Below are 260,299 nucleotides of genomic sequence, written 5' to 3'. Positions count from 1 at the left end.
TGCTATATGGATAGCATTGTGAATTAGTGCTGCTTAGACCTGATAAAAACGGGAGATCGTTTTTTAATCTAGTACTAATATATATTTTTAGTCCAAATATCATAATACTTATCTTGTGCAAGTAACTAATAAAGTCATTTGGACTATGCAGAATCATTCTGTGGATTCTATAACCAAGGTGAATAACTTACCACTAGAGGGCACCACAATACAAAATGTCCTATTAGATTATACATACTATAGAAGAGCACACCTTTAGCAAATGAATCTTATTTTTTAAATGGCTTGAAATTGTAGATTGTCATCAACTGTACAGGCCATAATACATCAGTGCTTAATATAGCTGATGAAAAGTGTAACAGCAGTTCAGCACCTACAAGTTCAGTACCTAATTTGGCTGTCTAAAAGCACTAGGAACCAGGGCCATTTTAAGGCCTTGGTGGACCCTGGCCAAATATCCAATTGAAGTTCTTACACCGTTCTGCTAATTTTACTCCAGTATGACTAATGTCATGGGGCAGCTTTCAGGGAGCAGGCTGTGGATGCCGACACAACATTAGCGGTGGACTGGTGAGGCAGGACAGTAGGCCCACACAGCCCCATAGGTAATCTCTGGGCAGATGCACCTTCTGCTCATTTATTACTGCAGCCCTACTGGGAATTGTAACTCAGCAACAGGGAGCCCTCAGGAATGGGGGCTAGAGACCAATGCTCCTTATAAGCCCTGTGCTTCAGCAAAACTTTATTGATTTTCTAACTAAAATAACATACATTAAATTACAGTCACCACCTACAGCTAATATGAAACTTTAAAGCGAGTCGCACAAAGCCACTATTTGCATCTTCAGCAATGGAATCCCATGAGAACAGCCCCTGCTGTCTGCCTATAAGGATTGTCTTTCATATCTTTCTGTGTGACCTGCTTGTGGGCTTACCACCTTTTTCACCAAATCCCAATATTGACCCTTCCTAATTGTTACCTGCCCACCTTCCAAACCCTACTGGCTAACCCGCATGGAGGCGCGCACCCACTACTGAGACAATGTAACCCATATCTACCAGCAAAGGAATTCCAACGGCACACAGGACTGTGAGAAATCTTCAAAAATTTATTTCAATGCGGAGTGCGATGCATGCTTGACAAAGGGGTTTTACTCCCCGAAACGTTGCATCGCACTCCGCATTGAAATAAATTTTTGAAGATTTCTCACAGTCCTGTGTGCCGTTGGAATTCCTTTGCTGTACTCTGTTGTGGGGCTGCCGAACCTCTGCCAGTGAGCACCAGGCATATTGCTGTTATCTGTTGGGTGTGCGGGATCCTGCTTTGTTCCTACCCATATCTACCAACCACATCCTAGGGGGTGGGAGGGTGGAAGTTGTTCCAGAATCAAAGTATAACTTACTTACTATTACCTCCAGTTTAACTTCAATTTGGCGCCATATGCAAATTAAGCATCGGTATCGTAACTTCGCTTTGCTTGGCGAATTAACGCTAGCGCAACTTCTCAACCTTACGCTTCCCCTGAGCGCAACTTCGGATTTTAGTGAATTTGCGTAGCGCTGGCGAAATTACGCCTGGCGAAGTGCGGCGAAGCGAACGCTGGCGAATTAGCGCAGGTTAGTGAATTTGGGCCACTGTCTTGCAGAAGAGCTGCAAGTGTTTTACTTGAGTAAAGCATTCACCATGATACCTATTAAGCATCCATTAGAGAAGCCAAAATGTTATTGAAGAAATTATTATATGGGCTTGCTGCCAAACTCATTTCCAATCAATGATATAAGAACTATCTTAACCATGTTGAATAGCCTGAACATTGTTAGAAATCAGACTGTTTTGATGTCTATACTTTATTTTTTATCAGATTCTTTTTATTGAGCAATTTTCACATTAACAATAAGAAAAAAAAAAGATTATAAAAAAGAAGGAGAGCAAAGGCAGGAAAAAGAAGGAAGAAAGAAGGGAAAGGGGAAGAAACAGCTAAGATTAGCCAGACTGAGCACTGCAATCAAGTACATCATAAAAATCTGAGTCTGGGTACAATGCATTTCCGGACACCAATATATTCACACATTAGATAGCCACTCATCCCAAATTTCACCAAATTTGCCTGGACAACCCCGTGCAATATAGGTGAGTTTTTGTCCTGGGAGACTCCCATTTATCAATGCCTTCCAAAATACTTGCGTAGGGGCTTCAACCGCTTTCCAGGTCATTAATATGGCTTTCCTTGCATAGTGCAAGAGCTGTAGCAAGCAAAGCCTTTCATTTGACTTTAACATTAGTCCCTCAGCGTGTCCCAAAAGGCAAAAGGCAGGAGACCGTATGGTCGGCAGTCCTGCAGCAGAACCCACAACCCCTAACACTTCGGACCAAAAGCGCTGTATTTTGGGGCAATCCCAAAAAACATGCATGTAAGTGCCCACATCTTGATTACATTTTACACAAATATCCGGGGCACCCGGGGTAAATCTGTGACAGCCTATGCGGAGTCAGATAGACCCTGTTGAAAAATTTGGTGCAAATATACCTGTCCCGTACTGAAATGGAAGTGTCTGGTATTTGATCCAATATGTCTTTCCAAGCATCCTCCTCTATTTGGGGAAGGTCCAGGGACCATTTCAAGGCAACGACTTTTACGGGATCATAACTGTCCTGAAGTAAAATGGCATAGAACCAACTTAGCGCTTTGGTGAGTTCTGCCCTATGGAGATATTTCTCCAGGGTGGATGCTGCAAGTGTCAAAGTGCCAGTGGGAAATTGGGCCTGGAAGGCATGTCTAAATTGTAAAAATCGGAACAACATATGATTCTGAAGAGCAAAATCATCTTTGAGCTGGGCAAATTGTTTCAGGACATCCCCCTGCACCACGTCCCCCAGTAGTTTCACCCCCGCTCCAGCCCATACCCCAGCATCTGGTAGAGTGCTAAATTGTGGGAGTTTGGGATTACCCCAAATTGGGGTCCATTTGGACCAACTGGCCAAGGCCTTGTATGGAAGTATTACAGTTCTGTGGAATACCTGAGTCACTGTTCTCATGGGATGCGTCAATCTAGAGGCAGAGGGGAGCCCTCTGTGCAACTGGTTGGCCAAAGCCTCAAATGAGGCAACCACCGCTGCCTCAACGACCGTGGCCTGGTTATTAGGGTCCGGGTTAAGCCACCACCAGGCGTACACCAGCTGACTGGCATAGAAATATAGAAGAAAGTTAGGGAGGGCTAGTCCCCCTTTTCTCAGTGGGGCTTGCAACATCTGGGTTTTAATCCTCGGCCTCTCTCCAGCCCAAACAAAGCCCCTCACCAAGGCGTCTAGCTCACGAAACCATGCCTTAGTAGGTAAAATAGGTGAATTATGAAACACATAGAGCAGCTTTGGGAGCAGGACCATTTTGAGAAGGTTAATCCTGCCTGGCAAGGACAGTGGGAGACCGGACCAATGTTGGAATTTGGTTTTCATGCTACGTATGACAGGTGTCAAATTCAAGTCCGAATATCTGGGGGCATCCCTATGTATCACTATTCCCAGGTATTTGAAAGTAGTAACCCACTGTAGCTGAGGGCCATGCTGGGGGTCTCTATGTGCATCAGGATCAATGGGAAAGACCAGGGACTTCCCCTAGTTTACTTTGAGGCCCGACAGATTCCCAAAGGTGGAGACCTCCTCTAAAAGAGCTGAAATGGACTCTCTTGGGTCTGCTAAATAAACCAACATATCATCCGCGTACATCGAGACCTTTTCCTCCAACCTCTGCATCTTAAGGCCCACAATGGTCCCATTGGCTCGCACTCGGATGGCTACTGGTTCAATGGCCAGGGCAAAGAGGTAGGGGGATAGTGGGCACCCCTGCCTGGTTCCCCTCTGTAGCGGGAATTCCCCCGACAACATTTTATTCACCAGAAGCCTGGCTCTAGGAGCAGAGTACATTGCTTTAACCCATCTAATGAAGTTATCGCCCAGCCCAAATCTCTCTAGTGTTGCCCACAGATAAGGCCACTCCACTGTATCGAAGGCCTTTTCCGTGTCAAGGGACACCACAACCCTCTCTCCCCCATTTTGGTGCGCGGCCCCAATGTTCGTAAATAGGCGCCTGACATTAATATCAGTGGCTCTATGGGGCATAAAACCAGTCTGATCTGGATGGATGACGTTGTCTATTACCAGCTTTAATCTGTTCGCCAACACTTTAGCCAGCACTTTAATGTCGGCATTAAGGAGAGAGATGGGCCTATACGACTCGCATCTTTCAGGGGCTTTCCCCTCCTTGGGTATTAAAGTAATGGTGGCCAGACCACAACTGTCAGGCAACTGAGTTCCCTGCAAGACAGAATTAAAGAGGGAGCAAAGCTAAGGCCCTACCGTGCTTATGTGGGCTTTATACCAATCAACTGGAAGACCATCAGGTCCAGGCGCCTTACTGTTGGGAAACGAGTTTATAGCCGCAGAGACTTCCTCGGGGGTAATTTGCACATTAAGCTTCTCAGCTGCTTCAGGGGGGAGCCTAGGTATAGGGACTCCATCCAAATAGCGGGCTATCACATCCGCCGAAGCCGTGAGCTTTGACCTGTATAGGTCAGTGTAAAACTCAACAAATTCTGATACTATGCAGTGTGGTTCCCTGACCTCGTGGCCGTCCCTCGCAAGAATTAAGGGTATGTGAGTTAGTTGGGATGGTTCCCTAGCCAATATTGCCAAAAGCCTGCCACATTTGTCCCCCTTGTCATACCAGGAAGAGACCCTGTGCAACTCCCATTGAGTGTATTTTTCTACATAAGCAAGATTAAGCTCTCTCTGAGCAGCCGCCAAGGTCTCTGCCTGCCGCTCCTGTGGGAGTTCCACATAGTCCAACTCGGCTCTCTCCAGCACATGACGGGAGTTGGCCAGGTTATGATCCAAGGTGATCCTTGCTGCTTTAATTAGAGAGATATAGGCACCCCTAGCGTATGCTTTGCTAGCATCCCAGACTATCGGCTCCTGGGCCGTGCCGGCGTTAGTCTCCCAGTACAGTTTATATTGGGCAGTGAAAGCATCCTTTACCTGGGCATGATGGATCCACTTTGGAGGAAGTCTCCATTGACGGATCCCCGTTTGCATTCCTAATTTCAGATCTAGTTGAAGGGGGGCATGGTCAGAACATATTCGGGTTGTGTATTCTATTGAACCCATGTATGGTAGAGCCAGAGGGGAGGCAAGGGCAAGGTCTATTCTAGAGAGGGCCGAAGTGGCAGAGGAATAGCATGAGTACTGGTGCGTGGAGGGGTGTGACCACCTCCACACGTCAGTCAGATTTGAGGCCTTAAGCCAGTCTCCCAGGGCAGAAGAGTCTCTACCGGCCTGTTTGAGCCTATCTATCCCCGGTTTAGGAGTGGCATTAAAATCGCCCATCCAAATAGTGGGATAGTCTCCAATCCCTGCAATCTTTCCCAGGATTACCTTCAATAATTCAACATCACCAGGGGGCGGGGAATACACATTAACTAGGACGAAAGTGTGAGAAGCTAGTAACACTTTAAGGATTAAGAATCTACCTCCTCTGTCTGATACAATAGTTTCTATTTGGGCTTTAGTGGACTTCCGAAAAAGAATAGCTACCCCTCTGGAATACGTAGAGTATTCTGCATGGAAAGTGGGCCCTAACCAGCGCCTCTTAAGAGCTTTCGTTCTTTGCCCAACAAGATGGGTCTCCTGGAGTAGAAGTATATCCGCTTTGAGCTTCCGAAAATGATCTAATACTAAGGAGCGTTTCACCTTGTCATTAAGTCCCCTGACATTCCAGGAGACTACTCTAATTGTGTCGGTACCCATTGCACCTCCATATTGGGTGGTCTAGTGCCCTCAGTGCATCCCCACCAAGAAAGCAGTACACAGTTTAGGAACATTATACCACAGTTCATGCGTGCCCATGCAGAGGTATAGCACCTGGTAGTAAGGAAAGAGAAAGAGAATAGAAGAGAAAGGAGAAGAAAAGGACAGAGATATATACATTTCCCCAACAGTCCCCCCACCCGGTATCCCCCCACATACATTTGGAGATACATTAATCCCAAAACAGGGTTTTCCTGGAGGTGGAGCCTCAACCCATTAACCAATCTATAGAACTTAAACTATAACTCGGTATCAGTCTGATATGCTGAGTCCAAATGTTTTTAGCATATAGTCTATCTCACAGCTGTTAGGTTTTGTTGTAGCTGCGAGCTCTGTGGACCAGTAGTTTGCCCCAATCAGAGGGGAAAAAAAAAAAAAAAGGGGGGGGGGAGGAAAGGAAAGGCAATCATCATAGGAAAGCCAGCCCGGCTTCGGCTTGCTAAATTCCCCCTCAGGTGCAAGGCACTACCCCGGTTAGGTAACTGACCCATGGACTAGAGTGAGCCATCCCCCCACATGCCCAGTGCAACAAACGCAACAGCATGTTCTGTCCCGGAATGATCCAAACCCACATCAGTGACTCTGACCCATGGCTCACAAACGGGCATGTTACTCACGGTTTAGGGTCACAATGTAGGAAAGTTAATTGGAGCGGTCCGGGGAGGCCCGTCTGCGTGGAGGGCTCCGGTTATTTTGCTGCGGACGCGCGTCCAGCCAGTGGGACACGGTTGTGGGGTGCTCAAATAATTGCACTTTGCCGCCATCCATTATCCGTAGCTTGGCTGGGAACATCATGCTGTATCCAATGCCCAATTCTCTCAGGCGCCTTTTAACCCCGGCAAAGGTGCTACGCTGGCGTTGTAGGGCTGCAGAATAATCAGGATACAACGAGACTCTGGTGTCTTGAAAGATAATGTCGCCCTTCTTCCTTGCAGTCTGCAACGCCACATCTCTGTCCCGGTAGTTCAATAACTTGATAAGGAAGGGCCTAGGTGGAGCTCCAGGAGGAAGAGCTCTGGTGGGGACCCTGTGGGCCCGTTCCACCACAAACTGTGTGGAAAAAATCTCAGCCCCCAGCATATCCTTAAGCCATTGTTCTGCAAAGGTCTCAGGAGCTCGGCCCCCACTGCGCTCTGGTAGGCCCACAACTCTAATATTAGAGCGCCTCTGACGGTTCTCCATATCCTCCATGCGGTCAGTGGCTTGCTTGAGCTGTTTATGGAGTTGCGCTATATCAGCAGGCATCGAGGCAGTAGTGTCCTCCAGTGCACTTACTCTCCCCTCCAGTGCCCCAGTTCTCTCGCGGATTACCTGCACGTCCTGTTTGAGGAGAGATAACTCCACCTTCACCTCCTCTATTTTGGCAGTGAGCGTCGCCGTGATCGTGGTCTGGCAGGTAGTGATGGCCGCGAGTACGTCCTGGATAGTCGGGACCGGCGGCTCTGTAGCTGCAGGAGCCGACTCCATAGCTGGCGAGTTCGGAGACTGCTGCGTCACTCGCGGGGATGGCGGTGAAGACGGGTGCCGCGCGCCATTTTGGGCTGGGCCTCTCGCAAACTGCTCCAGCTTGGCAGCCTTGTCAGACCTCACTTTCGGTGCGTTTCTGCGCATATCGCCTGGCTCAGCTTCGTCCCCGGGTGACAGGCAATCCTTTCCTCCACAGTTCCACTGATATTAGGGCCAGGATGGGCTGTTCAGGGTAGTGTAGCGACGGAGCTCGTGATTCTGCTTCCTACCCGACCGCCATTCGGCTCCGCCTCCCCGTCTATACTTTATTTGAATGGTTTCCAAATCACCATTAGTGATCGGCAAATAAATTCACCTGGCACGAATTTGCAGCGAATTATGTGTTTCGCCGCGGGCAAATAAAGTCACAAATCTCCTGCAAAAATTCGCCAGCGTGAATATTTTTTGGATGCATGTCCGAAAAATCACTCATGTCAACATCGGCGGGAGTCAACACTATTCAGACGCCCATCGACTTTAACGCCAGTATCAGCTTGGACGCAGGCGTCAACTTTCCAACTTTCACAATTTTTCGGGAAAATGTCAGATTTTCACAATTTTTTTGTGAAAATGTCAGAATTTCACAATTTTTTTGTGAAACTTTCCGATTTCACGATTTTTGTGCAGATTTATCACTGGGAGAAATTCGCCCCCATCACTAATAACCATCAGGCACAGGAAGTCTATGTTGCAATGTATTTAATATTAATGAGCCATTCAGAAAAAGTTCAATTGATCCTGATGTGCCTTTTGGCCAGTTACTCTGATTCTAAGTATATATCTAGAATACTTGCCATACAGTCAGAAAGGAATTAGAAATAGTCACACAAGTACCACAACGTAAATGACTCCATGCAATCAAGTCTCCGGCAAATATTAAAGGCAACACCATATATTTAAACCTTAGTGTAAGGTGGAAGACAGCGATGCAAGTGGGAGGTGTGAAAAGTTGGTTGTTCTGTGATGCACAAAGATCGTATCCAAGGGAAAGAAATTAGTTTATTCCCCTATCATTCAGAGTTGTAAATGTTCCACTAAGACACCTCCAAGACTACACAATTTCCTCCGATTCTAAAACACTAGGTCCCCAATAAACATTTCAGACTTCTCATGTGCCATCTTTCTCATACCGATCTTGCTCATCATCTTCAAATGACAAGACCTATATCTCCAAGTAAATAGAAGTAAACCAACCCCACACCACTCCGGTAGTGATTCAATAGTTTTACAAACTTGAGAAGATAAATATACAAGTGAATTGACTTAAATGCTACTTATTGATTCTATTAAGTGCCAATTAGTTCTATTCTTTTTGTTCTGTATCAATAAATTAATTAAAATCCTTAAGGTTAACCAGGAATTAATTTAACTGTGATTATAATTAAATAAACAATAAGGACAATTTGAGTGTTAAATACTGAATAAAGTGTCATGGCGCTTAGATTGTAAGTCCTTGCAGGAAGGGCACAGGCAGGGCAGGGCTCACAGACATTAACATTTGTGTCTTTTTGTCAATTATTATGTGCTCTATATGAATATAATAATAATAATACAACTAGTAAAGTAGGATCAGCTACTGGCAGGCACGTTTCAGGGGCTGCTGCCGCTATTGCGCTCGCTGCACTAGAAGAGCCGAATTTCCATTTTAAAAAATGGAAATTCGTCTTTTAAAGTTACCAGAGGCGGCTTTTTGCCGTCCTTGGTAACTGGCCGCTGCGTGCTACCTTCTCACCTGGCCTCATGGCCGGAGCAGCCCTGGCTACTGGTATGTAGAGGGATATTGTTTTCCTTTCTAAGAATGTAAGCTTGTAGAGGACGAATTGTGTTAGTATTAAAAGACAACAAAAATGGAGTTTTACACTCGATCACAGATCCGTTTGATGGCCCACACTTGCTGTCCAGATTGGGCCTCAAAGAATAGCCGTCGCCGCTGCTTTCGCAACCCAAAAAGGAAACTTCACTGCTACAACCCATATGGGAAAAGAAGACCGACAAACAAAAGCAGAATGTACCTGTTCTGCATGAAGTTCATACTAGGATCCTTAGAGTCACCTGAACATGCCTTCATTAGAAGCGTCTTTCTCTTTGTGAAACTTGGCCAATATATGCCAGTGATTTCTTGTTCTACAATTTATACCTCTGGTTCCAAGGTGTTGAGCCGGTGTGCTTTTGGCTATGTGCTCTAGCTTTTGACACTCTCCTACCCCTCTCTGGCTCATTTTGATATCTAAAATGTTTACTTTTTTATATGTTCTGACCCTCCTGTGTCTGTTTTCCCAGGCTACCAAAACCGGATTCTTTGGTTACTACTTCTTAAGTTATATTGCAGTTTTAATTTATTTTGTATTTTTCCTTTTTTTATTCTTTTTTTTGTTGCATATTTAGATTTTTTTTCTCCTACTCTTCTGTTCGCTCACTGGATGCAAGGACTCAGACAAGCAAAGGTTATATGTCATAGTCATATGATTGATAGTTCAAAGAACTGTTGTCGGATACCATTTATTCAGTTCAGCCTGATAATGTTCTATTTTTATTTTTATTTTAGGCATCTTCAATGCACACTATATCCCAGGTATAAGTTAATTATGCTACAGTGGGTGATATTTTATTGCACCTATCTTTCATTATTATGGATAACAATATATACAACATGGGGACCGAACCTATTGACACTTTTTAATGAAATGCTAATAGGCCAATCTTTGCCCCAAGAAATGTTATTCGCTAATCTTTCTCTTCTTCCTAAGTCTCATAAAGATCTTTTCGACGTCCAGAATTACCGTCCCATTTCAGTTCTTAATGTAGATGTAAATGTAGAAATCCGGATTTTCTCAAAAAGTTTAACAGCTCACCTTAATACTCGGTTGATTCACCCTGACCAAACTGATTTTATACCAGGTAGGCAAACTACAGATGCCTTTCGTAGCCTTATCAATATAATTGAAGATGCTAACATTACGAAAACTCCATTACTAACACTTTTATTGGACATACATAAGGCATTTGATCCTCTTTCCTGGCCTGGACATTTTTAGATGCTCTTCGAGTTCTATATAGAAATCCAACAGCCTAATTAAAAATTTAAGGAAGACAATCTTTATCTATTCCTATTTCATGAGGTACTCGCTAAGGCTGCCCTTTGTCTCCACTTCTCTTTTCCTTAGTTATTGAACCCTTGGCAATGTTATTTTGACAAGATAATAATATCTCAGTCTATGTCAAGTCTAGCCAAGTTTACAAATCGAGTATGTATGCTAACGATATTAGCCTCACTATTACAAAGCCTCTGACTAGTCTCCCTAATCTATTTAATACTTTGGATAAGTTTCATAAGCTTTCTGGCCTTCAAGTAAGTATCTCTAAAACTGAAGCACTCCCTCTTAATATCCCTAAACAACATTTAAAACTCCTGAAACTGAACTTCCCTTTTCACTGGAGAAAACATTCAGTAGAATACCTTGGGGTCAAAATCACTAATTCCTTTCACACCTTATACATACATATATATATATATATATATATATATATATATATATATATATATATATATTTCCCTTCACTTATAAATACTCTACATAGGTTGCTAGAGAATTGGTCCAAATATTCTATCTCATGGCTAGGATGCATTGCCGCAAGTCAGATGATGCTTCTCCCCAAGCTCCTATATGCTTTTCAAGCTTTACCTATATCGGTTAATATCACAGACCTTACCCGATTGCAGAGAAAAGTTTGGAACTTTATTTGGAATAATAAATCACATAGAATAAATAAAAATGTACTGTATAGGTCTTACAACCAGGGAGGGTTAAAAGTTCCTCATTTGATACATTATTACAAAGCAGCACGTCTAGCTCAAGTGACGCAATGGCATTTACCATTGGGTCATTCAAAGTGGGTTGACTTTGAGAATGTTAGTATTCACCCATTAAGAGTTGCCTCTCTATTATGGGCTGACACTGAGAGGATTCAAAAACATAAAATTACAAACCCCATAATCAAATTTCACTTACAGCTATGGATAACTCTGAAGCCAACATTTATCCCTCATAACCGTCATAGTTACATGCAATCATTAGTGAGGAACCCAGACTTTCCTCCTGGAATTTCCCATACATCCTTCCATAGATGGACTGCTAGTGGACTTTGTACATTATACAACATGTTATCTTTACAAGGCCTTAAATCCTTCCCCCAATTGCATGATCCATATGCTCCTCCTGATATAGAACAGTTTTGATACAATCAACTCTCCCACTTTCATGATTCCCAGGCTCCCTTTCGAGCTAAATTAGAAGGTTCAATATATGAATATTGTTGTAGGAATCCATTCGGAACCAAGAGTGTAATTTCAATACTCTATTCCCAGTTTATAGAGGCTCCTTCTCCAGTTTCACATAAGTACATAACAGCCTGGGAAACTGATTTGGGATCCTCTGTCTCGTTGGAGACCTGGTCTAAAATATGGAACTCTATTAGAAAACTTTCCCCTAACGTATGAGTTAAAGAAACTGCTTACAAAGTGTTATTTCGTTGGTATTTTACACCTAAGCTCAAGCACGCTATTACCGTATATACTCGCGTATAAGCCGAGTTTTTCAGCACCCAAAATGTGCTGAAAAACTCAAACTCGGCTTATACGCGGGTCATACCTCCTTCTGCGGCCCCAGCAGGACTGTCTGTGACTGACTGTGTCGCCGCCCGGAGCAGGTCCAGGAGCTCCGGGCGGCGCGTCCTTCCCTGCCGGCGTTCGCTCCCAAAATGGCGGCGCCCATGGCCGCCACGTGGGTAGCGGCGCCGGCCGCTACCCACAGTGGCGGCCATGGGCGCCGCCATTTTGGGAGCGAACGCCGGCAGGGAAGGACGCGCCGCCCGGAGCTCCTGGACCTGCTCCGGGCGGCGACACAGTCAGTCACAGACAGTCCTGCTGGGGCCGGGTCACGTTTTACTGTGACAGAGGGAAGAGCAGCAGACGTGAGGGCCGGGGTGGGGAGAGCGACAGATGGGGAGGGCAGGGGGGGGAAGTGGCAGAGGGAAGCAAACATGAAATAGGGGTAGACAGAGGACCCTTTAACAGGTACCTGCCCAGTGTCCCCCAATTGTTGCGGCCGGGTCACATTCACATTTTGAAATCTGACATGGGGCCCCTAGGCTTATACACGAGTCAATACATTTTTCCAGTTTTCTTAGGTAAATTAGGTACCTCGGCTTATACACGGGTCGGCTTATACACGAGTATATACGGTATATATCCAACCTTTCCTCCTAGATGTTTTAGAGGATGTATGACTGAAGGAGATTATCTTCATGCATGATGACATTGTCCCATTGTGTCAAAGTTATGGACTAAGGTATATCATATGGCTTCCAAGATTATAGGGGTAACCATTGAACCATCTATAGAAACAGCACTTTTATCACTGCCCTATCCTAAGTTAGCTCCACATTTGCGTAAATTGGTTTCTCAGATACTAGCCGCTACACGTTGGGCTACAGCCCTCTACTGGTTGGCTCCTTCCCTTTCTATATCACATGTTGTTAACAGACTTAAATTCATCCAATCTATGCATTATTTATCAGCTCTCATGGAAGATAAACTTGATCTTCATACATCCATATGGTCACATCTTTCTGAACAGATATATGTTTATGTCCTTGATATGACTGTGTTCAGATTTGTGTCCTTGATATGAATATGATCAGGCTTTGTACAGATGCCATTTTTTTTCTTTTTAATATTATTTCTGTAACTTTTTTTTTTTTCCTTTTTTTAAATTTTCTTTATGTACTTTATGCTTTTCCTTTTATCTATGGATGTATACTATAAATGTCACAAATAATGAGTTACAAAAAAAAGACAATAAAACTCATTTAACATATCTGCCCCCATGCTGAAATTCTTTGCACCTGTAGAAACACTGGCAGCAGTCTTTAATCTGAGCTTAAAGGGTAGTTCACCTTTAAGTATGTTATAGAATGGCTGATTCTAAGCAACATTTCCATTCGTCTTCATTCAATTTTCATAGTTTTTTAATTATTTGCCTTCTTAATCGAACTTTCAAATAGGGGTCACTGACCCCATCTAAAAATAAATGTCCTGTAAAGCTATAAATGTATAGTAACTTCTTCTTCTATTTATATTCCAGGCTCATATTCAAATCAGTTCATGGTTGATAGGGTAATTTTGGATTCTGTCATGGGAAAACATGTTTTTTTCAAAACACAGTTAATAGTGCTGCTCAAGCAGAATTCTTCACTGAAATCTGTTTTTCAAAAGAACAACTTATATTTAATTTTGAAATCTGACATGGAGCTAGACATGTTGTCAGTTTCCCAGGTGCCCCCAGACAAGTGACTTGTGCTCTGATAAACGTCAGTCACTCTTTACTGCTGCACTGCAATTTGGAGTGATATTACCCCCTCCCTTTCCCCTCAAGCAGCCCATCAGCAGAACAATGGGAAGGTAACCAGACAACAGCTCCCTGGCACAAAATAACAGATCCCGGTAGATATGAGAATAGTATCCAATAGTAAAAATCCAAATCCCTCTGCAACTCCTCCAGTTACATTGAATAGGAGAAACAATAGCTTATCTGAAAGCAGTTCCATCATGAACTAACTCTTTCTGAAAGTATCAGGCACAATTACCTGATATGACCAATATTACAATTAAATAAAACTACACTAGTCAGGAATAAAATTCATGATGGAATCCCTTTAAAAGGCTCAAATATGCACCAAGGTCTGCCTGTCACCAGTATACCTGTGTTCAGTATTTAGAGCAAGGACAGGCTGAGAGGGTCATTTTATCTGACAATGTTTTCTGTCAGCGGGCAGCGTTGGACTGGGGGGGCACAGGGATCCCAGGGGCTGCTGCTTTATGGCTAAAATTTCTTGTAACACCCGTTAGAGCATGTATAGTATTATTGAGTGTTAGCACCCCATCTTCTAAATGTTACATTAGACATATGTCATATTATTTCCAGGAGTATGTTTACCACAGTGTTCACAGAGAAAGTTGCAGTTGGATAAGCTTTTTTTCATCATTATCTCCTTATAAAAGTCTGATGCAAGACTATAACTGCTGCATACTGATACCTGTACTAGCCTGCGCCTTAATAGTTACTTCCTGCCTAAGTTGAATGAGGGCAATTCTAATAATTACATACAAATATAAATATATGTTTATAGAAAAAATAACATTATAGTAATGCGCCCAGTACAGGCCCAAAGCTCAGCTACTAGTTTGTCTGCTGTATATTGCTCTCACTACATACTGTCATGGCAGATGTTTGTTCGTGTTGGACTGAAGTGCTGTAAACCCACAACAAACCCAACCTCACCTGCTGGTGGAATTAATGAACACAACGGCCAAGGTCCTCCCCAACGGAACTGGGGTCCACCAGTCCAGCCCTGTTACAGTATAAGTCTTTACAGAACACAATGCAGAATTTATAGCTATATGACTGGTTTTAAAAATGCTTTAGATACGTCCAAATGGCTTTATAGCAGATAGTTAAATAAGCATAAAATAAGGTAGAATATGTACATGGCTGTGGCTCATCAATCAATGTAGACTTATACAATAATGTAAAATCAGATACTCAGACTACGACTCAAACAGTATTTGATGTATTATAAAGTAATTTGTTCTTTTAAAGCAAAATTACATGGCACAGAGGAAAGAGCATATTGGACAAAGATTTGCCCTGAGATGTTTTACGCAGCAGAGTGGTGACAGCCCCAGAATATCGTTTAAAGGAATTTTTGGATTATATTGCTCAAGGTGCACTGCAGTAGTTACACCACATCATATATTCTTTTATTATTTTTTTTCTTTATCTCTTTATTTCTTCTGTTGCACTTTTACGCCTGCTCTGCAATGGTATAGAGCTCTATTGGCTTTACCACATGCTTGCAATTCATCTCTACACATAAAGAACGTGTCAGTGGCAGTGGTGAACCAACACAACACCCTCCCTTGGCTCTTCCGGTACATTTTTAAAGTTAACAAGAAAAGGGTGTACTGAATGGGCTCATTGCAAGCTATATATCGTTATACTCTAAATGGTATATTCAGTAGGGAGAGGTACCCATTGTTCCTATACAGAGTTTCCGTTCTCTCTTGGGACATTTTGAAAATTTCACAACTATACCACAATAAAATTGTTCCTTATTTCTAAATATAAAGTGTGACTCCCACAGCCAGAACTGAATCACTTTAGCCTGCAGGATACTGTCTCTGCTTTTCCACTGCAATACATGCAGCTCTTGCGTGTGTTAGTGCCAAACTGTATTCAGTAGGTCCCTATAGAAATCCATTTCTCTATGTACACTCTGCTCACTGCAGAGCTTTATCTTAGATTTACAGCAAACGCAGCTTGTTTCAGCTTTGAGCTATCTTCCTAAATGTGCATGCAGTTGAGGTTTCTGAAATCCAGCTTCAACCTGCTGCTGAATATTTCAGTTTTGATATCTGAGGGATTTTGGTTGTGGACTACTCTTGGGTCTAATCTAGGGTTGTCAGCTTTTTTATTAAAAATACTTAATGCAATGCTGGCTGCTTAACCCATAGCCACAGATTCATAATGTCTGATTGTCAGATATTTATCCCACATGTATTTCCTTTGGTAGATGAGGGCAATATAAGGGCAATTATGGTTTGGGATTTCTTTTCACTGACAATTGTAGTCCAAAAGAAAGACAACGCTCTGGGTGCATAGAGGCCTCTATGAGGCAAGCAGATGGTTTGTGGTGTAAGACAAATTAAAGGAACAGTAACACCAAAAAATGAAAGTGTTTATAATGAATGACAAAATAATTACTGTTGCCCTACACTGGTAAATCTGGTGGGTTTGTTTCAGAAAGACTACTATAGTTTATATAAACAAGCTGCTGAGTAGCCATGGGGGCAGCCATTTAAGCACAGGGGACACAGTAGATAACAGATATGTTTTAAAGAATCCCATTGTGTACTAAAGAGCTTATCTGTTTTCTGCTGTGCCTTTTCTCCTTTTCCAGCTTTGAATGACTGCCTCCATGGCTACACAGCAGCTTGTTTATATAAACTATAGTAGAGTTTCTGAAGCAAACACACCAGTTTTACCAGTGCAAAGCAACACTGCATTATATTTTAATCACTTTAAAACATTTTCAATTTCTGGTGTTACTGTTCCTTTAACCAGAAACCCATAAAAATGTGAAAAACAGTAAAAAGAGCAAGACTTTTCTTCCCATCGGCTACAGCGCACTTCTACTAAATGGCCCCAAAGAGGATCTAGAGTAACGAAAACAATACAAGACGCATTGCAACATGTTGCTTTTTTTGCCTAATGCAGTTTTATTTTCTGTCTTGTGAGTAGATAAAAACTTGTGAGATCCTTATTTTCACAAAACAGGAAAGTCAGTTTTGAGTGAATTATGGAATTTCTGCAAAGATATGTAATTTATAAAGCCTGTATTTGTACAATATTGTAAGAAAACAGTAACTGAAAGAATAATGGAGGTCAGGGAAGGAAAGGGGATTAGAAGACATTGACATATTCTTATATTGTATACAATGCACAGTTTATACCGAACCCTTAAAGAAATAGGTCCCCAAATATAATGTTGGTCTTCCACGGATGTATTTGTTTGGCCAGTTAGTAACTTTTGCTGAACCAGTCATAAATAACTTTAATTTTCTAGCACAGGGGGATAGAGGTATGCCATCTTTTTTCCAGATACCCATTATCCAGAAAGCTCTGAATTACATTATGGTTAGGCCATCTCCTACAGAGAACATTTTAAGCACATAATTCCAGTTTTTATAAACAATTTCCTTTTCCTCTGTAATAATAAAACAAGGTCTAAGCTCCCCTATATCCAGAGTGTTGGTTTTATTTAATGTTTTAATGATTTTAGTAGACTTAAAGGGATACTGTCATGGGTAAAAAAAAAATTCAAAATTCAAAATGAATCAGTTAATAGTGCTGCTCCAGCAATATTCTGCACTGAAATCCATTTCTCAAAAGAGCAAACATATTTTTTTATATTCAATTTTGAAATCTGACATGGGGCTAGAAATATTGTCAATTTCCCAGCTGTCCCAAGTCATGTGACTTGTGCTCTGATAAACTTCAATCACTCTTTACTGCTGTACTGCAAGTTGGAGTGATATCACCCCCTCCCTTTCCCCCTCAGCAGCCAAACAAAAGAACAATGGGAAGGTAACCAGATAACAGCTCCCTAAGACCAGATAACAGCTGCCTGGTAGATATAGTAAAGTCAATAGTAAAAACCCATGTCCCACTGAGACTAATTTAGTTACATTGAGAAGGAAAAATAGCAGCTTGCCAGAAAGCAGGCAGGCACAAGTCACATGACCTGGGGCAGCTGGGAAATTGACAAAATGTCTAGCCCCATGTCAGATTTTAAAATTGAATATAAAAAAATCTGTTTGCTCTTTTGAGAAATGGATTTCAGTGCAGAATTCTGCTGGAGTAGCACTATTAACTGATGTGTTTTGAATTTTTCCGATGACAGGATCCCTTTAAGGCAGTGATCCCCAACCAGTAGCTCGTGAGCAACATGTTGCTGTCCAACCCCTTGGATGTTGCTCTCAGTGGCTCAAAGCAAGTCATTATTTTTGAATTCCTGGCTTGGAAGCAAGTTTTAATTGCATAAAAATTAAGTATAGTGCCAATTACAGCCTCCTGTAGGCTGCCAGTCCACATAGGGGCTACCGAATAGCCAATCAGAGCCATTATTTAGCACCCCAGGAACTTTTTTCATGCTTTTGTTGCTCCCCAACTCTTTTTACATTTGAATATGGCTCACGGGTAAAAAAGGTTGGGGACCCCTGCTTTAAGGTATGGAGATCCAAATTATGGAAAATCTCAGATCCCACACACTCTGGAAAATGAATCCCAGTCCTGCACCATATGCCTCAGAACAGTGTCAACGTTCAGTGGCAAATAGTGATATATTATATTCAGGCCACTGTCAGTTTAAGGAAAATGACAAAAGAAAACCAGTGTATAGGGTATATTGTGATAGCTTACCACTGTGTACTGTGGGCCTGGGTATACACGCCCCAGACCTTCAGCAGAGGGAGCAAACACCACGAAACATCAAAAAAGGCTGGCACAAGCCGAACCACACCAAAAAGCAGGAGCCAGATGATAAAGGTTAAAAAAATTACATTTTATTTTCCATAATTAAAAGCAAAGGCCTGACGCATTTCATGTCTACTAGGGACACTTAGTCATAGGCTAGCGGTTCTTTATAGGCCACCTAAGGGCCATGTTTACTAACATTGGAGATAAATATCTGGAGAGATTTCTGGAGATGTTGCTTTTGTTTTCTAACTTATAGGTGGCTGTTTAAATCAAATTGCTGTTTGGTCGCCATGGGCAACATCTCCAGAAATCGCTCCAGATATTTATCTCCAATGTTTGTAAACATGCCCCGTTTGTAAAATGTTACATACCGTTATTCACTTACTTACCATTTTAACTTGCACAGGGTATTTATAACAGTGTGCTCTTATCAGCTGTGACATTTTTCACTTGTAGTCCAAACAAAGCCCCACCAGGTCTATATTTTCCACTTTAAATGCTTTTCAGTTAAAAACATGCTGCATAATTTTCATAATTCAGGTCAATTAAAGAATATATACTCACTGGGCATTCTAATTTTCTACTTAAGGCTTCCGTGCTAAATCCTTGTTGGTAAAGCAAATATTTTAGGTGGTTAGCTGCTTGTGTTTCAGTTTGATGCTAATTTCCGTTATGCAACTAGCAATTTGATGGCAAAGAGATAATATTTAGGTGATACAATGATAACGGTTTATGTCACAAAAGAAAGTTTAAAGTGAAATTTACACCATATATCTTAAAAAATAATAATGATAATAAATGTGATATTTTGCATTATGTCAAGACAAAGATGGCAGGGCAAGTAACACAGACCTTTTTCATATAAATTTAGTACAGGAGAGTCTAACCTCAGACATCCTGTAATCAGCAAGTGCTGCACATTTTCTGCTTTCTTTTCTTGCTATTCAAAATGCAGCCTTCCAGCTCCAGAAAATTACAATACAGGGGTACAGTTTGATAGCAGTTTGTGGGTAATATTGGCTATTAAAAGTATCACATAGTGATAATGCGAATCTGTCGCATTTTACTTACCCCAAAATTTGTGAAACAAAATGGAGAAAAATTCACAATACACATTGAAGTCATTAGGAGACAATGGGCAGCAAATTTTTGGTGCGGCGACTTTTTCGTGGTGAATTTTCATCACATTTGCAGATTAGCAGAAATGTGTTATTTCACCACAAATCCATGCCTGGAGAAAAAATGTGTTCATCACTAGAATTAAACCTTTACACACACACATATATATAGATATATAACTGTAAATTCTACAATATATTTAAATTCTACAATATTATTTCACTTATTTGTTGTTCAGCAGCTCTCCAGTATGGAATATCGTTACCCGATGGCTAGGGTCTCATTTATACCCAGCAGTGACATGAATGACAGACTGAAAAATGACTAGATGTGGAGCCTGAACAGAAAGCTAAGTTATAGAAAATAATAGGGATGCAGGGTATCAGGGATTTGACCAGGATTCTGCCTTTTTCAGCAGGATTCGGATTTGGATTCGGTCGAATCCTTCTGTGACTTTTTGTCACAAAACAAAGAATTAAAAAATGTTTTTGCCTTCCCATCCCTAATTTGCATATGCAAATTAGGATTCGGTTCAGTATTCGGCCAAATCTTTCAAGAAGGATTCGGGGGTTCGGCCAAATCCAAAATAGTGGATTTGATGCATCCCTAGAAAATAACAATATCAATCAAACTGAAGAACAAACTGAAAGAGACAGAAATGGAAGGTAAATAACTAAAAATCTGCTAAGAAAAGAAAATTCTATAACATTGTATTCTTACACGGGAATTACCCCTTTAAATGTAGAATTAGCTAAAAGGCCCCTTTAATTCTGAGCCACTGTCTGCATGAAGTGCCACACCTTATTTTTTATTAAACTATTTTTACATATTTTAAAACTGTCACTATGCCCTTAAAACAGAGTTGCAAAATTCTATGCACTCTGTTTAAACTCTCACGAAATTCACCAGATTAAGTCATCAGTGGTGCAAATGACTTGTAAAACAGGGAAGAGTTCTGAGTATTTTAAATTTGAATATTCAAAGAAGAGGTATTGCAGTCGTATTACATTTGTGGATTTTATTCCTTAAAGGCTGACATGGATTAATATTTTCCTTATCATCGATTTCTTAGCTGATCATTTCCATGATGTCTAAATTATTATTATTGTTGATTTCTTCATTAAAAATTCCTAAAACTCGATCTGGATCTTGAAAATGAACCAACATATTTAATAAAATGTACAAAGTACACCTAGGTGCAGTAACCCAAAGCAATCAAGAAGCATTATTTTAAAGCGGTGGCTATTGAATGCTTACAGACAATTGGTTGCCATTGGTGACTATACTCGAAAAAATATTCAGGACGTATGAGTTTAGCGGAGCTCACCATCAGTCATGCGGTCTCCCCATGTGGATCGCTGCTGTCGCGGGACCCGGCCACTTCCGTCCGGTATACCTGTATTAAGATGAAACCCGCTATCCGGCGCTGATCCAAGTATCATGCAGAATCGCATTTTGAAAAATGTGGCTTTATTCAAACTAACACGTCTCGTGCCCGTGTGGCACTTCCTCAGACACTATACTACTAGCAAAATTTGAACCTTTTATGGCATAACCCCAAAAGAAAAAAACAGTAATGTAGAATGTTAGCCGCTAAAAACTTGCGAGTTTATGTAGAAATCAGTGTGAGTTGCTCAAGGTAAAAAATACTAAATTCAATTGTATTACATTTTTCTGGAAGTTTGTAAGCTCATTGCAGACCCCTCCAGGTTCAGCAACCAATCAGTGGGTAACATTTAATGGTCACCTGTTTAAAAGCAAACATTGCATTGGTTGCAATGGACCAAATTCAATGCCTTTTATTACATATTCGGGACATTGTATTACTGATTTGCAGTATTAAAGCAAAGTTTGAAGGATGTCTCAATCTCCTGTCTGTCACATGGGGTTTCGACTGAGCAACCCCAACACAGGAACTTAAATACACTGTAGTCACCAGAAAATATCTGACTTATTCCACCCCAAGGAAACACTACTTCCTGCCAATATGTTCCATCATCCCTCAATAGAAGAAAGATTTCAATTATTCGCTTACCCCTTTAACATTTATTTACATCTTAAAAGATCCATTTTCTATTGTTGTGACTTACTAACTATCAAAAAAAGTATATAGTATGACCATGAGCATAAAAGAGTAGTCTGAAAGCATATTAAACAAGATGTTCCTCTTGGCATGCTCTCATTTGGAAAGCATTATAACTATCATTTACTTGTCAAGCCTTAAATCCTCATGGGAAAACAGTAGTATTCTAAGGTATGTAAAACACCAGTGATCTATACTGCACCACATTATAATTCTATATTAATTATAATTCTATATTAATTATAGTTCTCCGGCTGTCTTGTGAGAAATGGCCCTACACAGTGAGTGATACACGGTTATCTCTACCTGTAGGTAGAAGTATTCAAATTCTTTGCCAATACAGCATGCCAAGGGATAACTGCTATTATTAGAATGATCAATGTTTCCATTCAGAAATTGTGTGCCAAAGGTTAGAGACAGCGCTTTCCTCTGAGACCTGACAGAAGAAATAACATGTGGGCGGGAGTGAAACTTGGCAAAAAAGAGCTACTCCCTCTTGTTTTTCCTCCTGGAATTTCTGTGCCTACTTACAAGTGTTCAATAACTATACACAGATATGGAACGTATTACATAAGATCTCACATAGTAAATAAATATACCAAGGGCTAGAGAGAAAAGCTATTTGCTTTGAAGCTTTACATTTTAATGCAATATTCTATGACCTGGTTATCAATAACAAGATTTCAATGCACAATGAAATACCGATTTTATTACAGGCATGGGATTGGTTATCCAGGATGCTCAGGACCAGGGGTTTTCTGGATAACAGAACTTTCTGTAATATGGATCTTCATACCTTAACTTTACTAGAAAATATTAGATAAATCCAATAGGCTGGTATTGCTTCCAAGAAGGATTAATTACATCTTAGTGTGGATCAAGTACAAGGTACTGTTTTATTATTACAGAGAAAAAAATGAATCATTTTTAAAAAAAATATAATTATTTGGATAAAATAAAAACAGCCTTTCCAAAATTCAGAGCTTTCTAGATAATGGGTTTCTAGATAATGATAATGGATCCCATACCTGTACCATATCCAAAGCCACAAGAGTGGCCACTGAACCTTTCAGATATGCCAAACTTTAATGAAAACACCTATTCTTTTTGGAGCTGCAGCTACCCTGTGTAATAATTAGGGATGTAGCGAACTGTTCGCCGGCGAACTAGTTCGCGCGAACTTCGACTGTTCGCGTCCGCCGCAAGTTCGCGAACGTCGCGCGACGTTCGCCAATAGGCGTTCGCGTCAAAATCGGTCGCCCATTCGACCATTCGATCGCTAAAATCGAACGATTTTCGTTCGATTCGAACGAAAACCGTTCGATCGAACGATTAAAATCCTTCGATCGTTCGAATCGAACGATTTTCGGATGATCGAAGTTCGCGAACAGTTCGCGAACAGTTCGCAAATTATGCCGGTGTTCGCGAACGGCGTTCGCGAACACATCGGCGGCGGTTCGCTACATCCCTAGTAATAATGCCGTGTTGCACAATAAATACACAGCAGTCAAGCAGAAATTTGCATCATTCATTGGGAGAATGTCATTGTCAGCACATCATGGAATGAGATTATTGGGATAGAAGAAAAGTGAAGCTGGTGAAGAAACATGTTAAAATGCTTCACCTTTTTCTGTCTCTGAATGATACCAAGTAAAGCTAGTTATAAAGCCATCAATTAGTATTCAAAGATGTATGTGTTATATAGTAAACATGCCTGATGAATAGGAGAGTGCCTAAGGAAAAAGATAAGTAATACAAAGTAACAATAACAATAAAATTGCAGCTTTACAAAGTAATAGTTTTTTTCTGGCTGCAGGTGTCAGTGACCCCTTTTGGAAAGCTGGGAAAAAGCAGAAGAGAAATAACTAAAAAATATGAAATGCTGAGAAAAGAATATGGGGCATTAATAGTAGGGTTGCCACCTGGCTGGTATTTTACCGGCCTGACAGATTAAAAATTATGGTTGATGCCAATGTTATTAATAGGAAAAAAAGATAAATATATAGGAAGGCCGGTATTTTTTTCCAGAAAAGGTGGCAACCCTAATTAATAGTATGTACTGTGTTGTGTTATTTATGCCCAGTATCTCAAAAACAATATATATCAGTTTAAGAAATGAGATGTTCTTTCAGTCAGTCCTGCCCTTAAACTATACACATAACTGTTCCTCTTTGATTTTACAGAGATATAATTATATCAATATCATGTTTCATTTATGAGTGACATAATTTGTGTTGCATCTGTAAATTAAAATGAATGTACCCGTCTAGAATTCAGATGAATAAAAAAGGAAAGGTGTCCAGCTGCCATATTGTGCTGAATTAACAATCACAGGAACCCCTTATATTACTTATAAATCATATTATATTATAATATAACAATCTTGAAACAGCATATTCAATGACTCTGTATGATGTGCTTGTATGGTGTTTCACTATCTCTGATTGCATGTTCCCTGTGTATTCCTGGTTGGTATATATAGAGCATATGCTTGCCATTATTTGTTGTCTATGTTTATGGTGCATGTGTGAGTGTATGTATTATTCCATGTCTAATGTCAGGGTGCTTGTGCTGTTATTATACTCAGGGGGCAAAAGTACAAGAGCGGTACAATGTGCTCATTCCTGAAGATCTTGTGCTCCCCGTGCACACTGCTCTCTGCACTGTTCTCCCCCAATCCACCTCTTTTGAATTAAAGCACAGTCTGCAGGTCCAAAATGGAGTGCAGAGGTCTGGGCTACTTGCACAATGCCCTACGCAATTGACCAATTGCACTTTTGCACTTTGCACACTGAGTGGGGCATTGTGAATGTGTGTTTGCTGCATGTGTGTAATGGTATTATTATGATATTATGATATGCATGCTGTTGTTATTATTTCTGTTATTATTACCTGTGTAAATGGTGCTTGTATGGACAGTTATTATTCTTTGCCTGTGTGTATGATGCATGTGTGTGGTATATTACATATTTGTTTGTATGGATTATGTGAGTGTTGTTCTCAGTGTAGAAGATTTAAGAGAATTGCACAACGCCATATATGTTGCAGGTGGGGAGCTCACCCCTTTTATTTAGGGGCCCATTTACTTAGCTCGAGTGAAGGATTAGAGGGAAAAAAAACTTCAAATTTTGAATGGTTTATGGCTACTTCGACCATCGAATGGGCTACTTCGACCTTCGACTTCAACTTCAAATCGAACGATTCGAACTAAAAATCGTTTGACTATTCGACCATTCGATAGTCGAAATACTGTCTCTTTAAGAGAAAACTTCGACCCCCTAGTTCGCCACCTAAAAGCTCCCGAAGTCAATGTTAGGCTATGGGGAAGGTCCCCATAGGCTTAGCAATCTTTTTTTGGTCGAACAAAAATCGTTCAATCGATGGATTAAAATCCTTCGAATCGAACGATTCGAAAGATTTAATCGTTTGATCATTTGATCGAACGAATAGCTTTAACTTCGACAGTCGAATATCGAGGGTTAATTAACCCTCGATATTCGACCCTAAGTAAATCTGCCCCTTAAAGTGACCACCTGTGCATCAACGTTTCCCTCCCTTCGTCAGGATACAAACATTTGTGCTACAAACATTTTTAAAGCATAGGGATACATAGAGTCCCGCCCAATTACCCATAATCCACCAGGGTGTTCCAAAGTGAGGCTTGACACTCAAAGTCCATGTCCTGGTATTATTGTCCAAAGTCCAGTTTCTCATCAAAAAGCAAGCATAAATGCATATTTGATGGGCCATGTGGGGTCAGTATGTATCTAAATTTTAAATATGAACTTTAATAAATAAATTGTTTTTACTAAATACAAGCCTTGGGACATATATCTTTTGATATAAAAAAAATTCTTAAATGCATATTTGAACCATTCTATCCCAATTTGGTTACTATATATTAACACACTTGGTTACCAAATATTAGGTTTTACTACTACTAAATATTAGGAGTTTTACCATTACCTCTATCATTTATTTTTTCCCACTGGCAAAGATTATCTGTTGAAAAGAAACAAAGTGTCAATCAAAGTGGAAAAGTTATTTACAGAAAACAAGTCAAGCGAAAATTCTCATTTAGACCCTTAGATTGTACAGTCTCAAGTTTCCACATCCAGAACGCTTCCCTTTTGAGAAGGGCCAGCTTCATTTCTTTGCCTTGCAGTACCACAATCTTCTCATGAATTTGCCACCTTATTTGCGACACTGTATGCTTTTGTGTGTAGAAGTGTTTTGCTAATAGCGTTTCTTTTTTGACTTCCTCTTTCTGTTTACTTGCTTTTGAGTCACTTTCTTTTATTTCAGGTTTAAAATTTCTGATCAAGCTTTTGCGCTCATTTAGTCTAATCCTGCATGCTCTTGAGGTCTGGCCCACATAACCAAGCCCACATGGGCATTTTAACAGGTAAATGAGAATTTTAGCTTGACTTGGGTGGGACTCTATGTATCCATATGCTTTAAAAATGTTACAAATGTTTGTATCCTGATGAAGGGAGGGTTAATCCCCCCCCCAAACGTTGATGCACAGGTGGTTACTTTAAATTAAAGGGGTATGCTCCCCACCTGCAACGAGTCCCGACCGTCTAGAGAGATCTACACAGAACCTCTACATAAGTGTTGCTATCAGGCCTGGATTTGTGGAAAGACCACATAGGCAGAATTTTATGGGGACGGCATGCCGCCCAATTGTTACTATTCCACAAATATCCCAACACCAATTTTGAGGTTCAGACAGATATATTTCTTTTTTACTCGCTCGATCCTCTATAATAATAAGCTTTATAGCGGTTACCGTATATACTCGTGTATAAGCCGACCCGTGTATAAGCCGAGGTACCTAATTTACCTAAGAAAACTGGAAAAATTTATTGACTCGTGTATAAGCCTAGGGGCTGATTGAAAATCAATCTGTACCTGCACCCACTGAATAACAATGAAAGGTAGGCCTGCCCACAGTTTAAAAAAAAAAAATTGTAAGCACACCAGTCACAGTAAAATAACTTATAACTCAACCAGGGGCAGAGAGATGGAAAGATGCAGCAACTACATACGAGGCTCCTTCTGCGGCCCCAACAGTGTGCAGGACACATGTAAATGTTTACAGTCCGCAGCAAGAGCTTTGAAATTCCTCTGCTTATTTTGGTCACAAACTCTTCTAGGAGAATATGGCCTGGATGGGGGAAGGGGGTCCAATAATCCCATTATTATAAATAAGCCCCTGTTTAGCAGTTGGTGCTGCCATGCTGGTTCCTGTAGGGAGAAGATAATCCATATAGAATACAGGGCTAGCAGTGGGTGCTGGGAAATAACACAACACTTTATACAAAAGGGCCCTGGTCCCCACACCCCATTTTGTGAGCCTATGAATATCAATGAAGTGAGGAGTTACTAATGACACACCCAGGTGCTGAAAGTAGGGGTTATTTTCTTTCAAATACCGTATATACTCCGTATATACGCCAATCCCTCACCGGATCCCTCACCTCCCTCTCCCATAGCGCATCAGGACTCTGTGACTGACTGTCACGATCGCCGCCCGGAGCAGGTCCAGGAGCTCCGGGCGGCGCGTCCTTCCCTGCCGGCGTCGCTCCCAAAATGGCGGCGCCCATGGCCGCCACGTGGGTAGCGGCGCCGGCGCCTCTACCCACGTGGCGGCCATGGGCGCCGCCATTTTGGAAGGACGCCGGCAGGGAAGGACGCGCCGCCCGGAGCTCCTGGACCTGCTCCGGGCGGCGATCGTGACAGTCAGTCACAGAGTCCTGATGCGCTATGGGAGAGGGAGGTGAGGGATCCGGTGAGGGATTGGCTTATATACGGAGTATATATGGGAGAGGGAGGTGAGGGATCCGGTGAGGGATTGGCGTATGACCCGCGTATAAGCCGAGGTCGAGTTTTTCAGCACATTTTGGGTGCTGAAAAACTCGTCTTATACGCGAGTATATACGGTAATAGGCGCTCACCGTTGGTAGTAATTGGCTCGGGTGCACCTGCCCCGAGCCCTGCTTTTATTACACAATGCTCCACACGTTATTTCCAACGGTTATTCACACACATAGATTAATGCAAGGATCAGCTTACCCTCTCCACGGGTTGACCCAGGTGCTGCCGCTCCGAGTCTGTCGCTAAGGGAGACGTTTTCACAATGCACATCCAAGATGTTGCAGCGCACTCCAAAGTCAAAAAGATCAGGCAGGTTCGTTTTCAGTTAAAAGATCAACCTTTATTAATTACATCAGTTTAAAACTAAATGCTAGCTCATGGTCTGACGCATTTCGTAACTATGTACTTCATCAGAGACCGCCCAACTACACCTGCATTGGCTTGAAAGCACTGGGGATTCACAGGAGATACAATGCTGAAAATTTGCGGAAGTACACAAATGGAATGGATGGGGGCAATAAATGGCATCAGGCTAAGGGGTGCCTGCTATGTAAATCTGGCCCTGGTTGTTATCTTTTCACATCCATGTGTATGATACATGTGTGCACTGTTATTATCCCATGTCTGTGTGTATGGCACATATGTGTAGTTGCTATTTCATGTTTATATGTCTAGCACATAGGTGTTGGTTGTTATTTCATGTCTTTGGGGCCTATTTATCAAAAGTTGGTTTTTGAAACTACGACTAAACTCACAAGCTTTAAAACTACGAATGTCATGAGATTTATTACAAACTCCAAATAAAAAAAATGCCGATCGATGCACAAAAAATAGATTTTTTTTTACAAAAAAAATTCAAAAACCTCTGAAAGTCTAAATTGATTTAAATTGGTCCAATAGGATCAACACAGCTCCTATTGACTTCTATAGGACCTTAGCAACTTTTACCTGGTGCAGTTTTGTATTTATGGTTTTTGTAGTTTTTATACTTCATAAATATTGATTTTAAATATAAGATTTTTTTAAAAGTAGAAAGTGTAAGGTGCATGGATTTTCGGTTATTTCATATCTATGTATATAGTGCCTGTGTTTGTTTTTCTTATTCCATGTCTCTGTGAATAGTGCATGTGTGCTGTTATTGTTTTACATTGGTTTGTATAGTACATGTATATATTTTAATACACTGTGCTTTTTCCCTGGTATAGAAATAAGAGTTTCTATATTGCAACTTTAGAGGATTTTTTTTTAATTCTCTTTTCCAAGATTGCTGATTGTTTCCCTTCCCTGAGTTTCCCTTTCAAAATTACACTATTTCATCTTTCGGATGGAAAATGGGAGGGTACAAAGAAAGTGAGAAGGCAGAGCAGCACAAGGCTTATACTGGGTGTCGGTGCAGCTGAATTTCCTCCTAGCGCTGATGTCACTGGGAATTTCTGCAGAGCAGGCTTATAAACGACACTTGCAGATGGCAACACCATTTCAAAGAAGAAAAAAGTACTGGAGCAGAGCAGTGAAGACGTGAACCAAGTGGAAATATAAAATGAATAGTGTAGAGTCACAGATGGAGAATGGGCTCCTAATTGTCAGGCAGGAAAGAAGCAACAGGAATTCCACCTGGCGCTTTGTCAGTATCTGTGCATTCCTGTTATTACTGGGATCCACCATCCTCTTTGCTCTGCTGCATTTTCAGATCATCCCAAACTTTGCTGAAAAGGTGCGTGTCTCTTAAATCCACTTATAAATCTCTTCAGCCTATTTGCTGGCTGCGTGTGAAGCCTGCTGTTTGCATGTCAGGGTGTAGTTAGATTGTGCACAGTGACCTGAGACTGGTTTAGCAAGTTTAATTTTATATACTGCTTCCTCTTTCTGCAGAGATTAGCATAGTCCTCTGTGGGGAAATAGTTGAGAGCAGAATGATGCTTTGTGCAAATATACTTGGCTTTAAACCAGCATTATGTATTATGTCTTTTAACCATTATTTACATTGTGTATTTGTACCTACATTGTAGGGATTTTGTATAGCATCAGAAGGTACAATTTATTAACATTAATAGAGGTTAGAATTAGGCCTGGATGTTCTGTGTGTATTTGGTTGCAGATGTAAGTAACTAATTGAATCATTTTCATGTTTTTTTTTTCCAGGATGAGAGCAAGATGCCGGAAATATTGGCTATCAAGTCTTGTTTAGGTAAATAAAATCATGCATAAAAATCTCATGGTTTTGGTTTATACATAAGGTATATGATATGTATAAACTAATGTAATATAGAGGGCATAGTTTAAAACAGTTTATTACAATGATAACACCCAGGGCTGCAAAAAAGTGGTGGTTTGCTTTTTAAGTGCAGTAGGGGTCATGCATAACAAGTGTCTAGCCTGAACACTGCAGCTGCTGTTTACTTATTTCTATAGTATTGCACTTTATATTTATGTTTGGTTGGCCTAAAGTACAATGTCTCTGTTAAACCAGCAGTGTGTGTTGAATTAATATAGCTGTGAATGCTTACGATCTTGGCCACTGTATAAACAGTTTGTGTATTATTTCTTACAGAGTCTGTACCAGTAGCCCAAGCAATGAAAGGGGAAAAGCTGGCAGCTCATTTTACAGGTAATTATATTTAATTAAAGCTTTAAAGAAGCTTCCATGTATTGCCTGTGAACTACACTGACACTTTTACAAACCCCTAACTATAATCTCTCCTGTTTCTTTCCTATTCTCAGGTTTTAAAGAAAGTGACAAATTATTTTGGGAGCCATTTGATTCCGATTCATCTGTTGCTGAAAAAATGCTCAAGGATAACTCCATCGTTATTCCAGAGAAAGGTTTCTACTTTGTGTACACCCAGGTGTCCTTCACAGGTCCTGACTGCAAAAGGGAACCTCTCCATCTTACCCATACAGTCAACGTAGTAAGGGAGTCATATCCAACTGAAGAGCCAATCCTCACTTCTATGAAGACGGTCTGTGAGGTGCATTCAGGTGCCACTTGGTTTCAGTCCATCTATGAAGGGGGGATCTTTAATCTGGAAAAGGGCTCTGTTATCTCAACTGAAACCAAACACATTGAGTTTCTTGATGCCGACAAAGAAAGTAAAATCTACCTGGGCATCCTTGCCGTATGAGACAACATCCAGGGTGGTCTTAAATATTTTCATCAAAGCTGCTGGCTAACCTTGGTAACGTCTCAATGTCATGTACACTAGTTTAGCCAAGTAAGAAAAGTTGGACATCTATTGCTTATTTGGCCCAGCTACAAATGTTGCTTTACATTGCTACTGAGACTACAGAACTCATAATCCTGGACAAACTCTGGATCAAAATGCATTAGTCAACGATTTTCCATGAGGGTTTCTAAATTATTGAGATTCTTGGCCATGTGCATTGTAAAACAAAGTCCCTTGCAGATTGCACACAGAATGGACATACTTATTAATCATTGTTACTTTTGCTGCATATACGGATGTGTGCAATCCTGGAGACTGAATGTCATTTTATCAAGTGACTAAAGCAGAACTCATTTGGGGGGAATACTTGTCCCGAAACATTTAACATGTGTCTTATATGTGTATGTATTTATTTATTTATTTAACTATTTATTTTATTATTTATGTATAAATTCTTTATTTAAATCTGTTAAGTATATGTGGAATTATTGCCATGTAAAGCTGTCATGTGTATACATACAGTGTATGCAATTCCTTGTCGTAAATCTCTAACTATCTCCGTTGGAAGGAAATGTAAATCTGTTTCATGCTGCAAACACAGCACACCTTCAGTTCATTAAAAAAAAAAAATAAGCACAGTAAATGAGAAGCTTTATAAATAAGTTTCTCTATAAAGCGATGGTTAGTGCTGATCTGCGTTTTTTAGTTAAACTGTACCTGAGACCTTATAAACAGGCTCATATTCTAACCCACCATTGCTAAGCAGTGATCTCCCCTTTAATTAGTAAGTCTATAATAGACATATTGTTATTACTCAACTTGAACTGTGTGGTCCTTACAATACATGTCAGACTATATCCTTAATGACAGCTGACAGCTCATTTTTGTATTAAAACATATTGTTTTATGTTATTATGTATTAATGCAGGACATTGTTTTATTCTTAATGGTTTATCTGCCTCTGTTGTGGATAATTTTGGTGGGGATGTGAACAGTCTCTACTCTGTATGTGTTTTTTCATACACTTTCAATAAATATTATTGAATAAATATTATAAAAGCACATTTGTGTGTTTTTTAACAATTCATTTTGCTTCACATGCAAGAAAGCACATTTCTATGACACCTGGTAAGTTGGTAAGATCAAATAACAATGTTCCCATGCTCCAGGGTATTATAGTACCCTATGTTAAGTTAAGTTCATGTTGGTTAAAAAAAACTTGAAGGTTTTAGTGCTTTCTCAATGTATGTATGAATGGGATCATTGCTGGCATGTCACTTCCTGCAGCACCAGAAACAGCATTAGAACATGGTACATTAGGTGCAAGTCAGTTGCAGGTGTCAGTGCAACACACAAGGGAATGCTGGAAGAAAGATTTCATCAAGGCAGATGTAAACACAAGAGCCTTCTTGTGTACTGCTGCACTCAATCCTAACATATTGGGACTAGGGGCTAAATCACAAGAAGTCACTATAGACACAAGTTCTTTTGACGATTTCCCACTGGCACTTGTGGAAGTAAATGAGGCCTAATCTTAAAGACGTTATCAGGATCACTTTTTGAATAATGGTACAACATTAGCAATTACAAGTATAGGTCCAGAATGCTCGGGACCTGGGGTTTTTTGGATAATCGATCTTTCCATAATATGGCTCTTTGTACCTTATGATTACTAGAAACGAATAATAATAATTACAGAAAACCAATTGGCTGGTTTTGCTTGCAATAAGAATTAATTAGATCTTAGTTTGGATTACACACAAGGTAATGCTTTATTACAGAGAAAAGGGAAATTGTTTTTTTAAATTTGAATCATTTAAATAAAATGGAATCTATGGTAGATGGCCTTTCTGTAATTTAGACCTTTCTAGATGATGAGTTTCAGGAAAATGTATTCCATACCTATGATGAAGTAGCCAATGATTCCCTGTTTGCCCTGTTTAGCTAAAAAAACAACAAAGGCCATAGATTTTTTTTGGATTTATACGATAGGTACAATTCAGCACAAGCCCTGTCCATTTAACTCATGGTGTAAAGGGGGCATACCGCCCCTATTAGGGCCTCAGTCAGTGAGGAAAAGTCTGGCTATGTTTCACATACACTGTTCACAACAAACATGGGGACCAGCAGTCCTTAAAACACTGTTTCATCACTGTGATTTGTCACACAGTTAATCTCTCCAACAGATGGTGTGGAACACTGGTAATAATCATCAAGATAACACATTCACAGTTCCCCACCCTGAATTTCATTGTGGCCTCTGTTTTATCTCAGGTGTACTCGTTGCTGAGGTCTGTGCCTCTGTCTCCAAGCAATATCCACCTTTCTGCATGAGTGGAATCCAATGAGGCCTGTGTAGATAACTCCCACCTTTTATACCTCTAGGAAGATATCCCTGATCAATGGGGATGCCCCACTTCTAACAGGGCATGCTTACACCTGATTGACACTGTCTGTCTCCCACGCATTGCTATCACAGAGTAGCCTTTTGTCTAAGTTGGCATAAACAACTGATTAAATTCTTTATTCATCATATACATAGTTAGACAAGTACAACATGTAGAGGCCCATTTACTTAATTCAAGTGAAGGAAAAGAGGAAAAATAGTTCTAATTTCGAATGTTTTTTTTGGCTACTTCAACCATCGAATGGGCTACTTCGACCTTCGACCTTCGACTTCGAAACAAACAATTCAAATGATTCAAACTAAAAATCGTTCGACTATTCGACCATTCGATAGTCGAAGTACTGTCTCTTTAAAAAAAACTTTGACCCCCTAGTTCGCCACCTTAAACCTACCGAGGCCAGTTTTAGCCTATGGGGAAGGTCCCCATAGGCTTCCTAACAATTTTCTGATCGAAGGATAATCCTTCGATCGATGGATTAAAATCCTTGAATCATTCGATTTGAAGGATTTAATCGTTCGATCGAACGATTATTCTTTCGATCATTCGATCAAACGAATTGCGCTAAATCCTTCAACTTCGATATTCGAAGTCAATGGATTTCAATTCGGCAGCCGAATATCGAGGGTTAATTAACCCTCGATATTCGACCCTAGGTAAATTTGCCCCATAGTGAAATGTGAAACTGATTGTTCCAAGACTAAAAGATTCAATTGTCTACTACTAACAAAATACTATCCTCTCTGTTTTAAAGGGATACTGTCATGGGAAAACATGTTTTTTTCAAAACGCATCAGTTAATAGTGCTGCTCCATCAGAATTCTGCACTGAAATCCATTTCTCAAAAGAGCAAACAGATTTTGTTATATTCAATTTTGAAATCTGACATGGGGCTAGACATATTGTCAATTTCCCAGCTGCCTCCAGTCATGTGACTTGTGCTCTGATAAACTTTAGTCACTCTTTACTGCTGTACTGCAAGTTGGAGTAATATCACCCCCTCCCTCCCCCCCCCCAGCAGCCTAACAACAGAACAATAGGAAGGTAACGAGGTAGCAGCTCCCTAACACAAGATAACAGCTCCCCGGAAGATCTAAGAATAGCACTTCATAGTAAAAGCCAAGTCCCACTGAGACTGATTCAGTTACATTGAGTAGGAGAAATAACAGCCTGGCAGACTGAGGCAGCTGGGAAACTGACAAAATGTCGGATTTCAAAATTGAATATAAAAAAATCTGTTTGCTCTTTTGAGAAATGGATTTCAATGCAGAATTCTGCTGGAGCAGCACTATTAACGTGTTTTGGAAAAAACATGTTTTTCCATGACAGTATCCCTTTAAGCTTATGGGTTCTGAAACACCCTCCTGACTTCGGTGACTCAAATAATTACAAGGTGCTAATACAATAAAGAAAGGCAAATATGTCCACTTCTCTACAAAATTAGAAAGTATTCAAATATGTTGCCAAAAAATATGGATACCAGTGAAAGCTAGGTAACAATGAAGACCTCATTCCATTACACTGGGTGCCAGACACTTTGGAATACATAGAACAGCAGTAGTCAAAAGGTTGCTTGTGGTAGTTCTTATGCTGACCGGTACATAGCATTAAAAAATCAAAATCCATATTCATTCAGTTTAATGTAATTATGTAAGCTACTGTAACATCATTCTATGCAACAGTGGGCATATATCAGGCTCATTTCTGGAATCTCTAAAAGAAAACCTTCCTTATTAATTAAATTCAGATATTTTCCTAGCATGTTGCGGTCTATGGAATGAATTAATTTTGCTGCAAAATGCCATCTCTGAATATCTTTTTTTACCATGATTTGTGCCCCCTTTCCTTATAGCATAGTTACAGACAAAAGAAAATACTTCTGTTTCAGGAAGCACTTCAAGAACATCTGAGACAGGAAATAGGTTTTTGATTCGTATCTCAGCCTAAATGACCTTCGGTCTAGGCTTTCTTCTGAATCTTGGAGAGCATTTGAATTTCTTTCTCTAATTGTCCCTCAACCTGTCTCCATAAGGTGCAGCACCAGAGTTCCGGACCTACTGGCCCAAAATCTCTTAAAAGCATATTCGATTACTGTTACCTCATAAAACAATCTGTCCAGCCTTCAGTGTGAAACCGAAACAAACTTAATGAAGCACAATCAAGAAGTAAAATGAACTAATATAGAACAAGGAAAAACAAAACTGAGAATGAGAAGTGAATATTAGGTTAAGCAGACATGAGTCACAAGACCTAGCCAACTTAAAATCCCTTGCACTCCCCTGTTCTTAATCCAATAAGAAGTGCAAACAGAAAATAACTATCATATTATAAATGTATTTATTTATTAATGTTGAAAGTGAAGGAGCAAAAATAATTGTAAACCAAATTCAAACCAAAGAAAAAATGATAGCAAAGAATGGAAAGTAGAGACTATGGTTCATGGGAATAAGTCAAGCATTTTGCTACCAGTGCAATTTGTAGCTGAACTGTGGGCAGCAAAATGCTTGAAATTGTCTGTCCATAGACTTTCATGGTTACCGCCTGGCCCCTGTCAGTGAACATCGCTGGTCAGATGATTATCAAAAATATGGCAGTGTGCATTTGCAAATGATAATCACTTGATTGACAAGCTGTAAATTACAGTGGGTGGCCAAATGATTGAATTATTATTTCATTAAGAAGGGACGAATGGTTTCAGCCATTCGAGGTTAAAAAAAAATGAAAAATTCGAGTTTTCCCCCAAAAAGCCTGTCTGGAGTTTAGTAAAAAAAACCCCAGTAGTGTCTTAGCAAAGCTAATTATAACTAGTGTCTATTTTGTAGCTGCTACTAGTTGTTCTGTGTGTCTTCACCCTAATACAGTATAATTCGATACTGCCTCTGACCTTTAACATGATAGATACATTTTAAATATGTATCAGAAATGTAATAATCAAAGACAAAATGTGAAATTATAAAAATCATGGGGTCCCTATAATCTGCTTCCCCCAGTCTGTGAAAAACAAATTCCATTTCTGCCATTGTTCAATAAAATTGCGCAAGTCTAATATTCCACTTATCCAGCAGAAGCCACAATATATATTCCACTACCATTTTCCACTGAAGACGAACATTTTCATGTCTGTTGTTTCCCTGCTGTCATCTCACTTCCTCCTCCATTACCTTATAGTGCTGTGTTGGCAGAATGTACTCTCATTTCCTGTCGCTGGTCAGTGTGATACGTTGAGTCATATTCTGCACCTCTTCATTGGTATATATTTATAGCTTTTAATGGAACAAACACTTTAGTATATGTCACTCAAATGCACAGCATCATTTTGGTGCACTGCTACATACAGAACCTATTAGCAGCTCTTCCCTTTGCATGTGTTAATATCTTAGATTCAGGAGCTGTTTCGATCAAACAGTAAAGATTACATGAAACAAAATGGCACGGCAGTGCCTATCCCTGGCTGCATCATTTACTATCCTATATGCTATCTCTACAGCGCTGCACAAAAATGGAATGCTCAAGAAATGATAGGACAGATGTTTCCAGGGCCTAAACACTTTTTCCTCACTGTGTTCTGATGCAGTGGTTATTCACTTAAAAAAGTAGTCAGATCTTTAAATTTTATTGGTGAGGGGTGCAACAATGGGGTTAAAGACACTGTGGTGTTTGTACAGATGGCCTGTAGATGTCACTGTGCCCAGACTTATACTGTGCATACTTCCTGTCAGATTAAAAGAGAAAGTAATGTTGTGTAATGGCTGCAAGAGAGCCTGCTAATAAAACATAACAGACACAGTGCATACCGAGGAGTCCAGGAGTAAAAAAGAGTCCAGCCTATTACATATGTTTACTGTATACATGAAAAATAGATCATCTTGCTTACTGCTTTTGGGAATGAGACCTAATAATGTTCTACAGCTTGACCCAGTCATTTCTAATTGTGCTACATCTGCCACCTTTAATATTTAGGTTCTGTTCTGCCCAGATTATCATATAGGTGCATGCTTCTCTCGGCTCAAATTTTTACTGCTGCTACACATTCTGTCTTTATAGACTCACACTAAGCTGTTGTGTAATGTCACTTAATCATATCCTTTCTGTGCTTTCTTTTATTATACAGACCTACTGTACTCTAAAGTTTTCCTTCTTATTGTGCTTTGTACAAGTAAATACTGATAGCTATATCGTTTTTCTTAAGGGTTCTATTGTTTCTAGGGTTGCCACCTTTTCTGGAAAAAAATACCGGCCTTCCTATAAATTTATCATTTTTCCCTACTAATAGCATTGGGATCAACCATCATTTTTACCGGCCAGGCCAGTAAAAAAACGGCCAGTTCGCAACCCTAATTGTGTCTGGTATTCATAATCTAGATAGGGTAATTAAGTCCTAACCAGATAACACTTATATTTACAAACCTGCAGACAAAAAAGTAACTAATTAGCAAATCACAAACAATAAAACATATGCAAAATGCATTTACTTAGTACTGTGCAAACCATATTTAAAGTCCATTTAAGGGTGTTTTTAAGATGGGTTTAGCATTTATAGAGGAACAGTCAGAAGGATAAGCATATATCAGATGACAACCCTGTGGTTCTATATATGGCTTCAATCGGGTGAGAAAGAAAGAAGTCACGTCAGGGACCCAGTCTGCTATTAAGTAAGGTTTAGGGGTGTGAGTGAATGTGACCAGGCACACATATAATATCTGAAGGCAGGTATGTGTTAACATTCCATCGAAAGCTAATATAATTCATGGGATTTATCAAATGCTACCTGGAAAATACAAAGAAAAAGCAGAATAAATATTATGATCCTGGGGCGCAGATTATAGGCTGTGAGGTAAGACAGAAAGCCATGCTACTAGCTCTAATAAAACATAGAGATATGATGCTGTAAAGTGCAGTCTTTGAAGAGATTATTGTAAATATCTACAAATGCAAAGCATACATGCCCCTGTTGCCTTCTCTAATTTTGGCCCTGTGGGCACTACATCCAGAACTGCAGAACCACAGGAGCAGTGGGTACAGATGTTGAGACAACGTTTCAGATGCAAGTAAACATATTGGCTAAGGGGACAGGGGGTGCAGGCTAAGGGGGAGGGGGGTTTGTCGTGGGTTGAGCAAGCTCTCTTGCCGTTTACCTTCTGCCCTAGTTCTGGTATGCAGTAGCCATAGGCTACTATTTTTGGGGGGTCATTACATGCCACGCATATTGGTAAACCTGTGCATTTGGGGCATCAAACTGTTTAGAAAAGCCCTGGCGTTCTATTTGATGAAGTTTTATTTTAGTAACAAAGAACACATAAAATGCTACAAAGTGCTTTTTAGTTTGAGGAGGTCAACCTGGAATATGTTGTATTGAATTTTTAGCAGCTGTTGCTTGTGTTTATTCACACAAATGACTGTTTATATGTATTTATTGTCTCAATTTTAAAGGGGATGTTCACCTTTAAATTAACTTTTAGTATGACAGAGACATGGTTTTAATGTTTTATTATTTGCAGTTTTTCAGTTATTTAGTTGCCCCTTTAACTGGTTGAAGGTTTACTTAAAGTTTGTGAGGCAAACAAGGAACATTGCTTTCTTTTTGGATACATTCCTGGTGATCCCATACTGTGCTACATACAGTGACACAGTGGTAGTGCCCCTCCAGCAGTTGTATGAGGTGTGTACTAGTGATGGGCGAATTTGCGCCGTTTCGCGGAACGACGAAAAATTTGCGAAATGGCACCAGTGTCTCATTTTTGGCACCGGTGTCTGTTTTTGAGGACATTTTTTTTTGACAACGGCGAATTTATTCGTCAGCGGGGAATCGCGCAAATTTGCCGTGAATTTGCGCCTGGAGAATAAATTCGCCCATCACTAGTGTGTACAGGTGACCAATGTGGCCACTTTCAGACTGGGTTTGAGGTACCAGGATTTAGGGATGTGAACAGTAGAGATGTTACAAGTGTGAACAGTGCAGGAGTTTACTGTCTGAATTTGAGGTGTAAACAATGCAGGGGCCAGTTAATCTCAATACTGATACCTTTTAAAGTTTACACATGATAAGCAGACACAGCATGCCGACTTTCATGTGGGGGGCACACAAGGGAGGGGTTACAGGACGGATGAGGCCCGCAGGTCACCAGTTGGACAGCACTGGTCTAGAGTACCATTTTCCTGATGGGATTGCGTACACATATAAACAATACTTCAGTATACTGGACCAATGGCCTTCCATCCCTGAGAGACAGATGCCTCCAGCAATTTGGCACTAAGGGTGCCCAGGTATCTCTGCCTTTAGGGTGAAAAAGACATATTTAAATAAAATTGGCCATTGATTTTAGAGTTAAACACACTATTAGTTTTTTGATGGTAGGATGAATTTTATTCAACTTTTAGTATGCTGTACATTGAGTGATATAAAAACAATTTATCCATTTTTAAATTGTAAAAACTTGCAGAAAAGCCAAGAAAACTGCAACTTTTTCTACTAGTCGCAATATAACTATAACTTTTTTGTATTGTCACATAAAAACCAGCGTCAAACAACACCCGAAGACCTCAACAACCATGAAGCAAAGATTGATTTTCCAGTAGTAATATGGAGATCTGCCATTGACTTCTACACAATTTCAACAGGTTTTAGCTGGAGTATTTTCAGATTTGGAATTGTTGCAAAATAAATCCTGGAAAAGTCGCGCTTTTTCCCCGCTACTTTTTCGTGTTCTGCAACTTTTTTGTGTTGCAGTTTAGTAAATTGGTCCTTAACTACCACAAATGAAAAAGCCTAAAACACTTCCATAATTTTCTCAGATACAGGGAACTTTTAAAAGAACTGGGGCAATGGAGGGGTGTGCATAGCCAAAACACTCCCAAAAATCTCCCAAAGATCTTTGTTACAAAAAAAAAAGGAATTTAAATGCTCATATCGAAAGCTACAACATAACAATATGAAATTGAGTAGTTATTGCAAATTTTCCTGCAATGCTGCCATCAACATCATACAAAGAGATATATTATAATATACTTCCACTTTTAGAATTCTTTATACTTATGCCTTTTAATCATTATTATTGTTTTATTGCATCAGCCAGTGCAATACAAGTTGTGAGCAAATAGAATTTGATCGTTACTGAGGCCAGCTGTTTTATCATATAATTATCTTCTCAACCTGCCCAGTGCTTGGGGATTTTTTACTGCCTCTCTCCGCAGCACCTCACGTGTAAGTACATGACATAGCTGCATAGTTTCTGGGACTGAAAAAACAATGCTGCGTGTCTATCAGGTCACGTTGCTTCTTCTTTGTTCTTTTGCACTGTCAACATTTTTTAGTTCAAGCCTGAAGGGCCAACCTTTGGTCAGTGCCCCCCCCATTAGCTGATTAAAACTGTACAGATTCAGGAAACGATTGGTGTATCAGTCATTCAACCAAAGTACAAATACATATTTAGCTCCAAATCTTCCCCTCCATCAGTGGCTAACTGCTGTGGGTGAACCCAGGCCCGCACCCCCTTAGGGTCCTCTGGACGCTCGCGCCAATGCGAAGGTGCACGGAAAACTGTGTCCAGAAGGGGGTGGGGGGATCCCGGGGGTGGGGGGGTCCGGGCTGCACGACCTGCACCTGGGCCTGACCCTCCTTATTTACGTTACTGCTCTCTATGACCTTCAAACACAGGTGTATCTAGGAAAGTACATTGTTCCACCTATTAAATCACCCATGAAGTGGTTTAGTACACAATTCAAACTGCTGATATCTGCTACAGATCACTTCCATTTACAGAAATTCTGAATAAGGATTGTCTTATATGGATGTAATGTTATGAAGGCAATGGATGTGAAAAAGTCAAGATGTTTTGCTCTCTGTTCATTAGAACAAGACAAAAAAGGATCTTTTACTATACAACTGAACTAAAGTAAATTAACAAGTGAAGCTCTGTTACAATATAATATGACTTCTTCAAAATCAGAATCATTAACTCAAAGCATTACTGCTCATTCTTATTTTCCCTTTTTTACAGCTAAGTTTAAAGAGCCCCTGGGACTTCCCCAACCTTATGATGACTGACCTTTAACTTAAACCGCCAAACCAACCACACTGTAAACTAATCAACAATTCACATAAAGCCAAGTGCAGCATTCAAATGCAATTTCAGATGCAAATTATCTTGTTTTTACTTACCGAAGGTTTTTTCTTGTATGTAATTATAACTTTATAAAGTGCTACAAGCCTACAAGGATATGCAGTATTGTACAATCTTACAATGTTCAATGTATATATACAGAATTTCAGTGCCATGATGTATGAGATATAGTAGGAAGTAGAGCTTACCTCTAAATGGGTGGATAACATACAGGCACAAATTGGAGGGCAAAAGTGCACATGGTTTGTGTAATGGCCCTAAAGTGCACAAGTAAAAAGTGAGAGATCATTAAGGTGAAGATTGAGGTAGATTAAAACACTTAAAAAGGACTTTTGGCCGTTCAAAATTTCATCTGTAGGCAAATCATTTTTACTCAGTTGATTCTAATTAAGCTATAACTTTCACAGCCCACTGCCAAAAGGACAAACATGACAAACACGATTGTACCTTTTTACTTAACTTTAATGAGGGTATGAAAAAGGGATTTTGGATTAGCATTTATCTCTTATTATTTCATTATTTCCCCCTATTCCATCTGGCTGGGATACAGTTTTCTGTCCCTGCCTCTCCACCCACTGACACACTGCTGCTGCCCACCCTCCGTTTCTCTCTCTTTTTCCTTTCTGTTAGTTACACAGGCCCATCCCCGCCATTTCACATACACATTTTATTCCCTTCTAATATTTTATTTCACACACATGAGTTCCCCAGGGTTGATATCATGTGATAGAGAGGCAGGGACAGAAAGCTGTATGCCAGCAAGATGCAATAGGAGGAGAGAATGAAGGTGATACATGGTCTATCTATGTTTTTTCAGCTTTTTCTCTAGCCTGTCTAGTTACTAGTCCCTGGCTGCAGATGTAGGAAGATCAAGTTCCACATTAACAATGCAAAAATGTCTTTATGAATGAAATAAAAATAAATGATCAGGATAAAATACCCTAATGGTATCAAATAATAATTAATAATAATAATGCATTCATTTAAAGCATTAATATGTAAATTAATATAGTTCTAGTTCTACTTGCAACATTCTTAGTAGTTCTAAGTCCCTTCCCATTTTTTGTGCTCACAGTCCGGGAGAATTCCGCTGCAGTTTCTGTTCTGTGCTGGGGAATTCCACACGTTAACTTTAACTGTTTAAGTTCAAATGCAGAATTCCTTCAGGCCACAGGTCTAATGCTTTGCTGATCTCTGCTAGGGAAACAGGTACAGAACTTTGGGACAGTTGCGGGAGAAAGAGCAGTGGAGAAAAACTCCCTGACAAGGCACATTCAGCTGGGGGTGGGACAAAACTTCAGTCTTGGTTTTTTTTAAAAAAATTAATTGCATTATTAGTAATCATAAAAAAAAAAAATTAACAATTGTTCATTGAGACCATGTGGATTTTGTTTTTGGATTAAGAAATTGAACACACTGGTGCTACATGTTCTCAATGAACAAATGTCCATAACATGTTTTCTTAATCCAGGCATGTCCAAACTATGCCCCCCGGATAAAAATTGGCACCCAACTGACCAGCCCGAGCAGAGATAAGTAGAGCCGTCTAACTTCTTGTTGCGCGCAGTGACGCAATCGTACGTTAGCATGTGCGTGTGACATCATGATATCACTGTATTAGCCACTAGTTCTCACCAGAGGCTGCCATGGAGCTGTGCGCAAGCTGTTCATCCAGTTTTGCTGCAGGACTTGTCTTCTAACAGGATGACTCCACCCACCATGACAGACTGCTGGCATTTTACTACTTTGGGTGGCTGGTCTCAACATTGGAAGAGCCCAGAATGTACAACATGCCCACTCTATTTATAATTGTGCAAAGCTTGACTGAACATTTTGGCGCCAGATGCATCTCTAGTGATGAAAACGTATCTTTATTTTAAGTTTGTGTTATGTCACCTATTTGCTTTTATTAGTCTTCTATGACTAAATATGTCAAGACCGACTTGGAGTGATTTTATTCTAGAGAAAGTATCAGAATATAATGTCATCTCACCTACTCCCTCTAGAACCCACTGCATTGGCCACTTTGCTGCCATCTCATGATGGATATCCATGGTCAGTTGTTTCATTTCTACGCTAGTGGGTAAAGAACACCTGGAGGGGACCCATCCCACTGGGAACTTGGAAAGCCTTGAATAGTTTTCAATATGGGAGCTTGGGGCAGTCCTAGATATATTAACGTGTGGCCAAATGCTTCCAGGGGTTAGTCCCAAAACAACTCAGTAATGGTTCAAAGAATGTCACGCTGAATGGTCGGCCCACACACATTTTCACCTCACCAAATCTGGCCCTCGTTGCAAAAAGTTTGTACACCCCTGCCTTAATCAGAGATAGATCATCTGCAGTTGGATACATTGTTCATTCTGCATTTCCCTGATGATTACAGATAAGAACATATAATTGATACATAACAGCTTAAATGTGCTAGTATAGTACAATGTAGCAATTCTATGATAACATTGTAATAAAATGTATTTGTACTGTATGTGTTTCACGAGTTGATTTAACATTTTGCTTGAAATATATTGTATTGTTCACGCCTGGATGTATTTTGCCAGGGGAGGTTCTTCTAGTTTTCTACCTTCACTAATTAATCAAACGTGAGCATAAATTGTGTTCTGTTATGTGATTATGGATCTGGCTGATAGGGCTGGGGCATATTTTATATTAGAACTAGCAACCAGGTGGATTGAGGTAAAAAAGTCTATGGGTTCCACTTTATTCAAAACACCCTATACATATTTAGGGATTTTAAGTCCCAGTGGTTAAAGTTAGATTCAGATGTCGTAGAAGTAATTTCAGAAAACCACAGGTATCAGTGTTAAGCATGATTTGTTTGAAGATTAATCAATGGCAAGATTACTACCTTAATAATTAGGAGGTCTTAAACTATATAGATTCAGATTTCAGACAGACACAAAGGGTTTGACTTTTAAGTGTTATTAAAAGAAATTGCACACACTAAGGGGCAGATTTATCAAAAAATTTGAATTTCTAGCTAATTTTTGTGTACTTCGACTAAGGAATAGTCCAAATTCGATTTGAATTTGAAAAAAAATTGAAGTTTGAAATTTATCATGTTCTGTCTCTTCGACTTCGACTAAAACCTGCTGAATTGCTGTTTTAGCCTATGGGGGACCTCCTAGAAAATATTTGGAGTCAATTGGTGGTCTTTGAAAAAAAGTTTTTTGGGGGGAAAAATTAGATTTGTGTGCTACTACTTTGATTCGTACGATTCTAATTCGAATGAATACAGACCTATTCGATCAACAACGGACCTATTCGGCCAAAAAAAACCTTCGATTTAATTTTGGTTGGTCTTTTTGAATTCGAAGTTTTTCAAATTCGAAATTCAACCCTTGATAAATCTGCCCCTTAAAGTTACAGGTTTTTGAACAAAATTGTATTAATATTGAACAAAACATTTTTAGAAAATGTCATTTTGGCATGGTTAAAGCACAATGCATTCCCCAAGTTTATGGGAGAGTTAAGTTAATCTGGAACTCCCCCACCACCCATGTGCTCCTATATTCAGCTCCTAAATTCAGTGAATTACAATTCACCACTGTCACCATGCTCCATTATGGGAAATTCTGCAGAATGTGGTTTCATCAGTTTCTAGTTTTAGTGTTGTGTTGCAAGTACCTTATGTGGCAGAATTCTATTTTCACAGAAGAATACTTATTTTTATTTATATTATACTTCCTGCTGTTATATGAAAGGCATTACATTTACTTTTACAGCTTTCAAAAAGGGGTTACTGAACCCATTTAAAAATAAATGCTCTGTAAGGGTACAAATTTTTTGTAATTGCTACTTTTTATTACTCATCTTTCTATTCATGTTCCAGTCTCTCATTCAAACCACTGTCTGGTTGCTATGGTATTTCGAACCCTAGCAACATATATCTGTTGAGATAACAAACTGGAGAGCTGCTGAAAAAATGCTAAATAATTTAAAAAACACAGAAAATAAAATGTGAACCCATAGGCTAACATTGACTTCGGTAGCTTTTAGGTGGCGAACTAGGGGGTCAAAGTTTTTTTCTTAAAGAGACAGTACTTCGACTATCGAATGGTCGAATAGTCGAACAATTTTTACTTTGAATCGTTCGAATCGAAGTCCAAGATCGAAGTCGAAGGTCGAAGTAGCCAATTCGAAATTCGAAATTTTTTTCCTCTATTCCTTCACTCGAGCTAAGTAAATGGGCCCCTAAAAGTTAATATTAAGGTGAACAACTCCCTTAACAAGGAGATGAATAAATTACTTAAGGAATTACAGCTAACCTGGTTAATGTAGTGGCTCACTCACTATCTGTTGGCATGTGTCATATGAAGGAAATTCCAAAATAAATATGAAGGTGTCTGCTATTATTTAGATTTTACTTGTCTAAAGGTGGTAACAGAAAGCAGTTAGGGACAGCATTTCATTGTCAAAGAAACATATGATAGAATTGTTATCAGGGACTTAACTACAGAGGAAGCATACCCAGGAGGTATAGGGGCCACATGGGGCCCAAATAAAGAGCAATTTGAACATATATTGGTAAAAAAAGGACAATCTCTGGATATGTTGGGGCCCTAAATGAATTTGCTGTGGGGCCCAGTAACATCTAGTTACGCCACTGTTGGTTATAAATAGATTTGTTATCATAGAAGCATAAGCATTACAACATTCTGCTTTAAAGTGAGATCAAGGGTGTACAGCCCCTGTCACGTTTTGTGCTTACTTCCAGCTCACCAACCAGGACAAGAATATGGTTTATTTAAGGGTAGAGAGGACAATTGCTCATCTGACATCTGTGAACAGCTTTCTTTTTCTTTGTAGATCTATAAAGCGAAAACATTTCTTGATGTTTTTTGTGTGTTTTCAATATATACAGTATATATTCGTATATACAGTATACTGTATATTGAAGTGCTGATTAGTAATCAGCAGAGCTCATTTGCCAATGTTATCTTCAAAAGGGTCCATTTCCTAGCTCGTGGGGACAGTCTCCTTTGACATTTATACAGTTAGAATTGGTTTTTAGTGATTGCTTGAATGTCTTTAAACAACCTTTGCTACAATGTAATTTTTCCTACCGCACACCTGTAGTTCACCAGTCCTGTAATGGTGGTGCGTTCTTCAGTTGACCTGGCCGGGTCCCCTAGCAACGCATACGTATAGAAACAGATCCGCACACATTCAAGTTAATGCAGTCGAGGAGTATCCCCTTTTTTTAGTCACCAAACATTCAATGTTTTGGTGGGGGAACAAGGGGAACACCCTCCCTTCATCAGGATCAGGGTGTTCCCCCCCCCAAAACGTTGAATGTTTGGTGGCTAAATAAAAGGGAATACTCTCGACTGCATTAACTTGAGTGTGTGCGGATCCGTTTTTAAACAACCTTTGCTGAAATTGTGACATTTCTAAAATGATTTGCTTTATAATATTTGGCATGGAACACTTCCCAGTGCTTTTCTCTTAGTTAGCCCTGGTTTGCCAAGTAGATATTAGGAGTGCCATTGTATAGCGTAATAGAGAGGGTTCTGAGCCTCTTCAGAGCAAGAGCTTCCCACTTTGTCGCTTCGAAAAAAAAGGGTCTAGGCAAAGCTGTAGTCAGCTGGAAAGTTGCAACACAGGCACTATTTATGAATGAAGGATTCATATGAATCATATATGGCCATTTTTCTTTCTGGCATGCAGAGGGTCACTAGCTCCTTCTGCCAGGTTATAATTATTATCCTTTATTTATACAGATCAGACCCTTTTACTTAGCACATTAGTGATATAAATATTCTAATAATAAATTAAATTGCAGGTTAGCTTTGATTGCTATAATAACCATCTTATCTGCAGATCCCCAACTGTGGTAAAAATCAGCAAATAGGTGTTTTTGGAAAAAAATGAAAAGATTTACATTTTGTGAGACTGCTCAGGGATGGACATAATAATGCAATATGTGAATATCTAGAATTGTGGTATCTCAAACTTTTCAAGCATGGACAACAATTCTGGGATTTATAGATTTCAATACAAAATCCCCAATATACTCCCCTATAGTCCAAGTGAATTACCAAGCAGGAGGAAGTAAGCACAACTTACAAAGTTTCTCAAAATAACTAGATTGAGCAATATATTAGGATCTAATAGTATAACTATAAAAAAAAAACATGACTTTACACTACAAATCACATCATATGTTAATGTGACCTGATTGTGCAACAGTGAACTGTGGGTAATGCCTGGATTTAATAAGTAAGTTTGCTTCACCAAGCCTGATTGTTAGTCATCTGGCAACATTAAAGGGGTGGTTCACCTTTAAAGTAACTTTTATTATGTTATAGAATGGCCAATTCTAAGCAACTTCTCAAGTGGTTTTCATTATTTATTTATTTTTATAGTTTTATAGTTATTTGCCTTTTTCTTCTGACTCTTTGCAGCTTTCAAATGGGCGTCGCTGACTCCCTTCTAAAAAAAAGGCTACAAATCTATTGTTATTGTTACTTTTTATTACTGATCCTTCTATTCAGGCCTCTCCTATTCATATTCTAGTCTCTTACTCAAATCAATGCATGGTTGCTGGGGTAATTTGGACCCTAGTTACCAGATTGGTTAAGATGCAAATTGAAGAGCTGCCGAATAAAAAGCTAAATAACCCAAAACCTTAAATAAAAAAATGAAAACCAATTGCAAATTGTCTCAGAATAACACTCTCTACATCATACTAAAAGTTATCTCAAAGATGAACAACCCCTTTAAAACCATTATTAGCATGTTTATTTGTTTAATGAGTAAATTGTCCCAGGAATTTATTTTATTAGCAAATCATGTAGAACTTTGGATGTGTTCGACCACTGGTTAGAGACTCTTCCCTCTCTACTAAAGGAGGATGGTTTCAGTATGAAAACATGAATGGCAAAAAGTATCAGCCACATGTACTCCGAAAGTAAACTGATAAACCAGTTAGACCACATCTGAAAAGCATATTGGTTGAAACAACATGTACTGCAATAGACAGATGAAAAATATACTAGAAAGCTGTGACTTCTTTTAAGTGAATCTTAAAGGAAAGTTGACACCTACGAATACAAAGTGGCGAGGAAACAGATGGCAGTAATTCTGAGTGTAAAGCCGTTATTGCTCTGCTATATTTCAAAATCAAATGGGAGAACTGACCCAAAATGTAAATTCCCATCTCACACTTAAAGTGCCCCAAGTTTAAACAGTACATGTGGTTCTTAAAAAGGTTGTCCTGCTGATGTCTTATAAGAGAAATAAGATGATTGGGTCGATGTTGGTGAATTCAGACCTGTGTAGTGGCAGTAGAGGAGAACAGCAAGTGTAATTTCCATCCAAGCCTGGGACTTTCCCGTGGTTTATTTGTAATTGCTGTTCAAACTGCTTAAAAGGTTCTGTTATATACTATCCCCAGAAGGGTATGCCCATTAAAGGGGGAGCTATGTGGCCAAATGGGTAAAGTAGAATATGATTTACTACCATTTTCGATTAGTTTTTGGTTTTAATTGGCTTTTTATTTGTTTTTACAGAATTTGTTTTGTAAAATATCTAAAAAAATATCAAAAAACAATGGAAAAAGAGGTATTTTTGTCGCTTTGTTCAGGAATGGGTTTTTGTAATAAAAGGCATTAAGTTTGCCTAAGGGCAGAAATCTCCCCATAGCAACCAATCGGCAGGTAACATTTACTAGACACCTGTGTAAATGCAAGCATCTTATTGGTTGCCATGGGTTACTGCTCCTGAGCAAACTTAGTACCCTATACAGGTATGGGACCTGTTATCCAGAATGCTCTGGACCTGGGGTTTTCCGGATAACAGATCTTTCTGTAATTTGGATCTTCATACTTTAGTTTACTAGAAAATCATCTAAACATTAAAACAACCAAATAGGATTGTTTTGTTTCCAATAAGGATTAATTATATCTTAGTTGGGAACAAGTACAATCTACTGTTTTATTATTACAGAGAAAAAGTAAATCATTTTTAGAAATCTGGATTGTTTGGATAAAATGGAGTCTATGGGAGACAGCCATTTCATAATTCGTAGCTTTCTGGATAATGGGTTTCCGGATAAAAGATCCCATACCTGTATTACATGTGGGGGTTAATTTCTAGCAAAAAGGGCACTGCAAAAATTCATTACCTTCAGTCCAGCACCTTGAAATAAACAGACTTGCTCTGACTGTCCAGGATGCAATGAGAAATGGAGGCTGGGGCTTAGTATTTTACTTTACATTTACTGTGCCATTTACATTACACTTACCGTGGCTTTATTGCTTTTTGTGCTTCTTGGCACATTCACTGCTTTGTTTCTTAGGATAATTGGACAGAAAAAAAGATGATTGGCAAAACAAGCTAGAAACAAAGAAGAATATCAAATAGAAGACAACAACAACAGTGGCGGAACTACCGGGGGAGCAGGGGGTGCGAGTGGGCCAGGGCCCGCACCCCCTCAGGGCCCCCCCGGCAGCCCGCGCGCCATTGAAATCCGGGCCGTACGGAGGGGGGCGGGGGCCGGCTGCACGTCATGCACCAGGGCCTGCCCCCTCTAGTTACAGTACTGAACAACAACATAGAAAATACATCTTGAAAATACTGGTCAGTAACCGACAAAACAATCTTGTAAAAAAACATGGTTTATCGTCATGCTGGTATCCAGGTATCCACCATCCAGATGGTGTCTAACAGCCACATTTTGAACCATATCAAAAATAAATACTTTTATAAACACTGGGCCAATTTGCACCTGGGCAGTAACCCATAGCAATTATTATAGCCAATTCAGGTCACACTCACTTGTTTGCGTATTTGGTTTACGGGTGCACTTCCCCTCGTGTCCTTCCACACGTGTAAATACTTGTCAGGAATTCAAATGGGCAGCACTCCAGATATTATTGTCGTAAGCAGGGCAACAAAGACAGAGCAACGTTTCGAGCCTACATGGCTCTTTGTCAAGCTTGACAGCAAATCTGATTGCCGTGGGTTACTGCCCAGGAGCAAAATTGCCCAGTGTTTATAAATGAGCCCCAGTGATTTTAACCTACAGAAACACATTTAAATAGCACCTTTAGATTTGTTATTAGATAATATTAACCTAATGATGACATCTTTACTTTACTGTATGTATAATTAATTTCAGCGCTTGGGAAATTCCTAAATGTAATTAACTATCAGCATTGGCTGCATCATAAATGGGATAATTATATTTCCAATCATTGTCTACTGTATCCTGGAATTTTTTTTTGGGCAAAGTTCCCAGTGTTCTTCAGTAATCACTATTAAGTGATTTATACTACTGACAACTTAACAGCATGATAAAGCTGGATCTGCTGCTGAGCTGACCCTAGAGTAGTGGTTCCCAAATCGCACAACTGGAATCTCTAGGGCAGCGGTCCCCAACCTTTTTTGGCCCAGGGACCGGTGTAAATGAAATATTGTTTGCAAGGTCCGGGGGGGGGGGTCGGGAAGGGGTAGGGAGGGGTCGGAAAAATGTGATTTATTTACTGATATAGCCATGCTATTTTATGTAATTTATTTAAGTTAAAATGGCTTGACCACATTTTATAAATGCAAGAGAACTTTTAAATAGATTAGTATATTATACAAACTTGACGTGGGATCAGTTCTTTGCTTTTTGTAGTAATTCAACTTGGTGTTTCGATATAGTGTGCTGCTTCACTACATACACAGTACTTAATGTGAAGGTCGACCATAAATGCTATGGCATGTTGTTGCTATAACACACCTAAATGTGCCTACAGAGGTAATATTACGCTGACCACTTCCATTTGTAGTTAACCACTTCTCCCATAACTTAAATTTTCCAGTTTCCTTATTTCCTCCATTTTCAAAATGATGTTGTTAGATACAGACTGCACATCCCACAGAATGTTCTCAACAAGAGCCCTGTAACTCATATCCTGCCTTCTGCTTTTTTTATTTTTGCTAAAGCCACTTAACTCCCTACTGATGCTTTGAAAAAGATCAGTTCTGCCACACATTTTTCAGTATTTTATCACAAAATACCAGGATTCATTAACCACAGCTACTGTTGCTTCTAGATTGATATACTATCTCTTGTAATTGAAAAGCAATTAGATATAACATTAATATACATTACATATACATCAAGTGGGCACCAGCCAAATGTCGAATCCAAAAGAGAGGCTTAAACCCAAATAGACTGAAAAACTCTTGCCAGCACACTTCTTTTCTCTCTCTGTCACGGCCGGCACCCTAAACCAGAACAAGTGCCAAGCACCCTGGACTCGGCTCGGCTTCACCAGTAGTGTGACCACCGTTGGGCTTCGGGAGGAGCCCTCAGCTTACTTGGGTGCCACCTGGACTTCACGAGAGGTGCAAGGCGAGATGTTCTGGCAGGCAAAGGGGCACGGCTGTTAGCAGAGTCTTTTGAGCCGAAGGTCACGGTACAAATGGAGCAGGCAACAGAATCGTCAGACAGGCTGGGTCGAGGCAGGCAGATAACAAGAATTGTCAAACAGGCAAAAAGGGTCAAAACTGGGTGATCAATCGAAGGGTTAAACTGTAGAGTAGTCGTAAGCAGGCAAGGTCAGGATCCAGAATAGTCAAAATAGCCAGGCAGGGGTCAAAACAGGAATCAGACAGGTTCAGAAGGAATCAGACAATAGCTCAAGGCTCAGGAGCACCAGGAATACAATCCTATCACGGGCAAAGTGCTTTTGGACAGAATGGGCTTAAATAGTTTGAATTTTGCGCCTTTGCGCGCTGACCTATGATGTCAGCGCGCCTGCGCCTTTAAATAGACGGAGGCGCGCCGCGTGCGCCCTATAGAGAAGCCGGCGCCAGCGAACACACGCTGGCGCGGCTAGGAAGAAGGGAGGTGCGGCGGCGTCCCCACCGATGGCGCGGTGGACTACCCCGCCGTACAGGTACCCTCACACTATCCTCTCCCATCTTATACTACTTTTATGCTATTTGGCTGTTCTTTTCACCTTTTTTTCTAAAATCTCTTCATATTTTCTCCCTTTTTGTTTCTTATATAACATATTAAGGGGGGAATGTAATAAAAGTCGCAAAGAGAAAAACAATTCACACAAGTAAGAATAAAAATTGTTATTGTAATATTCTTTCTTTAACTGTTATTGCATTGCGAATTTAAATTGCACAATGCACACTTTTAAGAAATGCTTGAAGGTGTCTTAATCTTTCAGAGCCAACCTAAAACAATGTTTTATTACATTCATTGTGCACTAACGCAAACTATAAAACTGTCGGAACAAATTGCTAAACAGTTTTCGGGTCCGCAAAAGCTATATTAAATTTGCAGAAAGAAAAATTTGTTCATGCAAAGGCATGACTTTCCGCATTGCGAATATTTTTTCCGTTAACTTTTATTATTTCCCGGTGAGAGTATTTTCAGGAGTACTTGTTTCCAAGATGGCACCACCCATAGCCGCAGTGTCACACCAGCACACTGTGTAGGGACATGATTCCATGTGCCGTCTTCATATGGTGCTTTGGCTCAAAACTTCAAATCAAACAGATGCTGAAAATGCCCGAATACAGGTCTTATTCTGTGAGTTGCGCTAATATTGCTATTTTGAATTAATTCCTTGTTCCTGGCCCTTTTGCTTTGGTTCTGACTATGCCAAACGCTGCCTGCCCTGATTGTTGCCTTGATTTTAACTCTGAACTTCACACTATGGATACCGCATATTGGACTACTCCACCCTTCCTCTATTGTTGGTCCTGACTTTTACCTCAGAAAGGCTGCTGGCCAGCAGTGGGCCAGGCCGGGCAGTAACGCTAGGCAACCTAGCAGGTCGCAATGTGCGCCTTTTATGCATGCTCGAATGCGTGCATGCACAAATAGATGCCGGCTAGAGCAGAGAGGACTGACTGGGTGTAGGAGGCAGAGAAGGTACGTGTCTAGTGCTCCCCCCCCAGGCTTTGCACCCTAGGCATGTGCCTACTCTGCCTACCCCTAGTTCCAGTCCTGCTGATTTCCCCCTGATTCGTATTTAACAATTCCTGATAGGCAGAGGTGCATGAGTACCACAGAGAGCAAGAGTATTTCCTATAGTGCAACTTATACCCAGAATAATGGTTGCTATGTGCACTTTGTGATATGTGACAAATCTGGCAGGGGGAACAGGCCATTAGTGATGTGCGGGTCAGCCCAAAACTGTGGGACCTGCTGTTTTACAGAGCAGTACATGTTGGTAAAAGGCAGGTGGCAGGTCTAATTGTTATCAATTAGCAACTTCTGGTGATGTTTGAGGTCTGTCCTTACACATATCTCACCCCCTCCAGGTTCAATGCCCCCAATTTTTGCACCCTGTGCACTGTCCAGGAGGCCTACTCTTCCCTCATTAATCCTCTTCTTATTATTGTTTTCTCTTGCTATTTTCTCTGCCCTACTTTTTGGATATATTCTTCTCATGTCTCTTTGTATTCTCCTACTTTATCTACTATAATCATATTATTGATCATAATAGTAATGACAACAGCTGATGAGATGAGGGCAAATTACTTGTTTGCCCTCGGGTCTGGGCCTGAGAACATGTCTGCCCTGGCCACCAGGCCTAAGAACTGGCTTGCCCTGGCCTTTGGTTGCTCTCCAGCTCCTGTTCCTGGTGGCTCCCTAGCTCCTGAGCCTGGTGGCTCATCTGTTCACTTGTCTGTGGTACTTGAATTTGGCTATTGGTTTACAAAACATTATCCCATGATTCTTGTATGGTGGAGTTGATGATTTTGAAGGGAGGAGTGTGTCAAGAACTCCCTGGCTTACAACCTTGGTTTTGGTATTTACTGGCCACTTGTGATGGCCATAGACTCCGGTGTATTGTGCAGAGCAAAAAAATGCCCATTGACCTCAAAACAGAATTTTCACTGTTTCACAAATTTTTAGGCAAAGCAAAACAGGACAGATTCATCCATCACTACTGACCACAGCATCTCTGTGTTGAGCTGCGGGAAGCCTCAAGCTTTTGGTGCTGTAGGTAGAGTCAGCGTCTTTCCCATGTCTATATTGCCTGTCTCACTCTGCCTACGAACCAGCTACAGGCAATATCCCAATTATGGGGCTATTTAAGACTGCCTCTACCAACAATCCCTCTGCTGAGACCAAGCCATCAGAGTGTCCTGTAAATTAGTTCCTGCCCTTGTCTTCTTATTCTGACGTCCTGGTTTTCACCTTGTTATCTGTAGTCTGGTGGTAGAACTTCATACTGAATTCCATTTAAATGGTTTGCACTCATTCCAAGCAGCCTGTGCCCAGACGTATGTCTGCAGATACAATAAAGATATTCAGCTTTGCATTTACTGACTTCACTCCCTGGAACAGCCTAATTTCAAACGTTTGCACATGTATTGTTGGTTTTAACTTCTTGTTTATCACTATGAATAAAGACAAAAGACATTTTGCATTTACTTTTAAAATGGGTTTTCCTGGACTGTATCAGCGGTCAGTTTCATGTCTCTTTAAAAACACGCCATTCAAAATTGTAGGACATTACATTTGCCCAAGCCAGAGTGTTGTTTTTAGTTTCAGTTCAACATTTCATTTCTCTGTGTGTGCCTGTAACTCCTCTATAGACTACTATCCCATGTTTCTCTGGGACTGCCCCAAATCACAAAAACCAAAAGGCTCAGGATTTTCTTGAAAGGGTTTTGCCAGCATATTTTTGGTGGATCAAGGGCATGTCTGGTTGTTACTTTGCTTACTTGGTTATAATGTGGGGGCTGCCTAAATTACCAATTTATATACAAATGTAGCGAGGTGCACACTACACCAAAAAAAATCTAGGATGCTGGTCTGTGTTATCTTATTTACAGGCCCGGATTTGTGGAAAGGCCACTTAGGCCCGGGCCTAGGGCAGCAGGATGTGCTGAAGATACAATAATTTTTTAAATTTCCCATGTGCCAATCCCCAGATGATGAAAATTTGCACGAATAAAGGGGAGGGGACAGGGGCGACGAACGGCAGTGGGCCTGGGGTCGCCCACTATGTAAATCCAGCCCTGCTTATTTATCATACAGTTCACTTCATAAATATAGACATTTTGGAAAAGTCATTTGGTTTCTTTTTTTTAAAATGTATTTAAGCTGTACAAAAAAGTTAAAATTTTTTGTCAGTAACCTTTTTAACTATATATATATAACTGTAGTCTATTATTTACACTTTTATTTACAGTATCCATGTGTAGGTTATCTGATGAAATGCTACAATTCTAACGAGTTTTTTGAATCTGTCCAAAGTCACATAATGTAGCTCTAGTCTATTCTTTAGTTTAGTCTAAATAATAATAATAGATAGTGTACATTAGTGGTGTGTGGGCCAGCCAGAACCTGCATAACTTTTGCAGGTTAAGGCTGAATTTCCCCATGCACCCACCCTGCCTGCAACTTTACTATGCCCTGCTTCCAGGCTTGGCTTTCTATAGTTTTTGGGCCTATAAATATCATTGCTAGCTGGGTTAGGGTCTGGCGCAGGTGTGGGTGCTGAACTGTTGGGTTAGGGTTGGGTGCTGTTCAAATATTGTCAACCCGCACATCACTAATGGACATGTATTCTTGCAAATTAGTTACAAATCCTATACCTATATAATGTCATATTATTATTTTGATTTCAATATTATGCAACATGTTCAGAATTATCTAATAATTTAAGGACTAGAAACACCCAAGAAATAAAAGTGTTTTATGTTCATTCCAGTATGATGTACTCTTACCTTGCACTGGTAAAAATTGCACATTTACTTCATAAACACTACTAAAGATTATATAAATAAGATGTTGTCACCATGGTGGCAGCCATTCCGTTCAACAGGACAATAAGATAAATATTTACATAGAAAATAGCACATACTCTCTGTAGAATACAGTGGCTTAAGTTCTTAAGGGGAAGCAGGGTTCAAATGCCCTTCAAGGCACTTTACAGAATAATACAATAAACACCTTTCTTAAATAAAATAGGATATTTGTTGCAAAGAAATAGTTTAACTGTAGGAGTTTGATCAATAGATACAAACTTTAATTGTAAAAAAATAAATAAATCACTTTTTGACTGTTATCAATATTATCAAATAAGAAGGTATTGTACTCCCAGTAACTCTTCCCCAGCAACATGAAGGAGAAGATCTGACTGTTACTTATTAGATGTGCTTGATTTTCCAGAAGCAATGGATATTATTCTAGTGGACACTGCAGAGGGGCTGCTATAAGATGCCATATTCACTATTTACTTTGCTGCAGGGGCTTGTTTGAGCTTCTGTGTATCTGAAATGCCAGTGCCTATTTTAAGGCACAGCCTGGACCTTGGTCACTAATGATACAATGTTGCTAAAGCTTGTGATATACATGCTAATATAAACAAATCAATTTTGGTACTTTGTGCCAAGATGATTCAAGTCTCTATATACCATGTGTATTGGTAGGTTTGTCACTCGGACAGGTTAAAACTGTCAACAGGTTGCCAGAAAATGCCAGGGAGCCACAGCTTCTCTTCACTTCCTACTGTTCTGATCATTTGGGCTGACAACCGCATGATTGGAACAATAGAAAGGAGTCAATATGGGCTTAGATACAGTATCCTTCTGTTCACCCTGTGAGACAGTCACTTGGCTACTACACAGGATCGGCCTCTGCGTAGCTGCCATCATGCCTGTCATTGCTTCAGTTTTCAACAGACCAAGTTTTCAGTCTGCTGGTTATGTTTTCTGTGTAACAAATATATCTATGGAACTAGTTCAAGAACAAAACTACATAGGCATCAACTTTCTAATATAAAAAGTTATGCTTACCAATTGCAATATTTTTTAAATATAAAGCATGGTCAACACTAGCATGAATTATCAAGGGTCGAATTTCAAAGTAATGGGATTTTTTTTAACTCCCATAACTTCGAATAAAAAATGACCAACCAAAATCTATTAGAAAAATATTATTTTTTTACAGGTGAATAGGCAGTATTCGATCGTTTGAATCGAAGTAAGATCGATTCGAATTTTCAAAGTCCACCAATTGACTATATATGGGTTCTAGGAGGTCCCCCATAGGCTAAAACAGCAATTCGGCAGGTTTTACATCTTCGCATTTTCACTTTTGACAACTTTGGGCGACTATGGAAAATGCATCGCCGCGCGTGCTTTAGCGCAGGCGACTTTTCATTATAGTCTATGGGAAAACACGCTGAGGCAGTTCGGGGAGATTGTCACTCAGAAGACGAGGCGATTATTCGCCAGACGACAAAATCTCCCAGAATCTCCTCGTTTGAACTAACCCTTAATAAATCTGCCCCATAACTGCTGTTTGGTAATTCTTGTTGTGTCTAATAAATAGGGCAACTGTGAGTTTTATCCTTGATCACCATTAAATTGTAATGTATATGGGAACATATTGTAAGTTTATTCAAATGGAGAAGAGCATTTTAGTGTGTTTCGTTTAAGGGGGTTGTTCACCCATAAGTTAACTTTTTTTAAAGTTCAGAAGTCAGACTCACAGTTTAAAGGGCAATTCACCTTCATTTGCAAAACTGTAATAACATATAAAAACCACAGAAATATGTTCTTTCATAACCTGCCAAATTATGTAAAATGAACATGGTAATTAGGGGCGCGCCAAATCATTTTGTCCCTCTTTCTGTTTCCTAAATGTTGGGAGGTATGCTTTTAGTATGATTCAGAGAGTGATATTATCTTAGGCAATTTGCAATTGGTTTTCATTTTTTATTTGTGTTTTTTTAGTTACTTATCTTTATATTCAGTGGCTCTGCAATCTCATTGCTAGGGTCAAAATTACACTAACAACCATGCACTGAAAAAGAGACTGGAATATGAATAGGAGAGGCTTGAATAGAAAGATGAGTAATCAAAAGTAGCAACAACATTAAATCTGTAATGAAGACCAATTGGAAAGTTGCTTAGAATTAGCCGTTCTATAACATACAGTGTTTACACCACATACATGTTAAATTTACTATATGATTTCATTTTTTCAAGCACCAAATTAGAAGAAATAATGAATGTAAATACTGGAACACAGTCCGTGTCGGACTGGGACACCAGGGGCCCACCCAAAAACCTTTGACTAGGGGCCCACCAATTAATCTTAGACCAGGGGCCCACTCTTAGTAGTATTATTATTTCTCTCCTCACTCAACCTCTATTCGCCTAGCCTCTTTTCTTTACATACTATAATCTATTATTCCATTTATTTAGCCTCTTTGTTCTCATAGAAATAGGGAATGGCCATTAAATAGGCCACATATCTAGCAGCATAAGGGCCCACTGACACCTTGGCCCACCGGGACTTTTCCAGGTATCCCAGTGGGCCAGTCCGACACTGAACACAGTAAACCAAGATTTTAAAAAGAACATTTTCTGTCTTGCTAAAATCTTTAATTACACAGTCACTGTAGTAATTTCAGTACACAAATTATGAGTGAAAAAATGTGACAGCACATCAATACCCTCTTCAGGCTCTTTGAATAGAATTGCAGTGTGTTGTAATGAACAGAGTTTAATTTCTATACTTTTGAACATTAATGTTGATCTTCTACCAAAGCAGCCTGGCACTTGTTCTGAATGCTTGTCTGTTCATCTCAGATTGAGGCAAAGGAATTCACGGTTTATTTCAATATAGCTCTCAAAGCCCTGCCAGTTTATTTATATATACTGTTGTATATATCACGCCTACACACATTCTAAGCATTACTGATACAGATTCATGAAACTAACACGGGAAACATTAGACAAGGAACCCAATAATGAGTGTGCTACAAATATGTCATAAAACATCATTCAGTTACATAACTATGCCCTTCCAGAATACCAGAGTATTCACAGGTGGGCACCTGTCAAGGACAATTCCCTTCAGCCCTTTTTTACTTCCACAATAGCTCTAAATGACACTGGTTATATTTAGCACTAGGGATGTCGCGGACTGTTCGCCCGCGAACTAATTCGCGCGAACATCGGCTGTTCGCGTCCGCCGAATGTTTGCGAACGTCGCGCGACGTTCGCCAATTTGGGTTCGCCTTAGCTGGCGCTTATTTTTGACCTCTCACCGCACACCAGCAGATACATGGCAGCCAATCAGAAGCTCTCCCTCCTGGACCACCCCCACACCCCCTGGACCACTCCCCTTCCATATATAAACTGAAGCCCTGCAGCGTTTTTTCATTCTGCCTGTGTGTGCTTGGAAGAGCTAGTGTAGGGAGAGAGCTGTTAGTGATTTGAGGGACAGTTGATAGTAACTTTGCTGGCTAGTAATCTACTTGATACTGCTCTGTATTGTAGGGACAGAACTCTGCAGGGATTTGAGGGACATTTTAGGTTAGGTAGCTTTGCTGGCTAGTAATCTACCTTCTACTGCAGTGCTCTGTATGTAGCTGCTGTGGGCAGCTGTCCTGCTGCTGATCTCTCATCTGCTGACTGCTGCCTGTAACCCAATAGTCCTTGTAAGGACTGCTTTTATTTTCTTTTTTGTTTTTTTACTTTGCTACTGTAAGAGCCCAGTGCTATTAGTCTAGCTGTGTTGGGGAGTGGGACTGGTGTGCTGCTCCTCCTAGTAGTTCACCACCACCAGCACCAACCAGAGTCAAAATTGTTACAAAGTATCTTATTTGCACCTGTTAGTTGTTCTGAGCTCTCTGCCAAAAGCTAATTAAGTTAGAAACTGTTTTTTTTCTGGCTGTTCAGTTCAGAGAAAAGAGGGACTGGTGTGCTGCTCCTCCTAGTAGTTCACCACTACCAGCACCAACCAGAGTCAAAATTGTTACAAAGTATCTTATTTGCACCTGTTAGCTGTTCTGAGCTCTCTGCCAAAAGCTAATTAAGTTAGAAACTGTTTTTTTTCTGGCTGTTCAGTGCAGAGAAAAGAGGGACTTTCCAGTACAAAAGAGGGACAGGGGGTTGAGTGGTCAAAAGAGGGACAGTTGGGAGGTATGCAAGTGCCACCTAGCTGTGTGAGCTTTTTCACATTCTGTCTAAATAACAATAATAATTCCGTGTCCGTAAACATCACCTGAGTGATGTTTTTACAGCAGCAATAATATATTCCGTATCCACTACTGTATACGTTGCCCTTGCAGGCATTGTTTGCCCAGTCTTTAACCAAGTGCCACCTAGCTGTGTGAGCTTTTTCACATTCCGTGTCCAGAAACATCACCTGAGTGACGTAGTGTGATTTCTGCCCTTTACAGCACAAAACGCAGCGCTGTGTCAACAATGTATTTTTCAGATACATTTTTGCCCTTGATCCCCCTCTGGCATGCCACTGTCCAGGTCGTTGCACCCTTTAAACAACTTTAAAATAATTTTTCTGGCCAGAAATGTATTTTCTAGCTTTTAAAATTTGCCTTCCCATTGAAGTCTATGGGGTTCGCGACGTTCGCGAACCGTTCGCATTTTTGACGCAAGTTCGCAAATATGTTCGCGAACATTTTTTCCGCCGTTTGCTACATCCCTATTTAGCACTGTCTGGGGTGTAACTACAGAGGAAGCAGACCCTGTGGCCAAAGGGAGTCCAGGAGGTATAGGGGGCCCATGAGGCCTACTTAGTGAGCAATTTCAATATATATATATATATATATATATATATATATATATATATATATATATATATATATATATATATATATATATAGCTAAAACAGGACAATCTCTGTATATTTTGGGGCCCTCAAATAAATTTGCTGTGAGGCCCTGTAACATCTAGGTATGCCACTGACTGTCATCAATATCATGTTCTCTGGTGAGCCCTAGTAGATGCAGTCCATCACTCATGATGCACTCATAATAATCATACAGTAGTTAAAGACATATTGCCTTTGTTTAAAAAAATGTTCACTGGGATCAATCATGCATATGATGTTTGTATTTTGTTAATTCATCATTCACTATCTATTGAATGGTGATGCATTTAAACTGTAGTGCAGTTCTGCTGCCCCATAGTGACCATTTTAAGTAGTATGTTTTTCTTCAGCTGTCATATGATCAATATGTTGATTCAAGCTGGGTCCTTTGACATTGTGTATAAGTGACATACATTTTTTGTGTCCTTGTAGTGTGCTTTTCCATTTGTGCTGATGTTTTAACTCTCAACATTTCTGTCTCTGCATCTGAAAAGAAAAAGTATGGCTATACGGGAAATAGTAGCCCTGGTTGTCTGATTTATGCTGCTTTCATTTTCATGTTAACAAACCTTTTCTGATGTCTGACTAAAGCAGCTGTCACAATGGAAGACAATGGCTACACTTTGAATTACCTTACTCAATTATTTCAACTTGTTTATTAATGACCTGAAGGTGGGCATTGAAAGTACTGTTTCTATTTTTGCAGATGATGTTAAATTGTGCAGAACTATAGGTTCCATGCAGGATGCTGCCACTTTGCAGAGTGATTTGTCTAAATTGGAAAACTGGGCAGCAAACTGAAAAATGAGGTTCAATGTTGATAAATGCAAGGTTATGCACTTTGGCAAAAATAATATAAATGCAAGTTATACACTAAATGGCAGTGTGTTGGGAGTTTCCTTAAATGAGAAGGATATAGGGGTTTTTGTAGATAACACGTTGTCTAATTCTGGGCAGTGTCATTCTGTGGCTACTAAAGCAAATAAAGTTCTGTCTTGCATAAAAAAGGGCATTAACTCGAGGGATGAAAACATAATTATGCCTCTTTATAGGTCCCTGGTAAGGCCTCATCTGGAGTATGCAGTGCAGTTTTGGACTCCAGTCCTTAAGAGGGATATAAATGAGCTGGAGAGAGTGCAGAGAAGTGCAACTAAATTGGTTAGAGGGATGGAAGACTTAGATTATGAGGGTAGACTGTCAAGGTTGGGGTTGTTTTATCTGGAAAAAAGGCGCTTGCGAGGGGACATGATTCCACTTTACAAGTACATTAGAGGACATTATAGACAAATAGCAGGGGACCTTTTTACCCATAAAGAAGATCACCGTACCAGAGGCCACCCCTTTAGACTAGAAGAAAAGAACTTTTATTTGAAGCAACGTAGAGGGTTCTTCACAGTCAGGACAGTGAGGTTGTGGAATGCACTGCCGGGTGATGTGATGGCTGATTCAGTTAATGCATTTAAGAATGGCTTGGATGATTTTTTGGACAGACATAATATCAAAGGCTATTGTGATACTAAGTTCTATAGTTAGTATAGGTATGGGTATGTAGAATTTAATTAAAAGTAGGGAGGGGTGTGTGTATGGATGCTGGGTTTTCATTTAGAGGGGTTGAACTTGATGGACTTTGGTTTTTTTTAACTATGTAACTATGTAACTATATGAACAACCTTGTGGAAGCAATGCCCAATATCAAAACAATAGCTGCCAACCAATGGAAGATTAGAGCAGTTCCTTCTACCATAAAATCATTTACTAAGTCCTTCAGGTAGGTTAAATGATGTGATATGTTAAAGTGCTTCTGTCTTTATTTTATGGTATATTTTTTATTACTAAGTTACACTGTGTACATTGAAAGTAATTCATTCAACCAGTTAAAATGTTATTATTGAAACAATAAATGTATTTTTTAGCTGTAATATTGGTGTGTAGGCATCCATCTCACATCATTTTGCCTGGTCATTGTTTCTTCTACTACATGTAACTGAAGGAGTCATGGTTAACTGTACTTGGGTTTTTACCAATGAGTATCGCTCTTATATCTACCATTAGATATGAGCAATGCAATGTCAGGGAGTTATCTGGTTACCCTCACATTGTTCTATTTATTGGTTGCTGGGGTATAGTGAGGGGGTGATATCAACTTGCAGTGCAGCAGGAAAGAGTGACTGAAGTTTATCAGAGCACATGGCTGAGGGCACCTGGGAAACATGAAAAATGGATTTCATTGTAGGATTTTGCTGGAGGTTCACTGTTAACTGATGCATCTTGTAAAAAACGTGCTTTCTTATGACAGAATCCCTTCAAACTCACATTCTTTCAGATAACAGGCCAGATCCTAATTTAGTTCTATTTTTTCCCATAGACTTCAAAAGAGTTTTCATTTGATAAACAGTGAGATAAGATTTTCTGATTGAATGAAATCTGGCTGTATGGGACAAACTGGAATTAAATAAGGAGTTGTCTTTCTAATCCAATTGAATCTGGCCCTAAATGGGAAAAACTGGAGCTGAATTGATGAGAAAAGTTTTTTTGTTTTTTTAATTGAATCTTGTAAATAAATTTTCATGTGATAAGCCATGAAATAACATTTTCTCATATCTAAATCGTGGTCCAATGTGTCAATAGCAGCTCAGAGTCTCTCCCAACAGTTTTTGATTGTTATTGATACAGTATATATATATAACAGTAACTTTGATTTTTCTAGTGAATTATTGTTTGAATTTTCCTTCCCTTGTGTCCTTGGGGAATTATAAAAAGCATCAGCTGCACTTATTAATAATATTTTGTAAGAAATATTACAGGAGCCTGATACAATATTTGCAATGCCTTGTGGCCTAAAGGCTTGAAACATCATTGAAACACTGAATTTGTCATGAGATTTAATTTTGGGCTTTATAACATGAAGGTGCAATCTTAGCTGGTTGCCTTGTGTTGTGTGGGATAGTATTAAAAGTTGTCACTGTATGAACCTTGACATATGTTTGTGGGATTTTACCAGAAATGTCAGCTATCCTCATGTCATTGGAGTGATAATTATCCAGACCCCCATGCCCGGATTTGTGGCAAGACCAAGCTTGCTGTGATTATCATCTTGGTTAGCCAATAAAGGTATCACCTTTACACCACTTTTGTTATGTTTCATATCAAAAGCTCTTCCCTATAACTTTCTCAACCGGCTAAAACGGTGCAAAAAACTTTACCTGGCAAGACCACAAAGACCCGGGCCTAGAGTGGCACAATTTTAGGGGCGGCATGCTGCCCCTAAATCCAAGGGTCTCAATACCCATTGCTCCCCACTTTGCAACTCCTCTCTACCCAACCCTTTGCCCCCAGCTCGACACTCACCACTGTTGAGCCTGAGGAGCAATGTAGGAGTTAAAGGAGGCAGCAGAGGTAGATACCTAGGGTCTTAGCATCCACTCACACACACCATTGCAGCCTGCACATAGTTCTCCCCCTGTCTGCAGCCATGCATTTGTATTAAACATTGGACCAGTTTGAATTTAATAAATAATGAGGGAACATAAGAAAAGAAATCCATAACTTAAAATCAGGGAAGGCTATAAATAGTACAAATAATACCCAAATAATATCAAGGAAAACACAGAAAAACAGATACATCTATCAAAGCATGCCACTGCAGGTTCTAATTAACCTCCTGCATTTTGCCTGGCAGTTTCTTCCAGGGTGGTCCAGTCTGAATTTGCTTGTGTCATAGGGAGAAGAGTTGAATGATGTGCATTAGCAAAAAATCTTGTGTTCCACAATTAAATGAATGATTACAATTTTCAAGATTAAAAGCACATTTGAATGCAAACCTCCCACTTCATAAACATTATACATACTCTTCGCGTTGAAAATGTTTTTATTGTTTTCCACGTTAAACAAGCAGGAATTTCAACAACAGATCAAAGCAGAACAATGAGGCACACCAATACAACTTGTAGCAAAAATGCCTAATAGGAAAATGAAGAGTATATACATACTCTTCATACATAAGAGAACAATGCTGAGGTTGACCTATTTCTGACAGCAACGTTGTTTCACTTTGCAACCTCATATCAATCAGAAATGCATTTCAGGGGTAATAAACGTAGTGATGTGTCAGCAAATGTGAGTGAGAAGAACCCACCAGGTTTGCAGGCTTGGTTTGTGGCTGCCTATATTGGCATGTAAATCATGTTTTGCTTAGCTGGCAGAGCTTCGAGGGTACACATAGAAATGCTTGTGCAAAGAAACTTTTTGTTTATTCCTTCTTGGGACCATCTTATCTGATATAACAATGCTGTTAAATACTCTGTCTTGAATTTAGGAAGAAATGGAATATTCCATTACTGAAAAAGATATTCTCATAGAACTTTAATTTGGATCTCAAAACTTTAAGTCTACTAAAAATCAATTAAAAATCAATTAAACTTTAATTAAACCCAATAGGACTCTTTTGCCTGCAATAAGGATTCCATTCCAAGTACATGGTACTGTTATTATAGAGAAAAAGGATATCAATTCTAAATACAGTATGTGTATTAAGTTATTAAAATGAAGTCTATGGCCTTCCTGTAATTTGTAGGTTTCTGGATAATGGGTTTCCAGAAGACAAAGCCTATACCTGTATCAATCATACTCAATCAAATCTGTGGAACAACCTTTACTTCAGTAGTTGGTGGGCTTTAATGTTATGTTCATGTGCCTCCCTTTTGTTCTGTATCTGTCTAGGTGAATCTCTTAAAATGAATCCCACCTCAGATTTCCTGTTCGTCAATAGTTATGTCCTAGTTTATTATGTTCAGAATAAGGTTACCAGACTTGGACTTGTAATTATTGTAAGTGGTTTTTCACTAATTGAAAACTGATTGTGTTTACATTCAATACAATCAGTGCAGCCAATGTAATTGGATGCTAAAAATAAGTTCTACATTTTTCATATGACGTATTGCCATTTATTCAGAATGGCTACACTAACCTGTCTAAACAAAGTACTTCTATTCCTATGACCCTCTAAGAAGTTTATACTTAGATTATGATCTTGTTGAGAACCAATGGCATTTTCTACAGTACAAGTTATGTAAATAAAACTTCAAGTTTGGGAAATAGTAATTCCTGAGACCAAACTGAGCAGAAGCACCTACACACATATCTGTTTTTGTTTTGCCAAGTGTTACACAATGCTAGTTTTGCTTTGGTCTCTAAAATCAGGAACATAAAAATATATTTTATATTTCAGAGTCTTAACTTAATCATGTAGCCCTATATTTAGAAAGTAGTATCTTCAATATCTCTAGGTGTAACATAAGAAGTTTTTGAGAGAACACTTCATTGACAGCTTTGTATTGTCATAGACCTACATGGATACAATTAGTTTCCTTAACTAAAGTTAATATTTACTCATTTAATAATGAGCTGTGCAGTGCAGCCCTAACAATCAGTAAACCTTCTTGTGTGTTTTTGAAAGTGTGAGAGCAAACTCCCATCTTGAGGAATATCACTCAACCATGAGAAGAACATAAAGCATCCTTGCAGATCTTTGTTTGCTGCACTAAGCTACCTTATGTAGTATTTTTCAAGTAGTAACCAATACTTACTGCCTATTAACTAGATCAGGGCTGTCCAACTGGCGGCCCCCGGGCCGCCTCATGTGGCCCTCCACATCAAAGTCTGCCAGCTGTGTCTGTTTACCATATGTAAAATTTAAAAGGTATCACTACAGAGAGTAACTGGCCCCTGCATTGTTTAAACGACAAATTTAGACTAATCCCCTGTATTGTTCACACCTGTGACACCTCTATTGTTCACACCCCTAAAGCCCTGTACTGTTCACACCTGAGACCAAAACTGAAACTGCCCACATTGTTCACCTGTTCACACTTTATACAAAATGCTAATAGGGCACAAGCACTGTGTCACTGTATGTAGTACATATTAGACTGGTCCTTATCCCTGTCTCCTGCTCTGTTCTGCCTTCCATATGCTCCCTGTGTGTGTCATACTTTGGTATTTGTTCTGGGGGTTTGTTAGCATTTGAAAATTATTGTTAGTGCCCCCTAAAGTGTTTAATCATATGCAGGGGAGGGGCATGGGAAGGGCAGGGGAGGAGGAGGCATATGGATTTATGAGTATGTCTTAATATGACTGTCACGGCCGGCACCCAATACCAGAACAGGTGCCAAGTACCCTGGTCTCGGCTCGGCTTCACCAGTAGTGTGACCACCGTTGGGCTTCAGGAGGAGCCCTCAGCTTACTTGGGTGCCACCTGGACTTAACGAGGGGTACAAGGCGAGATGTTCTGGCTAGCAGAGGGGCACGGCAGGTAGCAGAGTCTTTTGGGCCGAAGGTCACGGTACAAATGGAGCAGGCAACAGAATCGTCAGACAGGCTGGGTCGAGGCAGGCAGATAACAAGAATCGTCAAACAGGCAAAAGGGTCAAAACCGGGTGATCAATCGAAGGGTTAAACTGTAGAGTAGTCGTAAGCAGGTCAGGATCCAGAATTCAGAATAGTCAAAATAGCCAGGCAGGGGTCAAAACAGGAATCAGACAGAATCAGAATAAACACAAGGCTCAGAAGCACCAGGAACAAAATCCTATCACGGGCAATTAAAAGCAGCCACCCTGGGCTTTAAATACCATTTGAATTTCGCGCCTTTGTGCGCTCACGTATGACGTCAGCGCGCCTGCGCCTTTAAATTTCCAGGAGGTGCGCCGCGCGCGCCCTAGAGAGAAGCCGATGCCAGCAAAGACACGCTGGCGGCTAGAGAAGAGGACGTGCGGCGGGCGTCCTCGCTGGCGGACGACCCCGCCGCACCCCAGGAACCCCAGGTACCCTGACAATGACTTAGCTTTTTTCACATATGAGTGACATCCTTGCCAGGACAGGCACAAGGTAATTTGGCACCCTAGGCAAGAGCTTCACTCAGCGCCCCCCTGTCCTGCATTACCATTTCCCTCCTTACCATGATGGTTTTTAAATAAAGAGATAACGTACTTCAGCCAACAAAGTGCAGATGCACACCTGGTCCCTCTTTAACGTTCACGGTGCATGGGACATAGGAGGACGGCACCTCCAGCAAGTAATACAAAATAGAGTTACTCCAGCACACGCAATCTGCTCAAGGGTTATTACCCGTGTTTAATGTCAAGCCAAACAGGTTACGGTAACCTGTTTGGCTTGACATTAAACACGGGTAATAACCCTTGAGCAGATTACGTGTGCTGGAGTAACTCTATTTTGTTTTAAATAAAGAGAGCAAGAAAATGTACTGTAACACTTTTTCATTTATATTACTGCCCCCTGTACCTGTACCAGCAAGCTTAGCAGCCATCCATCATACAGCCCTCCTGCAGCCATCATATTGCCCCCAATCTTTACTTGTGTCAGCATCAGCCAAAAATAAATCTGATCACATCATATTGTCCCCAAGTATTTATGTACCTGTGCCAGCGCCCAGCCCAGCAGCAACAGCAAACATATGGGCCCAAATCTGTACCTGGCTGTGCCAGCAGGAAGCTTCACACTTACACAGTAATAGAAAGAATGTGTTCAGTTCAGTGCAACTGTGCAAGGCTGAGAGCAGCGAGAGTCACACCAAGCAGGTCACCAGCTCTCTGCCTCTCTCTGTCACCCAACACATCAGTGACGTCATTGACGTGTGTATGCACGTCGCGGTGCACCGCACAGAAGGAGATATTACTTACCGGCAAGAGGGAGAAGGGGAAGGAGATGGATTCCACCCAACTGGGTGACCATGATTACTGAAACAAATTATTAAAAAAACGCTTGGAAAAAGTGCGCCCCTCAATGATGGCGCCCTAGACAGCCGCCTACTCTGCCTACCCCTAGTTCCGGCCCTGATCCCTGCAGTGAGCACCAACCATTTGGTTTTTTGGTGTGCTATTAATGTGGACATGGTATTGCGGTAACATGTGTGTGGTTTAAAGTGGGTGTGGTCTAAAAACAGGGAGTGGCTAACACTGGCTTCCATTATCGTCCCTTCACCATGTAGATTGGAAAAATTCCGGCCCTCGGTACCATAGAAGTTGGACAGCACTGAACTAGATTATCTGGTTTAATAATATTGTTCCTTTCTTTCGTATAGGCCACCAACAGAAATTAATTGTGGATTGCTAACATCATGTGGATACGGCTTCCAACTGCCAACCAATCTGTAATAGCTACAGTATAGAGTGAATAAACATTAAGACTAACTATCTGTCATTCATTTATTGATGCACACTGGATATCAATACTGGAATTGTGCCAAACTAATTTAGCATAATAGTATTACTACTGATTTTTTTTTTTTTTTTGCTAGTTTTCTGTTTGAAATCTACCCCTTGTGGAGTGACAGGTGGATTGCATTCCTGTCATTACACCTAGCAATTTTACACTGGCAGAGGAAACATGAGGTGTGCCATTGGCTGGCAGAGCAAAAACCGAACACCTTATTGCTTATAGGGTAGACAACTGGAGAAAATATAGGGGAAAGGTATTAATTCTCTTTTTACACATTCAATAACAATTAAGACATCACAAGGTAAATAACCTAAGGAATGTTCTGGCCTATAACAAGCACCTCCACATACAGTAGGTGTACAGCCTTCAATAAATATTACTGCAACCTACACTATTAGGTAAAGATCTAACCAAAGAAGCAGATCATACATAGAATTTTGCACACTTCAAAAATGTGTAGCTGAAACGCACACGATTCATGGTGAGAAACAATCAAATCAGCATTTAGTAAGCCACAAATCTGACCTTTGCAGTATGCTTATGAAGTCACAGTGGTATAGAGGAGTTTGAGAGGTAGACACAGCAGGCTGGCATTTGTTAAATAAATCTTGCAATAATAAAAACGGGAGTCATCCAGGCAAGTGAGGCTACACAATTTTATAACCGCAACAGTTAAAAGAAAAGATGCTTAACACTATTGTGTAACAGAAAAGGAGCTATTTCCAGATGAATGGAAATGTTTAAATAACTCCACAATTAGTTCAGCAGAGTTAAATGATAAATGCCCAAGAACAAACATAGTTCTTCTGCAATTTGCATGACACTGTGCACAAGATTAGGTGAGGATAATAAAAAAGAATTTTGATAACCCTACTTATAGTTAGAAAAATTTTATGAAAATTCTTTTTATGGGTCCATACTTAAAGTTTGTATTTTATACTTTTAGACCTAATATAAATATATATATATATATTTATTGAATGGTATCTCTATATTTTTTTACTTGGATGATCTGAAATGCTCAGACTTGGAACCTTCGCTTCATAAAGTACATGCAGAAAAAGAGATAGATGATAGATAGATAGATGATAAATAGATATTTTTTGTAAATAATTTTAGACATAGAAGAGAGATCATTTTTTCTGTATAGTTGTTTATTTAGGCTGAAATGTTGTGCTCATTCTCATGCTGTTTATTCTGGAGATTTCCTTTATTCTTCGAATTCAGGAACAGACATCTATGCACCTCTAATAGATTGTGTACATTGTTGTTTGTCTGCGTGAGGATGGTGACCTACTTAAACCTGGGGGGGATGTGGTTATGCAGAGAGAATGTTTAGTGTTGTTTATCTATCCGAATTTAGGCTTCCATTTTAGAGGGCCGGAAATTATATATTCACCCCTTCTCACACATCAAATATTTATTCATTTCCCGGTAATATACACTTTTTATCACAGTGGTTGGGGAGTGTGGGCTGGAAAAGGAGAGAATGCTAACTAAATTATTATCCCTGACATTCCATATCTGGTGCAGTGAGTTCCATTCCACAAGGTTTCCTGGTTAAACTGAAAGTTTAACCATGTGTCACCTTTTACGCCCCATCACCCCCCAAAAGCTGCAAAGAAACCTTTCAGTTAAACCAAGTGTCACCTTTGCTCCCCATCAGCCCCCAAAAGCTGCCAGGAAACCTGGCAGGAATCCCTACTCTCCCATCTTGCTCTTGAAAATGCCAAATTGTACAGAATGGTTGGTCTAATCTTGAAACAAATAATGGAACCAGATCCTATAATATACAGCAATAAAATACATTTGATTCAACATAAAGTAAGTGGTTCTTTTGTATAGTCCCTAGCATTTCAGTAGGCTTTAAGATTGTTATAAGTCCTACATACATTTTATTTTTATGTAGTTGATGTAAGTACCTTTAGAGAACAAGATTCCCTTTATGAAAATTAGACCTATAATATATAAATTTGTCCAAGTTTTACCATCTAGTAAAAGGATAGTGTTGGCAAAGTACAAAAGGACCAAAAGGACCAACAGACCTTAGTTTAGAAAGCAAACATTGCTGTAACAAAGCCTTAGCAAATCTAATTACACAGCTTCCTGTATACGACATCATCAAAAGAAAATATTCTTGACATGATGGGGCAAATTTACTTAAGGTCGAATATCGAGGGTTAATTAACGATTAAATCCTTCGAATAGTTTGATTCGAAGGACTTTAATCCATCGATCGAACGATTTTTCTTCAACTAAAAAAAGATAGCAAAGCCTATGGGGACCTTCAACATAGGCTAACATTGACTTCGGTAGGTTTTAGGTGGCGAACTAGGGGGGCGCAGTTTTTTTTAAAGAGACAGTACTTCGACTATCGAATGGTCGAATAGTCAAACGATTTTTAGTTCGAATCGTTCGATTCGAAGTCGAAGTTGAAGGTCGAAGTAGTCCATTCGATGGTCGAAGTAGCCAAAAAAAAATTGAAATTCAAAGTTTTTTTCCTCTATTCCTTCACTCGAGCTAAGTAAATGGGCCCTGATGTGTCCTCCGTAAAACCATGCATCTTACTATCTATAATGTCATATTGCAGGTATCAATCTTAAATGTTTCATTTTAACAAGGTTTCATTTAACTTGCCCACTGTAAACCACATGCACCATGGACCTTACAGTTTATGTGTGTAAATACATTTTTGCAATTTAAGTAATCAATTCTTTTGTTTTCTTCTTAAAGGCTTCTGTACTGTGATTAAAGTTCACCATTGAATTAACTTTTATTATGTTATAGAGTGTCCTTTTATTAGTATCTTTTCAATTGGTCACATAGTAATATAGTAAGTTAGGTTAAAAAAAAACACGTCAATCAAGTTCAATGTTTTAAGTCTATCTAAAACCTGTCTAACTGCTAGTTGATCCAGAGGAATGCAAAAAAAAAAAAACATCTGAAGCCTCTCCAAATTGCCTCAGATGCCAAGATGGCAATCAGACTAGTCCCTGGATCAACTTGTACTACGAGCTATCTTCCATAACCCTGTATTCCTTTACTTGCTAAAAAGACCATCCAATCCCTTTTTAGGATCAGTCCACACCAGGCGATTCAGGGAGATTTAGACGCCTGACGACTAATCGCCTCTTCTTTGTGGTGACTAAACTCCCCGAACCGCTTCCTTTTGTCCTGCGCCGGCTGCAATGAGAAATCGTCTGTGTTATGACACACGCAGCGCTTCGTTTTCCGAAGTCGCCTGAAGTTGCCTCGTGAGGAAACTTCGGAAAACGCTGCGCCGTGTGTGCTTTAGCACAGGTGACTTGTCATTATAACGAATGGGAAGACACGAGGAGGCAGTTCGGGGAGATTGTCGCCCAGAAGAAGAGGCGATTAGTCGACAGGCGACAAACTCTCCCTGAATCTCCTTGTGTGAACTAAGCCTTAAAGCTATCTAATGTATCAGCCTGTATGACTGATTCAGGGAGAGAATTCCACATCTTCACAGCTCTCACTGTAAAAAAAACAAAAAAAACCCTTCCGAATATTTAGATGGAACTTTCTTGGTCGTCATTTTATATTTTCTATAGTTTTAAATAATTTGACTTCCTATTTATAAAGTTCAAAAATTCCACAGGTCTTGAAAAAAGTGTAAAGCAGCATGAATAATAAATAATCACAAGCGGTTAATCTGCGTCTGAGTGCTCTCCTCTCTTTCAACTTTTAGTGGATATCCTGGGATGATTGGTGCATCTCTGTGAGAGGATTGATGCATACAACTGAGAAAGAAGTAAGGCAGAGCGCAAATCTATACAGTTTCTACCTTGAAAAAAGTAATTTAAATCACAGGGGTATATTTATCAATGAGTGAAGTTATAGATCTCCATATAAATAGAAATGAATGGAGAGAGGTGGTATTTCACTCTGCGGACTGTGGAGATCTCTACCTTCACTCTTTGATAAATATACCCCACAATGTTTCACTAATTTCTCAAGGGAAACAAACTAAAGGTGAGTACCACACTGGCGTTTAAATACATTTTTCAAGATCTGTTGAGTGTTATACTTTTTTCTTTATACCTTTCTGTTTTCAGCATCCAGGCAGATCTTTTTCTAGTGTGCTCCTTTCAGTATGCTATACTTTACTCCTATATTTTTTTTTTATACTTTCTTTTTAATTTAACACACCTCCTGTCCAGTTTTTAGAGGGACAGTCCCTCTTTTGACAGCTCAACCCGCAGTCCTTCGTTTGTGCTAGAAAGTCCCGTTATTCTCTGCACTGAATAGCCAGAAAAAGAAACAAAGTTTCTAACTTAATTAAAAGAATACCTGCCTTCCTATATATTTATCTTTTTTCCCTATTAATAACCATCGTTTTTACCGGCCAGGTGGCAACCCTAGCTACGCGTCCTTCTTTTTATTTCCAAAATGTTGGGAAGTATGTATTTAATACTATTAGCTGCTTGCACACGTGCCTTTTGGTCCTTCCTTTCATACGCCAACTCCATCCAGGCCTGGATTTGTGGCAAGGCCACAAAGGCCTGGGCCTAGCGTGGCACAAAATCAGAAACAGCATGCCACCCAGCTGCACTCAATTTGCACTTACCTGGAGCAATAGGAACTATGCGCCCTGTCCCTGTGTCCCAGCTGTAGGTAGAAAGGATGCACATGGGGGGGCGAAAAAGGACACCAGCTTCCGGGCACCCTGACCAGAAATCTGGCCCTGACCCCATCCAGCTCCCAACCTCCATTTTCCACTACTATGCCTCCACAAAATCAAGTTTAAAATCTCCTCAACAATAACTGAATTATCTTTACTGAGGTGAAAAATGATTGGCTTGACGAAGCATAATAATAAGCCATTTATACCTTAATGACTTAAAGAAAAAAATAAAACCTATTCATGAAAAATTATTCCTGCAGCTTTATTAGTAGCGATTATAGTAGCTACTAGAAACAGTTTATGTAATTTTACTCACTTCCTCCATACTCAGTAATCCCAGCATTCACAGTGCACTACAAACTGCCTTTTAGTTTTTAATACTTTCTTAAAATTTACATTCAAATGCAATACTGAGGGGCAGATGTATCAAGGGTCGAATTGAAATTAAAATAGCATTCGATCGAATAAAAATCGTTCGATCGAGCGACTAAATCCTTCTAATCAAATGATTTGAACGATTTTTAGCGATTGATCGAAGGATTTTTATTCAATGCCAAAAACTTTAAAAAATGCACTGGAAGGTCCCCATAGGCCATATAGCAATTCGGTAGCTTTAATTTTGCGAAGTATTGAAATTGAAGGATTTTTAAAGAGACAGTACTTCGACTATCGAATGGTCGAATATTTGAACGATTTTTACTTCGAATTGAAGTCGAAATAAATTCGAAGTCGTAGTATCCTATTAAATGGTCGAAGTATCCAAAAAATAACTTCGAAATGTGAACTTTTTGGACTTTGAAAATTCACTGGAGCTTAGTAAATCTGCCCCTTATAGATGGCCTTATCAAAAACATGCTGAATTCCCAGAAATTATCTAGTGCTGTCTAGTGTACACCTATTGTATTTTTAATCTTAGTTCTCCTAAAATGTGATCATATTTAAAGGAGAAAGAATACCATTTTACACTTGGGGGTGCTAAAAGTTAGGCAGCCCCAAGTGATTCATTTTACTTACCCCCCCCCGGCCGGTGCTCCTATCAGCAGAAAACAGCAGCGGCCCAGGGTTCTTCTAGCGAACACCACAGAGTGATCCTCTTGCTGCTTCTTCAGTTTTCAAATTTCCCTGTGCAGACACTTGCGCAGTAGATTGAAATAGCCAGCTTTTCACTCTACTGCCCATGCACTACTACACAAAGAAGCAGGAAGAGAATTGAATGGAGAGTGATGGAATTTCGAGTACTGTGGCGATCTCTAACTTCACTATTTGATAAATATATCCCCAGGTGTACAGCAAAATAAAGCCTTCTGTAGACTGCCAGTCTTTCTAGGAGATAACAAATAAATTATTTTTACATTTAAATATGGCTCATAAATTTGGGGAGTGGGACCCCTGCCCTAAATCTTGAGCTTTTGTTTTGTTGAGTTTTTTTGCTTTCCTTGCACATAATTATCCAGTCCTGCTATTTTACATTTAGACTAATATAATTAAAACGATTTTAAAGTCATGTTGATGGTATGTGAGAATGGGACTGACTTGAAATGTTTGTCATTATGGTTAGTAGAAACGAACCATCAAAAGGAAAATAATAGGATCAATCTGTAAATGGTAAAGTAGCGAAGTAGGTCATTGCATGAAAAGACCTGAATGGGGTATTTTGACAATGGCCTTGTGGAAATGGTGGTCAACTAGCAAACACAAGGCTAATTCGCAGATAAAAATATGTATAGTTGGGACAATGCACAAAATACAAGGGCATTTAAAGGTAATGACAAATAGCAAAATATAGAAAACTGAAAATAGAGGCTTTAGGGTGTTTTGCAGGCATTGTGGTAAAGAGACAAGCAGCTCAAGAGAAAACCAAGGACAGAGGACAAAGGAAACAAGTCTGAAAGCTAAGTTTAGAAACACAGAGGTGATAAATAGAATGAGTGTTTACAGCAAGCAAAGCTGTGATAGTGTAAAATTAACCATTACCACTCAAGAAATGAATTCAATGCATACTATGTAGTAAAGCAAGACATGGCATGGGCATATGGCTTTGATTTTTACACTTACAGAAGAATGTGGCACACATAGCAAACCAGGTCTATGCCATATCTCTCTTTCTTTCCCTTTCTGTCTTACTGTCTGTCTGGTCCTGTCATGGATTGGCTTAAAACCAAAACTGCATTGAAATTTCAATTCTAAGAAAGAATGCCACTAATGATTTGTGCCATTTTTACACATTGCTCTACTTTAATAGATTAGATCTACGTGGGCATATTTATCAAACTGTGGAGTTTTCCACATTTCACCAAAGGGAAATGTCACAGCTTCTGTTCATTTGTATGGTATTAGTAAAGGGTGAAATCTCACTTTTGTCCATTATTAAAAGTACCCCTACAAAGAAGCACATGATCTTGTGCCCAGGGCCCCAGCAGAACATTTTCACTACCTTCCCTGCCCTGTGGTATCCCTGGGGTCTGCTTCCCCTATTGTTAAGACACTGCCCCTACAATGCCCATACAAATTAATTCCACATAAATCTTTAGTCTGACATCGGAGAAGAAAAGATTTGTGCCATGCAGTGATTAGTACACATTTGTATCAGCAAGATTCATTAAAAATTTTTACCGTGTTCTTTCCCATTTTTATAGGGACTATCTGCAATATTTTCAAAGGTTAAACTTCCCACATGGCTGTCCTTTTTATGGTTGTCCTTTTTATTGGATACCAAAAAGATCACCTAAAAGAGGTTGTGAATGATGGTAGCAAAAGTTGTTATACCCACAGTAAAATGTAGGCCATACAAAAATAAAGAAATACTATAACTCTTGTAAAATCGAATTAAAGTATTTGTAGGACTGGCCAGACCCGGACTGGCAATCTGTAGCTTCGGGTAAATGCAGAGGAGGGGGAAGGGCTGCTGTAGGACGCAGTTACTATTTATTGTGCTTGTGGAGGGCTGTTTGGGTTTTTGTGTACTTGATGTCAGGGACATCTTGAACATCATCATATTTAACCCAGGTCCAGACTGGCTAGACCCAGCATGGTTTTGACATAACTGGCAAGCTTAAAGGAACAGTAACACCAAAAAATGAAGTTTTGTAAAGGAATGACAATATAATGTACTGTTGCCCTGCATTGGTAAAACTGGCATGTTTACTTGAGAAAAACAATTATAGTTTATATAAACAAGCTGCTACATAGCCATGGGGGCAGCCATTCACGTACAGGATACACAATAGATAACAGATAAGTACTGAAGACTCCAATTGCATACTACAGAGCTTATCTGTTAACTGTTGCATATCCTGTGCCTTTTCTCCTTTTTCAGCTTTGAATGGCTGCCCCCATGGCTAAACTGCAGCTTGTTTATATAAACTATAGTTGTGTTTGATTCAGATGTTTCAGAAGCAAACACATCAGTTTTACCTGTGTAGTGCAATAGGACATTATAGTTTCATTACTTTAAAATACTTTCATTTTTTTATTTAGTGTTACTGTTCCTTTAAAGGGCTAGTTCACCGTTAATTTAATATGATGCAGACAGTGATATTCTGAGACAATTTGCAGTTGGTCTTTAGTTTTTTCTTTGTTTCTTTTTAATTATTTCGCTTTTTGTTCAGCAGTCATAAAATGTAGGCGTTTACCCATAGTATTTGTTGGTGGGCAGTGCAGGGAGGCTGGTTAGGGAAGGTCACAGAGAAGGGAGATCTATGTTGAATTCAGGAGCAGAGGTTGGCCAAGTTGACTGTAGACCCTAGTCAACCCAGCCAGTCACTCCCCCCATGGGCAACTATACCAACATGCATGAGCAAGCATATGCAGTGACGTTGCACAGGGGGGAGCAGGAGCATGAGAGCCCAGACTAGAGTTAGGCAGAAGACTCTTCAATAGAGACCCTCTCCTTAGTTGTGCATATCCCTATTTCCGTCCCTGTTCAGGAGAGAGGAAATACCGCCATACCCTGCACCCTTCTGTGACAACGCAGTAGGTAGGGGCAGGTGCGGGTATATAAATAGGAGCACACAGCGGGTTAGGTCAGGTGCGGGCTCTTGAGGGTCAGGTTCAGATTGAGTGGGGGTCGAGTTTTTCTTGACCCACACATCACTAGGTCACTCACCATGGCCATGCCCATTTTGTGCCATTACCCAGCACCTATGACCCTCTCACCCCCCCCCCCCCACAAACACACAGGCTGATAAAAATGCTTTAGAAAGGTGTGGCAGACCTGGCCACAACTAACAAGCTACAAACTGAACAAACCTTTTGCAAACCCAGCTGTGCCTACCTCTGTGACTCTGGGCAGCTTCTGACATTCCATCAATGAGTTCTTGTGAGAAATCTCAAAGTATCTTGAGCCTCAGGTGCTGCAGCTTTGCCATTGAATTACTTGCAAGCATGACCGAACAAATAAATACCATGAACAAATCCATACTGACAAAATTAATTTCATTGTGAACTAGGGTTGCCACCTGGCTGGTATTTTACCGACCTGGCCTGTAAAAATGATGGTTGATCCAAAGTTAGATATATAGGAAGGCCGGTATTTTTTTCCAGAAAAGGTGGCAACCCTATTGTGGCAACCCTATTCCAACAACATTTCCCATGTCGTATTCATTATACCATTGTGAGCACTTGTGATATGTCATCATCCTGAAAAGAAATGCAGGTTGAGAATTCGCTGCTCTGCCTGCATCTGGAAACATTGCCTTCACTCAGGTGTATGGAGATGCACTAGTCTCTCTAGTAGGGATGCACCAAATCCACTATTTTGGATTCAGCCGAACCCCCGAATCTTTCATGAAAGATTCGGCCGAATACCGAACCGAATCCAAATCCTAATTTGCATATGCAAATTAGGGGTGGGATGGGGAAAACATCTTTTACTTCCTTGTTTTGTGACAAAAAGTCACTAAATTTCCCTCCCCACCCCTAATTTGCATATGCAAATTAGGATTCAGATTCGGTTCGGCCGGGCAAAAGGATTCTGGCTGAATCCTGAACCGAATCCTGGATTCAGTGCATCCCTACTCTCTCGTAGGTTTACCAATGGTAACCAACATTACATGGGTATGCAAGATCCTGTGAGCATTACCTGCATTCTTTGAAGTGGTTCTATTTACAGCTATAGAGTTTTTCTACCAATTCAAAGCATGTGAAATTTAGCTATATCCAGACCTGGCCAAGACACATTGGTGCCCAAGGTGCCCACCAGTTCAGCCCCATCCCCTCCAAATTTCACCCAGTGCATGATCCCCCGATCTTTTCTGATGATCAGTCCCTAATGATCTTTTCTCCCCACCCAACTGCGCCCATAGTATATGCCTCCCACCCAGCCCTAACTGTATCCTGTGCATGTTATTGAATGATAGTAGGGGCATTTCTGGGGTAGGTACCATCCTTGAATACTGCATCACTAGCCTTAATTCTGATTTAAAAATTGGAAATTTGGCTCTATAAATTACCAGGAGTGGCTTTTGCCACCCCTGGTACTTGCGGGCTGCTGCTTCCACCTGAGGCGAGTTTCTCAACTCGCCTCATGGCAGCAGCAGCCCTGAATTATCTAAATAATAATCCTTAATTTGTTGCAAAAATATTCCCAAATTTTAAACAGTTCCTTATTTTACACAACAGTGAATGAGTGATAAGCACCAATGCCTTGTGGGGCTGGAATCCAGAGTTTGATTCCTGAACATTATCTGCAGGAAATTTTCATGGTCTTCTTATATTTGCATGGCTTCTTAATGATACTCTGTTTTCCTTCATACGATACAATTATTTGACAACTGTTAAACGTACCCTAGTGTTGTATAAACACGTTGAAACTGAATCAGAGAGTATAATAATTGTAATGTCTGTTATCTGTCATGGCATAAAGAGGCACATGGGGAAATAGGTGTTTATCTACCGGCTGAAATATGGAGAAATTCCTAACACTCCATGCGTGCTTCTTGTCATTCATGCAAATGAAAATCAGCTGTCACCATTCATGTTCAAATGTGCATTTTGTGCCAGGAAAAGCCTGTTACATGTTGTGACAGGCAGCTTCTTTTTATACCAATATATATATATGTATCTATGGAGGTATATGACTTGAATACAGTGCCAAGATCACTATAAATTCAAAATATGTTTTAAAATATAAGTTCAATAAAAGAACATTGGGGGGGGGCATTTATAATAAAAAGGATATCATAATATAAGTAATAGTTCTGCAACATTAGTTTTCTAAATGCCGTGCAGATTTATATCCTATGGCTAATGGCATATCAGGCCTTTTCTCTGTTGGTATAATTCCACCTGCACTGCATGTGCCGACTTGAATGGCAACACCTGTTGCTAAGCATTCAAAGGGATTTTGGCACTTAGAGATGTTTCTCAAGTCAATGCCATGACCTTCTGTCAGTGACAGAAATATGCCAGTGGAAAATTCAATTAGGGGCCTATTTATCATGCTGTGTAAAAAGTGGAGTGAAGCACCGGTGATGTTGCTCACAATAACCAGCATAGACTTTAACAGAAAACTTAAGCAAAGATCTAATTGGTTGTTATGAGCAACATCACCGGTAATGCTTAAAGGAAAACTATACCCCCAAAATGAATACTTAAGCAACAGATAGTTTATATCATATTAAGTGGCATATTAAAGAATCTTATCAAACTGGTATATATATTTAAGTAAATCTTGCCCTTTTACATCTCTTGCCTTGAGCCACCATTCTGTGATGATCTGTGTGCTGCCTCAGAGATCAACTGACCAGAAAAACTGCAGCTCTAACTGTAACAGGAAGAAAGTCTTCAAGCAAAAGACAGAACTCTGTCTGTTAATTGGCTTATGTGACCTAAGAAGTGTAGTTTGTTTGGTTTGTTTGTGGGCAGAGTGAATCGTATGATCCCAGGGAACGGCCCCTATTTTTTAAAATGGCAATTTATCACTGACAGACTTAGATAACGTCCACAGACCAGGCTTCGCTTGGACCTTAGCTATCCCAAATTCCACAACTTCCACGATCTTCCAACAACATACGAACGTGATGAGGTTACTTCCGGTCAGTAGGTACCAAGAAATGTCTTTACAAATATTACATAATGTTTATCTCACACCTACCAGACGATACAAAATGGGATATCTGTCCTCTGACAACTGCCTTAGATGCCAATCCCCCAAGGCAGATCTAATACATAGTCTGTGGTCTTGCCCTTCCCTACAAACCTTCTGGGCGGAGGTTGCTGATTATGGAGCTCGGTTGATTGGTAGCCCCATTCAATTACATTTGGAATGGGCATTATTTAGTGATGTAACTGCCTTGACCCGACTATCAAAGTCCGATAAGCACTTTATGGGGAAACTGGCTGCCGCTGCCCGAAAAACCATTCTACAACAATGGCTCAATACCGATTCGCCCACCTTGATTGTAGTAAAACAGAAACTACACTTTATCTTTCACATGGATTGGCTGGAAACCATGATAAACAAGGAACAAAATACTGATAAATTTTTTACGACATGGTCAAAATATATTGAATCTTTGCCAGCATTACTTAGGTCTCTTACGATACACGCATTCCGTTATACACCATGGTACGATACAGCGATACTCACAGGGAATCCGATGGTTCTGGAATCGTCCCAATATCTCAGAGAACATCGACCAGTTCAACGCCCTTCCGATCACTCGCCCCCAGGGACTCATCTTACTAACAGGTTATTAAGTTCTTACTCCTCCAACCCTATATAGGGTCTCTATCTTGCTCTCTCTAATCTTTTGTCTGAGCTATTAGTTTAGTTTATTTTGTTATCGCTGTTTTGGATATGCTACTTCTACTGCATTTGCATATTGTTACGGTTTTAACGTGAATCTTTTCTTTTCATGCTTTTGGCCTTGTAACTATTATGTGACGATCCTCCAATAAAAACAGGTTTGAAAAAAAAAAATGGCAATTTATACTACATATATTATTATGAAAATGGTTTTGCATATGAGCTGTTTTATGCAATATATTTTTATAGAGATCTACATTGTTTGAGGTGTATACTTTTCCTTTAAGACCCCCTGGTGTTTCGGAGGGATTGTCCTCTACTATTGGCTGTTATTTTTCTACAGTTAAAATTTGATCTGGGGAACCAGAGCTTTTTTTTTTTTTTCAAATGACAATATAGATAATCAGTTGAAGAAGAAGAAGAAGAACTGGGATCACTGCTGTACATAACTCTTCTCCCCAAATTTTCATAATGATACATGTAGTGGGAACCATCATTATAGGACATAAGGGAACATACACCTCCCCATTAGCTATTGCCTAAAATACTATTTTATCCCAGTGGTTAAGAATTCTGCCTAAAGCCCACATATCACTGCAGGATTAAAGATGTTGGCAACTGCTTATCAGTTGGCTGCAAAAGCTGTGAAATCAGCTGCTTTCCTTTGACTTGAAAGAAGAATACCTCACAGAACAATTACTGGAGGTAAAAGCACAGACATTGCCCTATTCCATCTCCTATTGTAGCCTAGCAAAAAGAATACCAGTCCATATGACACAGTTATAAATAAAAGTAAATCATTTCTACTTACACTTGTTAGTGGCCATTTTTACTAAGAGTTGTCTGATAAAATTATTGACAGTATTTTATCAGACACATAACACATATCATACATCTTATTTAATGGTCACAACTGTAATACAGGTATAGGATTGGTTATCTAGAAACCTGACATCCAGAAATGTGTTATCTAGAAAGCTCAGAATTATGGAAAGGCCATTTCCAATAGACTCCATTTTAACCAAATAATTACATTTTTTTTAAATTAATTCCTTTCCTCTGTAATAATAAAACAGTACCTTGTACTTATTTAATTAATGTTTAAATATTTTTTTAGAATGTATGGAGATCCAAACTACAGAAAGAACCCTTATCTGATGAACCCCAGGTTCCTAGCATTCTGTCTGACAGGGGCCATACTTGTACTGATTATAATGCTGCAATAGAGAATCCCGTTTCAAAACTAGTGGTTATTCTGGCTTGTTTACCAACACAGCACATTATTAATTGCAATTTTTGGACACAAATTGTCATGTTTTTGATTCACAATTTTAGTATAACTCTGTCTGCTACACCTTGTGCTGTAAGTGCAGCTACAGGAAAATGCACTACTTGTGCCTTGTCCTTAGACTGGACAATCAAAAAATGTCAATGGTTTTGTGCAGCACTTTATACTGGTACCTTTGAGCCAGAGCCTATAGGGGTGGTGCACAGATGCCTATATAGGAAAAATATATATTTTCTTGCCAAGGGGAATGGGGTTCTGCTTTCATGATAGCTGGGTGAAAGTGCAATGCAGTTTCTATTATGTGCATGTGCAATTGAGATGAGGGGTTTAACATCTTATGTGTACAAACACAGAACTACCCAGATAATCATGGTTTTTGGCATGCCTTTGCCAGTAAGCATAGATAATATCCCTGCGCCCTTTGTATTATCTATTCTTATGACAAAAGCATGCCAAGAGATTTTATTCATTTAAAAAGTAACACAGGGCACTTTTACTATGAGAAATAATAATTTTATTATAACAAAGAATCAATAAAATATGTTATAAAAACCATACTGATGGTATGTTACATAAATAAAAGCAAAAAGTTTTATTGTACATTACATATATATCTTGCTTCAGGAGACCATAACAAGTCCAAAGAAAGTCATGCCATCCCTGTCATCTACAAGCTCTGGGTGGCTAACTATTACAGAGAGGTGGTGTCCACTCTTCAGCCGTGCTAGTCCTCCCTGTCCCAATGTTGCATACCACATTGAAGACCCTGATGGAGGACCCACAACACTTTCTATGCCTGAAAGTAGGACATTGTTTTTGGAATCAGAATCATGCTGGAGAACTTGATTAAAAAGCACAACATTTGCCTCTCGGCCACGGAATCCAACTTGGCAGTAGACATAATATAGACCATCTTGATGGACTATCAAGTTGGTGTCTGCATATTTCATGGAGGGACGGATGAAGGACAATTCGTGTGTTGACTTCCAGCTCAGAGTCTTGTTTGTTCCATGTTTGATACCTAGAAATGTATAGAGCTAATTACTTGTACATTTTCCACGCTTGAGGTAGTAATGTCAGGGCTGCAAGGCCATAAGGATCAGGTAGTAGGGAAGGAAACTGCCACTGGGGGATGTTATCAGAAGGGTTAAACAGAGTAGTCATAGTTCAGGAATAGGGCAGGCAGCTATCAGGATAGTCAGGAAAGAGGCATGGAGTCAATAACCAGAACAAACATTAAAGGAACAGTAACACCAAAACATAAACGTTTTTAAAAGTAATTAAAATATAATATACTATTGCTATGCATTGGTAAAAGTTATGTGTTTGCTTTAGAAAGACTACCGTATATACTCGAGTATAAGCCAACCCGAGTATAAGCCGAGGTACCTAATTTTACCTACGAAAACTGTGAAAACGTATTGACTTGAGTATAAGCCTAGACACAACTACAGCCCTGTCTCCCAGCAGCGCACATTCCGCCAAAGTGACTCCCCAGCGATCAACCTGACTTCTTTGCAAAGTTGATGGTGACAGAGAATTGCCAAACGGATTACTTTGTGCATTGTCCCACTGTCCCACTACCATGTGCAGAGGGCACTGTGTGATATTGCCATCACTGTTAATCTTTCGTATAACCAACAGAGGGCGCTGTGTGTTATTGCCATCACTGTTAATCCTTCATATAACCAACAGAGGGCGCTGTGTGATATTGCAATCTCTCCCCAAGCGAACTGTTGGTATAGGAATGATTAAAAGTGACTGCAATCTCAGCTACTGCCCGTTGACTCGAGTATAAGCCGAGGTAGACTTTTTCAGCACATTTTGGATGCTGAAAAACTCGGCTTAAACTCGAGTATATACGGTACTACATTTTATGTAGGCTATTATATGGCCATGGGGGCAGCTATTCAAGCTAAAAAAGGAGAAAAGGCACAGGCTACTTAGCAGATAACAGATACACATTTTAATAGAATACAATGGCATTCTATTGAGTGTATGTTGTATCTGATATGTAACCTGAGCTTTGAATCGCTGCCCCCACAGCTACACAGCAGCTTGTTTATATAAATTATAGTAGTGTTTCTAAAGCAAACCCACCAGTTGTACCAGTGCAGAGAAACAGTACATTATATTTGAAGTCCTTTAAAACACTTTCATTTTTTGGTGTTACTGTTCTTTTAAGAAAAATCAGGAATTCTCAGAATGAAAGAATGCAATCAGGTCCAGAACCCAGGTTGGTATGGGGTTTATATTATGAATTTTGGGCAAAATCATCAATCAAATGCATCAATTTCAGCATGACTTTATAAGGCGAACTTATATAAACTTATAAAAAAACAGAAGCCATGTGGGTAAAGTCTGGGCACCCCTGGTAACCCAGCACAGCAGCCCATAGAACTGCTATCACACATTGGAGTTAAATTGTCTTTTTCAGGACAAAGCATGTCTGTCAGAACAATGGATGACAGTTTGTGGTTGCTGCAAGCATTTTGGTGTTAACATATTGATAGCATTAAAACACAGAAAACTGGTTTAAATACCGATACAATATTTTTTAAAATTAAATTTAAGAAATACTTATTTGTCTCCCCCAGTTCCCCCACAAACACTACGCTGCTGAACAGGACTGTATTAATGGCAAGAACGCAGTCCTCTCTGCTCCATTTTGGAGAACAGAGAACTATGGCACTTTTTCAGAGTGCAGAAAACTGGGGAAAGGGAGCATGCACTCTCATTGGAGTGGGAAGGAGATAAGCTGTCTGCCACTAAGAGAGGAAAGGGAAAGTACATGTTTTTACTAGTAGGGAAAGAAAATGCTCTTTGTCCCTCATCCATCAACTTACCAACCAGATGAGCTGCTGATTTATTGGCATTCCGTCTTTGCCAGTTATTAGCTTGATTACCTGAGGTGTAAACAAAAGTCATTGAGGTCACTTTTCTGAAGCCAAAAACAAAAGGTGTTTTTTTTTTATACAAGATATAGTTCTACATACTATTATTAACTACAATTAACTGCAAATAATTATTTCCACCAGTAAGGAATAAACTAATTATTTTATATTTAGAGAGAGTCTCGGGGGGTAGCCTATAAACATTAAAGTGCAGATGAACAGAAGGTGTATGGAGTTGAAGCAGTGTCAATCAATAAAACAAAGAATTGAGTACAGTACTAGGCTTTAAAAAAAGGCCAGGAAGATGAGATCTAATTCTGTATTCTAATTAGGAGAAGAATATTTAGACCAGCCAGAGATCACTCTAACTAGCATAGCCCATGGCTTCCTTACATGTTAGGGCAGAGCTAAGTTATTAAAGGGAGGGTCTATTCTATGCATTAATAGAAATTGCTGGGCTGCTGCCAAAGCTAATCTGTAAGGGAATGTGGTTTAGCTTACTTTTGAACAATCACAAAACAAACACAAGAACCATATTGTATAGTCAAGTAAATCCTAAATGTATGAACAAAAATATACATTTAACACTTTGCTTGCCACATACTGTTGATTCTGTCACACTGCGCCAGAACAATGGTCCTTTTGTTATTACGCCTTTGATTCTATGTTTTCCAGCAAGTAGTTTGTTTTAAAAGCACTATTGTCATTATTATTAACAAAATGGGCTAACTCAAAAGTATTCCAATTAAGTGTCTAGCACTGAGTGGTAATAGTTTATAGATTACTCTGGATTCTTAATAAGTAAATCAATACATGAAGGTGGTATGCTGTTGCTGTTAACTACTCCATTTACTTAAAGATAAGATACTACAATTACTACATATACAATTACTACAATTGATACAATTACTACAATACAAGAAATTAGCAAATACAGCAATTTACAAAGGTTTTTCATGCAGACATACAGTAATTATGTGTACAATACATACCACCCAGCAAGAGAAAAGAAAGACTAACAAATCTGATAATAATCTCACTTTAGACGAAGTGGCCAGGGCCGGATTTACATAGCAGGCGCCCCTAGGCCCGCTGCCCATCATAGACCCTGTGCCCTCCCCTTTATTCAGGCAAATTTTCCTCATCGGGACCGGTGCAATGGGGATTTGCGCACGGGAAATTAAAAAAACTATTGTATCTCCCGTGCATCCCCAGTGTTTCTGAACCAATGTGGGTGTTGTTGGGCTTCATGCCGCCCCCTAAAATCCTGCCGCCTTGGTGGCCTTTCCACAAATCCAGGCCTGGAAGTGACAGTGTCAGCAGGCACAAGGCAGTTTGAAGTTGCCACTTGGCCAAGCAGCATTTTTTTCTGGCATAAAAACTCATTTTTCCTACCAAAACAAACAACATATCGAAATTCTAATACAACATTCTTTCCAGCACAAAAACCTATGGGTTTTTTTTTTGGCAAAAACAAAACACATGGCAAAATTCCAGAGTAGATTCTATCTACCAGTGCATAACTATAGAGGAAACAGACCCTGCGACTGCAGAGGGGCCATTTGAACAGGGGGGGCTTCTTCCTGGTGAATCCCTCCCTCCCCAGCCGCTAGCCTACATGTGAGCAGGGTCTTCAGGAAGGGAGGATGCAGGAAAGGGAGCGGGACTGGGATGGTGGGAGGCAGAAAGTAGGTGGATGGAAAGTAGGCGGACGGGCCCTCGAACACTTTAGTCACAGTTGTGAGCAGTCGCGGGGCTAAAATGCTAATCTTGCCAAAATACTCTACCAGGCAAAAAAAAATGTGCACATCCCCAGTTACAATCTGACACTGACCCAGTAATCATATTACAATATAATGTGAGTACTATATTTTCTTCTTTTTACTGTAAAACCTGTTCAGAGTATTAGTAATTAGTACAGAAATCTGCATGCAAGCACCAAACCATTAACCGTGGATCTACAGTCATAAGAGCAGTACCTTTCTGTCGTTGGCCACCTGCGCCCTGCAATAACAAATAGCAGAGATGAGAAATGTATAGCAAAGATAAAATACAGTAAAAGAAAGTCCCACCATTACTGCTTTTTTCAGTCGTATCGGAACTGGTTTTACTATGCAAATTTCAGCGTGTGGTGTACAACAGGGGGTATTTATTTTAGTCTTTTTACCCTCTGTCGTTGTGACTGTATTCATTACTGAATCATCACCTACCCCCCCCCCTTTTTTTTTCTTTTTACTTTCTCTCCCTAACGTAATGTGGTTTCTTAAGCTCTTCCTTTCTACCATGCAAATATATATGCTCTATTCTCACCTTTTGGGCAAAATGAACAGTGAATTTCAACTTTAGTGCCCAGGTTCAAATGAATGGGTTTAATTGCACGCAAAAAAAGAGTATTGACTCATAACTAAAAACATAAAGGCTCATTTCTGAATGGAACCACAAGCACTTAAGTGGATGTAATTCATTCATCAGTCAGGGTCCTTGTGTCTAAACACACTCTTTGCACTTTTATATACTAATACGGGATCCATTATCCAGAAACCTGTAATCTGGAAAGCTCTGAATTACGGAAAGGCTGTCTCCATATTAAACAAATAATATTTTTTTTTTTAAATGATGTCCTTTTTCTCTATAATAATATAAATAAAATGTATATAAAAATATACATTTATTCTCTAAATAATAAAATAGTACCCTGTACTTAATTCTAACTAATATATAAATAAATCCTTATTTTTACATGACTTTCTATTAGGTATGAAGATCCAAATTATGGAAAACTCCCTTGTCCAGAAAACCACAGGTCCCAAGCACTCTGGATAATAGATCCCATACATGTTGTGCGTCTTCTGCTGAATAGTAAGAGGCAGATTTATCAAGGATCAAATTGAAAATTTGAATTAGAATTTCCAGTTCATAATAGTGTAATTCGACTAGGGAATAGTCCAATTTCAAATCGAGTTTAAAAAAAATTACCATGTACTGTCCCTTTAAGAATTTCAAGTTGACTATTCACCATCTAAAACCTGCCGAATTGGGGACCTCCTACAATCTAAACTCGAAAGTCCACCCATGATAAATCTGCCCCTAAGTGTGTTTATTGGTGATGTGAACTTTGTAGGGGCAGCCTCCCTAAACATGGTGGTAATTCAAGGGTTCCTTCAGAAGGTTGTGTTACTAGACGCAGAAGACTTTGCTATCACATGCACACAAAATTATTGATGCATCATATGAAACTGCAGTGGGCGCAATGTCCAACCATCTGGGAAAATGCTGCGTTATAGATAAAAAATGTGGTAATTTAGGCAAAAATATGGCAATTTTGCGGTTTTGGGCCCCAGTCCTTAACATAGCTGTCAACTCCCCCTATTTTGCCCGAATCACTTTTTTGTCATGGGCTTGCTTGGAAATGAGAAGGGCATATGATGCCCTTGTTCCCCTCTGGCCACAGCCTGCTCTGCTTTAAGAAAGATAACAATGAGCTGAACAAAGTGCCGAAACATCTAAAGTGGTAATAGGAATGGAACAAACTTGTTACCAATTACAGAACCCAAAACCAATGCACTAAAATTACTTCTGAGTTTGGGTTGGAAAGATCTGTTGGTGACAGTTAAAGTTGACTGTAATTTAATAGAGGCCCTGGCATTTCAGGTACACAGAGGCCCAATCAGCCCACATAGAGGCCCAAACAGCCCCCACCAGCCCACTAAATACTGACTTGGCACCTTACAGCAGCCCCTCTGGCATTTGCCAGAACCCACAGATTGCCAGTCAGGGCCCGAGTGCAACTGTTTAAAAGCATACGATACAAGAAAAAACAATGATGAGCAGGAAACCACTGCACGGAAGCCCTTAAAGATGTACATAAAACAGAAAGGGGAGGTGAATCGTTCAAGTGCATTTAAAAAATGGACTGCAATGCAGAGTAAGAATATTAAAGCTTTAATCAAATGCTGCTCTAAAAAGCTTACAAAGTGCCATTGTTCTACTATACTAAAGTCACTAAATCTTTTATGGCCTGCTATGTCTTCCTAATTGTATCTGCTTTTCAAGCTCTCCCCTTTATCTCTAACCATGGCTGCATCTCTCTAATGTACTCCTTATCTCCCTTATCCTAAATTCCACATCCATCCTGAGTCATCCTTTATATCACAGCCTCATTCCCTAATCATAAGACATTATTAGCATAGCACACTGTTATTTTTGCCAAAGTACGGGCAGTAGTGTGAAGCAGAATTAGGCTATTTTGGTAATGTATACACATTTACTGTATTTTAACCCAAAATGTCAAAACGTTAATAAATACGATTTGAGGAATAATTATTGGCAGCAAGTTGAATATACAGTCTACTTTCATACTATCCCTTAAATCACCCCTGTTGCTAATCTTCCGAACTACAAATACTATATTTGGTTATCACCTGCTATGTGCTTCTAATCCTCATCCCCTTTGCCGCTAACCCTGGCTGGGTCTCCATAATGTTCTTCTCATCTGTCTTATTCTAAAATTCCAAATCCATTTCTAGCCATCCTTCACATTTTAGTCTCTAATTAGCAATTTGTTACTTTAGCCAAAGTAATAGTGCATTGGAGAAAGATATGCATTGCTAAAGCAAGGTACAGTAAACCAGAATGAGTGTACAGTGTGCTATACAGTTAATTCTAGCAAATAAGTTGAAATTTCTGCAATTGTTTTTAACAAGTCCTTTTAGTATAAAATACAATATCAATTTGAGTATCAAGGTTAAAAAAAGGGCAGAAGCAAAATGTCTGTTACCAGTATAAAATTTCGAAAATACCATTAAGGGTATTTTTGTGATACAAACAGTATATATGTACACAATAATTGTTGTGCCTAGATCTTAAATGTATGTTTAGAATAATATAAGGTTTAGTAAAACAGTCACCAGGGTTTTATGCAAATAAATTAACTTCTTCTATCTTAAATGTAACCCTTTTTTTCAGCTGTTCTCACCCACCTTTCCTCTGGACCCAGCAATTGGTTGCAATAAAGTCAAAATGCCAATGAGTATGGCAACAACGGATACCAGACTGGCTCTCATGCTTTGCCTCTTGTATCGCATATAAAGACAGAGAGCCAGCAACACAATTATATACAGAAATCAGTAGGGGGAAACCCCTCCCTCTGCATCCTGTGTTGGGGAATCACCTTTAAAATGAGAATGAGTAAAAGAAAGTAGGTCTGGCATTGGAAAGTCCTTCTAAAGAGAAAGGGGGCACCCCACCAAATGGGAATTCCCAAAAACAGTGGTATGAAGTGAAAACATGGAAACCGTGATCCTACTGCCTTTACCTGATAAGTTTCCACCCTCGGTCTCTGTGATATCCAAAAAGAGACACTATGGGGCAGGGATCCCCAACCATTAGAACCCGTGAGCAACCTTCAGAAGTAAAAGGAGTTTGGGAGCAACACTAGCATGAAAAATGTTCTTGGGGTGCCAAATAAGGGCTGTGATTGGCCATATAATAGGCCCTATGTGGATTGTCAACCTACATTGAGGCTCTGTTTGGCAGTGCAACTGGTTTTTATGCAGCCAAAACTTGCCTCCAAGCCTGGAATTCAAAAATAAGCACCTGCTTTGAGACCACTGGGAGCAACATCCAAGGAGTTGGAGAGCAACATGTTGCTCGCGAGCTACTGGTTGGGAATCACTGCTATGGGGTATATTTATCAAAGAGTGAAGTTAATAGTGAAGTTCCACCACTAGAGTGAAATTCTGCCACTCTCCATTCATTTCTATGGGATTTTTATAGGCGTATTTATCAAAGGGTGAACTTTCACTTTCACTCATTGATTAAATACGCCTTTCAAAATCCCATAGAAATGAATTGAGGGCTGTGGAATTTCACTCTAGTGGCGGAACTTCACTCTTTGATAAATTTACCCCTATGACCCTTACAGAGACAAGTAATTCACCCTTGCTTCCACAGGCAAATGTCACTGGCTGTAACCCAGTTTCTTGGTATTGAAACATTGGCTTTTATTTTAAGACCAAAAGGTAAACAGGTACTATTGATGTTGTGGCAGAACAACTTTTTCATGCTTTGTGCAAGGATCCCATTTATAATTGCAAAGCATATAGAGAATTCTCGACAACCATTGAGTAAGTGGACGGACAGAAAGAATTCCATTCAAAAAAACTTTGTTGTGCCTATTGGTTTGAAAGGATCTCAGCAGCTTTGGACACCAAAATATTTCACTGATAAAAAAAAAAGCACTGAGGTTTTTTTTTTATTTTCATTACACTTAAACATAGTAATCTAATGCATCTTTCAGTACAACCAGTTCAGTGTGAGAATTTCACTGTAAAAACCCTTTCGAATAATGTGCTGAAACCTCCATTCTTCTAATATGAATGGATGCCCTTATGTTTGCTGGAAAAGTCTACTGGTGAATAAAGCATCAGAGAGTTTATGGTACTGCTCACATGTATATTTATACATAGTTATCATATTCCCCCTTAAGCGCCTCTTCTCCAGAGTAAACATTCTCAATTTTACCATAACTGAGACTTTCCATACCCTTTACCAGTTTAGTTGCCCTTCATTAAACTGCCTCTAATTCAATAATATACTGTTTGAGCACTGGAGACCAAAATTGAACTGCATATTCTAGATGCTTTGCAAAGTGGAACAATAACCCTCTCCTCCCGTGAATCTATGCCCCTTTTAAAGGACCAGTAACTTTTTTTTTTTTTTTTAAATTCATTATTATACAAAAAAAAAAAAACACAAAGACAAATGAAACTTTCAAATTGCAAAGTATTTATTAAGAAATGACTTACTGAAACTCCACTTGCGCTCCTCTTTAGAAAAGGCGATACGTCGATTCATCGTGCGGTGCTCGATTTCTCCTTCCTGCCTTCCTTATAGGAGATAGCCAGGGAGAAGAAATTGAGCGTCACATGATGGATCATCACCCTGTTGCCTTTTCTGAAGACAGGCGCAAACTGAGTTTCGGTAAATTATTTCTTAATAAAGACTTAGCGATTTCAACGTTTCATTTGTCAAAATCCTGCTTGAAGAATGCCTCATCCTTGATGGAATGAATTGAGCTGAATAATTTTGTGTCATCATCAAACATTACGTATGATGCCCTCTTCCAAGTCATTTATGAGCAATTTGAAACTGGAAAAAATACAGAACCATGTAACAAGAATCCTACTCCGAATAGAGAAGGTACCATTGACAACCATCCTGTACACAATCTTTTAGCCCGTTTCCTATCCATGTACATACAGCACTACCAACAGACCTCAGTTTACAAAGCAGCTGTTTATACAACACATCAAAAGTTTTGAAAAAATCCAAATACATCTGCTGCAACTACTGCCCAACGTCTTACTTAAGTTATAATAAAAAAGCGATTACATCTGTTTGTCACAATCTGTCCTTCATAATGATTTCTAGTTATTCTGCCATTCTCAAGAACATAATCTTGAATGTGAACGAACCTACAAATGAGTTGCTCACAACAGATGGGCCTATAACTGCCGTGCTAAGATCATCATATTTTTTTTTTAAATATTGAAATTACATCAGCTTTTCTTCAGTTCATAAGTACGATACAAGATGTATCGTATCAGACATAAGGCAGTGTTTAAACTTTGCGTTAAATGGCACATTACCAGAAGTCAACAATGAAAAGTTTCGCAAACCGTAGTCAAAAATTCACCACATGTCTCTTTTTGTTTTGAGGGACAGATTTGCTCAACACAGTCAACAAGACTTGAAAGTAAGGGAAAAAAATTCATTGGTAGTCCCAAAGCAGAAACAAGGTCCCACAAACAAAACACCCACAGTAATGTAGTTTGCTACAAAAATGATGTGTGGCAAAATAAATTGTTGCGTGACAAAATATTAACGACGAAGTTTCACAAAATTTTCTGCAACCAAAATGGGACAAATTTGTTCATCCCTATCTTCTGCTTATTTATATATCGCCACAAATATATTGGGTTAAACTGCAATATATCAGCCTTAATCCCAGAAATGCTAGTGATCACATTAGAAAATGGTAAATAGTCATTAAAGGAATAGTAACACCAAAAAATTAAAGTGTTTTAAAGTAATGAAAATATCAAGTACTGTTGTCCTGCACTGGTAAAACTGATGTGTTTGCTTCAGAAACACTACTATAGTTCATATAAACAAGCTGCTGTGTAGCAATGGCGGAAATTGAGAAAAACTTCAGGACAGCACCAACGAATTTTTTATATATAATAAAACGCCTTTATTTGTGCTTCACAGGGGCATCACGGCAACGTTTCAGGCCACGTGGCCTTTTAAGGCCATGTGGCCTGAAACGTTGTCGTGATGCCCCTGTGAAGCACAAATAAAGGCGTTTTATTATATATAAAAAATTCGTTGGTGCTGTCCTGAAGTTTTTCTCGTATGTGGTGCCAGTGGAAAGTGGCCACTGGAGGATGTGCACCACCCACAAAGAAAGAGTGAAAATCATTGTGCTGACTGCTTGTCTACTAGCAATGGCGGAAATTGACAGGTTATATGGCACAGGTTAAATAATGGATAACATATAACTCCATTGTGTTCTACAGAGCTTATCTGCTGTGTAACTTGAGCCTTTTCTCTTTTGAATGGCTGCCCCCATTGCCACACAGCAGCTTATTTCTATAAACAATAGTAGTGTTTCTGAAGCATAAAACACCAGTTTTACCAATGCAGGGCAACACTACATTATATTTGTATTACTTTAAAACACTTTCAATTTTGATGTTGCTATTCCTTTAACCCTTGAAATGCCAATGCTTACCTTAGAAAAAGATTAATCAGTGTTAACCCCAGACATGCCAGTAGTTAAAAATAACTGCAGTAAATGGACATAGGCATTAACCCCATCATTTGGTTGATGGGCTTTTGAATTTGGATGAAACATTGCATGGAAGATGTGCTGTTTTAAAACAGATTAAAGCAGGAAGAATGTAAGAAACGTTGTGAACATAAGAGTTGGAGACCAGACATTGGAGGGAAGAATTGCAGGGATTAGGTAAGTAAAACAACCAAGGGTTACACAAGTAAATACAGCAGAGCAGAGGCAGGAAAAAGCTTCTTTTAGTCCGGCCAAAGATGGGGCGGGCTCATGTATTACATTGCGGAGGGATGGGGGAGACGGTCCAATGAGTAGGAAGAGAGCCATGAATGGGGCGGAGTCTTGAGAGCATTGAGCAGAGCAGGAGGAGACGTAATTATTCAGGTAGGTGGAGAGCTCCATTCTGGATGGAGGCGGAGGGATATACAGTAAAGAGGAGTAGAAGGGGCGGCGTTATGAGAGGCAATCAGGTAAGAGAAGTGCAGTGTGAGCGCAAGAGGGCGGTAAATCATGGGTGAGCTCAGGCAATGTATTTGTGATGGCAATCTGACTGGGAGGAGACAGTGGCCAATGATCGGCAATGGATGAATGGAATGAGGCCGTCGATATTAGCAATTAATTAGCGGACATTAATTAAATGATGAACACAATGAGAGGGGCTAAGGAGTTATAAGATTTAGGCAGAAGACTAGGTGGATTTATAACAGACGAGCAGCAGCCGGGGCAGCGCGGGTTGCACATCTCTAGGAGGAGAGTGAGAGGGAGGGAAAAGATAGCGGAGGGAGGAGAGATACACGAGCATCACAGCCCGAGGGGAGGAGACACACAGAGACACTGCAGTGACATAGCACAGGGAGACTCCCAGACACTGCAGTGGAACCAAAGGAGCTGACGCTCTACTCAGCAAGGTGAGTATCTCTGCCTGTCAGTCCCATAGGAATGTAGGTATTTCCCTGTTGATAATGGCTTCTGCTGATCCTCGGGATAGTAGCGCACTGAGGCTTGCAAGGCGTCCTGGGGGCTCATTCCCTTCTCCCCGAATCCTGCAGGTACAGAGGCTTCTCAACCCCAGTGTAGCGATAAGGGGACATTGCTTTCCGTTAGTCACACAGGGCTACACACATGGCTACTTGCAGTTCAAGTGCAGCAGAGAAGCTGTCGCCCGTGGGAATGCAGCACGCTTGTTTATTTAAGTCCTGCGAGAAAGAGCAAGGTCGCTGCGATCTCTCCTCAGCCGCGATACTCACCTCATCCCTGTGTCTGCACTGCCCTGCCCTGCAGAACGACACTCCATCCCTGTATCTCATCCCTTTTCTTCCCTTCCCTCTCAAAACTTCCTTCCAATCCTGACCCTCCAGATGTTGTTGAACTACAACTTCAACATCTTGTGTAAAGCAACTAGTTGTTGTCTGTGATAGAGGTCTGTAGGTTGGGCAGTGGCTCCGTCCTCTGTTATTGAAATCAACCCAGAGTTGAAGTAACCCAGAGGATTAAGATAAACAGATGATATATATTTATTTGGGGAGGGTTGGCAGAGGTTCAAGAGTTGTTAAATATTTTTTGTCCTCTTAATATTTATCTTATCCAGCTGGGGGGTTGTAGGAAGAAGTCACATACATTCTTTAACCTTAGATACATTACTAGATTAGATTAGATTAGATTAGATTCAACTTTATTGTCATTACACAAGTACAAGTACAAGGCAACGAAATGCAGTTTAGGTCTAACCAGTAGTGCAATAAGCAGTAAGTGCAGGATAAGGTATAAATTATAATTGGTATGTACAAGAATGTTTACAAATAATAATATTACACATACTACACACCATAAGTTCCAACAGGTTGAATTATTATGGCTCTGACCTTTCAGTTTATCTGTCATGTGCCCCTCACACCTATGTGGCTCACTTACTAAATAATGTTAAGTTAAAACATTGGCAAAAATGGGGCCATTTTCTATCTGCTAGGCATGCATTTTTCCCAGCATTCCTGTGTTATTGTGTACTATAATTTTTTTGTGCCCACAAATGTTGGTGCATGGGGAGGGCATGGCTGTTCACCTGCATCGATTCACTGGGAGCAGCATGCTAAGCTGCTGTATCTTGTGCATGTGCAAAGTTAAGGGGCAAGTGCTGGGTGAACTGTAAATGAGCATTCTACCTGTGCCAGAAAACCCCTGTTTCACTGCCATGGAGATCAAAAACTGTTTATATATTGCTGCACCCCTTTAGCTGTTTCTGTACTGTCCCACACAAAATACTTTCATTACCCCTACCTTTTAGTTGTCACAAAACCTGAGTCTTGTAGAGCGAACAACTGTTGTGTATTGCTTGTACGCTAGATACTTTTATACCTAGTTGTAAGGGTCACTATGCCGGACTGTCTGTACCAATGTAACTCCCTCACTGCAGCTTCATTAATCACACCTCCGTTCTGCTTTCACCTTTACCCAAGCATCCTTTTCACACAGGCCACAGTGTTACTGCGTTTGTTCTGCATATACAGAGGCGTCACCAAAGCACCACTTGGTCGTCGGTATTACATTAGCATCCCTTTATGCTTCACAGTGAGTCATCAAGCCCCATTAGTTCCTGCAGGTCACATTGCTATACTTGCACAGCAGCTGTGTCACATCTACATTAGGACTTGATGGTCAGGCTGCTGCTTGATGTTTTTTGCAATATTGTAAATATACAGGGCTTGCACACTCAAAAAAAATTTTTGCATAGTCACACAGTGGTATTCATAAAAACGTTTTTTATATGTGATATAAATGCATACAAATAGTACTATATACAAGCAATGTAAATCAAGCATTGAGCATACTGAAATTTTTTTTTGCATTTTCTAATATGTTCAATGCTTGATTTACATTGATGTATAGAGTACTATTTGTATGCATCTATATTACATACAAAAAACATTTTTATGAATACCACTGTTTGACTATGCAAATAATTTTTTAAGTGTGCAAGCCCTGTATATGTACAATAGAGTATTTGTGACCACCTTATGGTAGTGGTTTGGGGCTTTTATTGCACCTCTGTCAAATTTTCCATGTCCTGTTTCTTTTTCATATGCAGGCCTGGATTTGTGGAAAGGCCACCAAGGGCCGGGCCTAGGGTGGCAGGATTTTAGGGGGCATCATGTTGCCCAACCACACCCTCATTGGTTCAGAAACACTGGGAATGTGCAGGCGATATGATAGTTTTTTAAATTTCCCATGCGCCAATCTCCTTTGCTCCAGTCCCGATGATGAAAATTTGCACAAATAAAGGGGAGGGGACAGGGTGACAAACGGCAGTGGGCCTAGGGGTGCCCGCTATGTAAATCCGGCCCTGTTCATATGATTGGAGTGCTCGCCACCCATTTCTGTTTTTTGCATGTATATATACACCTCAAGCCCTTTGTCACAACAGTCACATACATCACACTGCAATGGCAATAATCTATAAATATGTGGCTATACCTATACTTTCTCCATATCCACTCTGGCATATGAATACAGCGCCTTATCTAGGCTTCTATTGCCATTAATTTACATTCATTCTCTGTAACTCCACTGCAGCCTGTGCATTATATTTTTGTACCTATGATGAATTTTGTGAATGTTGTGTCACCTATGCTCCTCTGCAGACTTTCCTTGGTGTTCCTGTTGCCTGGACACCCTGCTAGGCATAACTGTAAAGCACAAACCGTGACTCAATAACATTGTCTGAAATGAAAGTGAGTGAATCAGTTCACTGTACCTTCATAACACCTTATATATCACTCTTATACTGTGATCCCCTATCAGTGGCTCAGAAGCAACGGGTTGCTCGCCAACCCTTTGGATGTTGCTCCCACTGGCCTTAAATCGGCTCTTCTGCGTGGCGACAATCTACACGAACTGCCTTCCGCCTGCCTTCCGTCTGCTTGAATGTAGAATTGCCTGTGCTAATACACTCGTGGCGCTTCAATTTCCAAAGTCGCCCGAAGTTTCCTCACGAGGAAACTTCGGACGACTTCGGTAATCGAAGCCCACAAGTGTATTAGCGCAGGCGATTCTTCATTCAAGCAGACGGAAGGCAGTTCGGGGAGATTGTCGACAGACGACTAAATCTCCCTGAATCAGCTCGTCTGCCGCAACCCTTAGGCTGCCAATCTACATAGGGTCTACCAATAGTCAATCACAGTCCATTATTTGAACCCTCTGGTAGCTTTTTGCATTCTTGTTTTGCTCTCCAATTCTTTTTACATTTGAATGTGGCTCAAAGGAAAACAAATGTTGGGGATCCTGCTCTAAAAGTGTTACAGTTATTTTCACATTACCCTGCAATCCTCTGTATGCCCTGCACTCATCCCTACACTATTTAAATCAATGCATTCTGTTCTCTCTCTATGGTGCCTTGCCCTGAGGCAGCTGTACTGTTCCAGCACTAACTCCAAAAGCACTGTGTAGTCTCCACATCTCCTCCCTGTCCCGCAGCCTCTCTATTTATATGCTCTGTTCTGTGTAAGCCCTTTAATTAGCACTTAGCACGGAACTCCTGTATATTCATGTAAACAGACACTGTGGCTATGTAAAATTACCTATGCTTATATATATTGCTACATAAATATCTCTATGTATTCTATAATTCTTTTAAATACTTATTTTGAATAGTGAAAGGAGTGCAATTTGCATAGTGAATAGCACACTGGGCTCTCTTATAGGCCTTAAAAGACAAATAATCAGCAAATCCTGAGAAACCACTCAACGTTCGGTTATAAGCTGCTTAATGGTATCTGTTATGCGATCTATCATAGGGCTAATTTATGTGCATGGCAAGTAGTTGACTCCTTGTAGCTGTCTAAAATAGTTTTTTATTGTTTCCTGTGGGGCTGTCATTTGCACAGTTTGCAGACTATACCCTCTGTCCCATTGGAATAAGTACATTTTATTTTTAGCCAGCAACATGTTCATGTAGTTTGGCCCTAATAGTATTGGTAGAGACATAAGGTGTGGGAATAGCAAAGTTGTGTTGAGAGACTGGATTTAAAGGGCCAGTAACACAAGAAAAATAAAATAAGAACTGCGGTCTCCATCAGATATCAAATAGTTGGTATAAATAAAACAATATTTAGCAATGGAGCTGCAATTCACTTTCCAATAGGTTCATATTTGAATGAAAGATAACGTAAAGTGGGTTGTGACCGCAAGTATAACATTTTCATAACAAAAGCAAAATTAATCCTCAGCACCTTTTCAATATATATCAATATACATAATTACAAATTATCAACATGTATTTAAAGTTATTTATTTGTAAATGTAATCGTTCTGAAAGAAATGTCTGTCTGTCCTTTGCTACATGTACCATTGAAATACTGTTGCATTATTCATATTTTTTGTTCCTGTCAAAGTTTCAGTTCCCTCAATGCCTTTGTTTAGGATTCTCCCTCTTTGCAGGTCTGCAAGGAATATGCGAGGGAATAGGAGTCTTGGCAGGAGGAGAGCTGACTACTGCTATATTGTTTCTATGTTATATGTAATCAGAACTAGCGGTGCAGAGAATAGTAAAGGACAAACAGATACTGGTTTTTGTAGCAATTACGTGTGAAATTAACTTTTAAATGATTGGAAAATCTGTTATGTATGTTGGGAACTAGCTTAGAATTGCATTTGTATTCATAATGCAGAATTTCATTCTAGAGATAAACAGAGGTCCAATGTCATTTGTTGATCTCTACTATGGGGTAAATAATACTGATGCTGAAAATTATTTTACATGCAAGTGCTGCATACACAAATATCTTCTTTAATATAAATAAAGGATTTTCACTTTCTCGTTCTACTGGCCCTTTAACAGGTTATGATTTTATTGATGGCCACCGGAAAAAGTAGTATTTTAACTCTGTTATTACTTGGAATATGGAAAATGAATTTATAGATTTTGATTCTCCTTTTTAAGGCCAGTGCTATGAGTTCCACCTTTTCAATAAGTCTGGCTGGAGTTTTAGTCCGCTAAACTCTACATTTTCTTATCTCCAATAAGTTTTACTGATTTTATTTCGGTAGCAGTTTCCCTGTCTCACTCACCTTTATCCCAAGTACTTTCAGTGTCATACATATTTTACAGCCTCATAAAAAAACCTTAGTGCTGGTACCATAAATTCTACATATTTTGGTTGGTTCTTGCACTACTCCTAATGTTTATTTAATAGTGAGCACCCTGGCTGACACGCACAGAGTCGTGGTAGGTGAACCTGTGCGCAGAAAAAAAAACGTTATTGCGTGGAAATCCACTGTGCCGTGTTGCATCAGTCAAGGCAGTAGCCATTAAATAACATTTGGAGAGGTGATGGACACGGGTGTTTTGAATGGCAATGTTTTCTGCCAGATGAGAGAGGCTATCATAAAACCTTCTGTGTCAATCCTCCTATTAATACAGGTCAACTGCAACTCGCTACAGTGTGCTGTGCAATGACACATTTGGTTGTCACTTTGCTCAGTAGATATGAGTGTTACTGGCATACACCAGTTTGAAGCATGGAGACTTTTCTTCTTTAAACTAAGTTGTTCAATAGAAAAAAATAATAATGAGTGGACAAAGTAACTTGTTATTCACTGTAGTTAAAAGCTGTGTGGAAAAATTAAATAAATGTACATTATTGTAGCAATAATGTACAATAATGTTTTTTTTCTGTAGGTCCCCTTTATGTAACCTTATAACGTTGTTTACAAGCTTGTTGTATTACTATACTAAGACTGCCTAATTTTAACTCTCTCCCTCTATGTTTTTTCCTTGGAAATTACTGTTTTTAAAACAAACCACCTTCCCAGAAATTCTTTTGCTAATCCTATAAACAGAAATCAATTCTCAGCACTGCGATTGCTCTGACTCTGTAACTGTTTAGTTGTTTGGAAAATTAAAAACGTGGCATATGGTCAGTGCAACACATTATGCCTACATTGTGCACAAGTCTCTCCATAATGATTCAACTACAAAATGTCACTAAAAATGATTTTGTTATCAACTGTGTTGTAAGTGCCAGTAAACCCGCAGGCATGATGGATAAGGGCATTACTGCTGGTGCTTAACATTCGCAAGGTTAAGTTAGTTTTTCTGCTGAAAGAATGCGAATCAGTAAAAGCTGGCTCATACAGCTAGCCTAACTTTGTAACTGTTCAGTTACCTATAGGTCATATACATACCCATATTTAATAAATATGCATACAATAAATACACATAAATAGATAATAAATGTGAACTTGTAAAAATACATACACATAATTAGCACCTGACAGATCCCCTTTGAATGCAACTAAGTTAGATGCCTTAGTTTCAATTTTCTCACTGTTACTTTAAAGGAGAGGGAAATGTTAAAACTAAGTAAGCTTTGTCAGAAAAGTCTATATAAATACAACAGTAAACCCTCAAAGTAACACTGGTTCGCTGTCAAAATAAATACTGCATTTCTTTCCTTCTATTGTGTACACATGGGCTTCTTTATCAGATTTCCTTCTTTCAGCTTAAACCTCCAGGGCAGGGCTTGAGCATGCCCAGATTGTTCCTCTCCCACCTCCCCTCCCTGCTGTAATCTGAGCCCAGAGCTATGAGTGAGCAGGGAGAGACTCAGGCAGGAAGTGATGTCACACCAAACTAATATGGCAGCTGCTATCCTAAACAAACACAGAGAGTTTATAGAGCTGTTTACTCAGGGATGGTAAAGCATTCTACAGAATGCTTGCACCATTGTAGCTAATCTATTGGCAATAAACTGTCGCTGTAGCTTTCCTTCTTCTTTAAGGATGCGTACAGGTACATCTTCTGGCCATAATTATAGTTTGTCTTGATTTCATATTGGGTTTTTTGCTTTGAAGCAACAATGTTTCATCTGTCTGCTACATACAGTGTTGTGGCTTCTTTGCTCATTTAATACAGTGTTCTGCCTTTTGTGTCTGAATAAACACATTTGCATTGGGTAACATTTCAGAATGAGAAGCCCATGTTGTGTATCCTGCTGATTTTTGCCACAAGTTGAGCAAAGATACTAATATAATAATGATAGAATTAAACGCATATTACACTCTGAGAGGGGTAAGTAAGGTTGGTCAAAAGGCAAGGGATTGCTACGTGGTACTGCCATGAATGGTTGCAGCCATAGAAATGCGGTGTAAAATCTTCATGAAGGTTGATTTTAAGCCCTGGCCTAGTATTGCAGTACCAGATAGAGACTGTAATATTTTTGTTATGAAATTGCTGAAGGTTCGACCTATGCCAGCAGCTTCATCTACCTCTGGAATGTTGTATAATGACACCTATAACAGGAATTATCCATTTGTTTGCCCAGGTGCTCATAGCCCAGGTTTAAAGATGCATTTGACCGTAGAGCCAGTTGTTATGCGACTGGGAGTACAGATGGGTGTGGACATCAATACTTCTCTCCCCCTTTTAAAAGGCACATTCTTAGGTGTTCAGGCCACCATGCTTTTTGACACACAGCAAATCTTCCTAAAACCACTCCCTCTTGACATTTGGGGATCCCTTGGAGCTGCTGTATGCAGTAAATAAAATCAGTAGTTCTGCTGTATGAGCAAGGGGCAAAATCCCAGGAAAAGAATATAGCAGTGCAGCCAGTGCTTTCTAGGATAGTAGCACATTTTTCACTGAAGAGGAGTACCAGCCTGACTCTGATAATAGCAATTATAATCTTTTGTACCCTCCTCAGTGATTATACCTTTCTTTAAATGCTAGTAGAGGTTGCCTAGCGACTTGAGGGACTTTCCATTGACTTGATTTGGGGACAGGGAACAGCTTTTTGATCTCCACCACACATGGCAGCAATCAATTTCGGCAATCAAAGTACAGCATAAGATTCATCTACAAATGCAGTTTACAGCATCTGTTTTTTTCTAAATTGCGCCCAAGTTGTGGCATACAGTTTTTACCTCTTGTGCCATGTGGTGTCAATAAGAGCACTGGCATCTAATTCACTTGCCGCTACTGAGACAAGCAATTAAAGGGGATCTCAAAAAAATAAATTATTAAAAATAATTTATTAATTTTTATATTTTTTTGCAGTATCTGAAATATTAGCATGGGAGTGATATTGAATGGAATATTTTATAGGATGGTGGCAGATCGCATCTTGCTTGTCGCATGTAGTTGCATGAGTCAAAAACGAATTGGTCTGATGACAAATCCCCTATGTAGTGTACAGAGATTTGTCGTCTGTGCTACTGTAGGAAGCAAATCTCCCAAAGACCCTTTCCTTTTACTTACATGCTTTATGAAATATGACTCTTTCTGCTTTTTTCAAAATAAAAGCCGGATCGTTGGATTTTAATAGGCTTGTTAGTTTTCTCAGGTAGATTAGATAGATGGTAGAGCAACTGCACAGGGATTCTAAAGATTCAAAGCAGGGGCTATTGAGACTGAGGTATCACAGAATGGCATCATTTTTTTTCTTTAATGCAGTTCTATGGCAATCATTTTTTTTAAATGTGAGGAACAAAGGTTCTGAAACCCATTGCAGTTTCTTTGTGACATCAAATATGTATGGGATGTGCTTAGAATGAAAAGTCAATCATACAATTATAAATTTAATTTTATCTAAAAGGGATCCTGTCATCGGAAAACATGTTTTTTTCAAAACGCATCAGTTAATAGTGCTACTCCAGGAGAATTCTGCACTGAAATCCATTTCTCAAAAGAGCAAACAGATTTTTTTATATTCAATTTTTAAATTCGACATGGGGCTAGACATTTTGTCAATTTCCCAGCTGCCCCTGGTCATGTGACTTGTGCCTGCACTTTAGGAGAGAAATGCTTTCTGGCAGGCTGCTGTTTTTCCTTCTCAATGTAACTGAATGTGTCTCAGTGAGACATGGGTTTTTACTATTGAGTGTTGTTCTTAGATCTACCAGGCAGCTGTTATCTTGTGTTAGGGAGCTGCTATCTGGTTACCTTCCCATTGTTCTTTTGTTTGGCTGCTGGGGGGAAAAAGGGAGGGGGGTGATATCACTCCAACTTGCAGTACAGAGTGATTGAAGTTTATCAGAGCACAAGACCCATGACTTGGGGCAGCTGGGAAATTGACAATATGTCTAGCCCCATGTCAGATTTCAAAATTGAATATAAAAAAATCAGTTTGGTCTTTTGAGAAATGAATTTCAGTGCAGAATTCTGCTGGAGCAGCACTATTAACTGATTCTTTTTGAAAAAAAATTTTTTCCCATGACAGTATACCTTTAAAGGAACAGTAACATAAAAATATTGTTTTAAAGTAATAAAAATATATTACAGTATTGCCCTGCACTGGTAAAACCGTGTGTTTGCTTCAGAAACACTACTATTGTTGATATAAATAAGCTGCTGTGTAGTAATGGGGGCAGTCATTCAAAGGAGAAAAGGCTCAGGTTACACAGCAGATAGCAGATAAGCTCTGTAGAACATAATGGTGTTATCTGTTATCTATTATTTAACCTGTGCCATATAGCCTTTTTCAATTTCCACCATTGCTACACAGCAGCTTGTTTATATGAACTATAGTAATGTTTGGGAAGCAAAAAGTTCAGTTTTACCAGTGCAGGGCAATACTGCATGTTTTTTTCACTTCTTTAAAACACTAATTTTTTGGTGTTACTGTTACTTTAAGGAAAGTGCAGCGTGCATTCCACTAAAACTCCAACGCATAAGAGGAAAATAATTAAAAGGTCTTGTTTTTGTGCGCTATAATTTGACTGTATCTTGTAGCAAAAGGCATGCAAATAAATGCTGTTTCAAGTTTCATTTTTTTTGTTTGCAACTACAGGTTGACATTTAGGTTTGGATAACTGTTGTTTTTAAAGAGGAAGTTGACTTTTCTTATCTTCTAGATTTCATAACCTATGCAGCTTTGCAAAAGGTCTTTGTAGTGTATTATTCTGTATTTTTATACATATACACTATACACACACATATACTCTGTGCCGATACATATATATTTTGTGTTTTTACATTAGTTTTCCTTTCTCTTATACCAATAGAAAGTCAACTAAATATTTTTACGTTACTATTGTTTTTCTTTCCTGTCCAGCAGCCCGTGATACAAGTGCTCCAAAAACTGGAATTTCTCTCAGTCTTTTATTTTTTAGGATTGCAGTAGACTTCAGGCATGGTGCTCCAATTTACACCCCTGGTCGCAAGCATTCTAGATGATATATTCTATATAATTGCACTCATAATTGTTTTCAGGCCATTCTCATCCCTCTTTCAAGTCCTTTCTTATTATCTCTATTATTCAAAACTTACTGGTTGATGGAGCCTTAGACTATTTATTTCTGATTAGAGTTAAGAAATGTAATTGTAAGGTGATACCAGTGGACAGCAGTTAACAAAGCTGTGTATAGTGACACCCTACAGCAGTTTGTAGGTAGGTGAGGACAGATTTTGGAACTGCTGAAATGACAGGTGCTATGTCATCTGTGTGAACCCCACTTCCATGATGCTCTTTCATGTAACAACATATGAATTTTCTGTACACCCAGTTTACACACATCTCTGCTATGAATCCAGTATGACTGCTACTCTACTGGATCCCTATGCATATAGAGTTGTATACAAAAGCAAATAGTTTCTCTATGGCTGCAAGAGCAGGCTAACAGAAAAGTAAACATGATCTGAAAGTGGTATGTTGGTGGGCAGCAAACAAGCATTCAGGGACACAAAGTAATAGGGGAACTCCTATTTCCAGTGCATATAGCAGAGAGATATGTTGTATATAAAACAACCGAGAACAAAGCTCCAATGTGCCATTTAAAGGGGAACTATCGCGAAAATGGAAATTTAATATAACCTTCCTCATACTGAAGTAAGAAACTTTCTAAATACAATAAATTAAAAATTCTGCATTGTTTCTGAAATAATCAAGTTTATAATAACTATTCCTCTCTCAGCATCTGTTTCTCTTCATTCTGTCTTCATGCAGAAGTTGGGTGTCAGCTGAATGATCCAATATATCTTATAGGGAGGCTTCCTTTCCTAGCAGATGTATTAGAGCTCACGCAAATAACTGATTCCAGTACAAACAAAATCTAACAAAATAACCACCTTTAGCACAAAGTTTCGTGTAGATAGACAGGATTTCTGGTGATTTTAATAGAGGGTGCTCTCATACATCTTCCAGGTAAAAGGAGCCCCCTATAAGACATATTGGATCTCTGACACCCAACTGCGGAATGAAGACAGAATGAGGAGAAACAGATGCTGTGAGAGAAATAGTGAAAATAAACTTGATTATTTCAGAAATAGTACAGAATTTTTAATTGATTGTATTTAGAAAGTTTGCCATTTCGGTATGACGGAGTTTATATTGAATTTTCATTTTCGCTATAGTTCTCCTTTAAGTGATTTAGAAATATTTAAGATTTGTGAAAAGCCTATTGGAATGCATGCCCAACACATCTGTAAATGTATGCATTATGTCAACCACATAAATCCATATACATTTTTTTAACAGATGCTTCATGTCTTTAACCCTCTGCGAAAGTCTGGCAGTGAAACTTGTCTTTCTCCCGATAATCCTCAACATTGGAAGCGTGTGGCTATTCGAAGACCTCAGCCATCTACAGATTCTACCACCTCATCCTTTCCTGTCCCAGCCCTCCCAGTCCCAGAGGTGCGGGTGGAGCGTTCTTTTAGTGCCGGTCACTTGGCATGTGACAGTGATGAGGAAGAAGCTAAAGAAGCAGAAACTTTAAGAGTCCCCTTATCCATATGGAGAACACGGAGCGAGTCACACCTGGACTCTGGTGGAGGGCAAGAGGCACTAGGGCAGAATGAAAAGTCTGGCAGTGGATGGAGTCTGCCATCCCCTAAAACACTGAGAAAGAAGAGAAGAGCAGCAAAGGTGAATGCAGCAAAGCATCATCTTCTGTCCTTCTTCACTGGAACCGTTAAGGTACTGTATGTTAAATAAAACTAAACTATTGCTCTTACTGACACTCGGATGCAGAAATCCTGGGTCAGACTCAATGTTTTGCTCCTAAATGTTTCACAATTTTGATATACTTTTTAGGTGCAAACTCACCAACTGGGTTTTAAAGAACAGCCAGAATAGGGGCTAATTGCATCATTCTATAACAATTTCCTGCATGGTTGTAGTTTGAGGAGACCAATTACAAAATAAGCTATATTATTGTCCTTCCCCACAAGGGTAAAATAGCCAGATAGAACTGTTATTGTGTCCGTTATCCCTCCAAAAGACCATACAAAATGAATATTGTGGTGTCCACATTTGTTCCTGGCAAAGACTGAAGGGACTGTAAAAGGAAAACCATACCTCCTGAATGAATGCTCAACCAATTGATAATTTATATCATAATAAGTGAGCTATTGAAGAATCATTCCAAATTGGGGCGCATATATATATATATATATATATATATGTGTGTCTTAAATATATTGATAATGGGTTGAGTGCAGAGGACCTCTTGTATTTGAAACGTTGGATATGCATTTGTGAATAAAACAACACGATTTTCACAAAAAAAAACCTTGGAGTGCATATAAAGTGAATAAAGTACCCCCTCTTGTAAAATATAAGGATATTATAAGTTACTTAGGAGTTTCATGACCATATAAAAACACGAGGCCAAAGGCCATCTGCCATCTATTCTTGGAACTTGGACAAACCCATTCCAAATTGGTGCGCATATATATATATATGTGTGTGTGTGTCTTAAATATATTGATAATGGGTTGAGTGCAGAGGACCTCTTGTATTTGTCTATATATACATATATATACATCCTTGAGAAAGGTCCCAATTGGGACGAAACGTTGGATATGCATTTGTGAATAAAACACAACACGATTTTCACAAAAAAACCTTGGAGTGCGGGTCCATTTATATATATATATATATATATATATATATATATCTATATATATATATATATATATATATATATATATATATATGTGTATATATGTGTGTATATATATATATAGTGAATAAAGTACCCCCTTTTGTAAAATATAAGGATATTATAAGTTACTGAGGCGTTTCATGACCATATAAAAACACGAGGCCAAAGGCCATCTGCCATCTATTCTTGGAACTTGGACAAAAGTTATTACAATCTTTTTAAGAAGACAATCATTACATTAATTTTATATACTGTATGGGATGTCAGCAGTCTTTTCTCGGGAAATGGTTTGGCATTGGCAGCAGACATTAAAGGGCCAATTTATTATGGCATGGAGTGGTAACAATAGTTATAACTGGATGATACAACAGATCCTTTAAAATTTAACTATTTCCTACTGGAACAATTCATTGCACCCCTGAGAAAACTGTCTGAATGTTTAATCTGTGCTTGCAGTTTGCTGGGTGGCTGTGTGCTGTGTGGCAGAGCTCAGTGCTATTCGTGATTTTTTTGACAGAAACTCCAGACAGAAGTGTTTTCTGCAATAAGTACTTCCTTGTACCATACCTATTGGATATTGCCACTGATTTGTGTGGTGTTACTAAAGTCTCTGGGATCAAATGCAGAAAAAACCCCTACATAACTTCTATAAATATGTTTGCATATGCAGTTTATTTGTCTTTCATTTTTGCTATAGAGCCTTTGTGTGTAGAGCAGTCAAAAAAGGTGTGTGTCTGAGGAGAATTTTCTGTGCATTTCCAGTCTAACAACAATTACTGTTTATCATAGGGATTTGCAGCTATCGAGCAAATGGCAACTGAGACAGAAAACTGGTCATTATTCACCCTCTGTTAACTTTAGATACAGTACAAACTTGGGTCCAACAAATAACCAATATACTGTCTATATAGCATACAAACAGAAAACATACTTACAGGTGCGGCACAGCATAATATATAATCGAATATGCCTCAGGAGCTGTGGTCCTCCTGAGGCATGGATAATACTGGAAGGACTGTAGGATAAAGTAAGTGGGCAAAAGACAGGGAACTGGAATGTTAAAGAATCAGAAAGGGAGGAAAGACTTGTGATGTGTGGATGGGGATATTCGGTAATCATGCACTGTCACACAAACTGTAATGTACTGGTGGTGAATCAGTAGAGTGAGGTTGGAAGTAAAAAGGGATAATACAGTTGTTGTTGGTACGGGCAGAGGCAATGGTGTGGCAAGAATAACAAAATGCAGGGATAAAAAGAACTTGATTGGAAGTATTTTTTGTGGAGTAAAAATATGGTTATAAGTGTTGATGGCGGTGTTTGGGAAGGGAACAAGTAAGACAGGAATGAAAGGAGGCTAATACTGTAAGAGAGACTGCGTGAGGAAAATAGAGAGAAGCCAGAGAAGATGAGACAGGGCCTGTGTTTATGTAAAGAGTGGGCTGGCTGCAGTGGGTTTGGCAAAAAGCTGTATAATATCCACTAATGTATGTGCTGGGCCCCGTTTCATTTCTTGTCAAACCAGCTAAAGCAGATCTGTAAATAAAACTGTAGAGAGACTTTTAGTACATGACTGCACAGCTTTGTGTACCTTTGATATTTTTACCTGGGGTTTTTAAGAGTAGAACAGATTTGTGGCCAGAAGTATCAGAGGAATTCTAGCAACAAAATGAGTTAAGAAAAGAGAACACGCAGAAAGAAAGCTTGTGCGGGAGTTAAACAAGGAAGATATGTCTGGGCTCCATAAAGGGTCTGACCCTTTATTTCCTGTTATGCCACAGCTGCATTCCCACAAACTTGAAGGCCGTTAACACTTTTTGTGCTTATTTTAATTTTGTACAGAGTTATAGCATAATTTCTGGAATATTTAGCTATTATGTTTGGGAAAATGAGATTTGGAATCTAAACTTTCAAAGTGCTAATAATATTAAAAGGAAAGGTTTACTCACTTGGGGGTACAAATTATTTAGGCACCCCCCCTCAGCATACCCCCCCAACTGTCCTGTTTTTCACTGGACAGTCCTCAATTTTGATCACTCAGCCCAGTCCTGGTTTCTTACTGAAATGTCCCGAGTTTCTCCTTGATCTCTTGCACTGACACCAGAATAAGATAAAAAAGTTCCTAAAATGTTATGAAATAAGAGGCTTTTTGTCAGAGAGCCCAGAATACTCAGCACCTGCATGCAGATACATTTGTAGCTATTAGATACATTTGTAACTATTTAAGATAAGCAAAGATACAATTGTAACTATTTAAGATAATCAGCTTGGGGAAACTGTGACTTACAGCTTAAAGAACATTTAAACTTTATTAGTAAAACTGTAATAACACATAAAACATGATCCTGAAACCCATGTGTTCAGACTTTCCATAACCTGCCACATTTTGTCAAATGAACTTGGTATTTAGAGGGTGTGGCAACAACATGGGCTTGGTCAAAAGATTTTGCTGTGTTATGTGCGGCAAATGTTGGGAGGTATGCTGTGCAGTAGTAGTGTGTTAGCATTATACTCTTTAACTGACAGGTTGAGAATGATAGTCAGATTTAGGAACTTCAAGTAACACAAAAATACACATATTAGTAAAAAACTATTAATGTGGCCTATAGGTAACCTTTAATGTACACAAAGCTATAGAGAAAGTGACATTCAGAGGCATTAGAATATGGCACATTTTAACATGGGGTTCCCAACCTTTTTGAGCAACATTCAGATGTAAAAAGAGTTGGGGGGCAACACAAGCTTGAAAAATGTTCTTGGGTGGTGCAAAATAAGTGCTGTGATTGGCTGTTTGTGGACTGGCAGCCTACAGGAGACTCTTTTTGGCAATACACCTGTTTTTTTTTATGAAACAAAAAACTTGCCTTCAAGCCAAGAATTGAAAAATAAGCACCTGCTTTGAGGCCACTGAGAGCAACATCCAAGGGGTTGGTGAGACACATGTTGCTCGCGAGCCATTGGTTGGGGATCACTGTTCTAAGACATTATATTCCACACAATATATTGCTGTGCGGAGTCTCTTTCTCTATAATTCTGTGTTGTTGTTTGCAGTTGGCAGCACATCAATTTTGTGATCTCATTTTGAGTAACTATATTGTTAGGGGTGCAGAAGACAAACATTATATAAATTAGACACACCTTTTAATGGACACTAATATGAATTATTGTTTTAGTGTGTTACTTAAATAAACAACCATGCAGCACAGTAAATTGTAAAATCACATCCAGGAAGGGAAATGCTTTTACATTTTTAATTAATTTTAAGTCAGAAAGCTTTCACTATTTTTTTTCTTCAATAACATCTCTCTCCCACAAACTCTGTCTCTATGTGAGGACAGAGAAATGTTTTTGACCCACTCTGTTTCACAGAGCATTCCATACTGTGCTCTTCTCTATTTGTTATTTTTCAAGGCACTTGCAGTTCAAAGTTCATAGGAAGAGTTCATTATGTACATCACTGTACATTACTCGCTAACATTTTTCTAAAGGCAGCTTGCACAAAATTGTAGTGTTTGATGCATGTTATAATTAATATTGGAGCAGTGAGATACATGGAAAGCACACCATGGGGCCTATTTATCATGCTGTGTTAAATATTGGAGAGAAACATCACCGATGATGTTGCCCATAGAAACCAATCAGCTCTTTGCTGTTGTTTCTAACCTGTAAGTGGCTGATGAAATCTATTGCTGATTGGTTGTTATGGAAAACATCACCAGTGATGTTTTTCTCCAAAGCACGATAAATAGTTCCCCATGTGTATTCATTGCATCAATATCTCTGCACAGCCATGCATATTCAATCCTTGCAGGATGTTTACTATGTCATTGACATTGCTTCTTTCTTGTAGCCCCTGCCCTCTAGAGGGGAGACTGACATTGTCTCACTGTGTGAGACAGAAAAGGGACACCGACACAAAAAGAAAGAGTAAGTGTTGCCTAATTTTTCTTTGTTATCTGTCTTTACATCATTTCGTTTCTATCTGCCATTTGTATTTATGGGTCACTTTGTCTCTCTTTTTCAGACAGAAGCACAAGAAAAGTCACCTGTCCCTGTTTCGACTCTGGACTTCTCATTCGTCGAATATAGGGCGGTAATAACCTCCACTTTTCTGTCTCTTTCTGTCAATTTTGACAATATAAAAAACCTCCATGGTGTAAGAAATACAACTGCAAATAGGATCTTCCCAAAGGCCTCTGGGTCTTGAAAATAGTCTTTATTTTTGTCTCTCACAGCCCAAGCATAGATGATGTTCAGAGTTGGGGAAAGTCTCTTGAAATTTTGCTGTCTCATACATGTGAGTATAATAAACTCATCATCCTACTCATCAGCTGCTGATATTAGTTCTCTGTTTCATTGCTTATTATTTTGCCAATCTTATTCATTTTGTTTCCTCTTTCACTCACTGCCATATTTAACCATGCAAAGAACACAAATAGAACATTGGTTACTTGAATGGCTTAAGAGACCCTGTCGCCAACCTGAATAATGCAAATAGAGTATAGGATGAAAAAATACATGATCAAAAGTTACACAGACGACATCTTCAGCTCATAATACCACATATCAAAATGGTCTGTAGATACAGGCTGCTGAAATAATTGGCAGATTCTGGCGTTATCTCATGAACTAACAGTTGGCCACACCAATCATGGTGTGTAAAAAGTGGAGTGAAACATTACCGGTGACGTTGTTCATAGAAACCAATTAGATTTTTGTTTTCTAGCTGTTTCTAACTGTAAGCTTTTTGCTGATTGGTTGCTCTGGGCAATATCACAGATAATACTTCACTCCACTTTATACACAGCATGATAAATAGACCCCTATGATGTCACTGCTACTGATCAGTGGAAAGGCTTAAAGGCAAGGGCCGGGGTCAAGTTGGAAAAGCCAAAGAAATGTCTATAGCCTATATCTCTGGATCTACTAATTACTTTGACATGCTACGATCATTTATTTTTTTTCATCCTGTGTTCAGTTTGTATTTGCCAGGCTAGTTAAGTTATTTTTGTTTTTTTTAACATGTTTAGAGGGGGTTTGTCTGCCAACTTCTTTGAAGTTAGAGAATTAGAATACCAGTGCACACATAAACCATCTTCTGCTAATCTGTACACCAAAACAGACACCCCAAACTGGTGAAAGGAGGAGTTGTTTATATAGAGCTCATTATTTCTAGTTTAAATGGATTCTGTCATAATTTTTATAATGTCGTTTTTATTTCTAAATTACACTGTTTACACTGCAAATAATTCACTCAACAATAGAAAATTGCATCCCTGAACCAGCAAATGTATTGTTTTTAGTTATAATATTGGTGTGTAGGCAGCCATCTAAGGTAAGATTGCCTGGTCATGTGCTTTCAGAAAGAGCCAGCACTTTAGGGCAGGGGCACATGGGCAGATTCGGGGAGATTTAGTCGCCTGGCGACTAATCGCCTCTTCTGCGGGGCGACAATCTCCCCGAACTGCTTTCCGCCTGCTATAATGAGAAAACGCCAGTGCAATGGCAATCGTGGCACTTCGATTTCCAAAGTCGCCTGAAGTTTCCGCGTGAGGCAACTTCGGGCGGCTTCGTAAATCGAAATGCCGTGAATGCCATTGCGCTGACGTTTTCTCATTATAGCAGGGGGAAAGCAGTTTGGGGAGATTGTCGCCCCGCAGAAGAGGCGATTAGTCGCCAGGCGACTAAATCTCCCCGAATCTGCCCGTGTGCCCCTGCCCTTAGGATGGAACTGCTTTCTCGCAGTGGGACCTGGATTTAACTATTGAGTGCTGTTCTGAGATCTACCAGGGAGCTGTTATCTTGTGTTAGGGAGATGCTATCTGGTTACCTTCCCATTGTTCTGTTGTTAGTCTGTGGGGGGGGTAAGTTTCCATCCCTAATTAACGCTCCTATGTTAACTTCGGAAGTAATATTCAGAGTTTTATTGCATATAGTGTGCACTGTTGCTAACAATAAAAGTCTTTCTTCCACTGCAGATCGGGTCGCTGAATACTTTCCATGTTCTCAAAAGCTATATTAATTTCCTGCAAGGGTAAAATTATTTGCACAAAGCAAATTATTATTTCATTTTACCCTATACTAAGTGCTGATTTTTCTGTCTTTAATTGTTTATTTTTATTTAGCCTTTCAAACCCATTTCTTTTTCTTGCTATAGATGGACGGGCCCTTTTTCGTGTCTTCTTGCAATCTGAGTTTAGTGATGAGAACCTAGATTTCTGGCTAGCCTGTGAAGAATATAAAGACACTCATCCCAACTTTATCCTACACAGCCGGGCACGAAAGATTTACCAGCTCTATATTGCACTACAGTCCCCCAAAGAGGTAGGACAAGCATGGTGTTGCAATGGTTAGCACTACTGCTTAGATTTGATTCCAGTCAGTATCTGCAAAGAATTTGTATGTTCTCCCCATGTCTTTGTGGATTTCCTCCATGTACTCCAGTATCCTCAAACATTCAAAAAATATACAGACAGGTTCATTGGTTCCTGATAAGAATCACCCATAGTGTGTGTGTGAATTTAATAGACACCTTATATTAGAGACCTGCACTGGTCCAGGGCAGGCACGAGTCTGCTGTCCCGCCACCACTCTATGCCCCCTAACCTGACCCACTACCCAACCCACACCCGCAATGGGTATCTTAGTTTTTGACCCAGGGTCCTGCACACCGGAAGTGATCAGGGGTGGGAGGAAACACATCTGTACTTTAGCCAGGTACTCAAGCAGGTTACCTGTGGACCTCCCACACAATCAGAGAATCTTAGACTTTCTGCCTGAAATCTGTGGGTACCCAATCCGATGCCAGACTACATTGAAGTGAATGATGGATATTCTGTGTAAAGCTATGTGGAATATGTTAGCACTATATAAATAAATACATTTGACTATACAGTTCCCTATGCCATTTGTCATGACCCAACTTTGCAGAGTCTAACCACACTGATCCTCCATGTAGCCATAATGAGTAACAGTGTGTAGTGACCCTATACAGTGAGACCGTATTACCTTTGCTTGAAACTTGTACTAATTGTATGCCAACCTGTAAGTGCAATGCTTGCAAAGAAGCACCCTCTGCAGTCCTCTACTCACTATACCTGTCCCTGGCTTGACACTATACAAATTTTAATTATTAAAATTCCTTCACTGGTAGGTGAATCTGGATGCCGGTACCAGGGAGTTGACTGAACACAACCTTCTTCTCCCAACGCGAACAACTTTTGATGAGGCTCAGCACAGAATCTATGGCTTAATGGAACGTGACTCCTACCCACGCTTCTTGCGATCTGATCTTTACCAGAGCTTGCTTCATGCCCCCAATGGGGCCTGTTAAAATGGAAGACAAAGAGCATGAACTGGCATAGGAAAGAACACAGCTTGGTCCAAATGTCTACCAGAACAGACTTTTTTTTTTCTTATGTGAGCTGTGCTCATATGAAAAAAAATCAAAACTGAAGCCATTTTGAACAAAAATGGGATGCCCTTGTCTAATGTGTTAGCAGTGTGCAATTCATCATGCAAATGCTTCTATGCAGTAAAAAGGGTTGGGATTTTGAACACCAATCCATTTCCCTTAGGCTCTTGCATTTGTATACAAGTAAATTATACCAGCTTTTTGGCTGAAACTTGCAGATGCTGGGAGTTATTTTGTTATAAAGTAGAATTGGTCATTGTCATTTGTTATTCATTATCTGTGTAAAAGAGTAAGCCACTTTGAACACTCATGGCTTTTTATTTTCCAAAATGTTAACAACCAAACCCCAAGGTGAGATCATATATCTTTTTTACTTGAATAATAACTTATGACTAATTTCAGGTTGGTGAAACACCTTTAATAAAAAAAAAACAACTTCTATCTCCAAGACAAATATGCCCAAACGTCTAAGCTAAGGTTCTTTATCTTAAGCAATATGTAGTGTCTCCTGTCATTAACTAATTTGCTCTGTCTGATAGTCTATGACTCTCCTTTACAAAATGACCAACCAAAGATGCCAAAAGTTTGACATTTTCTTTCTCAACATAGAGGAACTAATCTAGAGAAATCATAAACCTGCCGCCTGGCACAACTGTGTTACAGAACACAAATGTACAAGCATGTACATACTAGATGTATCCTGTTACAGCTATCAGTTACTACTACTACTACTACTACTACTACTACTACTACTACTACTACTACTACAAGTTGTTATTTCTGTTTTTTAAAAAAAAACAAAAAAAGGAATGAAAAAAAAAGTCTTGCAACTGTGCACAGCAAAAGAAACAATAGCAGGAGAAACTATGAATTTAGGACCATTAAACCTAAATTGTTTTGGGTGTAATTTTCTGTACTCTCAGTTCATGTTACTATAGGTTTGATAATAAATTTGCTCGTGCAAATGTAAGCATTAAACATATTTGTAAATATTCCTCTAATCATATATTTCAGCCAATAAGGAACACTTAGGGGGTTATTTACTAAAATCGGGAATTTATCTAATTATTTTAATAAAAAAGCTTGACCAAACTCCCATTCCAGATTTTGCCTTATGCATTAATAAAATAACTCGCATAAATTATATCCGTTAAAAACTCTATAAAATTGAGCTAAAACCTAAGACTGTTTTTATGGACTTTTCTCCCAAATCACTTGATTTTTTCATGTTTTTGCCCCAAAACCCTGAATTTATCTGATTATCAGACTAAACCCAGCGCAAAACACAATATCTTCAAATTGGGATAGGTACATCTCCTATTGACTTATCCATGACCTCAACAGGTTTGCGATAGCGGATTTTCGGATTTGTGCGTTTTGCAGCATCAGGGTATAGTAAATCTCGATAAAATTGAGTTATTTTTCCATGAAAAATTCAAGTTTTTGCCCCAAAAAACACGGCCAGATAAATTTGAGGTTTAGTAAATAACCCCTTAAGATTCTCTTCAGTTATCTGCCATGTTGCTAAAATGTTACTCACACTAGCAATTTTTAGGTGTGTGAGGTTGGCAGTTTGAACACTAGTTTGTTTCACTTGAGCCATCTGCTTCCTTGCTCAACCATGGATAAAGACTTACTCTAACCCACCTTTTCCAGAGACATTTTCATGCCATGGTAAAAATTACATCCTCAGTCTGACATTATTTATTACATATTAACAGTCTGCAAGAACCTTATTATTTATAGGCTCTTGTTTGGTGGAATCAGTTGTCCATTAAGCTTGGTGGGGGCCATTGGGATAATTTATCATGTGGATTCCAGAACAAGGACCAAGTAACAACTCTTATTAGTTATCATTGTTTGGGGCTGCCAGACATTTTGAGCAACCTAACCTCCTCTATCTGTGGTTTTGAACAGAAACTCTGGAATATTGGTTATTTCTTTCCAAAGCACTTTTGAGAGTTTTTGGCTCATTGTGTTTTTCCAACTTATCTCTTCTGTGTATAACACTAAATAACCTTTGAAGCCTTGCACCTTTTTTTTTGTTATGTTTTGCACTGTTAATGCCTATTGCGCCTTTTTTTAATGCCTCCATACTAATGCACTGAAGCCATTTCCCTTACCCCACACCATTACTCACATTGCTGCCTCAGTTAAAAGCGGCCAAAATGTTTTTTAAAACACGGCCAGCGCTGCTGTTATTTATGAATGTTTGTCCTATTCTTTTGTACAACTGAAACACCGATTGGTTCATCCTTGTCTTTAGCCACTTTATATAAAGTTTTTAGCCATTTTTATTTGCCTTCAGAGATATAATAGTCCTAGAATGAACATATTTATTGACCTCTGCCCTGTTAGAGAGAATGTCAAAGCATCATCTTTTTGTTAATACATTTAAAACCTGTAGTGTATCATTCTTCATATATCTGTGGCTATATCTACAAAATCAGGTAAAGCAACTATATTTTTTTAAATGTGTTTTTAGGCATTACCCCATAATTAGTCTTAAGCACTGAATTAAAATATGCAGCATTCACTCAGGATCTGCTGCTGACTTTCTGTGTGCACTTGGGCAAAGTCCCCCTGCTCTGGTTTCTATGCGTTACTGTCAGTGTATTCCCTCTGCATATGGCACAATAATGATGTCTTTCTGGGGTCACTGTTTATAAAAGTAAATATATTACTATGACTATGGTACGTTGTGGATTGCAGTCTGCAGTCACTTTTTGTGATATACAAAATGTATTAATACATGATAATATTTGTGTATTTCTGTATAGGTTGGTGATATCCGGGCTGTCATTTTTTTAATGTATTTGGCTCTGCTACAGTGACACCTTGTGGACAGTGTGTATTAAGGAATCTCTAACATACTGTAACTTGTGCCTGTATGTTAATGTTAAAAGTATTTTAAAAACTTGTATTTATAACTGTACTTTTTGGGGTTTTTTTTACTATTAAAACAAACTTGTAACTTTAACTGTTATAAATGTAAATCTTGCTGTTGCTTTAGCTAAATAAAGTTATGAGACTGTGTGCTCAGACTGGCCTACTAGCATACCAGAGGATCTCCCAGTGGGCCCCAGCCTAGGACAATTCCTATCAACTCCAATTTATTTCCACCACGGGCCTATATAACAATGTATATTATTCACCACTATTTTTGTGAGAGTGGGCCCAGTTTGTCAGGTTCTCTGGTTGTCTTGGAAGACCCAGTTTGACACTGTTTAGCATTTTGTAAGCTCCCCAAATTTCTTGTGTATCCTGTTAAAATAGCACATAGTTTTTTTGTCTGTCAGATTCTTTTTTCAATTTGTATAAATAAATGCTAAAATGTACTCTTTAATATAGCTGCAAAATTGTATTTTAGCATTAACAATCTTTTAGAAAATATGGTTATAATGATGATTGTCCTGTGGTCAATGTGTGTGTCGCACGAGGTTTATAGATAGAGCAGACTTTATTGAAACATCTACCACATACGTCCACATTTTTGTTTTTTATTGTTTTATTCCCTCCGTTGAATGGTGTGCTGGATGCACCAGATGCATCAGTAAGATCTGCTCCTTCATTGTTTGGAGATGCTCTACATTGCTGTTGATGCATGTACAAGCTTTGTAATAGAATGTGATAATGTAACCCTATCTTCTAATGAATATGCAAGTCTACCATTTAAGTGTAATTAAAGGGAAGATGTGTCACATGTTCTTGTTGAGCTGTAGAACCTTTTCAGTTTCTATCTATTGGTGATGCCGAAAACATAGATTGCAAGCTATGAATAGATCTTGAGTTTGTGAACAAGTAGATTGCATAGCTTGCAAACAACTTCACTTGATCACATTCCTGGGTGCATCCTGTTATTCATATTATTATTTTTTTAAATTTGGATTGAATAGTCATTGGTAACGACTTATTAACAGGATATGCACATAATACAACCAGGTTATGGGCTAATATTACCTTAAATATATAGAGAAAGAAAGTAATTTAGTTGTCCAGTCTGGAGGGGTGGGGGTAGGAGAATAAAAGAAACAACGGAGTAATGGTAATAAATTGGAGGACCTGAAAAAGAAGAACATTGTGAAACAGTGTTGTAAGACAACCAACATTGTGGCGTGTAATTAGTTATATAAAGTAAACTTGAATAGGTATATGTACACTGGTCAATATATTAAAAAAAGTTACCCTGCTTATATAAACTTGTGATTAATCCTAGTTTGGTAAGGAGAAGGTGGTACCTGGCGGCCGCCTTTACCTATGAATGAATTTTGTTGTGTGTAACTCAGGTTAAGACAGATAGCAAGGAGGTGGATAGGAAACATATAAGCATACCATGTTACCATGTTTGCCATGTTTTTAGAAACCAGTTATATTTATCTAGCAACTTTTTATTTACCATTCTCCTTTTTAGTTTGTTTTTTAATTGAGAGACTGGGTGTGAAATTATTCCAGTGCTCTGCAATAGTCTTTAGCCCTTAAAGAGATAAACATAATCAAAGTTCAAATGAGGGGTATTTTTTTAATTAACCATTATTTATCTGATTCATTTTTTTAGACTGATATTTGTAACTGAGTGGATTATCATGTTAACCCCAGGCTGAAATCCATTTAGAAGCAATGTCACCATATGTGCAGCACTGTATCAATTCTCCACACAAATGCTGTCTTAATGTAACTGATTTATTTTATATAGATGAGCTGGAACAATATACCAGCACTGTATGTTGCTTTCAGCATTGAAGTGTTTATAAGGAAGTGGCACAAGGACTCCCATATTCGGTCCCAGGAATCATACTCAGGTTTTCTTTTAAATACTGTGAGAAGTGTGCTCATTCAAATATAACAATGTGGATTGTGTAACAGTTTAATTCAGTTACATTTTCAAAGACAGTATAACAGCCTCCTTGCTTTGCTTTTAGCAGTTGAGCGTTATGGTATAGTTTATAGTTAAAGAGATACAGACACCAGAAATGCAATCTTTTCTTACATCTATCATAACATTGTCTATGAATGCTATTTATAATTTATAATGCTTTTACATTGCCTATCTTACCCCCATGTTCCTGAATAAGGGGGCTGCCATATTTGTGCAGCAGTAGTCTGTTAAGCATTAGAATCTATAACTAATAGGCTGAGAAGGGACAGTCAGGTTGGAAAAACATGTTTAGGAACTTCAAGTAACAATTAATTACAAAAGCAAATCTATTGGAAAGAAACAATCAACATGACCCATAGGCAGCTTTTACATGTACATGTACATTAATATTGTGAAGAATAGTTTTTTAGTGTCAGTATCACTTTAAAGCTAGATACATTTATATAAAGATGGATGCATTTGTTTACACTTCAACACGACTATCTGTAGCTGGGTGTATACTATTAGTTTAAGGGCACAAAAGTATTTACTAGAACTAATAGATTATTCTGAAAATAAATATTTCTTCATTATTGTATTTATAGACATTGAAGCTGCTATACTACTTGTTGTGCCAGAGTAAACGCAATAAACAAAAGGCCATAGAGATACTACTGTACATGTAGCTGGCTCGTTGCCTGTTCCACATTGCTTAATTAGTGGTACTGTCATCATCATAAAAATGTTTACTTTTGTGTGAATACAGCATGTTATAGCTGTGTAAAGTACTTTAGTTTTGGTAAAGCTTTTACTTTGGTTAAAGTTCTTTATGTTGTCAAAACTTTTCTGTTTTTTTCTGGCAAATGGGTCCTTCTTTGATATATTGAAGGCGTTGTAAATATACTCTCAGGATCAATGACAGTTGCAGAAGACAAAGTTGGTTCAAATACCTTAAGGCAGTGCTATCCAACTTCTATGGTACTAAGGGCAGAAAATTAAAGCCAGAGTTGACCGCTCCCTGTTTTTTTAACTACACCGACTTTTTTGGCACACCAAAAACCAAATGGTTTGATCCCAGATGCCTGAATCTGCACTGAGGGGTAAGTAAAACGTTAGGGGCATTTGCTCAGGGTAACACTGGGGGGGGGGGGTCTATGTAGGGTAGGGGGGTAGTTTTTTTTTTAACTTTACGGTTGAATTCTCCTTTGAAGCGTACATAAGGTAAGCAGTCATAGCAGGCAGACTTTCATGTGGGGGGCCACACAAGGATGGGACCGGATTATGCCCAAGGGCCGCCAATTGGACAGCACTGCCATAGTGCATTGGCACATGGAGCCATTTTGAGTGTTTTATCACTGGAGCATTTTTTAGCTCTGTGCTTGGGGGACTTAACACTTGAAATCTACACTCATTCATTTTGAATAGTAATTTTCTTAAGGTACTGTAAAAATGGGGTTTTGACTATTATTCATACTATATCAGTATTATTTCCCTTACACCCCCACATGTAATAAAAGGCACTAAGTTTTGTCAGATGCAGTAATCCATAGCTTTAAATAGGTGGTCATTAAATGCTACCCCCTTCCCAGACACTCTCCTACTTGTCACTTTACTAGTGGCTGGGAAGCAGGCGGGGATTCTGTGCATGCCTGGCCCCTCTGGGGCCACTTGTATAAAAGTAAACGGTATCATAATAAAAATTCGGTAAATATATGAATACTGGCTTTCTTTTACAAGCTCCTTTTTGATTTAAAGGACTAGGGCTTCAGCAACTTTTTGTTATATGTATTAAATGTCGGTAAGTTGATTGTTAAGAAAGGTGAATGCACTCTCTAAGTCTAAGGTTGAGAACACCATCATCATCATCATCATCATCATTTATTTATATAGCGCTGTCAAGATACGCAGTGCTTTACTGCAGTTATAGCAAACAGGAAATAAATGGTGGATAACAGACAAGGATTACAGAGTACAATAGGGTTTACAAACTAAAAGGTTAGGGTACAATTGAGACATTAGGATTGTATAAACACTTTGTCATTTTTGATACAGATTAATTAAGGTACATCGAATAGAACACCTAGTAACTGTTTTAGAAGCCATGGATACAATATATTAAAAAGTAAAGAATAGTGTAGTCCTTGAGCATATTTTCCATTTTCTTGTCTGTGTAACTATTCTACTGTTTGCTATGGGGGTTTAAAAGACACAAATCAAACAAATCAAATTTATGGCTTTTACAATTTACTGTGCATGTTTGTTTAAATAGTCTGCAAACCTGGTGCCACATGTACTTCTGAACACATATACAGTACAAGCTAATGCCTAAATGCTAGTGCATAATGAGCATAGAGCCTAGCTCTTTTCTGAGAATTAACTGAATACAAACCTGTAAAGTCATGTGATTTTAAAGGGATACTGTCATCGGAAAACATGTTTTTTTCAAAACGCATCAGTTAATAGTGCTACTCCAGCAGAATTCTGCACTGAAATCCATTTCTCAAAAGAGTAAACAGATTTTTTTATATTCAATTTTGAAATCTGACATGGGGCTAGACATTTTGTCAATTTCCCAGCTGCCCCCAGTCATGTGACTTGTGCCTGCACTTTAGGAGAGAAATGCTTTCTGGCAGACTGCTGTTTTTCCTTCTCAATGTAACTGAATGTATCTCAGTGGGACATGGGTTTTTACTATTAAGTGCTGTTCTTAGATCTACCAGGCAGCTGTTATCTTGTGTTAGGGAGCTGCTATCTGGTTACCTTCCCATTGTTCTTTTGTTTGGCTGCTGGGTGGAAAAAGGGAGGGGGGTGATATCACTCCAACTTGCAGTACAGGAGTAAAGAGTGATTGAAGTTTATCAGAGCACAAGTCACATGTCTTGGGGCAGCTGGGAAATTGACAAAATGTCTAGCCCCGTGTCAGATTTCAAAATGGAATATAAAAAAATCTGTTTGCTCTTTTGAGAAATGGATTTCAGTGCAGAATTCTGCTGGAGCAGCACTATTAACTGATTCATTTAGAATTTTTTTTTTCCCATGACAGTATCCCTTTAAAGATCTGGGTGATTGGATTTTAATATTTTGTTGAAAAAATATGTCATGTTTCTATTTTCCTCAAATTTTAATAGCAAATTAGGGTTTTGATTTGCTTCAGTATTCAGATATATTTTTTTGTGGAGAACTTGGTATTTGGAATCCAAAAATTATGGATTTGGTTAATTTCTAATACATTGTGTAGGGGGCCCTTATTAGAGTGCTGAATTCTTAAGTGTTTTGGCTTGGAAAACTTTCTGGAGGTGAACTCGTGTATTTGCATCTGTGTGCACCCCACATAACAACAGATGTTTGTGTATCACAGGAAATATACACTCAGTTCTGTTCTTAGTAAAAAAAAAAAGGCAAATTTAATGCAGTATTGTTTTGGCTCTTACACCTTTCTTTCTCTATTCAAAAAAAACACAAACACAACTCAATTCCCCTAGAAAAGGGAAAATACATTGATTATTGATTATACTGTATTATACTATATGTGTACCATATCCAGTATAGTTACATAGTTAAATCGGGATGAAAAAAAGACAAAGACCATCAAGTTCAACCCCTCCAAATGAAACCTTGCATCGATATACACACACCTCTATACCCTCACATAAATTATATATACCCATAATTATACTAACTATAGAGTTTAGTATCACAATAGCCTTTGGTATTATGTCTGTGATTAACAAAAAAAAAAAAAAGAAAGTGCCTGTCAATTGTTTTAACTGTTTTTAATATCTGTTGCCTATAATTGTGGCTGACATGATCTTATCCCGGCTAACATCAAGTATTTGTGTATAAAGTAATTTTACTTTTATGCACTCATCTCTCTTTTATAATATGAACTGTATATACTCAGCATTACTTCTGTTTTCTGGCTTGCTGCTGATTACTATACAGAACTGCAAAGAGTCATAGATATTTAGTAGCATTTCACTTTTGCATTTTCTATGTGACACATGGGCATAATTTAATCCAGGCAAAACTTGATCCTCCTGTGCCCTCCTTGCATGAATGCTTCCCCCAGGTTCCCACACACCCCTTCTTTGAGAACTGCATTAGTTGCTACAGTTTCGTACCTCTATCTAAAAAAAATACGAGTGTTAAGTGCCTTCTGATGTGAATGAATCTATGTAGCTCGCCTGGGTCAGGGACTGATATAAATGTGAAACCTAACACACCATTTTTTCCACGGTAATGGCCCATGTGAGATTTAATGAAGTGTTAAAACCTTCATTCAAATGTATGCTCTCTAAATAAAGGATCTTAACCATGGCATGGTTAAAGAATTATTGGAAAATGCTCCAATAATGATGAAAGAGTACAACAGGACAAACTTATCCGCACAGAAATTGAACTGTGTGGGTGTGTGTATTGCATCTGAATGATGTGTCTAGGAAGGAGATAAGCTTAAATCATTTTAAGTCGCCACTTCAACAAGATAAACAAAAGGAGCATTAGTGCAAAACAAAAGCATGAATTATAACTACACAGTCAACTTTACTGTTTTATTTAACTAGAGCACAGATGGAAAAGCCTGGGAGTTCACAAAGAATGTTTATTGAAGCAGTCAAAACAATAGCTAGCTAAAGATGTTTGAACACTGATAAAACCTGAAACAGAGGGTTAAAATGTCATAATGTACAAGGCTTTAAGCGCATGTTATGATTATATAAAACCTGTAATGGAAAATCATATGTAAAAACATAAAGGAAAAATGTCCTTGCAGCACAATTTGTGTAAGAAAAGCAACAAGGACATTTGTTGTTAGAATAGGAGAATGCTGTGGTGAGAGCTAAATAAAATGTTAAAGCAAAACTAAACCCCTTAATGTCGCTGAACTCTATAAAAATATATGTCATAAAATAACCCATATTTATTTATATGTCATAAAACAGCCCATATTTAAACATAAAGATACTGTATTTGCATGAAAGATATATTTCTCTACATTATGTGCCATTGGATAATCCCATACTAAAACACTAAGGGGCAGATTTATAAAAATGTGAGTTTATAATAAATAAAAACTCACCCATGTTATATTCACTCCTGTGGGATTTTTGGAAGTGTATTTATCAAATGGTGAGTTCTAACTTTTACCAATTGATAAGTATGCTTCTAAAACTTCAATAGGAATGATTAAAATGTGGGTGAGTTTTGATAAATCTGCCCCTAGAGGCCTATTTTTCAAAGGTCAGATTGTAGTGGTTTTTGAAACCACAACTAAACTCTCAAACTCTAAAACTACAAATGTCATGACATTTATTAAAAGATCAGAATCAAAAAGAACAAATGGAAAATAATGCGTTAAAATAATTTGAATTTCTGACAATTCCTAGTGACAAGGAAATCCAAAAATCTCTAAAAGTCCGAATTGATTTAAAACAATCCAATAGGATCAGCGTAGCTCCATTTGACTTCTATAGGACCTCGACTACATTTACCTGACAAAGTTTTGCATTAGAGGTTTTTACATTTAATACATCTCAAGTTTTAAAGCTTTTTTAGAAAATGGGAAAACCACAATTTTTTAGGGATTTGTGGAAATAAATTGAAATTGGATTGTTAGGAAATGGGCCACAAATTTTAAGTACTAAAGTCCACCAACCCTGGCTTGTACGAGGTTATGCTAGGTTACATCAGCCAATGAATGAATAAACAGAGCTGTTTCCTTTACTCTCACGTGTTTTTTATGTTAAATGCATTTTCCTTTAGGGTGATTGAGTATAGAGTGATTGAGTATAGAGTAGACCGCAAATTGGCAGCTCAAGGTAAAAGATGTAAAAGGGAATTATTTACTGATACATTTAAGCCTATCTGATAAGGTTCTTTCATAGGTTACTTATTAGGATATACATGTACTGTTGTTTTTTTCAGAATTTATAGTTCTCATGTTTTCAGTTGCTAGGTAGATACATTATTACTGAGAGGTACCAACCAAGCCAGATGGGGTTTATGAGTGCAGTTTATGAGCTGTGAAACTACTATCACTCTCATAATCATGCTTAATTAATAATCAAGTATAAATTACTACTACAAACTATTACTGCATAGAGAACAATTCAGTATACAATTGAGAATTATTTATTTAAATAAGACAGTATAGGACAGTGATCCCCAACCAGTAGCTCGTGAGCAACATGTTGCTCCCCAACCCCTTGGATGTTGCTCCCAGTGGTCTCTAAGCAGGGGGTTATTTTTGAATTCCAGGCTTGGCAAGTTTTGGTTGCTTAAAAACCAGATGTACTGCCAAACAGAGCCCCCTGTAGGCTGCCAGACCACATAGGTGCTATCAAATAGGCAATAAAAGCCATTATTTGGCAACCTATGAACTTGTTTCATGCTTGTGTTGTTCCCCGGCTCTTTTTACATCTGAATGTTGCTCACGGGTGAAAAAGGTTGGGGACCCCTGGTATAGGAAATAGCATCACTATATTTTGGAGCTTTCTTCTTAATACAATTGCAGTTATCAGGTACCATACATATTATTACAGCATAGAGAAAAGCAATTCAGTATGAAATTGAGAATTATTTGTTTAAATAACACACTATAGGAAATGGCATCATTATATTTTGGAGCTTTCTTCTTAAGGCAAACATTTTTTTATGCGAGGCATGGTAACTGACAACTGGAAATTTCTTATGAACTCAGCTTGGTTAACGTTATATGTTGAATTACATTTTGCTGATAAGAAAAATGATTAAATATTTAAAGACCAAAGAAAAATGAAAACACTGTTAGGCACCCTCCACCGAGGCTGTCGTGGTCCAGTGTGCCTCTTCTATAAAGAAAAATCACAGTGGAGGAACTTGGGTGGGGATCACCACACCACTATCTTTCTGCCTGGACTGGAGGGTCTCTGTGCAGTAAAGCAATTCCAGTGTCTCTGTCAAAGTAACAGCTTTTCATTTGTTACTAACATGGTATATAAGGAATTGTGACTGTGTCCTGTATGTTGAGAGTTCTTGCTCTTATGTTACCTATCAAACTGATAAGCTCTGCCTTTGTAAGAGATAAGGCAGAATCAAGAATGCCTACAGTATAACACTTTTATACAACTTGCACTTGATTAAAAACTATATCTGGCTCAGGTAGCATTAATGCTCCACAAAGCAATACAAAAGAGCAGTCACCAAAGCTGGACACAAAAAATATTGTTTAAGACAATATTTTTTTCTCAGTTCAGTATTGTAGTCCAGGATCATGGATACAGACCTGAAGGGCTTGGCCTGTGGAATATGTGCCATGCATCTGAGCAACTTATAAGAACTCCAAAGAAGTAATCATATAACCAAAAATCATATTTGGTGTCTGCTCTCTCTCTTTCTATATTTGTACTGTTTAAAAATGGATGTTTATACAACAGTTAATTTATTGTAACAATAAAAATATAATACCATTTTAGGTTTGATATATAAACCAAATTTTGTGTGACAAAACCAAATATCATTAATGGAGGACCACATTCATGGCGAAATACAGTCCTCAACTTTTGACCATTTCTTGGCTAATGAGCCCCCTATTTGATATGACTGTTAAGCCCAAACAGGCTTAAGAAAAGCCAAACTTCAGGGGATAGAGAGACGGACTTCACCGGACACCATGATAACCACGTGGAAACCAACTTCATAAAATTAAATATGCTTTATTGAAACTCCGTTAAAATCACTTGCGGGCAGGGGATGTGTGCTTGACGCGTTTCGTGACCTCTATGTCACTTCATCAGAAGCATGGGTGCCCTCTACTGGGCTCACATTAAAATAGCAGTTGCCATTAAAATCAATAGAAAAAGCCAAACTGTTTTGTTCAGAACTGAACAGGTGGCAACCATAGACAGCATGCTTTAACTGAGTTAATTATGAGGTGTCAGTCTGCATCCACTCCTAGGCATGAACACAGAAAAGAAGTGGGCACAGTATTTATACTACTAATATTTCAATCTGGCACTGCTATGGAGGTACAAAGTAACTGAAATAACTAAAATTAGAATAAACACTTTAAAAAACAATTGTAAAGCTGTTATAGTTTTCAGTAACTGTTACAAACTTCACTTTTTTAAAGGAGATACAGAGGATAAATGAAACCCCCCTGATTTTGTAGGCAATAATGTATACTCTATAGAGCTGTTTTTAGTTTTGGCTGTAAATTAATATTGTCTTCAAAATTACCCTCTTTATTTGTGCTCCCCATAGATATATGGTCCTTGTTTCAAATGAGGGTCCTAATGGTCCCTGCCAGAAGCACAGAAAGAGGGGGACAGCCAATCACAGCCCTGCAGTCACACAAGCAAAGACAGGCTACAGTTCTCTATCAGGTCAGCCTAGCTGCTGATTGGTTTCTATCCTACGTACTGTTCTGGAAACAGAAAAAGGGACAAAAAGATTTGCTGCGTGGAAAATTTTTGACCGCACCCATTGTGACCACGCACCATTACCATGTCCATTTTACAAAATGTGGTAGGTTAATAAAGTTTGAACATATTTCCATAGTTTTTATGTGTTATTACAGTTTTGGTAATAAAGGTAAACTGCCCTTTTAGCTGTGAGTCTTCATTCTTATCTTATCTAAAACTGTTTAAAAAAGTATCTTAAGTATGTGTTATGGGCTCTCTGCCAAGAGCCAATTAAGTTAGAACCTTTGTATCTTTTTCTGGTTGTTCAGTGCAGCAGATCAATGCGAAACTCGGGGAATATCAGTACAAATCCATTACTGCGGGTTGAGATGTCAAAAGCGGGACTGTCCCGCTCAAAACGGGATATTTGGGAGGTAGCTGAGTGCTGCCAGCTCCCTTGCACAGCCTGGAAAAGGAGACAACAGGAAGTGTTGAACAGATGGCCAGGACTAGTAGGGTTTTTGCAGAAACTTTCAATAAAATCCAGAAATACAACTGTATGTAAAAGAGTTTATTGCAATGGCATATTCTTTTTTCCCCATATAATACGTCTACTTTAATATTACGATCTCTTTTAGAAAGAGAAAGCAAGTACCAATATGAAACTCTACGAAATCTTTATAACAAGAAAACTAGAACCTATCACAAATATGGCTGGGGCTTGTAAAACCTGAAACTCTGCAGGGTTTGCGTTCCAAGCCTCGCTCTATACAGGTCACAACAATGTACATTATAGGCCCATGAATATAGTGCTTCTTCGGCATTGGATAATAATTAGCGTATCGCAACGCCTCACAGCCTACTCCTACCAATCCTCGTCAACTAATCTACAGACCCCGTCTCCCCAATCAGAAACCTTGGAATGATGTGACGTTACGGACTGAGGATTTGCGAGCCTCCTTCCTCCATCTTGTCATTAACCCCCTCCCCCATCGAACTACGAGACAACCGGGGGGGAAAGACAATCTGCTGTCATCCTTCTCCCAGCAACCCTTCCCCCACCCGAAAACCCGCTCATCGGAACCCCCTCACCCGGCGCGTCGAGCCCAGGTGGGTATGGGGTCCGGGATGTTAGTGTGGTTAATACTGTTATCTGGCAAAGCGGGTGCCCTCGGTTTTGTCGTATAAGACGTATAGTCGCCATTTTGTTTTTCGCTCAGTCATCCACATCTTAACACCTCTCCCACCGTGTATTTCGAATTCTACCTTTGCATAACCGTTCTTCTTGTATCCCCTCCCCTTTTATCCTCTCGCCCGTTCTGTTCTTGGTGGGGAGAGTAGTGCTAGTAATTTGGTTCTCTAATATTTCTGCTTTTATAACCCCTCCCCCACATCCTCTCCATCACTAATGCGAGTGGTACCCTGCTCTTGGGCTGCAGCTTAGGGTACCCACTAGTGCACTATATGGGGAGGGGGTGGACCAATGGATGCTTAATATAGCTGTAAGGAGGGCAAATAAAACGTAAACAATGCTGTTATATCTTGTGAACAAGCTATTTATTCCATATGGCAGTTTTAGCTGTCAAACACTGGGACATTATGAGTAAGTTTCTATAAGAATGAATTGTGTTGTGTGTTTGTCACAGTAACTGCAGAAACCGATACTTTGTTGTGGAGTTGCTCAAGTGATCAGGTCACCAGTAACGTTCTTTAAATCTAATGTTGAAAAACCATGCGTTTTCCATTTGTCAGCCATATCTATATAGGCATTATTGCTGCATATACAGGTATTCGTACAAATCTGCTATTGAGGTGGGCGTTTGACATAGGTGCAGTTTATAATGTTTTGAAAGAATATAAATATCTCTGATTATAAAGCATGTGTTTTTTTTTGTTTTTTTTTACTGCAGATACTGTAAAGCAGCCAGTTTTTTTTTATCATTTTCTTAATGTTTGTTCCAAATGGTTAATGTGTTTCATTTGGCATGGTTTTCTATTGCTAGATTGTATATATTGGTAATCCATACCTTACCGAGATTGGCATGTTTACATTGATGTTTTTTAACGTTTCATGCTCTTGGGGAAAATAAAATCTATTCTTGCATGACATATTTATGCCATAACATGTTTATTATTCTCCTCTTCTAGAGTTAAAATGTGCAAAATTCATCAATAGTGAGTGATGTGTCTGGCAGCATCCCCTTTAAACAAATAAGCAATGCATTATGCAAGGCAGCGGTGACATGTATGCAGCCTTACCTGCAGCTCTTATGTTATCTTTTAATGTGTCCCCATTTTAAAAGATGAACTTGTCTGAATAGTCCATTTTTATGTTCATTTCGTCTTACTTAGAAAAAAAATAACCCTAGTTTTATTCGCTTAGAGAAAGCCTTAAATTACGAGGATTTGTTTATAAAGCAGGGAAATGGCTTATAAGACAACTTGATTTTGTAAATATAGGCAGAATGACGAAATATCGTAAATATCACCCTTTTCTTTTATCCAGGGTAGCAGATGCCTTGTTTCACCCACTTATTCTGCAGTCAAATTGTATCCCAGTCTAGTCTGCCATCTAACCTTAGTGCGTGTGTGGAGCATCTGCAGATTTAAAAATAACATGAGCGGTCGTCCTACTTCCTTTGAGAAGCATTTGTTCGTCCCATCAGACAAGAGTGGAACAGTGCTATTTTACAGTATCCAAATGTTTTTTAGTTTTCCCTTACTCTTGTGGATTTTAAAGTGCCTTTTATTACACTTAGTATGTTGATATCTGATACAAGCCAGCGATGTTTTCAACCTTCCCATAGCTGCTTAGGCTCAAACATTTTTGGCCTGAAATACTGCTTTTCTGCTCTAAACTTAAAGGGCAAGGAAAGCCAAATCTACTGGTGTGTGCCTAATATATTGCCACAATAGTGTTATTGCCCCTTTTAGGAAAAAGTGCACTGGTTTGGGTACACTCTGTAACACAGTGCCACACTGACATCTTTCTTACCTTTAGCAGACTTAAATTTGCAACTACAGTAATATTTTCAGATTTTATTCTACTGCTCATGCACAAGTCAGTCTACACTAGGGGCCCCTGGGCAAGGTATGAAACAGCAACACCGCTTCCTGGTCCATTGCAGTTTGTTCCTTAAAGAAACGCTAGCTCAAGCAACAAACATAGCCATTTAATTCACTGGAGGATACCCAAAACTTTGGTGCCCCAAATTAATTTGGCTTTCTTTGTCCTTTAAAGGTGATTCCAGTCCTTTTCCATTACAGACTTGCAGCATAAATCCATGTTGATGGCAAGTCAAACACATTTTTTTGTTTACATTTTTTTGTAACCTTAAAGGGATGTTTCAACTTTAAGTTGAATTTTAGAATCTTATAGAATGCCCCATTTCTACCTACAATTGGTCTTTATTTTTAAAGTTTTTTTTATTTGCTTTTTTTTCTCGTCTTGTTTAATTATTTGCTTTCCTCTTCTGTTACATTTATTTATTATCTTTCTATTCTGTCTCTCTCTTATTCAGGGAGGTGGGGCCACCGGGAAAAAAAAAGACCTCATCCCTACCTGTAGATACTGCCGCACCTCCCACTGCCTTGGAGCGAGCAGATGGCAGGGGCCCTGAGGGGTTGTGGACCCCTGGGGCAGCAGCCCCGGTGGGCCTCGGACACCCAGTCTGATGCTTCATATTCCAGTCACTTTTTCAAACCTCTGGTTGCTAGGATAAATAAAACCCTAGGAACCAGATAACTGCTGAAATTCCAAACTTAAGAGCGGCTGAACAAAAAGCTAAATTAATGAAAAACCACATTTTGAGAATATTTGTCTATATCATACTACAATTTGAATTTTAATGTGCATTACCCTCTTAAGGACTATTGATCTAAATAATGGATCTATTGCAACTTATTTAAAATAAGTCCCATTGCCAGTCCGAGCCATTCAATAATGGCCAGCTTGCAAGTCTGCTGCAAATTTTTAAACACAGCTTCCTGAATCCCCAGAACCCTGATGCTGTATGAAGATGTAATGATATTATGTTGCATACAGTAAATTAGATATTGATTGTTTGCCTGATCGGGCAAGTTTAAAGGAGACATATTATGTAAAAAACAAGAATGTGCGAGTGCATTAACTCTTTTAGATATAGAATTGATGTACTTTAAAAAGTTGTGTTTTTAGTTACTTTATTGACAAAAACTCTACTAGTCCCGCCCATCTGTTCCACTTCCCGTTGTCTCCTTTACCGGGATGTGCAGGGGAGCCAGTGGTACTCTGAACTGTAGGATAGGAACCAATCAGCAGCTAGGCTGACGTCAGTTTGTCTGACTGCAGGTCTGTGATTGGCTGTCCCTCTCCTACTGGGCTTCTGGCAAGGACTTTGGACATGCCCACCCTTCATTTGAAACTCAGAAAGGGAGCATAGCAGATCTATAGGGAGCTCCAATAAAGGGCCTTTTTAAAGATATTGATTTTTGACCAAAAGTAAAACCAGCACCATATAGTATACATTATTGCTTATAGGGGGGTTTCATTTATCCTATATGTCTCCTTTAAACATGTTGGTCAGTATGATGATCAAAATAGAACAATAAGATCATTATCCTATAGTTTTTAGTAAGAATGTCACTGCTGTCATTTCCTTATCTCTGGGCAGAAAAGACAGTATGCACAGTTTTGAATAAAGATATTCCACCACTTAAATCAAACTCTTGTAATCATTTGGTAGGTGGATTATCCATGAGCAGGAGGAGGGCTTTAATCTTTGTAGCCCATGGGGCAAAATTATGAAAAAGGGAACTAGAGCTCTCTACTTTGTTAAGTGGAGTGGTTATATTAGAAAGGTAATGGAATTTTTACCTCTTACAAGTAGCCATTGTGACACGCTATGGATGAGGAGATGCAAGGATGTATCTCATTAAAGGGGTTGTTCACCTTCCAAACACTTTTTCACTTCAGTTGTTTTCAGATTGTTCACCAGAAATAAAGACTTGTTTTCAATAACTTTCCATTTTTCATGTTTTTCAGTTTTTCCAAAATTGAAGTCTAGAGATGAATGTTCCTGTAACTAGTATTTCAGCCTGGCAGCTCAGTAATCCAGATGTGGATTCTGAATTGTTACATTTAATTGTAAGAATTGCTACAATTTGCTACATTTAGTGGATACATTTCTCAGTATCTCTGGAATATTAGCAACTATTGTATCAATTCTAACAGCTGCCTTTAATGAAACGCAAGGATTCTGACAAAGAGAAGAAATGTATCCACTAAATGTATATATTTAGAACGGGTACAGAGTTGGCAACTTCCCCCCCTCCCAGAGCTGCTTCTGAAAGACATAAGAAGGTGAAAAATGAACCTTTAGGTTAAAGACACACATGGCTAATAGTAACAGCTACTTTTTGTGGCTACAAATTGCCAAAAAATACTCGGCCATAGACCATACTGAGAATTGCCTCTGCTAAAATGCATGTTTCTTAGGAAAGCCAATTGTCACTATTGTCTATTTTGTAGCCGTGACAAGTAGCTGCTACTAGTAGCTCTGTGTGTCTGCACCCTTAAACTTCAGTATTTGAAAAATGGTTGCAAATAGAAAAAATTGGAAAAAAATTTTTTTGTTCGTTTCTGAAACCAAGTGAACTGAAAAAAAGTGTTGGAAGCTTAACAACCACTGTATATTTTGTGAATTTTTTTTTTTTTTTTGCATAAAACAGTACTGGCATCATTGAAGGGATACTATCATGGGAAAACATGTTGTTTTCAAAATGCATCACTTAATAGTGCTGCTGACTTCTGCACTGAAATCTGTTTTTCAAAAGAGCAAACAGATTTTTTTTATATGTAATTTTGAAATCTGACATGGGGCTAAATATTTTGTCAGTTTCCCAGGTGCCCTCAGTCATCTGACTTGTGATCTGATAAACTTCAGTCACTCTTTAAGGGTCAGGGCACACAGGGAAATCAGTCGTCCGGCGTCTAATCTCCTGCCCCGAAAAAGAGGAGATTTGTCACCGGGGGACTAATCTCCCTGAATCTGCCTGTATGCCCTGACCCTAATGCTGTACTGCAAGTTTGAGTGATATCGCCCCCCTCCCTTTCTCCTCCCCCACCAGCAGCCTAACAAAAGAACAATGGGAAGGTAACCAGATAACAGCTCCCTAACACAAGAGAACAGCTCTGTGGTAGATACAGTGCCTTGCAAAAGTATTCCCCCTCCTTGGCATTTTTCATGTTTTGTTGCCTCACATCCTGGAATTAAAATGGATTGTTTGAGAGTTTGCACCATTTCATTTACAGAACATGCCTACAACTTTGAAGATGCATATTTGTTTTTATTGGGAAGCAAATAGGACAAAATAACAGAAATCTTCAGCGTGCATAACTGTTCACCCCCCTAAAGTCAGTACTTTGCAGAGCCACCTTTTGTGGCAATTACAGCTGCAAGTCGCTTTGGATAAGTCTGTATGAGCTTGCCACATCTTGCCACTGGGATTTTTGCCCATTCCTCAAGGCAAAACTGCTCCTTCATGTTGGATGGTTTTCGCTTGTGAACAGCAATCTTCAAGTCAAGTCCACAGATTCTCAATTGGATTGAGGTCTGGACCCTGACAAGGCCATTCCAACACATTTAAATGTTTCCCCTTGAACCACTCAAGTGTTGCTTTAGCTGTATGCTTTGGGTCATTGTCCAGCTGGAAGGTGAAACTCCCTCCCAGTCTCAAATCACAGGCAGACTGACACAGGTTTTGCTTAAGAATATCCCTGATTTAGCACCATCCATCTTCCCCTCGACTCAGATCAGTTTCCCAGTCCATGCTGCTGAAAAACATCCCCACTGCATGATGCTGCCACCACCATGTTTCACTTTGGCGATGGTGTTCTTGGGGTGATGGGATGTGTTGGATTTGCCCTAGCATTTTCTGTTGTGGTCGCAAAGTTCTCATATGACCAGAGCACCTTCCTCCATACATTTGGGGAGGTGCCCACATGCCTTGTGGCAAACTGAAAAGTGCCTTCTTATTTTTAACTTTAAGAAATGGCTTTTTTCTGTTCTCTCTTCCATAAAGCCCATCTCTATAGAGTGTATGGCTTATTGTGGTCCTATCGACAGATACTCCAGTCTCTGCTTTGGGACTCTGCAAGTCCTTCAGGGTAACATTTGGGGGCACATTTACTAAGGGTCGAAGTGAATTTTCAAATTCAAAAACTTCAAATTTCTAAGTCATTTTTGGGTACTTAGACCATCGAATAGGTCAAATTCGACTTTGATTCAAATTGTAAAAACTTTGAATATTCGACCATTCGAAAATCGAAGTACTGTCTCTTTAAACCTGCCGAATTGCTATGTTAGCCTATGGGGACCTCCTAGAACCTATAGCCAACATTTGGTTTTTAGAAGTTTTTTTGTTTTTTTTGAAAACCGTTCAATCGATCGCTCGAAGGATTTGATTGATCGAACGATTTTACTTCGATCGAATATGGACATATTCAATCAAAAAAAACTTTTGACTTCGAATATCGAACTATTGCAATGCGATGGTCGAATTTCAATGTTTTTTTCACTTCAAAATTCGACCCTTAGTAAATGTGCCCCTTGGTCTCTGTCTGGCCTCTCTGATTAATGCCCTCCTTGCCCGGTCTGTGAGTTTTGGTGGGCGGTCCTCTCTTGGCAGATTTGTTGTTGTACCATGTCAGAAAAAGTGTGTTTTATACTGACAGATCATGTGACACTTAGATTGCACACAGGTGGACTTCATTTCACTAATTATGTGACTTTTGAAGGTAATTGGTTGTACCAGGATTTTTAGGGGTTTCATGGCAAAGGGGGTGAATACATATGCACATGCAAGTTTTCAGGTTTTTATTTAATTCTCTTTTATATATATATTTTTTTCTCATTTCACGTCACCAATTTAGACTTTTTGTGCCGATTCATCGCATAAAATAAGATTAAGAAACATTTAAATTACAGGTTGGAATGTAACAAAATAGGTAAAAATGCCAAGGGGTGGATACTTTTGCGAGGCACTGTATAAGAACAGCACTCAATAGTAAATATCCAGGTCCCACTGCGACACATTCAGTTACATTGAGTAGGAGAAACAACAGCCTGCCAGAAAGCAGTTCTGGCATGAAATCACATGACCAGGTAAAATGACCTTAGAGGGCTGCCTTCACACCAATATTACAACTAAAAAAAATACACTTGCTGGTTCAGGAATTCAATTTTAGATGGTAGAGTGAATTATTTACAGTGTAAACCGTGTAATTTAGAAATAAAAACGACACCATAAAAATCATGACAGAATCCCTTTAAGGCCTTGTAATATTCAATTTGTTTTGGTTGCACAAAAAAAGAGACTTCATGTGCAAAATCTTTAGTACACCTAAAACCATATGCACAATTTGGGAAATGTGAAAAAACTTTAAAAGCGTATTCACACAAAATGTTTGTGTTCACCACATTTTGATAGGTTTAGAAGCTTAGTTAGAAGGAAAATGGTTCCCCCTGTTTCTGTTGCTTTCTCTCCCCTGGTGGCTCTCTGGTTACCGTTTGTGGCTACCTCCTTAATTATCACACTGTTAAAATTATTATATACCATGCAGTTTGTGATCCCCGTAGACAACCTTGAACGAATAGAAATATTGGTTAATGTAGAGCTATGTATAGTTATTTTACTATAATGTATGCATCTATGAAAGTTTTGTTGAGTTAACCTAGTGTTTTAATTTTACCAGGCTTCTATTGTTTCACCATTGAGGCATGGTTTAGTTTTTGTAGAACAATACACTAATCCCAATATGTAATACAAGGAACTATGTTTGCTCAAGAGCAGTAACTAATATCAACCAATAAGATGATTGCTTTTGAACAGGTGATAAGTAAATGCTTCCTGCTGATTTGTTGCTATGGGTTACTGCTACTGGTCAAACTTAAAGGAATAGTTCAGCGTGAAAATAAAAACTGTGTAAATAGGCTGTAAAAAATAAAAAATGTTTCTAATATAGTAGATGTAATGTATAAAGGCTGGAATGACTGGATGTCTAAAATAATAGCCAGAACACTACTTCCTGCTTTTTAGTTAGTTAGTCAGCGACTTGAACGGGGGCCACATGGTACATATCTGTTCAGTGTGTTTGCAATTGATCCTCAGCATGCAGCTCAGATTCAAAAGCAACAGATATGACACATCTGCCCCCCCCCCCTCAAGTCTCTGATTGGTTACTGCTGAGTAACCAGTCAGTGGAAACCACTTGTTGGGCTATGTTCTGTTATGTTAGATATCCAGTCACTCCAGCCTTTATACATTACATATTTGGCTAACTAACTACAGTATATTAGAAATATTTTTTATTTGCACAGCCTATTTATTTACCCAGTTTTTATTTTTACACTGAACTGTTCCTTTAATGCCTTTGGACCTTATACCCATTGATCACGTTTCCAGAGTCTTTGTATACTTCTTTCTTCCTTCATAACTTGAGGATGCAAACCCCTTCTGTGTACAGCCATCTGTAATAGCTATACAGAGATCCATGGGTGTGTGGGTGTCTATTCTAGATGTTTGAAAAAAGATGTCCATCAAGTTCAAACTTTTTTTTTTGTCTAAACCCTAAAACCTATATTAATATAAAACCTATATTAAATATATTAAATAACACCTAAGATTTTACTCCTATTTGCAGAGTTTTGGGCCAGCTTTAACAAGTATGAATGTCATCAATGCAATGGTGGTAGTGTCATAGAGATCTAAGATTATAACATGTCTCTGTAAATTACTCTCGGAACTAAGAATTAAAGTCTATATTCCCAAAAAACATTGCATTTGAAGGCAAGCCCTGAACTCTAGATGAGAGAATTTAGAGCTGACTGTGTAAAAAAGTTTTTTTTACTCTGCACTTCTTTCATTAATTATTCAAACAGAGAACTCTTAATATTTTTTGTATGAGGGCAGTTGTCAGATATCACTGTGACTTTATTGCTATTAACATGCATCAGCATATTCCCCAGCACTGTGCAAGGGTATAATGGTGCATCTCTCTTAATACAATTAACATGTATGGTGAAATGAGCTAAAGAAAGTAGTTTTTATTTTTGGAGGCAGAATGTTTGAAACTTCAGATTAAAGGAGGAGCATTTCAAACTATTCAATGTTTAACTGTATTATCTACACTGATTGTATTTTGTTGTTCATATTTGCCTTTGTGCATTACAGAATAGCTTACTCTAAGTAAGTTTTTAATTGGCCTTCATTTCTTTCTTTTTTTATAGTTTTGTATTATTTGCCTTCTTCTGACACCTTCCAGTTTCTGAATAGGGGTCACTGTCATCTAAAAAACAAAAAAAACAAACACTCTGTAAGGGTTGAGACACACGGCAGATTCATGGAGATTTAGTCACCTGGCGAGTAATCGCCTCTTCTTCTGGGCGTCAATGTCCCCGAACTGCTTTCGCGTGTCTTCCCGTCCGCTATAATGAAAAGTCGTCTGTGCTAAAACACACATGGCGCTTCGTTTTCCGAAGTTGCCTGGAAACTTTGTGCAACTTCGGAAAACAAAGCGGCGCGTGTGCTTTAGTGCAGGTGATTTTTCATTATAGCAGACGGGAAGACATGCAAAGGCAGTTCGGGGAGATTGTCGCCCAGAAGAAGATGCGATTAATCACCAGGTGACTAAATCTCCCCGAATCTGCCCATGTGTCTCAACCCTAAGGCAACAAATGTATTATTGTTGCTACTTTTCAATTCAGGTCCTCTCCTATTCATATTCCAGTCTCTTATTCTGAGTAAGTTTTTTAATTGGACCCTAGCAACCAGATTGCAGAAATTGCAAACTGGTGAGCCGCTGAATATATAGATACATAACTAAAAAAACACAAATAATAAAAAATCAAAACCAATTGAAAATTGTGTCAGAATATCACCCTCTAAATCACATTAAAAGTTAATTTAAAGGATAACAATCCCTGTAACTTTTAACATTGTCCGATGTTATTAAATTTTCGTTTATTGGTCTACTCTCTTTTCCCACCTTAGTCCGTACTCAATGAGCTTCCCCCGCAATGTCCGAGCGGCTGGGGCAGAATGCAAAAGGAAAGGATGGCAAGAAGTATTCGTCCCTCAACCTATTTGATACTTACAAGGGAAAGTCCTTAGAGGTGCAGAAACCAGCAGGTGAGATATGTGAGAGTTGATGTGTGTTTACAGTGAAATTTACAGCTACATGACTGTAATATTATATTAGATAATGATGTGTAATGTGAGCATTTGACAAGTCGGGCAGTAAGGTAGTGCTGCATTCTGGCTGCTCTTTGCCCTGCTATTCTTGTTATCTTGGAGTGAGGGATTGAGTGGGGGTGAAAGGAAGGGCTTTTTTAAAAAAAAAAAAAAATATATATGAGCATATTGCTTTATTTTTCTTCATGTATTGTGAATGCAGCAGAGGTACACATACACTGTACAACAGCAGAGGAGAGTATGATGATTACTTGATATATACATATGTATCCCGGCACATATTATTTGGTGTGAATAAAATACATTTAATATGGTTTGCTTTCTCTATATTCCACAATAAAAAAAAATGTTAAATGTGTTGCAATTTAAATGCAATTTTATTGAATTTATATTGGTCCGCAGTGGTGTGCTTTTTCTGTTTGTGGAAAAAGATCCCCTTTTTAACGTAATTTTGTTCAGTTGGGCTTATGTAAAAAAGGTGCATAAATAGTACTATTGCTCTTGTTTTTCAAGTCACCCCCCGCCATGGCCTCCAAAGTCTCGGTAAAGTTGTTGTTGCCCGGCGTATGCCTCCCCCAGCTAATCTTCCTAGCCTGAAAGCAGAAAACAAAGGGAATGACCCCAATGTCTCATTAGTACCCAAAGACGGATCAGGATGGGCAAGCAAGCAGGATACACAAGAGCCAAAGAGGTGAGCATATGGTTAAAATGCACTATGAAGTATATGAAAAAAGAGTCGTTGTATTTTGATTAATAAGGGTGGTAAATAAAAAGGTTAGAGAGGCTTTAGGTGGGATTTATTGCCTTTCACTGGCTCAACTTACAGGTAGATTTACAAAAAGGTTTTCAACCTCATCTACAATGTATAGGCAAGTGTGTAAGCCATTTCAATATAGTGACATTTATAGTGTGTAAAGGGGTGTCTGGACAAAACTACCTTTTTGAAATAATGAAAAAATATTATTCTAACATTCTATAGCATTTAAAATGGTTTATTAAAAGTAGGGGTTCTTAATCTTTGGGTCTGGGCCCAAATAAAGGCCCCATACTGTTTATATTTGGTCTCTGTGAACCCCTAAATAATGTACATTAAAATAAGGTGAATACGTTTTTTTATCCAATTTTGGGTCTTAAAGCTGATACTGCAACTTGATCTGATTTATATTGCTTTGTTATACATTTAAGGCCAGGACTAAGTTTTACCTGCAACTAGCTTGCTTTCAAGGTCATAGGCTTTTCTAGGTTGTTATAGTTTATACAGGAGCAGTGGCCAGCTCCTTGTTGTAGCTTCCACCCTTTCCAGCTATAGTGAGGTGATTCCAATGGTGGCCATGTTTGGGAGTTTTAACCTTGAAAGCAGCAAGTAAGTTGCAGGTAAAATGTATAATGAAGTAATTGAATTCTTAATGAATTAGACGAAAGTTGAGTGTAGGACTGGCCATACCAGGGATGACTTTGATGTAGTTGGCCATCTTAAATATACTGCAATATATATATATATATATACAAACAATCCCTTTTTTATTGAAAGGGTAAGGCATTTTTAGTAGCTCAAGGCACAACACGTCTGTGTCTATATTGGCAATGAGTTGAGTGCAGAGGACACCTTGTATTGTATGAATTTAGTGGTCACAGCCTCTTGGTTTAAAATTCATTGGTGAGCACAATTTTCCCTTGTTTGTTATAGTTTCTCACATTTTCCATTGTTTTTTGGTATATATATATATATTATACTATTATACATGTGATTTTACATGGTGATAAAGTGGTGTTTAAGTGCCATGGTGATAAAGAGGTTATGTTTGGTGTATTTTCAAAACCTTTATGAATCACAGTTTAATGTGCATTTTACTTTATTTATAAAGCCTTGTCCAATATATTTTGTTTTTTCCTTTCAGTTCCGATGTCTCTCCACCAGTGCAGCCGGAGTCGCAGCCGCAGCCGGTTATGCAGACGCCTGCATCCAACCAGCCGAAACATCCCCCAGTTTCACAAGAGGTGATAACCTGTCATTACTTCTATGAATTCATGGCACAGTGGCCCCAGGAGTGTTTGACACAGTGACCTCAGTATAAAACGACCAAGTGGCCACTGCAGTATATGACACCATGGCCCAGTATTTCATTACAAGAATTCCCATAGGGAGGAAGCACACCAAACAATTGGCTTTTCCTTTTTAGAACATTTATTCCGCAGCGTTGGCACAAGCTTTCGGGTCAACCCCTTCCTTCCTTGCACCTGAGGAAGGGGTTGACCCCGAAAGCTTGTGCCAACTCTGCTGAATAAATGTTCTAAAAAGGCAAAGCCAATTGTTTGGTGTGCTTCCTCCCTATGGGAATTCTTGTATGAAAATTGGGCTTGGAAGTAGCTGGAGGAGTTGAATGCACCCTAAGGAGAAAAAGTAAGAAAAGTAAGTGGTGTGCCGAAGAAAATGTATGCCAGTATTTCATTACACAGTGGCTCCATCAAGATACAGTATGTTCCAATGACCCCTTTGTTTTATAACTCTGACCCCAGCAACATAAGTCACAATGACCCTAGTATTTCATAACACTGCGTGTTTGCAGACCCTACGCAATAATTCCCTCCAAATTCTTTTGGAGAAATATTTGTGTGCATGGAGCTGAGTGCATCTTAAAAAAGAACTGAATTAAATGGTTTGTTACTGATACAGTAATTCTGTCGTCTTCTTTGTTTCAGCCCCCACCTCCAGTCGCCGCCGTGGTAAAGACCTGGGCACAGGCCAGTGTCACACATGGGTCACAAGGAGATGGTAATTGAAATCATTGGGGTTTAAGGAGGGGACTTCTGTCTATAAACTTTTTTTTTTTAATTTGTAAATTTGATTTAGTTAAATTTTAGTAAAATTTTAGTAAATTTTATATAAAGTGGTAGATTTGCAAATATATATATATATATGTATATATGTATATATGTATATATATATGTATGTATATATATGTATATATATGTATATATATGTGTGTGTATGTATATATATATATATATATATATATATATATATATATATATATATATATATATATATATATATATATATATATATATATATATATATATATATTCTTGTTTTTTTTAATGTTTTCTGCTCTCAGGTGGAAAGGCATCAAACCAACTGTCGCCATTCTCTCGCGAGGAATTTCCAACCCTGCAGGCTGCTGGGGACCAGGACAAAAGTGGGCACGACCCGGACACCTCCGCTGTGTCGTATGGGCCAGGACCAAGCCTCCGCCCCCAAAGTGAGCAAATACTGCAGTAGAGTGCTTTTTAGAGGCTTATGTTGAGGCTAACATTGCTTCTCTGTACATTGTAATTTGTCATATATGAACATATCTATAATTATATATAAAACTTGTCACTTGAACTTTTCCCCTCTGTTTTATGTTTATCTAGATGCAACAAATTGGAGGGATGGGGGTGGGAGGGGGGGATTGGCTGTGAGCTCCCTTGATGGTGAAAGCCGAGAGCCACCTTCAGAAACGGGACACCCCCCCAGCTGTGAGGCAGCCCCTCGCCCAGGGCTGCCTCAACCCACACCCCAACAGTTCCCTCAATATCGGGGGATGCTGGCACCATTTGTAAGTATTTAACAGGACACATATTTTGTTCTGAAACTTATTTTCTCTCTAACAGTTCTAACCTTTATTTGGTTTATCATTTCTATTATGATACTGCTTGCTTTTTAATGTTACTATGTCTGCTGTCTTACTCTTTTAGATGTATCCTCCATACTTGCCGTTTCCCCCTCCCTATGGGCCACAGGGGGCCTTCCGTTTTCATGGACCAGATGCCCCAAGGTATCACTATTTGTAAAATGTTCCCTTTGTAACACTTTGTTTTAAGTGGCAAAAGTACATTGTACCTTAAGTAGACTAGCCTGTAACTATATTGTGGTGTATTGTTGCTTCTTTTACATTATATCAGTTTATATTCACTAACATCTTTCCTAGACACCTTCTTTATTATTCCTTTTTCCCCTTGCTTGGGGGACACCGGGACAGTGGGGTATAGCTGGTACCACTAGGAGGCAGGACACAACAAAGGAGAAAAACTGGCTCCTCCTCCACTGGCTGAGCTTAGCTCAGTTTTGCGTTGTGATCTCCGGAGGGTAGGACATATTTTTTGTTTTATTCTATTTTATTGTTATTGATCAGCTAGACTGACACCAGGGGATGCCCAGGGCTTCTACAATGAGTGGAGGCTCCCCATTGGCATCCTCCAGCGGGGGACCTGTCTCCGGGGTCTTAAGAGTGCTACTTGCACAGACCACCCAGCTGACTGAAGTCTCCTTCCTTTGCAAGGGGGAAAAAAAGCTGGCCGGAGGATAGAGGAAAGTGGTCCATGCAAGGAGAGGAAAGAGAGCTCAGCGGGTAATTACCGCTGAGCTCTCCTTCCCCTCACTTAGACATCTCTTTCTCCTGCAGAGTGGGGCGCATTGGGCGCCACTCAGCTTAGTGATTCATGCACGGATTGCTCTTACTCCTTAAGAGAGCCGCACACAGCCGGCTTCCCCGGGTAAAATATTGCCAGACTGACACAGCAGGGCACTAGGGGAAAAGCAGGCTATCCTGGTCCCCTCCAGCCTCACAGAGTCTGTGGATCACTCGGAAGTGACGGCTGTGCTCTACTTTGCAATTAGCAGCATACTCCAATCGTGCATGGGTGTTCTCACACTGGCGCGCATCAGATCGCAGCCGCCATTTTCTGAGACCTCACGCTCCATGAAATGCAGTTCACTGTGGGGGCGCTTACAGCACAGTGACCTGAACGCTAAGGCGGCTCTCTCCAGCACAGAGGCAGGAGGTACATTAGCTGGTGCTACCTCTCAGGGGGAAAACAGCTGCTCCCTCTACCATGCTATCTTGCTGCAGGCTAGTGGCCAACTAAATTATCCCTTACAGCTACCCCTTCCCTACTACAATCTAGCTTCCTTAGAGGGCACAATTCCCTCACCGCCACCATGTCTGAGGGGCAAAGTGACAACTTTTTTTCCAGGGGAGCACCTACAGCTCCAATTAAATTCCTTGCCTTTGCCAAATGCCACAAACAATTGCCATCAGGGCACAAAGATCCCTTATGTGTTAAGTGTAAACTGCCTGAGAAAGGATCAGAAACTCCAGAACCTACTCCTCCCTAGATGAGTCAGGCCACAGAAGGGGAAACATCAGCTTCCATCAGAGACTCCTCACCACCAGAGAGGGCGTCACAATTAGCCATAGGCTGGCACAGTCATTAGACTAATTCCTTTCCCACCTTCCCCATCTGACGAGGCATGCGACTCTCCACCCAGATTTGCTTAACTACCTCCACCAGATTCGGGGGGCGACTGTGATCACTCTGAGGGCGAACTATCTTCCAATTCAGACCAAGATGAGGAGGAGTTATCTGGACTCACTTCCAAGTCAGTGGATTTTCTAATCTAACCCTTCACCTTCATGAACCAGAAGTCTCATCCCACTCCTCTAAAGTACTTTTCAAACTCCATAGTAAGACTTCACCAGGTTTCCCTTCCCACTCACAGCTGGACCAGATTATCCAACTGGAGTGGAACAAGCCTGAGGCCAACCGTCGATTCCAGAAGCTCTATCCATTCCCTACAGAGTTTATAGAAAACTGGTCAGCACCACACTCAGTGGACGCATCAGTGTCGAGACTCTCCAAAAATACGGTCCTCCCAGTCCCTGATGCCTTCCTTCAGGGACTCTATGGACAGGAAACTAGAAAGCCTCCAGCAATCTGTTTTTTCGGCATCAGGAATATCGCTACGCCCCCTTTTTAGCCCCCGCATGCGTTAACAGGGCTATCTAATCCTGGTCCGATTCTCTCCTTAACGCAATTGCTTCAGGGGCACCTCACCATGAACTTTCTCACTGGGCTTCCCAGATCAAGGTAGCACACGACTATATGTGTGTGAGGCCTCTCTAGATGCTGCCCAAATAATCAGCAGATCATCAGCACTCGCAGTGACGGCCCACAGGTCCTCGGATCTTGGCAAAATCATTAGCCAAGCTACAGGGGGCAAGAGTACTTGCATGCAATTCAACACACAAACACTATAATTCCACTATAGAGAGGCGGTTCCATTCGCCCAATTTCATCTCAGTGAGCGCCAATGGAACATCCTGGCGACTTGGAAATGGAAATCCCTACTTCAGGAGATCCGCCGGACTCGCAAGATGAAGACATCTCTCCTATGGTGGCTGCAGGCCATCTCACTTCAGGCAGACTTCTTGGAGAACCCCTTTTCTCATCCTCACAATGGACACAAGCCTGTTCGGCTGGGGAGCAGATCTCGAGGGACAGTCAGCACAGAGAACATGGAATCCAGATGAAAAGAAACAACCCAATTAATCTGCTCGAAATCCGAGTGATCCGTGTAAGTCTTACTCATTGGCAACAGAATCTGACAGCCTACATCGCACAGCGACAGACTCCACCAGTCAGACTCAGTTTACCATGGGGATGAGTACGTCCTGGGCTTTCAAAAACAGGCTTCAGCCGAACAGCTGTGCAAGGCAGCCACGTGGATTACTTCCACAAAGGCCTCATTTCCCACCCAGGGTTGTAGGGGACAGCTTTGGTCCCCACTGTCCCTGTGTCCCCCAAGCAGACCTGGAGAAAAGGAGATTTTGTGTACTCACCGTTAAATCTCTTTCTCTTCAGTCGCTTGGGGGACACAGGGCTTCCCTCCCTGGATTGAGGCTCTTGTTTTTCTCCATCAGACATGATACAGGGTTCTTCCCATTACTGTTTACAAGTTATATTATTCATATTGCATTTAAGATTCGTTGTGCACTGCCTCCTAGTGGTACCAGCTATAGCCCACTGTCCCTGTGTCCTCCAAGCAACTGAAGAGAAAGAGATTTAATGGTAAATACACAAAATTTCCTTTTTTATTTTGTTTCCTGTCTCTGGATAAGAACAACTGTGGTTATGTGGCACTTATGCAAACGTATATTCTGTTAAATGTCAAAGGATCACACCAAACTCAACCATAAAGGTGTCCCAGTGTGCCCCCTAGTTCTCTATAAAAGTTGAGAAAAAAGTAATTACATATGGAAACCAATTCACCTATGAGAATTCTACTGTCCCAAAACGTAATTACTGATGCAGGAGAATTGATCAGTGAGAATGCTGATTCCCAGCACTGTGTCGGCTATCTTGCTGTTATCTTACAGAGATTATTGTATCATTTTTTTTTTCTTCTTAAAAAAACACTGGAATCAAACATGGGGATACAGGACAGACTTATTCAGTGCTTAATGCTTCCAACTCCAGTTGCAGGTACCAAGAACATGGAGCCAGATTTACACAGGTTACCTGGGATTCTCATTGGAGGATTATTTTGCATCTTAATGCTGCCCTGGGCCCTGGAGAGCTGTGGAAGTTTTTCTGAGCAATATTGTTTTAAGAATACAACCCTGTTGTTGTTGGACTACAGCTCCCAGCATGCCTTGACCTTGATAATATGTTAAAGTATGCTGGATTTGTAGTCAAGCAACAACTGAATAAAATGTGGTTGAGCAGTTCAGTGCAGCAGGGTTTAGTGTCCCTTTAAGCTGTCCACACACCAGCTGAGATATCCTAGCAACAGGTGCACAATTACATTTATGTACAATTTATCCATACAGGTATAGGTAAGTTTCTTTTTACCTAGACAGAGTTCAGGTATAGAATTCACAAAAGCATCTTGAGGTTGAAGAGCGCCAATGCTTGTGTTGTCAAGCTTTTAATTTCATTTTAATGGGAGTAAGCCAGGTAATGTATTTTTTGTGCCATCAGCCTTATGAAGGAATGTGTTGAGCATAGTTGCCTGTGCTACGATGGTCGATAGTATAGCAGGTAGAAGCTGCTTTGTGTTGGGCTTTCCTGCATTGTTGAGTAGTGATAATTAGTGATGTAAATGCTCAAAATGGGACATGAACATCACTACAGACTTTAGTTAAAAAGGCTTACTTTACTTAATAAAAAAGTGATCTCATCCATCCTTTTTCCTATATATCTCATTCTGACAAAGCTATGTGGACAATCAGTCATGTATTTATTGCATTTATTTCTTACTTCAACTTAGATGACAAAGGAGCCATGAGGTGTGGCCCCTTCCACTTACAGACCCAGCACTATAAGAGTACAATATTCCATCCACACCAATTATTCCTCCCAGCACAACTCAGCTTTGAAAGGTTTTAGTAGTGTTTTCATTAGCTTATTTCAGGTGGTTAGGACTAGGCCTGCCTGACACAGTGCTAGTTTGGTCAGGAACTAGACCGACACCAGAGACTGACCCAGTGCCCTACACATATTTGCTCTCTTCTCTATTCAGGAGAACAGAAGGCCTGTATAGAAGCACCCTCTTTGGGAGTGTACAGGGAAAAATTTTTCTGTGTAGTGTTCTGCACTTCTCCAAACTTCATAACAAATGTCCCTGTCCTGAATAATGTAAAATATCTTTATATAGGTTCCCACGTCTTGCAGCACCTCGTGTCCCACCAGCAGTTCCCAGAATGCCTCAGCACTTGAATCGTCCGTCCATTTTGAAGCAGGATGATCTTAAGGAGTTTGATGAACTTGATCAAGAGGCAGATGATGGCTGGGCAGGTACAACAATTTTTTTAATTTTGAGGTTCAGTTTATCACAACAGCACATCACTCATCTTTATTTTGTGTATCATCTTTTTAGGAGCACATGAAGAGGTTGATTATTCAGAAAAGCTAAAATTTAGTGATGACGAGGATGGGAAAGAGACAGATGAGGAAGAAAAAAGGTAAATCTCTAGTGCTTTTGCTTCCTTTATTCCTTCACTTTTCTTTCCCAGGTCTGTGGAACATAGGCACCATGAAATATAGCTTCAACCACTTGGTGGCAGGTCACTCAAAAAAAGACTTCCCTCTGGTGCTATACCCCCTGGCTATATGCATGAAAGGCTCGGTGTCCTCCAGGAGACAGGACCTCCTGACATCTGCTCAAACTCCAGTGTTTGACCCAGAGCTTTCCTCATGCAGTTTCTCTTTTCTAGCTTCCCCCTACGTGGGATATGCAGCACTGAGGCTAAGTCTCCTTGGAGCAAGCCACACAGCCATATACTGTTCCTTTGTCTAAGGATTCAGGGGGCTGTCCAGCACACGCACGCTGCTTCTTACAATGCAGCAGGGACCAGTGTCTAAGTCCCCTGACTGCCGTGCCTCCCTCTGCCTGTCCCTTCCCTAGTTAGGCGCATTATTGCCAAGTAAACTCGTGGTGGGACTTCAGCACACCACAGCCTCTACTCTCCTAATTGAACACTCTGCTTGGCATTTGGATTGGCGTCAAATACAGAACAAGCACCTTAATCCGCTTGCCATCCAAACGGGGAGGACCCTTTTCAGGATCATGGATGTACACCAGATACCCTCTGCCAACCACTCTCAATGCTGAATACACCTCTACTTAGGGAACATTATGATCTCCTGGGAGGCAGGATCTGGAAATAGCCACACTTTCTGCAGCTTTAAGGGAGGTATCTGGGAGCAAATTTATTTCCGGCATATTAACATGGCTGAGAGTAATCCAGAAGGCCCTTACTCTAGGACTTGAACATCAATTCAAAGTAAAATATTTAGATTGTGCTAAATGCCCCAAAGGCCTGCCTGTAGCCCACAAGGACTAGTTGTATTCCTCTTGTACTAACCAGTCCCCAGGGACACATTCCCAAACCCCCTGATTCCTTAACAGGGTTCGGATCCCTCTGCTGTGGTCATTGCTGATGCTTCTGCTCAGCAGTCTACCCTCCACCCAGAGGTGAAAAGGGGCCCCTGTCCAAAACCTACCAAAATACCTGCTGTGCTTCAGAAGAGTCCCCCATTACCTCTCACACCTGGGATGAGCAATACCTAAGTGAGAGAGAAATCTCTTCAGACCTAAAAATGACAACTTTAAAAGATTATGCTTAGAGGCACTGGATAATTCCATCTCCTCAGTACTATTTTATCTTGACGTGAAAGACCCGGAAACATCTTCTGATTCCTCACAATCTTTAAGAGACTGTTGTGGGTATTAAAAAAATGTAGCTGGCTGATTCCAGCATGATTCATAAATTTGAACACTTTACTGATAAATACCATGGTTCATTTGTTTTCTATAGTAAATAAATGATTGGCTGAGGAAAGACAAAACTGTAAGAAGATTAAAGTAATTAAACGGCCATGAAGTTTGGGTGCTTGTTGTTATAGCAGTGGCAGATAGAACAAAGAACCACAATGTAAAGAAATTAACAGAAAAAGGAAAATATCTAAATTGGATTTTTTTCATTTTCAAAAGAAAAATTGAGTAAGCTAGCCAACTGCAAATGTTTTGGAAGCCTCTTTAGAATTACATGTATCTTAAAGGGATCCTGTCATCAGAAAACATTTTTTTTCAAAACACATCAGTTAATAGTGCTACTCCAGCAGAATTCTGCACTGAAATCAATTTCTCAAAAGAGCAAACAGATTTTTTTATATTCAATTTTGAAATCTGACATGGGGCTAGACATTTTGTCAATTTCCCAGCTGCCCCTGGTCATGTGACTTGTGCCTGCACTTTAGGAGAGAAATGCTTTCTGGCAGGCTGCTGTTTTTCCTTCTCAATGTAACTGAAGGAGTCTCAGTGGGACATAGGTTTTTACTATTGATTGTTGTTGTTAGATCTACCAGGCAGCTGTTATCTTGTGTTAAGGAGCTGTTATCTGGTTACCTTCCCATTGTTTATTTGTTTGGCTGCTGGGGGGGGAGGGGGGGTGATATCACTCCAACTTGCAGTACAGCAGTAAGAGTGATTGAAGTTTATCAGAACACAAGTCACATGACTTGGGCAGCTGGGAAATTGACAATATGTCTAGCCCCATGTCACATTTCAAAATTGAATATAAAAAAATCTGTTTGCTCTTTTGAGAAATGGATTTCAGTGCAGAATTCTGCTGGAGCAGCACTATTAACTGATTAATTTTGAAAAAAAAATGTTTTTCCTATGACAGTATCCCATTAACCTTTCCTCACCCCTGGTCCCTCCATGGTAATGACAATTTTCTGTTTAGAATTGCCCAATGGCACATACTACTTGAAAAATAATTATTTAGATGAAGCAGGGCTTTACATATGAACTGTTTTATGTGATATATTTTTATAGAGACCTACAGTTATGTGTTGTCTTCTCTGTACAGGCTTGATAAAAGGGAAAGATTGAGCCCAAAACTTTGCCTGCTTGTCTGACCTAATACATTCAATTGTCTGTCTTTCTCTGTACTAGGGAGACTAAAGGTCTCAATACTGACTTATCTATAACACAACCGAAGAAGGTGGAAGAGTCTTCAGATGTTAGGAAAGGTGCACCTGCAGAGGAGATGCCCCCACCAGCCAAAGTGGCATGGACAGAGGGAAACGGAGGCCAAGAGCCTGTAATGGCAGTTGCTGCTTCTGCACCCCCTCTTCATAGGACCCAGGCAACCCAAAGAGGCCCACAGCCTGAGCAAAAGGTAAAACGCCTAAAACTCAACACAATAAAGGCTTGCCATACATTCTAAGGAGATGTAACACATTCCGCAACATGTCACTTTTCACTTATAAACGAAGATATTAATAGCCTTTCCTAGTATGCCCTCTGTATCCCCCTGCACCCTCACATACTAACTGTGTTGATCTCCTACTCAGAGCAGCTTCCTGAATAACACCATATTTGCAGGCAGGCTGGGGCACTGTTTACCTTTTACCTCCAGTCTATCAGAACATTACCCTCCACTAAGCATAATCACATTGACAAAACTGTTTCATGTCAGTGTGGTGGTGGTGGCTGGGGCGGAGGCAGAGGGGAAACTTTTATTATCTGGATTAGTACTGGCAAATTATTCTAAAACTATGAAAATATAGACCAAATGAAAAGCTGCTAAAATAGGCCATTTTATAAAGGTTAAAAAAGGTTTATTACCCCTAAAGCCAGCAGGTATGGGTTTCCAGGTTCATATCTTGGAAATCTTATGGCACCTGCTACATCCACTTCAGACACAGGGAGGCACATTTATCAAGGGTTGAATAATTCATGTTTTTTAAAATAAACTCCCAGTAACATGAAATTCGACCAATCGAAATTTATTAATAAAACCACATTTTTAAAACGCAGATGAATAGAATCGACCCGAAAACTCAAATCGAAATTTGAATTAAATTCCATTTGAATTGAAAAAACTGGATTTGAGTTTTTCCTCCAAAAAAAACCTTGAAGACTGCAAACAACTCAAAATTGATCCCTGGACCTCTCCCATTGACTTAAACAGCAATTCGGCAGGTTTTAGGTGGCGAATAGTTAAATTCAAGGTCTTAAAGGGCCTGAGTATGATACTCGAAAATCTAATTCAAATTTTTTAAAAAACAAATCGAATTTGAATAACTCCCATGTCAAATTTGACAGTTTTGACCATAAAAAAAAAACTTGAAAATGTATTACTGGAATATGAATAGGAGAAGGCCAGAATAGAAGGATTAGTAATAAAAAGTAACAATAGCAATACATTTGTAACTTTACAGAGCATTTGTTTTTTAAAAGGGAGTCAGCAATGCCCATTTGAAAGCTGCAAAGAGTCAGAAGAAAAAGGCAAATAATTATAAAACTATAAAAAATAAATAATGAAAACCAATTGAAAAGTTGCTTAGAATTGGTCGTTCTACAACATAATAAAAGTTATCTGAAAGGTAAACCACCCCTTTAAGGGAAAATATGTGTTCTGGTAGATTTTTCCACACTATTTTAGATTTTTTCAATTTAATAGTGCTATAACTTGCCCATGCCTTCTTCACAGGAGAAACCGACAGTGCCCCAGGCAATGACTTCTCTGGAAGATGAGGATGAGGCATGGCGCCAGCGCAGGAAGCAGTCCTCCTCTGAGATCTCACAGGCAGTAGAGAGAGCAAGGAGACGAAGGGAGGAGGAGGAGCGTAGGATGGAAGATGAAAGGCGAGCTGCTTGTGCTGAGAAACTTAAACTTTTGGATATGAAATGCCGCCCTGCACCTGATGAGGTGGAGCCTGCTGTCAGTATGAAATGTGGAGGAAATGATGGTGAAGAACTAAGAAGCCAGACTCCTCCAGGTATACTGTGACATCTGTGTGAATGATAGTATAACAAAATTGTGGCCTAAAATATTGGCACCCTGCACTCAGATAGCTTAGAATGTGAGCTATAATAAATTGATGTAGTGCAAAATAAGTTCAAAGATTCTACAATTCCTTGTTTCACTGTTATTCCATTTAAAGCTTAACATGTATTTTCCGATTTGAAAAAAAAGCACACTACAATGTATTTAATATTGTGCATTTTAATGTTGATACAGCATTTAATATTGTGCACTAAAATGCCTTTGTAATGTCTTGATTTTATGATGCTGTGCACAGACTCAAGGCACACAGCACTATGGGCAGCAGAGCAACCCCATAATGTCAGCTCATCTCCTCCCTAATTCATAGTGTTGTTTTCTGTTAGGTTTAATTTTTCCATGTATTTTATTTCATATGTCCACATATATTAGAAGAAGGTTGCCTTTTACAGGTGTGTTTTGGTGAACTCCAGTCAGAACTTCTTATGGTTTTCTGTCAGCAGTTGCTTCTTCTTGGGTCTTTTATAACAGAAAACAAAGCAGCCGCTACTAGCTCTAGGCTATAGACACTTGCACTATTGAAGAACGGGTGCATGCTTCCTGGTGTCTTGAGCCGCATGATGTTTATCAGAGCACACGTCACATGACTGGGTGCAGCTGGGAAACTGACATTATGTCTAGCCCCAGGTCAGATTTCAAAATTAAATATAAAAAAATCTGTTTGCTCTTTTCAGTGGAGTAGCACTTATTAACTCATGAATTTTGACAAAAACATTTTTTCCTATGATAGTATTAATTTAAAAATAAGCAACCTCCAGGCCATTGCTTGTTTTTTTCTACCAATTTCACTTTCTCACAAATAGATTTCAAACTGTTGCATCTTGTGTGTGAATGTCAACATCTGTCTAGTATTGGCTGAGGGGTTTTCTCTACAGTTTAAACAATCCCTCTCTTAAATATTCAATCAATTCTTCTTAATTGAATTGCGTACATCGGACTCAGGTCTTGGAATGGACTTGTAGACTTGGTATGAAGCCCTGCAAAACCCAACCTGAAATCCTTCAACTGAAAATTGCATACACATTACCAAGGGAATGCTCCCCTAAACAATATGGCAAGGAGATTGGGGCACATGGGAGGAGTGCAGTTACATCAAGAAAGGGAAAGAAATTGCCCACCTAAGGCAGACTATTGTGATACTACATTTTATAGTTATTATAGATATGGGTGTATATTATTTATGTGAGAGTAGGGAGGGGTGTGTGTATGGATGCTGTGTTTTCGTTTGGAGGGGTTGAACTTGATGGACTTTGTCTTTTTTCAACCCGGTCTAACTATAACTGTTATTGGAAAAAGGACTTTGATTATACAGCTTTTCATGTATGAGTGATGGGAGTGATTCATTTGGGTGGATGGTGACTTACACAGTATAAAAAGATGTTGTGTTCAATTATAAACGACCTGTAACATCAAAAATTTTTTGTTTTTTTAAATTTGTTAGTAGACATCGAAAAAAAAAAAACCACCAAGACAAATTAAACTTTAAAGTCTTAAAGTTTATTAAATAACTTACCGAAACTCTGCTTGCGCTCCTCTTCAGAAATCAATCGGCGATCCATCCAACGCTCGATTTCTCCATTGAGCGCCACACAATGGATCGTCGGCGTGTCGCCTTTTCTGAAGTGGAGTTTCGGTAAGTTATTTCTTAATAAAGGCTTTGCGATTTTAAAGTTTAATTTGTCTTGGTGGTTTTTTTTCTATGTATACAAACAAATTTTTAAAAACTTTTTTTGATGTTACTGGTCCTTTAAGAACAGTGGAAACTCTTTGTCTTGATTGTGCCATTTCTTTACATCCAAGTATTTCACTCCAGTTTTATCATATTTAGCTTATTTAACTAATCGTATTGTGCCACACACAGAAAACACTTGTGTTGAAACAATTCCGGGTACACAGTGCAGTCTCTAAATTTGCTCAAAATACATATACATAAAGGCATTTGCAAAACCAGAGCCATTGCCACCCCCTTTACAACACCAACTCTACTCATATAAACATTTCCTACGTCAGCTATAACCCCCTGCGGAGGCTAACTGAATCAGTACCAAAGAAGTATATAACAATGCAGCTTTAACTATGTATAAGGATGGCTGAAGGCGAAACGAAGGCTGTTGCTTCCAAGGGAGGGAAGCCCTGTGTCCCCCAAGACACTGAAGAGAAAAGGATTTACTAGTGAGTAACACAAAATCACCTTTTCTCTTACAGCTACTTGGGGGACACAGGGACTATGAGGACATACCAAAACTGTCTCTTATGAAACCATGTGGACAGGAAGCCAAAGCCCTCTAATTTTAAACCACCTCTGCCTGCAGCACCTTCCTGCCAAAGCGTGTATCTGATGCCGCAGAAACATCGAAATCGTAGAACTTGGCAAATGAATGGATAGAGGACCATGTTGCTGCCTTGCATATCTGGTCTGCTGAGGCCTGGTTCCTGAATGACCAAGAGGTACTGACTGCTCGAGTGGAGTGTGCCCTTACTCTTAAGGGAGCTGGCATACCCCAAGCCACATATGCTCTGCAGATGGATTCCTTAATCCACCTGGCTATGGTGGTTTTGAAAGCAGGTTGTCCCTGACGAGAGCCCGATGGAATGATGCTGGGACTGAGGAAAGAGGTTCGAATGGAGGTTCCTGAAGTGCTCAGAGGACAAGATTCAGATCCCAAGGAGCTCTGAAGGGGGGGAACCATGCGGGTAGCCCCCTGGATGAAGGTCTTGATGTCTGGCTGGAGGGCCAGACGTTCTTGAAAAAGTACAGAAACTGCCGATTCCTGTGCCTGATGGAACCCAGTACTATTCCCTTGTCTAATCCAGACTGGAGGAACTTGAGTATGGAAGGAACCAAGAGATCCCGAAAGGGAATGTTGTTGTGTTGGCGCCAGTTTGAGTATAGTCTCCACACCCTATTGTAGGCCCAGGATGAAACCGTTTTTCAGGCAGCCATTAGCGTTTTGATGACTGTATGGGAAAAGCCTTTCTCCCGTAGGATCAAGGCTTCAACAGCAAGACCGTCAAATTGAGGAGGGGCAGTCTGGGATGTAGAGCTGAGCCCTGGGATAGCAGATCTGGAATTAGTGCAAGAGTCTATGGCTCCTCCTGTGTCATGACGATCGGGTCTGAGAACCATGTTTGACGTGGCCAATAAGGGGCAATGAGTATAGTCCTTACTCTTTTCCTCCTTATTTTCCATGATGACTCTGGGAAGAGGAGGGGAATATGTAAGCCAGTTGGAATGACCAGTGTGTTTTCATTGCATCCTTTGCCTCCGCTTGTGGGTCCCTTGTGCGAGCCAGGTACCAGGGACCTTTGTGATTTAACCGGGATGCCATGAGGTCGACAGCCGGGAGTCCCCACCTTTCCACAAGCCTGTGAAAAATCTTGTTGTTCAGAGACCATTCCCCCTGAATCTATTGTCTGTCGACTCCGGGAATGTAAACTGTCGATAGGAGAGGGACATTATGTTCTGCCCAGTGGAATATTGTGTTGGATTCTCTGAGTGCCTGAGGGCTCTTTGTGCCCCTTGGCGATTTATGTATGCCACTGCTGTGGCGTTGTCCGACTGGACTGCCAGTGGAGAGAGCTCTACAAATGGCGACTAGTTCCAGTATGTTTATGTGGAGGGAGGACTCTGTTGGTGACCAGAGGCCTTGTGCTGTCTGTCCCTCAAAGACTGCTCCCCAGCCCGATAGGCTGGCGTCCGTAGTCCGTACTCGCCATACCGGATTGGCGAGGGGCCTGTCCTTGGTCAGGTGACTGTCCACCATCCACCATGTCAGAGAGGCTCTGGATTGAGGGGATAAGGGGATCATTAATAGGAGACTCTGACCCTTGTGCTACCGGGCATGGATGTTCCACTGGAGTTCCCTCAAGTTGAACTGGTAGGTTGAACTGATGCGGAAGGTACCGCATCAATTGTTGCCACCATGGAACCCAGCACTTACATGCAGAAGCAGTGGGTTTGCGAGTCTTGCTTAGATGATGGACCAGGTCTAACAGCTGGTAAATCTTGTCTTCTGGGAGGAATATTCTCTGGAGCTGCATGTCGAATGTCATTCACAGGAATACCATGGGTTGACATGGAATGAGAGGATTTCTGAAGGTTGATCTTGTAACCGAACACTTGTAGTAGTGCCATCGCCAGCTGCAAGTGAGTTGATCAGCTGATAAGTGGGTGCCTTGATCAGAAGATCAGGTAGGGTGTGATTGAAATCCCCCTGGATCTGCTGCTTGAGACTGCCATGAGTTTGGTAAATGCCCTGGGGGCTCAGGTCAGCCCAAAGGGCAATGACTGAACGGAGAGACTCCATCTTGACTTTGTGGGGGGGGGGCTTTGAGGAGAAATATTTCTTGTGCAGCATTTACTTCATACTGACACGTTCCTATGATTTTTATCACTTTAAGAAGGACCTTGCGCAAATTGGGTCCTTGGGTAACCTGGACATAAAAAACAGTGAGGTGGGGGCTGAGAAAATTCTGTGTGGTATCCCAGAGATACCACCTTGTGGACCCAAGAGTCCTTGTCAAGTTCGGGGCCGAATAGTATGTTTCCTTTGAATGGAATGGACGTTAGCGACTTTTTAGACGATAGGTCTGCGGACCATAGCTTTAACCACAGGGAGCGCCTTGCAGGTATGGCTAGTGCTGAGGCTCTGGTGGTGAGCTGTGCTGTGTCCAAGGTTGCCTCACTGATATAAGCACTGGCCTCTTTGATCTGATTCGCCAGCTGTGCCATTTCCTGGCGTGAGGCGCCCGACGTTAGCCCGTCTAGCAGGGAATCCGACCATGTCTGCACGGCTCTGCTGACCCAGGCAGAAGCAAAGATAGGACGCAATGCTGCTCTGGATGGGCTAAAGGATGAACGCAGGATTCCTTCAAGTTTCTTGTCCATTGCGTCCTTGAAGGAGGATATATCTGAGACTGGAAGGGTGGTGTTTTTAGATAGGCAAGAGACTGGTGCATCCATTGATGGAGCTGTGGCCCACTCGGTTTGAATAATGGTGTCCAACTGGGTTTGAGAGGGGAATACCTGGGACACTTTCTTCAGAGAGATTTAATGTCTCCAATACAGAGGAGATCAGGGTATGCACTGCCTCAGATGAGGAGTGGTGGGACTCTGCTTCTGTCCCTGTTCATCGGATAACTCTCCCTTGCTTAGGGATTTTTCAGGGGCAATGGAGCCTGGTAAGGAAGGATGGCAACTCTCTTCCTCTGAGAAGGAAGTCTTGAGATGCCATCAGACAGTTGGACAGCCCAGTCAGGGGCAAGCTGGGAACCCTCTGCAGAGGCTGTTGGCCGTGGGCTAGGGGTATCCCTGGCTGTAGGAGGGGGCCCGCCGAGGGTGCAGTTTCCCCCAGTAGCAGAAGTACCCGGGATGGCCGTCAAAGGTGCCTCAGAGGGATTGCATTTCTTGCACAGGGGTTCTTTATGCCCCGTTGGTAATCTTTTACAAAATTTGGATGTACTCCTGGTGAACAAGCCATCGCCCACTCCTTCAGCCATAGCTGCGTGTGGGTAGATTATCCGCAGAGAGTGCCTGAGTGTGAGGAGACAGTTGTGCCTGCGTCCTACCTGCCCGGTAACTCGTGGCAAATGAGGACCAGAAGGGGCAGGCGCTGAGTTACCTTGCCATGGAGTGTGCCGACCAATAGGGGAGAAAGGCACGCACAAACATGCCAGAAGTGAAGGAGCCGAACTTCTGGTCCCACCGCAAAGCTGCGGTTACCGCATTAGGGACCAAGAGGGGGTCCAGCATGCAGGTGTCTAGGCTGATTGGTAAAGTAACAGGAATGAGGGTCGCGCCACACTTACCATGACGGGTAGTGTTGGTTACTTCCCGTGTACATACTTAGTAACCTTTCCGGAGCATACCCTCCTTCCAGCTAGGCGTCTGCTTCCTGAGTAAGGAGCAGGAATATGCTAGGTGACCCGTGCTAGATGCGGTTTACAGTCCTGGAAGTGAATCTATATAGGGGGACGTCTGGTTGCGCTACCTAAGTAGTGTCAGAATCATCCCCTTGCGTCCTGGCTAGTTCGGGACCGTAGACAATCATCACTGAAAAGGCCTGCTAAGGCTATGCCCTTACCTTCTGAGGACACTAGAGAAAACTGATTCAGTTAGCCTCTGATGGGGGTTATAGCTGACATGGGAGGAGACTTTTGTTCTAGTGTCCTGCCTCCTAGTGGTAGAAGCTATAACCCATAGGCCCTGTGTCCCCCAAGTAGCTGTAAGAGAAATAATAAAAAAATTTATATTTTATTTGTACTTTTCTTGTTCCTCTTGTTGAAAAAAAAAAGAAACCTTAAAAATGTCCATGAATGTATCCCTTTAAAGTTTTGTCATGAAAGTTTCTTTATATTTCCTAGAAATGGAGGCCCCACTGTCTGCTGTATCTATACCACATCCTGATGCATCTCCTCCAGTACCTGAAATGCCTCAAGTAAAAGTAGAGTGTGTTGCCCCACCATCTCGGCCTGAGATTAAACAAGAGTCAGCACCTCCTGTAAGCCGCCCACCTCCTGCAGGTCCTTCCCAGAGTGGATATGCCAAATTCCAAAAGAGCCTGCCACCTCGTTTCCAGAGGCAGCAGCAGGTAACTATACTCCTAGAATATTAGAATTGTGAATTAGAATTTCATTTTGAGAATTAGACATCGTGAGAATATGAACCCAGTAAGATGCTAAAAAATTGTCTTTTTAAAAGACCAGAAAAACTACAAATTTAAAATGTATTTATTGGTTTTCTGTGGGTACTTCGACATACCAAAAACATACAGTCAGGTTTCTCATAAAATAGTGTGTGAATGCAATAAGGACCTCAGAATAACTGGATATTTACATGATTTGGTTGTCCTGGGTCAAAGATGGCCCCCTTCAATGTAACAATGCACCTAAACCCAGTATTAGTAAAGCACACTGATTTCAACCTTAGCAGTAGTGTGAGGAGGGATAAGAGATTGAGCAGATAAGCTGCTTAAAGGAGAATTCAACCCTAAAGTTAATTAAAAAAAACCCTACCCCCTTACCCTAAATAGACCCCCTCCCCCCAGCGTAAGTGTTACCCCGGGAAAATGCCCCTAACGTTTTACTTACCCCTTGGTGCAGATTCCGGCATCGAAGTTCACAGGCGCCACGGGTGCATGTATAATGAGCAGTCATGGCAGACCGCATGTCAAAATAACTATGCTTATAATGCATGAGTTTATTTTAAGTGCCAGAAAATGTTGCTTCCTCCCCCCTCCCCAAGGCCAGTGCTGCTTTTTTTTGGGAAAATGTGCAAGGTTAAATGGCTTGACACTGTGCGTGCACACGTCTGGGAAAGAGAAAGTTAAGATGCGAGTGCTTCTTTAGAAAGTTTTCCTGGTGTGCTGCAGTTTGTTCCTGGAAAGGTGCACTGGTTTGGGGAATAACGTGATATATTTCACTGGGAGGGTAACATTTTGAATCAGCCTTTCCTTGTCCTTTAATGTCTAAATGTTGCCAATATAATAGCTAATACTGTGTGTGAGGTTTTTACTTTTTGAGGAACAAGAGGGGGAGGTTGACAGACTGTATCGTAAGTGAAAAAGGAAAGCCTGTGATGGCATGTGATCTTAAACAAGTGCAAGTGCTCTGTGCAATACTAAAAGAATAGTATTAAAGGAAAACTATACCCCCAAACAATGTAGGTCTCTGTAAAAAGATTGCAATGTTTAGAGAGACAAGGTGCCCCAGAATATATTTTAATATCTCACCGAGTAGTAGATGTGGTCCGGGTGCACCAGCCCCAGACCCCCAGCTTTAGGGAGCAGTACGCCAGAAAAATCGAAGAAAGAACAGGACTGTCCGGCACTCAAACGGATACCAATGGCACATACTACTAAAAGAGTATATTGAAAATGGCTTATTTACACGAAGCAGGGTTTTACACATAAGCTGTTTTATGCAATATTTTTTTATAGAGAAATCGAAGAAAGAACAGGACTGTCCGGCACTCCGGCACTGTCCGGATCCACAGGACCAGATAAGTTTTAATTTAAAAAAGAAATAGCTCATGTGTAAAACCCTGCTTCATGTAAATAAACCATTTTCAAATTAATATACTAATATATTTTAGTAGTATGTGCCATTGGGTATTCCTAAATATAAAATTGCCATTTTACAAAATAAGGCCCTCCCCCTGGGATCGTAGGATTCACGGTGCACACAAACAAACCAGACAAACCATACATGTTAGGTCAAATGAGCCAATTAACAGACAGAGCTCTGTCTTTTGCTTCCACACTTCTTCCTGTTCCAGTTAAAGCTGCAGTATTTCTGGTCAGGTGATCTCTGAGGCAGCTGAGAGACTATCACAAAATGGTGGTTCAAGGCAAGAGATGTAAAAGGGCAATATTTACTTAAATATATATACCAGTTTCGTGAGATTCTTTAATATGCCACTTAATATGACATAAACTGTCTGTTGCTTAAATATTCGTTTTGGGGGTATAGTTTTCGTTTAATGTAATATCTGTTCTTCTTAAGTATTTTTTCTGTCATAGGAGCAGCTCATGAAGCAGTGGCAGCAGAGCAGAGACCCTCTCCCTTCAGCTTCAGTTGGACCTCCAACCCAGCAGCCTCCAGCTCCTCCTTCACAGCCTCCACAGAAAGCGCTTTACAGCGGAGGTTCACTGGGACGGACAACCCCAGCACCACAACCACCTCATGGTCCCTTACCTTCTCATGTGAGCTATGATCCTCGCTGGGTCATGGTGCCACATTTAATTGACCCTCGCCTTATGCAAGGAAGACCCTTGGACTACTATACACCCACTGCAGGGGTACACCCTTCAGGTAAATGGACTCAAAAAAGGGCAAAGTCTATTATAGTCAAATGATACTATTTCTCCTGAGTAGTATTTACAGTCAGATCTACCAACATGGACCATACATAGTCTTTTGGAAACAGAAGGTTTGCATCATAGGTGCTTCTTAGAGAATATCCTGCACATGGTTCAATTATACCTGAGGGGCCCTTGTGTCTGGAAATGCAGATCAGGGGTTTCCATCTGGGAGCACCAACTGGCAGTAAGGCAATGGACATAGCAAGTATTACAGATGCCCACAGTTATATTACTGAATAAAACTGTAGCCTATAAAAACCTACTTATTCATGGAAAAATATACCGTAGTATAAACAGTTTAAAAGTAGGGATGCATGAAATCCACTATTTTGGAATTTGGCTGAATCACAAATCTTTCATGAAGGATTCAGCCTAATTCCAAGCAGAATCTCAACCCTTGCATATGCTAATTGTGGCAAGGAAGGGTTAAATAAAACCAGGCTCTGAGCATGTGGAAAGACTCCCCACAAATTCCTTGTTCATGTGATGGAAAATATTTTGATTTTAAGGATTTGGTTCAGCCAGGCACTGCTTAAAAAGCTGAATCCTGGATTCGATGCCCACCAAAATGTCGGAACTGCAAGCATAAAATAAATGTTGAAAGTGTTCATGTGTATCAATATGACAGGGATACTTGGGGGAAAACCCCAAAATATACAAGATCCAACATTAGTGCCCCATATCGCTATTATAGAAAGCACCCGTGTCCACTTCAAAGTTGGGAGCTTTAGCAAATCGGTCATATTCAGCTGGGATCATATGGCTGTAGACAAGTCAATTCTGCCTTTCTTTTAAATCAATTCATTTTTTGTATCTCCATGTCTTATCAGACCAGCCAACCACATCCTCATCCTTTCTGGTTTGTTAGCATTAAGTAGTAACATGCAGCATCACAAATGTTTTAATAGACAAAAGTTATCTGAAGTTTGCTTCATAAATAAACTGTCAAATGTATTCCCTTTACCGAAACGTTTATTAAAGTTTTCTGTGAATTTTTTGTTTAGAGAGGCTTTAGAAGTTATATTGGTTGCACTTTTAAACTGGTCCCTGCTCTGTTGGCTTCTTGTGAAAATAATGTGGCAAATATCTTGTGTTCTCAACTGTAAACCCTAGCAAAAATTCACTTAGTCTAATGGTGCACTGGGTGTTTTTTTTACTGCTATATATTATCAGGGGCAAAGCTATAGCAGTCTAAGCACCCCAATACGGTTGGCACTGCTTCATATAAAGTGATATGTGAAATTCACTATAAAAAAGGGATTTCGAGATCTGCTTTAGACAATGCATTTCCCATAGATCTATATTGAAAGCCATAACATAAATAATGTGGCATTTTGACCCCTTATGTTTCCACTTGACTACAGTGGCAGTCAAAAACACTGTGTGACATAGCCCATACTATTTTTGGTTTCCAATATGCAGGGTGACATTAACTAAAATGTAGCATAGAAAAAAATCTACATTGTTCACAAGCTGGTACTTATACTATGTCAGCGACACATTTGCTACTGACTAATAGGGTTGCATCAGCTAAAGGCAAGAGATGATTATAAGGTCTAGAGACTTTGCATTCACAACACTGTAATGAGATAATAAGGGTCATCTTATTATTCAGGTTTACCCAAACTCCCTCTTATTTAATGCTAGGGCTGATGACACGAGAACGCTCAGACAGTGGTGGCTCTGGATCGGATAGGTATGAGCGTCATCCTCCACTGATGAGGGAACGGACAACGCCACCTACAGACCCTAAACTTTTATGGGGAGGCGAAATGTTTAATTCTCCTGAGGCAAGGCCTCTAATGTCCTCTATGCGACAAAATATAGAAGATAACAACAGGGAAATAAGGTAAAAGGAAATAATACTGCAACTTCATTTGTTAAATGGATATCTCATATAGACTTTGTGTTCAAAAATGGCTTAAAGGAGAAGGAAAGTCGTTTCATACTTGGGGGGGCAAAATGTTAGATCACAGTGGATGTATTTACTTACCTGAAATCCCGGGCCGGTGCTCCTATCCGCAGAAAACGGCAATGGCCCAGGGTTATACCAGTGAGCACCACGGAGCGATCCTCTTCTGGATTCTTCTTTCTTCAATTTCCCGGGGCAGACGCATGCGCAGTAGAATGAAAAAGCCAACTTTTTAGAAGAAGCCAGAAGAGGATCGCTTTATGGTGCTCGCTACGGAGCTGTGCCTAACATTTGACGACTTTCCTTCTTCTTTATGATGCCTTTGTGATTACAGTGGGTACAATTTAACAATATCAGTGTTGTCAGTGTTTGTTTAAATGAGCCCCTCTTCTTCTTTCTCCCAATTTTATTTTTTGTATAGAAGTGGCACACCTCCTTCTCGCACTGTTGCTTCCCAGAATCTTCAGCAACCCTCTTATTCTGGTAACTTCAACGCATATCCAGAAAATTCTGCCTCTGCTCAGCAGACACATGTTGGGCATCATTATTCTACAGATGAACAACATACCTGGCACCATCTACACAACCATAAATCTTCACCAACCCCACCTCCTCTGTCCAGTGAACAAAAACATCCAGATTCAGCCACTACTCAGACGCCCCCTCCATCGGCCCCTTCGTCACAGGCCCGCAGACGGAATGATGAGCCTGTCATACTAAGGAGAGAGGCTTCTGCCGCTCCTCCTTTGCCAGATGCCCCTTCCAAAGAGGAGACAACCAGTATGCGTCACAAAGAGGACAAAAAGGAAATTGGCAAGGATGAGCCAAAACATGAAAGAACCTTGCAATCTAGCAGGCCAGATTATCATAGGCCGCCTTCTCGTCGGGAATCCAAAACAGAGACACGATGGGGTCCTAGACCTGGTTTAGGGGGAAGTAGGAGGCAAGAAGAAACTGCAGCTACAGGGGGATCACAGGCTCATACAACAACACAACGTAGGGCAGGGCCTATCAAAAGAGGGGTTAGGAGGGTGGAAACAATTACCCAAGAGAATAAGACAAGTCCAGCTCCTCCTGCTGTTTCAGAGACACAGAAAAATAAACAGGTCAATCCGTCAGATAGGGAGGCAGAGGAAGCAGCAGGATCCCCATTGAGGAGGAGGAAAGAAATTGCTGGGACCACACTTCCTGCTAGAGAATCTGTAGCTTTGGTTCCAGCAGGACGTGGCCGTGGAAGAGGAGAGTATTTTTCCCGAGGGCGAGGATTCCGTGGAGCATATAGCGGACGAAGTAGGGGTGGGAGAGGAAGAAGTCGCGAGTTTCGTGGGGGCTATAGAAAGGAAAGCCCTTTCTATCGAGAAGATGGAATTGCAGATGGTAAGTCATCTGGACGTAGAGATGGTCGTGAACGCAACACTAGTGAGACAAGAAGTGAGGGCTCCGAGTATGAGGAAGTGCCCAAAAGAAGGCGGCAGCGTGGATCTGAGACTGGAAGTGAGACAGAGCCTGCCGTTTCTGAAAAGGAGGTGGCCAAGAGTGGGCAATCCCAGCAGCAGAAAGACTCTTTTAATTCAGTTAGTCAGCATCCACCCGAAAAGGGGAAAGACTCTGGCAGAGGACGTACATTCACCCCAAGAGGAGTACCCTCCAGAAGAGGAAGGGGTGGGACATCCATGGTAACCTTTAGTCCATATCAAAAATATCAGCCACAGCAGCCTATGCTTCCTCCGTCCCAGGCAGCACCACAGTCTCATAAACCAGAAAGGAAAAATGATAAAGGGGCTTTTACAACTGTTCCATGTGTAACTGGAGAGGAGCATCCACAACAGCCACCAAGAAGGAGGCGTCACCATGGTAGATCCCAGCAACAAGATAAGCCACCACGGTTTCGGAGGTTGAAACAAGAAAGGGAGAATGCAGCAAGAGCAGGAAATGGTACAGGAGCACAGGTTCCGCCTCAACAAATTACAGTAGCACAGGAACAGCCCCAAAGATCCATACAAAATCAAGAGGAACGTACCGTTCCCCGCAGAGGACTTAAGTCCCCAGAACCTTGCAATGCTAATTCAGACCAGGCAAATGAAGAATGGGAGACTGCATCAGAAAGCAGTGACTTTACAGAAAAGAAGGAAAGGGGAGAGGTGCCAGTCCAAAATGGCGGCGAATCAGCACTTTCCTTAAATGTTACATGTGTAAAAGACCAGAAAAGAGATATGTCAAAAAGAAGCTTCTCAAGCCAGAGACCAGTCATGGAAAGGCAAAATCGTAGACCCATGCACCAAGCTGGCCAAAGAAATAACAAAGGAGGTGGTAATGGCAGGAGTGGAGACAAGAGAAGCTGGCCATCACCTCGCAACAAAGGGTAATTTATTTTTTATGGGATATTTAGCTATATAAAAAGTTGTAAATAAACATCTTTCATTGCAGTGCATTTCTTCATTTTCCTTCAGGGGTAGGTCAAATGAAGACCGTGCTCCTGCCTCGTTACCTCTTCCCCAGTCAACACCTACGACTAACGTTGTATACCGTGTGGATCACGTGATACATAACCCAGTGGGGATCCAGCAGGCACTCAGTGAACTTGGTCAGAGGCATAGCAAACGAGCCAGTCATAACCTGGATCCATCTCCTGTGCATATTCAACCATCTGCAGGTGAGAGAGCTTTGTCAGCAGGTTTATAGTGAAAATGTGTTATTAAACTGGAAATATATTAGGACTGCTACTATATACCCTCAAATAAAGTGATATGGTCAATCTTCCTAAAAGGAACTTGATTCAATATAATTGAGTGATTTTAAGACTAATGCATAGTCATATTTATTATATGGGTGCTGCTATTTTTAGTTATTCTGCACAATCTTGTAGTTCCTGAAACTGCAGATGCTGCAGCATGCATATACTTTAAGGCACTAGCATCCCTAATAGATTGCTAGCTGCGCTGAATGCTATTCCTTGTCTTGTTCTTATGATTGCTTGAACTAAAAACACCTAGCATTCTAATGTTCTCAGCTGCTCTGTTTTTGAACACATTATGCTGCTTTCCCCTGACCACTCAAAATTATTTTTACCTGCATTCACCTGTCCTTAAAATCCCCTGGATATTTTTACTTTTTCCTGTCTGGGCCTTATGATCCCCACAATGAATACATTTCTCCTATTCTTATCTTAACTCCACCGTACCTTGTGTGTGCATTGTAATTTCAGGCACTAGAAATACTAATTACTGCTTCTCCCTGTCCTGCTTGACTCCATTCTGCACTTTACAGTTGCTTCTGCACTTATCATTATAGCTGCTGTTGAAATAACCCCCTAGTGCATGTCGAGATTTTGTGAGCTGAATAACAACTGGAAACATATATAGGTGGACATTCTTAGTCAAATTGTGTACAGAATGCACTGTGGTGTCTGTAGGTAAATTGTATATCAGTAAAGGGTGCTTAGTAACATTGTGAGTTCTGTAATCTTAAATCTGTGGCCTTCCATTTGCCATAAATCACTTGGGTCAAAATGTCATATATTGCTAATGCCACTGAGTACTTAATGCAGGCTTGTGTCATTTCAGATACTTTTGTACTATTACTCTGACTTTTGACTGTCAGGGGATGCTGAAAAAGAGTTTAAGCATCCCATTGTTTTTTTGGGGAAGTGGATAGTACTGCCATTATTTGTAAGTGTGTTGTATAGAAAAAATCAAAGCAATTTTTCGGTGCCTGGAGTCATAGTCAGCAAAAATGTACCAACTCCGATTCCTAATAAATTTGAATTGTAATGAAAAAAAATACAATTTGTTACAGTGTCCTATTTCACAGGGTAGTCATAATTAAAGGGACTCTGTCATGATTTTGATGGTGTCGTTTTTTCTGGATACCTTCCTATTGTTCTGTTGTTAGGCTGCTGGGGAGGGGTGATATCACTCCAACTTGCAGTACAGCAGTAAAGAGTGACTGAAGTTTATCAGAGCACAAATAATGTTTGTAGTTTGGCCAATAGGGTAGTGCATAAGCTAGCTTCAGTGTTTTTTTCCAAAAGCAGACACCATCTTCATATAGCTTTAATATTGCTGGCAGTGTATGTCGAGTTCTTTCAATCAACATGGAAAATACATTAGTATATAATAGGTATATAGGAGTCTGTGTCTAAGGATTTGTGTACTGACGTGCTGCATTTGTCCACAGACCTGCTACTCCGCCATCTGAAATGTAAAGAATGCCAGTCCTTTTCTCACTTTTCTCACAATTTCAATCCTTCTTAACCTATCATCTGCTTTATGTAAAATAGTGTCAGTTCTACCACTGCTAGTGTAACCCTATAAATTGAGAGAAACTTTTTTTTTCCCCTCTACCTGGTCATTGCTGCATGATATTTGTATTGCTGTCAGGTAGTGTCCACTCTTCACACACTATTCTCTAGTGATGCACTGAATCCAGGATTCGGTTCAGGATTTGGCCTTTTTCAGCAGGATGTGGATTTGGCGAATCGTTGTCTGGCCGAACCAAATGCAAATTATAATTTGCATATGTAAATTAGGGGCGGGGAGGGAAATTGCGCGACTTTTCATCACAAAACAGGGAAGTGAAAATATTTTTCACACTTTTTCCTTTCCCGTCCCTAATTGCATATGCAAATTAGGATTTGGATTCGGTTCGGTATCCGGCCGAATCTTTCACAAAGGATTCAGGGATTCGGCCGAATCCCAAATAGTGCCTATGGTACATCCCTACTATTCTCCCTGTAAAAGAGCAATATTGACCTACTATCACCTCACTTCTGCAAAATAGAATATCACTTAATCTCTAAATCAGATATTCTTACCCTGTCAACTGTCAGTTTAAAAGTGATCAACCCTCCTTAACATATGTCAGTTTGCAGTTGTGAATTATTGTCATCTCTTCACTGTAGCTCTTATTCTTGTTTCTCCTAACATCTGCAAATTATCTCTATAAAGTAGTGTAAGCCTTTCTCAAGTTGTCTTAACACCGCTTTAAAATAGTATCAATTCTTGATACTGTGACTTAAAGTACTGTTTTAGCTTAACTCCTGGTATTCGTTTTAAACTATCAAAAACAACTAATATCTCAGAAGACACTTAAAACAGAAAATTAATGTAGATTGCAAGTGCTCAGAGGATCTCTCTGCATAAGTTTACATTTATTCACTTTTAGGGTTAGATCCCTAACTTACGTTCATTGAATATGCCTTGTAATGAAAATAATGTATAAGGAGTGTCAACTTATCTCAAAACTTAAAGTGATACTGACACTAAAAAATTATTATTCAAAATATTGATGTACATCAAAAGTTACCTCTAGCTCATGTTGATCATTTTTCATTGATAGGGCTGCTTTTGTAAGTAATTGTTACTTGAAGTTCCTAAACCTGACTGTTTTGTTAGTGTGCCAACGGACTACTGCTGCACAAATATGGCAGCACCCCCACAGAGGGACATGGGGGATCAGATGGGTAATGTGTAAGCATCTGTAAATAGTTTTATGGCAAAATTATAGATAGCATGCAAAGACAATATTATGATAAATGTAAAAAAAGGTTTAATTTCTGGTGTCCGTATCTCTTTCAGGCTTATATTAGGCTGTGTTCTTGGTGGAAGAAAATAAAAACTTTTAATTTTGGCCAATGCCGCCTACTGTGTGCTATCACTGATGGGAATGGTATCCCTTTGTCACTGCACATACAGCATGGATTTTGCACAGAAAATGTGTGCGTGAATTTTTAGCTGAAATCCATCTAATGTATGCAGTGACCTGTGCAATCTTTCCTTTTAGTGACTGGATACATGGGGCAGCATTGGGTGGCGGAGAAAACCACCAAATGTGACTTTAGCCTTAAGGTGGCCATAGACTCAAAGATCCGCTCGTTTGGCGACATCGCCAAACGAGCGGATCTTTCCCGATATGCCACTAACGGCATGGCTATATCGGGGGTAATTCGAACATTCGGCCGTATGGCCGAACAATCTAATTACGATGCGCCAAGGGGCTCCGACGGGTCGGTCGGTTAAAAATCAAACTTTCCCGATCGATATCATGGCCAGATATCGATCGGGAAGACCCGTCAGAAGCCCCCATACACGGGCAGATAAGCTGTCAAATCGGTCCAAACGACTGATATCGGCAGCTTTATCTGCCCGTGTATGGCCACCTTTACAAAGACTGCAGCTGGGGGAAGGGAGGGTTTGTACAGAAATCTTCTCAGTAAATTGGTTATTTGTTTTAACCACTTTGCTAGATCCAGAAAGTTGTAATGTGTCTTACCTTGAGTTTGTCTTCCCCTGTTTAGCAATAAATAGCATAAGCCATAAATATTTTATAATTATAACAATAAGCAAATGATTAACTCAAACCCTAGTCATTGAACTAATGTTGAAAAGGGTATATGGATGGAATATATAGCCATATTGATACTAATAGCCATATTTGTTGGAATCAAACATCATTTGTGACGCACACCATTGCATGTTGAGGTATGTGCTCCTAAAACACTATTTGTAAGCATTTCTTATTGGGCACAAAGAGTGTTGGTAAATGTGACCATGGATACTCACCAGTAGTTCATTACCAGTTATGTTTATGATAGGGATGCACCAAATCCACTATTTTGGATTCGGCCGACCCCCCGAATCTTTCACGAAAGAGTCAGCCAAATACCAAATCAGAATCCTAATTTGCATATGCAAATTAGGGGTAGGAATGGGAAAACATTTTTTACGTCTTTGTTTTGTGACAAAAAGTCACGTGATTTCCCTCCCGTCCCTAATTTGCATATGCAAATTAGGATTCTGTTCAGATGGGCAGAAGGCTTCGGCCGAATCCTGCTGAAAAAGGCAGAATCCCGAACAGAATACTGGATTTGGTGCATCCCTAGTTTATGGGACATATGATGTAACAAAGCACAAATTAATCTACCTGCTGCAGTTTCAGCAAGGTATGTTGCGTCTCTACATTTTTTAGTATTAGTATATGATTCATTTGTCTCAAGGTTTGTAGGAAGAAATACATACATCAGTAGATCTTATTTCATTATTCCTGCCATTGCAAGGATTCTCAAATAATAAGGAAACTTTTATTATAGACAGCAAAGTGCATAGTAAAAGGCAGTATTTTGTTATTTTAGATTTAGTTCAATATCTAAACTTATTTTGTTTTTATTCTTTCAGATTCCTTTGTTGTCAGCCACAGTAAACTTCTTAGTGAAACATTAGCTACACCATTACCAAAACGAAATTCACAACTTCGCAGGGGCAAAGAAGTCACTCATGAGGTGAGATGCAAATATGATAAATAATATAGACATTAGGGATTTGTCCTGATATATGTACATTCATTCATCCAGGTGATGATAAACCATGTCTAGTAGAAATTGTGGTTTTCTGGAAAAGTTTTACCTCTCACCAAAGCAGTTTCTTCAGTGAGTGGTTGGCCATTCCCCAGCATTTAAACCTCAAGGGTAGTAAAGTCATGTATTTTCCTGTGTCTGTTATCATTGCAAACCTTTACATGGAAAAAGTGAGAAAGAAACCTTAAACTCCTTTAGTGGAGTCATTGTTTCATGTATGTGTATGATACCTGGGTCAAGATTAAAACACATGAGGTTCCAGCCTTCGTTTAACACAGACACTCCATGGATAAAAACATCAAGTTCACAAAAGAAGAGCTGAAAGTAAACTGTTTTATAGTTATCAAAGAGGAGGAAACCTGGATATTGAAGTATACAGGAAACCTACTCATACCGAGCAATATTTGCTGTTTTATTCTTACCACACTCTGGAACAAAAACTGAGTGTTATAAAAACTATGCACCATCTGGCTGAAACCAATGCTAGGGCTAAAGACAAGGAATACAAGCATTTTAAAGGAGAACCAAACATTTTCTCTTAAAAACCCTACCCTACATAGACCCCCCTTGCTCTTCCCCAGCCTAGGTGTAAACTTCGGTAATTAACCCTAACTCTTTACTTACCTCTCTCTGAAGATGCAGCAGAGCTCACGGGCACCATCTTCAGTTCGGTATTCGCCTAAAGTCACAGAAATTGCAGAATCACCGGAAGAAGACCGGAAGATGGCGCCCATGAGCTCCTCTACACTGAATCTGCAAAGAGAGGTAAGTAAAAAGTTAGAGTTAATTACCGAATTTTACACCTAGGCTGGGGGGGGGGGGAGCAGGGGGTTTATGTAGCGTAGGGGGTTTTGAGAGAAAAGGTTTGGTTCTCCTTTAAAGGAAACTCTGCAGACACCTAAACTGGGCCTTTGTCAAAAAAAAAAAATCACAGTCAAGCAATAACAACAGAACAACAAACAGAGGGATGTGGCATAAAACAGCAGAAAAACTTTTCTAACCAAGGAACACCCTAAAACAAAAGTTGGTAGACCCAAAAGACCCAAAGCACATGAAAAAAAGGTCTTTGCTGTTCAGTGCAGTGAAGAGTGCACGGATCTATACACTGGGGAGACTAACCCGCTCCCAACATAGGAGAGCTAACTTCTACCCAAAATAAACCAAGAGATTGTACAACCGTCTCCTTGCCTAAATCCCCCATACACAGTAGAAAGATATAAGCTTGGCATAGTTCAAGTAAATGAGATATTCTTTGATAACCTTTGCATCTGGCCACATTAACAAGCCATGGCTCTTTGTTGTAAAGGCTCACTCTTCAATAACTCAAGTTCCTCTTGGGCCCTACAGAGATTTGTCTTCTTGAAATAAATCTAATACTGCCACTTGATTGTCCTCTAACAATTTATCTTTGTACCTGCAGTTTTTGTGTTGCCGGGTGCTATTGCATTGTAGTAACTACTTCTGTCTGCTATCAGAATTGGCCTTTACATTTACACTGCTGTTTGGTGCCATTTAGAGGAAAAGGCAATTTTTATTTACCAGAAAATCATTTTCTTGTTGACCTGAGCTAGTGTAGTGTAGTACACTACTGCCAGTGTAGTAAGTCCTGCCTGGGTTCATGGAGTTAAATGTGTAGACTATTCTTGCTATCCTTTGTCTTTTGCCCTTCTACATTTCTTTTGTATTGTATCTTGACAATGTACTGGGTATTAGGGATGGAGCCAGCCACTATACCTGGAGGAAGTTGGCAAGATCTTCTGTCCTGCCTCTAGGAGTGAAGGGACAGAAACCCCTAATGCCTGCCCTGACAGTTCAGGCCTACAGGAAAAGGATTATCTATAAGTCTAAAATTCTGTAATCAAAATTACACCTCAAATCAACATCTCAGGATAAGATTCTTTTTTTTTTTCTATTTTCTTTTATTGTGTTGTGTATGTTAATGATTTATATTGTTTAGCAGGATATTATTCCACATGGAGCATGCAAGAATGCCACCACTTGGACAGAGCAAGTTGTTCGAGATCACCAGCCAGAAGCCCTGGCACCACGTGTCTGGAGTAGAGAGCAGAGCAGTAAGTCTGCTAGTTTTAAGTAGGAACTGCAGGATGGAGCAAATATGTACTAGGAAAAATTCAGCAAAATCAGGCCTCAAATCATCCACAAACCTATGTTCTTGGCTGTCAAACTAATCATCAAGACACAATAGCAGTACATCTTTTACACAGGTGGATCGGTTGATTCACTGAATTAATGGCCGTCACCCATGGCACTTAACTGTCTATTTGTGCATGTGTTTTTGTATCTTGAAAACCCTGAAACCTTTGTTTCTGTTTCACTAAAAGTTCGATAGTCAAGTTGTGAATAAATAAATTAACTTAAAAGAAAGGTTTTACGTGAACCATTCTTTTTTTATAAGGAATACCTGAAACAAAATACATTTGACGGATGCAGTTCATGCAGAATTATGAAAAGGAGAGTTGTAATATTTGATACAAACCAAAAATATGAAAACCCCAAAACTTCACCAAACAATATTCAATGTAGAAGCAGCATACAGCATGTGTTAGGGTATGTATCACACACTAATAATCAATAGTGACTTTTGTTGCTACTCTTGGTGACTACTAATTGCTGTGTTACACAACCTTACATATTATGATGTGCTGTATTCAGTCTCATTCTGTGACTTTACATTTTAAGATGATAGCCTGCCAGTCATTCAAGGAAACCTGCACCATACCTGAGCCATTATTATGAATATATTATATAAAGGAGAACTAAACCCTAAAAATGCCATATTTTATATAATGACCTTATTGCACCAGCCTAAAGTTTCAGCTTCTCAATAGCAGCAATGATCCAGGACTTTAAACTTGTCACAGAGGGTCACCATCTTGGAAAGTGTCTGCTCAGTGGACTCAGGGCAGCTGTTGAGAAGCTAAGCATAGGGGTTGTTGCAAATTATCAAGCATTATGAGGTTGGTCTGTGATATAAGCGGATGCTACACAACTGATTATTACATTCTGGTGCTAGTTTTTCTGCTTTCTGGGTTGGCATGTAGTAATTATCTGTATTCATTACTAAACAGTCTTATATTGTCACATTTATATTATATGTGCACCGTATATTTTGAGTCAGTCTCAGTAAGTGACAGCAGCACAGAGCATGTGCAGTGAATCAGCAGAAAAGAAGATGGGGAACTACTGGGGAGACAGATTTATACTGCAAAAGGGCTGTGGTTGCCTTGGGCTGGTATAGAAGCCCAAAACATAAAGTACAACATGTCTAGCCTGCTTCTTTAGTTAAGCTTTAGTTCTTTAAAGAACAGTTCAGAGTAAAAATAAAAACTGGGTAAATACATAGTAACATAGTAAGTTAGGTTGAAAAAAGATACACGTTCATCAAGTTCAACCTTTTACATTTTTTTTAACCTGACTAACTGCCAGTTGGTCCAGAGGAAGGCCTGAAGCCTCTCCAATTTGCCCCAGAGGGGGGGAAATTCCTTCCTAACAATAGACTAGTCCCTGGATCAACTTGTACTATAATAGATAGACTGTTCAAAATAAAAAATGTTTCTAATATAGTTAGTTAGCTAAAAATGTGATCTATAAAGACTGGAGTGAGCGGATGTCTTAACAGAACAGAACACTTTCAGCTCTCTAACTCTGAATTAGTCAGCAACTTGAAGGGGGACCACATAGGACATAACTGTTAAGTGAGTTTGCAATTTATCCTCCGCATGCAGGTCAGATGCAAACGCAAACAGTTATGACTCATGTGGCCCCTCCCTCAAGACACTGATTGGTTACTGCCTGGTATCAGTGGAAACCAAGAGAGCTGCAAAGCAGGAATAATGTTCTGGCTATTATGTTAAACATCCAGTCACTCCAGCCTTTATACATTTTTGGCTAACTAACTATATTAGAAACATTTTGTATTTTACACAGCCTTTTTATTTACCAAGTTTTTATATTTATACTGAACAATTCCTTTAAGGAGTGCAGAATCTGTCTCTTTTTGTGATAGCCTCCAGTTTCTCTACAAGCAGCTGCATTGCAGAGAGCCTTTACTGTTCTCAAAAAAAGTGTGTTACAGACACTCCACCTGCCATTACTCATTGTTCACAATCAGCTTGTTCATTCAGTGGATCTCCTGCATTGAGATAATGTAATCTTTTCAGCAGGTACATCCATACTATGAACTTCCAGAGATCCTCATCAGCAGCCAAAAAGTAACTCATTTTGTTAAAGGAGAAGGAAAGCTACCACGGCAGTTTATTGCCAATAGATTAGCCACAATAGTGCAAGCTAGAATGCCATTTTTATTCTTTAGAATTCTTTTTCATACCTGAGTAAACAACTCTAGACATTGTATCTGTTTGTTTGGATAGCAGCTGCCATATTAGCTTGCTGTGACATCATTTCCTGCCTGAGTCTCTCCCTGCTCACTCATAGGTCTGACCTCAGATTACAGCAGGGAGGGAGGGGGAGAGGAACAAACTGAGCATGCTCGAGCCCAAGCCCTGAAGGTTTAAGTTGAAAGAAGGAAGTCTGATACAGAAGCCCACGTGTACACAATAGAAGGAAAGAACTCTGGTGTTTCTTTTGACAGAGGACTCTGAGCAGCATTTCTTTGAGGGTTTACTAGGGTATTCGTATAGGCCATTCTGATAAAGCTTACTTGGTTGTAACCTTTCCTTCTCCTTTAAGCACAGACCAATTCTTCAAAGCTTTGAATTATTAAAAAAATGTCCTCCCATGTTCTTTAGGTACAGTGTTTAAAAACCAGTAGGAATTGTTTAAAGGGTAACTTTTGCAATAAAAATTTAATATAAGCTTCATTCCATGATAATAATAAACTTTCTGTTAAAAATTCTGTACAAATCTGCTATTCATGTGTATTTCCTGGTGTAAATGAGAAACCGTTTAAAATAAAAAAAAAATTTAACCTCTGGTGCCTAATTACCAGCCATACAAAAGATAAAGGCATTCAAAGTTGTGTACTACCATCAACCTTCACTGACACAGGGTTAATGCTATCATGCCTGTGTTGCATGGACTTTGCTTACTATACAGATCCAGATGCTTGACATTGTATTCTTCTGGCTCACAGTTTATCCTCACCACATTAATGGGTAAATTAGAATTATCTTCTTATTATGTTTTCTGGTATATATTTGGTATTTGAAAATGAACTAAGTTGTGGATGTGCCAAGTTGAGGATTGGCCAGTGAAGAGAGAGCCCTGCTCTCGGATTTTCAACACTCTTTAGGAGGGCCTAATTCAGTCCCTATACTACAATGAAAGAACAGGTAAGTATCAAACAGGAACTACCCTTTCCTGTTTTAATCAGAAACGACCACACCATATTAATCATTTTTAATTTAATATCTTTGTATCACAGAGTTAAAAAGTTGAAAAATACGTTTCCTGCTTGGATACAAGGAGTGCTGTTCTGTGAAAGACAGACGCTGCTCTTCTTCAAAAGGCAAAAAAACTTTAGTCTTTGTAACATTATAAAAAGAAAACCTGGGGGTTACATGAAAACAGCAAAAGTGCTGTCATATGTATCTCCCTCGGTTAGTCAGAAGTAGCTAGTTAGAATCCCATAAACTACCTTGATTTACTCTGCGATAGAAAAGTTTTGTGGTGGTTGTACACTACTTTTCCTTTTACATAGTATGCTTTTTGTTTGACTGACATGGACTAACTAGACAATGTGTTAGTCTTCTGGATAGTATTTTTATTGCTTTATTGCGTATTTTTGAACATTTTACTTTTTAATGATGCCACACCTGTATAGCTTTCAACTCTTTAATGTTTTCAGAACGGCTGGAAGGACAGCTTAAATTTATTGTAGTTCCTGCTCTTCTGCTTGTTCATGTGCCATATTATGTTGCCTATTGATCCTGTGCATGACAGTGTTAGCTATATCCCCATGTGCTGTTCACGTCTTCCTAGTAGTTTTTAGAGTCCCCCTGTATACTATGTCTCAATCATTGCAAAGTATTTCCAAGTACTTTTGAAGAACTATTTTTTTATTAAGTAGACTTCTTATCTTTCTCTCGCTGTACACCCAGCTCCAGGGCCTGATGGCATACACCCCCGGGTTCTAAGAGAGCTTAGTTCAGTTTTAGACCAGCCCATATTTCTGATTTTCTCAAATTCACTTTCATCTGGTATAGTGCCTATGGATTGGAGAAAAGCTGATGTTATTCCAATATTTAAAAAGGGATTACGATCTCAGCCTGGCAATTATAGGCCAGTAAGCTTGACATCTGTGGTGGGCAAATTATTTGAAGGCTTGTTAAGGGATCACATTCAAAATTTTGTCCTAGTGAATGTCATTATGAGCAGCAATCAGCATGGCTTTATGAAGGATAGGTCATGTCAGACAAATTTGATTGCTTTTTATGATGAGGTAAGTAAGATGCTGGACAGTGGGGGTGGGGCAGTAGATGTGATCCATTTGGATTTTACCAAAGCGTTTGATACTGTGCCCCATAAACGACTGCTTTCTAAACTAAGGTCTGTTGAGCTTAATGAAGTCGTTTGCACATGGATAGGAAACTGTCTAGAAGATCGGGTACCGAGGGTGGTTGTTAATGGGACATTCTCTACTTGGAGTAAGGTTCTTAGTGGGGTCCCCCAGGGCTCGGTATTAGGTCCACTTTTATTTAACTTGTTCAATAATGACTTAGGGGAGGGTGTTGTAAGTAATGTATCAGTGTTTGCAGATGACACAAAACTATCCAGCCCAACTAATTCCATCCAGGATGTGGCATCCTTGTAACATGATCTTGACAAACTGGCAATCTGGGCAGCTAAGTGGCAAATGAGATTCAATGTTGATAAATGTAAAGTCATGCACCTGGGATGTAAAAATATCCAAGCCACTTATACCCTTAATGGTACTGCACTAGGCAAATCCATTATGGAAAAGGACCTTGGAGTCCTTGTAGATGATAAACTTGGCTGTAGCAAGCAATGCCAGTCAGCAGCATCAAGGGCAAATAAGGTCTTGAGCTGTATTAAAAGGGGCATAGAGTCAAGGGAGGAGGGGGTCATTCTTCCACTGTATAGAGCACTTGTAAGGCCCCATCTAGAATATGCCGTACAGTTTTGGTCTCCATCACTCAAACAGGACATTATTGTATTAGAGATGGTACAGAGAAGGGCAACTAAGCTGGTGAAAGGTATGGAAAATCTTAGCTATGAGGAAAGACTGGCCAAATTGGGGATGTTCACGCTGGAGAAGAGAGCTTAAGGGGTGATGTGATAACTATGTATAAATATATAAGGGGATCATATAATAATCTCCCTAATGCTTTATTTACCAGTAGGTCTTTCCAGCTGACACGAGGTCACCCATTCCGATTAGAAGAAAAGAGGTTCCGCCTAAATATTCGGAAGGTGTTTTTTACAGTGAGAGCTGTGAAGATGTGGAATTCTCTCCCTAAGTCAGCTGTACAGGCTGATACATTAGATAGCTTTAAAGTGGACCTGTCACCCAGACATGAAAATCTGTATAATAAAAGTCCTTTTTAAATTAAATATGAAATCTAATTTATTTTTTTTATTAAAGCATTCATAGCTGCTGTAAACTCATTTAAAAAGATTTGCTGTCAATCAAATATTGCCTACCCCGCCTCTATGCCTAGGCATAGAGGCGGGGCAAGCAATTACTTTCACTTTCCATTCAGCACTTCCTAGATGTCACCGCTCTCCCCACATTCCCCCAGCTCTCTTAACCATTTAATTGTGTAACCAGTGCATGGGGATGGGCATTGGGTCCCTGTCCCCTGGTGCACAAACAAGATTCTGAGATGATGCAAGGCTTGCCTTAATAACAGTGTCCACAAAATGGCTCCTTCCTGGTTGCTATAATTTTGAATTCCCAGACTGATGGAAACAATATTCAAATAATTTATACAGTGTAATTAAAGTTCATTTTGCTTGACTAACATGATAAAATAGGATTTGGAATAATTTTGTTTGGGTGACGGGTCCACTTTAAGAAGGGGTTGGATGTTTTTTTAGCAAGTGAGGGAATACAGGGTTATGGAAGATAGCTCATAGAACAAGTTGATCCAGGGACTAGTCAGGAAGGATTTTTTTCCCCCTCTGAGGCAAATTGGTGAGGCTTCAGATGGGTTTTTTGCCTTCCTCTGGATCAACTGGCAGTAAGCCAGATATAATTAAAAAAAAAAAAAAGGTTGAACTTGATGAACGTGTGTCTTTCTTCAACCTTACTTGCTATATGTACTAAATGGCCTATATTATACAAACAATTCTTTATGCATATCCATATAAATGCAGTGCTTTTGCAAATGAATAGACAGATATGTACCTAAGCCAGTTGTAAAGGCATTTAGAATCAGCTATAACACTATCACCTTGTATTCCACAACCTCATTGCCCTCCCTGTGAAAAAACACCTATTTTCTGTTTCAAATGAAAGGTAATTTCCTTAGGTGTAAAGACATGGCATCTTGTTCTTGTGAAAAAAAACCCTCTGTCTTTAATGTACTTGTAAAGCGTAATCATGCCCTGATTACTTTTTTCGAACAACACCAGTCTTTGTAGTCTTTTGTCATATTATAAGTCTTCCATCTCTTTTACCAGTTTAGTTGCACCTCTCTGCACCCTCTCCATCTAATTAATGTCCTTTCTAAGGACTGGAGCCCAAAACTGTCTACTCAAGGTGAGGCCTTTCCTCGAGTTAATGCCCTTTTTTATGCAAGACAGACCTTAATTTGCTTTAGTAGCAACTGAATGACACTGCCTAGATTTACACACAAAACCCCCAAACGCTCTACAATTAAGGATGCCTTAACACACAACCATTAAGTGTGTAACTAACATATAACTATTTATTTCTGTCAAAGTATATCATTTTGCATTTATCAACACTGAACCTCATTTGCCAGTTTTCGCTCCAGTTTAGTCAAATGTTTCTGCAGAATGGCAATATTCTGCATGGAACTCCTAGTTTTAAAGCAGTGAAAACAAATTTTCTTGAGTGTTGAATCTTACTTGAACAGACTGGGCTTGGTGTTTGCCAGGAGAATGCTTTTTTTTTTTTTTTTTTTTTTATTTAAAAGTTGTTTTTTTTTCCCCCCCAAGAACTCTTACAGGCATATTGTTTACACATGTAATATTATTATAATAAGATAATATCAGTCACATAACTACAGATTGGTATTTCAAGTTTGTTAGCATTGATAGATAGATTTATTACTTTTATGCTTTTGTATTTAGCGGATAAACATAATGTTTACTTTATTTTCACTATCACCTTTTGCTCTTTGTATATTACGGGGTTAATGCTACCCAATCTGTTAATGTTGCTTTTCTATAAACTGAGGGGGGAAATGAAGAAAGATAAACTAACATAAGGGATGGGGGGGGAGGGAGTAGGTAGAAGGGTCAGGGGGTAAGTACAGAGGAGCCGGATCTATGAGTCACTCTGGCCCTGTTTGTGCTGTCTCAAATTCCACCCATGGAAGCCCTAACAGTTCGTTTTCATATCCTTTGCCCTGTATATATGCTGTAATGGTCTCCTTTGTTCTTATCCATTTCACTTTATGATGAAGGCCTGTTGATTCGGGAGAGAAGTGCTCTTCCATTTAGCAGCTCGTAGTGTTTTCGCTGCTGTGAGTATATGTGTTGCTAGTTTTCTCGATTCTGGGGCTTTCAGTGTTTTGATAGACAAGCCCAATAGGAATGACAAGGGATTGGGCTCTATAGTATGTTTGAAAATAGTCGACATGGTGTGGGCTATCATTTTCCAAAACTCTCTTGACTATCTCGCAGGTCCACCACATGTGATAATGTTTGCCCCTTTCTCCACATCCCCCAAAACATTGTGGGGAGTGGGTATTTCTTGATAAGTGAGCCAGCTTTGTGGGGGTATAGTACCATCAGTATATCAGTTTAAAGGTTTTCTCCATTACTATGGTGCACACTGATGTCTTGCTGGCCTTGTCCAGCAAGACATGCTTTTAACTTCTGCATACAAAATGCTTTTAACTTCTGCATACAATGCATGCCAATTCCAAGAAATAGTGGAGAATAATGGTCTGATTTTTTTTTCTTTTACAATTTGACTTACAGACCATTATTCTGGTACAAGCACAGTTAAAAGGGATACTGTCATGGGAAAAATGTTTTTTTTTTCCCCAAAATGCATCAGTTAATAGTGCTGCTCCAGCAGAATTCTGCATTGAAATCCATTTCTCCAAAGAGCATTTTTTACATTTAATTTTGAAATCTGACATGGTGCTAGACATATTGTCAGTTTCCCAGCTGCCCCCAGTCATGTGACTTGTACTCTGATAAACTTCAATCACTCTTTACTGCTGTATTGTGAGTTGGGGTGATATAACCCCTCCCCCCCCAGCAGCCTAACAACAGAACAATAGGAGGGTAACCAGACAGCAGCTCCCTAACACAAGATAACCGCTGCCTGGTAGATCTAAGAACAACACTCAATAGTAAAATCCAGGTCCTACTGCGACACATTCAGTAACATTGAGTAGGAGAAACCACAGCCTGCCAGAAAGCAGTTCCATCCTAAAGTACTGGCTCTTTCTGAAAGCACATGACCAGGAAAAATGACATGATATGGCTGCCTACACATCAATATTACAACTAAAAAAAATACACTTACTGGTTCAGGAATGAAATTTTATATTGTAGAATGAATTATTTGCAGTGTAATCAGCGTCATTTAGAAATAAAAACTACATCATGCAAATCATAACAGAATCCCTTTAAAACTAGACCATAAAATAACATTATTGACAGATTGCTGCTCCAACTTTTGTTAAAACCCTAAAAATGTATATGGCTAAAAATGCCATATTTTATATACTGAACTTATTGCACCAGCCTAATGTTTCAGTTTCTCAATATCAGCAATGATCCGGACGTCAAACTTGTCACAGGGGATCACATACTGCGATCCAGACCTTACCTCCCAACCTTGTGCCCAACCTCACAAATGCTCTTGTGATTGAAGCAAATCCCTTCAGCAATGTTTTGATAACTTGTGAAATACATTTCAGAAGGGTAGAGGCTTTTACACATGCAACATGTAGATTTGAAGTTGGTTTAAATTAGAAGATTAGGAAAATGGTATTATGCAGGTGTTAAAATATATGTTGCACATGCCACATAGTTTATTATTAGTGCGCAGGCCAATTTCAAAAGCAAATTAACTGAACAATTATGGGCCATGTGGCCCCCTTTAAATTCGCTGACGAATAGGAGAGAGAGATAAAAAAGTGGAAGTAGTGTTTTGGCTGTTGCATTAGAAATGCGGTCACCTTTATAGATTACACATCTGACTATATTGAAAACATTTTTTATTTTGCACAGCTCATTTACCCAGTTTTATTCTTAAACACAGTTCTTTAATTACACTGTTGTAAATATTGGCTCATTTGCTTATACAATGTTTTCTTCACTCATAACATGGTTAAAAATATCATGCAAGCCCTCACCATAAGGTTGACCTTGAAGAGGGGGTGGAGCACAAAACACTCGGAGGCTCAAGCTATGGGCATCAGACAAATCTCCTGACAGCAGATTATGGGCACAGGCTATGGGTGCTGGTCAATGTATGGTCTGGCAGAGCAGGGTCCTTTTTGTCTCTGTACATTCTTTACATTCATAAAGTGACATACTGACACAAAGAATACATTTAGACGTTCCTATGTTTGAGTCACACTTTGTGACCAACATCAGAAAGTATTCTGAACAAAATGATTTAAGTGTTTTAGCAATGGCGATTTTTTAGTATCCCTAGGGAAGGTATTTTCTACCATTTTGTAGCTGCCTGTGGTGGAGTTTTTGCTGCCCCCTGTAAAATGGCGCCTGATGAGAGCTACATGCTTTCGTTACCTTTTCTGGCTCTACTTTTAACATGCAAATTAGACTGTTTGAGATTTGGCCGCATCTTTCTTGATAGTGGGTTCAGTGCATCATATATATATATATATGTGTTCAGATTGGACCAGCACGCCACTTGTGTTTAAATTGATTTTATTGAATCATTACTCGTATTTTCCAGGATCAAGGATAAAGGTTCCAAGGGGGGGGGGGCGAAACGTACGAGTGATGATTTAATAAAATCAATTTAAACACAAGTGGAGTGCTGGTCCAACCTGAACTTTGTATGTTAAACTCTTGACCAAGCACCCACCACTGGACTACGAAAGAGTACGGGTACTTTCTGAAACAGTGTGTGTGTGTATATATATATATATATATATATATATATATATATATATATATATATATATAATGTGTGTATATGTGCCCTTTACAAGCAATTACATGCAAAGTAAAGCCTTCTGCAATCAGAAGGTATTTACTTTCTCATGCCATAGATAAATGGACATATATGAACAAATGTGATTTCAACCACTGCTCATCATGTTCTAACCTTGAAAAGCTTCATTAGGAGGATGTGAACAGCCAAACTTTGCTGACTATAAAGGAGATACTAACCTTTTCATTACAAGAACAGGTTAGATAATATACATAGGTAAACTAAAAAATATAAAAAAAGCATATGTAAAAAAAAATTATCTGTTTCCTCTCCTTTTTTATGCTCATTTCTTTCTGTGTTTTGCTTTTTTCCCACCTTTTTTGCTATCACAGATGACAGAGATAAGCTGCGCTCTTCATATGCTGTGGAACCATGGATGGAAAATTTAAATTCCTATGAAGATCCTATAAACACAGAGGTAATAAAGAGATATTACAGGTTTTTTACAGAAGTAACAAAGAAGAAAATGTGCATAGGATAACACTTATAGCACTTAAAGGATAGCATTTGTTGCATCAAGCCTACATATATTTACACATTGAGAAAGGGGCATGAGGCCTCTGAAACTTTTGTATCTGGCATCTGTGTGACATGATGAGACCGGAGAATGTAAATATGCATATAAGTTTTAATGGCTGACATTTTTGCCACTGCAAATGAAACACACATGCTTTGCATTTTGGGGCAGATTTATCAGTTTTTAGAGGGGAAAAAAGATGTGGCTGCAGAATGATACTGCAACAAAATTCACGTTTTTTCTGTGACCATTTTGTTTTTTTTAAATTCTGAAACACTCACATGTTTGAGAAAAAACAGAAGTCACAGTCACATTTTGTTGAATGGAAAAAAAATTGCTCAAACAAAATCACATTGTTTTATTCCTTTTGAGTGAGACTGAAAAACATGATTTTAATATAAACTGGGGGGGGGGAATAAAGTTGGTTACAATTTTCAGAAACAATTCCGCCAATGTCACCAGAGTTTTTTGATGATTATTTTTTCATTCAGTTTTTTTAAAAAAAATTGCAGCTATTCAAGTTTTGAAAAAAATGCTATTGAATATATTTGCATCTGTGTTTTGTTTTTCTTGAATCCTCAAACCGGATTAATCTGCCCCTAACATAACGCTACAGAACTCCACATTTTTAGAAAGTACAGGTTCAGAAGACTCGTATAGGTGTGTATTGTTAATACGACACATGACTCTTTTCAGCTGGCATCCCTGTTTCCCTTGCATGGCTCCTTTTCTCTAGTTCATCATTCATTTGAATAAATCTGAATTTAAGATCTTGCAAGTTTTTACAACAATTTTTTGAAAATATTTTCTTAGATGAGTCAGTCAGACAGTGGGGTTGACCTTAGTAGTGATTCACAGCTTTCTTCAAGCAATAGCAGTCAGCGCAGCTCCCCTGATGGGGGGTTGAAACCTGAAGAGGCAAATCGGTCAGGTCAAGGAAGAGCAATTGAACCACTTCGACATGGACATTCGGTAAAGCACAATTTGTTTTCTGTCTTGTCAACTAAATGACTTCATGTCTCCTGTCTTGTATTCCATGCTTTAATGTACATTTCTTACTTCCAGGTAGTGGTCCATACCCCTGGACCAATTGGAACTGAAAGAATGCAGAAATCGTCTGCAGATAGTTCTTGTGGCCCATGCAATTCCTCTTCCATTCCTCCAGTTTCTTGCTCTCCCAGCCCTAAAGTAAGTAGAGACAAAATGAATATTTTTTCCATTCTCCGATACTTTTGTAACACATACGCTATGTAAATTTTACTGAATTCTGCCAAAATGTAATTATCATATTATTTTACTCTATGTTCCTTTAGAGCTATTCCCAAGCAGCTGAAGTTAATAAGCATGGCAGAGACGCACAATTTACCAAAAGTCTGCAACCAGATGAGGTGAGAGCCTTATTTTTGCATCATCTTACTTTATATTACAGGTATGGTATCCATTATCCGAAAACCCTTTATCCAGAAAGCACTGAATTATGGGAAGGCCATCTCCCTTAGACTCTATTGTAATCAAATAATCCACATTTTTAAAAACTATTTCCTTTTTCTCTGTAATAAAAAAACAGTGCCTTTTACTTGATCACAACTAACATATAATTAATCCTTATTGGAGGTGAAACCGCTCAATTGGGTTTATTTAATGTTTACATTATTTTTAGTAGACTTAAGGCATGAAGATCCAAATTATGGAAAGATCTGTTATCCAGAAAACCCCAGGTCCCGAGCATTCTGGATAACAGATCCCATACCTGTATATCTATTCCTATTTCTCATTGCATGTTTTTCTTTTGATTCCTCTCTAATGGCTCATGATTCTTTTTATAGGTATGGGGTGTATCTGGGATTGATTTCAGGCTTTGGCTGAATCCCAGTAGTTATTACAAGATTTGAATGTAGCCAAAGTTTTGGTTCTTTGGCCAAATTAAATCCCTTTTTGTCTAAACACTGGTCAATTGAAAAACACATTTTTTGCTTATAAAATAATGATGCTGGTTTGTCAAGCTGTGCACAAATTAGAATGTGAAAATTTGAGTTTGCCATTTGTCAAATCTTTTGTGGAGAATTATGGTACCTAAAATGTAACTATTGGGTGCATCCTTACTAATTTTCATTCTGTCTCATGCTTTCTTAAAGTGGTTGTTCACCTTCAAGTTAACTTTTAGTATGTTATAGAATGGTTAATTTTAAAGAGATATTGACACCAGAAAATAATCATTATATTTATATCTATAATAACATTGCCTTTAAATGCTATTTATAATTTTGCCATAAAAGTATTTGCCTGATGCTTTTACATTACCTTTCTTACCCCCATGTTCCTCTAGGTGAGGGCTGCCATATTTGTGTAGCAGTAGTCCATTAGAATTAGTAACTCTGACAGATTAAAAAGCGACAGTCAGGTTGGCAAAACAGTCAAGTTTATGAATTTCAAGTAACAATTACTTACAAAAGGATAACTATCAGTGAAAAAATGATCCCATGACCTATAGGTAACTTTTAATGTAGATTAATACTTTCAAAATACATTTTTTTTGTGTCAGAATCACTTCTCAGTGGGCCTTCATTTTTTCCTTTGTAGAGTTATTGAATTATTTGTCTTCTTATTCTGACTTTTCCCAGCTTCAAATGGGGGTTACTACCCCATCTAAAAGCAAATGCTCTGTAAGGCTATCCATTTATTGTTATTACTTGTTTTCATTACTCATCTTTCTGTTCAGGCCTCTCCTATTCATATTCCAGTCTCTTATTCAGATCAATCCATGGTCATTTGAACCCTAGCAACCAGACTGCTGAAATTTTAAACTGGAGAGCTTCTGAAAAAAAGCTAAATAACTTCAAAACTTCAATAATAAAAAATGGAAACCAATTGCAAATTGTCTTAGAATATCACTCTCTACATACTAAAAGTTAATTTATTTAACAGGGAGGGAACTTCCCCATTAATCTGTTTCTAAAGCTCATGAAATGAAACATCTATATTACATAATTCATTGTTATTAACCAACAAGGACTAAAATGTAATTATATTGCTTAGCTACACTTATTTATGTTGCCAAAACTCACCAGAAAGTTATTTTTGTAACTATATAATGTTTTTTTCCATTTAAAATAGGTCACATGTAGCATTTTCTATAAAAACAATACATGGCTGTCTAGTGGATTAAAATGAAGACTGCCATTTTATTCATTAGATATTCAGCATCAATTTTGTTTTCTGAAGAATGCTTGTGTTGTAGCTTTATGAAAGTGGCTAATGGACAAACCTGGTGAGAAAGTAATTGCACAAAGTTAAACTTGAAGAATGAGTATTTCAGATAAGTTCCAAGCACACTGACCTTGAAGCTTGCTATATTTTATTCTAAACTGGTAGGGGGGATTGGTTAATAACTTGCTATTGTATATTCTTTTTTGCTAGTATTCACTGTAACACTGGGTCATCTTTCCGTTGTCTAATAGTTTGTGTTCATTAAGCTTTGCAGCCTGTTAGAATGCTACCTGTGTGTGCTATCAGGGAAATAGCACAGCACACCTCACCTCTGTATGCTATACTATTCTTATCAACCCATTCCCCTTCATGCTCCAGAGTTTTCCCTTCATCCAGCTAACAGTGTGTTTTCCTGCACTGCGTTCTTTTTTTTTTTTTTTTTTTCTTCATTTATGTTTTCTTCACCCTTGTTTGATAACTCTTTTATTAATTTTCTTGATAGACATGTTTCTCAACTCGAGCTCCCCAACAGCTTACACTTTCAACTGTCACTCCTGAAGAAACAAGACCTCCGCTTCCAGGTGCAGTACATTAAATCCAAAATATATTTTAACAATCCCCAGCTGTTACTCATTTTCCATAATTATCTGAAGCAGGTTTTATTTTTAATAATATATATCTCATAGCAACAGTATGTACTGAGTAAAAACCAAACTCTCCCACTCAAAGGAGAACAAAAGCTCACAAAAGATTCAGTCTAGAAATGCTATTCCATATGTCTTAAGCTTCTGTACCAGCCCTTTTACTATTAAATTCTGTACCTTTGAAGATCCCGACCCTCCCCTGGTAGCACCCCATTTTATTTTTTGTTGATTCACAGATCTCTGGACTGCTGTCTGTTACATGAGCTAAGGTACTCACAATATACAGTATATAAATAATATCAAATTTACTATACAGTATTGGGCTATGGTGCTCACTTTATAAAGTATATATACATTATACAATTCACAAGACAACTTGTGCTTTCACTAAATTAATTTATAGTCCGTGCTGTAGCATTAGCGTCTGTGACAAATGGAACTTTACTTTCTGGTAAGTGTTAATTTTGGACAACTCCTAAGCTTAGAATTTCAACAGCAGCACACTGATCATATATAGTGTGACATTCAACAGATGGGGTGCTCCTGTGTACAACTTTGAAGACATGAATCATTATTACTATAGGGCTGCTGAACCTCTTAGATGGTACAGTATATAAAATGAAGCATTTCTAGCTATAGTTAACTATACTATGAACTCAGTGTTATACTTAGTGAGCACATTTCAGACCAACATTATATCTCCTTGTATTTACATACAAGAAGCAATACATAGTGCAGTTTTATATTTTTGTTCCTTATTAAGCACTGTTACACTGTGAGAGTGGCTCCAAAGCTACTTTAAAATGACCTGCAATACCCTGGTGACCCATCTAAGGAACATTGGAGTTTGTCATTGTGATAAACTGCCAGTCTGTTTATCAACAGCAAACATCTATTAGCCCTTTGAACCGGAGTAAATAATGCAAATTGATTTCTCTTTAAGATTCTTCTATTGATGGTTGATGTTATTTGTCTGTATTTGCATAGATCTGTTTTGGTCAAATATTTATGTATGGTTCTATGTGCTGTACAAATAGTAGTGTTCATGCCTGGAATGCTTTTATTTTCTTATAGAGGATCGGAGTCAGCGATTGTATTCAAACCAGTTCTATCAGGTAGGAGTTGTTTATGCCTTAGAATGGGGCAATATAAAGCTTTGTTTAACATGAGCCTTTTTAAATAGAGCTCGTGTTGGGCAGAATTAATGACTGTTGCAGTAAAACTGATGCAATTGAAGAAATGTTTCCTATTAACTCCTATACCTCCTCCTACATGTAACCTAGCATGCATTGGCTGACTTTCCATAGTATGGCCAAATGGACCTGGATGTTCACTTTTCTATTGTTCAGAACAATGAATGATTGGCAATTCAGGAGCTATCACTGTTTTCTGTGTTCTGGTTTGATTTTGATCCAACTTGTAGTATCAGCCGATGAAATTTTCACTTGGACAAAATCATAGTATGGTCTGTTGAAGCCAAAGCCTAATTACTGCCCAACCAAATCTGGATATGTATGACCAGCAATGCAAGATATTCTCCTTACTAGGTAACCTCCCCACATGTAATAAAATCATCTTTAGTATCAATGAGATGCAACAGTGCTGAGGAGAAGATTGTCTGGTTATCACTTTTCAAATTGACCATACAGACTCTATGAAGATTTTGCAAAATTAATTTTCCTAAAAAATCAAATATCAAACAAAATATTTTTTTTTCTTTCAAGTAAATTAAATGAAATTATAATGTTAAAAAATATATTTTCTGTACAGTTTTTTTCCAATATTGAGCATGAATGTTAACAGGTTATAGACAGTGGGGTACATTTATTGGTGTTTAATGCACCAGTGCAGTTATCATTAGCAACCAATCAACTATTAGTCTACTGTGTGTTGGAAAATGAAAGCAAAGATGAGGTAGTTTGCAGTATCTATACTAGTGCAGTGTAGCACCTATGTAAGTTACCCCTGGCGGTTCTTTTAAGCAAGACGATTGCTAGGAACGGTGCGATTTATGCACATAGTAACTTCGTTTTTTTTTCTCTCTTAACAGGCATCCCTTCCTCAGTTGGATGTCCATGTCAGCAATACAGGCAGTGGCTACAGTGGGTACAGACCTGGGACACCCTCTTTGCAGCCCTATAGGTCAGAGACTTTTGTCTTCCTTGTCTTTATATGGACATTTCTCTTAATTCTCTTCTTTCCTTTCTTCAGACATGTTTTATGGAGAGTTGATTTTTGCACTGTTTTTTAACACCTTTTTTTTTGGCTATTTGGCCTCTTCAAATAAAATCTCTCCTTTTCTCCCCCATGCATTTAGTCCTTTTGTCTTATTGTTGTTTTATTTTACCTATTCATTATTCTGTGTTTCTCATCTTACTGTAGATCTCAGCCTCTGTACCTACATGCTGCTCCATCCCCAGGGTCCTCCACAGCTCTTTTGCCGGGCTCTGCAGTGCTTTCTGGTATCACTTTGAAAGGGCAGTATATGGAGCTAAGTGAACTTGGGAAGGTGCCTGCCAGTGGCCTCCTCTACCAGGCACCTGCCTTTCTTTATAGTGGCCATTACTGCCCTGCTCAGGTCACCACTGACCAACAACAGCAACTGCTGCAGGTAAGAATAGAGTCATTAGCAGTGTAACAACCTTATTATATAGGCTTATCAAAAACAGTGGCTCCTTTGTATATGAATGTGAAAATTAGAGGCTTGTATTAGACCTGTGGGTAAGGCATGTAAAGTGTACCATTCATTTACTCATTTAATCTCATCTGTTTAAAAAGCTTATTGACAGCTGAAAAAACGGTATTTCCATAAGGTCATACCATATCCAGTTACTGATTACTGAGATCTTGTGTCTCTTTTCTAAGAATTGTTACCTTATTGGGAAAGTAACACTCAGGGCCGCCATTAGAAATCACGGGGCCCCGTACAACAAAATTTTTGGGGCCCCCTGGGCCCCGCCCACACTGACGACCAAGCTCCGCCCCATATCCCGCCCACATCGCAGTTAAAAGACCACACAGACATCAGCGCTAAAAAAGTAACCCCCCCCCCACACAAGTTGTAAAAAGCTATTGATGGTCAGGGCCCCCTTATAAAAAAATTGGGGCCCCAAAAAAAAAAAATTAAATTTTTTTTTTTTTTTTTTAAAAACATTGGTGGCAGGGGCCCCCTTATAAGTTAAAAAAAACTTGGGGCCCCAACAAAAAAAATGTAAAAAAAACTAAAAAATAAACAAACATTGGCGGCAGGGGCCCCCTTATAAGTTAAAAACAAATTGCGGCCCCAAAAAAAAATTTGGAAAAAAATTTTTTTTGAAAAAAAAAAAAACTGGTGGCAGGGGCCCCCTTACAAGTTAAAAACAAATTGGGGCCCCAAAAAAAATTTAAAAAAAAAATAATTTTTTTTTGAAAAAAAAAAAAACTGGTGGCAGGGGCCCCCTTACAAGTTAAAAAAATTTGGGGCCACCAAAAAGAAAATTAATTTTTTTTTTAAAAAAAAACCCAAAAAAAAACAATGGTGGCAAGGGGCCCCTTACGAGTTAAAAAAAAAATTGGGGCCCCAAAAAAAAAGTTTTAAAAAAAAGATTGGTGGCAGGGGCCTATAGAATATTAAAATAATACATTGGTGGCCAGGGGATTAAAAAAAAAAAAAAAACACAAACTGGTGTTCAGTAGAATTGAACTCATGGCTTCAGTACTTCAACTTCGCCTCCTTTCGTGACTTCGGGTCTTTTCACCGCTTCAGGACTTCAATTTCGGCTGTTTTCGTGACTTCGGGTCTTTGCGCTGCTTCAGGACTTCGGCTTCGGCTGTTTTCGTGACTTCGGGTCTTTTCGGCGCTTCGTGACTTCGGCTTTTTCCGTGACTTCGGGTCTTTTCGGCGCATCGGCTTCGGCTTTTCGGCACTTCCGCATTCGGCACTCAAGAGGAATGACGTACGGCTCGGGCGCTCGTAAGGGGGGCCCGGATCTTCAAAAAAATGCAGCGCTGCCGGGCCCCCCTTCATGCCCGGGCCCGGTACGCTTGTCCCCCCTGTCCCCCCCTGATGGCGGCCCTGGTAACACTACAATATAAAAATGCCCTCAGAGTATTAATTATTATTAAGTATTGCCAGAAGGAGTCATTGCTTGCTAAAGAAGCAAAATATTACACTGAGAACACAAAATTGACTGGCATACAGTATTTGACTGATATGTATATAATTACATATAGAGACAGGGGACTTGGCTGATTGAGTAGCAACAGAAGGAGGATTCTTACTGGTTATCAACTTCTCTTAAACTATGTAAACGCAGTTGGCTTTTAAAAGTCGAGTTAAGCTGGTCATAGATGTTGAGATTTTTAAAAGATCTGATCCTCATCGTGAGACCACGATTTTCTCGGAATGATCGTACGAATTGACCATCAATTAAAAAGACCATTTGCCAGGAAAACAAAGGGGAGCTGCCTGCTTGGCCCTGCAAACATAAATAGATTGCACTGGGACCGACAAAGATTTTGTTGACCTGGCCGATCAATTTGCTGACAGATGTCAGCCGAAAAATCGTAAAATGTATGATAGTTCGAATCCCACTAACCGCACGATAATTTCGAAAGATTGGTCGGACTTCCCGAAAATCGGTCGTTCGGCAAGAAGAATCGTCGCGTCTATGGGGAGCTTTAGAGACAAAGAAAGTAGTCAGAGTAAAGGAACATTGTGATGTTCTTTTTAAGCATTGCAGTTTTAAAGGAATTGTTCAGTGTAAAAATAAAAACTGGGTAAATAGATAGTCTGTGCACAATAAAACATGTTTCTAATATAGTTAGTTAGCCAAAAATGTAATGTATAAAGGCTGGAGTGACTGGATGTGTAACATAATCTGAGCTGAATGCTAAAGGATGTTAGACATCCACTCACTTCAGCCTTTAAAGATTAAACTTTTAGAAGCGTTTTTTATTTTGCATCAGTTTTTTTACCCAGTTTTTATTTTTACACTGAAGTGTTCCTTTTGAAGCATAATGATAGACCTTTTGATAAGCATATTTCTACAAAAATAATAAAAACAAATCTTAACACAGATTTATCATAGGCTTGCTGATTATTGGTTTTTGCCTATGGTTTGCAGTAAAGGGAACATGATCCCTCCAAATTTAGTCAGCAGATTATTGGCCTGTTATGGAGCCATAAAATGGCGCTGCTCAGATCAGATCAATTTCCTAGCTGCCCCAGGTCATGTGACTTGTGCCTGCACTTCAGGAGAGAAATGCTTTCTGGCAGGCTGCTGTTTTTCCTTCTCAATGTAACTGAATGTGTCTCAGTGGGACATGGGTTTTTACTATTGAGTGTTGTTCTTAGATCTACCAGGCAGCTGTTATCTTGTGTTAGGGAGCTGGTTGCCTTTCCATTGTTCTTTTGTTTGGCTGCTGGGGGGGGGGTAAGGGAGGGGGTGATATCACTTCAACTTGCAGTACAGCAGTAAAGAGTGATTGAAGATTATCAGAGCACAAGTCACATGAGTTGGGGCAGCTGGGAAATTGACAATATGTCTAGCCCCATGTCAGATTTCAAAATTGAATATAAAAAAATCTGTTTGCTCTTTTGAGAAATGGATTTCAGTGCAGAATTCTGCAGCACTATTGACTGATTCATTTTTAAAAAAAATTTTTTCCCATGACAGTATCCCTTTAAACTGCTGGCTTTGTCTGGAGGGTTTTCTTAAGATTGTAGCTATCTTTAAAATATAGTTTTCAAACCAAACGATCCTGTTCGAAACCCATTATTCAGTTCATGGCTGGCTTTAGAGTGCATGTGGCTAGAGCTATGTAACACATGGTATTTTGCTTGCTGCTGCACTCCAACAGAGAATAGCCGTGATCCAAACACCCCTCTCCACATGCGCCCAGTGCTTGCTTTCTGTTTTGTGTTACTGATTTGGTGTATGTTTTCACTGAATTCCATGCATGTCAGTCTATGGCTTAAATCGGGGGCTCCAAACCTTTTTTTACCTGTGTGCAACATTCAGATGTAAAAAGAGTTGGAGGGCAACACAAGCATGAAAAATGTTCTTGGGTAGTGCAAAATAAAGGGATGTGATTGGCTGTTTGTTAGCCCCTATGTGAATTGCCAGCCTACAGGAGGCTCTTTCTGTCAATACACCTGGTTTATATGAAACTAAAACTTGCCTTTAAACCAGGAATTGAAAAATAAGCATCTGCTTTGAGGCCACTGAGAGCAACATCTAAGGGGTTGGGGAGAAACATGTTGCTCGTGAACCATCAGTTGGGGATCACTGTCTTAGTTAATAGATAAATTGCCAGGAAACTATATGAGTGCTGTTCCTATACTCTCTTGAATAAGTTATCCCATGCCTCAGTATATATTAACCAGTATGACAAATTTACTACTTCATTTCCCTTTCCAGGTCAGACAGGATATGGCACCTCCATCTGATTATTACTCTCCTCCAATTCATCACACAGGACAAAGTGGATATCTGCCACCTGCCCCCACTCAGCAGGTACTATTCATGAACTGTTGCATCTGTTTTTATGATCCTGATGAATGCCCTGGTTTTTCTGACAATTCAGAGGCATTGCGGGATCTATGTAGTGTGACTGAGCTGAGCAGTAATCTAGGGATTGGGTCATTTTACTGAATTTCAAAGCTGTGTAAAAGCCAGTCACAAGATATGTTCCCTCTGGCTTGAAAAAAAACAACATTGTGTACAGAAAAATGTGATATGTGAAAGAGTCTATAACATTCAAGAAAAAATGATTTTGTTTTGACAACACATTCAGAGCATTCAATATAACAATCTGATGAATGCTAGTTATCAAGGTAAATATCTGAATAATTCAAATTTTTGCATTCAAACCATATTGCAAATATCATAACAACTATGGTAACTATTGACTTTGAACAACTTGTCGGAAGGCAAACCTCTTCTTTAAACAACTTTTTTAAAAATAGGTAGTGGTAAGGGATCTGTAACCTGTTTAAAAAAAACTCAGTGAGTGCCCCCATAGAGTCCTTATAAAACAGTTCCTTTTTGACTGATTGCCATTTTCTCTGATAGACTGTACCTGAGCATAAATCCATGTTCATGAAAAAGGAATCCTTTTGGTTTGTTTACTAGTCTTAAAGGAGAACTCAACCCTACCGCCCCCCTCTACTGGCACCAAGATCCCTCCCTGCAGCATCTATTTTTTTCAGAAATCTCTCTGTGTCTCTGACCTGCTATAAATCTGCAGAGCTAAAATGCTCTGTTTTTTGATCCTCTTCTGTTAGACTGGCAACACAGGACTTGGAAGAGCATGTGCAGTTCCATCTCTGTCCTGTTTGACCTTCTACTGCACATGCTCCTGCAAGATCCATATCGGCAACTGGATCAGAACGCAGACAGAAGATGGCACCTTTCAACTCCAGCTGCACAACTGCAGATTTATAGCAGGTCAGCACAAAGGGAGATTTTTGAAAAGAATAGATGCTGCAGGGAGAGCGTGTGGAGGGGGCTAGGGTTAAGTTCTCCTTTAAGGGACAAAAACCCCAGGCCATGTTTTTGATGGGTATTTTGGAGCAGTTTCCCATTTTGAAACAAATGTTTTTCTATTACGTTATATGTTTTAAGCTTTACAATAAGCGTCCTGTGCTAATTTGTATAATATTCATTTTAAATGGTTACAGAGATGCCATGTATCCTTTATTATTTTCCCTTTTTTATTTAAACTTGTATTACGTTCTGTTGTGTAATGTGCCTATAAAGGTTTGCACATTCATTAAGCCACTATTAAATATATTTATATTGCAGTGTCAGGTGTGAGAGCAGCTGACACAGTAACTGCAAAATACTGTACTTTCCACATTTTAGGTTCTTCTTTCTGTGATGGACTCACAACTTCCAATAATGGGGTTTGGCTCACTGTCTTCTGCTCCACAGCAGCCTTCACTGATCACAATGGGACAAGCCATGCAACCCATTCATCCTCTTTCTGCAACAGGGCAAACACATTCGCACAACATAAGAAATGAGGTGAGTTTCTGCAAGGGCGTATGTTACAACCCTTCTGTTACTATTATAGATCAAAAGCTGTGTATTTGCTGATCGAATGGGATTACTGAACCTTTTAGTTAGGCTCCATTCTGTGATATGCTCTGTAATTTGTATGTATAATATCTTTTGGCAGTATCAGACACACTCAGCAGATATAAAGCAATCTGAGGATCACAGGAGGTCAATGGGTGGATCTGGGCATTGTGTTTCATCTGCAGAAAGAAGGTAATGAGATACAAAGACTGCTGTATATTGAATTTGATGATGTAGTTGAAAAAGGAATCTAAAGCCCTAACTTGAATATTTGGGGTTGTGCACGTTTAATTTAACGGCCCAAAATCTTTGTGTACTCATTTTGTAATTCTAGACCACTGATCAGTAATCATTATTGTATAACCTGCTTTGTGCTTTTAAATTATCTCAACCTGATATGTTTGTAGATGTTATCTCCCCATCCATTTCAGAGGAAAGAAATAAAAATGTACACAATAATATGCACAATCCGATACCCTATGTATCTGTGTGACCTACATGAGCATACATTTTTTATGGATTTATTTCCATTCGCAATGGTCTTTGCAAACAAAACATATTTCCCAAAATGTCTTTTTGCAAGTTAAATTACTATGTTTCTATATACAATATGAGGATTTTAATGGCCAGCTTTGAGTCCCAACCACTGTAGCTTTGTTCTTTTATATGGTCATGAAACATCTTTGTGACTATATAATATCCTTAGATTTTAACATAGGGGAAACATTTTCCCATTTAAGTAACAGTAAATTGTACATTCCTTTTGTACTATAAAAATTGTGTATGAAACAAGGCTGTGTTATCCTGCCATTTTGTAAAATTGTTACAATTATTTTCCATTCACAGCTAAAGTCTAATCTGTCTTAATTTAGTCTAATCACTCTAGAGCTGTTTAACCATCTTTAAGGGCAGAGACATATGCAAAGGTTTGAGGAGTTGCCAGGCGACAAATCGCCTCTTCTTCGGGCAACTAATCTTCAGGAAAAGCCTTCCCGCCAGCCACAATCTAAATCGCAGGTGGAATGACAATGAGTGCGCTTTGTTTTCTGAAGTCGCCTGAAGTTTCCTTGTGAAGCGATTTAGATTCTAGCTGGCGAGAAGGCTTGTCGGGGAGATTAGTCGCATGAAGAGGCAATTTGTCACCGGGCGACTAATCTCCCAGAATCTTTGTGTGTGTCTCTGCCCTTAGATATAAGAAACCAGAAATACCATTTGGTTTCTCATTCTAACAGCTACTACAACTGTCAGGAAGGGTTCCTATCACATTTTTATGGAATAATGCCGTTTGTCTTTGTATTTAGGACAAAGCCTTCAAATTATGGAGTTTTCAGAAATCGCTTTGATGTTTATCAGCAGGTAAAGCCGGTCCTAATTTCTCTACACGTGAAGTGTTTTTCAAGTTATTAGTATATATTAGTGTAGTTTATGGCCAATGTAAAATCAAGTACACTGCCTAGCAGAGAGAAGTCTTAAGCAACTGGACTTTTTTTTCTTGAACACTTTTTACCACTCTTCCAAGCGGCTTCTTCAGTTCAACTGAGTGATAGGAATTCCCAACTATTTAAACCCTTAAGGGGAATTGGACATCACTAATATCCAATCACAGTGATTCCATTGAACTTATTCAGTTAGGAGGTTGCTGAAACAAACAGTGGTGCGAGAACATGATCCGGTCACAATGGTCCCATCATTCTCATCATTGCACGTGTTAATTTTTCATTTTATTTGGCTGGAAGTGCGAATCGCCAGGGTGAGGCTATAAAAAGGGGTGACTCTGAACCTAAATAGACTGGATAGTAACGCAGTAGTCTTGTCTTGTATTCTTATTGGTATTTTCATTCCAGAACTTTAGTTATGACTGTTACCTTAATCCAAATTTTGTTACTATATCTTACTATATTAAAAATGCTACAAAAAGGGCAATAACAATCACTTCTCCTCACCCAGACCCTTCACATGTGGGAAACTCCTCCCTTCACATCAACAATCTAACAGTGTAAACCAAGACCCTTTGTTGGTCCTTTTGTGAAATAAAGAATCCTTTTAACCACTATACATGGGTCCTTGGAGTACACATCCAAGTGTTACTGTATCTTTATTCCTTAAATGCATGTGATGCTCAGATGTATTTAGTAGTATTCTGGTCTGTCGCATAATCTGACTTGTCATTTCTTGTTTTGAATTTGTTAGGCCTATCCTTCAGATGCCTCCAGATGGACTGCTAGACCATGGGGCAGAGCCCCCCCTCTGGATACTGACTCCAAAAGTACCAAAAGCCCCCACAGTGAGGGTAACCCCTAATTGATATGTAAAAATGGTCTTGATTGCATATAGGCCACATTCAAAGATCGCTAGCGCTATATGCATTCGCAAGAAGTCTCCCCATGTTAGGTTCAAAATCCCATTCACCGTTTCTACTCTGTACATTTTGTTTTGATTCTTCATTTTTTTCGGATAAATAAAGAGTATTTTCTCCCGCCATCTTTCTTTATTTCAGTGAAAGCTTAAAAATAGAATTAATTTAACAAAAAACCCTATAATTAGGTGTTCAATTTATTTATCATTTAGGACCATTATTGCAAAACAAATAAAATTCTGATATATTAATTATTTCAATATGAGTATCCTGCCTCTACCTACATTTATGTATATCTGTGTGTTACGTGTTGTGTGTATAAAGTATGTGTGTGTGCGCTCTGATATGCCGGTATCATGCTGCAGAGCAGTAGTAAGCTTATGGAAGAACAGATGCAAGGACAAAGCATAATAGCAGCATATACTTAAAGGGATACTGTCATGGGAAAAAATGTTTTTTTCAAAATGAATCAGTTAATAGTGCTGCTCCAGCAGAATTCTGCACTGAAGTCCATTTCTCAAAAGAGCAAACAGATTGTTTTATATTCAATTTTGAAATCTGACATGGGGCTAGACATATTGTCAATTTCCCAGCTGCCCCAAGTCATGTAAACTTCAATCACTCTTTACTGCTATACTGCAAGTTGGAGTGATATCACCCCCTCCCTTACCCCCCGCCCCCAGCAGCAAAACAAAAGAACAATGGGAAGGTAACCAGATAGCAGCTCCCTAACACAAGATAACAGCTGCCTGGTAGATCTAAGAACAACACTCAATAGTAAATACCCATGTCCTACTGAGACACATTCAGTTACATTGAGAAGGAAAAACAGCAGCCTGCCAGAAAGCATTTCTCTCCTGAAGTGCAGGCACAAGTCACATGACCAGGGGCAGCTGGGAAATTGACAAAATGTCTAGCCCCATGTCAGATTTCAAAATTGAATATAAACATAGGGGAAGGCTATAAAGAGATATTGGAAATGATCCAGTGAGTTATCGCACACCCTGGCCCTCCCCAACGATAGAGATCCCTGGTGCACAGCAAAATGAGGAACGGCAACCTCACGATCCAATGGCAACAAGAATTCACCGGCACACAGGTAATGCAAGCAGGTTATACCTTGCTAAGTGTTTATTGCAGCATGCATGCAGATATTGGAAATGTCACACGCAATAAAGAGAGGTTATGCTGAACATACTTTTTGCCTCCTGTTTATAAATCATGAAAAATCATGTATTATTTCTCAAGCTGAACAGGGCAACTGAAGCTCCTACATGTTTGATCCTTGGAGGCAGCTAACTAGGTTACCAGTATACAGTCCCTTTATTGTGTTTGTGTTAGCAAGAGGCATCCTTGTCTTCATCTCCAAGGCAGGATAAAATAACAGAAGGGGGACATGTGTAGGGGGTGTGTGGGGTAATATCTGTATTTACTGTTATCAGCAATATAAGATGCATATAATCGGTGTCTTTTGTTCCGATTCCCATGTTGAACGAAATCCTAACGTCCTGCACTTTAAAAAAGTTACGCCTTAAAGGGGAAGTAAAGTCTAAAATAGAATAATGCTAGAATTGCTGTATTTTATATACTAAACATTAACCTGAACTTACTGCACCACAAGCCTAATCAAACAAATGATTTATGCTTTTAAAGTTGGCCACAGGGGGTCACCTACTTGTAACTTTGGTAAACATCTTTGCAAGACCTTAGGGATTGTCATAAATTATCAAAACCGCACAAGTCAAATAATATCTGCCAGAAGTCTATACAGCAAAACTGATAATCAGAATATGCAGACTGCACTGGGTCCTGTGAAAATTGCCCTTCTGCAATTCTTGGATCTTGGAGATGAAGCAGGAGAGCTTGGATTTGGCCCTGGAGCCCATGAGATCAACCTCCTGTGTTCCCCACAGGGACACAAAAAGTCTGGAAGACTTTATTATTATTATCATGTATTTATATAGCGCCAACATATTGTGTAGCACTGTAAAGTAAATGTGATTATACAACTAAATCACATGAATTATATACATAGAACATATGGAGTTACATACATCACAATCAATACCGGTACAAAAAGGTGAGGAAGGCCCTATGCATAGGCATACAGTCTAAAGGGAAGGGAGTAATACACAAGGTGTGGGAGTGGGCAAGATCGAATTAAGTGGGTGAGAAATGTGATACTGTATGTGGTGTTGCGTTTGGTAGTTAAGCAGAGTGAGGGTAGGCTTCTCGAAAGAAGTGCATTTTTTTTGTTCTGGAAAACAGAAAGGTTGGGAGAAAGTCGGACAGACCATGGGAGAGAGTTCCAGAGGAGGGGTGCAGCCCTTGCAAAGTCTTGAATGCGAGCATCTGAGGAGGTAATGAGAGAAGAGTTGAGTAGCAGGTCAGTAGAGAAGCGTAGTAAGCGGTTGGGTGAGTATATAGAGATGTAGGGTGGGGCAGGGTTATGTAGTGCTTTGAAAGTCAGTGTTATTAATCTGAATTTGATTCTGAAAGGTAATGGAAACCAGTGCAGGGATTGACAGAATGGCGAGGCAGAGGAGGAGCAGTTGCTGAGGTTTGTGAGCCTCGCAGCAGTGTTCATTATGGACTGGAGAGGTGACAGTCTCTGGAGGGGGAGGCCAATGTAAAAGAGTGTTACAGTAGTCTAGACGTGATATGATGAGAGAGTGAATAAGAATTTTGGCAGCATTTTGGGTGATAAATGATCGTATTATGTTCCTTAGGTGGAAGTGACATGATTTAATAAGTGACTGGATATGAGGAGTGAATGACAGGGCAGAATCTAGGATAACCCCAAGGCACCGGGCCTGGGGAGAGGGGGTGATAGTGGAATTGTTAACTATGATGGATACTTCCGGGATGTTACTGGTGTTAGTTGGAGGAAAGAGAACCATTTCAGTTTTAGAGAGGTTTAATTTAAGGTAGCGTTGTGACATCCAGGTAGAGATAGCGGACAGGCAGGAGGAGACGCGAGTTAGGAGTTCTGGGTTGAGATCAGGAGATGAGAGATAGATCTGAGTATCGTCAGCATAGAGGTGGTAGTGGAAACCATACGAGTTGATTAATTTGCTGAGGGAGGAAGTATATAGGAATAATAGTAAGGCTCCCAGGACAGAGCCTTGAGGAACTCCAACAGAAAGAGGTAGGGGAGAAGATGCTACTCCGTTGTAGGAAACACTGAAGGAACGATTGGTGATGTAAGAAGAGAACCAGGACAGGGCTGTGTCACGAAGGCCAAGCGAATGGAGGGAGGGTGATCTACAGTGTCAAATGCGGCTGAGAGATCAAGCAGTATTAGTAGTGAGAAGTGATTGTTGGGTTTAGCGGTTAAAAGGTCATTAGTTAGTCAAGTCAGGGCAGTTTCCATGGAGTGTTGTGGCTTAAAACCAGATTGTAGGGGGTCCAGCAGGTTATTGTCAGAGAGGAATGAGGTTAACGTTTGTAGACTAGGCACTCAAGTCGTTTAGAGCTGAAAGGTAGCAGAGAGATAGGTCGGAGGTTGTCAAGATTGGAGGCATCAAGAGAGGGTTTTTTCAGAATGGGGATGACAAGAGCATGTTTTAGTTGACTTCTGGGTGAAGTGCCCACTCCCCCTGATCTATGGTCTCTCTGCCAAGAAACTCCACCAGTTGTCCACCACCAGATTGCGGCACATTAACATATGCCACTGCAGTGTCATTGTTCTGAATCCTGATGGGTTTGTTCAAGAGTAAGATTGTACAGTGAAAGAAATCTATGCGTATGGCCTGTAGCTGCTCTAGGACATTTATAGGTGATGACTTCTGGGGTAGCCATCTGCCCTGAGTCATCTGTCCCTGGCAAACCACACCCCAGCCCTGGAGATTGGCATGCATGGTTAGGATGGGCTGTTTGCATTCACTAGTCGACAACCTACTTGTCAAGGGAGGGAGGGCAATTAGGGTGTCCAGTGATTAATTCTTGGGATTCCACTGGTTGAAATGGAACCATGTCTATTGCTGATACCATGGAGTCTACAACTTGCATGCAGGTTCCTTAGGAAGGTGCAGCAGAGCTGGGTGGTGAACACCATGCCCAAGAAGGTAATTTTGTAGTGGGCTTCGTGGATGACTTCTTGAAGTTGATAATCCAGTTTTGCACCTGTCTGGATTGCCTTGTTTTGATAGGAGAGGTTTTGATGGAAGAAGGGAGCCTTGAAGAGCAAAAGTCGAGGTAGGGAGTGATCGAGAGTCCCTGTGAAAGGAGTGCCATCACTGGAGCTAGGACCTTGGTGAAGACCCGGGGAGCTGTTGCAAGATCAAAGGTTGGATGGCAAAGCAAGCAGTGTTGGGTCCTGTTAATGGTGATAGAAATGTAAACTTTTGCATATTTGGTGGCAGGTAAAATAACTCCTGCCTGTTACAGTAAAGAGATGGTTTTCCAGAATGCTCTGGGAAGAGGATTGACTGAGGAGAAGTAACTCGATGGAATCTGTGGAGTTATCCCACACCTCCCAAAACCCATATGCTTTTGGTTCTGAACGTGGCAAGCTTTTGACTCTGCTTACTGGAGGACTAAGGAGAGGTACAGCTGACCCAGACCATGGCAAAGGTAGGTCTAGGGATAGAGCTAAAGGCAAACAAGATGGATTTGCAGAAGCCCTCGTCTATTGGTAACCAGAATAGTGGTGGGCTGGAGATTGCGGGGTCCACCGTGGGACAGAGGGACTAAAGAACCATGTCCTTCTTGGGAAAAGGATAGAGAAGGGAAACATGACCGGAACTGTTAGTTTTACATTATGAAAAAGCTAATTTCTCCTTTTTCAAAGGTGTCTGATCTGCACCTGAAGGTCCAGTGGCATATGGCCAAGAATCTAGGATGCAGAGGATTCAAATGAATAAAGAGTGTTCAGCCTCTTGTCCTAGTTTTCATTTTTGATTTATCCACTCTTTTTGATTAGTCTCTCCATCTGACAGAGAGACATTAAGCTTGTTTTTGAGCTAAATGGCATGGCCCTTGGTGTGAAGACAAGCACTATTTGTTCAGAATGCACAAGTTACCAAACAACACACATTCCTTTTTAATGAGATCACACATCAGTGATGACTTGCAGTCATGTGATAGTTGTGAATGAGGCCCTTTTTTATCATGGAGAGAAGCTGCCCATTCTTGGCAAAGAAGCCTCCAGGTCCCATAAATTATTTTAACCATGAATTATTGTCGGTGCAAATGGCAGTTTAGGCATTTGTAGCACCAGAGAAGCAAAAGAAGATAACTATTTTTACAAGACACCCCTCTAGTTGTCACCCACAATACAGCTGGGCCACTGTGTTAACGCAGGAAGGAGAATAGACAAATGGCACCACAAAAAATGGGCAGGGTTCTTTTATTTATATTGCAAATGGACAAATCTCACAGAACACACAACAAAGACTGGGGAAGATTGACAGCAGAAATGTACTCTTGCCTGGGCTTCACTTACGGCAATTGGATCCCCTATTTTAGACCTAGGTTTATTAGATTATGCGTGGGGAGTGCAGGGGTAACAACTGTAAGGCTTTGTTGTGCACATATTACAGAAATTAAATGCAACGTCCGTGTGCAGAGTGTACTGGGATGTGATCAGAAAAGAACTTTCTGCAGTGTATATACATAACTGAAGGAGAGTTTTGAGTGATTATTTAGGGGTCCCCCCTGAATGCCCTCTGTGTGTTGGGGAATCTCTGGGCACTGTAGGACTCGTTGTCTTGAAGGGTTTTCTGGATATCCTGACACAGCTGAGGAAGAAACGGACATTGTGTTAGGATTTTTTTTTTTTTACACTTAGCCTTACATGAAACATTCTGCAGTACACTACTATTCATTCCGTTCTACTTGTGATGTATACAGGAGACATATTATTGCAGGCATGCATGACTCCCTTTCTACATTACTCATTGTAAAGCAGCCACAGAGTCCCATTTAATAGAGAAACAATTACCTGTTCTCTGTACCTTCCTTGTGCCTCACTGTTATCCAGCTCCCTCCTTACACATTCTGCGCTGCTCTCAGGTTTAGCTCCTGTGGCTTTCATTGCACGGCTCACAGCTTCAGAGAGGGAAAGGTGTGGCCCCTCGCCTTGCATTGTCTGGGTAAAGAAATAGGTTTACATATAGGTTTCATATCACATAAATAAGCAATTCTCCACTTTAGTAACGAATGATAGATGACTGCAGCTGCCTACAGAGGCTTCTCGGAAGAATGACTTCAGTGCAATGCCCTACTCTATTGCCATCTGAAACCAATGTGTTATAAATACAAGCCTGTCCTGTTAAAGGTGGCATTTAAATGAAAGCAATAGCACAAACAAAAAATATATACTTTGCGGCGCTTTGCAGGCATGCCACTCAGGTAGGCATCACTCAAGGGTGGCTGCTGTTTTATCTTGCGTTGGTTCTGCATATCTTGTCTGATGACAGGAACCCATTCCTGGGACACAAAGCAACAGGGTTACAAGTGGCCAAAATCATGAAATGCCTTGAAAACTAATCACAAATTTAAAGACACTCACTGGGGGCACAGATGCTGCCCATTGTTCAGATCCGCCGTCTTCTTGTGTTGGGTGATCAGAATCTGGGCATATGGTGGGTACGGAACTTTGAGGGGGAAGGAAAAGAACCTCCTCCACTGTGGTGGCAGGGACTGGAGAGGCAGCACCATTCTGCTAAAAAGAAGAGGTAAAACCTGAGGGGGTGAGGCAAGAAACAAAAAGGGCAAATGGACAAAAGGATCATTTAAAATAAGGATATCAGCACCGAGAATGCAGAGAAACAGTGATTTGAGTTTTTAGTTTTAAAAGGCCCCTCTTAGATCTATCTGATTAATATCTGATCTGGTAACCGAATACAGGGCACGGCTACTCTGAATGAAGATGAACCCCAATAAATGTCCCCAGTATGGGAAAGAAACAAGTAGGAGCTTTGCTAAACTAAAACTAAGAGGTACAATGTAACTTTGTAAACGGTTTCTATGCATATATGAACCAGGAACAATATGTTCCCTTCTGTCAATACGAGGTTGTAACTACATTTCTTTTTGGTTTGTTATCAATGTGTGTGTGTGTTTTTTTTGCAATCCTAACACTTGCCCAATTAGTTGGTCAAGCCCTGTCATCCTAAAGCAGACTGGAAGAGACAGAAGAGCAGCTTTAATTCCTATGAATGCCCTGTATCCCCCCCCTTACTTACTGACTGGCAACATAATTAACACTATGAAAATAAGTAATAAGGGAGGGGGCATGCTCAGTACTGCTGGAAACTCATGTGGCTCTGTCTCTTCCTGGCTAAACAGCTATTGATCACTACTTTCAGATGCTAAAAGTATTAGTTGCAACCCCTGCCTCCAGGAGGCCTGTCATAATTGCAAAATACCATTAGTGAAATAGAGACAGAAAGAGAAGAAGATCACAAAAGATTTACTTCCCCTTTAGTATGGTATTATGTATATTGGATCAATACTGTACTATTGTACTACACACATGGTGTACATCGATTCAGAAGAAATTACATGGCAGCTCAGAAATCAGAGCATTCTGCATCAGAACTTAATACTCAGAGCTGAGGATTGAACTTCTATAATAGAGGAACCCTCATTTTCTGTTGGATTATTTCCAATGACCCTTAAACTTTCAACTGCATCCCAGAGCACTCGGAACAAGTGCCATGTTACAGAGAGAAATGTGGAGGAAAGGCTTCAGCTAGGTACCAGACAGATAGTGAAATCCACAAATTGAGCTCAAGTTGAGAACTTGAGATGGGAGAGGATTACTATGGGGAGAAGAAGATGTAAAATAGATATGAATGGGTAAGTAAGCAGTTTGGAAAATCTGGAAGCTGAAGACCAAATGCTGGAATGAAAAATACAAATGCTGTTTGGTGCAGTTCCTTTACCTGGCAATCGACAGGCATAGTTTCCATAGGTTGCTCCTGAGATGATGGTTCAGGAACCTAATAAAAGAATGCAGAAAATTCAAAAAACAGAAAGGAGTGAAAAGAAAGATGTATGATGAGAGAAAATGTAACAAATGCAATTTACTGCTATATTGCCAAGAATGTACATTCAGTTTGGATGTTACCCTTTGGTCTTTTTCTTCTCACTAAGTGCCTCTACTTTTTGAAGTGCCTCTACTTTTTGAAGTGCCTCTATATACAAAGTGCAGTTTATTTACTGCTTTAGTAATGCCTTTCTCTCACCTGAGGAGCATCTCCCACTCTCCGTACATGTCTCTGTATCTCGCCTTCAGTCACAGGCATCTGTCCCAACAGGACTTGAAGACGGAGGGATAGGACAGATGTCACCCACGAGACGAGCACAGGTGAAACATCAAGAGAGAGCCTTCGCTGAGAAAAATATGCACACATCACAAACTGGAGCATGGCTAGTTACATAAGCAGGAGACATGATGTAGACTTTGAAGACATGGGAAGAAATGTATGGAGCAGAAAAAAAATAAATCAAACTTACAATTCTCTCATTAATGACAGATGTCAGAGCATTCTGGTCCCCTCTGAGACAATACAGATTGAGAGCAAGCCATTCAAAAAGTGACTGGTTACACATCTCGAGAAGCCGTTGTCCAAATGTGGAATCTGCAGCAAGGTATTACAGAAGAGGCATTAATAGTTTATCCAGAATTCTACAGAAATGTGCCCTGCTCAAGGTCCAGTATTGAACTGTAACACACAGACAGATCTACTGGACATTGTTCACACAAACCATGATCAGGTTTATCGATACCCGACTGCAGCCCAACCTCTAATACAATATATTAGAACCCCAACTTAAGTTTCCCACCAAATTCAAGGGGGACCTGTTTGCCTGTATGGGACCATTAAAAAAAAACGGTGTGGGTTTCAGGAAAATATAATATCCAGTGACATTAAAATTGGGGTTGTACTGTACTTTCTTACTTCAGCAGACCTCTGTGTGTTACTATATATGAGAGATACCCAGTTTGCCGGCCTCTGAACTATGGTGCAGTTCTCCATTTAAAATGACAAAAGTAAAATCAAGCAGAGAATAGTTTACAGATATTGAGTGGATCAGCTGATTTCTATGGAAGAAGAGAGACAAGTAACCAAATAACAGCTTAGTGAAAGACTTTTCGGTGCAGATCTTTTTCCGCATAGATACCTGCACAATGCAGGATGTGGGTTGTGATCCTGTTGAACTGATCCTGTAGAAATTCAATGTTTGTTCTTGTGATATCAACATCATCACGGACAGTAACGGAGGCCTGACAAATACATGACACAGACACGATTAGAGAATCAAAGAAATGGACAGCCATAGAGAAATAAAAATAACAAATAAAGTCTTACAAAGCTTTCTCGTATGTACTCTTCCAGGCCATTGGTAAGATTTCTTGATGCCATCTGGAAAAGGCAGATAAAAAAAAAAGATTACATATGGAACACAAATGCAGGCAAAAGTAAACGTTAAAGTGACAGAGATTGAGAGAATCCTTCAACTCTTCAGTAGGAACAGCTCTAGCACACTTACACCCTACATCTGTGGAGGCCTCTTATGACTAGGTGGATGGTGCAGGGTCCAACAAATAATTTATAATAAAAGTAAACATTATGGGCTCAGAAAGAATCTAGGAATGAAGGTTCAGCATTTTAGTCCCCAAGAGAGAATCATTTACAGAGTGGCAGAAAGTCATACCTGGATGTTATTAGGGGTGGGATCCACCTGGTGTAGATACTCCTGAAGAAAGAAGGATCGCAGTTGAGGCTGCAGGTTCTGCAAAGGCTGGGAATGACCATGCAGTAACATTACCATATCCACCAGCGAGAAATTGTGACAAATCAAGGTGAGTAAGTCACCAAAAAATCCTGGAACAAACGAGGCAGTAAACAGTTAGGACTCTCATGAAGACATTTTTGGCCTAATTTCAGAGAGAATGCTAAAAAGAAAAGGGCTGGGTTAGCAGAAAAAAACAACTTAAAGGAAAACTATACCCCCAAAATGAACACTTAAGCAACAGATAGTTCATATCATATTAAGTGGCATATTAAAGAATCTTACCAAACTGGAATATATATTTAAGTAAATATTGCCCTTTACATCTCTTGCCTTGAGCCACCATTTCGTGATGGTCTCTGTGCTGTCTCAGAGATCACCTGACCAGAAATACTTCAACTCTAACTGTAACAGGAAGAAGTGTGGAAGCAAAAGACACAACTCTGTCTGTTAATTGGCTCATGTGACCTAACATACAGTATAGTGAATCCTACGATCCCAGGGGGCGGCCCTTATTTTTTAAAATGGCAATTTTCTATTTATGATTACCCAATGGCACATACTACTAGAAAAGTATATTATTATGAAAATGGTTTATTTACATGAAGTAGGATTTTACATATGAGCTGTTTTATGCAATATCTTTTTATAGAGACCTACATTGTTTGGGGGGTATAGTTTTCCTTTAAGGGTTGTAGAGAAAGAAACAAGACTGTATATAAGCAGTTTGAGATGGAAATGGCATGGAAGAGTTTCCTACCTCCAGGCCCCTCTGCATCAGGCTGGAAGATGTTGTGGGTGCCACTGAGCCTCTGAATGAAAGCTGCAATGCTTTCTGTTCCACTCTGATCAGCTGCACTCAAAGACCCCAGCATGGACGAAAGGACACCCTGAACAACACTTGTGAAAAACTCTGGAGGAAGAGACTCTGGTGCGGCAGCCGGAGGTGGTGAAGAATGGGCAGGAGGTGGTGGAGGTGATGAAGGAGGAGGAGCCTGAGAAGCCGACTGGGTAGGAGCGGTGGAAACAGGAACAGTCTGTGTAGCCTAGGAGGACAGAAAGAGAATGATAAGTTAGGTTGTTTTTACTGCTAACAACTCATTGTAGTTTCTCTTGCATAACATATTCCCTTTTTATTGCTTTGTGGATATCTTTAAATATCTGTCATTCCTTTCTTATTTGCTGTTTTTATATCTATATCTTTATTTCAAATTTTGCTTTGCTTTTGTAACACGAAGATGGGAGGCTCAACACTCACTAGGATAGCACCCTGGGTTGCGGTTTTTTGATAAACAGAAGCACAGAGCGTGAGTTTAGCCTCTGTAATCACTGAGGGTGCAACAAATCTTTAATTGGTCTGGCACCCCTTAAATCTAACTTAATTGGCTAGTGCTTAAAGATAGAACTATTGAGCACCACTCGCTGTAAGATGAGCACATTAAAAGTAGTCAGAGATTAGAAAGAGTCCACCATAAACAGACATCTTTAAAGGACTGAAAAAGCCTATGTATGAAACTGCACTGCACATGCACACTGACCACCACATACACATATTTACATCACAATAGATACCTGTAATATATCTGTGACGCCCTGTAAAAAGGCCGGCATTCCAGGCACTGTCACTGTAATGCTTGGCGAACCCATAGTGATGTTTGACATCCCTGAGCTGGCAGTTCCCAATAAAGAGCCCAGGAGTTGAGAGAGGTGTTGATCTGTGCCAGGTGGGGGCTGGGAAGAGGGAACTGAGGACACAGTGGGGTTGGCTGTAGAAGAGGTGGTTGTTGTTGAAGTGGTATCAGTGGAGGATGAAGAGGAGGCAGAGGAGGACGTCGATGTGAATGTTGAAGAGGAAGTAGAAGAGGAAGTGCTGCTGCCACCCTGAGCTGTGAAAAGAGTAACAAACAAAACACAAAAGATAGAAAAATAAAAAAAAAAAATAATATGTTTGAAAAATAACAGGAAATGAGAATTTCCCAACCAACAGTGCCCAAATTTGTTCAATTTCAGTAGTGCAGCACTATCTCAGTGAACCACTTCTCCCAGTACTATCTGTAAATACACAGTGTATTTTTGCAAAAGCTTGTATTGTATCAAGAGAAAAAAAAACAGAAAACCAGAAACAGGCAAAGACAAACGAGATCAGGAAACATGAAGAGTTTTCCTCACCAACAACAACTGGGTGCATCAGAAGCTGTCCAACTAGCCCACTGATCATCTGAGCCAAGGAGGCATTTCCTGCTGGGCCCACCTGGAGAGGTAAGAGAAATAAATCTACTGTAGACAAAGGCAAAACAACAATATATTAAGAAAAGTGAGCGCCAACATATACAGGGTAAGGGTAAAGTGGGTGACAATTTGCATTAAATCACAAATGATCTCAAATAACCAGGGAATTAAAGGAATTGTTCAGTGTGAAAATAAAAACTGGGTAAATAGATAGGCTGTGCAAAATAAAATATGTTTCTAATATAGTTAGTTAGTCAAAAATGTAATATATAAAGGCTGGAGTGACTGGATGTCTAACATAATAGCCAGAACACTACTTCCTGCTTTTCAGCTCTCTTGGTTTACACAGAAACTTGAGGGGGGGGGTCACATGGGTCATAACTGTTGCTTTTGAATCTGAGCTGAATGCTGAGGATCAATTACAAACTCACTGAACAGATATGTCCCATGTGGCCCCCCTTCAAGTCGCTGACTAGTTCAGAGTTAGAGAGCTGTAAAGCAGGAAGTAGTGTTCTGGCTATTATGTTAGACATCCAGTCACACGTTACATTTTGGCTAACTAACTATATTAAAAACATTTTTTATTTTGCACAGCCTATCTATTTTCACAGTTTTTTATTTTCACACTGAACTGTTCCTTTAAGTTGCAATATATTCTGGAATAGGAATAAGACCACATTACTGATGAGAGAAAAAGAAATGATCAATATGAAATAGTTGTTTATAGCAGTTAATTGATGGTGGAGGCAGCCAGTTCTGACCGTAGCTTAAAATCCCAAATATAAACCAGAAGCTTTCTTACCGTTGCTCCTGGTACAGTGGTAGTTGCCCCTCCTGGTCCTGGTGGGGTAGTAGCTGTCCCAGGCTGGAATTGAAATGAAGGGGCAGCAGGTCTAGTAAAAACAAAGCGTGGTGGTGCTTGGAAGCCAGGAATTTGTTGCCCTAGAGAAGAATGAGAATATTTTAAAGCTTCTGAGGTCTGTATTGATGCTTAAATTACTGGAATTAGTTTGTTCTTGCAGTCTTTGTGGGTTATGGTATTGTAGGGGGCACACTACTGTCCCTCTATTACTATTAATGGAATAAAGTGGTACCAAATAGCATCATGTACTTACCTGAAGCTGCTGCCATAGCTTGCTGTGTTATCTGGTGTGAAATTGCCTGCATGAACTCAGGAGGTAACCCTGGCATATGTATGTGTGCACTTCCCCCTACACAAAAGATGACACATTCAATCATTTTACTGAATCCCAAAATAACAAACTGCACTGCAAACACAGCAGATATTAGAGGAGTTAATGTATAATTACCATTATAACTAAAACGATCACTGAGTGTGATCACTGAGTATATGACACTCATCACACTGTAAATAGCCTGTACAGATATCTACTCAACAGTTCTTTAGTCAGCACTTGTACCCTCTTAATTGCTGCGGTCTGGTGCACGTCCAGCAGTTTCCACCTTCAGCTTATTACAGCAAATTTCTGTGTCATGGACAGCACCATCACGAATTTCTTTTCTTTAAAATACCTTTATTGAAACATGGGCTCTGACCCAAACAATCGGCAACGTTTCATGACACAGAAATTAGCTGCTCAACAGCAAACACTATTGCATTATTATTATTAACATGTATTTTTAGAGCACCAACATATTGTGCAGTGCTGTCACGTGACTCTGCAGTTGAAAATTGCCATGTTTGCATCACATTGTTGTGTTACAACCACCAGTTAGCACAAGCTTTAACAAACGTCTTTTGCCCCCCCCCCAGCTACTCTGTTTTAACACTACTCAGCGAAGTGTCTTGGCAGAAGCTTCTGTAGTATTTGATGAAGTTGTTAGAGCCCCATACTTAACCCAATGAATGTACATATGTTCTACCAATGAGCTGTCCTGTCTAAATATTCTGGTAGCCTTCACTGCTGTTGTGTAAAGATCTGTTCTATTAATAATACACACCTATATACTGCATATTCATTAAAAACTGTGCTGCGCCCATTACAAGATCGAACTTTACTCTAACGAAGCAAGCAAACCCAAACTGTCATCCAAATTATTGACTTACCATGTCCTGCAGTTGGTGGGGGAATGGTTGTAGGTCCACCAGATGCAGAATCTTAAAGGAAAATGGATACAGTTAATGAAAGGGAAATATAAAAAACCCAAAACATCTGTGACATTAGGGAGCACCAATGTAGGTCACAAAGAATATCCGAGTATTTGGGGTATTAATGACATTACAGAACACTTACCCTGAATGTTCATATGCATCATCATGACAGGCTCTACAGTCTGGTGTGTAATGCGTATCACACGAGGGTGGGGATGTGGGACTGAAGTGGGAGGGGCATCAGAAGCAGGTCTCTCTCCATTGGATGGAGGTTGGTTCTCAGTGTTAGGTCGCTGTGGTTCTGAAGTATTGGTTGAAGGAGGTTGAGCAGCATTCCCATCTGAAGGCATGTGACCAGCATGGGTCCCATTCCCAGTTGCAGTGACTGTGGTACCAACATTAATCTAAGACACATATTACAGTGTGAGACAAAGGCAGGAATGGCAAAGCTGAGAAACAGGAAAAGTGTATTAAAAAATGGATTTGTGGAAAGAAACAGGAATAAAAGCCAATTCAATTGTAATGGAAACATGAGGAAAAGTAAAGGAAACCTATATTAATAGTAAGTTTGACAAAGTGTATTTTTGAAGCACAGTACCTGTATTGGTATAGCAGCCTGCTGCAGTAACATGGGCCCAGAGTAATGGGACATTGGGCGAACAACATGCAAGTGTCTGGGAGAAGCAGACGAGAGATTGCAGCGCAAGTCGGATACAGCAACGAGGGCATTCCCCAAGAGACGAAGAGATTCTCCAACCAAATTAATTATCCGTTGGGACTGCTCCCTTTCTTCCTGCTAGGGATGGCCAATTGAAAATAGGAGAGAAGCAATATACATGTGTTACAATTCATCAAACACTTTACTGGACTGAACGAATACATTTAAAATGTACACAGAGAATGTGACACAAAGATCTGGCCATGTATCACCCTTAAAGGAATAGTTCAGTGTGAAAATAAAAACTGTGTAAATAGATAGGCTGTGCAAAATAAAAAATGTTTCTAATATAGTTAGTTAGCCAAAAATGCAATGTATAAAGGCTGGAGTGAACAGATGTCTAATAAAACAGCCAGAATCCAACTTCCTGCTTTTCAGCTCTATAACTCTGAGTTAGTCAGCGACTTGAAGGGGGGCCACATGGTACATTTCTGTTCAGTGAGTTTGCAATTGATCCTCAGCATTCAGCTCAGATTCAAAAGCAACAGAAATGACCCAAGAGAGCTGAAAAGCAGGAAGTAGTGGTCTGACTGAGCCTCTGACTCCAGCCTTTATACATTACATTTTTGGCTAACTAACTATATTAGAAACATGTTTTATTTTGCACAGCCTATCTATTTACCAAGTTTTTATTTTTACACTGAACAATTCCTTTAAAAACTGGCCAAAGCATAATAACACTGTCCAGCCCTTCTGCCAATGAAAATAATAAAGACTGATCTCTGGCTGACACTGTGATACGCTCCTGTAAAGTCACCCTTCAGCTATTTCATACAATGAATTCACAGTATAAAAGGGACTGACAAAATTATAAAGATTCAGCCTAATCCAGGGATGCAACTCTATCTACACTTGCAGTATAAACGCCTGGGTGCTTAAATAATCAAAGTAATAATACACAAGTGACGTTTGTCAAGGCAACCAAAAACAGACCGTGTTCACGGTTAGTGACTAAAATGGTGGGTTACCACTAAATAAATCGCTCTTTATATATTACTAAGCCCTGTTGAGTGCTATACTTTTTTGAAAACTTTTTATGGTGAAGAATCATAGCAAAATTTGTTATAGCTGGAAACCAGACTTTCTCAAAGTACCAGAATGCAAATGAAAATCACGTAAAAGTATATACAGTAGAACCCCCATTTTACGTTTCTCAGGGGCTAGAAAAAAATGGTGTCAAATCCAGGAAAATGTAAAATCAAAATCAGGGAAATGTATTATGCATAATATATTGGTGGGACCACAAAACAACTATGTAAATTGAAGGGGAAAGTAAAATCTGGGGATGTAAAATTGAGGTGGTGTGCGTGTGTTTTTTTTGTTTGTTTAAACAAAACAGTTTAAAATGAGGGAAAACGTGTGTGTGTATTTTCTTCATCAGACAACTTACATTCTCATAGGCATCAGAGGTAGCACTACTGAGGATTTCCCTGTAACGTTGCATGAAAGGGGCTAGACGTTCCTCAACCCGGGACAGAGATTGTAGAACCTCAACATATTCTGATGGTGAAGGGTGACTAATGGTATAGAATTATAAAAGAAAGAAAGGTTTATAAAATGAAAGAAAATGGATGATGGGGGGGGGGGGGAGATTACTGTGTTACCTGGTAGGTGTTGTATTCGACTGCCCATCTGTATTCTGTGTAGTCTGAGGCAACGTTTCTCTACTGCTGGCCTCTCCTTCAGACTCTGCTGTGTCCATTGGTTCCGCAGCCTGCTCATTAACTGCTTGTCCCTGAAATACACATAGGTTAAAGGACCAGCACATCCATGTCCACACACATTGCAATATAGGTTTTTTTTTTTTACCTCCAAACGATCTAGTATCCTCTGTATGTCCTGCAGTATGTGCTGAGCCAAAACAAGACGAACCCGTGGTTCACTCTGCAAAACGAGACAGATAGGAGAAAGAGGGAAGTAGAATGGATATGGAAAAAGAGAAGAAAAGAATGGAATAGAATATATGTGGGGGAATAAAAAGATACACATAACAGCAGGAGTTGGGATAAATAAGAATTGCAATATTAGGTTAGGTTGTCACAGGATGGCAATGAAAAAATATGTGTTTAAAGAGAGGAGGGTGGCAGAACAAGATGGAGGAAAGCAAGAGAAAGTGACAGGATGCATTAGACTGCCATATTTTCAAAGCCTCAGAAGTTAATTAGTTTTTAAATTAGACTCAAGCCTTCCCTTCTGATTGTCTGATCCACCGCAATGATTCATCATGAAAGAGGCACATGGGATAATTCCAGGCAATATGTGTATTTTGTTTTTATAAAGGTCAAACATGGTCCCTAAATCACCCCCATATGAACCGCCTGCAAGCGCTTAACAATTGTCCATAAATATGTCAGTTCAAATTTCAATAAAAAATGTATTCTTGGATCAGCATGTGTGTTACGTTATTTATTTATTTATTTTTTATTTAAAGATTATATTGTCTGTAAAACTCTTACAAGCATATTGTTAACATGTACGATCATGCAAATTGTACTTTCGGTTACATTATCACAAATTGCCATATCAAAAACGTGCTACGTTATTTAAAGGAACAGTAACACCCAAAAATGAAAGTGTTTTAAAAGAATGACAATTTAATACAGTGTTTCCTTGAACTAGTAAATATTTGCTTCAGAAACTCTCCAATAGTTTATATAAAAAAAACTGCTGTGTATGCATGGGGGCAGCCATTCAAAAACGAAAAAGGAGAAAAGGCACAAGATACACAACAGATAACAGATACATTCTGATATATTCAATGGGATTCTTCAGAACTAATTTGTTATCAACTGTGTTGAGAGCTTAGTTCAGTTTTAGACCAGCCCTTATTTCTGATTTTCTCAGATTCGTTTTCATCTGGTATGGTGCCTATGGATTGGAGGAAAGATGATGTAATTCCAATATTTAAAAAGGGATTACAATCTCAGACTGGCAATTATATGACAGTAGATTTGACATCTGTGGTGGGCAAATTATTTGAAGGCTTGTTAAGGGATCACATTCAAAATGTTGTCCTAGTGGATGGCATTATGAGCAGCAATCAGCATGGCTTTATGAAGGATAGGTCATGTCAGACGAATTTGATTGCTTTTTATGATGAGGTAAGTAAGATGCTGGACAGTGGGGGGGGGGCAGTAGATGTGATCTATTTGGATGCTGCCAAAGCATTTGATACTGTGCCCCACAAACGACTGCTTTCTGAACTAAGGTCTATTGGTCTTAATGTAGTCCTTTGCACATGGATAGGAAACTGGCTACAGGATCGGGTACAGAGGGTGGTTGTTAATGGTACATTCTCTACTTGGAGTAAGGTTCTTAGTGGGGTCCCCCAGGGCTCAGTATTAGGTCCAATTTTATTTAACTTGTTCATTAATGACTTAGGGGAGGGTATTGTAAGTAATGTATCAGTGTTTGCAGATGAACAAAACTATCCAGACCAATAAATTCCATCCAGGATGTGGCACCCTTGCAACACGATCTTGACAAACTGGCAATCTGGGCAGCTAAGTGGCAAATGAGATTCAATGTTGATAAATGTAAAGTCATGCACCTGGGATGTAAAAAATATCCAACCACTTATACCCTTAATGGTACTACACTAGGCAAATCCATTATGGAAAAGGACCTTGGAGTCCTTGTAGATGATAAACTTGGCTGTAGCAAGCAATGCCAGTCAGCAGCATCAAGGGCAAATAAGGTCTTGAGCTGTATTAAAAGGGGCATAGAGTCAAGGGAGGAAGTGCTCATTCTTCCACTGTATAGAGCACTTGTAAGGCCCCATCTAGAATATGCCGTACAGTTTTGGTCTCCATCACTCAAACAGGACATTATTGTATTAGAGAGGGTACAGAGAAGGGCAACTAAGCTGGTAAAAGGTATGGAAAATCTTAGCTATGAGGAAAGACTGGCCAAATTGGGGATGTTCACACTGGAGAAGAGGCGCTTAAGGGGTGATATGATAACTATGTATAAATATATAAGGGGATCATATAATAAATTCCTTGAGGGTGCTTATTTGATGGACAACCCTTATAATCTTTTATGTCCTACTTGCCCTGGGGGCTGTGGCAAGATGAACCGCTCTGAGTTAGTTAAAATGGTATTCAACTCGGGTAGTGGTATTCAAAGACATTTTTAAGGCTTATTAATTATTTACAGTTTTTGTTGTGTAGCTCTCAAAGCTTGGTATTGTAACTGCTATCTGATTACTATGGTTTTATTACAATGACCAGGCAGAAAATTAAAAGGCAAAGATAAATACATTTTACGAGATGAATAAAAAAGGACCAACTGTGAAACTGCTTAGATTAAATCCATTTATAACATACTAAGAGATTCTACTTTGAATTGTTTTACTCAGTTGACACTTACCTGTGTGACTGAAAAAAAAAATTGGTTCAGCATTCTTTTAAATAATTTGTCATGTGTCTGGCCCAGGCCTAAGCAACAAATTGACTAGGTTAAAGAAATAAAAGGCTACGGATATGGGGTGGGTCAACAGAAAATGCACAAGGAAAGCAGTAAGGCTTACCAAGCATTTACAATTAAAATAAATACATTATTAACAAAAAGGGTATCTTCAGTTAGTACATAAACAAACTCTAATGTTACTCATAATGAGAGGGTAGTTTGTGTGACCTTGCTCTAAATTCCTATGCTCCATATACCTGGACAGGGAGCTGTTGATCCAGATTTATATGAACATCAAGTGTGGAGCCATCATTCTGAGCAGAAGAAAGACAAAATGCAGGAAAATGCAGAAAGAAAATAGGGGAGGGATAAATTAAAGTTAGAAAACACGAGACAAGATTAAAAGGGCCGACAAGGAACCATATAGGCAGGAAGAATAGGATAAAAGAAAAACAGAAAAGGAAGATGTTAGAATAGTTAGAAGAAGAGAGAGATTATATAGAAGGAAGAGAGGGACATTTAGATAAGTAGGGAATAGTTAAAAAAAAAAAGAAGAAAAGTGGGGGAATGAAATGGGGAGAACAGTAAACAGTATGTCAGAGATATATTCATTACAATCAATCAAGAAACAAAACTGCAGAGATGTCTAATGGTATACAATAATCAGCTGGGAAGCAGAAAATGCAAGTGCAAGCGTCTATGTAAGAAACACAATCATTGCTTGAAAATGCTACAGACCTAAAAAATGCAAGGATGCAAAAGGGGCAGAACAGCTCATGAAAAGGCAGGCTACATATACAAACTTACCCCATTCACTGTAGAGACACTTGGGCCTCTGCTGGCCTCACCAAGACCAGACATTACATGCTAAAGAACAAGAGGTAAAAGTCAAGTTTAGCTGTGGCAAAAACACTGTGGAAAACAAAAGACAAAAGAAAATAAGGAGCCAGTGCACCTAATTTCTGTTTTTTTTGTGAATGTGGAGTTGTGCTTAGTACATAGTACCCACAAGGTAGGGGTACTGTATATTTAGGTGGTTATTTCTGTTAACACTATGGGGTATATTTATCAAAGAGTGAAGTTAAAGATCACCACATTCTGCTAGACTGAAATTCTGCCACTCTCCATTAATTTCTATGGGATTTTGAAAGGTGTATTTATCAAAGGATGAACTTTCACCCATTGATAGGGATGCACCGAATCCACTATTTTGGATTCAGCCGAGCCCCCGAATCCTTTGCGAAAGCATATTAGGGGTGGGAAGGGGAAAATATTTTTTAACTTCCTTGTTTTGTGACAAAAAGTCACGTGATTTCCCTCCCCGCCTCTAATTTGCATATGCAAATTAGGATTTGGTTCGACCTGGATTCGGTATATCCCTAATAAATACTCTTTTAAAAATCCCATAGAAATGAAAGGAGAGTGGCGGAATCTCACCCTAGCAGACTGTGGCGATCTCTAACTTCACTCTTTGATAAATATACCCCTATGTCTGGTGTATTTCATTAACAGCAGATTAGACCAGCCACATCACCAGTTATATTAGGCCACACTCTCTAGTGGCTTTTAGAAAGGGATTTCTAGCACTATATCAAAAATATAGTGAGTAGAGTCTTTGGTCATCCTGTGACTAATGGAGGCTTAGAGAGGACTGAAACTGCCACACCTCCTTTAGACCGTTTCGGCAGCTTATCTGCCCTTGTATGGGGCGTTCCAACAGGTCCTCCCGATCGATATCGACCGGGCAGGTTTGATTTTTCTTGTCGATCGAGGACCGCTTCAGCTAGTTGATGCAGTCCTCATCCTGTCAGCGCCCATTTCCTTCATTGTAATGTGATTGTTTGGCCTTTGCAGCCCAGTACTTTATTGCCACAGCTCAGACACTAAACACAAGGTATATAATGGATCAAGAAGAAATCCCAGAAACATAGAACCTATAGAGGTGGCACAATGCTCCTTTCTCGTTTGCAACAGATTCTACAATTCCAAACATATAATGGGTTTACTAGACCTCCAATGGGATTCCCAATGTCCTTTATCATTTTTTCAGGGGGGGGGGCATTATATCTTTTATAATCCATTACCCAGAGCAGTTACTTTGAAAAACAAAAATATTTATAGGGAATACATATTTGATCAACGCATTCATAAATTAATCAGGTCACATGACAACTTGACAGCACTCAAATCTACACATTGTTATATTTATCCATTCCCTTATGTGTTTACCTTAGCTTCCCTACTCATTCCCGTATCACTGACAATCCTGATGCTATATTTTTTAACAACTTTTGGTTTGCACCCTCTCCTTTTTATCCTTCAGTCTGTCATCCACCAGCAATTGTTAATGGCTGCACATATTAGCTTGTTCTTAGCAGCTCTATGGGACCTTCCTCCTCATGTGTCTATGATACCATCAGTTATTTAAGTGCTCCAAATTTTGAGATAGGAAACACATCAAAGGAGAGATCACAGCAAGGAAACCCCGAAAATTGCCCTATATGCTTTTGCTTTAATAGTACATAGTGATAGTGTCCTTTACTGTATATTCTCAACAGTCATCATTTTGGAATCGTTCTCTCCACTTAGAGCTTCTTTGTTTCTGCCAAATGATCTTACCGGAAGGTTGAATGTCCCAACCATAACATAGCTGTTTCCATTCCTTTCAGGAGCCCCAGGTACAGGTGCTGCATTACTGCTGGTGGGTGAAGTACTTGAAGACGTAGATGGTCCACCTGTTGAAGGTTGTGTCTGAGGAGGCGCTCGCTCAACCAAGTGAATGACCTTCCCATCAACATCTGACAACAAACCATGATATACATTACAGTGTGCATATTACATTTATAAACCGTAGACATACATGGAAAGTTATACACAAATACTCACTGTATTCTTTCAGTTTTTTGTCCTCTTGCAGGACTCGCCCCTGATATATAAGCCGTTGCTTTTCTGGCGAAATCCCAACATCAGATGAAATATGTGCTTTGAAATCCTTTACTGAGATCTAGGGGAGAAAGAGTACAGGTAAATTGCAGGCAGCATTAATGACAGTGTCCCCTCTCAAATTCTTATACTCTAACATTAATAAACAAGCAAATTGCATAGAGTCTGCCTCTCTTTTTCTTAAAGGGTGGTTGATCTTTAATTAAACTTTTAGTATGTTAAAGAATGGTTAAATCTAAGCAACTTTTCCAATGGATTTCATTGTTTATTTTATATAGTTTTATAATTATTTGCCTTTTTCTTCTGACTCTTTCCAGATTTCAAAAGGGGGGTCACTGACCCCATATAAAAAGCAAATGCTCTGTGAGGCTACAAATGTATTGTTATAGCTAATTTTTTTCTCATATTCTATTCAGGCCTCTCCTATTCATAGTCTAGTTTCTTATTTAAATCAATGCAAGGTTGCTAGGGTAATTTGGATCCTAGCATCCAAATTGCTTATAATACAAATCGAAGAGCTGCCGAATTAAAAGTTAAATAACTCATAAAACCTTAAATAATAAAAAATGAAGCCAATTACAAACAAAGCAATTCGAGGGCCATCCCGCCGACTATTTAGATTCTACCCGGCGGGGAGGCAGTTCAGGGAGATTAGTCGCCTGAAGAAGAAGTGATTTGTCGCTGGGCAACTAATCTCCCCCAGCAGCTTTGTGTGCCCTTGCCCTTAAAACACATTTTCTCTAAAACTACATAGTAATGGTACAGATGAAAAAACATTGCACACTGTCTAAAGGCTTCAATGAGCACATTTTATTTAGAGCACGTTCTGCAGTTTACAATTCTGTTAAATACCCACAAGTATCGTAATCTGATTAATAAAATTAGGTTTTTGAAAAACTGTTGAATTTCCAACTTGGTGATACCAAAAAAAAATATACAATTCATAAATAATGAATTGATTAATCCGAAGTATCTAGTATACACTTGACTAATGTGTTAAGTACAGAGACTTCATTTTTACCTCTGTGTAAGGGAACACACACACACATGCAGCTATACTTGCCTTTTAAAGAGATTGTATACCTTTAAATTAACTTTCAGTATGATGTAGAGTGTGATATTCTGAGAAAATTTGCAGTTGGTCTTTTTTATTGTGTGATTTTTTTTTTTTTAATTATTCAGATTTTTGTTCCAACTTGACATTTTAGCAGCTATCTGGACGCTATGATTCAAATTACTCTAGCAAACAAGCAATGGTGTGAATGAGAGGCTGGAATATTAATAGTAGAGGGCTGACATAGAAAATTAAGTAATAAAATGTAACAATAAAATTGTAGCCTCACACAACAATAACTTTTTGGCTGCTAGGTCAAGTAATTTGAAAGCTGGAAAGTGTCAAATAATTCAAAAGGTATAGAAACAAATAAAACTGAAATGTTGCCAAAACCTGCTCATTCTTTAACATAGATAAGTAACCTAAAGTTGAGCCACACCTTTAACATGCAGTGTTTTTTTCTTGGTCTGCTCAGTCTCTTTATTATTATTATTATTATTATTAATAATATGTATTTATATAGCGCCAACATATTGCGTAGCACTGTAAATTAAATGTGATTATACAACTAAATCACATGAATTATATACATAGAACATATGGAGTTACATACATCACAATCAATACAGGTACAAAAAGGTGAGGAAGGCCCTATGCATAGGCATATAGTCTAAAGGGAAGGGAGTAATACACAGTCTCTTTAGGGCAGGAGAGGACAGAAGAAAAATAAAAAATTCAACATTTTCTTCTTCTGTTGTTAATGAAGCACAGGGCATAATTGCAGTAACATGTGCATTGCTGTACAGTGAAATGAATTATATATACCACTGAATGTTAAAACATAAATCACACACACACAACAAAATCACGCTCACCTCTGTCTCCACTGTGAATGTTCTTGTTTGCGAATCCAGTGTTTTCACCGTCACTTCCATTTTCTCATTAGCTGCCATTCTTCAACCTTACATATAACAAAAGCAATGGACTGTATAATAGTGACGTGGGTACAAGCATACAGCACAAAATGCCAAGAGATACAGTTATGGAATCTGTTATATACAGAAACCAGTTACCCAGGATGGCCATTTTATCCAAATATAAATTTTAAAAAACTTGATTCAAACTACGATATAAGTAGTCTTTAATGGAGGCAAAACCAGTTTATTGGGTTTCATTTTCATTTTCGCAATAGTTTTCCTTTAAGGTATAAAGATCCAAATAACAAAAAGATCTGTTATACGGAAACCCCCAGGACCTGCGCATTCTGGCTACTTGCTGTTGTCCCATAGCTGTAGTATCATGTGAGCCTATGACGTCATACATGCTGGGAATGTAGCTGGGTGGGTATGTGCTTTCAGGAAGCAGCTAAACTCCCCACTGTGAATTAGAAAATAATCTCCAAAGAGACTATTCAGTCATAGGGGGGGAGAGAGAGAGAGACACTAGTGACATCACTCAGCAGCATCCTCCTGCGCTATCCCCCTGATGTCATTGATCTGCACCAAGCACATGACACCTGGCCAAATACAAAGCTGCTCTCTGTACATAAGCCCAAGGCCTCATTAACTAACGCAGCTTCAATGACATATGCAAATCTCCAGCATTTTCGTCTCACACTACTGCATTTAAAGAACACAATTACAATGTCATTTGGCCACAACACACAGCACATATCCCGTACCGATCAACAGTCCCGATTTTCATAACACAACTCGCCCCGAATCGCTGTTTAAATGTCCAGCTTTTCAGCTCCTGCTCCCCGGCAGGCCAGCGCTACGGGAATTGCACCACAGTCTCGCGCGATGAGACTCTGACGTCACGAATTCCGAGCGTATAAGGACGGTGACGCGCACTTCTCGGTCACAGTAGTTGGGAGGAAATGACGCTCTTGACTGAGCACTAATAGTTTATAGTATTGTGTCAGCGTAATAAACTAGCCTCCACTGTTTTCACGGAATATTAACTAAAACTTATGCCCCGATATTTGTCCAAGACTAAAGTCATCCATTTTTCATACTTCAGGAAAACAAAGAAAGAAAAAAATATTCCTGTGGGGTCCAGCAATATCTTCAATATCTAGTCACAATTCATATATATAGTGAATAAAGTATAGCCTCTTGTAAAATATAAGGATATTATAAGTTACCGAGGAGTTTCATGACTATATAAAAACACGTGGCCTAAGGTCATGGAACTCTGAGGTAACTTCTAATATATTCATATTTTGCAACTGGGGGTACTTTATTTATTAAAATACACAAGTTTCAGTGAGTCATGTGACAGAAATGACATCAGAACTCACCGTTTATAAGGATATAATTTACAAGATATTCATGGCGTTTGTGTATTATATATAGTGAATAAAGTACCCCCTTTTGTAAAATATAGGGATATTATAAGTTACCGAGGAGTTTCATGACCATATAAAAACACGAGGCCGAAGGCCGAGTGTTTTTATACAGGTCATGGAACTCCGAGGTAACTTCTAATATCCTCATATTTTACAATCGGGGGTACTTTATTCATTATAATACACAAATTTCAATGAGTCATGTGACAGAAATGACATCAGAACTCACCGTTTATAACTGATGACATCATAACTCACCATTTATAAGGATATAATTTACAGGATATTCATGGCTTTTGTGTATTATATATATATACATATAAACCCAGAAGAATGGTGCACTCCGTGGACAAAGTTAATACCTGGGTGTCAGCAAGAGAAATATGCAATAGAAGAAAGGATTGCTGCACTCGCAGGATTTTAGTAAAAAAACAAAAAAGTTTTATTTAGCCTCAACATTTCGATCCCACACAGGGATCTTCGTCAGGAGCAGAAGTTTCATTCCTCCCAACCAGGTCTGGACTGGGAGTCAAAATAGGCCCTGGCATTTCAAGTACACAGAGGCCCAACCAGTCCTCCACCAGCCCTCTCCACAGTGACTTTCTATGGCATCTTACAGCAGCCCCTCTGGCATTTGCCAGAACTCACAGATTGCCAATCCGGGCCTGCTCCCAACTGTCTCGTTTTTCACAGAACAGTCCAGATTTTGACAGCTCGGTCCGCAGTCCTGGGTTTGTTACTGAAATGTCCCAACTTTCTCTTTCATCTCCTGCACGGAACAGCCAGAAAAAGATAAAAAGTTTCTAACCCAATTGGATTTTGGCAGAGAGCCCAGAATATATGATTAGATACTTTTTTAACAGTTTAAAGGGGTTGTTCACCTTCCAAACACTTTTTTCAATTCAGTTGTTTTTATATTGTTCCCCAGAAATAAAGACTTTTTTCAATTACTTTCCATTAATTATTTTTTAAGTTTTTTCCAAAATCTAAGTTTAAAGTTGAATGTTTGTGTCTGGTGTTTGAGTCTGGCAGCTCAGTAATTCAGGTGCAGACTCTAAACTGTTACAATTTTGCAACATTTAGTTGATCCATTTCTCAGCAGCATCTCTGGAGTATTAGCAACTATTGTATCAATTCTAACAGCTGCCTGTAATGAAACCCAGAGATTCTGCTCAACAGGGACAAAGATAAGAAATGTATCAACTAAATGTATCCATTTAGAACAGTTTACAGGATCGGCGACCCCCCCTCCCAGAGCTGCTTCAGAAGGTGAAAAATGACACTTTACACTTCAATATTAGAAAAACCGTCACACATAGAGAATAGAAAGTCTTTGGAAAAAGTCGTTATTTCTGGTGATCTATCTGAATACAAATAGTTGTTTGAAGGTGAACCACCCCTTTAAGATACGGAGGTCTCTTGGGAGGACTTAGACTCACATCTTAAAGGGCAATTCACCTTCATTAGCAACACTGTAATAACACATAAAAACCACAAAAATGTGTTCAAACTTTTCATTACCTGCCACATTTTGTAAAATTAACACGGTAATTAGGGAGGGTGGCCACAAAATTAGTGGGGTCACACAATTTTGTCCCTCTTTCTGCTTCCAAAATGTTGGGAGGTATGGTATGTGTTTACATTTATGACAGTTTCCCTTTAAATGAAAAGTAAAGTCTTAAAGTGACTTTGGTCAAGACACCAGCATCTAGTCTGTGTTATTATTCCTACCCACTTTCATTTCTGTCCTCTGATCACCAGTTCAAACATGTCCACTTCACTTGTAAGCTGTGCAAGTCCAGTGGTGTTCTAGCATTAATAATTAACATCCCACACATTGAATAACATAGGCGTTAACTTGTACAGGCAGGTGCCTACACCAGAAATATAAAAGGGGCTATAAAATAATAAGCCCTCCCATGGAAAGCAATATGTTGCTAGCCACCCCAGACAAAAATTTCACCCTCCTCATTGGAGCTTATTTTAAACAGAGAATGAGGCATCTACAAATCATTCAGACAAGGCATAATAGTGCTAGAAAGTGACGGATAAGCATTTTAAAAAGTCACAGCAAGTTTTGTTTTCCAAGTAAACATCCACTTTTTTAAATTTAACTGCAATTGTCCAGTTGTTATGAATATATATATATATAGATCAGTTAAAATTAACTCCCTTGCAGTTGCACCCTGTACATTGTACCTTGAACCCAAAGTACCTTTCTTAATAGTGTTAATGTGCATGCCATAAATGAGGCACCAGCTACCATTCCCCAGTCACATACCTTTTCTTCTGAGGCCTACAGTGTTGTTGATAGGGAAACATCCAGTAGGTGATTCCAATATGACGAAAAAAATTATTTACAATGTTTTTTAAAGCGGCATGTTTGGTGTATAACATTCAGCCTAAGATATAAAGAAGATATAAAATATTCTGTATCTAATTATGTTATAGAATATATACATCTTTACTGCAGTCAAGAAGAAAAACATTTTTGAAGTCATTTGTGTCACAATTTGTTTTTCTAACTGGCGTATGTCCTTCTTTATACAGTTAACCAGGTGGGTGGATAGTAGTTAATGATTTTGAGAGAGAGAACAAGGGTCTTTGTGAAAAAATAAAAAAACAAATATATGGGAGCAAGGTTGTAAGATTAGAGAAAGGAGAGGCCAGAGAGCAGTTGGGAGAGGGAGCAAATCTGTTGAATGTATCGGAGTTGTCAGAAAGGACTATAGAGACTCTAACAGACATGATCCATAACATATGGCATTATTTTCTTTATTTGTATGGACTCTTCTTGGACTCTCTCTCAGTCTGTGATAATAACAACCGTCTCTCCACATTAAGCATCAATAAGACACAGGTAAGCCACAAACTGAAATTAAACATGTGCAGAATAGAATGGCTAGCTGCCTGCGCTTCTGGTGTGTTATAATTAACTTCCTATTAAGTGTGTGCCTGGTTTTAATGAGTTGAGCCAGCAAGGCTACTTGTGTACTGGATCAATGTGTGCTTCATTAAAATGTTCTCCTTTTCTGCTGTAGGTAATATTGTATGTGGCGATATTTAGCTCCAGAAGTTAGCTACAGTCTACATATTGCCATGCAGGTCAGATCTTTCTTGTTCTCAGTTCCAACTTGTATATGATGTATCTGTGCCCTCTAGTGTAGATGTGTGGGATGGGGCATGACAATTTATAATGTAAGAGCATGGATCTACAAGCCAAAACACCTGATAATAGAAATGTAGGGATCAACATAAAAACAATGTTTTATTTAGCACATGACATAAAGTCCTACACCTATCAGGCCTAGGGAACAAAAATAATCAGCATCATCCCATTTGTTGATTACATCCCAGGTTCACAATATTTGTTCTACTTATTTGAATGTTTTTAAGACATGACTTCAATTTGTAGAAGATATGCAAAATTAATAAAAGCATAGCTGTTAAAAACACAAGGCAATAAATCACAGCCTGGTTCCTCCTGGACTAGAACAGAGTAGATTGTCAAACCTCAGTATATTCAGAACAGGGTTGGAGCTACCAGGGTTGTAACTCCGACCCTGGGACCTAGGACAAATGGCCATAGGTATATATAATTTGACCATTTAACACAGAAGAATATAAGACTGTATTTCAAAGTATATAGCTGTCATTTGAGACATTTAAGAAGAGGGCCCTGCACAAGAATTTGCACATGTACATCTAGATATTATCCTGGATTTTTCATTTGTGTGTCAGTGTGAGCATTTGTTTGTCAGAGGGGCACTTGTGTGTCATTGTATGTGTCTGGATGTCTAAATAATGCTGAGATATGCTACAGGAACACCAGAATACTGCATAGGCATTAAAAGCATGTGCAATCTATTCCAGAGGCACTGGTAGGTTTTGTAATGCACTGCAAGGAGATCCGTGTGGTAGTGTGACTGGAGCTTGGAATTGCTACTTAGTAGAATTTGGGACCTACACACTGATAGATCTTTTGAAACTGTAATGTGAAAACACAGGAATTGGTGGGGGGACCTTTGACTGAAATTTGCAAGCAGGCCATTGATCTGAGCTCTACAGAGCCTCTGTACATCCGTTGTGGTTGTTCTGCCTTCAAACAAGATACATAGCACAACGACAGTACCTAGAAAACATGGAAAACAATAGTAGAAATTTGAGCACTACAGCTAGTGTGCAAAATATGATGTCTAGTACCTGAAAAGTATGATGTGATTGATGTATTAAAATCTTAACAGTTCCCCTCACAGTATTTGGGACGATGGTACTTCCTTGCAGCTGCCGCCATACCAGGTACAACGGCTCTAGAAACCTTCACTGTAATGGATAATGCAGAGTTCAGTGTTCGGCAATGCAGGGAGGAAGAGAAGCTTGACTTCAGAGCTGCCATCAGGATGTGAGATATTTTATATGTTTATCTCATTTTCCTCTTCAATCACTCATTCAAATCCTCAGACATGGCCTTATTTATTAGTTTTCCTACCATTAGCCTTGTGTAACTGCTATACTGCTTTATTAGCATGGAAAAGAAAAGTAATAAACATTGTATAATTCCCATTCAAAGGACTGTAGAAATACTTGTCTTTGGTGTTTACATAGTATGACTGAACAATAAATATACTAGTGAAAGAGAGACAACTTTTGCTATGGTAAGGTAACTTTAATATTAAGCCCATAGAGTGATATAGTCCTCACAGAGTTAGATATCAATTAAAGACAACAACATTACCCACAGAGTGACCCAGCTATATATCACCCCCTACAGTGCCTTCTTATAGGGATGCACCGAATCCACTATTCTGGATTCGGCCGAACCACCGAATCCTTAGTGAAAGATTCGGCCAAATGCCGGACCGAATCCGGATGGGAAGGGGAAAACATTTTTTACTTCCTTGTTTTTGTGACAAAAAGTCACACAATTTCCCTCCCCATCCCTAATTTGCATATGCAAATTAGAATTCATATTTGGTTCGGCCGGGCAGAAGGATTTGGCCAAATCCGAATCCTGCTGAAAAAGGCTGAACTGAATCCTGGATTCAGTGCATCCCTACCTTCTTATGAGGCATGGTCCATGAACACATACTTTCACTTTTCCATGCTGCTTCTTTGAATTATTTTATATGCCTTGCTTATTCTGGCTAAACAATACTTCCCAGTCAAATTTCTCTTGTCTTCCTCTCCCTTACTAGGTGTGTCTCTTTTTTCTTGATCCCTCATAATTACAAAAACCTCCTATATCTGCATTTCTTGTTTTATTCACCAAAGAACCCTTTCTCTATTGATTTTAATACTGTTATTCGCCTGCAGAAAGGATGGACCTTGTGTTCCTAGAAAATGGATTTACCTGCTGCCTGAGGGAAGTATAGAACTAAGGACGGAAGGTAAGGAAATATTAGAGTTGACAATAGGGGGCCAATTTATGTTTGCCCGAGCCTTCCGGCTTGAGTAGGGTTGCCACTTGGCTGGTATTTTACCGGCCTGGCCCGTAAAAATTATGGTTGATCCCAATGTTATTAATAGGAAAAAAAAGATAAATATATAGGTGGCAACCCTAGGCTTGAGCAATCATAATGGAAACCCTGTGTGACTTAAGGATCTCACACAGGGTTTCAAGGGAAAAAAAACTAAAAGCTGTCAAACTTTTTCCTCATTTAAAGGACATGTAAAACCTACATTTTCTTACCATGTATATAAAGTTGTCACGTCTCCCCAGTGAAAGTGACCTTATGAATACATTTTAGTATTTAAGGGGATGACATAGTCAATTTGAAGCAAACCTAACTTGGCTGGCCTGTGTTCATAAATGAGATACCCTGTGCTCTTTTTTTTGACTGGTGTATCAATAATGTTCTTTATGTGTACTAGAAACCAAAAACTTTACTGCATATTCTAGAAGGGTTCATATGAGTTCTTTTTAAAGGGGAGGAATTGTACCCTCCTCCCATCATTCATGCCTCTTGAGGCTGCACATTAGCACTTCTTGCTACAGCTATACTATACAACCAAAAGTATCCGGACCCCCTTCTAATTAGTAAAAATGGCTATTTAAGTCTGACTTATTGCCGCCCATACAGCCATGTAATCATCTGCAGCAAACATTGGCAGTAGATTGGGTACTACTGAAGAGCACTTCCATTCAACATTGAACCATTGCAGAATGCCAACAAGTCAGTTTGTCTAATTTCTTCCCTACAATAGCTACCCTAGTCTATTGTAAGTGAACCTCTGTCAGGTGGAAATATCTACATGTATGAAACAATTCAGTCATGAACGCTAATGCCATACAAACTGATGGAAAGGGAAGGCCAAATACTCACTTGCTGAAACTGCATTAAAACTGAGTGATTTGTCAGGTGTAAGGGTTCAAGGGTTCACCAGCATCCCTAAGCACATTTTTAAACAATTCAGCAGATGCAAGACTAACACAATGTCACTTAGTGCAACTCTGTGGAGCGAATTGGACATCTTTAATCAATATGTGCTACAGTTGTGTCCATTTCATCTTATTTACACTTGTGACTGCATTTGTAAATGACCCTTCATATTTACTTCAACTTCACTGTAAACAATCTGCTCACTAAATCATTAAAAGTTAATAACTTTGTTTGATAGGGTTTAAATAACTTATCCACTTCAGATTTTACGCTTTCCTGGAGTCCATAGGTATCATGCCAAAAGAGACAGTGTGGCTCATTTATCAACACTGGGCAAATTTGCCCATGGGCTGTTACCTATAGCAACCAATCAGTGATTAGCTTTATAAAGCCAGCTGCAAGAAGAACAATGAATGCAGCAATCTGATTGGTTGCTATAGGTAACAGCCCATGGGCAAATTTGCCCAGTGTTAATAAATGAGACCTAGTGTCTAAGAAGCTTAGAAATGACAGTGACCTGTTTTGTTTAAAGGAATACTGTCATGGGAAAACATGGTTTTTATTCAAAATGCCTCAGTTAATAATGTTGCTCCAGCAGAATTCTGCACAGAAATCTGTTTTTCAAAAGAGCAAACTTATTTTGTTATATTTAATTTTGAAACCTGACATGGGGCTAAATATATTGGCAGTTTCCCAGGTGCCCCCAGTCATGCGACTTGTGCTCTAATAAACGTCACTCTTTACGGCTGCACTGCAAGTTGGAGTGATATCACCCCCCCCCCCAGCAGCCCATCGGCAGAACAATGCAAAGGTAACCAGATAACAGCTCCCTGGTGCATATAAAACAGCACTTAATAGTAAAAATCCATGTCCCACTGCGGCCCCATTCATTTACATTGAGAAGGAGAAACAATAGCCTGTCATAGTGCAGCACTGGCTCTTTCTGAAAGCACATGACCAGGCTGCCTACACACCAGTATTACAACTAAAAAAATACACTTGGCTTGGAATTGACATTTTACAAGGTAGAGGGAATTATTTGCAGTGTAAACAGTGTAATTTAGGAATCAAAACCATAAAATCATGACAGAATCCCTGTTCTATGTCCAGAATAAGCCAATGAGAGTTTGCACGTGCTAAGCCTTCTTGGTTACTAGTGAAAATCCTCACTCACTGGTACCTCATGTACATACAGAGGAAAAGAGAAGAAAAAAGTTCATGTGCCTTTTCAGTGTCACCTGTCTAAAATAATTATTTTAGCAGAACTTCTAACGTTCCAAAACGAAATAAATCTAAAAAATAGATAAATCTACTTCTTCTAATTTTCTCTGCAGGACACCCAGATAGACTTACTCAGTTGTTCCCTCCTCGCTGCCCACACTGTGTGATTCTAAAGGAAACAGACAACAGTTATGCCAGACTTCTCCTCTACTGTATGTACAAAGGATTTTCGTTTGCAGGTTTTAATTCCTTACAGAAAAAGCAGTTGACTTCCTATATTAAAATAGCAGAATCTATTTTGTTGTTGTTCGATTCTCTCCACTCTGGGTTGGCTCACCTGTCTGCTTTCAGATACTGGCATTGCAGGTGATCTTCTATAGAAAGGTGGAAAAAATGGTGGTCTTGATAATTGCTGGTGTTGGCTTGGTGTGCTGCTCTACAGCGTTCCTCCTGCATCATATCCAGCCCAGTGTGTAATGGGAACAGTCCACTCATCAGCCCAGCCACAAAGCCTATTTACAGTGCCAGCGTCTGACAACTGATTCCAAGTAGAAAGGCTCAAATTAATTTCAGTTTTATTCTTATTTTACAGTATGATGAGAGATGAATTAGCTGTATGGATCAATCATTTAGATATAGAGATTTGTGGGTTTGTTTGTTTTCCTGAAGAGCTGAATATATAGCACAGTATTGTTGTGGTGGCTGACCTGCATTATGGCATATCAGCAACACATTTACAAACCACACAAACAAACCACACAAACGTCTGCTTTGTAAACAGAAGAAGTTGATGTAACTATAGCCTCTGAAAGTCTACAGTGAGCTTGAGCAGACAAGGCAAGCTAGAGGAAATATAGACAGGCTTAGGTCCAATCCGAAACAGGTCCAACAACAGGTTAAGGAGATGAAGCAAGGAGCAGGGCCTCAGTTTCAATGATCTAGCATAGGAAAAATTTAATTATAACAGGGTTACATCAAAATCAAATAAAAATTATATATCAAAATATGGTCTTGAGTCATCGTTCTCTAAAAAATATTCTTACCTAAATCCTAGCCAATGCCTAGATTGTTTGAGCTATCCAAGTGTTGTCTAATGAGGAAGTTAGACCTGCAGTTTGGCAATCTCTGCCTTAAAATATTATTATATTATATATTATTTATATTATTAATGTTAATATTTTGTTGATATCAAATATGAGAAAATGAAATCATGAAAATGTGATATTTAGAGATTGGACCATGCTGTCATATGTAACACTTCCCTTGCTCATGTACTTTTCTGTACCTTAGCTCGGACACCTCAGTTAGAGGAAGAGTTTATGGAAGAGTTTAAGAAGAAATCCAGTTGCGAAGGCTACACAGATATTCTGACTCTTCCTCAGCAGCAAGGTAACCGTTCCATTTCCCACACAAGGGATTTTAGTAGATGTGTGAATGTCATTGCCTCAGTCAGCTGATGTGCCAGTAAGGAGGACATAAGCTTATCTGAACACTAATACGTGTTAATTTCTGTCCATAGTACGTAAACTGCCCTAATGAGCTTTACAATATCTAAAATACAACATAATGTGTGCTGTCATTATTGCTTTAACCTTCACATAACTTTCTTTGGAAGATAATCTCTAAAAGGGTCACCCAGTTTAGCTACATAACTGGAAAACTGTGGCAAGATATGAGAATATATACTTATAAACACTGCAGGTCACTGGTTAATATAGTTACCATGAATTTGTAAAGGTGATGCTTGTATGATTATCGATAGTACTGTTAATCCAATATATATATATATATATATATATATATATATATATATATATATATATATATCTATCTCCGTTATCCAGAAACCCGTTATCTAGAAAGCTACAAATTATGAAAAGGGTGTCTCCTATAGACTCCATTATAATCAAATAATCAAAAGTTTTTAAAGGGCAACTATACTGAAATAATAAACTTTCCAAATACAATCAATTAAAAATTCTTTACCGAAATAATCAAGTTTATCTTCACTATCCCTTTATCAGCATCTATTTCTCTTCATTGATAGTTAGATCCAATATATGTTATAGGGGGGCCCCTTTTGCCTAGAAGATAGCTCACTCTATTAAAATGATCAGACATCATGGGGCAGATTTACTAAAGTGGCCGTCACTACCGAAAATTCAGCAGGAATCCCATCAGCAGGGACATCACCAATTTACTAACTGGGGTAGAGGATAATTCGCTAGTGAAAGAGACCTATCGCCAGGCGAATTTTTCGCTCAGGCGAACGATTGTTACTTCACAAATTCACTGAAGTGCGAATTTTACAGAACATTACCTCTTTCGCCAGAGTTTCCTTTGCCAGCTTAGACCTGGCGAACTGATAAGATGAAGCTACAGCCTCCTCAACTTTATGTGAGTGACATCTAATCCTGTATGCCGAAAAGTTATTAAAATCATAAAAAACACTGGCTTTTTTCATATTGTAAAGCGTGGGCTCATGTCTAGGGAATTAAAGGATCTCTTGTCTTTATTTTGCTACCTTGAACATTTTTCATAATAAGTGGCCACTTCAAGCATTTGCACCTACATCTCTAATAAAGACATATATGTACCCGCCCTATTCAAATTCACCAAAGCGCAAGTGTACTAATTAAGTTTCGCTAGGCAGAAAAGAACATTAGCAAAAGTTCGCTATAAAATGCTTGTGCTGACGAATTAACGCTTGCGAAAATTTGCCAGCATTCGGCTGCTGAAATGCAACTTTGCGAATTTGAGCCAGGCAAAGTGACGCCAAGCCTTCGCCCTAGTGAATTTGCCCTCATGTCTCTCTACATGCAGGATTTGTGCTAAAGGCAGTTATTTTGTTAAATTTTGTTTGTACTGGAATCAGTCATTTGAGTGAGCTCTAATAAATCTGCTGGGCATGGAAGCCACCCCCATGATATATTGGATCTAACTGTCTAATGACAATCTGACACCCAACTGCTGCAAGAAGATAGAATAAAGAGAAACAGATGCTGAGAGAGTGATAGTGAACAAACTTGATTATTTCAGAAACAATGCCGAATATTTAATTGATTGTATTTAGACGTTTCTTATTTCAGTATGATGAAGCTTACATTAAATTTTCATGATAGTTCTCCTTTAAAACGATTTCCTTTTTCTCTGTAATAATAAAACAGTAGCTTGTACTTGATCCAAACTAAGATATAGTTAATCCTTATTGCAAGCAAAACCAGCCCGTTGGGTTTATTTAATATTTACATGATTTTCTAGTAGACTTATAGTATGAAGATCCAAATTACAGAAAGATCTGTTATCTGGAAAATCCTGATAATTCTGGATAACAGGTCCCATACCTGTATATCAATATTCAGAATATCAGTACTCAACTACCCCTGTAGCTAAATGTGCCTGGAAGCATACCACCATAAAGTTCATACTCCTCTCCCAAATGAAGTTGCACTCAAAGTAGGGATGCACCGAATCCACTATTTTGGATTCGGCCAAACCCCCAAATCCTTCCCGAGGATTCGGCAGAATACCGAACCGAATCATAATTTGCATATGCAAATTAGGGGTGGGAAGGGGAAAACATTTTTTATTTCCTTGTTTTGTGACAAAAAGTCACACAATTACCCGCTCCGCCCCTAATTTGCATATGCAAAATTGGATTCGGACTCGGTTCGGCCAGACAGAAGGATTCGGCCGAATCCCGAACCGAATCCTGGATTCGGTGCATCTCTAACTCAAAGGACTCAATATTTTATGATATAGATATGGGACCTGTTATCAAGAATGCTTGGGACCAAGGGTTTCCAGATCTGCAGGTAACTTGGATCTCCATACCTTAAGTCTACTAAAATAATATTTAAAAATTAATTAAACCCTAAAATAAATACTAAAATAACATTTAAACATGAATTAAACCCTATAGGATTGTTTTGCTTGCAAAAATTGCTATTTATATTTTAGTTGAGATTAAGTACAAGGTACTGTTTTATTCCTACAGAGAAAAGGGAAATTATTTTTAAAAATGGAGTCTATGGGAGATGGCTTTCTCATAATTCAGATAACGAGTTTCTGGATAAAGCATCCTATACCTGCAATAGAATTAAAAAAATATCACCAGAGAAATTAACTTTCTTTTTGTTTTAATCTCTGTTTTCAGATTACTGCCAAATCGAAGATTAAGGTCCCAAATCAAGGGCTGCCATCACTGTCCAAATTAAGAAAACAGACACTATACATTAATAAAAAATTTTATATCAATATTCGTGTGTCTATTAACCGCGTCTATATATCCCCCCTATGCAAACACCTGTACTGGAAAATAACAATAAAGCTAGAGTATTGTGGGTTGGGGATTTTTAATAATTAGAGTGAGATGCAACCAGAGGATTGAAAAATCCAAATAGGCTTACACCATGTGGATTTTTGTTTGTGGTTTTTCATTGGAAGTTTTGGGGAGTCAATTAAAATACAAAACAACAACAGCGCCCACTTTTATTGTTCAAAAGTGCTTAGCCATGTACTTAAACCACAGGATTTTCTGTGGGTTAAACAAAGTGCCTTTGAACAATGTTCGTGCAGTTCCTGCTTTGTACTGTACTTATTCACTGAGTCATATGGCTAATGCCTTGCCCAGTTAGACAGGGAACAGAAGCGCCACTGAATAAGAAAGGAGAGGGTGTGCAGGTGACAACACATTTAAACATTTTTAGGGATTCACTTGCAAGGGATGGAAGCTGAAAAACTAAACACCAGTGCACTTTATAAATGCAGTTGCACTGGAAAAACCTGTCAGTGCAGAAATGTATCACTTCAGGACAGTACCAACCCAGCAATGTAGGAACAGGATTCTTTGACTCTTTGGGGCTCTTAAAGGAACAATTCAGTGTAATAATAAAAACTGGGTAAATATGTAGGCTGTGCAAAATAAAAAAAATGTTTCTAATATAGTTAGTTAGCCAAAAATGTAATGTATAAATACTGGAGTGACTGGATATCTAACATAAAAGAACAGAACACTACTTCCTGCTTTTCAGCTCTCTAACTCCAGGCCTTATAAATTACATTTTACGCTTACTATATTACAAACATTTTATTTTGCACAGCCTATTTACCTAGTTTTTACACAGAACTATTCCTTTAACAGACTTGCTCAGTTCTTACAGAATGCCATTCAGGCCAAGACCCATAGAAATTCAATCTTTTATCAAAGAGTAAGGACAGGTTTCCTGAGCTAACTCATTCTAATTAATTTTTAATTAATTTATGGGACCGACACTTATTCACATGTGCACCTCTATAATTACATCTACGAAGATATAGGTCACTCACTATGATGTGCCACTTATCAGTCAGAGTTTATTTAGGTTCTTTTAATCTTTATAGAGTATATAATTAAGATTGATTACCTGTTGGATTATGTTTTATATATAAATATTTAATTGTCCAAAATGTGTCAGCACTGAGGAGCAGGTCAATAGAGAAGCATAACACGCAGTTTGGTAAGTACCTGGATATATGTTCAAATACCTGTATTTAGGGTGGGGCAGAGTTATAAATGTCAGGGTCATTCGTTTGAATCTTATTATGAAAGCCTGCATGAGTGGCATGACAGAGGAGGAGCAGTTGTATGATGAGCCTAGTGGCAGTATTCATTATTTACTGGAAAGGTTGCAGTGTCAAGAATCAGGATAAACTCAAGGCACTGGGCCTGGAGAGATGTTAAAGTTAACTGTAATAGATACTTCTGGGATGTTATGGATGTTGGATGGGGGAAAGAGAACCAATTATTTGTTTTAACTTAAAGGAACAGTTACACCAAAAAAAAATGAAAGAATTTTAAAATAATTAAAATATATTGTATTGTTACCCTGCATTGGTAAAAGTTATGTTTTTGCTTCAAAAAGACTACTATAGTTTATATAAAAAAGCTACTGTGCAGTCATTTTAGCTGAAAAAGGAGAAAAGGCACAGGTTACTTAACAGATAACCGATAAGCTCTTTAATGCAATGATATTGTACAGAGGGCATCTGTTACCTGCTATGTAACCTGAGCCTTGAATGGCTGCCCCCATGGCTACAGAGCAGCTTGTTTATTTAAACTATAATAGGCTTTCTGAAGCAAACACACCAGTTTTACCAGTGCAGGGAACAGTACATTATATTTTACTTTGGTCCACTTTCATTTTTTATTGTTATTGTTCCTTTAAGTTGGTGATGAGACATTCAAGTAGAGATAGCAAACAAGCAGGAAGTGACCCAAGTTAAGGACTCTGGGTTGAGATTAGGAGAGGATTTTATATTGTATTATTAGAATAGAGGGGGTACTAGTAACCATATGAGTTGATTAGTCTTAGGGATATAAAGAAAAATAATAAGGGTCCCAAGACAGAGCATTGAGGGATACTCCATTTAAGAGACACATAAAAAATAAGTTGAAAGCCAGGACAGGGCAGAGCCACGAAGGCTAAGAGAATTATGGGACTGAAAGGGTGATCAAAGGTATCAAAAGCCCCAGAAAGATTAATAGTGAACATGCCAATAGTTATCTAGTTTAGAGCAGTTTTTGTTTAAATACCGTAAAACTATGTTTGTTGCCGATTAACAACTATATCTTTTATGTATTTGTAATCTAATAAGCTAAGGGGTGCCGGACATATGTTAATAGCCGGCATGATGTTCGAGTTGTTTTTTTTTAGGGTTTTGCTCGAAAACTCAATTCAAGTTTTTTCCCACCCAAAACTCTATTAATTTGAGTTTTCAGGTTGTTAACCCCAAACTTGCTGATTCAAGCTTTTTTTTACATTAGAAACCATTCGAGGTATATAAAACTCTCGAATTCGACCTTTTACAAATGACCCCCTTAACAATGAAATATTTTTGTAGCACATTTCGAAATTTCAGGCTGTGTTTAAAAACAAACGTTACAACATCACAATTCAAAACTCAAATTTACTTTATATCATAAACATACAGTATCAAAAAGTACATCCACAACTTGTTATATGGATAGTGATATAAGAAAAAGAGATATTCTACACTGAAGTGCATTCTCAACTGACTGACTATATTCTTTGTGTACAAAATCTATTAGTGCAACTTTTATTGCGCCTCTCAACTCCTATCCCGAATACAGGTTCCCACTGACTCATTTTGCCATTGTGTCGTTTCTACTCAGAGCCAGAATGCATGAGCTGGTGATTACTCTTCCTTTCCTTAAAGTGGACATGTTATATGAAATAACTGAGTGAGCTCTGGGAAATGGTCAAAACATGATCTTTTTAAATTTGTATACCACATTTATTTTACTTTTCTCATGATTACTAACCTGCAGTCTGGCACTTTTACTATTAAATTAAAAAATGTACCAGCCTGGAGTATGCAGCCCCATCTATTACACTGTTCTCAAGCACAAGAAATACATGGGAAAGTGGAAGAATGTGGCAGTTGCCAAGGGCAGAAAGTAAGTGACTTGAATTACTGGGGGTTCCAAACAAGTTGGTTAAAGGTGGATTTGCCTTTAGGTCTCCTTTAACATAGTGCACTTTATGGGTAGGGAGTCATTCAAAGCCTCAAGGCAAGAAACTAGTCATGACTGGGAAGAAAATGCTGGTTCAGGAGAAAAAGGTTAAACAATGACGCTTTTAGACACTACTGCAAAGGTTGTTTGACTTCCCAGCAGCAACTTCACACTGAAAGAATTTCTCCCACTGCAGTTAAATGTGAGTTTATGTTGTGGTTTTTGGAAGGGGCAAGATGGAGGGTTGGCGATCTTTCAGATAATACTAATGTCTTTCTTTACTGGCTATTTTACTGGGGCATTTATAAAAAAAATCATAATGCTGGTTTAATGCATGTTTTTTTTTTAAGTTCTGCTTGGTGTTCTTATACAGGTTCCACCGAAGGTCCCCTGGTATTCTTAAAGTTCTACATGGTATGTTCTTATGTACATACATATCCTGCTTCAACAAAGAAGGTAAAAATGTATAAATGCAAAATAGGCTTTTAAAACATGTTAACTGCTTAATGTCGATACCATAGCTGGTTTAAAAGAACATAGTCAAGTTTATATATTGATATCATTTTCAGCAGTAGCCCAAAGTTACGTGGTCCTTGTGCCTAGACATGACACAATTCTGTAAAATAATTGCGGAATAAGGAGAAGACTTTGTGCTCACAGTTTTGTGCTTTGTAGTGTCCATTTATGTCCATTTCCCCTTTATTCATGAATTCTTCATTACAGATATCCTTTCATTTATGGCGAATGAGAAATGTATGTTGAAAGAATCTGACTGCTGATATTCCTCAAAGTAGGGGTCTGGGAAAATGATGTCACAGTGGCTTCATTTATTTACCAGTCCATGTTGTATGAATTTCAATCAATGGCTGTATATCCTAAACATTCACAGTAATAATCTAAAAGGTAGTGGCAGTTTGTTCCAGTGTTTCATGCAAGTGGCTCAGCAAGTTAAGATGCTATTTCTGAAGCAGGGAGGCCTGGGTTCACCTGCACAGCCAGCTCCAAAAAAATACACGGCAGCAGGTGACTCTTTGTACCAAACAAACACTGTGTTCAGCATTGTGTATAATTATCAGCACAAAACATAAATTCAGCTTATATACAGCTACACATCCTTTTCTCACTTAGTACTTAATCATGAATGTCATTGTGTTTTTGTTTTTATTCATTTATTGTATTGTTCCCAGTCTTTTCTATTAACGTATTATTTTAATCTCCAAGTAGGGATATATAAATACAAACATACACACTCAAAAAAGTCCAGCTTTCAGTATAGCTTGTGTACATTGCGATGAACGATCGGAAAGCATTTTACAGTGGACTTCCTTTCTAGAAAAGGTAAGGTCAAAAGTCCTATTACATATTAAAACGACAATTAAAATTCTAGATTTCAGCACTGGTCACAAAGAAACATTCCTGTGCACATACGGCATTTGGTTTAAAAAAAAAGAAAGATTCAGTGATATATATATACTTCTCTTCTAATCTTTGGTTTACATTGAATGATACCTTTAGTGAAGTCACAATTAATTTGGTTTGATCATCCTCACTCCGTCACTATAACAATGGAAGATTTAACGTCACTAAATAGAAAATTTGCAAACCTAAGGTTGTGTGGTTGACTAGGCCTATATCTGGCACTCTACTTCCACTCTACATATACAGATTTCTCTGTAGGCGCTGCCATTTATCAGTATCAGAGCTGTTTATGTTTGTAGAGTTTGTTATTAACCTCATGGTAATTTGTCTAACACCAAAACATCAATGCTTATAGTTCCCAAAGCTGTTGTCAATCCCAGCACCCTGCTTGCTTTCTTATACTCTTACTGAATCGCCTGTTGCTGAGTGACTAAACCAAAAACATCATGAAGAGGCGGAAGTTGTCACAAAAGACTGACATATTCCCATATTCATTTGCATGATCATTAAAGGGGGGTAGTTAACTTTTAAATTAACTTTTAGTAAGATGTAGACAGTGATATTCTGAGACAGTTTGCAATTGGTCATAATTTTTATGGCTTTTTGTCCAGCAGCCCTCCAATTTGGTATTTTAATGGGGACCTGCCATCCTAAGAAACAATTCCATATTGTATTTTAGGATGTTAGTCAAGCAAAATAAACTTCACTTACACTATATAAATTAATGTGAGGAGTGCAATGATATCTAGGAAGTGCAGAAGCGAAAGTGAAAATATTATTGCCTAAGGCATAGAGGAGGGGCAAGCAACATGTGATTGACAGCCGAGATTTTTAAATGAGTTTATAAAAGGGATGGATATTTTAATTAAATTTAACTTTTAATTTACAGCTTGTTACGCCTCTGTGGATATTATTGTCATGGGCTTATTGTCCGTAGCAACTAGGCAGTGGTTTGAATAAATGATTGGAATCAGGAGAGGAGAGGGACTGATAAAGCAATAGTTGTTTTGCCTGCCGGGGTCATTGACCCCCATTTGAAAGCTACAAAGAGGTAGAAGGCAAATTACTCAAACTATAAATAAAAACAGTTAAAACAATTGCAAAGTTGCTAGGAATAGGACATTATATAACATACTCAAAGTTTACTTAAAAGTGAATCACCCCTTTGACTCCGGGAACCCCATCTCCAAGGACAAGCCACACCAAGGGTACATTCTCAATTGTTCCAGTTACAAAGGACAAAACCATGCAAATCTAATATACAATGAATGAATGAATGAATTAAATAACCATCATGCAATACCCAATACCTAATGCTGTTGAAGGATAGATAAACAATAGGTAATTGGGCTTATGATTTTAGTTAGAAGTTTCTCAAATGTTTTGCACAGTGTTTTTTTCACTTTTATATGCTAAACATATCACATGTATCAGAGATAAAGTTATATTATCTTATCATTCACTTGAGATGAATTAAGTTGGTGTCAGTCAATTATAAGTGTCCTGGATAGCATATATGATGAATACATAATAAGACTACAGAAAATAAACAGGAGTCCACTGTAGATTACATGTTGTTATATCCTTCAGCAGCCCTTAAAATCCAAGGTACAGTTAGATGGTTAATTAGTTCAATATATATATACACTTTACTTGTGTGCACTTTTGTCCTGAGTATACCTATGACTTGAGTGTTTTTGTTGATGGGCTCATTGTCCACACTGTTTGCCCCGCAGTCCATTCAGACTGTTCAACTTGGCAAGGCTGTTGTACGTTTCCCTTATGATCTTTATCTGTACCTCTAATGCTTTCTATGAACCATTTAACAAATGATGCAGGCAAACACCTAGTGGCATTTTCAAGACATCATACTATATATATACATTTCTTGTCAGTACCTACATTATTTAGAACAACAAGCACAGGTAACTGCTGTGCAGCCATAGACTGGACTGCAAAGCCAGATACACTGTTGAACAGCAGCTCCACTGCATGACCACCGTATTTGCTTGAGTTGTTGCCTTCACAACTTATTCCCTTTGACCCTGCATCTTGGACCCTCCAGTCTAGTTTTTTTCTCAATGAAAAATGAATTCTGGTCCCATCTCATTAGAGATTCCCAGCAGGCCCGGACTGGCAATCTGTGGGTTCTGGCAAATGCTAGAGGGGCTGCTATAAGGTCCCATATAAATTCAGTATTTAGTGGGCTGGTGGGGGCTGTTTGGGCCTCTGTGTGGGCTGATTGGGCCTCTGTGTAGCTGAAATGCAAGGGTCTATTTTAATTCTCAGTCCGGGCCTGATTCCCAGCATGCTCTGGTTGCTCCAGAATTTCTCTCTCAAACTATAAAACATTCTGCTCATTTAGAGGGGTTCTAGATCTGCAGTGTTTAGCAAAAACAGTATACATCATAAAACACACATACAGTCATAAAAATATATATATCAAAAAAAATATGTTTAAAGCCATAAATACATTTTCACTTCTAAGGTGCTCATTTGTCAAAAAGCATACTGCTTTAAAAGAAAATCCACTTTATAATAATGCATATGTTTCTCTAGGGAGCAACTCGCTGATTTAAGAATGAACCCACCTCTTAACGCCTTTTCGAACAATGAAGTTCCTATTTATGTGAACACTTTTCAAGAAAAATCACTTATTTAAAATTAAGAATCTTTTAAACAGGGAAATAGTTTTTTCCCCTACAACGGCATGTAAAATGTGCTGTTTTCCATAATGTTGTAACTGGGAGAACAATTTGTGGACCCTTCAACATAGGCAAGAATTCAGTCAGTACCCACTTCTTCTTCTTCTTCTCCTTCACTCTCCCAAACATCCTCAGAATCTCCTCCTTCTTCTTCACTTCCTCCAGCCCATCTGTCCTCTCCTTGCTGTATCTCTTCTACAGATTCTTCCACCTGTTCTGCTTCCATTTCCTCTTTTGCTCTCTCCTGATCTCTGTCAGCCCTTAGACTAACAGTTAAGACCAATGTCTGTAGGATTCCATACAGAGAGGCAAGTTGGAAAAGATACTCTTGAGCCAGCCACAGTAGAAAATACATGCCATATGTTGTGGCTAAGAAAATGGCAAGACCATGGATCCAGAGTTTTATGGCTCCACGTACACCAAAAATATCTAGGGTCACTTGGAACACTGGGGAAAAGAGCCAGAGGCATCCTAAAGTGCAAATGTCAAATATATGATGGACTAGATTGATGCAGATCTGTAAATGTTGAGCACTGATAGAAAACAATGAAGCTCCGTTGTCACTTTCTTTCTTCAGGCTTGGAAGAAGAGATCGTACAGTAGACAGAGTGGGCAGCGGTATAGCTGGAAAATGCCAATGCTTGGATTTTTCCTGTGGGTTGTAAGTGGTAGGTGGAGTACTCTGAGAAGTATTGAAAAGCTTTGATAGGAAAGCTGGAGTAGACGGCCACTGAAAAGACCGATGGAGGAACATCTGTAAAAGAGAAAAGAGTCATACAAGGCTTTTTTTTTCTCGTTTGTTCTTTTAAGAAAACTTCTTGAAAATAGTCTACAGAAAAAAGTAAAGAATACACAACAGACTGACAAATATGACTATTGACCTTGAGGTAACTTAAAGGGATACTGTCATGGGAAAACGTTTTTTTCAAAATGCATCAGTTAATAGTGCTGCTCCAGCAGAATTCTGCACTGAAATCCATTTTTCAAAAGAGCAAACAGATTTTTTTTATATTTAATTTTGAAATCGGACATGGGGCTAAACATATTGTTAGTTTCCCAGCTGCCCTCAGTCATATGACTTGTGCTCTGATAAACTTCAGTCACTCTTTACTGCTGTACTGCATGTTGGAGTGATATGACCCCCTCCCTTACCCCCCTCCCAGCAACCTAACAACAGAACAATGGGAAGGTAACCAGATAGCAGCTTCCTAACACAAGATAACAGCTCCCTGGTAGATCTAAGTACAGCACTTAATAGTAAAATACAGGTCCCACTGTGTCACATTCAGTAGGAGAAACAACAGCCTTCCAGAATGTAGTTTGATCCTAAAGTGGCCACATCAACCTCTGAGAAATCAGATAAAGGAACCAAGTCGGAGGTCCATAACAGTAGTCACCATGTAGGTCAGTGAGGAGACAATTTATTAAGTATGGAAAAGTGTCACAATTCCTTTAACTGTATGTCCTCTTGCCCAAACTTATTCTGTTCTTACCTTCTGATTGAGTGCTACCATGACAAAGCTTCAAAAACAACAAAAATAAGTACAGTAGGACACAGACTCCACACATTTAGCATCTTACCCAAAAACTGTGATAAAGCACAACTAACCAAAATGCCATCATGGCGCTCAGAGAATTCCACCACTAGAGTTACACGCAGGCTTTAAGCCAAGATCCTGCTTGTTTGGAAACCTTGCCAAATGAGCTGATCTAGCGGTTTATGGCAATCTGAAAGTAGAGCACTGTATTCCAGGCTACAACTTTAGTCCATTGCAAAACCTCCTGTAAATTAAACTGTGATATTAACTGGCTAGTTCTGCATTTCCAGCTTCCTTGTTTTAATGTTTTAGCTGTCATTTACTACTATACCTATATAGGTACAGATAGGCCGAAGTATCCTTTGCCCTCATGATGCTTGGCCCATAACCGATTTTGCTTCAGCATAACTGGGCACTGGTTACTTATAGTCATGTGGCCATTATGCATTATTTTACTAAACATAAACAGCAGTGTTATTATGTTTCAGTAATAAGAATCTGGCAATGTTCATAACAGGACACATTAAAAATCATCGCAAAATTAGTGATCCTCCACTGAAAGTATAAAGTATAAAGAACTTTACTGTTAACAAAACATGGAGAGATATGGCCAATGTTACACCAGGAACATTGAGAGGGTGTTGTTGCCTTGTAAAGTGAGCATTCTCCCAAAATTACCATTTAGAATCCATGGGTCTGTGCACATTACATAACATTTACTGCTTCACAGAGAATACTTTCATCACTCACACCAGAAACCAAATAGTCTACCATTGGAAGGGTATACCCTGCACAAAGCATCCTGCTAGCACTCTTAACCAACATCCAAGAACTGTGACACCACTAACCAGAATGTCACCATTGCACTTCTGTCTTTCTGCACTAGAATAAGCCCATCTTTTTTTATTTATTTCTAAGATAATGCACTAGTATTCCATGTGGTCTGGTCTCTTTAGAGACTCCTGTATGTAAACCCAAAAATACAATTTTGATGTAGAGCTGGAAGAAGAAATACAGAGCACGGCAGAAAAATACTGCTATCGATAGCAACATTTCCATACAATGCTAAAAATTGTAATGAATGTATATTAAAAGATGATTAGAATTACTTTTTCATTTTGTCTTTAGGCATACAAAGGTTTACAACCCATTTAAATTTTAGAAATTATTTTTTAAATACACATGGACTTCTGTCTATAGATACCATGTGAGAGCTTGGCCAAATAAAAAAAAAAAAACTAAGGCTAATGTCACCAAGCAACCAATCAGCAGGTAGAATTTACTGGTCACCTGTTTAAAAGCTAAACTATGGGTTACTGCAAACTTAGTATATTTTATTACATATGAAGTGTCTTCTGTGCTTGTAAAAAGAACACAGATACGGCTTGCTGCCATCCCATGTGAGGTGGCTGACACAAATGACAGCCGTCACTGTGCACACTGGGGAGGATTTTGAGTGTGTTTCGTCTTGTATGGGCTGTAACATGCAGATGCCATTCATGACAGTTACAGCACACACACACAGTGCAGTAGTGGCCATATTGCAATTTTCACTGCCAGCAGAAAAACATAAGTCATAGCAAAGTTAAAGGGCACTAAAAAAATGCAAAAATGTATATATTTTTCAAATTGCTGTTAGCAAAATGTAGACAGATATAGCCAGAAATGCAGTTGTAAAATATCAACTGCATAATGGGAAAAAAACCCTCTCTGGCTATTAGATTTCAGATAATATGCTTAGGCTGCTCCTTACTCCTATTTATTGCATTATCTCTACCCCTAAATGTACTACCGTATTGTAAAAATATACAGCGCTGCCTATGCAGCAGTACTATATATATACAGATTCTTACAGCTCTCTATGCATAAAGACAAAGAATGAGCTAAAAATAGCTTAGGGGCTATGGCACATGTATTTCTTTACCACAGCTACACTTCAACAAACCCTCCCTCCAGTCATTGCTCCTGATCGAAACGACTTAAAATTAAAAGAAATATACATAACGCACAATGCAGAATGCGCATTTTTCCAACAAGGCCCACTTGTCACTGCTTCATTTGCATCATGTCTATGAGGAATGGTGACAAATGGATATGGATGTTTTGTCTGCCACTACTCACAAATGGATGGCATGGGCAGATAAAATACCTCTTGTTCCACAGCCGTTAAGGCTATCATTTTGCACTAAATGGTCACTAACAACATAAAAATTATTCATTTGGCTTGACACAAAAAGCTAGCTCCTTTTAAGGGGCAAGAAGAGCTTAATTCACAGAGAGGTGCAAATATGTTAGGTATCCTGCAGTGAATCCCTATCACAGACAGACTTGCACCTGTTCAGTACAGTAATATCTGAAATTGTTAAGTGTAAGTCTGCCAAGGGGTGACTGAGAAAGTCTGACACGTGGTGGCATGGTGCTACATTACTTTTTACAACAGGCCAGTGCATTTTATCCCTAAAAGGAGCACCCACCCCAGGAAAAAAAGCTTTTATTTATAATTCAGTAGGGAGTGCCTAACATTTTGGCACCCACAAGTGATCTCGGCTTTACTTGTCCTTTGAATTAAAGTTTTTTTATTGCAGTGTGTTTGCTTTCTGCCCTGGCTTTTGCACAGTCTCAGCTAGACAGACATACGCCATATTCATATCTGGTCAAAAAGTTCCTGCCAAATAAAAGAGAATGTGTGTTACAGAGACAGCCCAGAGTAACTGAACATTTTAGTTGTTCACCTTTGAGTTAACTTTTAGTATGATATAGAGAGTGATATTCTAAGACAATTTGCAATTCGTTTTCATATTTAAAGTGATACTGACACTAAAAAACAACTCTTTATAATATGCATGTACATTAAAAGTTACCTATAGGTCATGTTAATCGTTTTTTTGCTTTTAGGTCTACTTTTGTAAGTAATTGTTCCTAAACCTGACAGTTTTGCCAACCTGACGGTCCCTTCTCAACTTGTCAGAGTTTATAATGCTAAAGGACTTATGCTGCACAAATATGGCAGCTCCCTCATAAGGGAACATGGGGAATGTATAGGTAATGTGAAAGACAATGTTATGATAGATGTAAAAAAGGTTTCATTTCTGGCGTCAATATCACTTTAATTATTTGTGGTTTTCGAGTTATACATTTTTTTATTTGCCAGCTCTCCAGTTTGCAATTTCAGCAAGTATTTGTTTTTTTTTTTAAATCTCTTTTATTTTCCGAAAAAGAAATATGCAATAACAATTAACAAGCTTTGGTCATTTCAGTATTATCTACAGTATAGGGGAGGGGATGTTAGTAAAGGAGAATAACAACCTTAGAATGTTCTTTCAGCAAGTATTTGAAGGCAGGAAAGAGTCAGAAGAAGGCAAATAATTAAAAATAAATAATGAAGACCAATTGAAAGGTTACTTTGAATTGGCCATTCTATAACATACTAAAAGTTAACTTAAAGGTAAACCACCCATAAAGCATGGAATCTTCATGATCTGCTTGTATACAACTTTGGTTTGCTTTACAGATCATTTTACATTTTGCTAGCAAAAGTAAAACCTTTAACTCCAATTATAAATCACCCACAGTGTATTTTGGCAGTAACCAGAGGCTGTTTGTCATCAATAATCAATTCCTATGCCTGCTTATAAGTTTTAACACTTAAATTTAGGGGGTTATTTATCAAAGGTCGAGTTTTAGAGGGCTGTGAGTTTGAATGAACTCACAACTCGAATATTTTATGATTTATGAAAAATGGAAAAAACTTGAATCAGTGAATTCGAGATGAACAACCAGAAAACTCAAATTAATTGAGTTTTACGCAAGAAAAAAAATAGAACTGCTCGAATTAATCGAGTTTTTGAGGGAAACCCATTGAAAAAGAAGCAGCAACATGATTAAGGCTATTAACATCTCCAAATGGTCCAAGGGACCTCTGTCATTGACTTCTACATGACCTCAACAGGTTTAAGCTGGACTATTTACGGATTCGAGCTATTTTCAGCTTTGGGGTGTAATAAATGACGAAAAATTTATTTTAAGGTTTTTTTTTATAAAACCAAGTAAAATTTGAGTTTTCTTTTAACCTGAAATTTAGCGTTTTTGGCTGAAAACTACCCTCAAATATTTTAGGAAAACACAACTTTCCTCCTACTAGGATAGGTGTCAGTTAGCTGCTTTAAACCAGGTCAGTGTTGTTAGTACTTTATGCATTCTGCCCTACCTGTCAGTGCAGGACGGGCCTATGCAAAAGAAATCAGGTAAGAAAATCTGCTTATTCTTCTCCTCAGGGAGCAGTATAATGGTGCAAAAAAAACCCTCAAAATGATCTATGAGCCAACCTAAAACCCCAGCACAGGATATGATACATAACACTGCAATTAAAGACAAGTTTTCCCATGTTGTGATTGTGGAGATGACTGTTAATATTCTTTTCTCACCTTTCACCTCGTTTCTGTGCTGCTGATATTTGTTTCCTGGGAATCTTTTCACTGCAGCTCCCCACGTCCTCTTTGTTCTTGGAACGGCTTCTTTTCAGCCTCCTTCATTTAATCACATATGAAGATCACCTTATTCCTACTCAGGAACGTATTTGTCTTTGTGATGCAGAGACTGACAGGCAGAGTCCGTTTCCAAAGAGCCTTTGTCTACAGCTGCTCTTCCCTGGTCCGTGCCAGGCCTCACTGCACCCACAAATTCATCGTCTTCCAGTCTCCCGATTGCTTCTCCACTTTCATTCATTCAGTTCTATAAATACTCATTCCCCTTTCAGTCTCCTGCCTGTACGTTGCTCATCTCTCGCTGCAGTTTATCTCTATGGAAAAAGTACTTTGGAGCAGCACTAGGTGTGGTCTGCCTAATTTTCTGATCTAGCCCTCCCTCCTCCACTTCCTGGGCTCTCTCGGCTTCATACCCGGAATTCCAAAGGGTGCAGCTGCTACGGTAAGCCGTGTGGGACAACTACTTTGCCGTTGTCAAAACATGTTTATTCCCCATCCCTCCTGGTTAATCAAGTTCTACAAGCAGGAGGCGACTCACGATAAACTGGGGAAGGGCAAACTGCTCTTGAATTCCTCTGTAAGATTATGAAAGTATTACAGTAAATAGTCTTTGTTTTATTTAATATGAGGATTTTAGCAAGCTGGGTTTCTATGACAGTTACTGTAGGTGCACTAGTGCACATCATATCAGCACAAAGCTTAAGGGAAAAGACAAAAAAGGGTAATAATATGTGTAATATGTTTAACAACCATTGTATGTCGTCAGTACACACCTATGATTCACACAAAGTTCAACCCAAGTCAAGTACAAAGAGTTTTAGTCCTGCAACACAAATAAAACAGCTAAAAGGTATATTCAACACAAGTCCTATTCATCAACCTCATGATGAACAAGGTGCCCCTTTTTATATCATCCTGACATCTAGCAGTTTACCTAGCACAATCTGATATGGTGCTTCCCCTTTACAGGGTATTAAACCCAATTTGATAATGCTATTGGCTAGAGAATTTAATGCAGTAAGGCAGGGTAAGTAGGAGAGCAAAAAGTTGAAATGGGTAAACAACCATTTCATTAAAAAAAAATGTATTATGACTACTGTCCATTCTGGAAGTGCAACATCACCTACAGTTTCTATTCCTTTCTGCAGCATCGTCCTGGTTGGTCCAAGCTTCCAACAGTCTCTATTTACCGCCTCGCCAATAAAGGTATCGCCAAATGGCATTGAATTTCTCTGGGCAGCCACTTGCCAGTAGGTCAGGTTCTGATTTTGGAAGGAGTAATTTACCAAGAATTGTAGGGCAGGGAGGTTGAATGGATTTCTAGTGCATTAAACTGCTTTTTTTTGGCATAGTATAGTAACTGTAAGTAGCACATCCTTGAATGTGGATAAAGTTGAAGGGCACCTGTTAATCCTAGCAGGCAGAGTTCCAGGAAGTGAATGTTTGGGAAAGACTGTACCCCACAATCTGGGAGTTTTCAAGGATGAGCTGTCCAAATAAACCCCCAGATAGGTAGTATGGTTGACGTTTATGGCCAATTAGAGGGCTCCTGATGCGGTGGCCTTAGTGGGCCCAGACCCCCACCAGTACGATGCTGAGGGCACACTTCCATTACAATTACAGTATCAATAGTAACTGATCACAAAATGGTCATGTTGGCACTGTCTCTTTTAGTCTATTCACCTGAGGGGACAGGCTACAGAAATATGGTATCCAGTGCCACTGTTTGACTTATTAAATCAGAATCTTGAAATAAATAAAAAAAAGTAACAGCTTCCACCTAAAACCAGATGCCATAGAAGTCATATTTGCAACATTCAATACATTTGTTGAAGTTGAGATTAATCCATTTGAGACGTTTAATAAATATGAAAAACACTATCTCACCAAAAGTTATTTTTATGAGTTTGCTCTCTTTGCACAGTGAGAAGGGTGGTGTGATTAATACCAGTCTTTTATTAGGGTTACATTCTTTCTTCTGTTATATGGGTCTTTTGTATGCTTTTGGTTGCTATCTGGTTACTGTAGTAACTAATAATAAACAGAGCCACTGTTCTGACTCACCGCTAATCTGTTTAAAAAAAGCTTGCAAGGTCCGAGAGTGCATTCACCGGATACAGGCTCCCTGGGCATCCCACTCAACATGCCATAGAATAGAAGAAAGTGGAGTACCGCAACACCAGACAACTTTAAAAACTTGTCGCTTTATTTGTCAACATTAAAAAACAAGTTTTTTACAAGTTTTCTACACTTTCTTTTATTCTACTGTAGTAACTGACCCTAGCAAGCTTGCAGCACTTTCACAGAGTGGAAAAGAGACAAATACATCACCAGATAATGCCCAACTGCATCCATCATGTCAATCAAAAGGGTGGGAATTGCCTGGAAAGACCAAATAAGGAAGTGAATAGTTAGCACAAACATTTTTGGCTCAAATAGAGAACTTGAAAGGCTTGAGGATCAATACCTTAAATAATAGCCCAGGGCGGAATTCACAAATGACAAGTAAACTGATAATAAGGTTGAAAAAAAATATTATTGCTTTTAAAAGAACTTGCTCCAGAAGTGCCTCTTTTGCAGTGTAAACAGGCAAGCCTTTATGTATATTATAGATACCCCATACTATTTTCACCGTCTTATTAATAATAACTGTACCATTGTTTGTGTTTATTCCTTATAAAGCATTGTATATATCTGTGTTATAAATAAATGCAATACAATTCAAATATAATATAATACAATACAACTTTCTTTCCGTAAGGAGAACAATATTGTAATTCATATTTTGATGGGGTTTACCAGTGCTTTGTAAAAGGGAAGTCTTGCTGTCTCATCCAGTGACAATTTGCTGAGTGCATATTATACAACAAGCTGGTGTACAGTAGGTCTTACTTTAGCCTTTTAACATTACTATTCTCAATTGTCAGACAGCACATAACTACAGCATTACAGGGCCTCGAACCCTTGCATGTTTAACTCAAAAGGCAGCTAGTATCTCAGCCAAAAAGCAAGATAGAACTATTGCAAATTATGGTTATCAGACAGAATCTGGACCAATGTCACCAAATGCTCTGGGTGTTTTCTCTACCTAATGAAAAATATTAATATTAATATTGCCCGCAAATCATCTGTGTCTGTTGCCCACCCTTTGTCCTGAAAGAAATATCCTTTATGGGCCACCTGCAGTTTCAGAGTCTGCTTCCAGATACTGACCCTAATAAACACATTGCATTTTTAAAGGATAACATGCACATTAAACACAAGCCAAGTATATATGACTTGCATTATAAATATAAAACACCCAAGGCTAGTAGCACACAGCAGATTTTGCACCCATGATTTTAAGTAAAGAGGCACCACACTGCCTACTACAGCAATATCCTAAAATCACTTTGAGGAGATACACAGGGTCAGGCCCGGACTGGCAATCTGTGGGTTCTGGCAAATGCCAGAGGGGCCGCTGTAAGGTGCCATGAACAGTCACTATTTATTGGGCTGTTTGGGTCTCTGTGTACCTGAAATTCCAGGGCTCATTTTGATTCCCAGTCCAGACCTGCACAGGGTTAAGTTTCACAACTGGTTCAGGAAGTCCTAGTTTGTTACTTATATCCTTTGGGAGGGAACTACACAAGGGTGTTATGACAAGTTCCTGTCCACAACTATTTAATGGGAGGGAGCTAATGGTTTCTTTCCTTCGGACTCCACGTATTACCAGGGGTAGATACTGCATGGAAGTTGCAAATAACTTGTGCCCTCAAGGACCCACCTTGGACTGCTAGCAAGTATCTTTTATTATTGTTGTTAAACCATAAAAGTCATATCTGCTTTCTGATACAAGTGCCTGCATGTCTACCTTGTATCTGTCACTGCAGGGGTCAAACTACTTCATGTGGATTGATTTGTACTAAGCAAGTACTTGGTTTGTGTTAAAGGGATGGTTTGTGTTAAAGGGGTTGTTCACCTTTGAGTTAACTTTTAGTATGATTTAAAGAGTGATATTCTAAGACAATTTGAATTTTTTTTTCTTTATTTGTGGTTTTTGAGGTTTTTTTTTTTAGCTTTTTATTCAGCAGTTTGCAATTTCAGGCATTTCATCTTGTTGCTAGGGTCCAAATGACCCTAGCAACTGTGCTTTGATTTTAATAAGAGACTGGAATAGGAGAAGGCCTGAATGGAAAGATGAGCAATAACAATACATTTTTTTGATGGGGGTCAGTGACCCATTTGGAAAGAGTCAGAAGGTGGCAAATAATGCAAAAACTATGCGAAATAAGACCGGAAGGCCAGTTGAAAAGTTGCTTAGAATTAGTCAGTCTATAACATACAAAAAGATGAACCACCCCCTTAAATTTATGGGTAAAAATGGCACATTTTAAACAACTTTTCAATTGACCCTTTTTTTTTCTTTTTTTAATAGGTTTTTTTTTTTTGTTTTTTTTGCTTCTGACTTTTTCAAGCTTTTAAATGGGGGTCATTGATCTAAAAACAAATGCTCTGTAAAGGCTACAAATCATGTATTGTCAGATCACTTGAGGGACTCCACACTTTGCAATTTAATATACATAATACAGCCAACAACATTCATTTATTATGACGGTGGCACATGGAATGTTATGTAGTACGTACCGCAGATTAAAAAACATCCATAGTCTCTTTCCCAAAGCAAGAATGTACATTGCCAGTGGGAAACGAAATGTATTTGGTCTTGCCAATAAAGTTTAATTTGACTGGGGGCGGGACTTAGGCTGCCACGCATTGCTCTGCAATTACGCAGTTATGAGCACTTCCTGTGAGGAAAGGATATGCCTGGCCCTCATTTCAACCTAAGCACGAGGCGGTCAGGATGGATCGCGCTCCAGCTCCGGTATGCGATTTTTTTTTTTCTCATCTTTCTCTCCCCTGGGGCACTTTCCATTTAAAGGAAAGGGTAATATAATACTAGGCTATGAATCACCCTATTTTTTTTTTTTTTTTTTTAAAAAATATTTTGCTTCAGATTTTTCAAGTAGCCCTTTAGTAAAAACTTTTCAGGTTGTGCATTCATTTCTTGAAGTTTTTCTGATCGTTTTATGCTGGAAAGGGTTTTTGTAATTTGGTATAAAGTAACTGGTTGTAAAACTGGTTATACATGAATGCAAAACAAAAGAGCACTGCATGTAGCTAGGGTTAAGTATTCAGACAAAAAGGGAGGGAAAGATCCCTGTAATCTGATCCATTTACTGCACAACTTCATACTCCCCCCCCCCCCATATGCAGCGAATAGTTATGCACAGCTTTCCAGTACTGCCTTCCCCCTAACCCCTCTGCTTTCAGACTCCCCCCCCCCTCTATGCTCAGTCAGCATGCTCTCTATTCTCCTACTTCCTTTGCCCTCACCATACACTGTGACACGTGCTCCAACTGCCATCTTCTTCAGCATTCCTACTCTAGTCTCCCCACCATACCACAGAATATATTCTTCCATTTTTTTGTTCCCCATCTCTACATTCCTCCTAGGGTTACCAGGTCTCATTATCCAAACCAGCCAGAGGCAGCTACATAACCAGCCTGAAACTAGCCAAGAGCCACTTCAAAAGTAGCCCAAAAAATAGCACAATATGTGCAGTAAAAAAAGTAAAGCATAAATGAATGCATTTGATAATACACCTTTTTCCAATTTTTCATGGTTTTTACAAATTTTTCCATGAAGCAAAATGGGACAGATTCACCAGGGGCATAACTACAAAGGGGGACCCATAGACATACACCTATAGACATTTTGGTTTCCTGCAGATTTTCCCCAAAATTGTCATATTCAGGCAAGTCACCGGAAAATGTGAGTGCTTAAGAGTGACTAGAGACTGGGGTACAGAGCCCAAAAACTGGTAACTCCTGAATTCTACACCAGTCCCATTGCATGCTGGGTATTTTAGTCTTTAAAGTTGGCAAATCGTTACAAAAACTACATTACCGAACAGGCATTGGAAGACAGACTTTTATTAGTGCAAGGAAAAAAAACTTTTGATGGTTTCCAAAGTACGAACCAGCCAAAGGCCCAAAAGGTAGCCCCTTGGCTAGTCTGTACTTTCAAAACCTGCCTGTATTTTAAATTAGTAGCCCAATTTGGCTAGAAAACCACCATCCTGGCAATCCCACTGTAGGAGGAGTGTGTCTGTCTGTCTGTCTGTCTGTCTGTCTGTCTGTCTGTCTGTCTGTCTGTCTGTCTGTCTGTCTGTCTGTCTGTCTGTCTGTCTGTCTGTCTGTCTGTCTGTCTGTCTGTCTGTCTGTCTCTGGGAGGAAAGGGGGTGGGGTGGGACAACAGTACTAGGAATGCTGTTGGAAGTCTGACAATGGGGAAGTAGTGCAAGGATGACCATGAAAGGGGACGGCACAGTGCTGGAAAGCTTTGCAGCAGGTATTATCAGCATTTTGGGAGAAAGAAGCCTGGAGATTTGTTTACATTGGAGCTCTGAAAGGGTGGGGGGAGAGCATAAAATTGTGTAGTATACAGACTTGTCTGTTCATTACTTAAAGCTTAGCTGTTGCCAAAATAAATGTAGATAGGACTTTCTGCTGTTACCCTTCAGCTTCTCCATTTTCCTGTTCCTTCTCGCTGCTCTAGGGGGTATAATCTTAATGTGAGCTGGCTACCTCTGATTTTTCACATGGAGTTTTGCACTCCCAAGTTTGAAAGCTGAGGCTTGAGGTCTCTTACACTGATTGTTTTTGTTAGATGACGGCAAATAGACATTAGAATCTTTGTTTTAAAGGTGAAATATATTACGAATATTAGCAGAAATGCAACAGGTGCACTTTAAGCTTACTGCATAGGTAATTCCCTCTTCTCTTATAGGATCTAAGCTGGGTTAGAACGTCAAAACTGGGTAAGAGTCTGCCTTTAAAACATATTACTTGGAGGGCTGGACATGATGAGAAGACTTGCTGATCCCTTATGATTAGAAATACCGCAGCGTTCTGACTGGCCCTTCCCTCCCATGAATACTCTCTGGTGATTGTACTGAAGTCTAACCTACTGTTTTTTCTTCTTCCTATCCTTATACAGTCATGAGGCATTTACTCTGCATAAAAAGGTAAATATTTGATTCCAGCTCCGCGCAGGCATCATTATGAAAGAACCCTTGAGTAGACATAATATTGTCCTTCTATAAGAGGAAGATGAGTGCTGTCAGTGTAAAAATCGGTTGTAATTAATGACCCAAAACAACACAACTTTAGTAAATGGAGGTCTCATTTGCCATAAGCTTGACAGTTGCTCACGTGGCTTGTCATAAAACATGATTTCTGAATTGAACTTTAATTAAACATCGGCAAAACAGAAGCCCAGTGTCTGTTCAGATGTTAAAATATAATTTTGTACCTAAAGTTTAGTGGATTATGCAGACTAGACTGGTTTTTCTGTGCTGTTAATCAACTTTTATGCAAGTGTGTATGATGACATCTTGACTAGAGTCTCTGAAATATTATGAAGCTTTAAGTAAACGCTCTGACACACTTCAGCCAATAAAACTGTATGGAATTACTGATGTGCCAACAGAATGTAACTAATATATATATATGTTTCTTTTGTAGTAACACTGGAAGCCTCAAATGAACACCGCTGGCATAATGTAAGCTTACTTAATATGCATCTATAGCTGCTGCATGGCTGATGAAAGTGTTGGACTAGAGTCTCTGACCTAATGTTGATGCTTTAGTAAACGCTCTGACATGCGGCAAATATCTAGTGGAAATTAAATGTCACTTGTATTACTGGTTTCATGTTGCTCTACTCATGTTTGTTGCAGTTTAAAGGTGCTCTGAAAGCTCGAATTTGTGCATGAAGGTAGTTGGAGATGGGGAGGGTGTGTTAAATTTCCTTGAATTATGTAAGGGTGGCTTTGCATAAAATTTCAGATTAATAGTTAACTGGTTTTAACCATGACTTTTTTGACTGTCTCAAATACCCTTATCTTTAGGAGGCAGGAATTGTGATGCTCCATTATTTTCTATAATAGTCCATGTTCTGCCTTTGTCTTTACCAAATGACTGACTATTGGTATTATATTGTTGGAGGTAGTTGGTGTAAGTAGTAATTGAAGATGGGTAAACATGTATTTTGTTATACAGGCTTCTTTGGAGGAGAGGGGCTAACCATGGCTATTGCTGTGAGGGAGCCTAAAAATCGGATGGGATGCAAATAAAGATGTCTGCCAACACTCTGCACATAGATACAAGGTACAGGAGAGCCCTGTGTATTGGTTTGTTCCCTTTAATGTGCCACCAAGGTGATTTGGGAGGGAGCTGGGATCCTAGTCGGCTGTGTAAAGTTCCTTTTAAAAGGAATTAAGCCAATTTTTGACAAACTCCTCCAGTTGGGCTTTAAAATACATGTTGCTTGTTAAGTATACATGAGCAGTAGCTGTTGTGATGTTACAGGTAAGTCAGTCTGTTAAATCAGCAGTTAATGTGTGGGTATTTAAAGAGTGCTTCTGACACAGTATCACAATCCATTCAAAGTTAACATGTTGAAAAAACAAGGGACATAGTCACAGAATCCATCATTTCATAATGGAACAAGGTGTGTGTGGGGGGGGGGGAGTGAGTTTGCATGCCCTGAAAGCTTAGGGGAATACATCCCTGAGAATCTGACTAATGGTTTTCTTTAAAGGAACAGTTGTGTATGATGACATATTGACTAGAGTCTCTGAAATATTGTGATGCCTAAAGTAAACGCTCTGACACACTGCTGCCATTAATACTATGTTGAATTACAGATGTGCCAAGCAATCTAAATTATATGTACCTTTGTCTGCAGGTAGTAACACTGGAAGCCTCAAACTATCACCACTGGCATAAGGTAAGCTTTCTTAATTAATATACATCTGTATCTGCAGCATGACTGATGAAAGTGTTAGACTAGAGTCTCTGACTTGATATTGATGCTTTAGTAAACGCTCTGACATGCTGAAACTAAATCTCACTTGTAATACTAGATTCATGTTGCTTTACTTGAAGGTAGTTGTGGGGATGGGGTAGGGTGGCCTTGCATACAAATTCAGATCAGATAGTTAACTGATTTTAACTTTAACTTGACCCTAATACCCTTATCTTTAGGAGGCAGGAACTGTGATGCTCCATTATTTTTCAGATTACTTCTGCCTATTCCTCATTACCAAATAACTTGCGCTGGTAACTTTCAGTTGACTTGTTTTTGGGTTGTTCTCCATAAACCGTGACCCCCCCCCCCCCCAGGCTGGTTTAGAAGGTGAAAAACTTTGCCCTTCAATACTAGAAAAACATTCACAAATAAAAAAAAATAGAAAGTAATTTGGAAAGTCTTTCTGGTGATCTATCTAAAACCAACTGAACTGGAAAAGGTGTAGTAAAGGGGAGTAAACATTTTATTTTTCTATACAGGCTTCTTTGGAGTGAAAAGCTAATCATTGCTGTCAGGGAGCCTAAAATCAGATGTGATTTAACCAAAGATGGTGGCTGCCATGACAAGGTAATGGGGAGCTCTTTTTGTGTCTATATGTATGTGTTTCCTAATTTGAACCTCTCTATTATTTTATCTTTAATCCTACATGTGTGTGTGATGACATCTTGACTAGAGTCTCTGAAATATTATGAAGCCTAAAGTAAACGCTCTGACACACTTCAGCCATTAATACTGTATGGAATTACTGATGGTGCCAAAGGAATGTAACCACTATATATCTTTGTCTGCAGGTAGTAACACTTGAAGCCTCAAACTCACCACTGGCTTAAGGTAAGATTATTTACACAATAGGTTCAAGGAGAGCACTGCAAGCAATATGCTGTGAAATGCACCACACTGACTACAATATACGACATGTTTCGGGCCATTCGTGCCCTTTAGTGTGAAGCTTATTTAATATAAAAGTAGCTGCAGCATGGCTGATGAAAGTGTTGGACTAGAGTCTCTGAATAAAAGTTGATGCTTTAGTATACGCTCTGACATGCTACAAATATCTAGCCAAAAATTAAAGGGGTGGTTTGTATCTTTACATTTTAGTATTTTATAGATTGTCCTAGCAATGTGAAATTGACCTTTTAATATTTAATTGCGTTCATCCTAAATCTTTTCAGCTTTCAAATGGAGGTCACTGAACCCAACCGCCAAATAACTTTCAATTTTGATAGTGTTTTTTTCTTTTCTTTCTACGGAGACACTCTCCTATTCATGTACCACAGTCATTCACACTACTGTAAACAAACAAGACCCTAGACACCAGATAGCTACTGAAACTAGGCAAAAAGCTAAACTGGAAAGCACACAGGAATAGCAAATTGTCTGAGCATTTTAATGTCTCATACTAAGTTAGTTTTTAGATGAACAAACCCTTTAATACAGATTTGTCAAATAGTTGAGCAGTTTTCACAGATGAGGTGGATCACAAGGCTAAAGATGTTTGTTTTTTGTTATACAGGTCTGCACTCTGAAGGGGAAGAGATGGAAACAGTAACTTAGAGGAGCAATGCTAAATATCTGTATACAAAAATGTTACATTATTTATTTAAAGTCTTAATAAACCCCTTTGTGTTTGTAGTCTGTTTTGGAGTGATGTCACATGGGAACACTAGGATTTTTTTTTTTTTTTAGTTCTGTCAAATTCAAATGAAATTGTTTCTTGCCACACAACTGGCAAAAAGATCTGAAAGCAGAATTTGCTGTGAATGGATCACCTCATTCAATAACTTCATCTGGATATGCAATGGCAACAGATTCTCATGCTTAAGCTGGCCACAGACGCAAAGATCCTATCCCAAGAATCAAGGA

At 39.3% G+C, this 260,299-nt stretch overlaps 7 protein-coding genes and 1 long non-coding RNA gene across 29 annotated transcripts; 5 read left to right on the top strand and 3 right to left on the bottom strand.

The window, feature by feature from the left end:
- Positions 1–29,020: 29,020 nt before the first annotated feature.
- On the top strand, positions 29,021–30,889 carry tnf.L (tumor necrosis factor L homeolog). Its single transcript, NM_001114778.1, is given in 4 exon segments — positions 29,021–29,258; positions 29,687–29,732; positions 30,096–30,152; positions 30,266–30,889. Coding segments are annotated over 4 exon segments (678 nt in total). The 5' UTR covers positions 29,021–29,084; the 3' UTR covers positions 30,667–30,889.
- A 52,375-nt stretch (positions 30,890–83,264) lies between these two features.
- ltb.L (lymphotoxin beta L homeolog) lies at positions 83,265–90,760 on the bottom strand. Its single transcript, XM_018230801.2, has 4 exons — positions 90,641–90,760; positions 87,641–87,665; positions 85,614–85,673; positions 83,265–83,788 (listed from the first exon to the last, which is right to left on the bottom strand). The coding sequence occupies exons 1-4, from the start codon at positions 90,743–90,745 to the stop codon at positions 83,388–83,390; spliced, it is 591 nt and encodes a 196-aa protein (XP_018086290.2). The 5' UTR covers positions 90,746–90,760; the 3' UTR covers positions 83,265–83,387.
- A 4,312-nt stretch (positions 90,761–95,072) lies between these two features.
- Positions 95,073–116,542, top strand: rgs3.L (regulator of G-protein signaling 3 L homeolog; the record flags this gene model as incomplete). Its single annotated transcript, NM_001096089.1, is given in 7 exon segments — positions 95,073–95,420; positions 106,977–107,417; positions 112,235–112,311; positions 112,409–112,477; positions 112,620–112,681; positions 114,542–114,708; positions 115,538–116,542. Coding segments are annotated over 6 exon segments (996 nt in total). The 5' UTR covers positions 95,073–95,420.
- A 13,413-nt stretch (positions 116,543–129,955) lies between these two features.
- Positions 129,956–198,815, top strand: prrc2a.L (proline rich coiled-coil 2A L homeolog). 2 transcript variants are annotated; one of them, XM_041571926.1, is made up of 32 exons: positions 129,956–130,141; positions 140,063–140,200; positions 140,777–140,954; positions 142,162–142,261; positions 142,964–143,036; positions 143,380–143,523; positions 143,678–143,862; positions 144,002–144,081; positions 148,743–148,882; positions 148,965–149,049; positions 151,548–151,773; positions 153,091–153,379; positions 159,808–160,034; positions 161,964–162,255; positions 163,953–164,154; positions 164,639–166,579; positions 166,668–166,870; positions 171,390–171,493; positions 173,526–173,640; positions 184,238–184,323; positions 185,236–185,394; positions 185,488–185,610; positions 185,736–185,810; positions 188,132–188,210; positions 189,348–189,388; positions 190,324–190,415; positions 190,656–190,884; positions 194,675–194,770; positions 196,121–196,282; positions 196,437–196,528; positions 197,638–197,692; positions 198,527–198,815. In XM_041571926.1, the coding sequence occupies exons 2-32, from the start codon at positions 140,089–140,091 to the stop codon at positions 198,635–198,637; spliced, it is 6,096 nt and encodes a 2,031-aa protein (XP_041427860.1). In that variant the 5' UTR covers positions 129,956–130,141; positions 140,063–140,088; the 3' UTR covers positions 198,638–198,815.
- A 5,210-nt stretch (positions 198,816–204,025) lies between these two features.
- On the bottom strand, positions 204,026–223,756 carry bag6.L (BAG cochaperone 6 L homeolog). Of its 5 annotated transcripts, NM_001086539.1 has the most exon segments (32): positions 204,027–204,433; positions 204,637–204,783; positions 205,017–205,124; positions 205,207–205,313; positions 205,315–205,326; positions 205,329–205,356; positions 206,585–206,641; positions 206,888–207,034; positions 207,159–207,283; positions 207,828–207,930; positions 208,016–208,069; positions 208,362–208,531; positions 209,200–209,485; positions 210,012–210,325; positions 210,609–210,690; positions 211,471–211,610; positions 211,784–211,879; positions 212,737–212,787; positions 212,924–213,185; positions 213,380–213,577; positions 214,890–215,016; positions 215,104–215,234; positions 215,309–215,383; positions 218,167–218,223; positions 218,717–218,738; positions 218,740–218,749; positions 218,751–218,758; positions 218,760–218,776; positions 220,529–220,707; positions 220,796–220,913; positions 222,782–222,867; positions 223,588–223,705. In NM_001086539.1, coding segments are annotated over 31 exon segments (3,405 nt in total). In that variant the 5' UTR covers positions 222,860–222,867; positions 223,588–223,705; the 3' UTR covers positions 204,027–204,337.
- A 3,123-nt stretch (positions 223,757–226,879) lies between these two features.
- On the top strand, positions 226,880–236,114 carry apom.L (apolipoprotein M L homeolog). Of its 2 annotated transcripts, none has more exons than XM_018230151.2 (6): positions 226,880–227,116; positions 228,501–228,658; positions 229,570–229,643; positions 231,971–232,069; positions 233,148–233,246; positions 236,014–236,114. In XM_018230151.2, the coding sequence occupies exons 1-6, from the start codon at positions 227,003–227,005 to the stop codon at positions 236,034–236,036; spliced, it is 567 nt and encodes a 188-aa protein (XP_018085640.1). In that variant the 5' UTR covers positions 226,880–227,002; the 3' UTR covers positions 236,037–236,114. The 2 variants fall into 2 exon arrangements, with proteins under 2 accessions (XP_018085640.1, XP_018085641.1); XM_018230152.2 differs by having other exon boundaries at positions 226,905–227,116; positions 228,513–228,658.
- Positions 236,115–238,791: 2,677 nt separating this feature from the next.
- Positions 238,792–254,236, bottom strand: LOC108698563 (uncharacterized protein C6orf47 homolog). 5 transcript variants are annotated; one of them, XR_005963388.1, is made up of 4 exons: positions 254,146–254,160; positions 251,851–251,901; positions 249,460–250,094; positions 238,792–244,251 (listed from the first exon to the last, which is right to left on the bottom strand). XR_005963388.1 is itself a non-coding variant. In XM_018230150.2 (2 exons), exon 2 carries the CDS (start codon positions 244,249–244,251, stop codon positions 243,577–243,579), a length of 675 nt encoding a protein of 224 aa, XP_018085639.1. In that variant the 5' UTR covers positions 249,460–249,600; the 3' UTR covers positions 243,231–243,576. The 5 variants fall into 5 exon arrangements, 1 of the variants encoding a protein (XP_018085639.1); XR_005963389.1 differs by lacking the exon at positions 254,146–254,160 and adding an exon at positions 253,035–253,076; XR_005963387.1 differs by having other exon boundaries at positions 249,460–251,901; positions 254,146–254,236.
- Positions 249,823–260,068, top strand: LOC108698564. Of its 12 annotated transcripts, XR_001932673.2 has the most exons (10): positions 249,823–249,961; positions 250,668–250,725; positions 256,352–256,382; positions 256,562–256,589; positions 257,089–257,126; positions 257,626–257,733; positions 258,314–258,355; positions 258,916–259,003; positions 259,228–259,267; positions 259,950–260,068. It is a non-coding gene; the product is annotated as an uncharacterized LOC108698564 (long non-coding RNA). The 12 variants fall into 12 exon arrangements; XR_005963391.1 differs by lacking the exon at positions 256,352–256,382; XR_001932674.1 differs by lacking the exon at positions 250,668–250,725 and having other exon boundaries at positions 249,945–249,961.
- The last annotated feature ends 231 nt before the right edge of the window (positions 260,069–260,299 follow it).

This window comes from Xenopus laevis, chromosome 8L, assembly GCF_017654675.1.
Source record: "Xenopus laevis strain J_2021 chromosome 8L, Xenopus_laevis_v10.1, whole genome shotgun sequence".
Classification (NCBI taxonomy): domain Eukaryota; kingdom Metazoa; phylum Chordata; class Amphibia; order Anura; family Pipidae; genus Xenopus; species Xenopus laevis.
This window is presented reverse-complemented; position numbering and strand designations above follow the sequence as displayed.

What these genes read in the sequence shown, in the direction of transcription:
- apom.L (XM_018230151.2), top strand. Translation starts at nt 227,003, where the DNA reads ATGATCCATAACATATGGCATTATTTTCTTTATTTGTATGGACTCTTC. An exon ending in TAAGCATCAATAAGACACAG is followed by an intron (nt 227,117 to 228,500) that starts GTAAGCCACAAA and finishes AAATCTTAACAG; the next exon opens with TTCCCCTCACAGTATTTGGG. An exon ending in TTCAGAGCTGCCATCAGGAT is followed by an intron (nt 228,659 to 229,569) that starts GTGAGATATTTT and finishes ATTCGCCTGCAG; the next exon opens with AAAGGATGGACCTTGTGTTC.
- ltb.L (XM_018230801.2), bottom strand. Translation starts at nt 90,745, where the DNA reads ATGCGATACAAGAGGCAAAGCATGAGAGCCAGTCTGGTATCCGTTGTT. An exon ending in AGGTGGCCAACGACAGAAAG is followed by an intron (nt 85,674 to 87,640) that starts GTACTGCTCTTA and finishes TTTACACCTCAG; the next exon opens with GTAATCAAGCTAATAACTGG. An exon ending in ATCAGCAGCTCATCTGGTTG is followed by an intron (nt 83,789 to 85,613) that starts GTAAGTTGATGG and finishes ATACATTTCTAG; the next exon opens with GTATCAAACATGGAACAAAC.
- prrc2a.L (XM_041571926.1), top strand. Translation starts at nt 140,089, where the DNA reads ATGTCCGAGCGGCTGGGGCAGAATGCAAAAGGAAAGGATGGCAAGAAG. An exon ending in AAGAAGCCAGACTCCTCCAG is followed by an intron (nt 153,380 to 159,807) that starts GTATACTGTGAC and finishes TATATTTCCTAG; the next exon opens with AAATGGAGGCCCCACTGTCT. An exon ending in CTGGAGTAGAGAGCAGAGCA is followed by an intron (nt 173,641 to 184,237) that starts GTAAGTCTGCTA and finishes TTGCTATCACAG; the next exon opens with ATGACAGAGATAAGCTGCGC.
- bag6.L (XM_018228615.2), bottom strand. Translation starts at nt 222,859, where the DNA reads ATGGCAGCTAATGAGAAAATGGAAGTGACGGTGAAAACACTGGATTCG. An exon ending in TCGAATACAACACCTACCAG is followed by an intron (nt 215,017 to 215,103) that starts GTAACACAGTAA and finishes CTATACCATTAG; the next exon opens with TCACCCTTCACCATCAGAAT. An exon ending in AGCTATGGCAGCAGCTTCAG is followed by an intron (nt 211,611 to 211,783) that starts GTAAGTACATGA and finishes ATTCTTCTCTAG; the next exon opens with GGCAACAAATTCCTGGCTTC.
- LOC108698563 (XM_018230150.2), bottom strand. Translation starts at nt 244,251, where the DNA reads ATGTTCCTCCATCGGTCTTTTCAGTGGCCGTCTACTCCAGCTTTCCTA.